The sequence below is a fragment of the Clavelina lepadiformis genome, chromosome 6, assembly GCF_947623445.1.
Source record: "Clavelina lepadiformis chromosome 6, kaClaLepa1.1, whole genome shotgun sequence".
Lineage (NCBI taxonomy): Eukaryota > Metazoa > Chordata > Ascidiacea > Aplousobranchia > Clavelinidae > Clavelina > Clavelina lepadiformis.
Genome location: NC_135245.1, coordinates 16,830,378 through 17,090,712, shown reverse-complemented (window position 1 = coordinate 17,090,712; position 260,335 = coordinate 16,830,378). Strand labels below are relative to the sequence as shown.

General features: G+C 35.2%; 33 protein-coding genes and 2 pseudogenes across 48 annotated transcripts; 16 read left to right on the top strand and 19 right to left on the bottom strand.

Annotated features, from left to right (window-relative positions):
• The first annotated feature begins 1,284 nt into the window (after positions 1-1,284).
• On the top strand, positions 1,285-2,682 carry LOC143463386 (uncharacterized). The gene is made up of 5 exons (XM_076961855.1): positions 1,285-1,342; positions 1,545-1,741; positions 1,818-1,962; positions 2,073-2,188; positions 2,386-2,682. The coding sequence occupies exons 1-5, from the start codon at positions 1,285-1,287 to the stop codon at positions 2,680-2,682; spliced, it is 813 nt and encodes a 270-aa protein (XP_076817970.1).
• A 4,684-nt stretch (positions 2,683-7,366) lies between these two features.
• LOC143463385 (uncharacterized) lies at positions 7,367-12,329 on the top strand. The gene is made up of 14 exons (XM_076961854.1): positions 7,367-7,643; positions 7,771-8,046; positions 8,123-8,267; positions 8,384-8,499; positions 8,646-8,930; positions 9,472-9,543; positions 9,817-9,872; positions 10,349-10,457; positions 11,158-11,255; positions 11,352-11,379; positions 11,673-11,723; positions 11,856-11,919; positions 11,973-12,037; positions 12,201-12,329. Exons 2-14 carry the CDS (start codon positions 7,795-7,797, stop codon positions 12,327-12,329), a joined length of 1,470 nt encoding a protein of 489 aa, XP_076817969.1. The 5' UTR covers positions 7,367-7,643; positions 7,771-7,794.
• Positions 12,330-12,543: 214 nt separating this feature from the next.
• LOC143462549 (uncharacterized) lies at positions 12,544-14,526 on the top strand. Its single transcript, XM_076960764.1, has 5 exons — positions 12,544-12,996; positions 13,081-13,351; positions 13,428-13,572; positions 13,777-13,892; positions 14,093-14,526. The coding sequence occupies exons 2-5, from the start codon at positions 13,100-13,102 to the stop codon at positions 14,387-14,389; spliced, it is 810 nt and encodes a 269-aa protein (XP_076816879.1). The 5' UTR covers positions 12,544-12,996; positions 13,081-13,099; the 3' UTR covers positions 14,390-14,526.
• Positions 14,527-15,926: 1,400 nt separating this feature from the next.
• On the top strand, positions 15,927-18,155 carry LOC143462674 (uncharacterized). Its single transcript, XM_076960916.1, has 4 exons — positions 15,927-16,199; positions 16,278-16,422; positions 16,659-16,774; positions 17,780-18,155. Exons 1-4 carry the CDS (start codon positions 15,948-15,950, stop codon positions 18,065-18,067), a joined length of 801 nt encoding a protein of 266 aa, XP_076817031.1. The 5' UTR covers positions 15,927-15,947; the 3' UTR covers positions 18,068-18,155.
• Positions 18,156-20,215: 2,060 nt separating this feature from the next.
• LOC143462312 (CD209 antigen-like protein 2) lies at positions 20,216-21,519 on the top strand. Its single transcript, XM_076960425.1, has 4 exons — positions 20,216-20,442; positions 20,640-20,715; positions 20,790-20,931; positions 21,044-21,519. Exons 1-4 carry the CDS (start codon positions 20,245-20,247, stop codon positions 21,312-21,314), a joined length of 687 nt encoding a protein of 228 aa, XP_076816540.1. The 5' UTR covers positions 20,216-20,244; the 3' UTR covers positions 21,315-21,519.
• A 4,231-nt stretch (positions 21,520-25,750) lies between these two features.
• On the bottom strand, positions 25,751-29,484 carry LOC143461937 (epsin-2-like). Its single transcript, XM_076959889.1, has 2 exons — positions 29,051-29,484; positions 25,751-28,866 (listed from the first exon to the last, which is right to left on the bottom strand). Exons 1-2 carry the CDS (start codon positions 29,258-29,260, stop codon positions 27,637-27,639), a joined length of 1,440 nt encoding a protein of 479 aa, XP_076816004.1. The 5' UTR covers positions 29,261-29,484; the 3' UTR covers positions 25,751-27,636.
• A 7,347-nt stretch (positions 29,485-36,831) lies between these two features.
• LOC143462476 (lactadherin-like) lies at positions 36,832-38,685 on the bottom strand. The gene is made up of 5 exons (XM_076960661.1): positions 38,216-38,685; positions 37,932-37,967; positions 37,649-37,822; positions 37,322-37,491; positions 36,832-37,199 (listed from the first exon to the last, which is right to left on the bottom strand). Exons 1-5 carry the CDS (start codon positions 38,472-38,474, stop codon positions 37,062-37,064), a joined length of 777 nt encoding a protein of 258 aa, XP_076816776.1. The 5' UTR covers positions 38,475-38,685; the 3' UTR covers positions 36,832-37,061.
• A 142-nt stretch (positions 38,686-38,827) lies between these two features.
• Positions 38,828-42,693, bottom strand: LOC143462474 (speedy protein A-like). Its single transcript, XM_076960658.1, has 8 exons — positions 42,003-42,693; positions 41,192-41,334; positions 40,903-41,047; positions 40,553-40,724; positions 40,085-40,257; positions 39,920-40,022; positions 39,454-39,580; positions 38,828-39,269 (listed from the first exon to the last, which is right to left on the bottom strand). The coding sequence occupies exons 1-8, from the start codon at positions 42,086-42,088 to the stop codon at positions 39,247-39,249; spliced, it is 972 nt and encodes a 323-aa protein (XP_076816773.1). The 5' UTR covers positions 42,089-42,693; the 3' UTR covers positions 38,828-39,246.
• A 973-nt stretch (positions 42,694-43,666) lies between these two features.
• LOC143462475 (band 7 protein AGAP004871-like) lies at positions 43,667-44,952 on the top strand. The gene has a single exon (XM_076960659.1). The coding sequence runs from the start codon at positions 43,983-43,985 to the stop codon at positions 44,805-44,807; it is 825 nt and encodes a 274-aa protein (XP_076816774.1). The 5' UTR covers positions 43,667-43,982; the 3' UTR covers positions 44,808-44,952.
• A 1,253-nt stretch (positions 44,953-46,205) lies between these two features.
• LOC143461524 (stomatin pseudogene) lies at positions 46,206-47,424 on the top strand (annotated as a pseudogene).
• A 22-nt stretch (positions 47,425-47,446) lies between these two features.
• LOC143461522 (uncharacterized) lies at positions 47,447-62,902 on the bottom strand. Of its 3 annotated transcripts, none has more exons than XM_076959255.1 (23): positions 62,703-62,902; positions 62,358-62,544; positions 61,909-62,116; positions 61,695-61,795; positions 60,572-60,804; positions 55,027-60,495; positions 54,701-54,848; positions 53,078-54,258; positions 52,724-52,871; positions 52,035-52,409; positions 51,748-51,894; positions 51,263-51,547; positions 50,704-50,919; positions 50,262-50,498; positions 49,811-50,073; positions 49,634-49,739; positions 49,490-49,555; positions 49,304-49,392; positions 48,954-49,114; positions 48,703-48,822; positions 48,431-48,486; positions 48,297-48,353; positions 47,447-48,165 (listed from the first exon to the last, which is right to left on the bottom strand). In XM_076959255.1, the coding sequence occupies exons 1-23, from the start codon at positions 62,777-62,779 to the stop codon at positions 47,959-47,961; spliced, it is 10,137 nt and encodes a 3,378-aa protein (XP_076815370.1). In that variant the 5' UTR covers positions 62,780-62,902; the 3' UTR covers positions 47,447-47,958. The 3 variants fall into 3 exon arrangements, with proteins under 3 accessions (XP_076815370.1, XP_076815372.1, XP_076815373.1); XM_076959257.1 differs by having other exon boundaries at positions 49,304-49,347; XM_076959258.1 differs by having other exon boundaries at positions 48,087-48,225.
• A 14-nt stretch (positions 62,903-62,916) lies between these two features.
• On the bottom strand, positions 62,917-64,998 carry LOC143461523 (uncharacterized). The gene is made up of 7 exons (XM_076959259.1): positions 64,777-64,998; positions 64,420-64,512; positions 64,004-64,108; positions 63,704-63,832; positions 63,495-63,624; positions 63,273-63,377; positions 62,917-63,113 (listed from the first exon to the last, which is right to left on the bottom strand). The coding sequence occupies exons 1-7, from the start codon at positions 64,927-64,929 to the stop codon at positions 62,932-62,934; spliced, it is 897 nt and encodes a 298-aa protein (XP_076815374.1). The 5' UTR covers positions 64,930-64,998; the 3' UTR covers positions 62,917-62,931.
• A 1,291-nt stretch (positions 64,999-66,289) lies between these two features.
• Positions 66,290-82,267, bottom strand: LOC143461673 (uncharacterized). Of its 3 annotated transcripts, XM_076959488.1 has the most exons (15): positions 82,116-82,267; positions 81,774-81,942; positions 80,357-80,534; positions 76,375-76,417; positions 76,106-76,239; positions 75,358-75,554; positions 73,242-73,348; positions 72,726-72,756; positions 71,487-71,556; positions 71,278-71,341; positions 70,576-70,623; positions 69,742-69,801; positions 68,572-68,632; positions 68,396-68,453; positions 66,290-68,129 (listed from the first exon to the last, which is right to left on the bottom strand). In XM_076959488.1, the coding sequence occupies exons 1-15, from the start codon at positions 82,118-82,120 to the stop codon at positions 68,104-68,106; spliced, it is 1,251 nt and encodes a 416-aa protein (XP_076815603.1). In that variant the 5' UTR covers positions 82,121-82,267; the 3' UTR covers positions 66,290-68,103. The 3 variants fall into 3 exon arrangements, with proteins under 3 accessions (XP_076815603.1, XP_076815605.1, XP_076815606.1); XM_076959490.1 differs by lacking the exon at positions 69,742-69,801; XM_076959491.1 differs by lacking the exons at positions 69,742-69,801; positions 70,576-70,623.
• On the bottom strand, positions 76,424-80,349 carry LOC143461674 (uncharacterized). 3 transcript variants are annotated; one of them, XM_076959493.1, is made up of 3 exons: positions 78,078-80,349; positions 77,849-77,920; positions 76,424-77,782 (listed from the first exon to the last, which is right to left on the bottom strand). In XM_076959493.1, the coding sequence occupies exons 1-3, from the start codon at positions 78,112-78,114 to the stop codon at positions 76,800-76,802; spliced, it is 1,092 nt and encodes a 363-aa protein (XP_076815608.1). In that variant the 5' UTR covers positions 78,115-80,349; the 3' UTR covers positions 76,424-76,799. The 3 variants fall into 3 exon arrangements, with proteins under 3 accessions (XP_076815608.1, XP_076815609.1, XP_076815607.1); XM_076959494.1 differs by having other exon boundaries at positions 76,424-77,761; XM_076959492.1 differs by having other exon boundaries at positions 76,424-77,920.
• Positions 82,268-85,062: 2,795 nt separating the features above from the next.
• On the top strand, positions 85,063-88,993 carry LOC143462058 (uncharacterized). The gene has a single exon (XM_076960078.1). It carries the CDS (start codon positions 85,324-85,326, stop codon positions 87,970-87,972), a length of 2,649 nt encoding a protein of 882 aa, XP_076816193.1. The 5' UTR covers positions 85,063-85,323; the 3' UTR covers positions 87,973-88,993.
• On the top strand, positions 88,909-90,222 carry LOC143462060 (signal recognition particle 9 kDa protein-like). The gene is made up of 3 exons (XM_076960080.1): positions 88,909-89,134; positions 89,245-89,313; positions 89,789-90,222. Exons 1-3 carry the CDS (start codon positions 89,063-89,065, stop codon positions 89,876-89,878), a joined length of 231 nt encoding a protein of 76 aa, XP_076816195.1. The 5' UTR covers positions 88,909-89,062; the 3' UTR covers positions 89,879-90,222.
• A 90-nt stretch (positions 90,223-90,312) lies between these two features.
• LOC143462059 (gem-associated protein 6-like) lies at positions 90,313-92,264 on the bottom strand. The gene is made up of 3 exons (XM_076960079.1): positions 92,159-92,264; positions 91,013-91,151; positions 90,313-90,817 (listed from the first exon to the last, which is right to left on the bottom strand). The coding sequence occupies exons 2-3, from the start codon at positions 91,135-91,137 to the stop codon at positions 90,475-90,477; spliced, it is 468 nt and encodes a 155-aa protein (XP_076816194.1). The 5' UTR covers positions 91,138-91,151; positions 92,159-92,264; the 3' UTR covers positions 90,313-90,474.
• A 5,859-nt stretch (positions 92,265-98,123) lies between these two features.
• LOC143462346 (uncharacterized) lies at positions 98,124-99,634 on the bottom strand. Its single transcript, XM_076960475.1, has 4 exons — positions 99,308-99,634; positions 99,115-99,190; positions 98,843-99,006; positions 98,124-98,618 (listed from the first exon to the last, which is right to left on the bottom strand). The coding sequence occupies exons 1-4, from the start codon at positions 99,589-99,591 to the stop codon at positions 98,474-98,476; spliced, it is 669 nt and encodes a 222-aa protein (XP_076816590.1). The 5' UTR covers positions 99,592-99,634; the 3' UTR covers positions 98,124-98,473.
• Positions 99,635-103,092: 3,458 nt separating this feature from the next.
• LOC143462539 (CD209 antigen-like protein A) lies at positions 103,093-104,460 on the bottom strand. Its single transcript, XM_076960749.1, has 4 exons — positions 104,302-104,460; positions 104,027-104,101; positions 103,731-103,872; positions 103,093-103,641 (listed from the first exon to the last, which is right to left on the bottom strand). The coding sequence occupies exons 1-4, from the start codon at positions 104,411-104,413 to the stop codon at positions 103,374-103,376; spliced, it is 597 nt and encodes a 198-aa protein (XP_076816864.1). The 5' UTR covers positions 104,414-104,460; the 3' UTR covers positions 103,093-103,373.
• Positions 104,461-108,216: 3,756 nt separating this feature from the next.
• On the bottom strand, positions 108,217-109,954 carry LOC143463422 (CD209 antigen-like protein C). The gene is made up of 4 exons (XM_076961886.1): positions 109,486-109,954; positions 109,334-109,409; positions 109,035-109,176; positions 108,217-108,916 (listed from the first exon to the last, which is right to left on the bottom strand). The coding sequence occupies exons 1-4, from the start codon at positions 109,699-109,701 to the stop codon at positions 108,646-108,648; spliced, it is 705 nt and encodes a 234-aa protein (XP_076818001.1). The 5' UTR covers positions 109,702-109,954; the 3' UTR covers positions 108,217-108,645.
• Positions 109,955-113,443: 3,489 nt separating this feature from the next.
• On the top strand, positions 113,444-118,891 carry LOC143461761 (uncharacterized). Its single transcript, XM_076959624.1, has 5 exons — positions 113,444-116,107; positions 116,337-116,541; positions 116,667-116,917; positions 118,166-118,273; positions 118,662-118,891. The coding sequence occupies exons 1-5, from the start codon at positions 116,090-116,092 to the stop codon at positions 118,674-118,676; spliced, it is 597 nt and encodes a 198-aa protein (XP_076815739.1). The 5' UTR covers positions 113,444-116,089; the 3' UTR covers positions 118,677-118,891.
• A 31-nt stretch (positions 118,892-118,922) lies between these two features.
• LOC143461762 (uncharacterized) lies at positions 118,923-121,982 on the top strand. 4 transcript variants are annotated; one of them, XR_013118077.1, is made up of 6 exons: positions 118,923-119,054; positions 119,494-119,596; positions 119,887-119,970; positions 120,180-120,359; positions 120,513-120,605; positions 120,687-120,819. XR_013118077.1 is itself a non-coding variant. In XM_076959626.1 (4 exons), exons 1-4 carry the CDS (start codon positions 120,524-120,526, stop codon positions 121,586-121,588), a joined length of 441 nt encoding a protein of 146 aa, XP_076815741.1. In that variant the 5' UTR covers positions 120,520-120,523; the 3' UTR covers positions 121,589-121,982. The 4 variants fall into 4 exon arrangements, 2 of the variants coding, with proteins under 2 accessions (XP_076815741.1, XP_076815740.1); XR_013118076.1 differs by having other exon boundaries at positions 118,936-119,379; XM_076959626.1 differs by lacking the exons at positions 118,923-119,054; positions 119,494-119,596; positions 119,887-119,970; positions 120,180-120,359 and adding exons at positions 121,055-121,126; positions 121,429-121,982 and having other exon boundaries at positions 120,520-120,605; positions 120,723-120,849.
• Positions 121,983-122,122: 140 nt separating this feature from the next.
• On the bottom strand, positions 122,123-162,681 carry LOC143461760 (E3 ubiquitin-protein ligase rnf213-alpha-like). 2 transcript variants are annotated; one of them, XM_076959622.1, is made up of 57 exons: positions 162,481-162,681; positions 161,634-161,756; positions 161,334-161,469; positions 161,012-161,171; positions 160,266-160,422; positions 158,906-159,040; positions 158,470-158,617; positions 158,124-158,319; positions 157,374-157,433; positions 157,199-157,255; positions 157,060-157,119; positions 155,854-155,911; positions 155,562-155,687; positions 154,071-154,191; positions 153,783-153,940; positions 153,120-153,391; positions 152,490-152,749; positions 151,884-152,078; positions 151,603-151,810; positions 151,052-151,137; positions 150,712-150,883; positions 148,626-148,742; positions 148,319-148,417; positions 146,645-146,779; positions 146,243-146,432; positions 145,717-145,895; positions 144,805-144,964; positions 143,991-144,190; positions 143,628-143,775; positions 143,178-143,440; positions 142,785-142,950; positions 141,947-142,164; positions 141,460-141,652; positions 140,823-141,021; positions 140,601-140,738; positions 140,117-140,361; positions 139,672-139,875; positions 139,082-139,251; positions 137,529-137,832; positions 137,266-137,435; positions 136,840-136,996; positions 136,412-136,611; positions 136,188-136,307; positions 127,993-135,245; positions 127,725-127,878; positions 126,811-126,986; positions 126,514-126,656; positions 126,342-126,441; positions 125,769-125,886; positions 124,957-125,162; positions 124,694-124,862; positions 124,568-124,612; positions 124,330-124,407; positions 124,149-124,265; positions 123,816-124,011; positions 123,571-123,700; positions 122,123-123,178 (listed from the first exon to the last, which is right to left on the bottom strand). In XM_076959622.1, the coding sequence occupies exons 1-57, from the start codon at positions 162,605-162,607 to the stop codon at positions 123,028-123,030; spliced, it is 16,026 nt and encodes a 5,341-aa protein (XP_076815737.1). In that variant the 5' UTR covers positions 162,608-162,681; the 3' UTR covers positions 122,123-123,027. The 2 variants fall into 2 exon arrangements, with proteins under 2 accessions (XP_076815737.1, XP_076815738.1); XM_076959623.1 differs by lacking the exons at positions 153,783-153,940; positions 154,071-154,191 and having other exon boundaries at positions 162,481-162,680.
• Positions 162,682-169,161: 6,480 nt separating this feature from the next.
• On the top strand, positions 169,162-177,219 carry LOC143461974 (uncharacterized). Of its 4 annotated transcripts, none has more exons than XM_076959943.1 (7): positions 169,162-169,369; positions 173,792-173,921; positions 175,206-175,375; positions 175,451-175,601; positions 175,846-175,917; positions 176,110-176,278; positions 176,376-177,219. In XM_076959943.1, the coding sequence occupies exons 3-7, from the start codon at positions 175,316-175,318 to the stop codon at positions 176,485-176,487; spliced, it is 564 nt and encodes a 187-aa protein (XP_076816058.1). In that variant the 5' UTR covers positions 169,162-169,369; positions 173,792-173,921; positions 175,206-175,315; the 3' UTR covers positions 176,488-177,219. The 4 variants fall into 4 exon arrangements, with proteins under 4 accessions (XP_076816058.1, XP_076816057.1, XP_076816059.1 ...); XM_076959942.1 differs by having other exon boundaries at positions 170,061-173,921; XM_076959944.1 differs by lacking the exon at positions 173,792-173,921.
• Positions 177,220-180,329: 3,110 nt separating this feature from the next.
• Positions 180,330-187,667, bottom strand: LOC143462092 (uncharacterized). The gene is made up of 16 exons (XM_076960134.1): positions 186,690-187,667; positions 186,255-186,459; positions 185,879-186,129; positions 184,478-184,586; positions 184,155-184,381; positions 183,938-184,075; positions 183,683-183,853; positions 183,358-183,500; positions 183,141-183,243; positions 182,763-182,846; positions 182,373-182,553; positions 182,127-182,219; positions 181,883-182,009; positions 181,606-181,677; positions 181,116-181,303; positions 180,330-181,026 (listed from the first exon to the last, which is right to left on the bottom strand). The coding sequence occupies exons 1-16, from the start codon at positions 186,705-186,707 to the stop codon at positions 180,443-180,445; spliced, it is 2,694 nt and encodes an 897-aa protein (XP_076816249.1). The 5' UTR covers positions 186,708-187,667; the 3' UTR covers positions 180,330-180,442.
• Positions 187,668-192,915: 5,248 nt separating this feature from the next.
• Positions 192,916-193,797, top strand: LOC143463300 (uncharacterized). Its single transcript, XM_076961757.1, has 2 exons — positions 192,916-193,066; positions 193,295-193,797. The coding sequence occupies exons 1-2, from the start codon at positions 193,000-193,002 to the stop codon at positions 193,795-193,797; spliced, it is 570 nt and encodes a 189-aa protein (XP_076817872.1). The 5' UTR covers positions 192,916-192,999.
• An 8,524-nt stretch (positions 193,798-202,321) lies between these two features.
• On the bottom strand, positions 202,322-218,107 carry LOC143463384 (E3 ubiquitin-protein ligase rnf213-alpha-like; annotated as a pseudogene). The gene is made up of 26 exons (XR_013118298.1): positions 217,942-218,107; positions 217,578-217,731; positions 217,177-217,460; positions 216,888-217,050; positions 216,543-216,760; positions 216,241-216,427; positions 215,922-216,111; positions 215,572-215,706; positions 215,175-215,434; positions 214,836-215,039; positions 214,523-214,698; positions 207,350-213,533; positions 207,259-207,298; positions 206,980-207,160; positions 206,662-206,859; positions 206,498-206,540; positions 206,235-206,334; positions 205,984-206,101; positions 205,638-205,843; positions 205,384-205,552; positions 204,588-204,632; positions 204,206-204,283; positions 203,817-203,933; positions 203,345-203,540; positions 203,063-203,192; positions 202,322-202,943 (listed from the first exon to the last, which is right to left on the bottom strand). The product of XR_013118298.1 is annotated as an E3 ubiquitin-protein ligase rnf213-alpha-like (transcript).
• On the bottom strand, positions 213,491-214,661 carry LOC143462496 (E3 ubiquitin-protein ligase RNF213-like). The gene is made up of 3 exons (XM_076960688.1): positions 214,523-214,661; positions 214,194-214,350; positions 213,491-214,103 (listed from the first exon to the last, which is right to left on the bottom strand). The coding sequence occupies exons 2-3, from the start codon at positions 214,309-214,311 to the stop codon at positions 213,862-213,864; spliced, it is 360 nt and encodes a 119-aa protein (XP_076816803.1). The 5' UTR covers positions 214,312-214,350; positions 214,523-214,661; the 3' UTR covers positions 213,491-213,861.
• Positions 218,108-218,593: 486 nt separating the features above from the next.
• On the bottom strand, positions 218,594-226,587 carry LOC143463383 (uncharacterized). The gene is made up of 9 exons (XM_076961853.1): positions 226,380-226,587; positions 226,185-226,298; positions 225,900-226,047; positions 225,221-225,413; positions 221,199-221,254; positions 219,442-219,486; positions 219,224-219,293; positions 218,981-219,094; positions 218,594-218,628 (listed from the first exon to the last, which is right to left on the bottom strand). Exons 1-7 carry the CDS (start codon positions 226,585-226,587, stop codon positions 219,263-219,265), a joined length of 795 nt encoding a protein of 264 aa, XP_076817968.1. The 3' UTR covers positions 218,594-218,628; positions 218,981-219,094; positions 219,224-219,262.
• A 1,017-nt stretch (positions 226,588-227,604) lies between these two features.
• Positions 227,605-233,850, bottom strand: LOC143463382 (uncharacterized). Its single transcript, XM_076961851.1, has 14 exons — positions 232,896-233,850; positions 232,658-232,801; positions 232,276-232,332; positions 231,143-231,894; positions 230,868-230,965; positions 230,610-230,824; positions 230,311-230,450; positions 229,804-229,983; positions 229,419-229,733; positions 229,156-229,244; positions 228,909-229,045; positions 228,152-228,195; positions 227,888-227,890; positions 227,605-227,739 (listed from the first exon to the last, which is right to left on the bottom strand). Exons 1-14 carry the CDS (start codon positions 233,095-233,097, stop codon positions 227,605-227,607), a joined length of 2,511 nt encoding a protein of 836 aa, XP_076817966.1. The 5' UTR covers positions 233,098-233,850.
• Positions 233,851-237,528: 3,678 nt separating this feature from the next.
• Positions 237,529-240,444, top strand: LOC143462652 (autophagy protein 5-like). The gene has a single exon (XM_076960889.1). The coding sequence runs from the start codon at positions 238,063-238,065 to the stop codon at positions 238,891-238,893; it is 831 nt and encodes a 276-aa protein (XP_076817004.1). The 5' UTR covers positions 237,529-238,062; the 3' UTR covers positions 238,894-240,444.
• A 41-nt stretch (positions 240,445-240,485) lies between these two features.
• LOC143462650 (uncharacterized) lies at positions 240,486-242,974 on the bottom strand. Of its 2 annotated transcripts, XM_076960888.1 has the most exons (2): positions 241,978-242,969; positions 240,487-241,775 (listed from the first exon to the last, which is right to left on the bottom strand). In XM_076960888.1, exon 2 carries the CDS (start codon positions 241,742-241,744, stop codon positions 240,821-240,823), a length of 924 nt encoding a protein of 307 aa, XP_076817003.1. In that variant the 5' UTR covers positions 241,745-241,775; positions 241,978-242,969; the 3' UTR covers positions 240,487-240,820. The 2 variants fall into 2 exon arrangements, with proteins under 2 accessions (XP_076817002.1, XP_076817003.1); XM_076960887.1 differs by having other exon boundaries at positions 240,486-242,974.
• Positions 242,975-243,863: 889 nt separating this feature from the next.
• On the top strand, positions 243,864-252,118 carry LOC143462729 (pre-rRNA-processing protein TSR1 homolog). The gene is made up of 17 exons (XM_076960982.1): positions 243,864-244,056; positions 245,942-246,045; positions 246,157-246,363; positions 246,665-246,824; positions 246,966-247,114; positions 247,189-247,299; positions 248,765-248,929; positions 249,013-249,172; positions 249,444-249,640; positions 249,825-249,997; positions 250,395-250,554; positions 250,690-250,800; positions 251,074-251,200; positions 251,271-251,384; positions 251,490-251,630; positions 251,743-251,817; positions 251,898-252,118. Exons 1-17 carry the CDS (start codon positions 243,948-243,950, stop codon positions 252,098-252,100), a joined length of 2,466 nt encoding a protein of 821 aa, XP_076817097.1. The 5' UTR covers positions 243,864-243,947; the 3' UTR covers positions 252,101-252,118.
• Positions 252,119-252,316: 198 nt separating this feature from the next.
• On the bottom strand, positions 252,317-254,062 carry LOC143462727 (peroxisome assembly protein 12-like). Its single transcript, XM_076960981.1, has 4 exons — positions 253,793-254,062; positions 253,205-253,695; positions 252,869-253,081; positions 252,317-252,612 (listed from the first exon to the last, which is right to left on the bottom strand). Exons 1-4 carry the CDS (start codon positions 253,922-253,924, stop codon positions 252,462-252,464), a joined length of 987 nt encoding a protein of 328 aa, XP_076817096.1. The 5' UTR covers positions 253,925-254,062; the 3' UTR covers positions 252,317-252,461.
• A 1,882-nt stretch (positions 254,063-255,944) lies between these two features.
• LOC143463381 (uncharacterized) lies at positions 255,945-258,983 on the top strand. Its single transcript, XM_076961850.1, has 6 exons — positions 255,945-256,163; positions 256,520-256,712; positions 257,364-257,472; positions 257,720-257,881; positions 258,000-258,146; positions 258,279-258,983. Exons 1-6 carry the CDS (start codon positions 256,022-256,024, stop codon positions 258,981-258,983), a joined length of 1,458 nt encoding a protein of 485 aa, XP_076817965.1. The 5' UTR covers positions 255,945-256,021.
• The last annotated feature ends 1,352 nt before the right edge of the window (positions 258,984-260,335 follow it).

Genomic DNA, 260,335 nt, shown 5'->3' with positions numbered 1-260,335 from the left:
GGCTACAGGCTGTTTCTGAATGTTAGCCTAAGCAAGAGGACCGGCACAAAACTCTATGTGCTTTTAGTAACGTTGTTTATCAGACGTTGAAAGCACTATACATTTATTGCTAGTTGTAGAAGTGCTAGGTATAGTTACATTCTTATCCTGCGTTTTTGGTGATAGAATGAAAATGGTTTTAGGCCACTTTAGTAATGCTACTGTCTGAACAACAGTGCATATTTGTCTCAAAATTCTTATGCATCTTAAGCATGCTTATTGAAACCTTAAAACTCTTATTGAAAATACTTGAATCGGAAGTCTCTGATTGATTTCAGGTTTTCACGTAATAGGCTTTAAATGCATTTTTTCATAAGAATTGTAATTGCGGCACAATTGTTGTCGTTTCTTAACCCATCTACTCATGTAACTGTAGTAATGAAGTTACTATTGCAGTCAGTGTTTCAATCTACATAGTCTGTCATTAACTTTTATCCAAGGTTTTATTTTATATCTTGGCCTGACTTTATATCGTCCAGCGACTGTGCAACTGCATGTAATATGTTGTAATGAAAAGATTGTTTATCGTTCCTTATCCTGTAAGGGCGACCAAATCACTACAACGTTTGTCTGTTGAATTATTTGTTATCTTCGATGATAAATGAGTCTCAGGTCGTTGTTTCGCTTTTCTTAATCTTAGAATTAATTGTACACCTCGACAACTGTATAATCTGATTATATTTGAAGCTTCTTTGAACGAATACATCAAGATAGAACATTGTGACAGCAACAGCACGAAGACATGTTGCGGCGTTGAACGTACGAATGAAAAGGGGATCACTCGTAATGCACGCACAGTAAGAGGGAAGCATCGATTACGTCACAAAGTGTTATGCTTCACTGATTCGATAGCTGAGAGTTCTATGTCGTAAAGAATTTTATATTACATTAATTGATATATTTATCACAATGTAACAAGATATCGATCTGGATGAAATGAGTCCACACAAATACGACAAAAACTTATAAGCAGCAGCTGTTAGAAATAAGTTTCCTTGCCGGTGATATGAAAGTATGTAATTCTGAAGCAACATAATTGTTACTTTGGCGTTATTACGTTAAATCTTGAACTCATTTTAACATTAAGATTTACTGCAACATCGTATCGGATTACCTTTAAAACTTAGGTCAACATCCATGTTGATTTAGTGACGTTTATTTACAGTCCACGTTTATGCACACATTTAAGCGCTATAGCTTACCAGTAAAAGCGATGAAGTTGGTATTTCATGAAAACCTTTTGAAATGCTGCAGTCATTCACAGAACAGCAAGACAGGATAAAGGCTGACAGGAAGTGGACTGGTTGGGAAAATATTTGTTGAGTTACTTTTGTTTTAATTTGTGAGGTATAACTGTTGACAAAGAACCAAATTTTCGGAGTTTTAAGTAAATGTCGTTAGATATGACCAGTACATTTAATATCTTTGCAGAAATAAGGGAACAGTAAACATGAAAGTTATAGTTGCCGGTTTCGCAAAAACTGGAACGAAATCCATGCACATAGCTCTCAGGGAGCTCGGATATGAAGTTTATGATTTTGTGGAAAACTTTTGGTATTTGGGAAAGGACTGGAACAAAATTTTAACAGAAGGTGGATCAGTGGATGATTTCAAGAGGATGTATAAAGATGTCGATGCAACAATCGACACTCCCGTTTTTTTCTTCTGGAAGGAAATTCATGAGGCCTTTCCTGACGCCAAGGTTGAAACTTGTGTGTTTATTAACTTATTATTAATTACATATAAAATCTTATACTAACAATTTTTTTATGATTTAGATCATTTTTACAACCAGAGAGGAAGATTCGTGGTTTCCGAGCTATCGCAAACAAAAGGAAGAAATAGAGAAAAATACAATGCTTCGTCTAATATTTATATACTCGCCATTGGGTCGAAAATTCAGAGCATTAATAAGAAAAATGAGTATATTTATCTTGAATACTTTGTTACTTTTGAAAGTCTAACTACTTTGGTTATCTGTTAAATCGTGTTTTATAAATGCTATTTCTAATTGATACATATTGCACTTGTAGGTCAAGTTGTATGGGCGACTTCAGAAAACAAACCTGGCACTTTCTACTGGAAACTTCCAGTGAACGAAATGGTTATGAGAAGAGTGTATCGCCAGCATAACGCTGATGTCATTCGGGTGCTGTTGTTGTATGTAGAATTATGAATTAGTGGAGAAGAAATAAGCGATGTATTCGTTAAATATTTTTGTGAGTTAATTACTGAAACTTAGTCATACGAAGAGTACTTCATTTATATTAATCAATAACTGAGCTTCAAAATATTGTAAGTCCAATAAAAATTTCATCTTTATAAGTTGTTGCTGCATTCGTTTAGAACGCTCCAAAAGACAAACTACTAGTGTACAACGTGAAGGAAGGTTGGGAACCGCTTTGTAAATTCCTTGATAAGCCAGTACCAGATAAACAGTTTCCTCATGCCAATATTGGTGGATCGGTTTACGATGATTTAATGAAGAACCATCCGGTGATGCAAAGGATGGTGAAGGAAGCATTTGTTATCATAAGTCTTCTCGCAGGACTTGGGGCATTTGTACTTTACATGTTTTATAGATTTTGGCCTTATCTGAGTTTTACTAATTTGTATAAACTGTTGAATTTTGGGCAAGTTTGAAATTATCATATAGATTTTTTAATTGGAATATTAACAGCCAAAATTAGTGTAAAAGTATGAGACCTGTGATTGCAACTTTTTATACAAAAAATTCTAAATTTATTGTCAGAAGTTAAATAAACTAAAACATGCAAATTAATTTCGTTGCACTGATTCTACCGACCAGTTTCTGTAACCAACAGAGGAAGATGAGCTCTTTTTTCAACTTTGTTATACGAGTGACTACTGTTTACCGGTTGGTAAGAAATGTCTAGAAAATGTTTATAGAATCTATAGTAAAGCGAATGTACAGAGTTTATACATGCTAACTATATTTTGCATGTTATCTCTTTATCTGAAACAATAAATATATGATTTATATGGAGAAGTCAATGTCGATAATATAATGTCCGTTTTCCTGATAGGTCTGGAGTGTTTCTGAAAAGGACACGCAATCCCTTCTGAAAGCTTAACGGAGTCAGATTATAGATTAGATAACAATCCCACAGAATACATAATACAAAGTTAAATCAAGCTTTTTTCAAACTAATGATCGATGGAAAATAACTTCCTACCAGGATCATGCTTTAATCGAAGGCAGCCTTGTACTTGTTACAGTTACTGTTAAAACTAACTAAACAAGCTTAGCGTAGTCTTTTTTCGAGATGGATATCATCATAATGATTGATTGACTAACGTGTAGTTAGAAGACCAGTTATAAACTGTTGAAAGCTTTTCTGTTCTTTCTTTTCTTTTCTTTTGCTTTTACGCCGCATAATTAACACATATTATAATCGTTGGCAACGACATATTATAATCGAGGCCTAAAAAACGACGAATTGCGACAAAACCGTGTCACACTTTTGTCAACGCTGCATAAAAGTAATGAACTAATGACCTAACTTAGCATAAATGTGCAGTTGGCTGGTATGAGCCCAAGGAAGTGTTGTTTTGACAATGTGGTCAATAAATATAAACCTCGATTCATAGCATTAAGATTTACTGAATATCAACTTGTGCAGTTGATCACATGGCTCTAGAGTCAAGACCCATATTGTTCGTTGTCATTTCATAGTATACACCTGATGAAGCAAGTTGATGCTTGAGAAAGCTTGCGTAAATTACATAACAGTTAAGCCTTAGAATGCTATCATATCAGACAGGATTCAACCACCACCACGTTGACTTAATGACGTTTTTTTACATTGTACAATGCATACGTGAGCGCTACATGGCTTACCATAGTAATCGGCAAGCAATAATAAGTAATAGTAGGCTCGACATTTAATGAAATCTTTTTTAAATAGTGAAGTTATGGATGCCGAAAAGCAGAAACAGCACTTAACCGAAAATAGAAAGAAAAACTGTGAAAATCTGAGACAAAAATGCAGCACCATTTTTCAGTTAATTAGCTTCTTAGTTTGCTACATTTAAACACAATCGAACAATGTGCGTATATGTGTTTGCTTTAAATATGTTAAAGTTAGCAATGTAGCCACATAACAGCAGAAAGGATGTTAGAAAATGGACTGGGCAGAGAAACATTTCTTGAATGGCAAGTTTCTTTTTAACTTGGTGTGGTGTAACTGCTGTTAAAGAAACTAAGTTTAATTTTACATGTTTAATGGAGAAAAAGTTAGGTTTTTACGCAAATGTAGTTTATTTTTCCCAAAGTTTTTCAAATCTTTGCAGAAATAAGGGAACAATAAACATGAAAGTTATAGTTGCCGGTTTCTCAAAAACTGGAACAAAATCGCTGCACATAGCTCTCAGGGAGCTCGGATATGAAGTTTATGATTTTGTGGAAAACTTTTGGTATTTGGGAAAGGATTGGAACAAAATTTTAACATAAGGAGGATCAGTGGATGATTTCAAGAGGATGTATTAAGATGTCGATGCAACAATCGACACTCCTATTTATTTCTTCTGGAAGGAAATTCATGAGGCATTTCCAGACGCCAAGGTTGACAACTTATTTATTCCTTACCTTCCATTAAATTTTTGTTCATTCAAACCAACCTGGCATAATTTAGATCATAATTACAACCAGAGACGAAGATTCGTGGTTCCAAAGCTAACAAAAGCAAATCGAAGAAATAAATCGAAATACTATGCTTCGTCTTTTATATGTATACTCACCACTGGGACGGAAATTTGCAACTTTCATAATAAGATTGGGTATAATCAACTTTGCTGCATTTGATTTTATATATCTTGTTGTACTGTACTACGTGTAAGTCCTTATGGCTATGAACATGATCTTTTTTGCACTTTTTTAATATGAATACGTGCAGTATTGTTTAACTGTTTGCATAGCTTAGAATAATCATTTTTAATATAGCCCGTATTGTACTGGCGACACCTGCTGTTAAAGTTAATATCTTTTCAATCAAACATCCAGTGAACGAAATGATAATGAGGAAAATGTATCGACAGCATTATGCTGATGTCATTCAGGTTAGATTTGTTTTTTCCTTGAAGAACAAATGAGAAAAAGCTGTTAATTATATATAGTGTGTCTTTCTGAATTTGAGTTTTTCTTCACATAAAAAAGTGTTCTTCAAGTCGCAGAATGTATATATAATGCATTCCCTATCTATCTAATAAACGGAGACACTTATAGATATTTTAGATTGTGAAAAGCTTTTTAAAATTTACATTCTTAAAAACATTTTTTTGCTTAGAATGCTCCACCAGACAAACTTCTAGTGTACAGCTTGAAGGAAGGTTGGGAACCGCTTTTTAAATTTCTTGATAAGCCAGTGCCAGATAAACAGTTTCCTCATGCCAATATTAGAGGACGAGTCTTTGACGAATTGATGCAAAAGCATCCGGTGGTTTAGAGGATGGTGAAAGAAGCATTTGCTACCATAACTCTTCTCATAGGATTTGGAGTACTTGGGCTTTATAAATTTTATAGATTTTGGCCCTACATGAAAAATGTTAATTTAGAATTTTTTTCATGCTAAAAGTAACCCCTCACTTCGTTTCTACAATTTCGTCTTAACAAACACCGATAATCACTCACAAAATTATTGATTTAAAGGAATATTTTGTGTATTGTTCTGGCCCAGTAGTCATTTGCTTTAGGCAAATAAGTGGTTTAATTAAACGTATTAAAGCAAATTTTTAAAAGTTTTTAGTCACCATACCGGTATAAGCAAAACTGGGTGACTTGTCAGCAGTTCGAGAAATACCAAAACTTGTATTTTCCAAGCTACAAAAATTTTTATACTCGATTTGTGGTGAACATTGAACTGCTTCAAGTTAATAAGAAACATATTGATAGATGTTTAGTGTTTTGCAAAATATTCACGAAAACTTTGCAAGCGGTCAAATGTTTGAGCAGTGCAGTCAAATTTCAAGTTAAACAGTCCTCAATGCAGTCAAAGTTAAAGTGATTTTGCTTGTGTATTGAAACATCAATCTATACTATAAGCAAGCGATTGTAATTAACTTTATTATGAAACACTACCACCACGATTGCATAGTTTAGAGTTAGACTATCAGTGCACGAAAAGTCTGCTTTCTTGTTTATAAGTTATTGGCAAAACTGTTTTCAAAAAATGGTGCTGGGAGGAGACACGAGGTCCTCGTTGTTGTTTAATGTTTAAAGCAGCTTAATGCAAAGTTACTCATCTTGGAGAAGTCATTGCAAGAAACTTTATGAGTGTTCTGTACTTTTTTCATAATTGTACATTTTATGATCACTCAATGACGATACAATGCGTTTTTATTTAAACAAGTGTTATTTGTTTGGTCTTTGCCCTTAGATTTATCACCAGACAGTCTATGCCTTTGGTGAGGAACTATATTTTCATATAAGACAGAAGTGGACAATCTACGGTTTAAAAATAGCCTGAATAACGAAGCTTATAAAAAATTAATTTTATTTTCAGTTTGCTATTGAATATTTACACACTTCTTTTTACTAATCCACAAAAAAATAGGAATAAGTTCTGGCCCAAATAACTATAGGCCTATTTAGAAGTTGCGAATGATTTTAATTTTGAACTTGTTTAACAAGGGAATTGTAAAATTGTAAATGCTTGCTGCTTGCTTGTAAAATTGAAATGATATTAAAACTTAATTGTAGGTATATATAAAATTCACAGTATTGCTTTATTCATTTGTGTTTTATCAAACGGTATGTCGATTCAATTCCTTTTGGATTTTTAATCTAGCTTACAAAGTAGCCTATTGAATGTTGCTCATTTAAAAGTCATTTTGTTTATTGCAAGAAATGTCTGCTGCAAGAACAACACTTAAAAAGTTCAACTTAAGCATTCAAAATGCAAAGAAGAAAATGACAAGTTGCATGCTTTATTTGATGAAACGAACTCAAAATGTAATCTCGTCCTAACATTGGAATTCAGCATCAATTTGTAATGGTTTTGTAGGGTCATCTGATGTATTGGTATTGTTAAACGACGGGGGCAGTTGGCAGTCGGCTACAGGCTGTTTCTGAATGTTAACTTAAGCAAGAGGACCAGCACAAAACTTTATTATTAATTAATTTTTTTAAGGTTATACTTTGTATCTTGCCCTGACCTTACATCAGTCCAGCGACTGTGCAACTGCATGTAATATGTAACAAGATATCGATCTAATTGAAATGGGTCCACACAAATACGACAAAAACTTATAAGCAGCAGCTGTTTGAAATAAGTTTCCCTGCCAGTGATATGAAAGTATATAATTCTGAGGCAACATAACTGTTACTTTGGCGCTATTACATTAAATCTTGAACTCATTTTAACATTAAGATTTACTGCAACATCGTATAGGATTACCTTTAAAACTTGGGTCAACATCCATGTTGATTTAGTGACGTTTATTTACAGTCCACGCTTATGCACACATTTACGCGCTATAGCTTACCAGTAAAAGCGATGAAGTTGGTATTTCATGAAAACCTTTTGAAATGCTGCAGTCATTCACAGAACAGCAAGACAGGATAAAGGCTGACAGGAATTGGACTGGTTGGGAAAACATTTTTTGAGTTACTTATTTTTTAATTAGAACGTATAACTGTTTTCAAAGAAACAAAGTTTCTAAGTTTTCAGTAAATTTTGATAGATGTGACCAGCACATTTAATATCTTTGCAGAAATAACAGAACACAACAAAAGACATGAAAGTTATAGTTGCCGGTTTCTCAAAAACTGGAACAAAATCGATGCACATAGCTCTCAGGGAGCTCGGATACGACGTTTATGATTTTGTGGAAAACTTTTGGTACTTGGGAAAGGACTGGAACAAAATTTTAACAAAAGGAGGATCAGTGGATGATTTCAAGAGGATGTATAAAGATGTCGATGCAACAATCGACAGTCCCGTTTATTTCTTCTGGAAGGAAATTCATGAGGCCTTTCCAGACGCCAAGGTTGAAACTTGTGTGTTTATTAACTTATTATTAATTACATACATAACCTTACACTAACAATTTTTTTATGATTTAGATCGTTTTTACAACCAGAGACGAAGATTCCTGGTTTCCGAGCTATCGCAAACAAAAGGAAGAAATAGAGAAAAATACAATGCTTCGTCTAATGTTTATATACTCGCCATTGGGTCGAAAATTCAGAACATTAATAAGAAAAATGAGTAGGCCTATATTTATCTTGAATACTTTGTTACTTTTGAAAGTCTAACTGCTTTGGTTATCTGTTAAATCGTGTTTTATAAATGCTATTTCCAATTGATACATATTACACTTGTAGACGAAGTTGTATGGGCGATTTCAGAAAACAATCCTGGCACTTTCTACTGGAAACTTCCAGTGAACGAAATGGTTATGAGGAGACTGTATCGCCAGCATTACGCTGATGTTATTCAGGTGCTGCTGTTGTATGTAGAAATATGAATCGGTGGAGAAGAATTAAGCGATGTATTCGTTAAATAGTTTTGTGAGTTAGTTACTGAAACTTAGTAATACGAAGAGCATTTAATTTTTATTAATCAATTATTGCTGCTTTCGTTTAGAACGCTCCAAAAGACAAACTTCTAGTGTACAACGTGAAGGAAGGTTGGGAACCGCTTTGTAAATTCCTTGATAAGCCAGTACCAGATAAACAGTTTCCTCATGCTAATATTGGTGGATCGGTTTACGATGATTTAATGAAGAACCATCCGGTGATGCAAAGGATGGTGAAGGAAGCATTTGTTATCATAAGTCTTCTCGCAGGACTTGGGGCATTTGGAGTTTACAAGTTTTATAGATTTTGGCCTTATCTGAGTTTTGCTAATTGGTATAAACTGTTGAATTTTGTACAAATTTAAAAATATCATATAGATTTTTAACTAGAATATTAACAGACAAAATTAGTGTAAAAGTGTGAGACTTGTAATTACAACTTTGTAAACAAACATTTCTAAATTTATTGCCAGAAGTTAAATGAACTAAAACATGCAAATTAATTTTGTTGCACTGATTCTCCCGACCAGTTTCCGTGACCAACAAAGGTAGATGAGCTCCTGTTGAACTTCGTTATACGAGTGACTATACTGTTTACCGGTTAGTAAGAAATGTCTAGAAAATGTTTATAGAATCTATAGTAAAGCGAATGTACAGAGTTTATACATGCTAACTATCTTTTGCATGTTACAATATCTCTTTATCTGAAACGATAAATATATGATTTATATGGAGAAGTCAATGTCGATAATATAATGTCCGTTTTCCTGATAGGTCTGGAGTGTTTCTGAAAAGGACACGCAATCCCTTCTGAAAGCTTAACGGAGTCAGATTATAGATTAGATAACAATCCCACAGAATACATAATACAAAGTTAAATCAAGCTTTTTTCAGACTAATGATCGATGGCAAATAACTTCCTACCAGGATCATGCTTTAATCGAAGGCAGCCTTGTACTTGTTACAGTTACTGTTGAAACTAACTAAATAAGCTTAGCGTAGTCTTTCGTCGAGATGGATATCATCATAATGACTGAATTAACGTTTAGTTAGAAAACCAGTTATAAATTGTTGAAAGCTTTTCTATTGATTAAACACCGCATATTTAACACGTATTATAATCGTTAGCAACGACATAGTATAATCGAGGACTAAAAAACGACGAATTGCGACAAAACCGTGTCACACTTTTGTCAACGCTGCATAAAAGTAATGACCTAACTTAGCATAAATGTGCAGTTGGCTGGTATGAGCCCAAGGAAGTGTTGTTTTGACAATGTTGTCAAGGAATATAAGTAATATAATACATGGCTTACCATAGTAATCGGCAAGAAATAATAACTAATACTAGGCAAGTATTAGTAGGCTCGACATTTAATGAAATCTTTTTTAAATAGTGCAGTTATAGATGCCGAAAAGCAGAAACAGCACGTAACCGAAAATAGAAAGAAAAACTGTGAAAATCTGAGCCAAAAATGCAGCACCATTTAGCTTCTTAGTTTGCTGCATTTAAACACAATCGAACTATGTGCGTATGTGTGTTTGCTTTAAATATGTTAAACTTAGCAATGTAGCCACATGACAGCAGAACTAATGTTGGAAAGTGGACTGGGCAGAGAAACATTTCTTGAATGGCGAGTTTCTTTTTAACTTTGTGCGGTGTAACTGTTGTTAAAGAAACTAAGTTTAATTTTACATGTTTAATGGAGAAAAAGTTAGGTGTTTACGCAAATGTAGTTTATTTTTCCCAAAATATTTTACATTTTTGCAGAAATAACAGAACAGTAGTCATGAAAGTTATAGTTGCCGGTTTTCCAAAAACTGGAACAAAATCCATGACCGTAGCTCTTAGGGAGCTCGGATATGAAGTTTATGATTTTGTGGAAAACTTTTCGCACATAGAAGATGACTGGAATAAACAGTCCTCAATGTAGTCAAAGTTAAAGTGATTTTGTTTGTGAATTGAAACATCAATCTATACTATAATAGGGTTACCATATTTTCGTGGCCTAAAATCCGGACACTCTTTAGTGCCCACTAGCGGTTTTTAAAAATGAGGTATGAACACATTGTCTGTCAATATGACGTCACAGTAGCAATGCTTTGCCTATCCATTGTATACCGGAGTGGATTTTTGAACATAGTGTCGTGAATTCACTAGGCTATTGGGCTATTTCTGATTTGATCTCTAGGCTAGGGTTAGGCTATGGTGGTCTCTAGGCTAGGCCGCTAGGGTCTAGGTCAGACTCGTCGCGTGCCACGTGTTGGACACCTCTGATTTACAGGATTATTCCCGCAATTCTAATTCCCCCAAAACGCCCATCATAAAATTCCGGACATTTGAGCATTTTTTAAAATTCCTCCCGGACGCAAAATTTAACCCTACATTCCGGACATGTCCGGAATTTTCCGGACGGTATGGCAACCCTAAAACTATAAGCAAGCGATTGTAACTAACTTTATTACGAAACACTACCACCACGATTGCATAGTTTAGAGTTAGACTATCAGTGCACGAAAAGTCTGCTTTCTTGTTTATAAGTTATTGGCAAAACCGTTTTCAAAAAATGGTACTTGCAGGAGACACGAGGTCCTCGTCGTTGTTTAATGTTTAAAGCAGCTCAATGCAAAGTTACTCATCTTGGAGAAGTCATTGCAAGAAACTTTATGAGTGTTCTGTACTTTTTTCATAATTGTACATTTTATAATTACTCAATGATGATATAATGCGTTTTTATTCAAACAAGTGTTATTTGTTTGGTCTTTGCCTTTAGATTTATCACCGGACAGTCTATGCCTTTGGTGAGGAACTATATTTTCAGATAAGGCAGAAGTGGACAATCTACGGTTTACAAATAGCCTAAATAACCAAGCTTATAAAAAATTAATTTTATTTTCAGTCTGCTATTGAATATTTGTACACTTTTTTTACTAATCCACAAAATATATAAATAAATTCAAGTCCATGTAACTATAGGCCTATTCAGAAGTTGCAAATGTATTTAATTTAGAACTTATTTAACAAGGTAATTGTAAAATTGTAAATGTTTGCTGCTTGCTTGTAAAATTGAAATGATATTATAGCTTAATTGTAGGTATGTATAAAATTCGAAGTATTGCTTTATTCATTTGTGTTTTATCAAATGGTATGTGGGTTCAATTCCTTTTGGGTTTTTAATCTATCTTACAAAAAATTTATTTATGCTCATTGAAAAGTCATTTTGTTTATTGCAAGAAATGTCTGCTGCTAGAACAACACTTAAAAAGTTCAACTTAAGCATTCAAAATGCAAAGAAGAAAATGACGAGTTGCATGCTTTATTTGATGAAACGAACTCAAACTGTAATCTCGTCCTTACATTGGAAATCAGCATCAAGTTTGTAATGGCTTTGTAGGGTCATGTATTGGCATTATTAAACGACGTGGGCAGTTGGCAGTCGGCTACAGGTCGTTTCTGAATGTTAGCCTAAGCAAGAGGACCAGCACAAACCCATTTTGGGGCTGTTAATAACGTTGTTTATCAGACGTTGAAAGCACTATACATTTATTGCAAGTTGTAGAAGTGCTAGGTATAGTTACATTCTTATCCTGCATTTTTGGTGATAGAATGAAAATGGTTTTAGGCCACTTTAGTAATGCTACTATCTGAACAACAGTGCATATTTGTCTCAAAATTCTTATGCATCTTAAGCATGCTTATTGAAACCTTAAAACTCTTATTGAAAATACTTGAATCCGAAGTTTCTGATTGATTTCAGGTTTTCACGTAATAGGCTTTAAATGCATGTTTTCATAAGAATTGTAATTGCGGCACAATTGTTGTCGTTTCTCAACCCATCTACTCATGTAACTGTAGTAATGAAGTTACTATTGCAGTCAGTGTTTCAATCTACATAGTCTGTCATTAACTTTTATCCAAGGTTTTTATTTTATATCTTGGCCTGACATTATATCGTCCAGCGACTGTGCAACTGCATGTAATATGTAACAAGATATCGATCTGGCTGAAATGGGTCCACACAAATACGACAAAAACTTATAAGCAGCAGCTGTTAGAAATAAGTTTCCTTGTCGGTGATATGAAAGTATATAATTCTGAGGCAACATAACTGTTACTTTGGCGCTATTACGTTAAATTTAGAATTCATTTTAACATTACGATTTACTGCAACATCGTATCAGAATACCTTTAAAACTTGGGTCAACATCCATGTTGATTTAGTGACGTTTATTTACGGTCCACGTTTATGCACACATTTAAGCGCTATAGCTTACCAGTAAAAGCGATGAAGTTGGTATTTCGTGAAAACCTTTTGAAATGCTGCAGTCATTCGGAGAAAAGCAAGACAGCATAACGGCTGACAGGAAGTGGACTGGTTGGGAAAACATTTGTTGAGTTATTATTTTGTAATTTGGGAGGTATAACTGTTCACAAAGTACCAACTTTTCTGAGTTTTCAGTAAATGTCGATAGATGTGACCAGCACAATTAATATCTTTGCAGAAACAACGGAACAGTAGACATGAAAGTTATAGTTGCCGGTTTCGCGAAAACTGGAACAAAATCCATGCACATAGCTCTCAGGGAGCTCGGATATGAAGTTTATGATTTTGTGGAAAACTTTTGGTATTTGGGAAAGGACTGGAACAAAATTTTAACGGAAGGAGGATCTGTGGATGATTTCAAGAGGATGTATAAAGATGTCGATGCAACAATCGACACTCCTGTTTATTTTTTCTGGAAGGAAATTCATGAGGCCTTTCCAGACGCCAAGGTTGAAACTTCTGTGTTTAGTAACTTATTATTAAATACATACATAATCTTATACTAACAATTTTTTTATGATTTAGATCGTTTTTACAACCAGAGAGGAAGATTCCTGGTTTCCAAGCTATCGCAAACAAACTGAAGAAATGGAGAAAAATACAATGCTTCGTCTAATATTTGTATACTCGCCATTGGGTCGAAAATTGGGAGCATTAATAGGAAAAATGAGTAAATTTATTTTGCATACTTTGCTATTTTTTAAAAATCTAGCTGCTTTGGTTATCTGTTAAATCGTGTTTTATAAATGCTATTGCTAATTGCTACATTTTAAGATATTAAGTGTATGTCTTGAACTTTAACGTACAAGAAACGCATCATGATTTTTAAAGATTTGCAGAGTTTTTAGGCGTCTGTTGTGTCTTACAATTGTAGACGAAGTTGTATTGGCGACTTCAATAAGCAATCCTAGCACTTTCTACTGGAGACTTCCAGTGAACGAAATGGTTATGAGGAAACTGTATCGCCAGCACACCGCTGATGTCATTCAGGTGCTGTTGTTTTATGTAGAAATATGAACTCTTGGAGGAGAATTGAGCGATGTTTTCGTTAAATATATCTTTCGTGAGTTAGTTACTGAAACTTAGTAATACGAAGAGTACTTAATTTACATTAATCAATAACTGAGCTTCAAAGTAATGTAAGTCCAATAAAAGTTTCATCTTTATAACTTGTTGCTGCTTTCGTTTAGAACGCTCCAAAAGACAAACTTCTAGTGTACAACGTGAAGGAAGGTTGGGAACCGCTTTGTAAATTCCTTGATAAGCCAGTTCCGGATAAACAGTTTCCTCATGCCAATATTGGTGGGAAAGTGTTTGACGAATTGATGCAAAAGCATCCGGTGATGCAAAGGATGGTGAAGGAAGCATTTGTTACCATAAGTCTTCTCGCAGGACTTGGGGCATTTGGAGTTTACAAGTTTTATAGATTTTGGCCTTATCTGAGTTTTACCAATTTGTATAAACTGTTGAATTTTGGGCAAGTTTGAAATTATCGTATAGATTTTTTAATTGGAATATTAACAGCCAAAATTAGTGTAAAAGTATGAGAACTGTGATTGCAACTTTTTAAACAAAAACTTCTAAATTCATTGTCAGAAGTTAAATAAACTAAAACATGAAAATTAATGTCGTTGCACTGATTCTAGTTCTACCGACCAGTTTATGTAACCAACATACGTAGATGAGCTACTTTTCAGCTTTGTTTTACGAGTGACTACTGTTTACCGGTTGGTAAGAAATTTCTAGCAAATGTTTATAGAATCTAAAGTAAAGCGAATGTACAGAGTTTATACATGCTAACTATCTTTTGCATGTTATCTCTTTATCTGAAACGATAAATATATGATTTATAGAGAGAAGTCAATGTCGATAATACAATGTCCGTTTTCCTGATAGGTCTGATGGATACTTTAAACACAATATCTTATTTTTAACACAACATCTTACTTTTATTTCATTCGGTCGAAATATGCACCAGAAACGTGATAAATAAGAAAAATGTTATTTACTGTGCTGGAGCTAAGAGAAGAGCGACGTTTACTAAAAATGCTTAATTTTGCCTGGCTGAGGTATGCAGCCAGAGGCAGTATTTTCATATTCGCAGATCTTGGTTGAGACTTATAAACGATCAGAAGCTTATCACAGCCCTACAGCGATCTGAACCAAGGTATGGTGGTTGATACGCGACATACAAAACCACAAGTTACACCCGAAGCAAGCATTTACTTGTGAACTTTGTTGCATAAAATATTTAGAGCAGAATTTCGATGGATCTGAGTAAGAAGAAAATAAGAGATTTAGAAAACATGTAGCAAAAATTTTGATTCTAACTTCAAACATTGTTAGTTATTATAATTTGGGGTAATGACATCCAAAACTTGAAAATCGGTAATCTACTCAAAGGTATAGTAGGCCTATAATGGCCAGTGGCTGGTTAAGTAAAAGACGAAAAGTAAGTATTCACGAATAGTAACTAAACACTGTTTAGTAAGTAGTAAAAAGTAAGAAGTACATCACAATAACAGAAAAAAATTAAATGGTTGCAAACAATATAGATTTTGGTTTTAACGTATTAGTATGGTGCAAATCTTTTAAGGAGATATTCTTATTCAGTGAGCAAGCATAATAGTATATACTGGTTCTTCCCTCATATTATAATGGAATAACACAACGCTATATTACAGTAACATTACTATTCTTAACATAAGGAAATATTCGCGACAGTTGTTGCACCGTGGAGATTTTCAACATACCATATCAGCATTCCAACATAATTCTACGTAGGTCAAAAGAACCGACGTACCCACTATGCTGACATGTTAATATTTAACAACTGTTTTATTAATCAGTAACCTACACAGGTTTGCTGTTCAATAGTTAAACTTGTTTGCAGCGTAACTGCATGGCTAAGTTGTTACTTGCAGATGTATATTTGGACCATGGCGAGACCAGCTATAGCATTAGTACAAAGTTATTGCTATAAAGTCGTTGCTTTATAGATAATCTCGCAAACTTGGTAGTCTTTCAGGTGCAATAAAAGGAAATATGAAGGTTATTGTGGCCGGTTTTTCAAAAACTGGCACAAAATCTACAAATCTGGCTCTCAGAGAGCTCGGATACAATGTTCATGATTTTCTGGAATATTTTTGGTATTTTGGAAATGATTGGAATAGGATTTTAACGAAAGGAGGGTCAGTGGATGACTTTAAGAAGATGTATGAAGATGTGGATGCAGTAATGGACATCCCCGTTTATTTCTTCTGGAAAGAAATACACCAGGCATTTCCAGATGCTAAGGTTTACATTCGAGCTTTTGTAAACACACAGTTGGAACAAAACAGTTTACTTACTAAACCTTGTGTTTGATATTTGTAGATTTTGCTGACAATAAGAGACGAAGATTCGTGGTTTAAAAGCTACCAAAACCAAATGGATGAAGGCGCTCGAAACAAAATACTTCATACTCTGATGATACTTACACCACTGGGAAGGAAGCTTGCAAACTTCTTTCATAATACGTGTACGCTGCAGACCTGTTATTTACGTAGTATTGCAATGGACAGGCTAATGGTTGTATAATTTTGATAATAAGCATGATGGGTTATTTGGTTGTTTTAGCTTCGTAATTCTAACCTTTATACCTGTATTGGTACTTAGAAGTATTTAGTAATAATAAATTAAAAACAACAAACTACTTTATCCTTTAAAACAACATCCCCATGATTTAGATTGTACTATGTTGTTTTTGCCTTTTAGTCAAAGTTGTGCTCTCTGTTATTGGATTTAAACCTTCAGTCATAAACAATTTAATTCCTGTCAACGAAATGATATCAAGAAGACTTTATCGTCAGCACAATGCAGATGTAATTCAGGTAAGAACACGAACTGACCAATAATGCCTGTTGAATAAGCTAAAATGTTTAAAATTTAAACCGTTGAAAAATTCATGTTTAGGAAGCAAACATAAAAAACTTGGCATGCAATCTTTCGTTGTTTTATTTTTTATTGAAATAACTAACAAAGCACTTATACTGAAAAAATCCCGCATGAGGCTGACAACAGAATTCTAGACATACGTCCGTCTACTCTACATGTCACTTAATTTGTCGCTCGGTCTTAACTGTGCTGTGTATAGTGTCGCAAATATCATCTGGACAAATGTCCTCTTAAAGAAGACTATTTGCGCTGTCACGGTTACCTATTACGAAGCTGATTCGCGTTTTCAACTCATTTTCGCAGTTGGAAACGGACTCGTTCGTTGTCTTCATTTATTGTGTTTTAACATCTTAACATCTGCTGTTTTTAGATAAACTAATTGATATAGAAACCTTGATATACGGCTGGCTTGTAAGACATGCAGTTTCGTATTAAGTCGTATTTCGTATTAAGTATGAAATATTGTGAAATAATCACTTAGGCTTACCGTATGTCTTGTGAAAACGACCCAGCGCAGGACGACGGAGTTATCAAGATGTGTTTTCTACAGGGTCTCTGAAATTTTACAAAAGTTCTCAGCTTTCCCTATGCGCGCTAATCCTTTATGAATAGCCTTGAAAATCACTTCTCTCAAGTTCTTGCAACAAAACTTAAAAAATACCCGTTTCCCGTATTTTCGTGCCAATTAGTAGCTACACACATCGCATGCGACGCCGTACTTCGCAATACGCTAACTGCTATAGGATATATTTTTTAAGCTAAAATTGACACCGATTATTTCGCCTCCTGATTGGTCCAACTGGTTTTTAAATGCTTTAATAATAGTATAATACGTTTTCTTATATACCTTACTTTAAGCTTTACGTGTTTTTCGTCGCCTTTAACCATTGCAGAAATTACTTCTATGAACAGCTTAGCAGTATTGTTCGTCACATATGTAGAACGCACCGAAAGATAAGCTTCTTGTCTACAAAGTAAAAGATTGTTGGGCACCTCTATGCAAATTCCTCGGAAAACCTGTCCCAGACAAACCGTTTCCTCACGAAAACATCGGAGGAAAAGTTTGGGATAAACTACTACAAGAGCACCCCGTGATGGGAAGAATGATGAAGGAACTTTTTGTCACCTTTTCTCTTCTTGTTGGTCTCGGAGCGTATGGGACTTACAAAATCTACCAAAATTGGTCGTTTATCACGTTTTCTAATCTTCTGGAGTTCTTGAAAATGTAGCAACATTTTTACCGCATTTGCAATAACTGACATAAGAAGCTTTTAAGTGATGCGACCATTTCTTTGAATAAATTGTATAGGCTATTGATATTCGATTTATTTTTCTTGTTCATTTCAAGTTTTTGCAATGTATACTATATAGTTTTTAATTTGGCCAAATGTCTCCTCACAATGTCACGAAAAAGTAAATAGAATATTAAATGAGAAGATCTTGCAATTCTATGTAAAATAATATATTTACTCATGAAATTTTTCATTACAAAGTTATCACACGTTTACTTTGCAGCTAAATATTCCGCAAAAGATCTCAACACCCAGTATCGTACACCCAATATAACAGAACTGTTTATTGCCTTCCAGTACTGACATTGATTTGATCGTATTTCCATTGTATAAATGTAGCCTGGATATAGTCCTGTTACAGAATTGCATGTTCATATGCTGAAAAATTTAAAAAAATGTTTTTTCGTTAATAGTTTTGTCTCCCTATACCATTACAACTGTACACTGCAACGAGACTGTTTTTTTTTTCATCAGTTTCAAGTGTATCTGAATTGAAAGCGACCATGAATAACGTCTTACTCCGTAGGCTAGCCTTTCAGATTGGATTTGTCGAGCACGATTAGTATAGTATTTTGCAGTTTACCAAAAAGACCTTCCTCTGCTCTTTAAGGGGTCACTTCCCAATAGAAAGACAATTTTGAGCCGGCAACACTTTGATTATTACGTGTTCGCACTCAATGCGTCATATTAAAAAAAGTAAGAAATTTTCCGGTCCAATGCGCTTGTGACGTCGATGCGGAGTAAATTGTTGTTGTTTTGGCGACAGCTGGTTCCAGGTCTAGGCTAAGTTGTACATTTTTTGTGGGTTTGATTTTTTGCTTTTTTGGAGAATTTGGGCTAAATTTTTAAGTTCAAAACTTGCAGTAAAGTTTAGGTAGCTGTTATAGAAAACTGAGTACATGGATTTTGTCCAAATTAAGACTGCAGACAGTCATAACCTAGATATCGTTGCAAGCCAAAATTCAGGGCAGGTTTATGATGTGGAATTGCGACAGTAGCGTCTTGATTTAATGTACTTTGCATTGAAAAGCCTATCTCTTGGAATTGGGATATGACCCCTTAAGCACCTTTCGCTATAATGTTTTGTCAAATCTCACAGCGCACAAAAGTCATATAAAAATTAATTTCTCATGCATCATTTTTTGTCAAGTTTCTAAAGTTATTTTGCACCGTGTTTTGCGTGAGTGTTGTTCTCGCCAATTTTTCCAAACAGAAGTACGTTGGCTTCAACACCGCAGTGGGAAAAATAACAGTGAATGCAATTCGTAACGTCTGACGTGGTTTCAATGCCGCCAGTCCGAGGTAGCTTTAAAATGTAATAGCTCGGGAAATCGGTTCACACAGTGGGTCTTATTTCCTGTTTTGAATTTCAATGTAGCTTTTTCCATCTTAATTGAAAAATAGAATGTGAATGGATCAAGTGCTGGCCATGTTTATTCAGCAAGTACTCAAGTTATATCTTCCAGACTATTCTACAGACTGAACGTTATGTACGTAAGCGCTCAATCACAACTAATTCTATCACCCTGGCTAGTGGCTACTTGTACAGTAGAAGCTGCTGGTCGACTTGTCAAAGATAATCTTATAGAAATATTTCGGTGAAAGTGTCTGCCGACTAATTGTTCAGAAAGGCAAAACAGAAAGTTACTCTCTAAGTTATATGTCTACTGTTTCCAATCTGAACCAGCTGAAATTAGATCAGTAAATTAGTGTATATTTTTAATTGGAATATTAAGTTTAGCTGTAAATTAAGCAAAAAGCTGCAGCTTTTGATGTTTGCACCTGCGTTTTCGTTGTGTGTCATATACAATATTACCAGTTCACTACTGGCAGCAATTTTGCTTTCTTTTTACCTTGCTATGCGCAAGCTTGTACATGACACAATGAGACGCAGATCATACCCCGTGCCGTGTTTGTTTTTTTTTCATTAATTATGTAGTTTAATCGTTAATTTTCAAAAGAAATGTTTGTCACAAAAAACAGAACAGGCGTAATGGTTGAGTTGCTCTATTGGGATTCCGGCAACTGTGCTACTTGATAAAGCAAAAGGCAACTCGATATTATACAAAATATTGACAGCTCTGATTTAACTTTTCGTTAGAATAAAAAACAAAATGATAAAAATTGTTGTTGTAATAATTGCATGTATCACGTTCAACGTGCAAGCTCAAGGCACAAGCAACAATGCACAGTGTAACGAGCAACCGATTTTCAATTGCAACTGTGGATCAGAAAATAATCTACCCATTACACCTGAAAGTACACAAGCAAGACAAGGAAAAAATGGACCCAAAGGAGAAAAGGGGACAAAAGTATAAATTTAAATTGGTTGTAAAAGTAGTCGACGGTGGAAAAGGAAGTTAACTCCGATGAATTCAGCTAAATTTGTTTGGTGTAAAAGTAGCAATATGCGTTAAAACTAAGATTAAAAGCTATTACCAATTTTCACAATAGTTGTATATTGTTTATTGCTTTTATAAACAAGTGACACTTATTCACAATAACGCAGGGAGAGCGTGGATCTACGAGGGATTTAGTTACACAGATGGAACAATTAGAACGTGAACTTGAAACTGCCAAAGAAGGTGCTGGGCTTGTAGAAAAATAAAAAACTTGTAGGCCTACTTTTGCCTATTAAATAAGACTCACTTTCGTCCAGAGCTGAAGTGGTATACCGCTTCAAACGGTTATCAATATCGCGTCACACCTGGACGACATAACTGGCAGAAAAGTCGCGAAGTTTGTCAGGATATGGGAGCTGATCTGACGGTTGTAGGAATGAAAGATTACAACACAAGAGTGTAAACCAACAATGCAATTCCAATTGCCAACGTTGTTTGTTTTGTATTTGTAAATAAAGTTTCTTATTTGTCTGGAAAGCGTGACTTTTAGTTAAAGGTGTCTCATCTTTAGGTCTATTGCACGAGTCTTACTTAAACCTCGGTCCATCAATGATGCTTGGATAGGACTTACGGACGCTGAACAAGAAGGAGTTTGGAAATGGGTGGATGGAACTCCTGCTACGACTTCTAACGCGCATTGGGACAGAGGTCAACCCGATGACGGAGGTAGAGGTCAAGACTGCGGGAACATATGGCCGGAAAGTCGGGGATTTCGCACCGACGATGACCATTGTGAAACAGCTTATCGTGCTCTTTGCGAGAAATTTTTCAACCCAGATTAAGAACTATACTTGGAAAATCATAAGCAGTTAATTGTGCACAATCACATTTCATTTTTCATGTCAATTAGATTTGTTGCTAAGTTTTAATAGTTAACCCAGCATGTCTAAATTGAGAGAATGTATCGTTAATCAAAAAGCCTTAAGCGGTACTATATTCCAGTCTGTGCAGGATTTAGATAAAATGAAACATATCTCTTATATGTTTTTCTCATTGAGTCATAATGAAACCAAGGTAATTATTTCATCAAATTTTCCCAGAAAAGATGTCAGTGAAACTTTGTTTTCCATTTTTTCCTACCAAAAGCTGTTAAACCCAAGAAACTTGTGTGATGGACACACACACCATTCTACTTATACCTATACCTATATCCAGGGGCGTATTAAGACTGAAATTGAGTAAGGGGCCTTTGGTAAAATCGGTCTTTGTACCAGTAGTACTCAGTGATTTGATATTGCGTTACGCTAGACGTACTTAAATTTTAACCAAACAATCCCTCGACATTTAATTAATGATACCAGAAGTTTCGAAAGGCTTTTTGTGTGAAATTGTCACAAAAACATCTTATTCCACCCAAAAAAATTTGTCCTACATCAATTTCAGCGATCGATCAAACAGACAGATTAACAACAGATAGATCGGTGGGAAATGTTTTTAGTAGTTTTGTAAATGGGCAAACTCTTGTCAATACAGAATACAAATAAATGTATTGACTATGGGCACACAAAAACAGATTTCATTAATTCACTACCAACGTGACAAACTATCTGTGCATGTTTGGTTAGTTTGCTCGTCATTAGTTATTTTGTAGATACGGATTTGCAGAAATATCAAAACCTGTTATAATAATTGGTGTTTCCATGGACGAATCCAACTTTTTCCAACTCGACACGAGGTTTTGTTAATGCTAAAACGCTGCGGTTAATAGCCTACAATAAAATTAATTCGTCATCATGTTATTAGAGACGTGAATTTGTACGATACCAGCTATTTCTTCAGAAACAGGAACATATGGATGCAATTTTTGTGTTAAGTAAACCATAGGGCATATGTCATCCGAATGCTATTAAGCTGCGGCAATAGCTCCAAAATTAACCTAAGGTAGGCCTACACCGAGAGACTGTGGGTAAAGAATCTTTAAGTTTTTGCCAGGACGTTGTTCTTATGATGCGGAAAAGTATAAAACGGCTTGAATCGTATTAACGTTTAAAAATATGTTACAAATACGACAACGTTTTTATATTTTTAGAAGAAATTACTGGCGTTAGTTTACCATTACCTGTTCAATTTTAAGATTGACTGGGAAAAGTGCAATTAATTAGATATTTTAGAACCAAACCAAGGTAGTTATAACGTTATAACTTTACCGATCCATGACAGCCAGTGAATGATTTCACGCGAGTTGTCGTTTGAATGTGCTCAGGACCTAACTGAGTGGGTGAATTAGTGACGTAACAATGTCAAGAGAATCGACAAACACAAGAAACTACCAGACTTTGACTTTCTTGTAATGAACAGAAAACTCTATTTAAAACCAGAATTAAGCTCTTTCTGTTGATATATAACTACGTGTTTTTCAACTCACGGGGACTCTGAATTTCGAGGGGCACCGGCTTCCGCCCAGTCAGACACTCGCTTAACTCGCCACTGCCCATAGCATGTACAAACGGTCAAAAATAAGTACTGTAGTATTGCTATAGCAATCTCTGTTACGACACGCAGAGGCGACCTTAGCAAGCGAGGCATTCAAAACATTCGCTTTCGAGAACAAATTAAGACATAACACTGTGATTTACGCAAAGTAAAAGCTAAATTGTTATTTGTTTGTTAATAATAATAATAATATATAATAATATAATAATAATAATAATAATAATAATAAAATAATAATAATATAATAATAATAATAATAATTGTTTGTGGTAGCGCGAGGCACCGAAAAGCGAGAGACCCGACGCAGTCGCATTGGCCTAAGGCCGTCCCTGACAACCCGCAACAATTATCAATTTAAAAATTTTTTGAAATCTGTATTGTGGGAATACACAGACTTCAAAAATTCCTATAAAGGGTCCCCGTGACTGGAAATAGGTTTGGAATTACTGTTAAATGAAACATTGTGGCGCCACCTATCGCCGCATGACAACTGTATATTTCAAAAACCACTAGGAGGCGCTGATGCTCCATTTGTTGCCAAGACAAAGACGGACAATGCTTTTTCGGTGTCAAACATTGAGCTTTGTTTCTGATAAACGGGCTGGTCTGTGGTACTACTCGTATTCTGTACTCACAATTTAGTTTGTTAGTCACATGATCTCATTCCATGAATGAACCACTTCAGGACCTTAACAACCAATAAGTCCTAATAATCGTGTCCTTTATCTATCTTTGCCAATTTCTCCATTTTTCCATAACTTGCTGTCGCTCAAAACAACTCTCACAGATATCCTACAATATCGTAATAATGGAAAATTGCACTGTTTGTGATGCATTGTTTATATTGTGGAATTACCCCCGGTGTAGGAATCGACGCGTCCATCATAGCCCGACTCAGCGGCAGTCACAAATAATTTCAAGTAAGATAGAGCAAAAGATTTCCAACCGTGCGCATGGCATTATGGTGTAATTGGGGTCATTCAGTTTGAGTTTGTTTAAATAACAAATCAGTAAAGAGTAGGGATGTGCCACGAGGAAGATTATTCGGGTTCGTGCGAACCCGAATATCATGAAGGTCGACACGAACGAATCCCGAATCTATTCGTATTAGAACCAAACAATAAAATTTCATCCAAAAGTTGTCAAGCCTTGCTTGTAACATGGTGTAATCGATAAACAAATCGCTTTCTTTCGAAAAATTGTCTTTAAAAAACGATTGAAAAAGCAAAATCGTTAGGAAAACGACCTTCATTGTAAGTATTGCTGACTCCAGTTTAGCTTTGTCGGGAAACTAGATCATCATTTTTAACGAAAGTCAGTAAATTTATAAGTAATATTGTGTTCGGGTTCGCCATTGTTGGTATTCGTGTTCGCCCGAATCTTCCATAAAGGCGATATTCGGCGAATTTATTCGGGTTTGGGTTCGTATCGGCCCATCCCTAGTAAAGTGCGATCGAAATCAAGGTAAGCAAGTATTGAAAACACAATGAATCCAGTATGGCTTAAATTCGGAAACAAAATGAAGAGAGAGTGTTGTTTTCTAAGAAAACACCAATTCTGTCTTCAGTTGCTTGTGGTTTAATCATATCCATTAAGAATTTCTGTAAATTTGTTTCATTTAGTTATTCGTGCAATAGCTAAATTATGTGTAAAACTCAACGGAAAACTTAGTAATTGCGCTTCGTTAAAACTCAGTCAGCCTTGCTGACACTTATTTGTTAGAAAGCACGATATATTTACTAAGTAAACGCACCACTACTTTTCTTTGTTCTAAGTATGACACCACTTTCGGAAAACCGCAAACTTGGCCGCTGGTCATCTATCATATGACTTTAGAAAACCATACATGGTAGTAATGGTGTCCAAAGTGAATAAATCCCACCGCATAACAAATAATACTGACCGTTTGGCGAGCATTATACCTTGAACTACCCTCTAACGTTCAGCATGCTTTGCAAGAACACCGCATACGTATTTAATTTGAGTTCAACACGTGACATCCACATGGCAATTGTGTAAACACGCAGGGATGGATTCGATGTAAACGTTTCGAAGCCGTCCGCAAGTGATTATATACATGCATTATGCACATACTCGCTGGACGATACAACATCTGGGAGTTTACGTCATTACTTTTCCTACAATCACACATCAGTGTGAAGGCAAGAACAAAGGCATCTTTTGTATAGCGGCTCACAACAATGTATTGCTCATAAGATCATTCTAAGTACCATAATGTAATTAATGCAAATACTGTAACTAACAAAACGGACGCAAACATCGTATAATCAGCTACATTTTTTTGATTTACAGTGGACTTGTTAAAATGCTAAAGAGGCACAGCTTGCGCATACAACCACATCTGAATAATTCCAATATAGTCAGTCTACTGGTAGAGATAAAACAAAGTAAGTTCTCATATTTAAAGTTCTTTTGTCAAGAAACTTCCTTAAATGCGTGAGAAGGATTCTTCTTTGGCGGTTTGCGTTTACCTGGTGAAGAATTAAGGTAGAAGCCCAGCCACAGAATAGCAAATAAGTAAAACAAAGAATAAGTTAATGCTGTGAAGACATGACCCTTTACCGCCAAATACGCTTAATTGTTTTCGGGTGGCCGCAATGAATAATTTAAGCTACGGCAATTTTTACTCATGTGCCATGGTTGCGTATTTTCCCTACGATAGCCCTTGGCATCATCATTACGTGGCATCGGTGGCGCGGTGCTAATCACGTGACCGAAAATACGGTTCAGTGATCCTGCTATGAGAAACAAAAGACAAGGACAACCCATTTCAACACGTTTCTATTTATATCCCAATACCTTACATTTGCGCCAAGATTAATTACAACACAATTAACTAAACGAAATTGCACTACATCACTGAAATAAAGTGATTATTATAAATGGTCTTAATGATAATAATTTTTCAAAGACAATTCATAGCATTTTCACATAATCTGTTACAGGTTTATAACAACACGAAATGTGTACGTAACCCGCCGAAGAGTGTATGTGATGTGTACAGGGTAAGCTTTCTATACATACAAGGTGAGCAAACAAATGGCTGTGATTCCAAAACCGTATCGAATGTTTCGATTAAACCAGCAACCTGACATCCATCGGTTTACAATGCAGACATTTATTTATTCGCTTAGAGTTATGCCTTAAACACATGAGAAGAATTTATCACGAATATTTAAGTCATGACGATTACGTAACTAAATTAAAAGAAATAGTGGAATATGCACAAGCTGCCAATCAGTTATGAGCTTCAACAGGACAATGATGGCAAAGGCGGGACCGGTTTCCACCAATCACAGCAATCGGATGTAAACCGTAAATTGCTTGTCACTTATAGAGCACAAAGACGGATGTACAATACATGACAGAGACAACGATACACGATTAATGAAACTATATATATATACACAAGAAAATATTGGCCACCATTAAATAATATGTGCTAAGTCTTCATAAAGGATTGTAGGCGCAGGCTAAGTCAAATGACGAAATGAATTCAAGCAACGCGAACGGTTTTGTCAGGGAAATAACATACAATGATTATTACAAGTAGGAGCTACAAACCACCAATTACAAATTTGTTGTATATTCAACAATTGCAATTATGCGAAGTTAACATAACCAGCAAAAAGTGCAAGTGTTTACGACAAGACTGATAATTCAAACTGAAGGCAACCAAATAACACGAGTGAACATACAAACGTTAAAGTGAAAATTCCAATCAATGACGAACCGACAAGCGACTCGAGTGATATGCACAAACTATGTGTAATACACCGACAAAAACAAAAGAGTTTTCCGTTTTTTTAAGCTATTACGTTGTGAAATACTTTACAGGAGAAAATTATGCAATTGTTCGCTTTTCAAAGGCGGTAATTAAAACAATCAAAAATGTAAATACCCAGGTCAGCCTCAGTTACAAGCTTGTGCAGGCAAAGCAATCAAAATGCTGCAGCGGCGCACCGGAAAATATAAAACAATTACGAACTCGAAGCACAAACGTGCTACGGCGAGTGTTCGTTGCCCAACGACTTCCTTCGTAATTTATTTTTGGGCAAATTGCAAACCAGGAATTTTTCACGGCACAATGACGCTAGATTTCGTAGCTATCCGCAATTTATTGGCTTTAACGATTAACCGAAGCCGTAACGACGAAATACGCAACAATAACCATTAGCCGAAGACACAGCGAATGGTTAAAGATTGCTTCAAATCCATCTTGCCGAAGAGCAAGATCAATTTGACAAAAAGCACAAAGACAACAACCTTATTACGTTGCAGCAGCTAGCAAGTTGATAAGAAGAATGTCGAACTTAATAGCTGTACTTTGCTCGGCATACATGAATCATTAATCCAATCTATTGGCTTGCTGGTGTTGAACAGACATAAGCCATTCTAGGTTACCTACAACGACTGATTATACCGGCCTAAACCTTGCAAAACGCACATTAACCAATACAAACATAAAGTTGAAAAACCTCTCGTACACACAAGACTAAAAGATACCCGGTGTAAGAATAGTTATTTTGTAGCCAGTACCTTTTTGCGTTATATCGAAATAGTATGAAGTATGCCAAATTCTTATCATTTACAAATAGCAAAAAAACTTGACAATTTTAAATTCAAGAGTTTATCCCTGGTTTCGTTGCTTTAAAATAAGGATTGATTTTGCTGGGAAGGAAACATGTTAGCTTGTGTCATCTGTGGAGTACCAAATGGATTCACATTCGCAGCCATGGGAGGCATACCATATGATGGCTGCATTGCCATTCCACCCATTGCCATATTTGCAACCATAGGGTTGGGCTGCATACCCACCTGGAAAGCCCCGGTGGTTCCTGCCACAGATTGGAGCTGCGGTGCTGGTTGTCCAGCAAATGCAGACTGGTTATTTCCTTTTAATTGATTAAGTGATGGTGATGGGCCCTTTTGATTGAACGGGTTGCGGTTTGCTCCAATCGAACCAGATGTTGGTGTGTTCATTGTGATGTAAGGATGTGTGGTGGGAGGTTTTGTAACCAAACTATCTATATTCACCAGAGATGCATTTTCACCAAGAAAAGAGCCTGTTTTTTCCTTCGTCATTGCATCATTTATACTGTTATCGTTGAAGTCGGATATTGTAGGTTGCGGTTCATTAATTGAGTGTGGAGTGAGGACGTTTGACGCCAACCAATCTTGCCCGGAATAAGCAGCAGGCGTGGGTTGTGGTTGGATAGACATCTGACTGAAGTTTGGAAATGGATCCGAGGCATCATTTGGGGTTGTTGTTGTTCCATTCTGTTGCATGAAAGCATTGAACGTGACATCATTTTGAGAAGATACCGGATTAACCATGTTGCTAACAGCTGGTGTTGATGAGCTCCACGGGTCACTTGCTGTTGTACCAAAATCATTAGAAGCACTACTGGGTCCTGTTCCCCATGGGTCAGAGTTGCTTTGACCAGGCTGTGATGTTCCCCACGGATTAACTTTCTTGGTAACGCTTTTAGCTGGTGGCGGCAATATTCCAGGCACACCGGCTGAGTTTTGATTCCCCCACGGATCAGCAGTTTGTTTTTGTATGCTGTTATTGGCATTGGCAGTCGCACTTGCACTTCCCCATGCATTACTTTCAAAGCCATTGGTAACTAATGATTTTGGCGGATCACTTGTTTCAAATGGATCAAACGAGTTTTGCGTATTTTGCGGTGCTGGTCCTCCCCATGGATCACTCTTTTGATTATTGGTCGATGATGAAGAATGGGAAGGTGTAACCTTGGCAGTAGCTTTCGCTGCAACCTCAGCACTCTCCTTCAGGGCCATTTCCAATTTAATCTTATCACTCATTTCTGACTTCTCATTTTCTGCTGCTTCTTCTCTGCTCATGGCAAGTGCAACCTGGAAGCAATAGCTATATAATATGACAAACACAGCGAGATCATTTATTGCAAAAAATACAGGCAAGCTTTTCATTCAATAAAATGATTCTGCTTCTGAAATGGTTTGATATTCCTACCAATTTTTTTGGCAGGTGCCTCACAAAGTGGTTCAAAAAATCATGAAATTCTAAAAAAATACTAACTTGTAATTGGAGGTCTTCCTCTCCTGCAGTAGATGGAAGAGCTTCCTTCAATTCTGGAGAAAAGTTTTCATCTTGATCAGCCATTGTTGGATAATTCTTCGTGTTATCATTCTTAGACTTCTTTTTATCACGTTCTGAGCGACGCTTACGCAATCTGTATTCCATATAGCGCAGCTCACGGCTAATTCCATCTCGAATTTTTTCGGTCATGGCAGGAAATATGCAGTTAAAGTCAACCTACTCCAGTACCACTTAAAAGTTTGGAATGAAAAGATTTGTTTAAAAATTATATGGACACTGCAAAATTTAAAAAACTTATGTGGCTTGCAGTTTTAAATTTTTTGAGTGATTTAAATAAATTTGGAGTAGTTTTAAGAACTATATATATAGACTATGACTTTTACGCATACATAGCACTATAGTGGTATTCAGTTTAAACAAATTTAAATATTTCTGTAAAACACATAGCAGTATCATTCTTTCATCAATCGCAGTATTAATTGAACATAGCCAATAAAACTCTATTTCTGCAATGGCCAAAGCTAAATAATGTTTCAAACATACTGAGCCTGTCACTATTGACTTAGATGTATAAATACTTTTAAAGCAAAGATATAAACTGATGTTTATCTATCTATCTATACATATATATATATTATATGTATCTTTGAGACACATAAAATATAAAATAATAACAATAAAATAAAAAACCAGTTACGGTTTTACATAATATACCACACATAACAGACTCTTTCACACTAATGCCCTTTTCATGTTTGATGTTGTAAGCTTATAAAAAATATACTAGTAAACATGAAATGGTACTTGTGAGCATAGCAGAATACTGTATGTTACCAATGTGTTCAGTACACCAAGTTCCATTACTTATAAATAGTAATGAGCCTAGCGGTGACTAGAAGTGACTCAAACAAAAATTTAATTTTGGAGATGAAACAATGTTTTAAGAGCACTTAAGATGAGCAAAGTGTCTATGTTAAAGGCCATAATGGTCATTGTCTCATCGACATATCCTGCACGATCTTGAAATCTAAAATTTACACAACATGTACAAGTACTTTAAATGTACGTACACTCATTTGATTACTAAATGAATATATATATATATATATACAGTACAACTATAAAAATTTGTTTCAAATTAAAACAGAAAACAAAATAAAATGTACCAAGCCGAATGAACATTTGCAGACACTATGATTATCAGGTTTAAACAGAACTTTTCTTATTTTACAAAGCATTATTTGTCAAAGACTTACAAATTTCACCACTATTGCGTACTTAACAATGTTTTATATTATGGTTTATATATAAAAAATGTATATGCTCAGGCCTGCGACAAATTTTAGAATTACTAAAACACAACTGGTTTACAATAACAACACTAAACACAAATCATGCATTACGTCATTTATTACTCACAACCGGAATCGCAACATGCAAATCAGGATATGACTTGGTGTCAAGAAATGCTTCCAAAACCAGACACAACGCAGTAAATATTAAAAGCTTATGTGAATCAAATTTTGCAATCGGTATGGTGTCAGGTTAAGTGTTAATACACTGGCATATATGCAGACATTGCCATAATCTTGTTAACTACCGGTATTAGTAATAGGCTATAAAAAGACAAGGAAACTAACGTCAAACCTTTAAATACTGACATATTGGTAAGCAAATTGTAAATTAAATAAAACCTTAATGAGACCTGTTATGCAATGACTTGGATTAAATTAAATACATTTCGGAAAAATTGCAGAGAAATTAATAGTCTGTACTACTACAAAGCATTGTGTCAGATAATTTATACAATTAATAAGCAGTTCATGCTTAATCAATCAATCATTTCATAATTTTATCAAAAGCGCAGTGGGGATGAAAAATTAAGCCAGTAGCTACTAACACGCACCAATGAACAGGAAAAACTGACAAAGCTGAAAAGGCTTAAAACGTTTTCAAGAGAAATAACGTTAATATTTGCTGGTAACAACTAGCACGGCCACTAAAGCTATAATTAGTTAAATTCACTATACATAAGTCGAAAAAGCAAAAATTAAGCCATATTATTATATTTAGTTGCATTTTGTTAAATGTTTCAGTAATACAAAGCCATAATACCAGATTGAGTTTGCAATTTTGTGTCCTAAATTTTGTGCTCATAAATTTGCTTTGGCCTATATATTACTATTAGGACGAAGTCTGTTTATAACTCAACTACTACGATGTGTAGTTACATAGCCTTGGGTAGAGTGCATCTAAACTGACATTCTTGAATGATAACTACAGGATGAAGAAGTAGTTTTTCGAATGCGTATAAGCAGCATTAGGCAATGCAATAATGCAACACACTAAAATTATCCATTTTTCCTAGCTTCACAATTTTGTAGCTCACCATGGTTATTGAAAATATTACTATAAATTAATTAGTGTTGGTACATTTTTTTCGATTTTAATAATGGTCAAAAATTTTTTTAATACTTTTAAACAAACGACGTATCTAAAAGGTTGGGCGAAAGAATAAGCTTCAACGGATAAGGTACCGTTATCATGTCGTGTTGGATTGTTGGTTTCAAAAATCCAGTATGATGTAGTTGTGCAAACAATATTTTTCACAGCAACTATAATGAAAGAACAAATAATTTAAGATTAGTAGATATAAATAAATTGAGACAAATGTTAGAAGTTCACCATTTCACTACAAACAGTTACAGCTCACACGTCATATCAGTAAAACCAAGAATTGACTGTAGAGTCCATTAAAAGCAACAGACATAAAGTCATGCAATATCATTTTAACAAGAATGTCATGCACAGCCTAACAATGCATACAAGATTCAATTTATTCCTTTAACGTTTTAAGTTGCATAAACAAAAGGGTCCAGTATACAAGTGCACAACCACAGGATGCCTTTGTATACTAGCCCCCAGCTACTCAAATTGCGACGTTATCCGGTAGTGCACTTGTATACTAGACCCAAACAAGATAATCTTGTTTAAATAGCTGCATTTAAGACTAGAAAGTAGCTTAAATAATTTTTCACAAGAAACCGGGCTTCCGTAAACAAGTAAACAAACTGACAAAGCATAAGTTTTGTTAAAGGAAATGGATGTTAACTGAACAAATTACTATTTACATTAGGTCTATAGGTTAAGCCCTACACCAAAATTTGGTTAAATGTTAGTTTCACAATCATAACCAAGCAGAAAGATTTTTTTACTTCAACAAGCCCCTGTTGAACCGACTGCTATAAAACATGTACAGATAGGCCTGGGCCTAAAAACTGTGTTGACGATTTATGAAAATTGAAATGCAGAGAGCAGTTTCAAATTCGGACAATGCCTATAACAAAAATTAAAAGAACAACTTGGTAAGCGGGGTACAAGGGGTTGGGAATCAACACCGAGTTAAAGTCGTGCAAAATTTTTCATCAGTCCGAGGATAAAGATTGCGCTAACAGATTATCGGTATACCATACCAAACATAAATTAATGCATCTGAAGAAGCTCATGAAAACCTGAATTCTCCCTTGCCTATTTGTTAGTTTTAAGCTAGTTTTAATATGGACTCATAAACATTACAAAGTTGTTGCTCCCTGTAAAACTCCTTTTACGTCTGGCCGATTCATAACAGTAAAACTGATACCGCAGTTACGATACCGATACTGATATCTCGTCTTACCGCAAACGCAATGACAACTTTTATTAACAAACAAAAATACACAGATCTGTTCTATTAACTACGATCTTTTGTTGCCGGTCTGTGAACATTTTAAAAGATCTTTACCGGTTCCCCGGTATAGAAAGGTTGGGAACCACTGTTCTAAACCACCATTGCTCACCAAACACAGCAAACTGCTGAGTTAACCAAGTGCAAACTTTCCAAGTCACTAAGGTCGAATATGACGTGAAAATTCTGTAGACATAAACATCTTACACACCAGTTTTAGGGCACACCTCCGGTTCTAGTGACGGCGATGGTGAATATAGAGTCCAGGCGTAGTCTTTTCAAAACTCCACATTAGTATATTATCCTCGACGAAGTTTACGTAAGTCGTCAGATATGCTGCATGTCAGTGGACGTAGAAAAGATTAATGACTGCGCCTCAGTCAATATTACATTTTCACTATACTATTTCAATACAATAACCCTTTATGGAGATAAGAAATAGGCTACAGTACCTAAATATTAAAATCCAATATTTAGAGGCTACGCTCATACATTGTCCACACTTTAAAGTTTTAGTTGAATTAAACAACTTAAACTTTGTTATGCTTTTTCTCACCTGAAAAAGCACAAATTCCAACATAGTAATAATTGTAAACGTTGGTCGTTGAGGCCGACGCCCGAGGACAGGCGTCTTCTCCCCGTACGCTCTGTCTATTAACATATTTCTGCTTTTTGCAATTATGCAAAGCAACGTCTGCCACTGCAAATAGTCCCACCCGGCTCAGAGGCGTAGCTTTAGCGCCCGGGGACAGAGGCAGTTTTTCCGCCAATACTGGTCAAGATTAATGGGAATAATAAACACTGAAGGTGCGAACTATAGAGGAACTTGCTTTACTACCGTGTTTGGCATCTTATATAAAATGCCCATGGTGCGGAAATATTTCTTTTATACTCTTCAAAAATTACTTTGTATGAAATATGGTATAATATTAATACGTACAATAGCTTGAAATTTATATTGGTCGATTTTGTAACGCCGTGTAGAACGATTTGGAATCGCCCAATAACCCATCTATTAAATTATGACAAATTTGACCAATTTGTTTTCCTAGGTCATAGCTGACAACTGATAAGTAATCGCACAAAAGAAAACGAGACAAACGAAAAGAAACAAAGATGTGAAAACGCCAAGTGCCCCGAAAACGCCAAAATTTTGAAGTCTATGTCAATAGACATGGGAATGGTCCAATCGCCATGCTAGAGTGATCAGCATTATGTAGCTTGGCGGCCTTTACATTAAATGCGGCTCGTTTTCCGTGTTCGATACCCAGTGGCACTATAGTGCTATACCGTTGTAATGCCTTTGGGAAAGGCAGTAACGACACTTCCTTCTGTTCAGTGAACCTTGTGGACAGTTCTAATTTTGCGCAATACTATATAAAAAATGCAATTATGTGTGATAATCCTAACTTGCACAAAGACTAGCTTCATAAGCCGGGCTCGAGCGAAGAGAAATCCACGCTGGATTTAAGTCGAGCAAAGCAAAGATTTAAGTGTTCAGTCCGAGGATAAAAATTGTCATGCCATACCAACTGCGACAGATGAGAATCGAAAAACAAAAAAATTATAATGGCGTCATAAAGTAACAGCGAATCTAAATTTTGACTTTTTGCGGTAGACTATTATGGGAACCTTAAAACTGCAACAGCATTAGAGAATCATAGGCTATTTCATTGCCACAATTTACCATTTTGTAATTGTGATGAAAACTTCTGAAATCATTCGACACAACATACGGCTACGCCAGAGGACAGCTGCCATATCATCACTTGCTGCCCCTTTTAGGTACGCTTTTGTCATCCGCATCGTTCAGCAACAGTTGGCAAGGGAGCCGCCCGTATCAGGCGAGGCATAGTAGCCTGCCAGAGGTGCAGTGTCAATATTGTAGAAGTCAGATATACTGTACGCATTAGGGTTATTAATTTTTTGGTCATGCTTAAAATGTTCAAGTTAAATGAACTAATCCCATTCTATATCAACCAAAACTAAATTTGCAAAAAACATTTGTTAAGAAATTTTAAATTTCTGACCCCGCTCATGAGCTTCCAAGTTTTCACTTGAAAATCGCTGAATTTTGGTAAATACGACATCAGCGAAACTTTTTATAACAACATTTTTTTGTGGTATATTATTTTGAAATAGCACTTCTACTTTCAAAATTTGCACACTTTATAGCCTGTAAGCTATACCAGATTTGAATTTTGTTCATCATAAATGTACAGTTCTAAAGTTCAATTTGTACCGGCGTGAGGCTAGTTCCCGGTTCCTTGATTGCTTGTTCAGTTATTTATTCAAAACGTGAAGCTAGTTCCCGGTTCCCTGGTTACTTATTCGTTTACTTATTTGCAGTTCAATTGTGTCATCCATAAAATCACTTGTTGCCTGTTGTAAAAGTCATAATTTAAAATAAAATCATAAAAATGCAAATAATTTCGAACAAATTTATATCGTCTTGTTTAAAGTAATATCAATTGAAAAAAAATAAACAAAGAAATCAAAACAGTTATAAAAAATTAAGTTAAACTCAATAAATTGGAATTAATTTACATCAAAGTAATTGACGTTTAAATAAATTGAAATACATCTATACTTGGATATGATGTTTATATAAAACAAGACTGTAATAAACGTTTGTCGGACGATTCAACCCACGGACGATTCAACCGCGGACGATTCAACCCAGGAATTTTCAACGTAGAACGATTCAACCCACAGACGATTCAACCCACGGATGATTCAACCCACGGACGATTCAACCCAGGACCATTCAACCCACGGACGTTTCAACCCATGGACGATTCAACCCACGGACGAATCAACTGACTGACGAACAGAGTATTCTTGTGGCAGTGTAGACTTGTAACCCGTGGTATAGGTGTATTATATTGCTGTACTGGCATTGCATAATCTAGTATGGCTAGGCTATCCAAGATGTAATGGGTGGTGATTGTATTCTGTCACAGTAGGCTAGCCTGTATGGGCTAACGAAAGCATTTCAATTCTGCTATAGAGTACTATAAAAAACGCCTGATAACAAACTGAGTAGACGTTTTTGTAAACGGGTTTTTGTCAGTTTAATTTTTCTTTGCAAATGCTACATAAGTGCAGTCAAAGAATACCTTTCACGACAAAAAGAATAAAGGATACTACAACATTTGCAGAATTAATTAGGCCAGATTTGTGGTTTATTTTTTATTGTATAGGCCTAAGTCTGATATATCAATGGCTGGGCAAACTATAAGTGACAGATTGAAGTTCTTTCAGATTAGTCCGTTTGGATAATCGTTTGTTTGAAAGGTGAAAGTTGTGATTAATACTGCAGGAAGAGAAGCAAAGCTGATGATTTAGCCTGCTTAGAAAAACGAGCTAAAAATGCTCGAAAAAGTACATCGATGGACGACAGCTAGGACGTCGATGCTACTGTACTCTGCCCGTTGCACGTCGAAGTGCTATTCCTCCTACCTGTAGCAAGTTTTGTTATGGTATGATGGTAATTGGCATGGTATGTCAAACGTTTTCCCCGATCTGAGAAAAGTCTTTGTACGACTTAAACTCGGAAATGGTTCCTCATCGCTCGAACCCCCCTCCCCCCGGCTACCTAGTCCAGCAAGTCCTAGTAATACCTAGCAAGTCCTAGCAAGTCTTTGTGCAGGTTTTGGTTGTCACATTTATTTATCTCGTATCGTATTGCTAGCGTTTAGGTCTGTTCATCAGGTCCACTAAACATGAGCAAGTGTCGTTAATGCCTTGCCAAAAGGCATTAGGAATGCAACAGAATAGAGCCACCGTTTATCGAACCAGAAACACGGGCCGCATGCCCGCATTGCGATGGCATACATCTGACGCATTACACAGTTAAAATTGTTATTGTTTATGTTATGTTCTTGAGTGACATTACGTAAAGAATGAGCGATTGCTGCAATGATGAAAAAATGATAAATTGTTTCTTGTTGTAACTTTGCTAACGTCTTCAGAAACTTGATTTCATTTGTTGATGAAACAAACCACATTTAGGCTGATGAAGACGGCTGTCAGATTGTTGTATCAGTCCGCTATGCATTAATGTATAAAATCCAACTCTAGCCAACTAATCTTCAGTGCACTTTACGAATCAATTCTCGATAAAATAATGTGTACTTTACTACTTCTATGTCAATTTAAATGAAATGAAGATAATGCTTGCGACGTTTTTTATCTTGTATATAGACAATCAACCGCCGATTACAAAAACACGTGCCTCAAAAGTCCTTCAACAAAGGCCTTAACTTAACAAGTTAAATATTCCAGACGAAGTGTAGCATGTGCTTGAAATGTTTGAACAACCAGCCTTATATATCTTGCTATAATCGAAGGTTCGAAGTAGTTGGTTACTTTACTGTTTACGTCTCGGTTGCCTTGAAAAACCTGCAAAGCATTAGCAAGCAGCATTTAACAAAAATTGTAGCCTACATCAGAAGGTTAGATTTTCCTGCAACACTTTCCACGATTCCTACAAAAATAAGTAACTTTATAGTTATGTCACTTACGTAAGGATTGTTTCCGGCTTTTACAAATTGCATGTTACTTGACGAGTTACCGAAAGAAACCGTGTAGCTTGTTACCCACTGTTCGCTGCCCTGTGGTCTTCCTTGTGTAACTACTCCAGTTACGTAGGTGGGTGCTTTCAGATCAACTTGAATCCAATCTCCTGCTTGAGCTGCAAAAACAACTATTATCACTTATCAGTGGCCAAGAGACAAAACATACCGCACGAGGTGAAGGTTTACTGCTTGAGTGGGAGTACGTAAATGCTGTAGATGTCATAAGTTTATTTATCAATGAACGAAAAGATTTCTGTAGTTCTTGATACTAACGGAAGACTCGTGGATAACTGGTTCCTGCAGCCCAAGCACCTTGGTGTAAGTTTCTTTTCATTCGATTGTCAAGTCTTCCAAGATGAGGAGCATAATTACTGCTCCAGTACGTAGAAGCCGTTATATCTTCATTCGGAATCCTTCCGTCTTTTAAGCCCACCGAACACTTTGTTACTGTTTTTAAAGATCATTTTCAATAAAACTATGACTAACTTATTTTGAAAAAAAATGCACTTGGAATTACGTAACTTAATTTATCAGCTCAGAAAACGTGTTGCTTTACCTTTGTCGGCGTGCTGTAAGATAAAAGTGTTGGTTTCTGCAAAGAATTATAGACAAAGACTGCACGGTTAAATCACTGAAAAACTAATCGTGAGCAGGTTTACAGCGGTAGGACATGCTAATATGAGATAAGTGCTGATGATGACTATTAATACTCTATCCTTATGCTCGAGCGATGGGGAATCATTGCCGGGTTTAAGTCATGCAAAGACTTTGCTCAGTCCGAAGATCATCTTACCTTCACTATATTATCTATGAAAACTATTCTAATAACTTATGACTTACCATTGAGAACTCTTATTTTTTCTCGAAGATCATCAATTTCCCTTGATTCGCAAGCACATTGACCACTTGGACCTACATCGCCTTTTGGACCTGGCGGCCCCTGAGGTCCACGGCGACCAGGTGGGCCTTGAGATATCGCATGTTGACGTCTTTGCTGATCTTCTGATGGAGAAGAAACCGTCAAGCACACTTGATTAGATTGCGCGCTTGAACCGAGGAAAAATAAAATAAAACCGAGTACTACTACACCATATAACATAGTTGCTTGCTCTTATAGATAAAAAATCTAGAAACAGGCACATGACAAATATGTTATCCACAGTACGAATAATCTCTACCAAACATTTTAAATCGCCTTCCGTATCCCAATTGCACCCAGACTGCGCCGTCTGACAACTACTTTGACGTTTTAAAGCAGCCTTATTTATATGCGCTGAAATTGAGATTCTGTTCACTTGCATCAACTTTTATATTTAAACTTGTTGAATACCTCCGCAATTGAACCAATGACACAAGTTCGGCATTACGTAATCACTTTTGTAATGTTCCGTGTTTAGCCGATATGTCATATCTATAAATGGCTTGACTACGCAAAACTACACAAACGATTCATTTATCCATAATGCATAATTTTATTAACAAAAAGCAAAAAAACACCGTAAAAACAAAAAATAACTTAAATATAACATAAAGGAATTTTAAACATGCAAGTTAAGTCATGGCAGAATAGGCAGTGAAAGAAGACAAAAATGGCCAGTAAGTACAAAAACACTCCTAGTTCTTCACACTAAACACCGCTGAATAAATAAACACCGCAGAAAAAAAGCATATTAGTATGTACTCGCTTTTTTTTATCAAGAATTTGCGGTTTTAACCATAAATAAAAATAAGCTTTCAGTATCAAAATACTTGAAGGAAAAATTTCATTGCATGGGTAGGTATTAATATTTCAAAATAAAAATTGCAGTTATGAGCGGGAAGGAATGCTCAATAATCCGGTCATCATGTGTATTAACTGGCTGTGATTTATCTCATGTCAAGGTGGCCCACAATCCTATTAAAAAGTAATTTGAAGGTTAAAAATCGTCTACAATTAAAAAATGTTGGACTTAAACAATAAACAGTATAAAACATGTAAATGTAATTATGGGAGTAAAAAAAAACTCTTCAAGTCAAGTTTTAAAACTACCACCAGCTGAAAAGTTGGAAAAGCTGACACAGGTTTTACGGTATCATACCATCCATATCAAAGCTTGTAGAATCTTCTATTGAGCAGGACGCTTGAACCACTTCCTGACCGTTGTTACTGCACTGGCACAAATGATTTGATTTGCATGTAAGAGGATTTTTGCTGGTTGAACCAACCTGTTCGAATTAACATAAAATGTAATGGTTAATGATAATCACGACCATTCGACATGCAGTATTCACTAAGCTCCAAAGTATCTGAGACGATTGCATAGATTTTGTAATAAACATACAAAAGGGTAGCTATTAGTACTTTCACATGAGTTGAGCAATTATTACCTTTCTACTGGAGTTATGTGTTTGTAAGAAACTTGGATAAAAGGTATTGCTAATACTAGTAATGGTACTGCTATGCAAACAGGATAATATAGGAAAATATGTAGTAGCGCTATGTGCTAGAAATTTGTAACAAAGAAGGAGATATATCTGATGCAATGCTATAAAATTTTGTTTTACCATCTTACTGCTGGCGCTAAAATATTCATCCGGTGATGAATCAGGCTGAGCAACAAAGAAGACGACGGGATTGTTTGCTAAAATACCATCATCAGACAAGTACCTACAACAAAAATGGTGTAATCAGATTTGCTTAAGTAATATTGTTAAAAATGTTTGACTTACCCACTGCTACTATCAGCTTTTGTGCAAACTTTACATGGAATTGGCGACCGTCCGGGCCCCCTCGGAAAAGGTTCCTTTTCTTCTGCTGTCTTTCGACAATTTCTTTTTGCTCCGCCGTGATGAGAGTTTCGCTCACGTTTCCAGATAAAATGATCCGGACACAATCGCATCATCTTTGACAAACACATTAATTGCATTTAATTCACCTAAATTCTATGTTTATTAAATAATAGCAAAACCAAAGCTATTCATGTTAGTTGAAGGCTAACGATGATAGGGTAACTACTGTTTATAACCGTTGTAATGCTACAACAATCATAATACGACAACTTAGTTCAAAATTGGAAAAGATTTAATCTTTAAAAGAAAACAAAATTTAGTAAAAGTGCAATTTGAGGATCTCTGGAGCGCATAACAATTGTCTTTGGGAATCTTGTGCCTTGAATAATGAATAAAATGGCAGGATACCTCTTCACAACATCTTCTGCTAACGGCTGCTCTAAACTTCATCCTAATCCACATCTTGTCTCTCTGCTGGAGCAAACCGGGATAAAGATCTCTCCAAGATGAGCCAAGAGCCCAAGGAAATATTTCGTATTTAAAATCTTCCTCATCTTCTTCCATGTCATTTGCTAAGTACCTGACACAGTAATCTCCATAACATTGACTATTCCTGACTTACAGCGCTGACCGTTAGCTTCTAAGAGTTACTGAAAACTGGATTCAATTGCAGAAAGTGTTAATCTAGTTGGGTAATATGCAAAATAATTCTAAGCCTCAAAATAACACTTTATAAAACTTACGAGCTAATGACTTACAAGGCTACAAAAAAATTCTCTTTTGTGTATTCACTTAAATGCAAATGCGCTCGTTTGAAAAATGCGAAAACCATGGCTAGTAGGTAACTGTCTGAAACTCGGTAGCAAGTGTCAATCCAAAGAAATTCTTGAATTACTGGATCATCTGGTAAATTTTGTTAAAATAATTTATGTAACTGTAGACAAATTTCAATGCAATATTAGAGTTATATCAATGCATTACTTTCCATAACACAATACCGATTAAAAACCTGACAATTAAGGGATTTGTAGAGCAAAATTTACTTACTGAATAGTTCAAAAAATGCACTAATTTCATCGTCAGATACAGCAAAGCAATTCTTTCGAGAACTTGATTTCATTCTTTTTGGTCGTGGACCTAATTCTGTTCTAAGAATGCTCCTTTTGTCAATGCTTTTTACATCTTCTGATCTAAACGAAAGTACAATAAAGGATTTGAGAGTAATTATTAACTAACGATAATAACAAGTTTTCTATTTAATTAACACATTATTAAATATCTAAATTCAACATGTATTATGTTTACAACCAGACATATTAACAGAATAGACACAAAGGTGTAAAATAATTTTTGTTTTTACACAAGAAGAACACTTTTATTAGTGTAAATCCACAAAGTTACCCATAGGCAGAGGGTATGCAACACTCAAAAGTATATTGCTTTTGCTGAATTAGAATGGTATTTTTACTCAAATATATTGCATAGTGGCAGTGCATGAATAATATAAATAAAATACAACTTAACTATGTTAGTAACGTGAGCGTGTCTGAAGTTCCAAAACAATTAGTAAAGCATTTCTTATTGGTAAAACATTTATATTTCTTTACAATAAGTCACTGAAGCTCACAAATTAAAGGAATTTCTAGACAGACTTTTAAATATAGTGTTCTACGATTCAGCATTGAGAAGTTTGCAGACTGGAACCTATTCAAAACCTGACACTTATGGTAAAACTTGCTTTGTTCTGACAAAACCAAACACGACTGTTTCCATATAGCTTTAATGTACAAATCAATTCAAAATAGCACCAGTATAATCCCCACATTTATTTATATATGAACTAAAGTATGAAGACTACCTGATTCTTTTAGACCTTGATACAGAACCTGAAAGTCGTAAAATGTATTTTGTTGGAAGCTGGTTACCATAACTATTGGAGGACATCTGGTTGGACGGTACACCAGTAATACAAATGCTTGCAATAAGCTTTTCTGTCCACAGTTCAGTTAGTGTAATGTTTAAATAAAACTAACTCAAAGTGTATAACATTCCATGACTAAAATAAACGCCTTTTAATACATTAACATTCTTAATCTGGTCGAGGTATCTAATTAACAAAGGCATATAGGCTAGGCTAAAATTATAACTTTAGTCCACTCAAAGAGTGTAATTATTGTAATAACTAACGCAAGTTCCGTACAAAAATGTAGGGACATCATTCCTTATAGCAGTGCATAGTGTGGCCCACGCCTACTGCTCCTGTCTACATCACTTTATAGTCGGCATTCGTCGATGTACGCACACTGACAATTCAGGCTTTGGTTGGTGTCTATATAATTTATGTGTGTACCGTATGCAGGCTGCAGCAATGTCAGTATGTACAAGCGTGCAACAAAATGTGCGACTGTGTACTGTATAGCCTATGTGCAGATAAGAGAGCTGCACTTGAACATTACCGCAAACAGCCGTTGCACATAGTTGTAGGCCTACATATTTGCACTTGGACTTGGCAGTTCTACATGCACTATCAGTTATTCAGTTTATGCATGTACATTCTACAAGTATTTGCGCTGGACAGGGACTGCAATATCAGTGTCATTCCAAATTCGTTCCTGGTATTGTGACGCTAAGACATCGCAATTTGCAAGACTCAGCGTAAGTTTTCTGATCAAAAACCTTGGTTGCCATCGGGTTCAGGCAAAAGTTACAAGGTGACAAATTTAACTTACAAACAAGAAAACATACTAACAGGAAAATCCAGGTTTTTGTTAGGATAACTTACGCTGATGCATGCAACAATTTTACGTCACACAAAGCCCGTAATAAATTTGGCAGGACACCGTTATTGTGACGTAAAGATATCACCTGACATAGCGTAAGTTTACCGATGAAAAATCTGTGTTGTGAGTTAGTTAGTCAGTTTTAGCTTGTAAGTTTTCCATAAACCCGACGGCAATGGATTTATAGTTTTAAATAACGTAAAAACAAGCAGACATGAAAAACCGGAAATTGACGTGGAAAGAATATAATTTCTCCGATGAGCGTCTGTTTGCTGCAATGTCGTGTATTAAAACATACATTCTACATAATACGTGTTATGTACAATTTTCAATTGTACCGTATTATCTGTGACATGTGTAATTTAATAACTTTAGTGCACAAGAGGGATCTACTGTCGTGCCCTCTCCTTGGCCACGGAAACGGGATTCCAATTCTTGGGATGGGGTTTCTTTTTGTGGGAGTTTCTCTTCACCATCCAGCTGCTCTAATCTTAATCAACATATTGTTTGTTTGTTGTTGTTACCATGTTACTAAAGCGTATTTCTACTATCGGCTTTTGATTACCACGCTACATCAGTGTCCAAATTTAACAGTAACACATATTTTTTCGTTTGTTTTATTTTTACTTGCATGTTGGGTTTAGTGGCCGTGCGAACTATTGATCGTCTTTATCATGTGTTAACATCATTTTTGCACGTTTTAAGGCTAAGACCTTGGGCTTTGCTGCTTTTTCCGTCATTGTCTGCTGGCTGAATTATGATTTTTTACCTTATAATGGTTAGCATTTTATTTCTCGTTCAGCCACTGTCGATGAAGAAAACTAAACGATACGATACAACTGTACTGTGTAGGCTACTCACTTTACGATTGACGTAATGTACATGCGGATTTATGACGTAACAATATTAGTTGTTCATTATATTGTGTTCTTTTTGTTATCTTTTGCAAATTTTCAAATTTCTTTCTGGAGATTGATGCAAACTTGAAAATATCTCTACGTTGATACTAGAATTCCAAAATAGGAGAACAGACAACGTACGTAAGTGAATTTTTCAACATGCAGCAGACTGGACAGCCAATGAAAGCAGGCTATACCGCTTCCAATGATAATGGTGGAAATGGATTTTGTGGATTGCTTCTCATGCTTATATCATTCATCCTAATCGCAGCTACCTTTCCGTTTTCACTTTGCTCTTGCGTCAAAGTGGTTCAAGAATATGAAAGAGCAGTGATTTTTCGTCTCGGTCGTCTGTTGGGAGGTGCAAAAGGACCCGGTATATTTTTCATCATCCCTTGTACGGACGAATATCGGAAAGTAGATCTGAGAACAAGGACATTCGATGTTCCGCCTCAGGAAATCTTAACAAAAGACAGCGTCACTGTCCAGATGGATGCTGTTGTTTATTACCGCGTTCGTGATGCCACCATGGCTGTCACCAACGTGGAAAACGTGGATGGTGCCACAAGGCTTCTGGCACAAACAACTTTGCGCAACATGCTCGGAACCAAGAGTCTCAGTGAGATTTTGACCGACAGGGAACAGATTGCGCAAGGTATGCTCGCCAGTCTCGACGAAGCAACGGATGTTTGGGGAATCCAAGTGGAACGGATTGAAATCAAGGACGTCCGCCTTCCTATGCAGTTGCAAAGAGCCATGGCGGCGGAGGCTGAGGCAGCCAGAGAGGCCAGGGCCAAAGTCATTGCAGCTGAAGGAGAAAAGAACGCCTCCGTGCAACTGAAAGAAGCGGCAGACGTCATGGCATCGGCGCCAAACGCAATGCAGTTGAGGTTCCTTCAAACACTCAACACCATCAGCGCTGAGAAGAACTCCACCATCGTTTTTCCAATACCAATCGATCTCTTGTCCGCTTTGAAACGTTAGACTGTTTATTTCGTTTACTTTTTTGAGATGTATACTACAAAACTTTATTGTAAAAGGATGTAACATTTTTCTATATAGCTTGTTTTCCAAGTGTGTTAATTTAATATGTATCTAAGTCTGCATCGATTAAAGAATTAACCAAAAATCCCACTGCTTTTGAAAAATACTGGTCAGGTTGTAAAGCTTTAGACTACTGCTTACGCAAGGCAACAATAGTCGAAATGAGTGAAAAACAAAAATTTAAAATAGTGTAATTCCGAAATGGATTTTACCACTGCTCAATTAATGCTTTGGGAGCTAACTGGTATCTTATCTACAGTACATGCATGATAGTGATTATAGAGGATTGCTATCCTTGATGACGTGCCCTAACTAGAGGCAAAGACAAGCTTGAGGTTGGCGAGAATATTTGTGAATCCAGTAACTATAAGTAATAAGTTACAGTAGACAAGCGACTTCAATAGCAGTATGCGTAACCTGTTATTGCAGCTTTGTTACTGTCGACATAATAAAATCGCTAAAGGTGCATGAGTAACTGTCAATAACTGGTTTCTGTTTGACTAATCTAAGTAACTATTTTGGGATATCATATGTCAGAACACAACTAGCTTAAATAGCAAATAAATACAAACAGGCGGCCAACAATAGCAAACGCAGTTTACACAGAACAACTTTTGCACAGTGTCGCATATTGTGCCCTCTTTTATAGGTAGAATTTTAAAGTTCAACTCAAAGGAAATAATAAAATATGGTTATTCTGTTATTCTATAATACTAAGTTATTCTGGTTCTGAAAAACCAAAATATAAAGTGTGACCCACGGAAAAGTTTAGTGAAAAAGCGCTTTGACAATAAAGATATCGGATAGCCTTTTGAAAGAACGCGACCACGTCATTCGTAGCCTCGCAACCCAGACAATAGAATTTCAAATAAGTTTGTTCAGCTATCTGCTAGAAGGTGTAGGATTTGGATATGGGCAGATCACTGCTTAAGCGTATAGCCTATATGAAGAGGATATGCTTCGCTTACAATTTTATCTATGATAGCCTACATATGAAGTTCAGGAACAGGAACAATTTTAATGCACTAGAGATAGTACAAACGCAAATTTTAAATTTTGGAAATAATTCTGAGATTTTTGGATAGTTTTGACAAACTAGTTTGAAACTAATCATAACAAGAACAATTCTTCAAAAAATTTGGGAATTTCCGCCCTTAAGATTATTTTTATTGCAAGGTTTGAAGTATGGATTATTCTTACTCAGGCGTTGGAAATGAGATATAAACTTAACAGGATATAACCCAACGCTTTGACTGAAAATTTGTCGTTTTGTGAGCTTTACTGCTTGCTGCTTGCTTGCTCAAGATTAATAGCAATTAAGGCTTGTTTATAAGTTTAATATCCCTTTACACTTTACAGGTATTTGTATCTGTAAGTGTAAAGAGCTGTGGAGTCATTTCTGCAATGGCAGATGAACAACGAGATGGCCGAGTGGTTGACAGCGAAACAGTTGAAGAGGTTTCTATGTACGGGAATGAATTCATCTGCTGTTTTCTGCCTTTGCTGTTGTCAATATTAGCGTGGCCGCCACTTTTATTCACTTGTGTCAAAGTTGTGTCAGAATATGAGAGAGCCGTGTTCTTTCAACTGGGTCGTCTTGTGGGCAAAGCCAAAGGACCCGGGGTCTATTTTGTTAACCCATGTTTGCACGAAGTTAGAGTGATTGACATGAGAACCAAAACATTTGACGTTCCACCGCAAGAAATTCTCACCTTAGACAGTGTTACGGTCGCCATCGATGCTGTAGTATACTACCGAGTCAAGGATGCCATGCTAGCTATCAGCAACGTAGAAGATGTCGATGGCGCCACGCTGCTGCAGGCGCAGACCACTTTGCGCAACATTCTTGCATCAAAATCCTTGACAGCTATCTTGTCCGAGCGTGAGGAGCTGTCCAATGCTATGTTGGCTATCTTAGACCGTGAGACCGACCCGTGGGGCATCGCTGTCGAACGCGTGGAAATCAAAAACGTAAAGTTGCCAAGGCAGTTGCAAAGATCCATGGCGGCTGAAGCAGAGGCCACCCGCGGGGCTAGGGCCAAAGTGATCTCGGCAGATGGTGAAAAAAATGCCGCTGTTCAACTGAAGAAAGCGGCTGAAATTATGGATTCTGCTCCAAATACTATTCAACTCCGTTTGATGCAAACGCTGAATACAATCTCAGCCCAGAAGAATGAGACCATAATTATTCCGTTACCGGTCGACCTAATTCAACAATATCTCAATAAATAGAAGACATAATAGAATATAGATGTTAAGAACGAATTTGGACTGAGACTTTTGAAAGCCTAAATAGACGTTTAGAGGCTAATGATGTCTTTTTGTTTATTAGTGTTGGGTTTAATTCACTCATAACCAGAATTTCGTTTCTTTCAGGTTCCTTATCTGTGACTTTTGTATTCACATTGTGTGACACTGTTGTTTGCACAAGTAAATAATTTTGCTTCGGTGTTGGACAAAAAGCTATGTTTGGTGTAAGAGACATGTGCAAATTATTACCAGTGGAAAGAAGTGTTACTTTTTGAAGTGATTTCAAAATATAATCGAAAAAGATTGACATAGCTTTTTCTGTAGCTGACTTTTGGAAGCATTTTTATGGTTTATTCAATATCTGAATACTGTGTTCAATGGAAAAAATCCTCAGAATAAATGAAAAGAATCGAGGCAGAATAAGAAATATCGACAAGACTCGGAAATAAATGTCATATACAACGACTGCGACACGAGCATATTACTCTACAACGGCAGTTTGGCGTAAATGCACAAACCTGCAAACTTCAACCGCTTGTCTTGTGTAATGTTAGGCATATGCATTGTACAGGCTTAAAACAAGGGCAGTAAAATAACCTTAACAAGCTAGAGAATACAAAAAAATGGATGTAGGTTGCACCACACAACAAAATAATTAATTGAAAAGAAGAGTGAAAATATTATACATTTGACTGGGAAATGTTGTAAGTCTTTTGACGGGGCCTTCAATACACAGTAGTGTGTACACTGTACAGCTGATAATAATATCGGTCTGTCCTGCAGTTTAAGCATGACACAGCGACACCTTCGTCACGTTATGTACATCGCAGGATCTGTGCACTTATTGAACTTTGCAGTCCGGCTCATTTTCGTTTCCATCTTCGCCTTTTTTGTTGTCGTTCATTTTTGAACGACTTCGACGACGCCCGTCCTTCCCTCTACTGCCGCTAGAGTCCCGAGTAAGATGCTTCGGACTGTTTGTAACCGTCTGCATGGGGGCGCTATCGACACCAGACGGACGTATGTTCTTTGATGGAGATTTGCTCGCCTGGAATACCCAGTACAAATACACCATTGATTAAAAGGTAATTTTTGTTATAAAGTTTCGCTAAAATGGCAGAGAAAATTTATTCCGATAAATATCTGAATTTCGAAAGGGAAATTTTATTAGGTACTTACTGATTTCGCTGCACTCCTTAATTGCATTCTATCTTTTTTTGGTGACTTTCCGTTTTTCTAAAAAAAAACATTGCGTCGTTGACATACGGCGTTTAATACTGGTACAGTTAAGGTTCACGTCACGTGTTGTTTACCTGCAGGTGTTCGCCTGGTGGTGAAACATGAACGGCAAGTTCATTTCCATTGAGATCTGCAACAGGAAACAATGTTACTCGCAAGGAAATAATTTGTAACGTTTATGTGCTCCAGTTACTTTTCTGAATCTTGCTGATGTCGCGATATTCGACTCGTCACATTTCATATATTTAAGCACAAAACTGAATACTGCGGATTAAATTCATTACAGTTATCTCATTCCAGTTAGTTACTTGATGGTTACGTAGTTGCAACAGAATATATTTCACACCTTTGTCAACGCCAGTATGCTTCTTAGCCATAGCGGCGGCAACCAGCTGTTTGGTTTCACTTATCTGCTGTCTCCTCATAACAAATGGACTGGAGAAGCCCAACGGAATATCAGTGAACCCTAGGAAAATATCATAATTGCTTGGGTTAACAAGTTAACAGGAGCAGTGGCGTAGGCAGCATTTCTAAACGTCAAGTGTCTCCAATAAAGTCAGCGGGAAGAGGTATCAGAGTAACATGAACAATTGTCACCTTTCTTGACCAAATGCGGCAAGCCTTCCACTTGAAAAGCGGGGGAAGCGGGACTTGAAGTGTCCTCAGAGGCACGGGATTTTTTTGGTGGGCTGTCCACAGATTTTGGAATCGACGCGGACTTCACAGCGGCGGAGACTTTTTTTATTCGAAACGATCTCCTGTCGAAGAAGTAAGTAAATAAAATAATTGATGTTTTCAAAAATAAAAAAATAGTAACGATTACGGCAGAAAAAATGGCAGTTAAAGCAGGGGAAATGAGAAATAGTTACAGGTAGTAGTAAGATGGTTGCGTGATCTCACTAAAGTGCATTCAAATACAAGCTTTGACCGGGTTGATTTATACACACCTTGAGCCTTCTCTTGACTTGCGAGACTTGAGATTTACAGGTTTCTGTGCAGACGTCAAAAACTGGTTATTCATTTGCGACTCTGGCTTCTGTACATTCACAAAGCAGCGATGTTTAAATAAAAGTTTTAGAAAAGACAAGGTTTCCACTTCATCTGTGAGCGTTTTAAGATAATATATTGGGTACCTTGGCTTGTGAGTCCTCTGCTAGTGAGCTGGACGAACTTCCGATACTTGCCTTGAATCGAAGTAACTGCGCAGTGGAACCGTTTAGCAAATTTATTAATTATCCATTTATCGTGCAATAAAACTAAGGTCGCGTTATTCATACCTCTTTCTCTTTGCGTCTTGCATTTGTGGTCATCAGCTGTAATTTTCCTTTCAAAGTTTCCTTGTCTTTTGCCAACCGCGCATTTGCCGTTTCAAGTTGTAGAACCCTACGAGATCAAAAGGTGAAAAAACATGCGTATTGTGGACTAACCTAGAGTACATTAACCACCATGCTTACAATTCTTCATGTTTTTGGAAAGAGCCTAATTCACTGTTAAACTTCTGTAGATCTTCTTGCATTCGTAATTTCTCTGCCTTATAAACTTCGACGTCAGAGCGAAGTTTTCCGACGTCTTGGAGCAGAACTTGTATCCTAGTAGCTGATGTTTGTGTGATCGCCGTCTTTTCATCTTCATGTCGTTTCTGGACATGTTCAAGTTCCGAATTTGAACTCGACACTTCGGCCTCAAGAGATGAATTACGAATCTCTAAAGCTTGGATCTATTCATTTAAATGTATTTCAAAATCTTTACTAACAGTTGCAGGAATACAAAGAGGTAAACAATGCATAGGCCATACTAAACATTGATAATTAATAATAAACGTAATACAAGCAAATACAAAAAAAAGTGCAGCATTGTTTAAAAAAAAAAAAAACATGGTAATAAAGGATTCATTTAAAAAGTTACCTCTAGTTTCAGAACATTCAACTCGTTCAAAACTTTCGCAGAATGCGTTTTGAGTTCATTTTGTTGCTGGTGGTTTAATTTTTCAAACTCAGTTCTAGCTTCTTGGACCTTCAACATGGCTTCTGTTTCCCTGATCTTAAGTTGATCTTCAAGATGTGCTATCTCTTGCTTAAGAAGTTCAATCCGGTTTTGGTTGCCAGTTTCAGTGCATGCAAACACTTGCTCTTGTTCAATTAACTTTACAAAAAACAAGTAAAACGATGATATCTTCGAGTTGAATTTGTAGCAAGCTTTTAAACAACCCTAAAATTCCAAGATTTATAATCTCATTTTATAGAATAAACTAAAACAAAAAATTGGATTTGAATTCCTTTAAAGGTGTATCTGTTACAAGTTTTAGAATTGATCGGTTGTCAGCGATGCAACTGTTTCAAGAAAAAACCTTTTCTCGCTCATCATTGAGAGTCACACGAAGGGCTTCCATTGCGTTACTTGTTTCTTCCAGCAGAGTCTCGGTCTCTGTCAGCTTTTGTTCGAGTTCCTGATTTTGCAAAGTCAATTTTTCCAGAGCCATCTCGGCATCTTCCACCGAAGAATTCAATTCATCAAGATCGTCACTTAAGGAGAAGCATTTTTCCTGAAACTTATCCCTCGCTTCCTGTACATAACATCGGAGTCATGAATAAAAGCTTGATAACCTTGAATATCATCGTGATAATAAAATGTGATGTGATTAGACATTGTCTAAAAGTTTAGAAATTGATTGCTGAAATGTTGGGTTATGTAGCATAGCAAGAAACGCTCCCCATTTTAACCAGGTCAGTCACAATGCAACTTTGTAAAATGCGGAGGAGTTTAAACCAAGACTCAAAGACAAAACAGAGAATTTATGTATTTAACATGCTCTGCTTTGATACATTGGCGAATTTCCCATTGAACTCAACTCCACAGTTAACCATTTGGCGACAAGCGCCTGTTTTTAACGATAACAAAATTCTTACCTGAAGTTTTTCATTTTCTCTGGATAGACTCTCGCTTTCAGCTTCCAAATCTTTTACTTTCATCAAACATTCAGAATAAGTTGTTTCCAAACGCTCCTTTGAAGCTTTTAGCTCTTTGGCTGCACTTTTTAGATCGCGGAAACTCTCCAGTAAGTTTTCGTTGTCACTCTCTAAATTTGATATTTTCTCTTTATAATTTGACGATTCTTGTAAAATGACCTCATTCAAGTGTTGCAGTTGTGTTGACATCTGTACATTTGTTTGTTCTGTATCGGCTATCAAAACCTAGCGAAAAAAATGTGAAGTAAAAGAAGTCATTAAACTGTTTCTATGGTTATTTATAGTGAAGTGGAGTACATTTACATGCAGATGAATGTTTATCTTATCAGAGTTACGTTAGTTGATATGACTAAAGCATGGACTAAACATTAACAGAGATAAAGCGTTTTGTAAAAGCAGTAGCAAAGTGCAAGAACCAGGTGTACCTCCAGCATTGAAGTCTTGGCTTTTATTTCTTTGATATGATTCTCTTTTTCATCTACTTGTTCACAGAGTGAGTTTCTCTGACCAAGAAGTTCTTGATTTTCCTCATCTAATTGTGCCCGATCTTGATCAAGCTTCTCCATTTCAGTCTGCAAAGGAATTAAAATACTAGAAAAAAAATATTCAAACTAATTTTGTATTCTTCACTTTCAAATATAAGTTTTGTTTGAGTATTAAGAATGATAATAATTAATAAGAGACAATATTTATAATAAAAAAATATACACACCAACAATTGCTCTTTATCGTCTTTAAGTGTTTGAATTTTTGACTCCAAGCTTTCTACGTTGTTGGTCTTCTCTACTAAGAGTGCATCCAGTGAAAACTTTTCAACAAATAAGTTCTCGTTTTCAATTTTCATTTGAAGAAGATCATCGTTGGCCTTCCTTAACTCCGCATCCGTTTCTTCCTTCTGAGATTCGAATGCTTTTGTCTTCTCCTTGGATTGGTTCGCTTCTTCCTTCAGCATCTCCACCTCACACTGCAATGACGTGACGACGTCGGTTTTCTTGCCAAGTTCATCCTCCTTTCGTTCACAGGAGAACTTCATTTTGTCAAAATCAGATTGGGCTTCAGCAAGCCTCCGTTCAAGTTCCTGCTGGACCTGAGTATATTATTATTATTGATGTCTTACTGTAAATGGGCATACACTGCATAAATTATAACTATATATATTAACAATAAGATACATAGAATCTTTCAAGTCTTTTTGCAATTACTGTGCTACATTGTGCATAATTTTCTGGAAATAGAACAAATCATATTAACTACGAACGGAAATAATAAGATAAAATCATTCTACCTTTACAGTACACAATAAAATAGCAAATAACAGCATTAAACAAAACAGTTCTCTTTTAGTACAAGTCAATTTAAATTAAACTAATTATACCAAACAATGGATATAAAACAATCAACCTGAAGCATTTCTTTTTCAGCTGTCTCCACACTATTATTTATGGATTTTGATTCGTTTTGTAATTCATCGATCGCTAATTTTGTTTCTTCGACTTTTTGTTCCGCTTCAGATAACTTGTTGGATAGGTTTTCGTTTTGCATGGTGAGCCTTTGACCAACAAAGTTAATTAATTTGTTTTGTTAATAATTAGGTTGCAAAAAGAAACAAAAAGATTTCATGATAGCTTTTAAAAATGAATGATAAATTGTCCAATTTTTACCAATTACTATGAGCCTAACTACCAAATGACATAAATTTGATTACAAGAATTCTAATTTCAAAAATTACAAGAATTAGGTAAAAATATGTTTTACATTTCAATTTCTTTCTCCAGCATTTTCTCATTTGACTGCATTTGTTGGAGATCTTCTCCTTTGTCTTTCAATTGCACTGTCAAGACGTCGACCAGATGGTTGTGTTCTGAAGCATTGGCACAAAGTTTTTCTTCAGTCAAGTTCAGCATCTGTGTAAGCCTATCAACTTCACAGTCAGCTTCTTTTAGCTTCAATTCAAGATGATCATTTTCATTTTCAAGAATTTGAATCGAGCAAATCTTCTCATCGAGTAACTGCACTTTATCAGATAAAAGTACTCTAATTCTAGTCTCCTCTTCTTCTAGTTGGGATAATTTTTCATTGAGAGTTTGAACTTTATTACATTCATCAGATAAGTCCTGTTTTGTGCTTTCACGTAATATTTCCAAAGTTTGGCACCTCTGTTCAAGATTGAGAATATTTTTTGCGCTCTCCTTTTCTCCTGATGACATCTTTTCTGTTAACTCAGTGACCTGACACTTCAATTTTAAAATTTCTTCCTCCTTGCTAGAGATAGCAGCCTTTATCTCAGATATCTCATGTTCTTCTACTTTCAGCTCTTCTTGGAGATTGGAGATGTTTTGAAAGTATTCTTTGACTGTCAGTTCTTTTTTATCGATTTCCTCCAGAAGAGCACTTACTCTCTCTTTTAAGGTTTCATTCTCTTGAATAGCTTCATCCTTGCTGGATTGAAGGCAAGCATTTTCATGTTTAACTTCATCCATTTCACGTTTTAATGCAGTTAACGCATCTGTGTGCTTGTTGATGAGTTCATTGTGATGCAAATTTTCCGATACTGATTTGTCCTCCTGTTCTTTGATCCGATCTTCCAAATCTGTGATTAGTTTTTCTTTATCAAATATTACTTCCAATAAAGATGATTTTTCTGTCTGAACGTCCGTTTTTTCGGATTCTAACTCTATGCATTGTTGCTTGATTTTCTCCAGCTCCAATGATGCAATCTCCATCTCTGCTTGTAATTCTTCCTTGGATGATTTCAGAACTTCCATGTCTGTGTCAGCTTGCATCAACAACTTATTTAATTCAAATGTTTTTTCTTTAAGTGATGTAATTGTTTCATTTTGTGTCTTTAGTTCTTCTTCGTTTCTGTTGGACAAAGATTCAAAATGTAGAATTTGATTCTCTTTTTCATTAAGTTGAAGTTGAAGTTCATGACGAATCTGAAAAGCAAGTTGTACATAAAATGTTACATGGGACATGAGGGGCTTATAGAAATCAAATAGAGTTGTCGAACAAAACCTCAGTAGAAGATTTGGGCAAAACAAAATAGAAACATTGGCAAATCTGAATACAACATTACCTATATACTAATCAATTTTTATGAGAAATGATGATAAAGTTTGGTAGCTAAGCTTAACTAGGGACAACATTTTTTTACAATTAAGAACATTTACCAAACCATTTACGATTCTCTATCACCAGCTAAATATTATTTTCTTAAAACAACGCAAGTTATTTCGAAATTGCAGCATGTTATCAATGGATGGATGAAACTTTATACTGTTTTGCCAAGTTACAAATAGATTTGTTCCTGTTTTATTGTGGACCAAGAATCACACATACAGTTGATGATGATATTAACATAAATAGTACAATACAAACCTGCTGTGTTTCCTTTTCTGCCACCATTCCAGCATCAACCTGCTGTTTATGTTCCACTTGCAACTTATTGATCACTGAGAGAGCATCCTTCAATTTTTGTCCATATTCGGAGAGCTCAGATGTAAGATCCTGGATCCTATCATTGGACCTTAAAATTCAAGTAATGATCGTATACAATAATAATTGCAAAAATCAGAAATATTTAATACTACAATTGCGTTCACCTCTATTACAGTACTTAGTTTTTTACTTTGACGGTTTAAGTCATTTTTATCGCTATAATCAAAAATTAGGTTCATATTAAGACCAGGTAAAGTTTTTCTTACATGTCTAATTTTTCATTTAGATCTCTTTCAGTGTTTTTGGACACAACTAAATCCGCATTAGATTTATCGAGTTCGACTTTGACAACGTTCCTTTCTTCGCCCAATTTTTGCTGATACATTGCCAAATTTTCCACAGTACATTTTAACTGATCTGCTAGGTCTTTGACAGTGATTTCAGATTCTTCAAGTTTCCTCCTAAAGATTTCTTTTTCATTTTCAAGTGATGTAACAACATCTTTAGACTCATCCAGGAATTTTTGCTTTTCCTTCAATGAGTTTTCGAGTTCAACAATTCTGTCATTTAATTTTGACAAATCTTCATTAAGTTTGCTAACTTGGTCTAGCTCTGTTGCCAGCTCATATTTCAGACCATTCACTTCATCGACAAGCTCACAGTTTCTCTCCTTCAAAGTAAGAGTAAGATCATCTTTTTCGTTTGAGCACAAAGTAAGCTTACCCTCCACTGCAGACAGTTCCTCCTTTAATTGAGAAATTTCATGATCTTTGGAAGTGTTTTCTTCCATTGCTGAGAGTAAATCGTCTTCTTTTGTGATGAATTTGCTTCGTAATGTTTCAAAGCATTGATAAAGATTGCTGAGCTTTTCCTCATGCTTCTCAGCATCTTCCTGAAGATGTTTAATCCTCATTTTTAATGTGTGGACGTCTTTCTCATGTTCATCTCGGATGTGAGACGGGACATTTTCACCCGTATGAAATTCTTCGATTTGCATTTTGAGATTTTCGATTTCTGTTAATTTATCACTATTATCTTTTTGATGAAGCATGTGATCTAAAGTAATTTTTTCCTCCAGGGCATTCTTGTTGTCCTGGAAAATAGATATAGTATTGGCTTGTTCATTAAAAATTTTTTCGTGAGCAGATTTTTCCTCTTTTAGTTCACTCTTCAAGGTTTGGATTTGACCTGACAATAATGAGACATGGTTGGTCAAGTCTGTACAAGTTTCAGCTGATTTATTTTCAAGTTCTACTATTTTAGTTTTATGAACAGCTACTTCCTCATGAAGAGAAATGTTAGCTTCCTTTGACAGGTTCAGTTCTTCTTGTTGCTGTAAGTTCTCTTCTTGCTCCTTAACGAGGGCAGTTTCTTTTGCCAATAGGTACTCTTTTATCTTTTCCAACTCTTGTGTGAGAGATTCAATGTCTTCGTCGCGTATTTCCAAGTTAGTTCTGGCGACAGCTAAATTATTCTCTGATGTTGCTAACTCATGCTGAAGCTTCTTCAATTCAGCATTGGCCATGGATACCGCTTCTTCAAATTTTTGTTTTTTTGTGCAAAGTTCTGATTTCTGGTCGTCAAGAGCACGGAGAGTTTCATTTTTCATTTGTTCTAAGCTTTCAATCAGGGTTATATTTTCGGTTATCTTGCACCTAAATGCATCACACTCAGCCTCAAGTGTCTTTGAGTAGACTTCAAGGGCATCATATTTTTGAGTTAACACTGAGTGAGTGGTTTTTAGTTCATTAATTTCATTCAAAGTTTCATCAAATTTCTTTGAAGATTCATTTACTTGGGATAGCAATTTGTGATTTGTTGATTCAAGTGTTAGAATATTTTTCTCCAGTTTTGTAACAAAATCACCGTGCTGTGTCTTTAACGCATCCAGCTCTAGAGCATGCTGCTCTGTGGCATCTTGAAACCTCGCATGATGTTCCTGAGCCAAGTTTTCAAGCTCACTGTGTTTTAGCAACAGATCTTCCACCTGAATAGTCAGATTATTCTTCTCTAAACTAACCACATCCAATGTTTCCATTACCGAGTCCTGTTTTGCTTTACAAGTCGTAATTTCCTCACAGAGCTGTGAAATCTGTTCTTCCTTGGATGCCAGGAAAGCATCAGAGGAGGATTGTTTCTGTGTGGCAGCATCCAGCTGGACATTGACACATGAAAACTGAGACCTGATCTCTGTTAAAGTTGCCTGAGATTTTTCTTCAATATCCTTTAATTGCAATTTCAAATCGTACACCAAGGAGCATAGAGAGCTGTTTTCTTCAAATGCAGATACCAGCTTCTCTTTGGTTTCAATATTTTCACCATTTACTGTTTCCAAATTTGCTTCAGCATTACTTAAAGCTTGCTCAAGATTTTCCTTTTCAATTTCAACCATGTGTAAAGCATTCTCCAATGATAACTTCTCTTTCTCCAAGATGCTGGCAGTTGTAGTGATCTTATCAAGTTCTTCTTGTAGAGACGATTGACTCATCTTTAAAGATGATATAGCATCTTCTTGCTTCATAATGACGTCGGATGTTTGATTGGCAATATCCTTGTATTCATCCTCTTTGTCTTTCAATTGTTTTTGTAAAAGTTGGATGTCAGCCGCGTGACTTTCGATTTGGGAGGAATTATTTGAGTATTCTTTTTTCATTTGATCTACTTGCTCCAGCAAGTTATCAGTCTGCGTTTTTAGGCTCATATTAGTTTGACATAAGTCATCATGTTCATTTTTCAAGATTTCATATTCCTTATCTTTGTTTTGTAACTTCTCGGCTAACTGCTCAACCTCAGCCTTCAAAGATGTTTCTTTCTGATGAAAATCATCCACCTCTTCTATGAGAGTCCTAGACTGATCCAGTTTAGACTCTTGAGTACGTTCAAGTTCCTGCTGAGTGAGATCAAGCTGATTTTTAAGGTCAATAAGAGTGTGGGAGGCAGTTGTCAACTCACGACTCAAGATTTCTGTCTCCTCCCTCAAGCTTCCATTGTCCTGAGTCAATCGATCACAGAGAATTTCTAGGTTTTCACTCTTCGCCAGCAGATCATCCAGGGAGAGATGCATTTGCTCATTATCAGACCTTAATGAATTATTTTCACTGCGACAGGCATCCAACTCCTCCTGAAGAGTTTCTGAATCTTTTCGAGATCTCTTGCGTTCCTTGTCAGCATCACCCTGTAATGTTTCATGAAGAATTTTCACCTCTTTTAGTTGTGATTCATTCTTTTCTGAAAGTGATTTAAATTCATGTCTTTCCGCTTCTAATAATTCAAGTTTCTGTGTCAAACTTTTGTTTTCTTCACTGATTTCTGCATTTTGTGATTCCAGCCTCTCGATAATAGAATTTTGCTGTTCTTTCAATAACTTGGCATCTTCTAAATGTTGCTTCAATTGAGTGTTTTCATTAGCTGCTGTGTCACAAAGTTCAGTTAGTTTTTCAATGTCACACTGGGATGTTTTTTCTGTATTCTGTAACTTTTCAAGATCCTCCTGTAATTGTAAGATCGTCTGCTCCAAGTTTGGCATCACTACTTCTTCTAGTTTGTTCATGGCAATGTCCTTGTCTTCAATATCCATTTGGAGAAGTTCAAAGTTACCAGAGACCTTATTCAGATCTATTTGTAAGTCTTCACACTTTTGTCCCAGCTTCTGGTTGTCTAAAGCAGCTTTTTTCGCTTGCTCATTCCTGTAATCCAGCTCAGCAGTGAGCTCTGTGACTTGAGTGTTTAATAGGCAGTTTTCTTCTGAGAGACAAGATAGCTTCGCTTGCAGTAGAGACTGAGTTTCTGAGTGGTCATTAGAGATGACTTCCATTTCTTTTTCCTTTCCAACGAGTGCTTGTTCAAGCATGATAACTTTTTCTGCTGCATCATGTAACGTTGACTTTTGAGCTTGCCAAGATTTGACTGTTTCATGGTGCTCTCTTTCAAGGTCATTTAGAGCTTGTTTAGCTGAATTACATTCACCTAAAGACTTATGATAATCAACGTCCTTTTGCTGTAAAGTTTGCTGAAGGAATTCAATCTTGGTATTCTGTTCATCGATAATTACTTTATCATCTGCACTCTTTTTGTGAAATTCAACAAGGGCATTCTTCAAGCCATCCACTTCCTTCACTGCTGATTCCACTTCATCCTGCAACTTACGAATGGTATCCAGTCTACTATCCGCAAGATCATACGCAACATTTTTCTCAGTATTTATATCCTCCAAGGATAGCTTTAAACTTTCCACTTCAGATTTTAATTCATTGTTATTGTACGCTAAATCTTTCAAAGATTTCTCTGCTTCTTCAGCAAACATGTGATGTTTGAAAGACTCAGTTTTGAGCATGTCCTCCAAAGAGGAAATCTTAGAAAGTAACGTAACCACTTCTCCAGCCAGGGTATCATTTCTACTGGTTGCTTCTTCAAAACAAGTACTCAGCTGGGACACCTGCAACACAAGGGAGCGATTTTCATCTGAAAGTTTTGCAATCTCATCACACTTTTCTTCAAGCAAAGATTCAGTTTGGGATTTCAGCGTGTCAAGCTCTTTAGATCTTTCGTCCAGGAGTTTTTTATGCTGCTCTTCTTGATCAGAAGAGATAGCTGCAGATTGTCTCAGAGAGGTGATTTCGTTATTCAAGTCTTCAGTTAAAGCTTCAGATTTATGAAGCTGTTCCATTAAAGTATCTTGTTTTGCACAAAGATCTATCTTGGTTTGCTGCAAGTTTAGTTGAATAAGTTTGCATTCCTCAACTTTCTCTTGAAGTTGATTTCGCAAATCATCGCAAATCTTTAAGCTGCCAGATGAAGATGAATGTAAATTCATCAGCTCACTCTCTTTCTGGTTCAAACAGGTTTGAATCTGTGTTATTTTATTCAATGCATCAGCTTTATCGTCTTCAACAGTAACAAGATTAGATTTGATCTGATTGAGTTCTTTTAGTGCATCCTCTTTTTGTGTTAAGAGATCTTCATTGGATTTTTGAAGTGCAGTGATATCTCTGCTTTTCGTATCCAAATCTGCATTATAACTTGTTGTGTGCACTTCAAATGATTTTTTCAACTCATTTAATGCTAAAGCAGTCATTTCATTTTCAATGGCAGTTGCATGTAAATTCTCCTGAAAGGCACTGTTCTCTTGTTGTAATGCGTGTACTTTGTTGATATATTCTTGAAGTTGGAGTTCAGTATTGCACAACTTATCCTGGGTTTCCTTCAGTTGGTGCTTTGAGACATCAAGCTCATTTTTCAAATGAGATGAACTGGTTTCGCTGTTTTTCAATGTCTCCACCTGAGCCTCCAAATCTTCTACTCTTCCTTCCAGACTCTTTCTCTCAATAAGATCTGCTCTTGCTTCCTCAATAAGAGCAGCATGCTTTTCCTCCAGGCAACTGTGTGCTTCCATAGAAGAAGCAAAATCTTGAAGAGCATTTTCCAGTTTCTGCTGAAGACCATTAATAAGAAAGTTTTTCTTTTCGTCCTGCTCAATCAACATCCTCTTTTCTTCCAAGAGTAAATCACTGGTTCTCTTGATTTCTTCATTGGCTGAAGTCAGTTGATCTATTTTCTGATTTATGCAGATCAATAACTCCATTTTTTGTGCCAACTGACCAGACAGGTCTTTTATGGACTCTTCTTGGCGTTTAATCTGCTTTGTCAGATTTTCTTTTTCCAAAACATGCTCCTTTAGAAGAGCATCCAGCTGCTGCTGGGAAGATTCGCAGTTCTCATCTAGCTTTTTCTGCCACCTAACACCATTAATAAAAATTTTTCATTCCAAAGAAAATCATCAAAAACAATTTTACAAATAAGACGACAACATACTGGTTTATTTCATCCTTAAAATTCCGTGCAGATTCCCTGATGTCAGCATCGTGTTTCTTCTTCAGCTGTTCGTAGTCACATTTGGCTTTTTTCAGCAACATCACAGTCTCTTCACCCTGCTCAATGAGCATGCTATTTTCCTGGCTCAAGGCAGCACACTCCTTCTGACATTTTTCAAGCTTTTGGGCAAGCTCATTAGAGCTGCTCTCCATCTTGCAAAGTTTTGCATTTAACTGAAAATAAACAGAAAATGAAGCAAGAATTTAGTTAGCAGCCAATGTATGTGCTTTCACTTAAAACTACTGTCATGGCATTAACGAGTACAAGACAGAATATTCGACGAGTATGCTGTAGTTTAGATCAGGGCTTCCCAAACTGGGGGTCGCAACCCCGCAAGGGGTCGCGTAACGAACTTCAGGGGTCGCAGAGCGTATACCAATTTTACACGAAGTACAAAATACAATCAAAACAAAATATACTTCAAGCCTAATAAACATAGAAACCGCCTTGAGACCAGCATTAACAGATATTGAGCCACGGCTGGACTTGCTTTGTAGCAGAAAGCAGTCGGACCAATCACACTGAATAAATGTGTGTGCTTTTTTGTTTGCAGTAGCCTACATATGTGTAAAGTAGTAAGTAGGCTTTGAGTACTGGTGGCTTGAATTCAGTCTTTGCATCTCAATAAATGTCACTAATGACTAATGTATATTTCGCACTGCTTATCAATTTAAACGTGAAGGGTCGCGGAAAACTTCAGAAGTTTGAAAGGGGTCGCGAGCAAAAAAGTTTGGGAAGCCCTGGTTTAGATCACAAATCCGAAATTTTGAATTATTTTCTAAAACAGTTTGTATGTTATTTACTTCAGTTACAAAATAATCCTGGTTCGCTTGTTCATTTGATAAAGTGGAAGCGACACTCTGATAAAACGAAACGAACATTGTTAACAGAAACAAATTCAATACAGATTCACACGAATGTCAAAACCTATGATTAATAATTAATCTCACAATCGAAACTTTTTTAATTTGGCACATCTGTACACGCCTGTATTATAATCTGCAAACCATAAAACTTGCAATTTTCTGAATTATGAGCTTTGACATGAAAACAATTTTATTACTTGTGAGACTTCGCTATCTTTTTGCTGCAGGAGACCATCAGCTCGAGATTTCTTCTTTTCCAACTCACACAGTTTCATTTTCAAGGCCTCAGCATTATTTTCTATACAGAACATCATCAAATAACATAAGCCAAGCCAAAACATACAGAAAAATTTCAGGACAATAAGAACGAAAGAAATAACGTGCAATAATCAAGCAAAGTAAAATTTTTACCATGGCTTTTCGACATTTTCTCAAACTTTTGTCTCAATTCCAACACTTCACTTTCCTTCTTAAGCAGCTCTTGAGTGGAGAAATTTGCCGAGTTTTGTAAGGTTTTTAGGTCCCTTTGAAGTTCCTCTTGTTTTTGCTGAGATGTTCTTAATTTATTTTCACAACATTCGAGCTTGCAAACAAGATTGTCTCTCTCTTTGCTGACTTCCTACGTAAACAATAAATACGCTGAATAAAAAATTTTTGACAGATATTATTTACCAACTTTTCAATTAATAATTAACTTATAAGAGTTACAAGTATTTCTCACCAATATTTTGACTAACCATGTTCAAGTTAAAAAATTGTGACATGACCCATATTCAACAACAAAGTATAGTCTAGCAAACAAATGAACAATGAAGGAATGCATCATTCATAAATTGTCATCCTAACTTATGCATTTTTACTTTTAAAAAGCGGTTGAGCTCAGCTGCATTCTTCTCATGAGTCTGATGAAGCAATTCCATCTGTGACACCTTTTGTTCAGTTTTCTTTAAGTTTGCTTCTACTCTCTCGTAATTGATTTGAGTTTTGTCAATGTCAGACTGAGCTTTTCTTAAGTCATTATTGGCTTTGTTTAGCTCTTGAGTTAGTCTGAAATTGCATTTGCACAACATAACTTTTAAAATGAAACGAATAATGATAGTTATATTTTAATAAATTTTAGCAATTAAAACTACGATTGACCAAAATTATATTTTATAAAAAAATATCAGATAAATATATAGGTTTTAAATCTATCAGAAAATTACTTGGTTTTTGATTCCTTTAACTGTTTCTCCATCTCTTTCAGCGCATCATGTGCGCTTGAAAGATCCTGTTTTTTCATTTTTTCCTGCTCTTGGAGCTTTGTTTGATATGAATTCCTCGTCGATTCTGAGTTGTATCGCTCGCATTTTAACTCCTCACTAATTTGCTTAAGCTTCTTTTCACACTCAACAACCTATTTAAAAAGAAAACTTTTATAACACACCAGTAATTTTAAAGTGCAACATCAATTGTCCACCGTGCCTTAATATTGACTTGTTCAACTTGCATTTGGTATTTAACAACTTCGTCAGTTTTCTTTTGTATGGTCTTTTCTTTATCCAACAATTTTGACCTCGCCTCCTTCAGTTCATCATTCAATTTCGCTTCCATTTCTTTGTTGCATTTAGCAGAGGCTAAATGGGAGGAAAGTGTGGTAAAATCAGTTTCAAATAAGGTTTACATTTGACAAGAAACATGATAAACAAAATGCAATGAATGTGAAACTAAAGTTAATCAATACTATCCATCATACTTTACATGATGCCAAAAAACGGCGCAAGAAAATCGCTTACCGTTTAATTCAGCTTTCAAATTTTCCACCTCAATATTATTACTGATGGGTAACAAGGGCAGTTTCAGGTCTGACAGCAATGGAACTGAGCCTGTGTCACCAGCGCCTTACAAATAAATTACAATAAATTTACAAGGGAAAGGTGTTGAATACAGAAAAAGTCAAAAAAGTACATATTTATCTACACATAAATCAATGTCAATGAATTATTATAAATTCTAACCAAATGCAGCTGGCGATCCTGATAAAAGGTCAAAGGTTGGCTGCCTGTTTTCTTTTTTAGGAGACACATAATCTATTGCCCACGGTAATGCGGATTTGTAACTTTGCTGAGGATTTGATACCTTTGGAGTCTTGCAAAAAGAAAAATTAAATGGTGGATGAAATTGCTGTGCTTATAACTAACAATAATAATAACTGGGGAGCACTCACCTTTGAATCCTTCAGCTCTTTTTCTAATTCTTCATTCTTGCTTTTCTCTTGTGCAAGCTCCAATTCAACCTCCTTCAACTTACTCAGAAGAGCGGTAGCATTATGGTCATTGTTATCATTTTTGACATGCTTAAAATCAAAAGAAATCATATTATATATATATTTTTTATGTATATGTTATAATTTCTTAAAAAAGAAGAATCCATTAAGTTGTTCTTGTAATTTATCTATAAGACAATAATAACATGAAGTTAAAAATAAAATTAACTCAATTTGGAAGTAAAAAAAGAAACTATTTACCTTGCTGTTGGATTGATCAAGCTGGGACTTACATCGTTGCAGTTGGCTTTCAATGCTGTTGAGGTAGGATTCTTTGTGGCGTAACTCATTACACAACTTTTCACTCTGCACAGAATAAAATAAATCTTTAAGCAATGACAAACTTCCATGACAACTAAGAGTAAAGTTAAAAAACTGAGACCGCACTTGAATTTATATTTCTGGAATTAACTCATTCATAATGCAAAGTTGTTCATTTTACTAAAGTTTTCAAGTACCCTATCTGCGCAACAGAAACAAAAGCAGTCTGGTAAAAGGGTTGCTTACAACAAACTCTGAAAATTTTTTATCAAATTGATATTAAACTAAGCTTTACACATAGTTCCTTCCATTATTAAAGCATGGTGCTTAATTTTACATTAATACGGTTGACTAACCTTATGCTCTAGTTTGGAACAAGTTTCTCCCAAAGTGTGATTTTCACGCTTCAAGATGCTGATCTCTGATTTATCACTCTCGCACTGCCTTTTCTGCAAAAAAAGAATGAATATATATATTTATAGCATACAATAATGCTATTGCTATAAAACATTTAGCTTTGATCAGAAGGGATGTGTGAAATTGAAAAAAGATTCAGATTCTATAAATTGTGATAAACCTGTTTTCTTTGCAAAATCTGAGGTTTCGTGATAAATTTGTGCACGCTGATTAGGTTTGTGTATGCAGAAATCCATAATTTTCACTTTTGTTTGGAGTTATGGCAGTGTTGAAAATGATGCAAAACATTTTCATACCTGCTTGTTAAATGCTGCTTCCAGAGAATCCAACTGGAATTGTTTTTGCTTGGTTTCCTTTTTCAACTTCTCATTCTGATTTTCTATCTCAATTATTTTGTTAAGAGCCTTTTGATTGAGACCCTCTTTCCATTCTTCACGCGCCCAGCTCATTTCAGCCCAGGCCCATATACTGCACTCAGTATTACAACAAATATTGTTTCAGCCTTGCTATAAGTTTTAAAACACTACATACGGTAATATATAAAAAAAAATGTTAAGTTTGAAACTCCAAGATAAAAAGGGAGAGGCTTTCGCCAGGTTGCACAAATTGCCAAAAAAAGAACCATGCACTGAAAGCCATTCTGAGTGAAATTAAAAACAAGATGCAGCATTTCTATTTGTGGAATCTGTAAGGACATTCTAAATTTTCACCAAGCATTTGTATTTGTTCATGTGGTCGATCAACATTCACTTTATTAAGATTTTTCCATTTATTTATTGCAATACAGCAGCATGTAATTCTTAACATCTTCTGATTTGAAATTTGTATCTTTTCTCGACACTTTTCCACTTTGCAATCCGATTTATATCGCAAGTAAGTGCTTAAGTAGGCTAATTCGTACCATTTATTTTTTGCCATTGACTGTGGGGATGGAAAAGCATAGTGCTAAAATTTTGCTTTAACGGTAAGGCTACGCTTAGTACTGTAGTTCATTGGCCTAGCCAGACTAGGCGACTGGCAGGTTCTGTTACAGAACTTCTGTAGGCTTTCATTAGGTTCTTTTATTTTGTGTTTTGATTTCGTACGCAAAGGAAGGCTACTCGTGATTGGTCCATTTATTACCGCTAACAGCGCTACTGATTAAAATGTGCAGTGATTGAATGACTATACTGTACTTAAACAAATTCTACCTACTTGAAATATAATTGATAACCGTAATAAACTGTACCAACTGAGACTTAATTAAAAAACTTCTATGTTACTTTAAAAATTATTTGATTATTTTTGATTTGATTAAATTAGCTAGACAAAGCGTTCACCTTGTAAACGAGTACGTGTTATAAATTTAAACATCGGCTGCGTATCTTTGCCTCTTGAACTAATCTAAAGCATTAATAACCGCTTGGTTCTTTCCACTCTCCAGGAGACTTGATTAAACAGCAAGAAATGCAAAGGAAACAAAAAACACAAAAAACATAGAAATGAAGTTAATAAAATTATTGGACAATAAAATATTTAATAAATATCCCTGAGATAACCACAAAGGTAAGAGTGAATATAATTTAACCAATCGTGATAACTCTTTTTACTGTCCAAAATATTTAAGGTTAAAAAGTAAAATAAAGCTTTCAAACAACGTTTCAAGAGTTTATCTAAGCTTTTTATGTCCATTTGTCTAAATTTTAGGTACAAATTGTTTGCTTTTGGTGTAAAGTTAGAAAATGCAGTTTTGCCACTTGCTAGAGCAGCGAAAAAAGGCAGCAGTTCAAACCATATTCTAACAGCTTATAAAAACAAATTCTCGAAGCATTTCACCGGATACAAAGCTTTTATTCATCGCTTTATCGATGCACAACACACGTCATGTTGGTCCTCAAAGCACGCATTTTCAACATTTATCTTGTGCTATATCTAGCATGTTAGGAATGCAAAAATCACACAATCTCGAAAAGTGGCACGGAATGGTCGCTAAACTGGAATTTAACTAGTGCGACGTGTTAGTCGTAAAGCAAAGCGGTTTTTAGAAAAAAAGCTTATGAAGAAGCAAAAATCTTAAATAACAAGCGACCGATGGTAATTGCTTGCAATGTGATGTGTTAAAGTGTACAAATTTATCCAAGAATAACGGTGCCAGTAGAAAATGCGGTGCTTGAAAAAAATAGTCTATAGAATATAAGCAGCAAGTGATAAAAAAACATAGAAACAAACTGATTACGTTGTAACAGTTATAATGAATGTGATGATTGAAAAAAGACGATATGCCAAAACATACTTTATCTGAATGATAGCTTCAACCGAATGATTTAATAGTAAGCTTTAAATAAACCTTCATAGCAATTGTTCACTTTTAAACACAGTAACGACCAGAGCTTTAAGTTGCAAGGATCAGACTTAACAGATGTTTCACATAATCAAAGTTAATTCCAAAGAACAATGAGAAAACGAAATTATCGCCAACTTTATAATTTCAATCAAAGGTAAAAATAATTGCCAAATAATCGAAATGAAAAGTGAAAGTACTTCAGAAAAGCAGATAATGACAATCACTTAGAACATATGTGGTGATCAAAAGCTTACCATTCGATTGCAAAAATGCATCACAAAAGAGATTAAGAACAGCGATAATGAAAGCGTGAAGAACTATGTACATGAAATTTAAAGCACTGCATTTTATATAAAGATTACGTGAGCGGGCACATCGCATGGTTTCGCGTGTTGTTCAACGCAGTGCACGCTACAATGACATAAACAGAGTTGAAAATATGAAAAGATACACATATCTCTTTTTGGTTAATACACGGCTTCATAGTATTGTATTATCAGCCTTGCTTTGGTTTTACAATACAGCTAGCGTGTTGAAGAGCCGCTACAACGACATCTGTGTTGGACATTGACACCATTACAAAGGGATTAATATTAGAACAAAACATGACATATATACCAGACAGGCTGACCCTACGGGCATGGTTAAGATTTGAAAACCAGATTTTATAGATGCGATTTTCAGACCGATGTGAGATGGCGATCAAAAATAATTTGAACAAACATATTCTCTGACAACAAGCACAAGTAATTAGCAAGAAAATTGAATCTACAATGAGGTTTAGATGTATCTGTGACAACGATTATAGTATATCGAAAATAACCTTGAATACTCGGTAAAAACACCATCATTAATTTTGGTGTATCTTTGATTTGTGGAGTATTTTGCAATATTGTTTGCTTAAATACACCCGCAATAACAAACAAATTAGGACAATTTTACAAAGCTAGCAGTTTTCAAAAAACTGATAGGTTAGTTTATATATACGTTGAAGTTTTTCCAAAAGCTTTAAACAAAAGATGAAATTGGGCTAAAATGAAGCAAGCGTGTATTCAGATAACACTGTTTTTCATCTCAGACAAAAACTACAGCCATATATATTTTAAAGTAGCATTTCATCGTTGAAAGATATAATATTAATGAATGCAGAAGTAGATAATGACATCACAATACAAAGATCCCGGTCTTTAAACCAGATGTGAAAGCAGATGGATAATCTTGACAATGTCTGAAACGTTGAACATATAGCGGAAAAAAACATAGGGCTGCTCCGTTGTTCAATTTCACATTGGATCAATATTCACTTATTCAGCTCTTCACGAATCGCTGGAAAAAGAATCACAATAAATCTTTGTATCAACTCAATAACGGCATGTTTATACAGTCGCAAAATGATTTTAAATGTCCTTTATACAATGAATTGAATTCACACTTCGTCCTTTATGGTGTTCAAGATTTCATTTTAATTTATGTAAAGAGATTTTACAAAAGGTTTCACAAAACACACTGTACCATCATTGTAATATTTATGCTAACCATTACTTGTTTGACCAAATGCACAGAAAAGTTTCAAAAATCTCTGAAAATAATACCTTTGATGATTTCTTCTTTAATGTTTTGCATTTCAGTTTTCATTTCTGATAAAATCTCCTGAAGAGAAGACAAACATAATTGTGAGATCAAGACATATACTATATATGTTAATGGTGAATACCTGGTGACTTGTACTTGAAACAGAAAATAAGCTAAAGTAACTTTCACATCATACCTGTTTCAGTTGGTCTAAATCTGAACCACTAGCTCCACCTGGAGCGGCTGCAGGTTTTTTCCTAAAATTATGATAAATTGAAGAAATAACTTTGATAAAAAATACTAAACACATCTTGATAACAATCGCTTGGAATGAATGTTATTTGTTTCGTGCGTGTTGCTAAGCCCAAAACATAAGATTTCACAAAATCACAGAACTGTTAACAACGAGATAATTTGTTCGTTTACTCATAAATCTTTCTTTTGTGTTGTTTACAAACCGGTCGCTTAATCTTAGGACATTATCGATGCTGGTTAATTTATTTAAACTCACTAATCACTAAATTTACAAACTGGATGTCGAATAGAAACTTAAGCATAAAATTGAAAAAAGTATATATAATTATTGGCTGATCACACCCGCACCAAAATACTAATTAACCATGCAGTTCAACAATGTATACTTTTGAATATTGGAGTCTTTTTAACAAGTTGTGACATTGATAAATTAATACGCTTACCACCACCATTCAATTCAAATTAAGTAGAAAAACATTCTAAACATGTGCAATGTAAATATCAGTTTTAAGCAATATTAACAATTAACATGGCGACACCCAACTATGATTTTTCTTGTTCAACGAAAATTGCCTTTTGCCGCCAATAATGTATATTACTGAACTGGTTTGACACATGAAATACCTGGCAAGTATGCAGAACAAAAAAGACAAACCATTTTTAGTATTGACATTTTAAACATTGGTGTCAACCATCCCGAATCAAATTCAAAATAGGGATGAAACGAAATCAATTAAGTTCTTTAGAAAACAACAGACCCTGAGATTTAGTACCAGCATTAATTTCAACCTTGCAAGCTTCCTCAAAAAATTAACATTTACTTCAAAGTTTTGCTAACATTACTGCTTCAGTCCAATTGTAAAAAACAATGCTATTTTGTTCACTGCCAAGTATAATATAATCAAGCACGTAATACACAGGTATGCAAGTTAGTGCAACTGTGCATCCCATGTCGCGTTGCAGCAAGACTTGAAAAAACATAAAATATATTAAAATCAATCGCACATGATTATGAAGGATCCCTGCAATCCTGCATACATCAACATAATACTGGTAACACTTTCTGGAAAATTTAGAGAAAAATGAGCTACATCTCTTAAGTTTGACTCACGGCCCTATCCCGAATGAATGTCTTCTCAAACTATCACTTGATTCCAATTTATCAGTTTTCCTGTGTAATAAGGAAAAGGCATTTCTGTATGTGAAGACTAGGATCCTATTGCAAAGCAAACATCCCTCAAGCAATTGAGCATGCATCAAACATGCCTTGTGGACTATGATGTAACAAAATAACAGTCATGGACACTTAACATGACAAGTTCATAGTATTTTCAAAAGAACGATTTCAATTCCAAGCATTTTGTGAAAAAACAAAAAATCAAGATGGCATATTCAATTCAAATTCATTAACAAAGAAAAGATTTCTAACATGAGCATTCTGTCATAAAATGCTTGAATTAGCAACGAGTACGTGAATTCAAGAGTTGGTATTTATATGCCTTATCTTTTGCAGTGAAGAAGACAAATTGAATCATTACAAGCATGCGCAATTCAGCATTATAAATAACCACTTAAAGTCAGATTAAAAAACAAAATACATTCTATTATTATCAGTCAAAGACCATCCTGAGAAAACTAGACCATTTTTTTACTGAAACACATCTCAAAATATGATGTATCAGTGTTTAGCTGCAAATACGTTTTCAAAAGTGTCAAGAACATATACAAGTCAAATAAAATGTTCCTTTTTATCATCGTTAATTTTGTTGAACATTCCAAACGAAACTAAAGGTTTTTTACAAACAAGACCTGGGAAGTAAAATTAAAATTCGTCATCCCCAGCAAGCCAATAGATTTCACAATACAAGAATATTTCAAGTAAAATTAGGGCTAATTCTAGGTTTCAAAGGCATCTTTTAGATCAAAAGAAACCTGAATAACTTACGTTCCAAAAGAATTGCGCCTTGCATCACCACTGGCGGGAGTGAGTTTCCTGCATTCAATTTGCTAATATACAAAACGGCACCAGAACCAAATCGCAAACTACATCAACCTTTAATATGGGATACTAAGAAACGATAATAATGATCTATTCCTGCTCGTTTCTTGTTTGTATCACGGCCTGTGGAATTTGTTTTCTCTACTCAGTGAAGCAACTGTTGGAAGTGTTTTCCATTGGTAACATACTTGGTGTTTTTAAAACAAAATAAACCTTTGTGGACATCACTTAAGGCTTATTGTGCTTGCCCTATACATTTTATGATATTCTTTAAAATTAACCAATGTGCGTTTCTATACATGTTAAGTACAGAACGTTTTCGTGCTTATCATTCAAAATTTATTTATTACATTAGGTTTCCTTTCCATTATTTCGTATATTTTTCAGTAGTGTGGGTGATAAGCAAAGATGGAACATGGTAATCAAAATCTGTTTGTGTCTTATCTGCATGAAAAAGTGTACCAATAGGCCATCGACAATAGGCTGCATTCTTCATTCAATGATTTAGTTCATCAAACTCATCTTTTCCTGACTGCCAGCTCTGATTTTATATAAATATTGATTTCTAGCAGAATAAAAGAATAGAAACCGACTAAAAGTGTTGCGAGACAAAAACTACAAGCATTGAAGGACAGATCATACACTTACACAGATGCATTTGTAGTGGTTGAATTTGAATTACTTTTTTGCCACGGTCTCTTCGTGTCTGCAGCTGTAGAAAATATTTCGCAATCATTTTGTTTTATCACATTAAAATAAGCATGACATAACTTACAAGATATAGCCTAACATTTAAATTTTCTATTTCTACTTAAAAGTCAACAATGGTTAAATATATAAGGCACTGATTAAAATACCTGGTGCTGTGTTTGCTGCTGGCTTAGGAGCAGGAGAAATATTAGATGGGGGCGGCTTGACGCCTGAATCCTGCAAAAGAAATAAAAAATGAATTTGGAACTACACAAAAACATCATGGAAGCGCCGTATTTACGTGATTAAAAGGCGCGGCTAAAAACTGCCATACTAAAAGTGTCTCTAGGAAATGTGAAAACGTTGTCTTATCAACAAAAGAGACTCGAAGAAGTGAGCGTAAGTACTGATCAACAGGATTACCAGCAAAGTAATTGTAGTGCATATGGTTCTAGTCAGATAAATTTATAATGGCAAGAAAAAAATACAAGCTGCTCTTGATTAGAAGCCAGAGCCATTGAAATGCTTTGAAGGTAAGCAAACTTTTGCTTTCTACTATCCAGTATACCACTCGCAACACAAATTGACTGGGTTGAGTGGTATTATTTTGAATATTTCAATTGGTAAATAGCTTTGCTAATTATCTTGCACTAAATCATTTTATGTCAACATGTTTTCTGCAAAGGAAATCCTAAATTAGCACATGAAATAAGGCATCCACGAAATAAGCATTTTTAAACAGGAAAAAGAACATATTTTAGGATGTTGACACAAAAATGGCCCACACAATGACAACAGGAAGTTTGTCTTTAATTCAAGCTTATGATTATTTCCAACGCCGATGATGTTATTGTGTGGATTTTATAAACACGATGTCATTATAGCAAATTATGGTTTGCAATAAATATAATCTGACAGCAAAACTGAAAATTATTCTATCTAAGTTTGAAAAACCAAAACACAGAACACGATCTCCAGTTTTGTAAACTGGCTAATTATACGAAGAAAGCTTGTATTATTGAAATGTACAACAAAGCATTGACCGTGCTCTCAGGATGGCTAGGAGAAATCATTATTAAACGTTTCTGGTAAAAATAACAATTAGTTTGATAATGACCTTGAAAGGAATGGTATCAAACAAAAAGTGAGTGTAATGGCTATTACAATTGGTCTAGTGCCAAATAAAGATTTCCCCACAGGTATGCCAGCATTGTTTAAAATGACATATATAACCAGGCTTTGTGTTTTGTGTTGACAAAATTATGACTCACAGAGCATAGGAGAAGCTTCCGGGTATAACAAGGTTCACCCTTATTTCCAAATCACTTTAAAGCAGTGTGAATATCATACAATATGTAAGCATACATTTTTTGAATTTACAAAAGAGCTGTTTCCTGTTAACTTACCCCATTCTGTTCTGCAGCAGCCCTTCTCTTCCTAAATTAAATAAAAATGCAAATTAAACATTCAAACGAAACAAAATCGTTTCTCAAATTATTGGCAAATGAGCAGTAACACTTGCGATTAACCTAATACTTATGTCATATTACATGAAATCTAAATACCAAAGTAGTATTAAAACCAAAATTTGGAATTTAACTGAATTTATTGATCTTTATTGCTATCTGGTTAGCATTATCCAATAGCGCTATTTTCAAGCAACTACACTTTTTTCTTCTCCCAAATGAAGGATTAAGGCAATGTTGCTTTATAAGTAAATGTGTACCAAACTTTGGATCACTTGTGAAAGATTTAAAATTGTATAAGCTTATTGTCAAGCATCTAGTTCTTTTACAAGTAGCTAATATGTGAATAACTACGTGGGTATTATGCAGATAAATTTCAGTGGCGTTCATCAAAATTGTTGCCAGAGTCTAGCAATTATATGATAGCGAGTTTTATCGAGCAATTTCGCAACTTACATCATTTTCTTCTGGAGTTCTCCCATTAGATCTAAGCCACCACCACCACCACCGCTGCTGCCGCCACCACCAGATGGAGCTGGGGTACTTTCATCACGATCAGGAGCCTAAAGATATGAAATTGTTTAATCACGAAATTACACATCATACAATTATAAGCAAAAATATGAGTAAGGGTGTTCTTGGACAGTGCAATGATTTGACAAACAAAATATATGTATGTCAAAATTTAAGACAACGCAAGACATTGAAGAATGCTAGCAACTAAAACACCGACTCTGACTCAGAACAACGGCTCATCGAACCAGGAAGTCATTAGCCCATATACAGGACACAGCCTTATAATCAACACTGTGTCATGCAATGGAATAAACTTATGTTGCATGTGGTTAGACAAAGCTTGCTTTCAAATAAGGGTATGCTTAAAATAATGTACGATACATGTATTATGCTTACTGTACAGGACCAAAAACTATGTTTTCGAAAACATTCTAAGCTTCAAATTTTAATAATAACTGGTAAATGTCATCAAAAAAATCAGTATACACAGTGTTTGCATAATTTCATACAAGGTTTGGTAATTGTTCTAAGTGGTCTTATTGTCCAAGTGTTAAAGCATATGGGAAGAGATTTAGGTGAATGAATGCATTCGATTTCTTTTCGCAACAGGAAATATTGGCCTCAGCATGTATTTATGGTCACTGACATCATACGACAGGAATTCAGTCAAAGCAATACAAATTCAGTCCGATGCACTGATACAAAAACACACCACGAGAACCATCCAATAGAGGAAATGCAGAATACAAACTACTACACCAATCATAACCTAAAACCTTTTTATGGTACACTATTTCAGTCTTCTAATACAATACACACCACCACTATCAGTTTCATCAACGAAAAAATGTGTAATACTCGATTCAATTTAAGATATACATTTACCTAAATGCATGCTCATTACATGAGCCGTCTCATAGTTTCTGACCCTAAAACTTCGTTTCAACATAGCCTATCTCAACACAACACCAAACTCATGTGGTCAGTTAAAACTGTTAAAACTAATTGCATGAATAGACTTGACTTTGGTGCTTTAAGGATGCAGACATGTGCACTATTTACTGGTACCGCAAATTGCACAAGTATATACATAAATTTCTGAAAAAGTGATATAAAAACTTTTAAAAGAAAAGTTGAGCGTATAACCCTCATTGCCTTACATTTCTCACGTTCATATTTACAGCCTTGTGTTGTTGTATACCAGGGGTGGCCAGACCTGCTTCATGCTCGAGCCGCATATAACAAATTCCAGTTTTAAAAGAGCCACAACACAAACACAATAAAAAACACGAATTTATTCACTCACAACGAAGTGTAGCTATTGATTAACATTAGTGCTGCGTGTTGATACTATGAGTCTCCACCTGGGCTTCACCAACTCTTTTTGCAATATTATTAGTATAACCGTAACCAAGACTTAAAACTAGGTCAGTCCTGAGGTACAGCTTCAATCTGACAGTTTACTTAACTACAGTGTACAAGTTAGCACACTTCTGTACAATAATGTACTTTTCGGAGTGTAATTTGATTATTACTAACAATGAGTCCACGGTTACTACTTGTGATAGAACGCATTGTTTCATAATCTGATCAAACAACTCGTCTAGACCGGGAAAATGCATGTCTAATTCAACAATGCTAATTCATTAAAGAGCCGTAATCAAAGGCTCAAAGAGCCGCATTTTGGCCACCCCTGCTATATACTGTAAATATATATCAGGAGACAGTACATTAAACACTTTAAATTAGAAACGCTGGTTAAATCTGACGCCCATAATTTGTACCTATCTACACATATTTTTGACTTATCGATTGTATGACGTATATATACAATAAGGAAACAGTTAAGCACTACAAACAATCATACGACATGAAGTTACCAAACTGTAGTGACTAAATCTATAAAATGAAACCAAAGCAAAACTATCCTCCATTAATCTTTAGGTCTTAAAAGTAAAACAGATCAACAATATACCCGAAGATATACACTCATATATACATACCTTATATGTCATATAAATCATGTATCATATATATACCCGAACAATATACACACCAAAGATTTTTTCAGTTTAGCTGCAGCTAAAGCAGCGGCCAGTCCGCTTTGACCGCCCCCGCCATCACCACTTGGAGCACTGGAAGGTGGAGCCGGAGGTGCCGCTGGTGTGGATGGAGGAGGGGGAGGCGGAGGTGGTGGAGGAGGAGGAGGAGCACCACCTGCTGCAGGGGGAGGGGGAGCTGCTGGTGCAGCAGCTGATTAAAAGAAAAGGAACATTGATGAAAATGTTATTCAGAACCAAACAGAACTTTTTGACTTCCATACAGTATTAAATTCTTATTTACCAAAACACCTATTACTGCAGCAACCAAAGAAAATCAATTGGCTAAGTATTAAACTAAATATTAAAGTTACACTATTGCACCAATTAACTGTTATAAAAACTTTTCTTCACATTTGGCCAATTCAAAAACTTTGTAAAATGTAAATTTTCATGCGAACTTGACATTATAAGACATTTACCCATAAAGACATCATAATTTTTGCAGAAAATGCATTCGTTGTTCTTATTATACACTGTCATTCAAGGTTCATGCAAATTAAGTGCCATAAAACATTGCCAATTTTCATACCATAACATAATTAAACAAGCATTTTCCTGCTATGAAATCAAGCTCTTAAGTTGGCAGCCAGTTAACTGTCATCGGCCAATATTACAAAGTCCAATTCATTTGCAATCAGCCAATTTGCATATCGCATTCCTAATAAATACATGAATAAATTATATAAGTTAATAGTTTCGTACATGCTGCAGCAGCTCTTTCTCTTGCAATCCTCTCATTTTCAAGACGTTCCCTCTCTTTTCTTTCCCTCTCTTGACGTTCTTTTTCTTGTCTTTCTCTCTCTTTTTGCTGTCTCTCTTTTTCTTCTTGCTCTCGTCTAAAAACACAAAGCGACGTTAGCAGTATCTATTTTGCACACCTTGTTCAAACACATAGTCGTCGCTTTAGTTATCCTTTGACAACACAAGTCTGCAGATGGGGTTGATCGAAATCACATCCACATATTTCTTACCTTTTGGCTTCTAATTCAGCTGGTGACGGTCCTGATGGAGGTCCTAAAAAGTTAAAGAAATCCATTCAGCATAAAAAGATCAAAGTTCCTCACCTTGAATGAATTTGTTAAATGAATGATGAGTTAGTTTTAAAAGGGTTTGAATTATTCTAATTCAAAATTGCTTATGTATTCAAAAAATTTTCCACAAAACATTCATAACAAGAGGAAATCTTAAGCACCAGCACCACTAGAAATCCACCAAATGTGATGAGACTAATAATATTGCTGAATAACTATTTCAACTGCAAACAGGTGCACAAAAAACATGTCATATATCTCCCATTCTACTTCAAAATGAAATCCAAAAATCTAAGCCATGTATTTCATCACACTAAAACATTCTGATGTGTCACAAAACACTTGAAATTCAGAATAGAAAGAATTCATTCACATTCCAACAGACCTGCCAGTAAGGAAGAATTCACAGAAGACAGATTATCATACGCAGGAGCAAGAGGAACAGAAGTTCGGAGTTGCCTTAACACATGATCAAATCCTGGAAGTCGAGTTAATTTGCAATATGCTGAACCATTACATGATTTAATTTCTTCTACATTACTCAACTCCCCCAATGATGAGCTCACTGAAGAAAATGATGAACATGGGGAAGAAGAAAGTTGATTTATTGCTCCACAAGGAGTCTTGCCTGTGTCATTCGAGGCTGGACCGTTCAAATGAAAGCAATCTTCAAGTTTAGTAGTGATGTTAACACTGAAACTGTCACAGTTAGAATCCCTATCAAAATCTGATTCCCAGTGAGCATCAAGCTTGATCTGTTTCGACACTTCTCCACTGCATTCCATAGCGATGGCATTCAACAAATCTTTGGCTGGTGAATTGTCTTGGGATGTGGGCTTTTGAATTAAAGACACTGGAGAGGAACTTGTTGAGCCAGGTAGTGAATGTGTAACTTGACCCAAATGCACCCAAGACTGCGACTTTTTACTTTTTTGTTTGTCATCGTTCTTTTCTTGCGGCTGAGAAGGAAAGGCTGGAAGAGAAATCTTACAAACAACTGGATTTACAGTTATGTCTGCATCACAAATATTGGTGTGTTTTCTTAAACTATTTCCGAGCGGTGACAATGCATCAGTTTGCACATCACTTAATGTGCTTTCATGTGTCATCCCTTGCTGAGAAGAATATTGGCTCTTGTAAGTAGACAGTGGTTTTGGAGAAAGGTTTTCACTATCCTTCAAGTTGAGGCACGAATTACAAGATTGTAAACTTCTATTTAAATCTGACTTCTCCATTTCCTTGTTCTTATCGACATCAGCACCCAATCTTATCTTTTCAGATGAAATTGGGACAACTTGATTTTCATTTCTTGGAGTAGACTGATGCTCTGTTAATTGCAGTACCATGCCTGAGTGAGACAACGCTTTGGATAAGGTAAAGAAAGAAAGATAAAGATTCTCAGAATCATAATGACCTGAAAAAGGTTGACTAGAAGGTGGAAAATTTGGAGGATCCATGTGACTTCTCCGACGAATTTTTGGAGAAGCTGGAAAGCAACACAATTACAGAAATGACAATAGCAAAAGTAAAAGAAATATACCACGATATAATAGATAAAATAGGTTTTGAAAAGGTACAAAACGAAATAAAAAAGTGTTGAAACGACAAAAATTGTAAAGTAAAAGTCAACAAAAACTACTCACATAAAACAATTCTTGCTGTCGACCGGCTAGTAGGCATTTTGAATGGTTTACTAACAACCCTTCAATGAATTTCTATATATACGCACAACTAGTAGATGACTAACTTACATTACTAACTGTCATACTAAACTAAGGGTTCATTGGTAGATTAATTACAGCTCCCAATGTAAATATATAAATATAGAAAATTAGACAACAAATAAAGACGTCCAAATAAGGATCTACACATGATTTACAGACCATATGACATAGAGAAAAATGTGCTCTGAAATACCACTGACTAACAACGTAACATCCCTTCAACTAACTATGAATTGCATTACCATGATGACTTGAGCATTTTCTGTGTGTGATCTTTATCACTGAAACAGCAATTATCACCTATGTGTACCGACAAGGCTTAAGAGGCTTAATGGATATAGTATGAGCAAAATCACATCAACACATCATCAAATAACAAACACATCGCTATCTAATCATATACGTATAGCTTTCAGACAAAAGCCACAGGGATAACGTTTAGACATTGCTGAACCTAATTGGATTAATTACTTAAAAGCAAATACAAACATACAGGACACCATTAGACTCAAGATAAGTTCTCACAGATTTGCTTATCACAATTGATATTTTTTGGTTTACCTCCAATATTAAAATGTTAATTAATTTATATGTATAGCGACAGCAAGACTTGGTACCGCCTTTTCATCCAGTTACAGTCATTTTATAGAAAACTTATGCGTTTATTGTATATCCTTAACTTCTTTTCTACAATCATAAATTCACTTGTAATATATATGTATTTATATACACGTGTTTAAATTTACAAGTTTTACTTTTTTCTATATTTATTTAGAATATTTATCCATTCCTAATTGAATGTACTGTAACTAATACAACCGGTTCTTGTTTTCAGATGCTTCCAAAGCAATACATTAAATACAAAGTAGTGGTCACGTGTGAAAAGACATAATGTGATGATAATATCGGTTACAGTCTTGACAATTATTTACACTAAAAGCACAGGACCATAAAAAAATCTTGAATGAAATATTTCCACATCCAGAATGTGCTATTCAAAGTATATTGTATTTTAAAGACAGAGCTTAGATGTTTTGTTGTCTAGCTTTTTATTACTACTACAGTATAAATATGCAGTTGGTGATTAGTATGGATTAAAAATGTGAGTAAATGTTTATTAAAATAGTGTCTAAAAATCAAATAAAAAATATGAAACCATTTAGTAGTCATAAATTTTCTGATAACAGACATGTATACATTATGCAAGGCACAGGCTAGTACTTATGTCAACAGTAATAATTTATGTAAGCTTAATACAATTTTATAAGATGTTCTTTGCAGTTTGCACTAAATAATTACTGAATTTCAAAACAATATAACGATCTGTCTAACTGACATTAAGTGTCAACTTCAACCACAAACCATTTTTACCCGATTTAGTAAATAGAAGTTTATGCAAAAGCAGTTTAATGTGTACAGATGTACATCAAAAAGTGAAATAGCCTTAGCTTTAATGCTTAAGTTACATACAGTCATTAATGTTTACCACAGACACACTGTTGTGTAGGTAAACAAAGTGCAGAATTTACAGAGATAAGAATTCAGCCAAAACATGAAGACCACTGTAATAAAACAGCTAGACTGCTTGAAACAAGAAGTAAAGTCGTGGTTTAGGACCGGCCTTTCCCAACAGCAAACAGAAACTAGTTGCTATATTTTAGATCACAATGGATTTAGGAATTCCAAACATAAACTCCCCTTTGACATATTCCCACAGAACAGTTTGCATTCAAAATATTCATTTTGATTTAACAAAAAGCTTGGAATTTGGAAATATAAAGCATTCAAGTAAATTATACATAATATTACATTGGCACTAAGTAATAATGAAATGAATTAATATTAATAATTGTGTAACAAAAGCTCATCTCCAATGCTATGCATATATATTGTAAAACTTTTGTGTAGTAGGAAAATGAAGTAATCGGCGAAACTTTACTATACCATAGTGAAGTAATAAAATACATCTAAACATAGTACGATAACATCTAATAATACAAATGTAAATTAACAGTTGTTACACACAGCCTACTTACTATATATACGTAATCATCAAGTATATTGCTGAATGACCATTGACTAGATTCAGCAAGAAACAGTGGCTAACATAATTTTCATAAGCAGTATTGGTAATATATAAATTTTCTAAAACAAAATAACCTAATGTGATAAGGTAAATTTTTGCAGGCAAAGAATACCAGAGCCATTGCGTAGCATTTCCAAGGCATCTTCCATTGCACCAGCAAACATATTAGCTTCATCATGGGTAGAAAAATTTAAACCATAAACAGTTCGCACACCGTCTCTCCATTGATGAAAAGTTGGAGTCGCGCGATTGTATTTCAGTTGTGAAATCACAGCACAGTTGATAACAACCTGCATACAACACAACATGTTTAAATCACCTCACAAATAGCCGATTTAAGTGGTCATTTATGATGGTGATCTTATTTTTTATTTTGATCTCATTTATAATGGGTTTAGTTAGTTGACTGCTTTTACAGAATTTGGGCGTTCAAGCTAGACAACTGGGCAGTGTGGTTATCATCATAGGCTGGCTAAGTTTTGATTGTGGGTTTGTTTTGGAAACTCGGCATGAGTACTGCTTTTGGATAACACTTAAAATTTATTTCTTTTGCGTGTTTTCACATTAATTATTGTGCCGTTATATCTAGAACTATGAGGTTATGATGTTAGTTTGCTATATGACTGCACAAAGCAAGTAAATAGTTGCACAGTTGCACGGTGTGGCAAATGCGCACACCAGAGCAATAGTTGCTAAAAGTGACCCCATTTTTAGGCTAGTTTTGACAAAATAAACCAAATTTTAAAGTGGTTATGTGAACAGGCTTAATGTGTGTTGTTATGGTTACACAACTGCATCACATACAGTAAACCAACAAAACAATGTGCTGACTTTATAAAAGCTTGTGAGCTAAATTCCTCAAATAAGAATGCAGATACAATACAGTAGAATTCGCCTATATTGACTTTGGCTATATCGAGAGTTCGCATATATGACACTTTTTCGTTGGCCCCGGCAAAATTCCCATCTTTTATGTACATTCGAGTTCGCCTATATTGACTTTGGCTATATCGACACCTTTTTTGATCACCCAGAGCATTTTGTTCGTTTATAGTGACAGTTGTAGCTCTTCTTTTCACTCTGGGACTAATCCCGGGAAGCAGGAAGGAAGTGAAATACTTGCACTTTTTTGCAAGGAAGTAAATACTGCACTGTACCTTACTGTAGTAACGCCATATTGCTCCGCATCAGTACCGTCTGCGTGCGTATTACGTGTAAATACAACTACCATTATTTTTCACAATCTTCTTTGTGTTGTTCTTTGCCGTAGTGTAGCGAAAACATAAAATTAAGCGGCAGTGCTGATTAAAGCACACATTTAACCCTTACCAGGCCCTTACATTGAACTAAAGCCGGAATTTAGGAACAATTTATATTGATCTGTCTATATGAACACTTCGCCTATATCGACACTTTTTCTTCATCCCCTTGAGGTGTCGATATAGGCGAATTCTACTGTATATACAAATACACAGAAATAATGCTTAAAAAAAACACTGTGTACAATCTTTGTAAAAGTTCACTCTTACCTCGCCATCTTGCTCTTTTCTGCCTACAACACGAAAAGTGTTTTGCACCATGTGACGATAAACATTAACGTTAGATAAGCCAGGTGTTCGTCCAGCACTTTTCCATTTCCTCTCGGCATCATCATAGATCATGACAGAAGCCTTACAGTTACTACACATTGCTTTCTCACTTAAAACAAATGCAAAATATTACAAATAAACCTGTCACTTTGATACCATTAAAATTGTCTTTTATTCGGATTCGGATATAATACATATCTATACACAATACATGTCTGAATATTGGTTAACATAATATACATAGGCTATATTTTCAACAAAAATAAAGAAAATATTGCTTACCTCATGTTGGCTGTTAGGTCATGCCACCATACACAAACAGATTTTTTCTTTCACCAGCCAAACACTTGACTTATAAACAACCACAACCTATTCCAGAAACTGCACAGCAACAACAAAAAAATCTGTGATGAACGTTGATGAAACTCATGCATGCAGGTGCCACACTTTCCACTATATGGTTGAATTGGGAGTGTTGGTTAGAGTGAGATGCATAGCCTAAAATTCAAAAATTGATGGACTAGGCTATATACACTGCTATATTTAAATATTTACCAGTTTGCAGCAATTTCTAGACTCATATCATAGCCTAATAGCGTCAAAGGCTAGTCTAGTTCTATTGTTTTTTCAAATAAAAGCAGCGAAATTTGCTTAAAAACAAGAACATGTCTTAGTAAGCTAAGAAAGTTTTTAACTGTAAATATATTGATATAAGAACAGAAGAAACTGTGTTCGAAAATGCAGGTGCCCAGACGACCAGGACTACCCTACACTACAGCATAAAGCCTGTTCAGACTTCCAACATTTTACCGATGCTTACGTTGCTAGTCTCGTTTAATGCTTTATGAGCAGGAAGAGCAGCTAACAAATAATAAATCAGAGTTGTCAGATTTATTTTCTGTAAAGCGCGCATTTTGTTGCAAGATTTGGTTTTTAGAACCATCCAATTTCTTTAAACGTGAAATTTTAGTTACTGAATTGAAAAATGGATCTTTTGACATCGAATAATAATTAATCAGCACAGCAAAATATTGTTAAATACTATGGTAAAATATTGGCGTGAAAACATTTCTGGCAACAGAAATCTTTTACAAAAATAAGAAAAGCTGAGTTACCAAGCGGATAGAAATCGATGACAACATGCGGAAAATGACGTAACATAAATAAGAACGCCAGCTTGTAATGGAACGGATCAGAAATTAGCCCCAAAGAGCAAAACCGCAGAACTTCATTCATTCATTAATTTATTCAATTTGTTTTTCTCCTAAAATGTGGGAAACGAAATGTTGTGCCGATGCAGGTGCTCGCAAACATATAAAGTCCAGGGGTTCCCAACCTTTTTATGTTCTCGTACCACTTAGCCACCACGGATTGTCAACACGTACCACTATTTGCAAAAATGTAATATATATATATATAATATACAAAAATGTAATGCTGTTCAGGATTCAGCCACTACACGTCGGAAAACCAACATTAGAATAAACGCAATCCTGCAATTGCACAGACCACATTGCACACGTAATAGTTTCGTCACAGAGACCATTAAGTTCGCACACCAGCATTGTATTTGTGATAATATTATGAATTAATGTAATATAAGATTGTGTACAACATAGAATTCTCATCTATCGAATCAGCGAAGCATAACACTGCGTGACATAATCGATTGCTTCCCTGTTATTGTGCGTGCAGTACGAGTTATCAATTATTATCAGTCTCTTCTTGCTATTACGTTCAACGCCGCAACTGTCTTTATGCTGTTGCTGTGACAATGTTTTATCTTGATGTATTCGTTCAAAGAAGCTTCAATATAATCAGAATATACAGTTGTCAAGGTGTACAATTAATTCTAAGATTAAGAAAAGCAGAACAACGACCCTGAGGCTCATTTACCATCGAGGATAATAAACATTTCAACCGACAAACGTTGTAGTGATTTGGTCGCTCTTACAGGTTAAGGTTATAACATACAACCATTTCATTGCAGTATTAATAACAATGACAGCAGGGAGCAAGATCGACAAAAGTAGCTTACTGAGTGCAGAGAATTTAGTACGGAAAGAAATAAAAGTGTTGTTCGCATATTTTAGCAACTCAAAATTAAATTGTTATACTACAGTACTATATATCGCATGCAACGGAGAGCTGCTCGCGTACCACCTGAAAAGCTCCCGCGCACCACTAGTGGTACGCGTACCACCGGTTGGGAACCCCGATATAAACAATGAAAATAATAATTACCACAAATACTGTAAGTCAGGCAAATGTGGCAAGGCCACGAAGGCAATAACATGCATTACGATAGTATAAAGCGAAAGAATACAATTTTTAGAGTCAAAACATCAGAACTTGAAATAGAGCGGAATTTAAAAATTTTAAGAGCTCAAAATCACGCTAATCTTGAGATGGGTAACGCGAAAAATTTAGTTTAGTATTGTAACTTCCCAAATTCTACAGGTTGTTGTCGTGACTTTTGTGTTTCGCACTTCCGCAGATAAGTGTTGTTACTTCCGCAGTTTAGTGTTGACCGCTTAATGTCGTACTGTACTGATAGCCTAGGGCCTCGGCCAATGTAGGCCTACAACTTCTTAAGTCAGTTTAAATAAATAATCATTCACAGAACGTAAGGACAGGTTGAAAACGTGAAGATGGAAAGCGAAGCATTAGGCTATAGACCTAGGCTACTACCAAAGTGGGGAAACGGGAAACCATGTGCCATCTCGGCATTGCTTAGGCCGCGTACTGCAGAGTATGGCAGTTTTCGCCGAGATCTTGGGTATGCAAGGAAGCAGCTGGTGTGCACTGCGACTCAAGGCCCAAGGCTGCTCGGTGTTTGTGCAGGCAAGGCTCTGCCCTATACGATAGGAATCGAGGAAAAAATCAGTGTTTCCCATTTTTAGAAATATCGGTTTTAAACACTACTTTTACGATATAAATTACAGCAAAAGTTAGTTAAAGTCTTGCAAAGACTTCCATAATTCCGAGGATAAAGAAAAATAAATTATCATACCATACCAACTTGTAACGGTCGTAAATTTGTTGGGCGTAACTGGAAATTTTACCCAGCTGGCTTATTTACGAGCTAGGCATGCTTACCGCTCTGCTGCCGAGCCGACAATGTATCTAGTAGGTAATGCTTCTTGTACTGTATATGTAGTCAAGCACACTACAACTTACCTGTTACCATTATATGCGTTTTGTCTTCATAAAAATTTATGCTAGTTGCCGGCCAGGTAACACAGAACTAGATGTCAACAGCTCATATGATATAATTTGTATGTATTTTGATTTAGGATTAAGTTTGTTATGACTTTATGTATATATATCACATATAAATCTACTTGTTGTTTATATATCTATCATACTTGTTGTTTTACAGATAATATACAAACTTCAACTGAATCACGACAAAATTATATTTTGCCTTATCTTGTTGTTTTTACAAGGCAGCGTTTTACATTCATGCTTGCAGCAGTAAATAGTTAGTATGAAAAGTTTAAAAGCCAAGTTGAGAAAACCTGTTGTTTCTGGGCACTCAGGCAACAGCGGACACAAAGATGATTGGACGAAGGTTGACCAAAGAATATGGCACTGTGTTGCCGTTAACCAGCCCGTAAAACTTGCTTCTAAGTTGAGTAAACATGATAATATTAACGTCAACAAACTTTGCCCTCCAGTTGGATATTCTTTGGTACATTACGCTGCTGCAAAAGGCCTGGATGACTGTTTGAATATTCTACTAGCACATAAAGCTGACGTTAGTTCTCGAGATGCAACAGGAGCCACGCCGCTTCATGCAAGTGCAAGATATGGACATAAAGGTACAACATCTAAACTTCTTGCTTCAAGGACTGTCAACGTCAATTCAAGAGATTACAACCAGTGCACAGCTCTACACTTCGCTGCATTCGAAGGACATCTTGATTGTGTGAAATTAATTGCCGATGAAAAAGATTGTGAAATTCATAGTGTTGATAAAGAAGGTAGAACTGCATTAATGGTTGCGTCAGCCATGGGACGACTACATGTTTGTGAGGAATTAATTAAACGAGGAATTAACATTAACCATAAAGACTCCTCATCTCTCCAGCACACTGCACTAACTTTGGCGTCAGAGGCTGGTCATGCCGACATTGCACGTTTGCTATGTGAAAATGGTGCTGACTATAACTACAAGCTGACAGATGGAAGAGCAGCATTGGATGTAGCTCGATCCCGGTCAAGACGAACTGTGGTTGATGCTTTGCACATCATACAGCTTACGGAAGCCGCCAAGAAAAGTGAGAGTAGACCACCAATGCTCAGCACAAGCAGTAGGTCTTCTTCTATCAAACCTGAAGAACATTCTGACTTTGAAACTCCACATACACCACCAGCACATCAAGTTTCTCAAAAGAAACCCAATCATGCGCACAAAGAAAAGTTTGTTATCGAAACACTTCATGATGAAGAAAAGCCGCATGAAGCCAAAAATCCTGTGGACTTACGCAGTCCTGCAACGATGTCCATTTATAATGATTCAAAAGCAAATAACCTCTATGACAGAGATGTAAGCATTTATGATAGTAAAAGCACCCTTGCTTCTCTGTCGTCTCTCGATGTTACAATTCCAAGTGAATCAAACAAGTCTACCTTAGTTGAAAATTCTGTTTCATTACTTTCCTCACAAAATGGTCATGAGCCAAAACAGGATCCAAAGATAGAAGAGGAACTACTGAAGAAAGAACAACACATTGTGTCACTTGAGGCACAACTAAGAGATGCCAACAACAAACTGATGCAGATGGATGAGTTAAAGGCCTCCAATGCAAAGTACAAAATGGGCTTATTTGACGCAGAGAAATCTCATGCTGCTCTTGCGGAAGAATACAATAAGCTCAAATCAGTTGCTGAAGAAGCTGCCACTCAAATCAAGCATTTACGAAAAGATAACAAAAAGCTATCAGATCATGAGGTCATTTTGTCAGAAACACAAAGCAAACTTTTCAAGCTGCAACAAGTATGTGGGAGCATTACTGCAAAGAACGAAGAGTTAAATAAGTACAATGGTCAGTTAAGCAATCAACTAGAAGAAAATAAAGAACTCTGTGCTTTACAAATCTTGGGGTTAAAAACGCTCTTGAAGGACATTGGTAAACCTATGAATGATGAAGAAGATTTTCAAGCCATTTTGCATTTTCTGAGAAACGACTTACTGCAGTGTATTGCCGATAAACATGCACAAGATCAGAACAGTGATAGGGAGAAAATTGAACTTCAGACTTTGCAAGTAACTTTGTCGGAGAAAAAGCATACCATTAATGATCTTCAGTCAAAGGTCAAAGAGTCCCATGATGCAATGGAACAAAATGTCCTCGAAAAACGTGACCTTTCTGTGGCAATAGATGAATTGAAATCAGAATTACAGCAATTGCAGCAAAAACTGTTGGAAAGTGATTCAACAGTTTCTCATTTAAAGGAAGACTTGTTGCAATCAAATGAGCAGTTAAAAAGCAGAGATGCTGACGAAAGCAATTTAGCTGATGCTAAGGAAAAACTAAATGCAGCTCTCTTGGCAATTCAAACTCATAATGACGACAGAAAGGAGTGGGAGATAAAAGCAGCAAGTTTACAAAAGAAACTTGATGGCATTCACCTAAAATACAATGAAGCAAAACAAACCGAAGGTAAATTGGAAAAGATGATGAGTGAACTCCGTGTGGAACGAAATCAAGGCACTGCCAAGATAAAAAAACTTGAGAATGAATTACAGAAAACTGATCATAAAAGAAAAGATCTTGAGGTGGAAATTAACCGAATTCGCCAGCAGCTAACAGACTCAAACCAAAAGTGCTTTGTTCTCGAAGAGGAAGTTAATCAACTGCAGAAAGTAAGTAAACAACCGTCAAATCGACCAAGTTCACCTGCGATATATGATTTCCTTGTCCATGAACATAAGAAGATGAACAAGGTGCAAGAAGAGCTGGATAAAGTCTGTGAGCATTTAACAGAATCGGAAAGAAAATACAAGACCACAATAGCAGTTTATCGTCGTCATCTACTGCAGGCTGTGAAAGGCGAACTCAATCCCGACGCGCTTGCTGCGTTGAGAAATATATTACAAAATCTTGAGCAGTACGACATTTTTAACTCATAAAATGCTGTTACGGGAACTGTTTAAATGCAATGATATGTCCATAATGCTTGCTTTCATATACGTAGTCCTTTATGTAGTTGGTGGCCAAATGTGTAGTTACGCATTTTGCTTATTTTTGATGCAGTGTAGAATGTGTTGCTTTTATGTTTTTTTTGTATCTCTTTATCATCTTGCTTTTCTCAATGTCTTCTTTTTCCTGCATTGTGCGAGAAAACAAAGTAGAAACTTTTTATGCGTTTCAGTGCTTTTTAACCAAATTCCAAAATAACAGAACATTCCTTATCTTATAATGTCGTTATTTTTATTCGCATTTTAATGTACTGTAAAATCAAAACGTCACTGCTGATCATAGGTTGAGGATCCCTGTCTCATGACAGTTTTAGGTATGTTAAACCACACTACATGTTTTACTGGTGGTTCTGTTTTTACTAGAGGTTTTAAGGTTTTTTTTTGTTTTGAAGCAGCTGAGCAAATTATACTTTAATCATAGCACTAATTTCAAAATAAGACTTTTCGGCCACAAGATTATAAGAACAATTTATGAAAAATTTTGATGCACTGGGTGTGACAGCACACAAAATATCCATAAATCATTGTCAGTTGAATAAACTGGTATTTCTCATGGTTTGATATATATATAAATTTCTAATTGCAAATATACTGCAGTAAAGAGGTTTCTGCCTCGTATATATTTATCACACATTTCTGCACATAATCGTTATATGGTGGTTATGTTTAAAGCGCTCATATATATAATAAATGTTTTATGGTACCAACTATTTTAAAAGTTTGTTTTTATTGCAAATTTCATGTTTAAATATAGTTGTTAAGTCTATTTCTACAAGCATTAATGCCATGACACATATTTGCTTTTGCCTTGCCATTTTATTTTAGTTTGGTGCTATTACTGAAGTCACTGATGTTACAAGCAAAAAAGCTGGTATTAATTTGGCTACTAAAATCTAAAGCATTTTAATTTGCTTTTGCTTAAGAACATGTATGTGTTTGTTGAATATATAGACATTCAACTAAGAAAAGATTAAAAGATATAATTTAAAAAAGATTGATTGTATCCCAACGTTGCAACATCATGACTTACATTGAATCATGGGAAGAGTTTTGCAAAGCTGCAGAAAGACTCTATCAAAGTGACCCAAGCAAGGTATGAAGTTTAAGTTCATTAGCAGGGATTTTTCATGCTTGGTTTCTCCAAAACCTGGTGTTGTAAAATGCAATGGTTAAAAATCTATGTTGCAATGTTTTTCTCTACAGGTGCGATATAATATAAAATACAGGCATTGTGATGAAAAGTTGGTGCTAACAGTTACTGATGATCAAGTGGTGAGGAAAATAAGTAGTCACTTGCTGCATACGCATATATTGTTACACATGTTTATACCTCGTATATATATAGAATATTTGCCGGGGCTGAGAAAAGTTTAATAAGTTTAGTTTAATGTTTGAATATTATATTTCCCTGATAAAATTTTATCTTGCTTTCCGTACTTTGTTAATACGAGAAATTTTATTTTGATTCTTAAAAAATAAAAATTATTTTTCGCTGCAAACCACGGAGTAGCTAAAGAGAGTCAGCTAATTTTCCAGGCCTAGTGTTAGTTCAAATTATGCTATAGTATACATGTAGAAAAATATACTGTTTATATATTATATATCGTGTTGTAGTTTATTTTATGTTATTTTTGAAATGATTCAAGATGAATGAATGTTACTAATACACGTTGAAGCAACAGCAAATATCTTATTTTTTGTAGCCTTTTGCATCTTTCTACTATTGTTGATGTTATTTGCTTAACAGAGACTGCAATATGCCACTGAACATGCCCAGGATGTCAAAAAGGTGGAGAAATTTACTAGTACTCTTTTACGGCTAATGGTCCATCATTAGCTTTGATGAAAACTGTGCCATTCGACATGGATTGTGCAATAGGTTTTGGCTGCAGTTTCTTTTTACTTGCCTAAGCTTTTCTGCCTCTCCGAAATACTGCTAGATAATAGTTTGAACGCTATTTTTGAGTTTATTCTTTCTATGTGTTTCATTATCCTGAAAATTGTTTTGTAGAGTTTTTTCTTTTGCGCATAATTCTTTGAACTGCACAACAGTTTGAATAATATGTTAGAGGACTGGGAAGAAATTAGGTTTGGTGTTGATGGCCCTGTGTTGCATCTAATAAGAAAGCTCTGGTGTGTAATTAGTTTGCGTTTTGTGCACTCAATAAAATCAATATGGTATTTCAAATATTTGGCTCTTTTATAGTCACAGCCCTAACGGAATTTGTATTTACAATTTTTTGTATGGAAATGATTCAAGACACAACACCATGCAGAGAGTTAAATATTTAATTTGGCTTTACATTATTAGAAGTACATATCAGCCTTCCAAGCAACACATGATAAAGGCACAGTGTAAGTGACTGATGATATTACAAACACAGTACCGGTAATGATTTCAACCTGTTACAGCAGGGTTATAATTTAGAAGTTTCAAATTGGCATGGCTTCAAGCAATCTTTGAATCCTGTTCAGAATAACTTCATTACCAGTTTGGCAGGAGGAAGCACTGTATGGTGGCATAATTTCCAGGGCGTTTGCGACTGATATTATATCACCATTTGCTTTCACTGGAAATCTGTTTTCCAACAACCATGCAACAACTTTTTGTTTTCTCTCCTCGAGGACTTCCGGGCTATGATCGGGTTCTTTGCTTTCTAGCAATTCATCCAATCGATTTTTCATATCTTTGTTTGGCATGTCTTTTACCAAAACTTCTCGGACTGCATGCCCCAATATTGTGACTAGTTGTTGATTGTCATTGAGAAGAACGATGCTAAAACAGCAAAACATATTAACACTACCGAAAATTATTAATATATACTATACAGCTTCAGAACAAAAAACTACCAGATTATTTTCTCGCATGCAGTATAAACATCATTTAAATCCACAGCAAAATAACCACGAAATCATAGCTTATCATCTAGCTGGCATAAAATATTTATATTCAAAATCATATCTAATTTACCTATGTGTTATTGGATCAATGGTATACACCCAACCAGTTGTAGTTTTTCTATCACAAGTTTTAACCTCCACTCGAGAGTACACGTAGGTATACTTTTCAGAAACATCTTTATCAGACCATGCCATCAATAATACCCTTTCTAAATCATATGCAAATATCAAAATCAGGTTCATATCAATAGAAACTGTAGTGCATCATGATAACTTATCGTAGTTTAAAAGTAAGTAGTAAAATCAAAGTGGAAGTTTTCCAAGGACAAAATATTCACAAATTGCTGACTCGTCGTTCTCCGTTTGCAGGTAGATCAGCAAACAGAAAAAGGTATAATTTTTGCCTCTTTGAACTGCCTAGCTGATGATCATAATAAATCAGTTTCCTTGTATTAAAGTATTAACTTTGCTGTTTTCAAAAACTGCTAAAAATGTTGCTTCCTGTAGATGCACATTTTTTATTTTGATTCTTTTTCTGTACAAACTAGGGCTATTCATTCATGCCCTTTATTGCTAATATGGCCACCAGAAACCGGGATTCCGTCTAAATGGATGGGGTTTCTTTCAGGGTGGGTTTTCTTTTCTCATCCTTTGATGTACCACCTCCTTGTCAGCTTAATTTTGGTTTATGTGCAAGTTTTTAACATCTTTTATTTGATTCTGGAGCTAGTTTGCTCATAGTGAGGCCGTGATAATTGGTATCAACATTATTACTTTATATTTTAAGCCTTTTCAGCTTTGTTACTTTTTCCCATGCAGTGGCACATGCTAATATTAGTTGGCATTAATTTTTTTGTCCCCACTGCGCTGATGACTAACTGGAATAAAACTAAAATGTACAAATATTAACATTTTGTTTTTGCAGTGCTTTTCTCATTCAAGATTGCATTGCTTACCTTATACTCTTAAAACGATACTTTTTACCAGGCCACTGCCCCAGTTATGCAGTCTAATAAATGAAAGCCTGAAGCCAGGGTAGGCTATACGCTTCCTACACTCCCGAGTCCCACATTATCACAACGCTGAAATAGGAATCCTAATCGTTTTTTGGAAAATTCTTTAATGTTAATCAATACTATTTCTAAATTTCCAAAAATAGCCAGAAACTCTGCAATTATGGACAATACTGTATTGCACATTTAGCCTGCTACTTCACCTCTTTTGCGGTGCGATTATTCTGTAGTGGTGGTTTAGAGTAGACTGTAGGCCGGACTACATCAAAATGATTTCGATAGAATTGTTTGGTCGACAGAGTAGGGCTTTAGGTTCAAGGCGGGTTTACCAAATGAAAATGCTGTTATAGGAGTATTGACAATGGGAATTACCCTAATCACAGCTAAACTCTACCAGCATAGTACAAAAAAGTTAATAGTAGTTAGTAGCTATACATTGCAGTGATAATATAAATATTGCAGTTAAATAGTTAATAGTGTTTTATATTTATTTTAGTATACACTGCGGTGGTTTCTTATGATGCCAATTAGATGGCAGTTGGGTCACAGAAGCAATCTGTTGGCGGTAAAATTTGTAGGCCTATTAACGCTGTGGACATTAAAGTCAAAGTCGGTCAATACTGTACAGTACATTCAATCATATCATGTTGCCTATAAGTTGTGGTCATTTGGATTTGTAGTGGCTTGGGGGCCACACCCAGTGCCATTATATCAATTGTGAGAACGAATGCGCCATCTAGTTGCTAAAACATTGTTCATTTACAAAACTGCAACCAGCAATCCTGCAAAGCTGCAATTTGGCTGCAGATGCAATTCGGCTGCAATCGCATCATTTACAAACTGCAATCATTATGCAACATTGGAAACTTGCACCAAATAACTTTATGTGAAAACGCCGTTTAGTACGTTACCAGGTGATTTCATAGCATCCGAGTTGAAACTGTAAATAATTCCCATCTGCCAACGCTTTGTGCTTATCGTTCGCACGTTTGAAATGTTCGTGTATTTTGTGTTGAATATTTCCGTTCACACCGCTCCACGCTGTTATAAGCCTAAACTTTTGTGCATGTGCTCGCTCAGTCAGAGATATCGAATCGTACGAACGTACTACGTCAGTCGTGTTAAAATGTAACTTGTTGGACTTGTGCTAAACGATGAATGTTAAGTTGTAAACGTATCATAATCGGACCTGTACAGTTCCTACAATAAAGGATTGTTTTCTGGTAAACTGTATCAGTTAATCGTAATAGCTTTCGGCTAGTAACAGTAGTAACACGTTAAGGTTAGAGATTTCTAACCGCACGCAACCACGGAGTCAGATCACTAATTCGGCAGGTAAATTAAGACCGAATAGCAAGTTAGACCAACCAGGTCCTCTGCATTTTGGTGACCCCGACGTTGACCCGACGTGTTTCAATGAAGCTGGTACTGTTAACTTTATTCTTGTAAACAAACTGATTTAACAACAACGACAGCAATGGCTCCAGATCAAAGTAGTTCAGTTTCTGACGGAGACGACGATGAAGACGACGATGATGACGACGCTACAACCTCTTCTGCCACATTCAGGACTTCTTGGACTGGTTGGAAAATCCTTCCACCGAAACGTTTCTCTGATTACAAACACAACATGTTCATTTGTTTGCTGCTTACATGTTTCGCTCTCATTTCCGAAGTTCTCACTACTTTCAACGAAGACAACAAGTTCCTACATTGTCAACTCACGAAGCTGATTGGCACACTCTACAAAGCAGTTGGGAAGATTTTCCCTACTGAAATACTGTCTTCTACTCTTGGACAACAAGCCTTGGGTTCCAACCTTGGAGATTTTATGTCCAGAGCAACATGTCACTCTATCAACGGTACTGTCTTACCGTCACTTGCGTACCGCAACGCGTTCAGTCAACGCCCTCTCATCCTCTATCGCGATCAAAACGGCCACAGTCAATACGGCCAACTCATCTCAGACAACATTGTCTTACCGGGAGTTCATCTGCTGGAATCGTATCGACCAGCTAGAAGTTTTGTCTTCCGAGTTCTTGGGGATACTGTCCTATATCACAACTACACCTTATCGCACGAACATGTGCAGGTGCACCAACTCAACTTACCTTTGTCGACTAGACACATCAACTACAACGCTTCCGACTACGAGAAGATTCTCAACGAGCTACCTGGCTCCGACTCGTTCACTGACCTTCAATCGCTGCTCAGCTCTATGTCTGAAGCCAACCTGCTTAAGGAGAAAATGCGACATGTCATAACAAGTCTTACTACTACTGATGAAACTATGATCAACGGATCCTACGTCGCAGACACGTTCGCGCACGCCGCGAAACAAACGTTGCTGCTTGCATTGTCACAGATTACGAATCCACTTCTCTCAGCCCTTATCTTCATCCTGCAGCTACTTGCCATGATGTGGGCCTTCTGCCATACCATCGGGTTTATCCGATCATCTCCGCAGCATTTGCGGTATGCCAGATCTCTTGTATCCCGTATTCGCGCTGGACGCAGCCAACGAGATGCACGTCCACAACAAACTCAACCGTCGCCTTTGCTTCGACGTTCTCGTGACCAACCGTCTTCTTCTGGATCTTCTGATGACGCGCCGCCCGCTGCGTCGTCCCGTGATGAGTTCGCGGACACACACACACTTTGAGTTTCTTTAATTGTATAAACGCGTTTTCGGTGCCGCTAATGTCGTATGCATGTAACCTTTTACCATTTCTCTTTGTAGTTGTCGGCCGACATTTTTAGTATATCTCTCGTTTAGTACATGCGTAATAATACTAATAATTAATAACCTTTTCTTTGCTACGTCGCCTTGTCTTGTAATTATATCGTTACCGATTTTCCGTCGTTTTGCATGCTCCTTGTTGTTGTTGTTGGATGGATCAGGATGTTGTTTTTAATTACCAATTTTTTTGCCTTCCGTAGCGGGGGAGGAATGTAGTGGCTTGGGGGCCACACCCAGTGCCATTATATCAATTGTGAGAACGAATGCGCCATCTAGTTGCTAAAACATTGTTCATTTACAAAACTGCAACCAGCAATCCTGCAAAGCTGCAATTTGGCTGCAGATGCAATTCGGCTGCAATCGCATCATTTACAAACTGCAATCATTATGCAACATTGGAAACTTGCACCAAATAACTTTATGTGAAAACGCCGTTTAGTACGTTACCAGGTGATTTCATAGCATCCGAGTTGAAACTGTAAATAATTCCCATCTGCCAACGCTTTGTGCTTATCGTTCGCACGTTTGAAATGTTCGTGTATTTTGTGTTGAATATTTCCGTTCACACCGCTCCACGCTGTTATAAGCCTAAACTTTTGTGCATGTGCTCGCTCAGTCAGAGATATCGAATCGTACGAACGTACTACGTCAGTCGTGTTAAAATGTAACTTGTTGGACTTGTGCTAAACGATGAATGTTAAGTTGTAAACGTATCATAATCGGACCTGTACAGTTCCTACAATAAAGGATTGTTTTCTGGTAAACTGTATCAGTTAATCGTAATAGCTTTCGGCTAGTAACAGTAGTAACACGTTAAGGTTAGAGATTTCTAACCGCACGCAACCACGGAGTCAGATCACTAATTCGGCAGGTAAATTAAGACCGAATAGCAAGTTAGACCAACCAGGTCCTCTGCATTTTGGTGACCCCGACGTTGACCCGACGTGTTTCAATGAAGCTGGTACTGTTAACTTTATTCTTGTAAACAAACTGATTTAACAACAACGACAGCAATGGCTCCAGATCAAAGTAGTTCAGTTTCTGACGGAGACGACGATGAAGACGACGATGATGACGACGCTACAACCTCTTCTGCCACATTCAGGACTTCTTGGACTGGTTGGAAAATCCTTCCACCGAAACGTTTCTCTGATTACAAACACAACATGTTCATTTGTTTGCTGCTTACATGTTTCGCTCTCATTTCCGAAGTTCTCACTACTTTCAACGAAGACAACAAGTTCCTACATTGTCAACTCACGAAGCTGATTGGCACACTCTACAAAGCAGTTGGGAAGATTTTCCCTACTGAAATACTGTCTTCTACTCTTGGACAACAAGCCTTGGGTTCCAACCTTGGAGATTTTATGTCCAGAGCAACATGTCACTCTATCAACGGTACTGTCTTACCGTCACTTGCGTACCGCAACGCGTTCAGTCAACGCCCTCTCATCCTCTATCGCGATCAAAACGGCCACAGTCAATACGGCCAACTCATCTCAGACAACATTGTCTTACCGGGAGTTCATCTGCTGGAATCGTATCGACCAGCTAGAAGTTTTGTCTTCCGAGTTCTTGGGGATACTGTCCTATATCACAACTACACCTTATCGCACGAACATGTGCAGGTGCACCAACTCAACTTACCTTTGTCGACTAGACACATCAACTACAACGCTTCCGACTACGAGAAGATTCTCAACGAGCTACCTGGCTCCGACTCGTTCACTGACCTTCAATCGCTGCTCAGCTCTATGTCTGAAGCCAACCTGCTTAAGGAGAAAATGCGACATGTCATAACAAGTCTTACTACTACTGATGAAACTATGATCAACGGATCCTACGTCGCAGACACGTTCGCGCACGCCGCGAAACAAACGTTGCTGCTTGCATTGTCACAGATTACGAATCCACTTCTCTCAGCCCTTATCTTCATCCTGCAGCTACTTGCCATGATGTGGGCCTTCTGCCATACCATCGGGTTTATCCGATCATCTCCGCAGCATTTGCGGTATGCCAGATCTCTTGTATCCCGTATTCGCGCTGGACGCAGCCAACGAGATGCACGTCCACAACAAACTCAACCGTCGCCTTTGCTTCGACGTTCTCGTGACCAACCGTCTTCTTCTGGATCTTCTGATGACGCGCCGCCCGCTGCGTCGTCCCGTGATGAGTTCGCGGACACACACACACTTTGAGTTTCTTTAATTGTATAAACGCGTTTTCGGTGCCGCTAATGTCGTATGCATGTAACCTTTTACCATTTCTCTTTGTAGTTGTCGGCCGACATTTTTAGTATATCTCTCGTTTAGTACATGCGTAATAATACTAATAATTAATAACCTTTTCTTTGCTACGTCGCCTTGTCTTGTAATTATATCGTTACCGATTTTCCGTCGTTTTGCATGCTCCTTGTTGTTGTTGTTGGATGGATCAGGATGTTGTTTTTAATTACCAATTTTTTTGCCTTCCGTAGCGGGGGAGGAATGTAGTGGCTTGGGGGCCACACCCAGTGCCATTATATCAATTGTGAGAACGAATGCGCCATCTAGTTGCTAAAACATTGTTCATTTACAAAACTGCAACCAGCAATCCTGCAAAGCTGCAATTTGGCTGCAGATGCAATTCGGCTGCAATCGCATCATTTACAAACTGCAATCATTATGCAACATTGGAAACTTGCACCAAATAACTTTATGTGAAAACGCCGTTTAGTACGTTACCAGGTGATTTCATAGCATCCGAGTTGAAACTGTAAATAATTCCCATCTGCCAACGCTTTGTGCTTATCGTTCGCACGTTTGAAATGTTCGTGTATTTTGTGTTGAATATTTCCGTTCACACCGCTCCACGCTGTTATAAGCCTAAACTTTTGTGCATGTGCTCGCTCAGTCAGAGATATCGAATCGTACGAACGTACTACGTCAGTCGTGTTAAAATGTAACTTGTTGGACTTGTGCTAAACGATGAATGTTAAGTTGTAAACGTATCATAATCGGACCTGTACAGTTCCTACAATAAAGGATTGTTTTCTGGTAAACTGTATCAGTTAATCGTAATAGCTTTCGGCTAGTAACAGTAGTAACACGTTAAGGTTAGAGATTTCTAACCGCACGCAACCACGGAGTCAGATCACTAATTCGGCAGGTAAATTAAGTCCGAATAGCAAGTTAGACCAACCAGGTCCTCTGCAGATTGAAATGATTTTGGTTTGCGTTTCGGTTTTTCTTTAGGGTTTGTTTGCATTTGATTTTATCTCCTTTGGACTTCCATAGCACGAGCATTTATTAATACACAAACAACCGATTTATGGTGTTCTTTATCGAGTGGTGTGCAGCAACATTTACCGTTTAGTACTGTATGGTATATTTTAAAGAAATAATAAACGAAATACATGAAGAAACGAAGAGTAATCTACTGTGGTCAAAAAAAATCCAAGAAAAGCAGAAATAACATTATACTGCAGTAACTTAATATACAACATATGTTTCGATTATGGCTTCTGTAAAGACACGAAAAGTAACATAGGCTAAATGCAGTGTTGAATACACCTAATCAAGTGTTTTAAAAACACGAATGAGTGAATGAACAACATAAACCGCATTAACTAAAACAAATAAGCCATAGACTTAAAAACAATAAACGAAAAGGATACAAACTATAGGCTACACGAAATGATGGAAAAGAATTATGCTAAAACATTTAATCAACATAAAAACGAAATCTGATGTCCTTAGCCACATTCACAAAAAAGATGAAAATAAAGCGTTCAAAACTATTAAAGATCGGGCTCAGATGAGACGATTTTTTGGAGCAGTGGATATTTGGTTGACGTTCTGCGCCAAGGTTTTTTTTCTTGTTTTGGGCAAAAGTTTCTGATGTTAGCCGCATTGTTTGTAGCACCTTCTAATTGGAAAACGTTTCTATACATGAATGCAGATTAATCAGTATTTCTCAAGAAAAGAAACTGTGACTGTGAAAAAGTAGACGATTATGCCTAGAGCCAAGTTACTCCATACGAAAATCATAGTTACAATCATTGGTAAACAGAAATTCCGTAATTTTTGTAGTCTAAATAAACAAATTTTTATTCTACTTAAAATCCATGCATTAGTGATTTTTAAATAACGATATTTTTTTAGCAAACCCTTTCTGTGAAGAAATTAGTCTGCCGTGTTCGTTTCCAGCTTTCTGATCACTTCGACAATGCATTGGCAAACAATTAATCTTTCCGGACACATTTTCACGCGAATGTAATTCGAAAGGTCTTGATAAAAGACTTTGCTGGCTAGAAAATCTTCTAGAAAGCCCCTACAAGAAAGCAGAGAACGCTACGTCCGAAAAACGAGAAAGAAAAAATAGGCCTATGGATGGTGATTATATTTAGATCGGAACTAAGTCTCTTTCCTCATACAATACCTGAAATCCAAAATTTACTTCATTTTGTGGTAAACGCTGCATGCTTCCAAGCTTCTTTCTGCATTTCCTTAAATCCCTGAAAGAAATTACATAAATTACTTCAGCTTACAAGAGCACAAATAAATTCGACTAGACAAGAATGAAAAACTGTCTGCTACAGTATAGCAGCTTTCCAAAGTATTGGAAAACTCACCCCGCCGCATTAGAACACGATGACGGCAGACAGTGCAAGCTACACCCTTTTCGTATGGTACCCATTCGATGAGTAAATGGCAGTTGTACTTCTGGACCACAACGACGGTGCAAAACAGGCAAAACCGGAGGTAATGGCAACCCATCTGCGTGCTGTACTTTGCGTAGATCAGGGTTGCTAGCATATGTGATACTTTTGGACTTCTCCGCTGTTTTTCTTGAATTTTGTAGCGTTCGTTTGGCAGGTTCCCGTTTAGAACTTTCTTTTGCATAACTTACAGACATTTTTCACTTTTATGATAAAAACTTAGTTCAGCTCGTCGTGTTCTTAGACTGCAAAAACAAGATTATTAGCTGGCTGAGTCACTGTGGGATTTCAGTTTTACTCAGTAGATGTAATAACGAGGGATAGGACAAAATCGAAACATTACTGGGGTCCAAGTAATCAGATACATTACTTGATCGAGTCCGAGTACTCGATAATTATGTCATCATTAAACTACACACGTCATAAAATGCTTAAGGCAGCCAAGTTACTGTTTTCCGTTTTATAAACTTAAAGCCTAAAATACCTTGCTGTATACGCTTACTTAGGGTACAAAGTCATGCACTATTGCCGCCTCGACGCTTTGCAAATGTGATGTCTGGCCAAAACATACATAAGTTAATTTTTTCTTATTGTACAGTATTTGTTAAGTTTATGGAACAAATAATGTACACGACATTTACACCGTAGTTCTCGCTGCATAAAGTTGATTTGAACCTATCACAAAAGAACAGCCAATATTTAACGAAAAAGAATGGTGCGTTCCAAGCTATTTCTCACCGCTTCTTGTTAACCTAACTAAACTAAATCTTCCTTCCAGCCTAAATTTAACTTCAATCAAACCCTAACTAACTAGAATCAACTTTTCGCATAACCATTCTCATAACCGCTTAACTTTAACAACGGGAAGAAAAATTTTAAAAAAGAAATCTCGCGGCGGATATCTGTATTGTTACGTAATAAATAAAAATCGTAACAATGCTGTTTAACGCAAACAGCACCCATATTAGAAAGAGAAAATAAATCTTTTGTTGCGCAATTAACCCGGAAATGCTTCGGTACAAACACTTTGTTTGCTGGAATGTTTTGTCAAAATCCTGCATTTGATAACTTGCTGCGTTGTATCACTTGCTGAATTATTTGTTTCGACTATCAACTAATTACTACATAACTAAATACGTGGTCCTGATCCTATCCTGAGAAACCAACGACGATAGCTTTTATATTTTCACAAAAACGAACATCGATGCACCGTCAGGTTGCAGCGGAAAAATACGCAGCAACCACGGCTGTGAACGTTACGTCATTGAAAGAACGTAGCCTACTGAAACGAACGGGCTAATCTTGTTTGTTTTTAAAGTTGCTTGAATGATGAAACGACGATCTCGTTAGCTTACTATTTAAACGGTTTGGTTATTTAAAAAAAAATTATTGAAGTTTACCCAAATACGAAGACGGACATGTGTGACGTCATCGAGTATTAACCAAAACTTGATTGAGTCCGAGTATTGAAAACATGCCGATACTAGACCAAGTAATCGAACCCGGCCCATCCCTAGTAATAACTTTGTGGGTTAGAAGCGCAAATCATTCCTGAAAAACAATGCTGTGACCTAAGAACAGTCGCTACAGACGCAGAGTGACTATAGCCTAAACCGAACAAAGATAACAAAATATACGAATATTCAGTCATTTAAAAGTACTCACTAGCCTATACTCTTTTTTGCTGGTCTACAAATTACTTGTGAATAGTTACATTACACGTCAGACTTGATCATAGTTTAAACAATGAACTGAGCGAATTAAATCGATATACAGTATAACATCTAGAAATACTTTTAGGTCCACTGGTCTAGCATGGAAGTACACAGCATGATGCAATGCACTATTGTACAGCTAATTGTACAATGCAACTGGCCTAGTAGTAGCGTCACTGTGTCCCTTCGACATGATTAAACATTCCATATTAACTGAGTAACTGGAGTTTTAGAAACTAATAAGCTTGCTTGTGAGTGAACATCATTTACACGACAAGCAACCAGCATTGTGACTTAACATAAAAGCGTGCAGCTGGCAGCATGGCATGAGGTTTGGATTTTGTTGCTCTTTTTAAGTGGTTTAATGTTACGTCACAAAGCCTGTTTAGTGTCACAAAGCAATCCGGACTTTTTTTCTCAGCATAAGGATAGATAGAATCTTGATCAGTACTTTTCAACTTTTTCCAAGCCATTTTGCACTACTTAGCAGAAATGAAAAGACTCAGGTTTTTGGAAAGACTCGACTTTACTCGTGGCAACGTGAAAATTACGGTTGACTTTACTCGAGTCACAAAACAAATTATTTCAAATCATTATGCAATCGGTTTTTATATTTGTGAAAGAATTTATTCAAAAACACTATTCAATAATTTCTACTGGATTTGCAAAAGCGTAAGAAATGGATAAAATCATATTTTATGCTCATATTTACGTTACGAGTGTTCAGAAAGCCGTTTATTATAATCATCGACCTAAAACAAAAAATAAATTGTAAATAGTGACTTGACATGTGTTAAGACTTGGACTTGACATTATAAACTTTACTGACGCGACTTGACTTGGACTTGCGCTGGTAGTGACTTTCTTTGACTTGTGTCATGACCGACTTATTGCCATCACTCCTTAGCTCTACGAAAACGTCATCAGCATGTGATACAGTTGAATCTATCAAACGTTTGGCAGGCTGTTGGTTTATAACCACACGTGCTCTTTTTCTTGCAGTGGCTTTTTGAAACTAAACATTTCACAAAGTAATTGGTATATTACCACTTTACACATCACCTGAAGTAAATATATAGAGTGTATACCCCACAGAATTGCACTTAACGTAATTGCAGCCTTCTCACCGCACTAGCACCAAGATGAAAATGACAATTTAGCATTTATTTTTTGCGAAACTAAGTGTTTCTCAATTTTGCTGTAAAGAAAATGATCTGATAGGAATAGGCCTATATCACCAAGCAGGTGCTCATTTGCACAGAGTTGTCTTTTGGTTTGTTATTACTAAGTTATTATTAATATTAAATCAAGTTATTTAAAATTCGCATAACGTGCCCCACAATCAACCATTAGGCCTACATTGGACCCCGTGCTTGCTTACTGGGCTGGGCCGGCCCTGCTGGTAAACTATCTTTATTGAAATTAGGTGAGTGTACCTTAAATCAGCATCGTGCTTAGAGCTGGGAAAATTTGTGCGGCTCATAGCCGCTAGCAGCTAAGAGCTCTTAGCAACTAAAGATTTTGTAAGCTCTTATAGCGACTAAAGATTTTGTAAGCTCTTAGCGACTAAAGATTTTGTAAGCCATTAGCCGAAAACGCACATGGAGGAGAGAATTTGGAGCAAACTTTTTGATAACCCATTGACCCAAAGAAATTTGCTGCTCTGTTAATCATTTTAACGCTTGAATATTTTGTTTTCCTAATAAACTTTGTGGTCTAGCATGACATAAGTTGCTCTTACAATCCTTTTGATCGCATTTCTTAATAAAAAAAAAACAGCAGTTCTGCCTGCGATCAACTACGTGGCAAGACAATTAGCGACTATGGCAGCTAACCGCCAGGCTAAAACAAATCGGCTAAATTGCCTTATAATTATACTAGCACATTTTTATTTTCTTTTGAAAGCAAAGCAAAGAGCATAAGTTCAAGTGGACAACGGTAGAGTTCTAAATAACAGCAAAAAGGAAATTTTGTCATATCCGATCGAATTTATTATTTTTTTATTTGTTGATCATATATATTTCATGAAATATTTTATATAGCATAAAATGAAGTTCAACAATATAAATAGGCAAATATCACCAAAGCCTTCATGCATGCGACCTGTTATTGTTTAAAATGTGTTAAAATATTTTAATTATTCTGGGATCACTTCGTTTAAAAAGTTTGTTAATCAAAAACTATTATGTAAGTTGCAACCTGATTAAAGACCATAATTTTAAGTAAATCAAACATTATTGCTCAACAATTTCAACGGAAAGAAGTTATGGTTGGTCCAAAAGTTTTTCACATAATGCTGGTTGTTTGTTAGTACAATGACTATCATCAGACAGATATCCATAAGATTCCTTCCAAATCGAGCCGCAATCCTGGTCATCCTCATTATCAGGTTGAGGAGGCCTCCAGTGAGCGTTTTCAGTGGTCGCGGCTGAACCGTCCACCCAAACCCAATTGCCTTCATCAGCGATGTCGCTAAGTCCAATCCAAGTTTTTTGGATATTGCGTGGTTTAAGTAAAGCCTCCGAGATTTCTCTGAAAATAAAACCACCAGTAAATCTTTATGTACAGCAAGGAAGCTATAGGCCTACTAGTTCTACGAAACGTTTTCAGTGGTAACTTACAATCTTTTCTCGTAATCTTTCGGCCCAACTACAGCCAAATCAGCTCCAATATCTAGACAAATGTTTCGACTGTCTTGCCAATTTAGTAGTGTTGAAGTCACTCGATATTGATAACCGTTGGAAGCAGTGTACCATTTTAAATCTACAAGCCATTTATAAAAATGTAGAGCCTATGTATATGTAAACTGCACAATTATATCACCAATAAAAACTTTTTCATGTTAATCTTATCATAAATTAGGTTCGGTTTTAAAACAGCAATTATCATTCAAGAAAAGGCAAAACATTTTACCCACCTTCCTCTAGAGAACTAAGGTCTGCTTGAAGATCTTCTAGCTGTTGTAAAATGACCTGAGTTGTCTCTTGGTCGCCTGTAACCGAAAAATAGCAATGTAGTTTAGATCTTTTCGTGTAGGCTATATAGGCACCGTTACAAATACATTCATCGTAAATTCTGGCTTTCAAAGTTGTAGAATATTTGTAGAAAATTGTCGCGCTATTATTACTTGATCAAAATTTAAGCTATAAGTTAGATGATATCTAGAATATTGTATTGTAGAAAATTGCTTACTGCATTCACAATTACAGCTGACAACTGGAGTCCCTTCACGATTGCTTGCTTCTTGACAAAAGCATCGTGAGAAGGCGACACATATAAAAATGAAGACTTTGTAATTATTCATCTTTTTGACGACTTCTTGTGCAAGTATATGAACCAATGATGATTGCTAGCGAAAATTTTTGTTCTTTATAAGCTGTCGTTCTTGCTTGTTCACATATTTACACGGTTTATCAGCGTCTTCGCTTGTTTAATTAGTTCTGTTCCTGCTCCTTTTTATTGGACAGCAACATACGTAAAAGTTCAAAAACAAGAATACCTTGTTTTCAAAGTTGAATACATATTATGCATCATTTGTAATGTTTGTTGTATACTTTGGTATCATTTATAGTTCTCGGGTATCTGGTTTGGTTGTTTGTTCTTCCTCTTTATATAGTAGTAGCTGGAAATCCAAAACCACACAGACGTTTAGTAACGAGAACAAATAAAAATAAAATTAAGTTACGACGCTGAAACTGTTTTCCTCAAAAAATTTTAAATAACGATAGTTTTTTTTAGAAAACCCTTTCGGAGAAGAAGTTGGTCTGCCCAATACAAGCCAAAGATGTTAACGTTGGTGCAGTTGTACAAATATTCAAAGCGAATACTTATATCAATTTTGACAAACCTGATGAATCTTTTTTCATTATAGAGGAAATTTTTCATAAGACTAAAAACATTTACAGTAGAGTCATTTTAATACCACTTCTAATGGCAACAGCACTTTGATTTGGATCGTTTTGTTGAAGTTATAACAAGAATATTTCAGAGGATGTTTTCAGCGTTGAAACAAGTAGTAGCTGATATGCGCAATTTATACGCCTATGTGTAAAATGATCAAAAGCAATGCCGTTTTACTTCAAATAAAAACCGCTCCACTGTATACGAATCGCACCAAGAATTATTCTTTATATAAAACGCCTCTAAATAAGAATTATGATATATTGACAAAGTAGACTAAATATTTATAAACGTCGTCTTAAAGAAATACGAAACTGAACAATTTGGAAAAGGTTTTTGTTCCGAGTCAGCAAATTCTTTTTTTCGTTGCAAAGGCACAGCTTTGTTTGCTACTGTAGATGACACCAACTCTTTCTTGAAATGGACGCGAGCTTTGCTAAGACAAAGTGAGGCAGTTGGCAGATTTCTCACAACCTAGCAGAATTGATGTAATTAATTGGTCGTGGTTAATTTGAAACTAAATTGGCCAAAAAAGAGCAAGCACTCAAAATAAACAAATAAAGCCACCAACTAAGAATATGAACAGTTTCATAAACACATTGCGCACGTTCCCACGGTCTCTTGCTTTATTGGTTGCTTTAATACTGGGTTTGTGGTCATTGTTTACTCACTATTTATAGCCTAGCTAGGGACTATAGGCCGTGACTAAATTAATAGGCACTTGTTTCTGTGAATTTCCTACGGTGTTCAGTTCAGATGGTGCATATACAAGTAGTTAGGAAATAGACGGCGAACACGATTAAAATCATGCCTACAAAAAGCAGTTTTCATCCATGCCACATGAAGCTTTTTAATATCATGCATTTTTCTTTTCACTAGGCTTATTACCAAACTTTGCAGAACAAGATTGCTAGCCTACAACGAATTTGCTACCGAGTAGGAATTAAGCTGAAGACCGATATATTTTTACAGTTGTAGAAGCATGTGCTGTATGTGCATTCGAGCATGACTGTGGAAAAATAAAACTGCGACCACGTGACCTAGTTTCTCGTCATGGTGTCATTGTCAAAACGAAAGAAAAAAGATGAAAATTGGAGATTGAGACACAGTGGGAAATTTAGCTTGCTATTACAAAGACAAAAAATTTCAAAGGAAAACGTAATAAGTTACAAAAAGTACCCAATAAAATAAAACACGACAGAAAAATTGTGACTCACTATATAAAACTTCGTGAGGACGGGAAGGACATAAGTATAGGCTTACTGAGTCTTGCATTGGCCATATACGCATAATTCATTAATTGAAAGTTTAAAAAAAAATTGCCTCTTCATTCTCGAAAGCCTGTTTTTGAAAGGGCGAGTTAAAAGTGTCTTTTATTTTATTATTAAACTGTTCCGAGTAATGGACATATAAATCTTTTAAACACTTTTTAATATTGTGAAATATTTTTTATTTTGTCTTTTGAGTTTGTGCATTTGAAGCATGGGCTTGTGCGGTGTGTGGCGACCTATTTTCCTTGTTTGCACTCCTGTATATTTCCAAAATTCATTCGGTTTGACCTACGCTCTGAAAAAGAATGAATTGATTATTATCTGACACTAGGCAGCGTTACGTAAATCAAAAATACGTATTTAACTGCAATTGTTGCGGCCATTACTACTGGATGGTATTTGAAAGTTAGTTTATCTCATTTCCCCACCTTGTATTTACGACTGACTTTATTTGTTCGTCCCCGTTGCGTTCACGACAAAAAATAAAAACGATCAAAAAGATGAGAAAATCTTTATCAATATCTATCTTAGAAAATACGAATGATACCAAAATTTGCTGTTACATTTCATCTTGACAACAAACAGCTCCGTTTCAGCAACAGCAATACGCAATTTGTATTCTTGAGAGTAGGCATCGAAAATTTTCCCACTGTACTTGATAACCAGAACGACAAACAACCTAATGTGTTTAACGATCGGCCTATCATGTTCTTTACCATGGTCACTAATTTATAGTAATGCTGTCTGTATACTGTAATTTTCATGGTAAGCTACGGAATGACAAACGAGAAAAATAAATAAAATATTGAAAACGAATATAGCCTCCTAAAATTGGTTCAAGTTAGGGAGGCATTGCCCGAAGTCCCATCCTTAAGTACGCCAATGTATGTTTCGAGAACACAGAAAATAAGGTTAAGTGGTGGGTGGTGTTGCTACAATGTAACCCTCGGTGTGTGGAGTTCGTCATCCTGTCTGCTTGGTAGCGGCAGGGCACCATGTTCAACTATTCATTTTCCGAAAAAGTCTGTGTTTTTCATTTGTCACAGCTTGTATTTTATACCGGTCTTCCTTTAGACAAAGTTTGTGAGTAGTGATCAGTCGTTTTTTACATAAAAGCTCTTTTGTGGCGTCTGTCTGTCAAGTTATGTTCGATAGTGCTCCGATAGTTGTTTCGATCAATTGGATCGAAACCAATCGTTTCAAGATCGATCGAATCGTGCTTCGATGTTGTTTGTCAATAAAATAAACCCAAATTACTGAAGTTAGTTTCATTTTTGGGTCAGGAACAGCTCAGCAAAAGCAAATTTGGATTTTTCAGTTGCAAATTAAGTAAACACCATCATTTTAAGCAAACCAAACATTATTGCTCAACAGTTTCCACGGAAAGAAGTTATGGTTGGTCCAAAAGGTTCTCGCATATTGCGTGGTGTGTGGTAACACAATCACCATCATCAAAGCGACATTCATCCAAATCGTTTCATATTCATTGTTTTCACCACGTTGACCAAGATTCCGGTGAGTTTTTTCTGTGGTCGCATTAATAAATTCTCTTTAAAAAAGCAGCGCCTTCAATTGAACACCGGTTGGGTAGGCTGTAGCCCGGCGTCCAAGATGCGATTAGAATTTGCGGAGAGCGAGAAGGTTAAGATTATAACTTGCAAAACGAACAAATAAGTTTTGGCGTTTTAGCTTAATGAAGTTTCCATTGCCTGTCATAGTCATACCATATCATATATCATTAATAATAATTAAATCACATCATTACCTGTCATAATTATATCAAAATTATCGTATCTCAGTTTTCAGTTTACAGTTTTCCCGACTAATTCCCAAAAGCGAAGTTTCAGGCTTTCTTGGACATTTAATAAATTAGGAACAGAGCGCAACCTCTACGCGCTCATAAAAACTATAATAACATGGAGATACCTAGCATGTCTTTAATCAGTATAGGTTATTTCATTTATTTATATTTGACAAAAAATAACTGCAAATTAGTTCTATTCTTTTTTAAAGAAAAGGCGACATAACCATAAGGAAGCATTGTAGTGTTCAACTGATATTCCGCAATTTTTACAGAAGACGAAGTCAGTAGGCCTATTCATTTTATCAATAAACAATGGCAACATTGTTTTAGATTAAGGTCAATATATTTGCAAGTGCAGTTTAGCTTTTGGCACCTAATCAAAATGCATTACACGTAACTGTAAATTTTTACCCAATTAAAAATTTCATTCAAATCAAGTGGAAATGGTGCAGCATTTTTAATACAATTAAAAGCAATTAAGCCCCAAGCATATGTGTATAGTTGTATACTGCCTATGGGCTATACTTGATTAAGCATGCCGGGAAAATACTGCTAACTATTCTAGGACTGTTCAAGAAGTCTCTCACATAATGCGTGAGCAATGTAAGAACAGGGACCATCATCAGAGCGATATCCATAAGATTCCTTCCAAATCGCGCCACAATCCTGATTATTGCCATTATTATCAGGTTGACCACGATTCCAGCGAGCGTTTTCCGCGGTTACGGCTGAACCGTCCACCCAAACCCAATCGCCTTCTTCAGCGATGTCGCTAAGTCCAATCCAAGTATATTGAATATCACGTGGCTTAAGTAAAGCCCCCGAGATTTCTCTGAAAATAAAGCCGTGGTATCAAATCGCTATATACAGCAACGAAAGTTTAGTAGTTCTACGAAAAGTATTCAGTGCATACAGTTAAGCTTTTTGATTAATTTATGTAGGCTACTTACAATCTTTTCTCGTAATCCTTTGGACCAACTACAGCCAAATCAGCTCCCATGTCTAGACAAATGTTTCGACTGTCTTGCCAATTTTGTAGTGTTGACGTCACTCGATATTGATAACCGTTAGTTGCAGTGAACCACTTAAGATCTGCAGACAGCATTTTACATTTGCAAGCACCAAGCATGCCTTGCATTGTGCAGGGAATGTAAGGATTTATTTTTACCCGTAGCAATAAGTCAAACATATGGTACGATTGTTAACCAGAATAAACACCTACACTACGTCTGTATACTACACGTTATACCTTCTCGTAAGATGGCGATTTCTCTTTGCATATTCTGCAACTCTTGTAAAATCACTTCATTGCTGCCAGGTTCGCCCTAGCACGTCAAAATTAACGTAAATTAATATCTCACATAAAAATACGTTGATCAATGATACAATTAGTTTTAAAACCTTCATTCCTTTGTTCCCCTTCCATCCTTTTGCACCAGATTTTCCAGGTCTGCCGATCATTGCTGATTTATCTCCGCTTCTAATCCGTGAGGAATCACCGTAACCACAATTGCAGTTAACAACTGGTGGTTCAGGAGCGCCAATTGCTTCGTCAGTCTGGCAACTTCCACACGAAAACATGAAAACGAAGACAAAAATGATTTCGGCACGGCGCATTGTCAGTTATCGAAATCCTTATCCTGCTTAAAACTGCTTAGTGATGATTAAATATGAAAACGAACTGCGACTTGCTTTATTTCCCGTGTTTCTGAATACCGCAGGCTATATTCTTAACCAAAGCATTAAAGATGTTATTTGTAAAACGTTATAAATGACGATCTTTGCTTGAATATTATAAAAATTCTTTTTATAAACTTAAGTGATTTGCCTCCGTATTTAACTATTAACAACAAACGAACAACTTGCCATAAGTATAAGCAGCGATACCATTACATCAAAGACTCAAAGGCATCTTGTTTTGAATAACTTTAAGCAATATTATAGGCCTAAGCACTTAAGCATTTTTGCCGACGGCTATCAAATAAGGATTGAGAAAGTCGCGTTCATTTTTTTTCTACAAACTGCATGCATTGAATGCATTAAACGGACAGAAATCTATAAAATTAAGAAATAATACGCAGATTTGTGACCAAGCCTTGTCAAAATTTCCGTGTAAGTTTAAATCTTCTTTTAGAAAATCATAAAGTCACCGAAAACTCTCGCTAAGAGTAAAGACTTTTAGCCTAATAATAGTTAAACTTTCTTTGAGAAACAACTTATCCTGGCCTGATATTACGAACAACTTGAAAAATAACTGCCATCAAGCTAAACTTGATAAATAGTTTACGCTGCAGGGTGTATGGTCTTTGTCAAACGTTTTTCGTGGAAAATGTTCTCAGAGTAAAAGAACACTCCGTATAAACATTTAGTTTCGTTGACAACCATAGTAAGCTCCAGGCGTGATAAAATTCCTCTGAAGTTTTTTTCATGTTCCGCATCGCAGCATGTTTATGGAAACTATGGTGGCTGACTAAAATGATCTCATCTTATTGACATTTACTGTAGCCTAGTTCTAAGTTTCGAACTCATATAGACTTAGTATAAAATTGTTAAACGACATATGATCTCTCGAAAACGTGTAGCCTACCTTTGACTCTATGTAGTGCTAGGGAAACATATTGTTTTTTTTTCTACATAGGCTATAAGCCGTAACAATATTTTAAAAGATCGAATGAGGTTTGCCCACATGTGGTAAAAAATTTCTGTTTTAAGTTAAGCAATTTATACCTTCCTTGTTTACACGTCTGAGTAAAAGATTTTGTGGGTTTGTGGGTTTGTGTTCAAATGCTTAATCGGCTGGTAGACTTCATCTTTATTCGTACAAAGTTAAATGGACGAGCAGTGTTGAGTTGAATTGGTTGTTCTCGCTTCAAAGTTGATGTCAAAATCGATGAGTCCGTGTCAACATGTCTGAGTCTGTCACTTTCCTACAGATATGGCCTATACGGTTCCACACGCAATGACATGCGTGTTGATCTTTTTATTGATTTTATCCATCGCAAAAAAATTCTAACTTTCACACAGCCAAAAACAGTGTAAAGCATTCCAGACAAACATGTAGTTCTAAACCGATGTCTTAAATGTTTGACGCCTTTTGACAAGTTGGAGTCGGGATCGAACTCCGTAATTTTTAAACATTAGTTTAGAGCAGTTAGACTACCATGTTTCTTTACTTAATCTAAGTCTGATTTTGTTTAACTGAAACTTGTTGTTTAACTTTTGTTTACTATATTATAAGTTATAAGTAGTCTTATCTTTTCTACGGGTCGCTATGGAATTCATTGTTTGTAGTTAAAAGTAAGTTAGTGGAAGTTTTGAGTTTTTAAAAACTTGAATTTTTGGATCTACTTTTATGCAAATTCTCAAATTAACTTAACCTTTTTAAATATAACATGTTAAGAAAATTTTGCTCTTTTTTACGGCGAATAAATTGTTGAAATAGTTGCAGTATCTGTTGTACAATTTTGAGTTGTACCCAAAAAAGCAGTTGCAAAAAGGAGATTTGTTTAAATCTAAATAAGCATAATGTAACATAAAATGTTTTAGCTATGTTAGAAGTAGACGGTTTTAGAAAGCTGACCATTTACAGATGATTATAGAATTTTTTACAGTAAAAACACCCCGCTCAAATTCGGGCAACTTAAGTAATCAAGAAACTCAAGGTTAGGACATGTCCGGAATTTTAGTGCTCAAACTGCGTCCGGGGGGAAATGCTAAAATATGCTTAAATGTCCGGAATTTCACCCCATTCATCTACTTTTTGCCCATTAAAATGGTCCAGAGTACGGGAATTTCTTCCCATTGTAATGGTTGAAAGTATGCCTTTCTAACCCTAGAGTAAGATATATGCCTTTGGAATGGTGAGAATTTTACTTCGGCACAAGTATAGTTTGTGAACCCCATTTGTCTATTTTTCTGCCCATTAAAATGCACCTGCTATCAGCAACGGGGTGTCCCACAAACGATATTTCTGCCGAAGTAAACATCTCCCCATTCCAAATGCACATTTCTTACTCTATAGTAAAAAAGGCATACTTCCTGGCATTCAAATGGGAAAATATTACCGCATTTCCACCCATTTCAATGGGCGGAGAGCAGACGAATCGGGTGGGAATTTTTTTAAATTGTTTGTTGCGTTACGGGTAATAATTTCATTGTTACGTCATAAACGACAATACCGCGCTTTATTTGGAATACAATCATACGTGGATGAGTGGAGCTGGGCTAGTGGCTGAAGGCCTTATATCTTGGTCGATATTGCAAAATTTAGAACATGTATGGGAAATGGGGTGGTGTATTAGTTTTAGACTGGCCTGAGCCAAGTCTACTGTTTGACTCCGCTAATGATTGTCTTTCACTCCGTTGCTTTTTACTGTCTTATTTGCTTCTTAAATCAACACCAACCTCATAAGTTCAAATTGTTATATTGTTCGAATAAGTTGTGTCGAATTAGCAATATTTACACCATGCTTCCAATTCCCAATATCTTAGCAATTACTTCAATTCACAGGAAATAACTCAGGAAGAAGAGAATTTCTAAGAGAGCTTTTCAAAGAGAGCGATTTTAAACCTAACATTTCTTTTTATACTAAAGTATTGACCAATCAGCTTTTTGCCAATCAGCCCATAAGTCACGTGTACAATTCCAATTTAAGCCTTTTTCTCACAAAGAATTCAAATACAGAAAACCACTTGACACACTTAACTACGCCACATGTTGGTTTGAAACTACGATTCGATTAAAGATACTAGAACCAATCATTGCTACCATAAAACCACGTGTCGCATACGTTTTACTTTATCTAAACGTTTCATCGAGTACACTCAACTTTACGCTGTGAAAACAATGCTACTTGAATATACTTCAATCTGCGTCAGCACGCTACACTTTGCAAACATTATTATCTGCACTGGAGAAAAATCAAAAGTTTATGCAATGCCAATATATATAAATATTGCAATGTTTGGGCTATCCGAATGCCACAATGTCTGTAACGATAAGAGCGTATATTCGCTGAAGAAAATTATAAAGCAGTAGAAAAATAGCTCAACAAGAAGTCTGTTGCAGACTAGATTAGAATACCAAGGAAATTGTCGTTTGTTTAATGCTTAATGATTTCAAAGTGGGCCGCTGGTTTTGTTCGCACCGTCAAGGTGGGGCATTGCTGCTGTGACGTCATATTGACAGACAATGTGTTCATACCTCATTTTAAAAACCGCTAGTTGGCACTAAAGAGTGTCCGGATTTTAGGCCAAGAAAATATGGAAACCCTAGGTTAGGTTGTTCAAAGAGATTTAAATAATGATATTTGATTAAATCTTTTGGGTTGTGCCAACTGCCAAGTATAGGCTAGCCTTGATTTTTGACCGGGGAACAACGCACATAATGTTAAAAAATGGTAGCACTTTTTATAAATTAGAACTAGAATTAATTAGAATGCTTTCTTGCAAATGATGAAAGACATTTGATACCAGACCACCCCATTCGTCAAGGATTAGCCCATAGGAAAAGGAAAAAGGAATGCACGGATTACCCATTCGTATGGGCTAAACAGAATATTTCCATCTCTTAAAGTAATTGTTGTAAGGTTAATCGTGTTCGAATGAGGTAATCCATTTGGTCACGTCACATTGCTGGTAGCTGTGTAGAAAACAGACAGAATACGTGAATTTACAGTGACTTCATTGCATCTACAGTGTAATACTTAGTGTCATCCCGCATATAACCTAGGGTGCTTTGTTTACATAGGCCTAAAAATATTGGCGGTAGTTGAAATACAGGACCCTGTATTGGCCTATAGCCTACATAATGTCCTTTGTAATGAAATGACTTATGCCTACAGATTATATAGGTATATAGTCTAGGCCTATATAGTCAAGTCCTATAGTACAGGCTACCAGTATTCCAGTACTGCACCGACACACTAAAATGTTTGCAAGAAGGCCTGTAACTAACTTTGAAACACACTTCAGTAGAATATTAAATATTGCATCTATCATGATGATTTGCAGCTAGTGGTGGTAAGCATCCCGGACTGCTGAGTAATTGAGTTTGCAGCTTTTGTCCCCATCATTAAGTATGAACATTCACCGAAAGCTGTCAAGCCCAATATGCGACATTAACGTTTATGAAAAACAATATTGGGTGCTTCCGTGCCTAACTTTGCAATTTGGGTGACATCTATCTCACCGACTGCCAGTTATACCCATTGTGGAATGCGTGGCAACTACACAATCAAGGTTTTTGAAGACTATGCTTGCTGCACCTGAATATTTCACATGTATACACTACATCTTGCAAACACAGGCCACAGTTTCTAGATTTTGCCAACTAAATTGCAAAGTGCACCCCTCCCCACCCCTACTCATCCTCCACCTAGTCATTCTAGTTTCAGCCATCTTGCACTTCTAAGATCTCGTTGAAAGGTGCAATGATTTTCAGTGTGGTCAGATTCTGTGGTCGGCGGCTGTTGAAATAAACACTTATTTCACTAGGTGCCAGTTGCCGAAGTAAGAAAATATAAATATGAAAAATGGCAGTCTGGCTGGTCTGTCACGTGGAAGGTATGCTTCTCAGTATTTACGGTTTACAGTTGGGTAGTTGTGAATATAACACTGATTGCATGCATTGTAATTTTTCAACTTAACGGTTACAGCGTTAGACAGAATAATCAACTTTTTCGTTACAGAATCACAACCTTTATCTTTGCGCAGCGTGACTAGAGTTTAGTAACTGAACATGTTTTTGTCTAAGTTTCAACTTTTTTATTTGAATTTTTTATATTGTATTTCTCGAATTTGAAATAGCTAACTACGAGCGGTAGCAAGCTGAGCCAGGTGCTTTAACTGCTACATCTTTGAGCTGGCAATTTGTGCAGGAGCTAATTTATAAGTACTGACTGTTTGAAAATCAAGGTCTTCCACACATCATACAGACTTTTGTTACCGGCACAGGATTTCAAGGACTAGATTAAACATCATGGGTCAGCAGGTTGAGCTCCTGTGAGTCTTACATAGTTCATTCTCCAGGCCCTGTGTACCCAATTGTAATGAAATGAACCTTGTAAATATTTGCTGGTTACCGTAGTAGAAAGTGTGGTGTAAGACTTAACTTACTTTAAATTGCTTAAGTTTAATTTAAAATGTTAGAATTCCATGTTACTTACTTCATAAGCAAATAAAATTTTACTCAATTTTTATTATATATTGTTGGTCTACATGAGCAGATATTAACCAATGGGCTATTACTAACCTATGCAATCCTTTTATGAACAGAAATTATTTGCACGAAAAAGTTTTCTTGTTTATTAGTATGTATATATTGTAGGCTACTGCCACTGGCTAAACAGACCCAAAAAGATGTGGATGACTCACATCTCACTGATTAGAACTTTCAAGTATTAAATATATTGCTGAGCTGTGTATACCTTGTGTTTGTGGCATATATCATATCAAATTGTCTGGGCAAGCAAGTCGCTGCAATGGTATGCAGGTATCATAAACAATAGACTACACTGTGGTATGTACCTCCATGTTAATGCCTTGTTTATTCGTATCACCGGTAAGTTTGGTAATTTATACATACAGTACTTGAAAAACTCGCTAATATAGTTACATTAAATAATAATTATAATCTGCAACACTGTATTGTAAATTATGAATCATGACATAGGATCATAATTTTTTCTTAACTGAGACGGCTATTGAGACCAGGTATTCTCAACTTTTGTGCAATCATATGCAGTATATTTTATATATACATTTGAATGAATTCTTTTTAGCTTTATTTTCAGATATAGGCTTCCCAGCTGATTCAAATTGCACTACAAAATCTAACTGAGTTAGTAGTGATCTAACTTTGAAATGAATATTGCATACTCTTACATAACCCCTCCCTCTTTGTAGGATTGAATTTATTGTTGTTATTGTTAGACAAAAATATCTATAGCACAAGAATTTGACTGTATGTTTACTGCAAATGGAAACTTGACCTACGTGTCAAGAAATGGGAAAATTAAAAGGAGTAAGTACGTTTACTATATTTTACTATGTTTTTTACGTTTTTATCTAATTTCTGTTTAAATGGGATAGCTAATAAGATAGTAATTAGTTTCGTTTCATACCAATTTCAAACGTTAATACCAAGAATTTGTTAATCTAAATCAGGGTAGTCCTGTTAATTTTTCTACATGGGGCAGCAATAATAGTGGTTAGAGTAATGAATATATTGATATATCTTTTCCATTGCATAGGGAATCACAAAAGCTAAGTTTCGATATTGGGTAAAAGAACCCAAAAAAAGAAAAAGACCTGTTTCCCTCTTTGGCAAAACATTTGGTCCAGCGCTGAAACCCAATGCAAACAGTCACATAGTTACAAGAGGTTCTGTGGAAGGTGATCTAACTGCTACAAATCCTGAAATACCAAGCACTAATAATGTTAACAGTTCTTGTGGAGGTGAATGAAAGAAATAATATAAGGAGATTTACAATATATTTCACATTTTTATGCTATATTTTTTCCGAAAATAATCACTTAACATTCATATTGAATACTGCATTTTAATTTTCATGTTATCACAGAGTTGGAAGAAAATTTAAATTACAAAATCAGAAGGGAGAAGCTGTCTTCAGATTGGCGATTAGTGGAAGAAAAGTTGTTTAAGTTGTCCATAACCCTCTATTCTCCTGAGCGACGCACTTGCTGTGTATGCTTTGAAGAAGTTGCCAACATAATTCGTTGTGGAGATTGTGGGCCAAATGTATATTACTGTCTTCAGTGCTGGGATAACTGTCATTCTTTTGTTTGGTATCATTTGCCAGACATATGGATGGTAATTAATAATTAATTATATACAAATATCTTTATTTTTGTATATTCACAAAAAGACCACTCATTTATCTGGATATAAAAGGCCATTAATGTTTGTAAACATTTTAGTGCTGTAGGCAATCTTAAGAAATGTTTATTAATTTGTCTGTTGATAATCAACAATAATTATTTCAGATGTATATATATAATAAGTTAAATACATTCGTCTACATAAAATAATTTATCATACCTTTAATTAATTATCACAAGAAAAAGTTGTCACTCGCAGAATATTAGAGGAAAAGAAACAGTAGCTTACATTTCTTTAAACTGGTCTAGACAACAATGTCATAGTTGCTTTTTGTGTAGTAGAATGTAAAAACTGTTTGGGTTAATACTGTAAACCAAATATCTTTGCAATTATTCCTACATTTTTACCGGAATGTATCGAATAATGTTGAACTTAGAACTCTGTTTACAATATTGTTGAAAACATTTTCACAGCTGAGAAATACAAAATGTGTTAAAAATGTATCTGAAATATAAAAAGTAAAAGACAATACTGGTGCCATATGTACGACACATTTTATTTCATGGCCTTTAAAAGATTCCCCTCCAACACATTTTTCAAAGCCCTTTCATTATACCACTACTACAAATCAGTAATAGCAAGACTGGCAGCTGGAGAATGATGTTTGTGCTTGTTCTTTTTTTTAGCTGTAAGTTGTTTCAAATCGCTCAATGTCATCAATTATAATTATCAATGATAGGCAGTTATTCAGACAAATCTGGAACAAAAAATTCTGTGCAACAAAGTGAAGCATCCAGGCATGATGAAATTATAGAATTAAAGTGGTGAAGGAGATTTTAAGTTAAGCATATATTTAGGGAAAACGTATTGCAGTTCTTCGTTAAAGTTTAGCTGTTTCTGCTCACAATGTATCACAGAAGACAGTTGGAGTAAGATAAGGTTGTAAATGATTGCTTTTTGAGACAGCCTAAATATTTCAGTGTAGAAGCCATGTTACACGAAACCAAAAAAATGTGTTGTTGTGGTATTTGACCACATAGGAAAACAAAATTAAGCGGTAAGCTTCTACCCATGTTAAAATCGTTGATTAAAACAGACTTAGTTTTTTTACATAACTATTCCTGTATTTCTTGTGTATGTACCAATATCACTTAGTTAAAATATCCAAACATTCTCTTGCAATTTTAGTCAACATATTACTTGTAACACATTGTTAATGGTATTATTTACACTTTACAGGGTAAAATGTTTTGCAAAATGGTCACTCCGGTACGACTTTTGAAGAGATTTGATGGTCATGAATGCAGTCAGGTTAGACTCGACACATTACAGTGGTTGATTACAAAGGTATAATTTTTTTTATTCCTTTACATTTATTATAAATCATCTCTGCCATTCTTTCATCCATTGTTTTCTTGTTCATTGGCAAAGTTTGCATTTTAGGTTTTGAAAATGTGGTTTCTGTAAAATTTTGCTATTGTGAGAGTGAGCCTGAAACTCTGTTAAGATTAAATCTGTGAACCTGTTCGCCCAAAAAGCCTAAACTAGCAGTATCCATTGACCTATTGGAATACTCTTTTAAAAACATCTTTCCACTGAAGGATTTTGCCATGCTCTTGAAAATAGATTTTTGCGAGTACCTGGATATACAGAAGGGGTTAGCACTTTTTAGTGTTTTGTATTTCTAAGAAAATCCAAAACAACCTGTGGATGTATCTTGTTTTTTTTGTTTTAGGTAAAGTCTTTGTGAAGAGTTTTGCTACAAGAAGTGGTTGAGGCATATAGACACCATGTCTAAAAGCTGCAACATCTGCATGGTTTGGTCTCTTCTGATGATATAGATACGGGTACCCTGTGTCCAGCATGTGAAGGGGTAAAGCTAAGAAGTGTGATTGAAAGTTCCCAGGCCTCTGTGATCGAGTTTAAATGCTTGGCTTTAACTGCGTTTTGTGGGTAGAATCCTGAAGGTATGCGGACATATTGCTTACATGCATATTTTGGTTTGGTGAGAAGAATTTTGTCTGGGAGTAAAAGCTGTGATCCTCACCACAAACAATCTATTTTTTTAAACCAAAACGAAGTCGACAGCTTTGTAGACACCTATGATGAAAACAAATATGGCTCGGCTGTAAGTTATTTCTTAACAGTATGTACCAAAATGCATTAAAAATGTTAAATCAAGTACATAACTTCAACAATTGATTTCCAATCATATTGTTATGGTCCTATTATACATTTCAAGGAATTTCATGCATATTTATAAGAATAAATGCTGCATACTTATGCATTAATTGGAATCATTATTTTTAGTCCAAAAATTGCAATGACTTTCAAGTAGGCAGCATCATTAGATCGAAATCTAAAAGCAGTAAACTGGCTATCAAAGGTGTATTTGGTGTTTGTTGTAAACATGAGTTTCAGACAATGTTTTTTGACTTAAAACATGGTGAAAGGTAAAGTGTAGATTCTTGCTTTAGTTGTTTTGTGGAAGGTGTATTACTACGGTATATGTAGTATTTGTGTATTAGTATTTGTAAACAATGTTTTTAAAACTGATTCTGTTGCAGGCTAGCATATGCAGTTTTAGCTATTGAAAAACTTCTGGAAAGAAACGAAAATAAAATAAGAGTTTTCTATGACATAGCTTGCAAACTGAAAGGTCATCTTCAGGTATACCTTTAAGAATTTACACATGATATTGTGTTAGTATGGCAACATTGATATACGTTTAAATTATAGGTATACAACCCATTTTTCGAAGCATATTTTATTTGTAAGCAATCTACTCCTGGGTCATTGATTGCATGTCATTAGTGTTCTTAATGTTAGTGCATACTGCAGATGATGCTGTATGTGCAAGTTAGTTAATCATTTTTGCTTACATAAAATACTGCATTTATGTTTAATAATTAAGATTTTGTGATTTTCTTTCTGGATTCCAATATGATTTTATTATTTAGGTCCGAAAAAACTTTACAAATCTTAATAAAATAACATTTGCAGTACCTGTTTTTCATTCATATGGCCATATTTTCTCTTGTCAGGTAAACATGATATTTTATACCTATATGTTGTACAACTGTTAGGTCAAAGTCTTTTAGTTTTATTACACTGAGCACAAGAAATTCACCGAAAATATTAAGGTCTAATTTTGAAAAACTTGTTGTCTGTATGACAAAATCTTTATATAATGATGTATTCAAGTGTAATGAGATAATTATCTCTCAGTTTTTTTGTTCTGTTTAAAATTTAGAAACAATTCAACCCGAGGTTCCTGGATGGGTTTGGACTTACGGATGGTGAAACTGTGGAGCGATTATGGGCATACCTTCGTGGATTTAACAAAATCTCAAAAGAGATGAAACCGGAACATCGTACTGATTTGCTTACCGATGGCTTGATTCATTATGGGCGCAAGATCAAAAAAATTTGGGTAAGCCTTGTTTGTGATTTGGTCCAGATTGACTTAAGATATCTTCACACAATTAAGTAAACTTGCATGATTTAGGTTTTCTTTTTCTTCAGCTTTCAAACATGCACTAAATAACTAAAATAAATATGACAAGCTTTAAGCTCTGTTTCAAAGGTTGTGCATTGATGAACAAGCTGAAGAGAGCTAGCTGCAAAATGGAATTGGCCAAGAGTGAATTAGAAGCTATGGCAACTTCTTACCCTGGTGGTATGTATGATTATGTGTCTTTGTATATTTGTATTTGTATCATCTATTTGAATTATTATATTCCTTTTTATTTATTTTCAGAAATGAGAGTAGAACATTATACAATAAACCTTACAGGAACATTAACACAACATCAATTAAAAGCAATAGCTCCGCAACCAAAGCCGTATTCTTCTGCAGAAATGGTATCTTTTTCTTGGGTAGAAGAATACTCACTTAAACTTCAAGAATACTATTGGTTAAAGTGAGTTGACTAAATGTTTTCTGAATGATACATTCTTCAATACAATTTTGTGGTGTATAAAATTCATGCAAGTTACTGTTTGTGGGTTGTATTGAAAAAGTGAAAATTGCGAAACTGTTGAACATACAAATTTAAGTACTGAATCCTTTAGGAATAGAATTTTGTATAATTGTATAGGAAACTATATAATTTTGTTAATTTGTAGAGAAGAAGTTGAAGACTTGACAAAGGAAATAACGTCTGAAATACTTTCTGGAAAAGTTGACCAAATTGCTAAGTAAGCTGAAGGACATATCAATGTTAAATTGAGTTACTACAATAATTCCCCAGACATAAACGAATATTGTTACTTCCCACTGCTGCAACATCAAAAACCATTAGAAAAGCTTATAAAACAGTAACAACAGTGTATCCACCAAATTTACTGTGATAAAGTTAAAACCCACACAATGATGGTGAAAATACAGTATATGGGAGTTAAATTGCCAAGAGTATTGTTTGCCAGGACATGATATATGCTTTCTTCATCGATGTATTGCATGTTCTTCTATTTTACATATTGTATGCGTTGTTTTGTAGACTTGACAGTCATCTTTCCAAAGTTGAAGTAGAAAACGGTATATTGATTCGTTGGGATGTAAAAGATGATATGATGCTTAAATATTTGTCAAGTGCTGTGAAGAAAAAAAGAGCAGAAATTTTGGAGAACATTTATAAATTAAATATCGAAGTAAATTAAATTTTATTAAATATTAAATTAAATATTAAATTTTTAAGACGTTCAAAACGCATTATTGTAAATGTAAAAACAAACCAGTCAAATGTTTCGTCGGTCATTATGACCTTAGTTGTCAGTTTTTTTTTAATAATGTTTTCTGAAACCGATTTCGTTTTCTGTTACCTTCATATACTGAAACAGAGTTATCCAAACGTTTGTGTTGTAATCAACAGGCATGTGACATCATATGACTATGATTGCGTTTATATATTTTATTCCATCAACAAAACTTCACTATTCAGTGCGTTGCTGTGCAATAATGAGATAATATGGTGATTATATTACAAACAACAACTATCTTAAATGCATCACAGTGTATTATGCAGTGTTCGGAATTACAAATTTATTTTGTGGATTTCATGTCAGTTTCTCGCTTTCTAAAATTTACTCTATGACCCCTAAGATCTCACACCCTTCGTGTCTTTGTTGCTATCAAGCACCTAATACATCAGAGGTTTACCAGCAGAGAACGAAACTTTTTTCGTCTTTACATGGTGTTTTAAATCATGTGACCATTTAAGCATCGAGCTATAAGAAAGTAACCTCAAAGCAGAAGGGACCGACCAATTTACACAGAGGTTCTATTTACACAACTTTTCCCTTATTTTAAATACAGCTCATTAGCATTAACCAATGAATGATTGCTGTCCTGAAAAACTTCACCTCACCCTGAAGCCGCTACTTCCCGCATTATAATCCTATGTACAATCACTATTGACCTTTATAGCTTAAGATATTTTGCTGCCCCAATTGGTCTATGTTAAAAACGTTTTAGGGTATTAAGTGACGAAATCTATGAAATTCAAACTGAAGCGTGGAACAAAAAGTTGAAAAAACACTGTAGGAACCCATACTTGTTAAGTGCATTTTTACAATTTTTCTGGAATCTCTTCAAAAGAGTTATGTATTATTACGCCTAAATTATGTAAATTTTCAACAATTTTTTTGAAGACCCTTGTTCACACACAAAATATCTTCCCAAACAGAGTTACAGACAGCATAAAATTTTAAAAGAACAGCCAAATCGTATGTTGTACGGAATCTTAAAATGAGTTTGCAAAAAAATTATAATTAAAGGGGTTTTAGGACATTTACGTATTCATACTTTTGAGTTAGAAATAAAATATTACTTTTTTGGTAACTTTATTTTACACAGATCAGCAAGGATAACATAAGTTTAGCATAAAATATGTTCTTTTACATGAATCAAAGGAATTAACGATCATAGATAGAATAGTGCATCATTATACTTGCTAACATTTAAAAATATTAAAAAACGTTCAAGAAAAAGAAACAGTAACATGGCACACTTATTCCATGATGTACAATAAACTCACACAGTAGGTCGACAAAATCAGGTTATACATGCTTACAGAAACTTGACATTTCGAAACAAAAATTTAAGCATTTAATTCAAGCACAAATCCCATAGATATCATATACACATGTACAACATGTTTGAAGAGGATATCTTCAGGCAGTCTCTCACACCAAGAGTTGTCTCCATCGTGCTTGCCATCCAAATATGGAAGAAGAACATTTTCTCCAAGTCTGTGATGAAAAACAATTACAAAGTACGTCAACACACAGCGTACTAACAGTTATCATGTACAGTAGACTAGGACATTTTCAGTAGGCCTAGGCCCTAGAACTTAGTGCGTGTTTATGGAATAGAAAGCAAAACACATGAAAAACAACGGTTGGATTAAACAGTTTCACATCTTAGCGTATTCTAAACTCGGATATAACGAATTCGTCATCACAAACAATGAAAAATTTCTTCGGTCCGTTTGAGGTACAAATAAAAATGTGTTGTGTATCTAATCTAAGTGCTAATGGATCCAATTATGATCTTTGAAGAAAAGGATGTCTAGTGGTAGCAGAGTTCTGATACAGTTTAGGAACTTGAGCTTTAAAGCATTCTTTCACAGTCAAGCCACTACCTCCAATTTAGATCCACCTCTGGACCAGCCATAATAAGGGAATTCAATTCAAGCTGCAATCTTTGAATATTCATCTGAGACAATTCTTCTTTGAGCTGATCAAGCACGTCTTCATCTTCTATGTCTTCGACTAGCAAAAATAAATGTTCCAGCAAGCGTAGAGCACAAGCAAAGCAGTACTGCTATATCGGCAACTTAAAACATTTATCTCACTTCAAAAGCTATATGGGATTTTCTGCACTTACCACCGACCAGAACATTTTCAAAAGGATTCTGCCCATTAATAGCCAACTTTCTTGACCTGTGCCACGAAAACCTCTCATAGAGAGCCAAGCAATGATGGATTAGGGCAGAACGAGGAATCATCTCCGTTTCTTCAGCAGATAGAAGAAGATCTCTTTCAGCATAATCACATATAGTTTGTTCTGCTTCTCCGCCAAGCTAAAAAAATCAATTTAACAATTGCTCGATAACTTACCCGTACTTTCAGATAACCTCTACTGTATGAATAACGTTCAAATAAAGTTTCCGTACCAGTTATCAGAGAATATCGTTAACCTACCTAGTTAAAAACCTACCTTAGCTAAAAATTGTATCACCAGGGTAAGAGTTCGGACTGCTTCACAGACACTGACTGTCATAGCTTCTCCAACTGCAGCATCAATCTCCTGACACATTCTGGCAGGGAGTGGAACCTAAAGAGAGACACAAAATGACATATCTGTATGTATAACATGTAATCCACGCATGGACAATCACCTGCTCGTGATTTTCTTTGATAGCATTAAAATCTTGTCCCAGCCCCATGTCTTGTGGGTATTGCATCAGTGGTATTGTCTGTGAAAACATGTTCAGTAACATTCTTATATTTTATCGCAGACTCATATATAAAAGATTGATTTTCCACGTTATTTTAAAACTTAGGAACTTTTATAACTTAAAAATCAAAAGTTATGATAAAGCAAGTACAATGAACCAAAAAGCTAAAATAACTCACCTCTATGTTAATAATTGCCTTGCGCAAAACAAATTGCTCCAAAACCTATAAAAAACAGGAATTTAAAAAAATCGCATGACAGGAATTTAAATATTTACTTAAAGATGAGAAATGAATCTCTTCTACTTTTTTCTCTAGCAGGCCGATGTTGTATGCAATGTTATGTTTCGGGCCAGATTCATCTGTTGTTGTTTCATACTGAGCATTTGCACGTATTAGAGGCATCAGATCTCGCTCCTCATTGATGCAAACCAAGTTGTTGGTTGAAAGTTGAGGAACATCGACAATGGGAAACCTGAAAATCGTTTTTGAAATCTGTGACATCGGTTTATTCTAGTACTGATATTCTATTCTTCTCAGTTTCTACGTTATATGCTTTCATGACTTACACTGGACGTGGAGTTATCAGTTCTCTGCATTTTTGTAAAAGGTTGTTTTGCTTATTTGTAAGGTACTCTGCCAGAACAAGAGCGCAGCACCCACGGCCGCGTTTGCTAGGTAAGCACATAGAAATTGGACTTTGCAAAGTTAGGTCCTCTTTAAAGTAGCAGTGAGGAGTGTTGTAACGATCAGTTTGAACAAGGTGATCTTTGACCTGTGGTAGTAAGAAATATGTTGCCTATCGTAAACTCTTGTTGTTTTTGTCATTTGGGCATTTTATTGCTAATTTTTACATGGGTTCTTTAAACATGTTTGCATGACAGCGCTATCAAAGAAAGCGTACGGGTGACAAATGATGATTTCTCTGATTTCGTCAGACTATTGTATAGACCTTTAAAACCTGTTTAGACCAAGAAGTTTGATTGGTGTTGTTATTTAGCCTGGGAAATACTCTAGCAGTTGGAACGATTCAAAATGTTGGGTCGCATGCAAAATGCAAATAAAAATTAGCACGAAAATGAGTGAAATGTGTGTGCATTTCTCACTTCTAAAATCCTGTTTCCACTTTGGACCTTGTTAACAAGAATTTAAAATATATCATTCAAGTCATATTCCAGTATGAGATAGTCTCAGGAATGCGTAGTTTACATGCAAAATGTTAGCAAGTCTCCTGGTATGGTTTTTAAGTAATTGCATTTTTGGTAATATAACTTCAGAAACATAAAGAAACAAACGTAGTTTTTGGCCCTGTTTCAAAACAATACGCCTCCTTTTTAAATTTTCTTTTCTTTTATTTGTTTTAAATTTGACATTAATGTACCTTATTCCAAACCCTCATGTAAGTGTTAACATCTTCCTCAAAAATATAGTCATCTTCTAGCAAATATTCTTCAAGTGTTTTTTCATCGGTATCCTTCATGTCCATTTTCTGCCGATAGCTGATTAATTTTCAAAAATGGTTATTTCATAATACCGGCTAACTCACAACTACGCAATCAAGGTTTCTATTTGGTGAAACTACTGTAACTATGGTGTTGTTGTAATGCTATTGGACAAGGCATTCTCAATGCTTGGTATTGTGACGTTGTTGGTGAACAACGATAAATTTGGGTAAGGTCACGTCAAAAGCAAATTACCACACAAGATAAGCATAAAGAAAAATGAGCTTGGTACTTGGGCACGAGTGGTTGGGAATTGAACACAAGTGTAAGTGGTGCAAAGATTTTGGTCAGTCAGAAGATAAATATTCCGATAACATATCATTCTGGTTTCACTTCCTTAATTCTACAGGCTTATACAAACTTGAACCTTTTTTTCAAAAATGTCAAACCATAATATTACTCAACAAAAACAATTAACAGGTTACGATCAATGCCCAATCATATTTGCTAACCTTGAGATTAAAACTGATTGCGAAGACAATATGGAGTACAGATGTTGAGCCATTTCCAGGTCTTCCATGTTCAGAATAGTTTTCAGCACAGCACCTTCGCCTGACCAACAATTGGTGAGAATTATGCAAAAAACATTTACTGCACCAAGATATGGCGGCGAACCTTACATACCTCCAGCATTAGAGTCAATAGCTTCCAGTCTCTGTTTTAAATTTTTTACGCTGATGTGAATACGATACTTCCATAAGCAAGGATGATGCCATTCAATTTTATCATGGGGCACCGGTTCAGCTGGTTGTAGTTCATACACAAGCCTACACAAAGATTTTTTTATCAATAAACTTTTACGTGAATAGTTTACTTGTACATCTACCTAGCATATTCCTGCTGCTGATGATAGATGAACTGCTGATAGACTATTCTGCACATAAAATGGTGGATAACAATGAAGTTGGTTTCCTATTTCACCTATGCAGTGGCTTTTCAGCAAATTTGCCGGCTTGAATTAAAACATTTTGTGCATTGTTAAGATGTTCATCAGTTTTTTTGAAAACAAGTGACAAATAATGTCTTTGGAATTCCTCTTCCCAAATTTCTCTTGCAGCCATGGATTGAAGGTTACAGTTCTGTTGTTGTCCTGCAACCTGAAAAAACACTAGACTATTTAGTAATTGAAAACAAATTATTCTAGGCTGGTAAGGTTACATAATCTTTATCGTCAGATTGTGGCAAATCCTTGCAAATTTCAATCCTAAAATCACTAATATTCACTTCAATTGTACAAAGAATTTTGTCTTAAAAATTTATTGTTCTGACCTGATTTTACAAGACAGGAAAAATGAGCAAATGACAACACCATAAAAAGATTTTTAGAAATTTATTGACTAAGTGAATATAGCAGGGCTTTAACCTTTTTTAGTGGTCATCAAAGTTTTAAGCATAAAAAAACATGACAATCCAAATTACCTCACCGCTTAGTCAACAATTGGGTTGAAATTTCTAAAGTAAATTGCTGTAAATCATTTCTTCTAAGCCCAACAACAAAATGAGTAAAAATACAAAGCTACTTGTGACTTTCACTTGTGGAAAATGTAGTTTTAGAACCCAAATTCTGAGTTGCGTTGTAATCTCAAGCAATTTTCAAATGCTACACATCCCTACTCTCCATCACTCCACTTAACTTAATTCTTGCATATCAGGTTTCATAAACGTCTGTGTTTGGTGTGTTGGTTCGTTAACGATGCATATGCATAGGCATAAACTGCTTGACATAAATTTAATTCATGTAAAAAACCTAACAATCTTATATATGGCAACTCAGTTTGGAGTTGTTACCCAGTGGTTGAGAAACACCAGCTTACAGTATAGTGGCAATGACTTACATTAATAGTTCTCATTCTGTGTAGAACTTGGTGAACTATCACAAAAGTGTCATCAATACTTTTTCCAAGATTGGTTGATAACTCTTCCATATCCTTCTGCATGTGTCTTATCAAGAAAACTATTGCATCATCGTTACTTCTGGCTTTAACTAGTCTGGAATAGATAAACATTTTATATTTTTTGAGTTGAAGTTAATACAAGAATCAATAAAACTTCTCATTTGTTTAACCTTTTTGAGCCATCACTATCATAAAGAAACACACTTACTTTTCGATTCCATTTCCATTTCTTGTACCAAGCAACATAGCAGCATGAAAAATGAGTCTTGTTGCACAAATTGATAACTTTGTAAGTTTTCGATCTGGTGCAACTGGAGTTCTTTGTTCAGCCGTTCTAAGCCTGTATCCTGCCTGGGATGCTTCAGTAAGTTCTCCGGCTTGATTACCTGGTTGTAGTAAACCATATCGCTGTCCTCCAATGGGTTTACGACATTCAGGGCAAATACCACCTTGTACTGGGTTAGTACATTCTCCGATAAAGTAGACATGTCCATTCGGGCAAAGGAAAGACTTAGGTGATGTATTATGACTTCTCTCCAGCTGCATAACTGCACGAACAGCAAAATAGTTGGATGCAGGCATAGTGGGCAAGAATGCTTGTGCATATTTATCTGGGTTGGTAATCATACCATACAACTCTGACAGCAGGCCATCTGGTTTGCAAATCAGTGCAATCCCAACCATGTTAATAAGCTCATTAAATCTATATTCCATTCGTGGTGATAAATGAGCGATTTTTAGATTGAATTGTCCGAAAGCAATATTCTGAAACATATGCTGGTTGATATTACCAGACAAATGCATGTGCAAGCGTTGCATCATGTACTTGTATGTTTCCTCTCTCAATTTTTTACCCACATCACCATGTGCAGCCCAAACTGATAATGCTAAGAGAATCTGAGTAATACTGTCTGCGGACTGCTGTATCTCGTGGACAATTCTTTGAAAAACATTGGGAAAATGGTCAGCTTGGACAACATCCAAAAGCAAAGCTTTGGTATTAATGTAACTTTCACCAGATAAGACTATTAAATCAGAGGAAAGATACCAATTTTCAGTTTCTCTATCCTCTTTCGGAATTAGATTTGGAGGAATCAAGCATTGGTAAATGCCATTTTCAAGCAAGATGTTAAAGGAATCTATTCCTTGTTGGCGACAAAACGTCTTGACAATAAACTCTTTCATTGCTGCATATTTAGGATTTTTGCAAGCATTACATATTTCTTTCATGAGCAACAGCATGTGCTGGTAATCACCGAACTGTTGAGCGTCTTCTTTTGCAAGTTTTATGATGCAGAAAACAGAGAGTCTTGCTACAAACTGCAATCTAGCACAGAGATCAAGATGTTGTATTTGACCAAAATGGTCGGTGTTCTGAGATATTCTGACACATTCTTGAAAGAACTCTGTTAAATGCTCAAGATCTTGGAAGTGTTCAGCATGTTCATAATCAGGAAACTGACTATGCAAAATATCTTGTATACATTGAGTGTAAACTCCCATAAGCTCGTGTTTATCACATAAAACAATTCCCATGTTGTTGAAGTGATCATTGAGCTGGTGTTGCACAAGATCTCTGTCACAACGTAAAAGAAGCTGAAGTATGTAGGAACGCGCTGTTGGATTCACATCAAAATTACTTTGTAAGGGTGACATTGCACGTGTTTGTTTTTCACAAATGACAAGATTTTCAAGAGCTTCAGTTATCTTTGCATCTGGTGGTAGCCTGTTCTGTTGACGAGCAGCGCTACCTGGTGGAGGAAAACAAAATGTGGAAAGATATTCCAGAAAGAAACTGGTGCAGGCAGACTTAAACACTTCAAACTCTTTAGTTTGTTCAAGAGACAATTTGATAGGCATTAATTTATCTGGGTTTACAATTTTAGTTCTGCATTGTGGACATGAACTATCTGCAGCATGGGGGACACATTTCTGACAAATTCGATGCTTGCACGGAAGCAGCACTGGTTTATCCAATTTTTCTGACCTACAAGATCTACAACGAATATCATTCCAAGAACAGAGTAATCTAAGATGAATGTCCTTGGTACAACCCTGTAAAGTTTTAGTGATGATATTGAGAAACTGTAGGTTAGACAGATCATTTAGCTTGCTCGCACCAACCCAAAGTCGACGAGCCAGTGGTGAAAGCGCAGTGAGATAATGCTGAATGCTCTCCTGGTTAGCTGAAGATGGAACAAGTTGGTCCAAAAATATCTCCACAAAAACAATTTGTTTCCAGGATTTTTGCAAGCTTTCATCAGCATCAGATATTAGTTTATCAGCAACATACTTTGTTTTAGCTACAAGTGATTTCCACTGCTTGCAAGTTTCGTATTTTCCAATATCATTGGGAGCATCTGTCTGTAACTTCTTCAACAGAGAATCAAAAGCAAAATGATGAATTTCGAAATTTAAAGTTTCGGATTGTTTTTCAATCCACTCATGACTTGATGTCAAAATACAGGAGTTCACTGCAATAATTTCAGCAAAGCAATTAAGTTGAGATAAACTATGCATAAAAATTATGAATGTATCGACAAGGGCATTGTTGTGAACTTGTTGTTGTCTTCTCTGAACCTTGAACAAGGTTAGCAAGCTTTTCTCCACAACTTCATACTCCAGATCATGATTAGTATCTTCGGCAAGAGATTTGTACTTCAAGTGGACCAGGTCATGTATGAAACACTTTATTGCAACCATGCCAGACTCTTCTGCTATAGCACTTAACAGTGGCTGAAGAGGTGAGTTCTTTACCTTATCCACGAATGGATCCAGCTTCATTTCAATGTTTCGTTCCTCCAACAGTTTCCAAAAACGATAAAGTTTATCATGTATCAATCGTGCAAAAGGAAACCTGCAGGTGAAGTTGATTTGCCTTTGTACGATAAAATGACCTTGAATGGACCATTGGTTCTGACAAACATACTGACACTTAAAAAGCTTAAACCATGCATTAAGGGGCATAGAATTGTTTTGGTTTCCATTTGCAATAATATCAAGATTATTGTCAGCATCTGCCGTGCTGATGATTTTTGCCAATGCTGTAGCCACAAGTTTTTTAAGACGAAGCCATAAGGTTTTTCGAAATGTACCACCTTCTTGCAAAGCTTGCAAAGAGCAGGCTTCTTCAATGATCCAGTTATCCCGATTCATTGTTTGATTTTCACGATCTCCGAGAAGTAAATGGATTTTTTCCAGAATAATTTTTTGAAAGGAATCTGAGATGTCATTTTCACCGAAGCAAAGACCATCAACAATTCCAACACGGTGTCTTCCTTCTGCCTGGACCTGATTTTTCAGTTTGCTCATTGCTTCTGTGATGCTTTCCTGAAGTAATCTGAGCATAACATCGTGTCTTCCACCGCTCAACACATTTCTTTCAAAGATCTGAGGTACAGTCATGTTCCACAATGTACTTACTGGCGGTATGTAATCGTGACTTGGTTTGAGCTCATCTACGTATACAGAAGCACAATCCGGACTGTGGAAGCTGGTAAAAGATGTTGCACCATCATCAGAAGCTACATTTCTTTCCAGTGTAAAAATGAATGATATGATGATTTTGTTGATAAGTTCAGGATTAGCCTGTTTAAATTCTTTAACTTTGTTCATGGCAGAGTACTTTGCACAGGCAAGCAAATTCCCATGCAAATGTGCTTGTGGGCATTGTATAAGCAAAACATACGCAGACTCTGGCAAATCATCACTTTTATCATCAGTGTGTTTCATTGAAAAATCCAAAAACTCCTGTAATCTCCCAGAATATTCCTGTTCTGTTTTGAATTGCTGCAATGTGATCAGCATGACATGATTTGTTTCAAAATCCAACCGTCTTTCCAGCTCTTGGCGATCTTTTTCATTAAGGATCTGAGCAAAAGAAGTGACCTCAAAAATTGACAGCTTCTCATTTCGTCTCAATGCATTCTGAAGCAGATGCCATAGGTTGTCATGTTGTTGATGTTCCATGTAAATTTTACGGAACTCCTCGGCATCTTGCTTCAATTCTGACTTTGGAAGCCGACACACAGCATCCAGTGCAGCTGTTTGCAATAAAGCTTCTTGAGCAAGTTTGTAATACTGATTCTTTACTTCGAACGGGTCGACAATAGACAAAGTGGACAAAAGAGCTGATGCTGGTGTGTCGTCTTTACAGCCGGCAAATGCATGTTGCTGAGTGAATGGCTTGCTTTGGTATCTGAACACATTGATCTTTGAGAATCTCATCATCCATTCCTTTAGCCGTTTCACATCAGTCATTTGGTTTGCATCCAACACACTACTCATTTCAAAAACATACTTTTCAAGACGGTTGATCAATGGAATGGGGAATTCATTGTAAACAACGTCCTTTTCTTCGATGACAATGAGTCGAAATCCAGTTTTAACCCGGCACTTTACTCGGTGTCCTCCAAGACCAAGATCCACATATCTTTCACCAGCAAATGTGACGTAATGTTGATTGAGGGCATCATATAAAGATTCATAGAGATCTCGAAGATTCAGAAGCACAATTGCCCGACCAGTCTCCATGCAAACTTTTATACGATTGATATTTCTGCAAACTTCAGTGTAGTCGTTATCACGAGGAAAACTAGAGCCAAATATTACCAAAAAATCAGATATATTTTCCATGACTCTTGGCAGGAGACTGACGGCTGAATACTGGTTGGTAAGAAGAAGCAAAAATCTACTTTCGAATTCTGAATGAAGATTTTCAGAAATCAGCTCAACCACTGGTTTGTTTACTTGATAGACATGGGGAAATATTTCCCTGAAACGTTCATCAAACGTTTGCATGATCTCTTCTGTATAACCACTAAAGTTGCGAAGTACTGCAGTGGCAACATCATGAAATTCTAGCACCTGTTTTTTTGAAAGAATGCTAAATAACATTTTCAATAAACTGTAGTAATCCCTTAATCCAAAGAACTCTCTTTGCTGGGCTCTGTATATTTTTAAGTAAGCATCAGTTATGGCTTTAACTACTCCATGGACCTCTGCAATTTTGGTATGATCTGATTCAAACATTGCTTCAGCTGTCTTGTGCAAGTCACTTCCTGATGGTTCACCACGAGTGACAAAAATCCCTCGATTCATTTTTGCCAGATCAAGTGCCCAGTTAGATATCCCAACAAACCCAACCTTGGAGTGAGGTTCGTTTCTTAAAGCATTATCACGAAGGGATGCAGTTTCCAGTAGTGGATGAAGAACTTTCAGAGGCATTTTTTTGGAATCTTCAGCCAAGCCAATTTCATCTAATACAACTACTGCAACAAAATTCTCCAAATCCTCCTCTTTCTGTAATTCAGCACACTGACTAAAGACATTTTCTATTCCAATAGCATCAGAAACTGCACTGCATTGAAAAGATAAAACTTGTATTTGTTTTAGTTGCTGAAACAATTCACTCTTTGAGTTGCGACCCTGCATAGCATCTGTGACCACAGTTTTGGCAAGAGATTTTGAGCTGCCAGGTTTTCCAACTAGGAAAAGTGGAATGCGCATTTCAGCACAAAGTACAATCATAAACACATTTTCCCTCAAAGCTTCATTCTTTGCAATATCTTTTTGCAGATCAATTGCGTTGATGAACACATTTTGACATGCCACAATATCATCCCATAGATCCTTTGGAGTAATTTGAAATCCAGTCCTACTTATTTCCTCGGCTAGCAATGTTCTGTATTCTTCTCTTTGTTCAAGAGTGGCATGGTAGCACATGCCAAGAGCTTGAATTAAAGCTCGCAATGCATGGTTGATATTTTTCTTCATTGCTTTTGCATTTTTCTTTTCGTGTTCAATGAGTGGATTAAGGTCCTTGAGCTTTTTATAAAACCACTCAAAACTTTGAACAGTTCTTTCTACATCTCGCAAGCTAACAAAACTGCATGTATCTCGCCTATCACGCATATACTGCTGAGACAAAGACAACGTGTTTGTCATTGTTCGTACCATTCCATCAGGAAAATCAGGTAGCTTGCGTGCCATCTTCATGGTTTTTTCAAGCTTGTCTACCATTTGCCAAATATACGTTGCTTCAGTTTCGTTGTTGAGCTGACCAAAATCCCAAACCAATGGTTTCATACTTGGAGGAAGTGAAATCACTCTGTAAACCAGATGCCTCATTGGAATACCAGCAAACTTGTCATCAGAATGTTCTGCTTTTACATTGAAGCCCAAACCAGATTTTTCCATAGCTTTGATAACTTCTTCAGTGTGTCTTCGATAGGGATTGCATGCTGCCACAATTCTCAGTCCTGCATCTTTAAATGGTTTCCCATGAACTGTTCCATCACAAACAATTTCTTTGATAGCATAGATGGCTTCAGTTGTGTTTGCTTCATCCAAAAACAGCATGGTTTCAACATTTCCTTCTTGTTTGTTTTTTCTTGCAAGTTCTGTTGCTTCTGTAACTTTGGCTTGAATATCATGAACAGTGACGCCACCATGCACTTTAACAACCACCATGTTGCAGATGTTCTTTCTACCTGCCTTCAAACGACTCATGAACTCCACCATTCTTGTTTTTCCACAACCAGTCTCACCCATAACAATGACAGGAATACCACATCTAAATCTCATTTGAATGGCCATCATCTTTAAGCAATTATCTGTGGTCAGCTCATAAGTTGGATCTGGATCATCTACTTCATCAATGCCAAACACCTGGCAAAGCGTTTCAAGTTTCTTTTGCCTGCTGTGTTTGTCAAAATCTTGCTGCACATTAACTCCATTTAATTTGAGCCCTTGGAAAAGATTGGTGGTCATTATATTATTTTCTACAACATTATTTGTCTTGGGATGGCATAAATGTCCTTGACCACTGACGTTGAAATGAACAAATGACATAGAAACACGATCATTGTTAAAGAAAAGATAAGGATGAAATCCACTTTCCCATCGACGTCTCAGCTGATGCAACTCAAAGACATCGTTCTCATCCCCATTAGCAATGTCATCATCTTCATCAACGTTTAATGATGGAGTAGCAAAGTCCTGGGACATCCGTATCATGAAGCGAACCACAAATTCCTTAAAACCAAACAAGCCAACATCACCTCGCCTAATTGGTTGATTGGTGTCAGCAAGAGCAGCATCAAGAAACACAGATTTCTCACAATCATTCAGTTGTACATTCAAGAACTTGGAAAAATGGCTCAGTTCTAGCCATGAAGGATTTTTCATGCTACAATATGCTAAGAGCGTTTGCAAACACTCAGAAGGGTTTTCAATGGGCTTTTTGTATGTGAACTTATCCAGGTTGTGACGAGCTTTGTAGTGAAGAAGATACTGGTAAGGCCGTTGGTACATTTCACTTTTTAGAAGTTGAGCATCCATGCAAATGTGATTAGGTGTCACATCAGGATTTGCATTTGTCAGATGATCTTTAACTTCAATCGGAGATAAACATGTGACTGATGGCAGAAAGCTAAGCATGTTAGTGAACGATGCCACATCCTTGAAAAGACACAAAGAAATGGTCAGGCAGAATATTTTGCATATTGCCTATGCATTTTATTTATTAATGTTGCATGAAACGGTTGTGGAAAAATTTCCAATGATGAAAACATACAAAATATTGAAAACTTAAAATGTATTTAGTCTTTTTTTTTAAATAAATTTGCTAAGGTTTGAACAAGACCAAACAAACATTTAAAAAGTAAAATAATAACGAAATTTGCATAAGCTTAATTGATGCTCAGCTTTTAGGCAATGAAGTCCATTTAAACCAAAATCATGTGAGTAAATTAATTTATTTTAGTCAAAACAAAATGCTTATGTCACATGATTTCTTATTATACCATTAAAGTACAAGTTTTTACTGGAAGCATTTTTTTGATTTTTATTGCAAATAACTGTACCGTTCAAATTTATCTAACTCAATACCTATTTTAGTTCTTCTGAAAAAAATTCATGAAAATTTTTTTAAAGAAATCCTTAGACTTAACAAGTTGACTGCCAACTATGAATTAAATTATCTATTGAAAAAAAGATTACACTATCACACTACAGTTGTTATTATAATTATGATCTTTTTTTTTCTATGAGTATTTACTTAGCAATTTACATGCAAACTATCAACATCTGGCAACTGATAATGACACCAATGCTTTGTCAGGTAAGTAAAACAATGTTTTAGTTTTTGTATCATGTTTAGAACAAGACCTAAAAAAGTTGGTCAGTATTAGAATTTTATCCATAGCGCTCTGAGCCTGAATGCATTTGATTCTCGTGGCGATAAACAAGTTAATGTAAGAAACTTGTACTTTTAATTGCACGCATATTATAGTGTTGAGCAGTACAAAAAACGTTTTATCAAAACTCAATGAAAAATCTAAAAAAAATCACTTCAACCACCGAATAAGATTAATCCATTCATTTTTTTCTAGAGAAAAATACCTTGGTGTATTCAATTGCATAAAAATGCTCTGGTCTGTGCCTCCACATCACACCTCTGCTGTTTTGAATTGTTCGTAGCACCACCAAGTCAAATAAAAATTTTAGGACACCTTGTTGGACCTGCAATATGAAAATCGTAGAATATTAATGATCTGGTGAAAAGAGCATTAAAATGTTGTAACAAATGACTTGCGATCAGTAAAAACTTGAAAACAAGTACGTACTGAAGGCGTAATGTCAATATGGACGAAATGAGGATCAATGTTAGAAACTTGATGACCATTTTTCTGTGTCAATGTGGCAATGACGTCATCCATGTTTACGTGCTTTTCTAAGAATCTGATTGTTGAAGAATTCCAGAATACTGTGTCTTGACAAAGTTCTGCCAGAGTTTCTCGACAGCGTGATATGAAAAGCGATTTTCCTGCAATAAAGATTTTTCATTCAATATACCGGAATTTGATTAAGAAAATATTCTAAACCAAAAAAAACATTGATCAGCTTCATAGCGTATCAAATAACATCACAGTAAAATTTTAGCAAGTTGCATCCATTGAAAACAAATGCTTAGAGATTCTTGCAATGCACATTTATTTAGCATTTCAATTATTTATTTCTCTATATACTCTACAATTTGGTAAGTGCAACAAACCCATTCCAGCTGAATCTGAAAATACAACTCGAACAGAGGATTGATCACGATGAACTTTGGCAGCAGTTTCTTTTTTGATAGTTTTCACACAGATATGCTGCTTTAAATAATCTTCAACAGACATTGTAACAGCTGGGAAGTTATTGTCAACTTGATACTGAAAGTAGTAAAACAAAAAAATATATAAAACCTAGTTTCATCAAGTAAGTAGCATCACCTAGTACTGATGTAAACTTACAAAAGACATGTTGTGAGATTTTCTCACTTACGTTAGCAATAGCAGTAGTAGTTAAAGTGTAATAGCAAGAACACTACTAACAGTAAGACTGTTTTAAAGTATAACTGACAAAAAACGATAACATCTAAAAATGGTATGATTACTGTATACATCATTTTAATAATGTAGAAAAATATTTAATAATCCACCTCAGCAAATAATGCAGTCAAGTAATGATGAGATGAACTTGTTACAACGACAAGTTGATATTTATCATTTTTATCTGTCATCTGAGTGAGATTTTGAAAAATTTTCTCTGCTTCTTTGGCCACATCAAATGAAAGTTGATCAGCGCAAGCAATGCAGAATATCCTGTTTCCTAAATTCAGGTTTACACATTGCATTATGCTTCTTTAACTGGTGCTACTAAAGCTATAAGTAGGCTAAATATAAATCTAACTAAGATATTAACCTTCATCAACAGTGCTTTGAATGGCGCGCCTTAACAGCAATTCAACATCTTCTGTTGCTGTTGATTCACAACACACAAGAACCTCTGCAGAAGTTGGTATAGCTTGCTCAGGTGAATGCATGTAGATGTTCAGCAGGGTTTGCCAAACATCAGCTGGCTGACACACAATGAGATTCGGCTTGCCTTGAAAAAAACCATGAGGCAGTACCCTCTTTGGTAAATGTTGCTTGTCTGCCATTGATCCCAACATGGCCAAAAACTGACCAAAATGTTCGATGCTTACACAATCATCCAGAGAAGTGACCTTAACATAGTAACGTTGATATTAACATTAACAATACTGTCTGTACTTTTGTTCACAAAACAATTAAATCTGTTAGCAAATCTATTTTATGATGTGTTTTACAGCATATGGATCATGTTGAATGAATTTATGCTACTGCTAATGCTAATACCTTATGCTACTGTTACCACTTGATTTAAGGAAGCCTATGAGAAAAACGTCAAGGTTTCTCTGGTTTTGTTAGGCATAGGAATTTAAAAAACCTGTCTAAACCAAACAAAAGGTAGCATGTTTAGTGTTTTTTTAGCCAAGGATTTATCTTTGCAGTTCCGTTTCAAAGTTCAAGGTTGTGGGCAGAAAACCAAACTGGCATCAAAAAATGAGTGAAATGAGTTATTTTTAGGTGCAAAAGTCTACTATTGATTTTGGGCCTCTGTAACGATAGCTAGAGATGTGCTATTTTAATCATATTCCAGTAAGAGGTACCCTCAACCATGCAAAGATTACATAAAAAATTTCTCCTTGTTCCATGACGGCTTTTAAGTAATTGCATTTTTGATAATTTTACTGCATGAAGAAAGACATACAATGATTGGTTATTTGTTAACCTATGTGCCTACTTTATAATGATTTTAAGAAATTACACTCATCAGTGAAAAAAATGGCTTCCATCGATTGAAACCTTTATACTTAGTTGATATATATATATAACTATAACTGTTATCTGTTGGTAGCTTTATTTTATGATCTCAATCACGGTGGTCCAAAAGTTGGCATGCGGTCCCTGAACATGTGCGGCTGCAAACACTTTCGGTAAACGTGTATTTCAGTGTAACATCTGTTAAAAGCAGTTGTTAAAATACAGTTTACTTACGTTTTATTTAAATAAGCTGTGTTAGCCACAGCCTGCCGAGATAAGTCACATATCATTGAAGGGCAAGTCAATATGTGATTATTATGGGATAACAATGCCTTGTTACAGTTAACATGACAGAATTTGATCAACTTTGCTCTTTGGTGCAAACACACAAAAACAAGAAGAAAGTATGAAGAGGTGCATTAACAGTTCAGCAGAGCATCATGTGAATTAGAACAGTAAAGTTAGGTCCTTTGTTTGCATTACAGTTTTCTCTACTTGCAAAGTTTTCCTTAAACTCTGATGTGGCCCTTCATGCAGACGGTCTTAAACCACCTTGATCCATATCATAGTATTTGGACCTTAGTGAATGAAATCATGCTACTGCCTATGCATTTCTTTGCAACGACTTACCGCAGTTCCTTGAAAGTATCTCTCACATACAGTCTTGATTGAAGTTGCAATGGTTTCATCTTGTCCCAAGTCATTATGAATGCGTTCTATTACTTCTTGTAATGATAGATTTGATCGATCATTGACAACATCTTTAATGACATCAACTCGTGCGTCCCTTGCTTCAAATCCTTAAGGAAAACATTTACATTCAAATTACGGAATATAATTTTAGGTTAATATTAAACTCAGTAAACCACCCCTCGTGAATACAATTTCACGCTTTTTAAATAAAAAAATCGAGCCAAAAATAATCCCTTAAATGCTGCCAGGACTTTAAAGTTTCTCCTGGAATAATAAAGCTCAAAAATACAACACAATCCGACTTAAATAAAGAAAATAACTAGTCAAAATGTTTCTTTGACTTCCATCTTTCTTTACATTTTTATATCGTATCACTGTTTTATTGGTGATGTGCCTTGCCTGTGATGTTAGCTGTGTTATGCCAAAATGCTTTGCGAAGAATATAATGCAAAACATCTTCTTAACAATGAATTGTTTAGGAAAGGACAAAAAAGCTAAATAACATTTTACAAAAAACACAAACATACCCAGTTCTGCATCAAATTCTTCCTGAAGTCTGTCAACTCTTTCTTCATCAAATTCGTTTTCAAGACACCATAAATAACACTCGTCAACATCAAGCGATCTGATTGAATGAACAGATGCTTTTGCAACATTTTCAGCAATTTCCAGTGCTACAAGTTTCCTGACAACTTTTTTCTTCTTTTGCAGTCTTGATACATTACTTTCATCTAAACAATGCAAAAATACACCAATTTTTAAAGCAATAACTTCAGCACACAGATATTCAATGGACGAACATTCATATCTTATAAGTATCCAGGTAAACACTTTTACTGTAAGTACAAGATTCATGAAAAATTTAACTCCTTCAAAACATTTTTAACATAAAGAAAGATTTTTGCATGTATGTGTTCAACTTTCTTGAAGAAAACATCAAAATAAGTCAATATTGCAATAAATCAATAGTACCAAGAATAATGCTGACTTCCTCCTCTTGTTCCACGTCATCAATTCTAGTTGCTTCATCCAAGCAATCCATAATTTGATCATAATTGACACCTTCAACTACACTTGCCAGCAATGTATAAATCTGATCCGAAATGTCATTATCATCAACTTTAGCAAGTTGTTTGCATAAGTAGGTGAGTTGATGAATGTTATAGTGATTGATGTGGTAGTGCTCGGTTCGTTTGTCAGCAAGATATTTCAACCACCTTGAAAAATTGCGTTAAGCAGAGTTTTTCTTTATTATACATTATATTTATATAATATATATATTACATATTTCTTTAGTCGAATTCTTACTACTGCTTATTACTTAAAACTTTGAAAGAAATTTTCAAGCAGTGAAATATCTGTATTACATGCTTGTTACATACAAGTTCTATGGCTAGAAAATATAATGCCGCACAATCTTAAATATACCAGTAATATAATTACTCTACACACTCACTGCTGCAAAGACTCGTTCAAGACAGTGGTAATCTTTCCAACTTCATCAATGATATCTTCACTGCTTGATATCACAGGGCATTTATCGTCAAAAGCAACTTCAACAGTTACACAACGTGATACATTTTGATCAGTGCATCTGAAAATCCAAACAACCAATTGGGTTGAAAACACACAGAAGGTTGAAACACAAAGCAAACTAAAGGATAGTGATTGTATTTACCTTAGTGTTGCTCTCCACTTGCTGAAGAGCAAGCATCCTGATATTTTCAGCATCATATAAGCTTTTGCTAGATTTTCAACACTTGACAAGACGATGATAAATTTTTTCACATCCTGTTGCTCTTTTTGGGCTTCACCAGCGATCAGCATCAGTCGAGACTGAAGATCTCTCAATTCGTGCAATGTCATTATGACTTGATCTAAACGGGGTTTTTGGTAAATACACAAGAAAACATCCTGCAGATGACAAAGCAAGGATCAAGGATCAAAAGGATTAAAACCAAGGATCTGCTTCTGCATACTTATGCGTTTTTATTAAACAGTAAGATATCTTATATTTGAGTTGCACCATTTAATTGGCAGAAAATAATTGAGACCAATATTTGACCTTGATGGCTGAATAATTTTAATATAATATAATCAGCCATCTAGATGAAGTTATTATAACTTATTGATCTTTACAACAAACTGCACAGACATAAAACAAACTCGCATGTAGCAACATTGCTTGAAAACTTTCACGAAAAATGCATCTGTTAATATAACACACTCTCATTAAAATCTCTTGCATACCCAATAGCATACTTTCAACAGATATTAAAAATCTGGAATGTCAGCTGATGTTTGGAAAACCATACCTTGGCTTTCTTCTTGATGAAGATATAATCGTAGGCAATTTTTTAAATTAGGTGTGGTCTGGTCTCCCTCTCCACCAATGGTATAAACTCCTCTTTCATTAATTTGCTGAGCTCTTGTTAACGATGCTTTCTCAACAGAACCATAAAAGTCTTTAACATAATTCAACCATTCCAGGTGTTTACTCGTTTCCTCCTTAAAAGGAATAATGACAAAGTGCATAGAAAATTAGCAAAAGACAAAATAATAAAAGATAACAAGTAAATGCTAACTGATTTACTGCTAATTTTAGTCATCATTAAGTTTTATGGTTTGTTGATGTAAAACGTATTCAAATAATGCTCTAAAATTAGGACTTTGTAAAGTTGCATAAAAAGAATATTTCTGATAGCATTTAACAAAATGTTTATCACACGAAGCTGTGTTGTCCCTTAAAAATCATCATTTGACATACAACTTTCCGCACGGCAAAATATACGTCTTCCTTACCCAGTTTACAAGAAATGAATGGTTTCTCTCCGCATTCATCCAAATAACCTTACATGTAGCAAGTAATTCCTGAAAACCGGCAGTTTTTGGCAAATCAAAAAGCAGAGGGGCAAACCCCATGACAGCACTTTGAAAGCAAGAGACTCTAGCCACCTCCATTGGTCTTTCCCCAGCTGATATCATTGCAAGATCACTAAGGACTTTAACTTCGGCAACACCTGAGAAGGAATACCTCAACTAAAATGTAATGACAACAATGTAATGGATTTCTAATGCAGTGGAACTTGGGCAAGTGATCACATTTAAGGCATACAAAAACTGATTCCACTACTTCAGACCAGATGCTATTGTCTGCAATTCAGACAGACACGTATATTATAGAAGTGCACTACAATTTTTGATACAACAATGAACAGCGCAATGTTTATCATGCTTTCAACTTGACAACAATGAGCTTTCTTGTTTGTGCCGAAGTTAAAAAGAGCAATCGTGACTGTAAGGTGATCTGTATCGCCACACTTGCATAGTGATTTCATAGTGTACCTTATAGGACTAAATAACAAAGGGTTGTGGTCACATTACTACGACTTGATTGCATGAAAAAAAAGGTATATTTTGTAACAGAAAAACTGGATGTGAAATTAAAGTGGTCTCATCATTTTGATGGTCATGATCGGTAAACCAATATTCCACTCTACCTGAGGCTACTAAAGACAAAAACTGAGATGGTCAAACGATTTCAGTTGCCAAAAAGGAGCTGAACTTAAAGCAATGCAATGCCATAATAATATCCCAAAGATTACATTAATAAAAAGTTGCGATAACTATGGACACTTACTTGTAATATTTTGTCTAATCCACTCGATAAGTTTCTCGCACTCAATAAATTGTTTTAAAATTTTTGCCTGGTCCCCAGAAATGTGTTGAAATATATCCACAACATGGGATGACAATTCCATATCAATGGAGTTAAGTGATTTCCCTTCCGATTCATGAGAAATTTCCTTTAGAACAGAAAGCATCAGTTAAAAACTGCACAAAATTGAAAAAAATTACAAAACTTCTGCAACCTGAGTCATTTTGATTTTCATTAAAATATTTCATACAAATGTTGAATATAAATATACCTATAATCGCCTTAAAAGTGAAAGTTATTTCAATTGCTAAAATTGCTGTATCCTGTAAGAATTTTGTCTAATCATGCACGTTTTATGTTTAAAACAATTTGTACCAAAGGTAACTTCAGCTCTTTAAAATTTCCATTCAACTCCAGCTTTTCCCTTATTTTGTCAAGCACTTCTGCAATATCTAGTTTGCTTCTTAATTCAAAGAATTTTTGTATTTGGTCGAAGCGTTTTGGTAACCTTCTTTTGTCAAAATTTTTCACAACTTGCCCTTGCACTTCATACAAAGTCTTTATTTCATTTGCAATCTTATCTGTTGCATTTTTCAGATGACCAAACACATCAGTGATATTTTTAAGGTCCATTGTTCCTGAAAATAAGAGTGTTTCTTCAGTGAAAATATTACAAATATGATAGAAAAGTTTACTTCAGTTTTGCACTTATGTTTATCAAAACATCAAGAATCACTAACAACTGATTCCATCTATTTCCATACTCTTTCAAGTGGGTAATTCAGGACAAATATTAACGCAAGGATCAACAACCAACATACTCACCATCATCCATGGCCTGTACAAACTCTGACGTTTGAGCGATTGCAGCTTTCCAAACATCTACAATGATGTCCTGCGTAGTTAACACTTTCTTGTCTAATTCCAAAGCTTCTTGTTTCATTTTCCTACAAATAAACTCACTTCCAAGTGCCTGAAACAACAAATTTGCAGATAGATTTTTATCCTAATTTCAGAAAATGTGTGTCTTCTTTCAAAATAATTCAAAGATCTTGCAGTTATCTTGCATCTTGCAGATCTTGCAGAGCCACAGCAACAATAGTAGAAAATGGAAAAGTGTAGATTGATGTACTAATTTTGCTATAGTAAAATGAGAATTAGAATTAGCACAGTATTGATTGTGGTTACCTTAGTATATATAATTTGCTGCAGCAAAAGTTTTTCTTCATCATTAAGAGGGAAATATATGACATCATAGTCATCATTGAGGTCGAAACATTTACCATGCCTAAATCCTTTACAGCGAACAAGATCAAAAAGTGGGACTTGGAGAACATCATTGGACAGTTTTTTGCGTAAGCCCTGATGGTCGTCCAGCTTAACATTATCTAAAAATAAAACGTTTTTTTATTAACTTATAAAAATGAATAATGGGGCACTATCCAACAAAAATCTCAATAAAATTAACGATCTTACATTTTACAATAACATAACATTGTGCTAATTGTCATAATTATCACTTATTTCTATGCAATTCTCGTGTAGATCTGGTGATATTATAATGCTGTCAGTGCTTTATTTCGTGTGTTTAACAATAAGCGCTGTATTATATTTTGGCCTTGTCTAGTATATGCAACTCGGTTTTGATTACTTCCGATTTACGTTATTCGTACTACAGTCATCAATGCGTCAGTTCTGATATGGGAAGTCTGTAATTTACAGTCTGCCGAATGCAGCTTTATTCTGTGCTCTGGAATCAGTAACCGTTTCGTTGAAAACCAATAATAAATAATTATTCAAGACAATGACAGTTTGGTTTTCGTACTGTGATGCTTAACTAGGTTATCAAGGGTTGATAAATGCGCTATTAATGATGTCAGATTAGCAAACAATCGATGAAGCAATAATTAACAACAATTCACAACCCCAACAATATGTCCTAGTTAGCACAACATCTTTCTCTTAAAGATGTTTGTTTACATATTTACATACAAAAAAATACCTTTTATAAGTGCAGATGCAAAGTGGTTCATGAAAAAAGCAAGAGATGTTTTAGTTTCAAGAAATGCTTTGAATTCAGCATGTCTCTGAAGCAGTAGATTTTCGTAAATTTCATGTGTTAGTTTTTGATCCACAGAAGTAGAAGTTGTATCATCTAGATTCTGAAACATTAAACACATTATTGTTAGGTTAAAAATAAATGCAATTTATGATAAAAAGATAAGTTTGTTTTAAATTATATGCAAATGCTTCTAATACAAATAATTAATTTTCAAACAAGAATCTTAACATTTAACTCTTGCTTAAAAATTCGGTACTTAAATGTAGTGATACAGAAAAATGTACAGCAGCATTGAATTTTTTTGGATAAAAAATTAAACCATTGCATCATTGTCAAAAATATCAACATAATGTAGAAGTTACAATACAGCTCCAGTTGACATATTTTGCTGTATAAAGTATAGAGATAGGCTAACATGAACCCAAACCAAAAGAGATTTGCTGAAAATCGCTTGTGTGTAAGATTTAGACAAAAAAAATATTGACAATTGCAAAGCTAACTAGAGCATGACCTATTAATTTAATGACTTTGGGAAAAAGAATGATCCAAATTGTTATTTTGGTTGTGTTCAAGATAAAATTTTTCAAAATGAAAGTTTTCTACTAAACATTTCAGGTTTTCAATCATGAAATAATCACATTTTTCAAAACAAAGCAAACTATTAGGTGCTGATATGAATAGATTTGTTTGTGTATCCTTTGCTTCAGGATTTGTTTGTTTGTCATGACACTCATCACATTCATGACAAGGTTTCATGATATTCGTGTTTGTACAAGCTTGAATAATTTTCCTTGCCGTACATCCCCATGCAATAAGGACGTATGAGAGTATATCCCTATAAAGTTTGTATACCTGGTGCATTTCCTCAAAACAATCCCAAAATGGCTTCTCAGCTTCTGATAGTTTTTGTAAGCAAGCTACTGCCATTCTTCCAGATTTTAATCCTTGTACTATTGTAAGCATGTAATTTTCCATTGCATTAAGTATTTTAAAACTTGTGCTTGTCAAGTGTTCATTAAATGCAGGTCTTTCTGTTAAAAATAATGCAACATAACCATAAATCATATCAACATTATGTTTGCACTAGTTACTTAAAACATGCAACATCTGATCTTTAAGAAGTAAACCGCTAAGATAAAACTCAAGCACCCTACTTTATTCTTTAATGAGAATAGTTACAATGATGTAATTAATTACATCAACTAACTGCATTTGTAGTAAACTGCAAATTATAGAAGTTTCCTTGCGTAGAAGAATTATTGTGGTGCAAGTGCAGTTTTTCTTGGCATAATCACAAGAATCAAGAATAACCTACATCTGGCGTTACAACCACCAAGAATTAAAGCTACCAAACGTGTAAGCAATGAAAATAATATACTTAAAATGCGAATGAACATAGGAAGAGGATTCCATTTTAAGGAAAATTCCAGAAATTTTTCTTCTTGACTTTTTGCTTGAGCTTTTTTCAGAAATTTTGTCCACTGTTTTTCGAAGATTCTCATACAAACTTTAAGCACAGACGTTCCAGGTACCATATTACGAAAAGTATCAATGATAGACTTTGAGCCCTAAAAATTAAAATCCCATACTTCTATGGAAATTACCAATTTAAACGAAACATTATTAAATTGTTACATACATAATGAAATTAAACACGTAAAAACTATGCCACAATAAAGATTGTATTTAAATGTTGTAAGACTGTTTCATTACATGCTAAAATGTAAAAAAGCAACAAATAGTCAATTTCTCACAAGAATATCAAATACAACAACTATACCTTTACTTCCAAGCTATCTTCCACATGTGCTGTTACAACATCCATGAAACACTCGGAAACACAAGGATGTGGCTTCATGTCGTCAAAATCTTCTGCATAAAACTCCAGCATCGCCTTTGCTTTTCTCTTGAATTTCTAAAAACCAAACACGAATAATCGCAAACAATAAATCATGGCAAACACAACTATTTTGTGAAAAATGCATTTAAAAAAAATTAAAGTTCTAATTTTGAATTCAGTTAGCCGTATCTGTTCTCAAAAATCTGTTCGTACATACTGTGAAAAAAGAAAATATTTTCTTCGTGATGTATTATAAAAATATGATACGGCTAAAGTTGTCCTTAAAAACAACAAAACTGTAAGTTCATATTACTGCATGCTTCAAACAATATCAGAGAAAGTTTTGCAAATAAAAATGGAGGCAAGCAGACTGTTTAGCTTTATTAAGGTAAGGTATTCAAAGTAAGACAGAGAATTATAAAAAACAAAGTTTACATTTCCAACACCAGTTTCATGTATCTTAGGTACTGCACAAATCACAAAATTATGTATGCTATAAAGGTATTCTTAAATCACATGCATGTTGTATAATCTAAAGTAGCGGCTCCCAAACTTTTTCGTGCACTACCCAAATCTGAGTTTGGTGAATATCTAGCAACCCTAGCCTCAAGCAGCATATTTTAACATGAAAAAATGTAGATTGTGTGGATGATTTTTACCAGTAAGTTGCTAAGTTTGCTTTTGATGTCATGAATCTACTCTTTTGTAAAGCACCTACGCTACAGACGGACACAGACAAGCAAGGGTAGTGTGGCCCACACACTATAACAAAATGTATTTTGACTCCACCGTCCTATATTTATTTCCTATTTATTTACTTGTGCTATTGGTTAAATTAATATTTTCATCAACATAAAACTATTCAGCATTGCATCACAACTAATAATCTTTTAACATTCTACTTCAATTAACCATTTAACAAAACGCAGTAAAACAATAAGCTAACTGATTATAAGTAAGCAGTAAAATTTAACTTTACTGTACCGTAATCGATTAATCTTGACTTGTGAACTTGTGAAATAGCCAGCTGTTAAAATTCAAGGATGAAATGTCTACGATGTAATAATTCAGTCTACCGTATGTGTCATGCACATTTCTTGAAACATGAAAGTGGAAAAAGGAAATGTTGAAAGTATATATCACAACCCATTTTTTACCTTCAAGACTCAGGTTTGTATTGCCTCAGCATGACCCATTTTTTGAATTCTTGTTTGGGTCACAACCTATACTAAAGGAACCACTGCCCTAAAATTTTACTATCTAGAACTACAATTTCTGTAACTACCTACTGTTTTAGCAAAATGAATTTATATGAAACATATTTTGGAAAGATGCGTACATAATCCATTAAGACTTAGGCCATTTACAGTTATTCATTCTTTGATACCTAGTAGGTACCATCCTCTGGTCATCAAGGTCACATATTACAAATTTTTAATCATTCAGGACAAGTTGAAGATCTAGCATAAAATTGTAGATTATAGTGTTCTGAAATACTGTATCTTTGATCTTTGATCTAATCTTAATAATAATCTTAATAATCTTTGATCTAATAACTAATAGTAACGTTTGGCCAAATTAAATAGAAATAATCAAAAAATATAAATAGATTACTTGAGGAATAGATGTTATCATAGCTTGCTGACAGGCCTTGACCCAAGTTTCTTTGAAGTTGTCATCATGCCATTTTATATTGCACAGGCAGTTCCAGAACTTAAAACATACGGTGAATTTTGAGTTTACTACAAATACTTAAGAACATAATATACAAAGGTAACAGCAGTAACATGCTTTTTGAGACAAAGAAAGGGCAAATAGCCAAATACAAACTAAAAACGTTAAATACATTTTCAACTGAGCAACATGTGTAGGTCACACAATAAATACTTATAATAATTTCAATACATATGTGAATGCATACCTCCACATCATGTGCAGATAATGAATACCCACTTGTATTCACAAGCTGTTCAACAGAATACAGTAATTGGTTTTGGAATGTTGCAGAATGTTGCTTCAAATCATATACTTCACTTTTCTGTTACAAAATTTATAACTTAACAAAGTTCGGTTTCAGAAAATGTGCATGTATTACTGTAGTTAGCCATTAATGTATTTTAATAACAATTTACATTATTTTGTGCATGATGTACAATGTATACATAATACAAAACATACGTTTTCACTAATCTACACAACTAAAAACAGAAAAATCTGAAATAAAATAGACATAAACGCAAAAAATACTAGTAAACTAATCATTTTGTAAGTTATTTTACTAGTACCTAAAAACACTTAAGCAGGAATGGACAACCTTTTGACCATGTCGATCGACCCAAAAGCAAGCTGATGGGCTGCGATCGATCTTGGGGCGTCAAACAGTAAACATTATACGAGTTCTGCATGTTGTCTATGCACTGGGAACACAAGGTGTCCAACTTTCAAATTTAACTGAAGGCAATTGGTGCTGGTTTGTCACAGTATAGCACGTATAAGTGCATTACTTGTAAATAGAAGGAATCATTGATTTCACAAAATGAAAAATTTTTTCTATATGTAAAACCTCAAGCTGAAAGTTACAACGTTTTAGTCAAAAAGTCAGAAATAATATCAAACTACTAGCAAAAATTCATACATTGTATGAAAGAAACAGTCGCTCAATGAGTTTCTAGACGTCGCTAGTCAAAGTAGAAAATGTGATAGCAACCATAATGCTATCTTCCCAGCAAACATCAGTTAGTTTGGTTTTCAGTTTTTACTTGATCAACTGTATGTCTGCAAAAGATGACTCACATACAGTAGGTAGGTGGATTACAAAGACATAACACCCCTTTTCTCAAACATGCACTTCTCACAGGTTTCCCCACGTATGGGTCATTTTTGGGCTTGCAAAGCAAAGATTTTTGCAAAATAATAATTCTATTCATCACATCAGTTTCTTTCATGCAAAAGGGGAATGAGATAATGTTTATCAAACTTTTTATGTCAGCTACTGAAAACAAAGTCAGCAACAATGATGCAATGAAGCAAGTGGTCTCTTAAGGCGGCATATGGATCAAAATATAATATTTCTCTGATTTTGTTAAACTGTTATGTAAGGCTTTAAATAACATGTTTAGACTAACTAGAGGGCAGCATGGTTGGTGCTCCTTTTTAGCATAGGACTTTCCATAGCAGGTGGCTGGATGCAAAGTTCCAGGTCGTGCTCACAAGTTTTTTGTGACAACCAGAAATTGGCATGAAAAAGTAGGAAATGTCTTTAGGTCCAAAAATCTACTTTTCACCTTGCTTTTATGTAACGGGAGGAAGAGATACGTGATTGATGCCATATTTCAATATTGGGTTAATCTCAGGGAAGCCTAGTTGAATGCAGAATTTCATCGGGCCCCATGGAGTGATTTTTAAGAAATTCCATTTTTAGTAATTTTATTGCATAAAGGAACAAAAAAGGAAATTGACCTTTTCAAAACCGGTACGCCTCCTTAAATTCAGAAAATTGACTTACAAAATGTGATTTGATGGCATCTACAACCTCCCTTTAGTGAAGAAAGTTAATTTCTGCATCATAAAAATCTTCAACATGCTGTTTTATCCAGCTGAAGTGCTTTACTACAACCTTAACAAGCTGAGAGCTACAATTTTTGAATTTTGCTCGAAAGGACAAGACCGCCTCAATGATACCAACTACTACTATGTCTCTGCCTTGCATTTGGTATCCTAATATTGCAACTGTACAACTTTAGTGCAAAGTTGAAAAACATACACAAGGCTAACTGTGATGTAATAAATGTAAAAGTAGATGGTAAATTCAAGTATGAACAAACAAACATTGACAGCACCTCGTCTACCTGGTGCAGTTTTGATTGCTAGAGGAAAGGCAAGCAATCAACTAACAAAAAGGCTTGTAATCACGATCCACTAGTTGCTTGTCTCTGCACTAGTGGGAACAACGGAAAAAAACTACTGTAGTTTGAAATTGCAGCCTTCACATATTATGTAAAATGTACCTGTATTATACATGAAGCCAGATCCAATATTGCTTCCATTACAGCCATGGTAAACAGAATGCATCTAATATTAAATTCTTTTTCCTGAGCAACATGCTTTTTGATCCGTGCCAGCAAGGTTTCTGCTCCTTTTAACCAGGTCTTTGATTCATCAACCATACCAACAATGTCACTTTAAACAGAAAGACCATTTGATATTAATGACGACCACAAATAGTTGGTAACTGACAAAAAAACAATGCAAAATTGTCAATTAATTTGTTTGTATACTTTTGGGCACAAAAAGTAAACTAGTTGATGCTAAATACGCAATAAAAAATATGACTTAATAAAACCTTACGTTTCATCATTGACAGACTTTATCTTCTGTTCCAAATGACGAAGCAAGTTACTTGACAAGACAACTGCAACATTTTCACCCAGCTTCTACATGTAATAATCAGTTGTGAGCTAAGTTAATACGGCATACTGCACTGAACTTTGGGTTACCACATTTATTGCTGGAACTTTCTCAAGAAGTTATGCTTTATAATTTGGTATTTGTTGACATTGTTTTATTTTACCAAATTGTTGCAAGAATGACAACTGCAGAGAACTTCATATTTTATTAAATACTGACATGTTTCGGACCTTACCTCATGTTTTAAAGGTAAAATTGTACTTTACCACTCAACATCACACTTTTGGTACAAACTACACTATTCGACAAGAAATTTTTAAAGCTATAATAAAGCAATTAATGATTTTATTACATGGTAGAAACTAAATTGAAAGAATACACATTGTTCTGCTACAATTTCAGTTTTGTAATCATAAAAATAACTTGTTTCATTAAATTTCTTAAAACATCTGAGAGAATAAACTAAAATCACATAAAAGCTAACTACATACTGCAGTGGGAGGATTTTTTGTCAGCTCATTCCAGAAATATAACAACTTGTTCATAATAGCATTGAAGTCAAAGATAGCTGTATATTGACTGCCTTCATTCAGTAAAGCTGCGGTTGTATCAACAGACACAACTTCTGCATAATTTTTGCACACTGCAGGAAATCTTTCAGCTAGGTGAACAATTTTTTCTGCCATATTTTTGACAGACCTGAAGATTATGCATGTTATCAAAAAAGCGAATAAATTTTTCAGGCAAAAACACGTTTTGGTACTTCACGTACTTTTGATAATATTCTTTTCTGAGCTCAATCCGCAATTTTTTCCAGTCAACCTGATGTAGGTGTACTTTAAAATGATCAGCCATGACAGTTTGAATAAGACCATAGAGTGGAAAGAAAAGAATACATTCTGGTACGTTGGAAAGATGCTGGAAGATCTCAGAAAAAATGGATTTCTGACTGTATGATCGAGTAATCCTAAACAACAAAATAAATGTATTAAAACACATAAACTATAACTCAAAATTGTGCACATTAAAAGCAGTGAAAGCTCATTTACTCAACTCTGCTAAACTCCATATTTTATTTTTGTTACTACTACTCCACCTTAAGCAATTTTTGACTGACTACGGAACCATAAGTGCTTATTGGCTCGATATTTGACAAAAACATTAAACATTACGTTATAAAAAGTGTTCACATTCATACTAGAAAACGTTTTTTAGGTTTAAGTTGTATGGACAACTTAACGTGTCAAAAAAATGCCAAGGCAAAGTGCAGTGTCATGTTTAAAAATATTTGTATCCAGTTCTAACAACTTTGAAAAACTTGAAATAATGTGACTTTTATACAATTTCATCTTTCGTTATATTCAAAAAACATACTTACATTTTATGTTGATGCATGTGGTGCAACAATTTGGGAAGATGAGTTAGCAAAAGCGACTGATGCTTTGAAGTTATGTCATGCAAACTTAAGCCATTGCAAAAGCAAACTTTAATGGCTTCACCAGAAAATGATATTTCCTTCTTCTCCATAGCACAAGCTAAAGCTAACATTGCCAAAATTCTTTTTATATGACCTGTATCATTTTGCAGTTTTGTCATTGATACAACTGTTTGTTGAACGTAATTTAACAGAGAAATATCCTAAAACAAAAAAGAAAACTTGTTTTACCAAAATTTAAACATTGGCTACTTTATGATTTTACATTTTGAATAACTTTGTAACAAAATGATTTACACGTATTCGGTAAAGTAGCATATTGACAGCACTGCATTTTATTATTGACCATTTTAGCAAGATAGTTCAAACAGCACAACACTATCGTCAAGCAAAGATGTCTTAGATATCTTCTGCATATGTAGCTAAAGAAAGTGCCTTAAATTAATCCCATTGCTGAAATATGGCAATTCAAACTCGATAACCAAAATCAAGCTAAAATTTTTGAAAATTTACTTCTATTTTTTTCAATGCAAAATACCTTACCTTAAATCTTAAAAAATGAAGAAATTTTACCTTCTTTCCCACAGCTATTTTGATTGGACAAAAAGAGCCATCCAACCTAATATTCATGCCTTCCACAGATGCAACAAACAGTTGCAAAAATATATCATAAAGGGAGATTATGTCATGACCCTGTTGGTAGTCCTTTTCCAGCTGAAGGTTGGAACACAACGGTAAGAAATCTTCAAAACTCTTTTGATATACACTTTCATATGTGTGAAAATCCATGCCATGGTCCACAACTACAGCATCAAACATAATAGCATGTCCGCAATCCTTTTGGTCTGCAAAATAAAAAGCTCTATTGGTTGTTAGCTTCAGGCTTTTTAAGGTTACCATAGTTAGTTTGAAAAAAAAACTTGTAGAGGTTTAAAAAATATGTCATGTTTAGAAACAAAACTTATTGAGTTTATGCCAGCAATTTTTACATTATAGTAGAAAGTTTCATAACCTGGCCACATTATTATGCTTTGACAATCACAAACCCCACAAATAGCAACTAAAACCTGAATAGATCATAGTGCAATGGAAATGTGTAGAGTGTTAAAAAAAATGTTTAACGCACATTCATACATGAACACAAAAAAAAACAATTTGACTATTGCAAACACTATTATAAGGTTGTGGAGTCAACTAAGGTTAAAGATTTTTTAATACTCTAAGTCTTTTTCTTACCATAGCGAATGTTAAAACTACGATTGCAATAATCATAAAAAGAGTGGTTTGTCGGAAGATTCTCCCAAACTATCAAATTTTGGTGGAAGTAGCAATATTTGTAAAGTCCCGTCCCAACATGACTTGGCATTTCCAACATAAATATGTATGTGTTCGTTCTAAGCCAATGTATATAGTATTGTAAGATTACTTACTTACTGGAGCCAATATACAACAAAATTATTTATCTATAAGAAAATGTATCACATATGCAGATTTTGTATATTAGCATTCCCACTGTGTACATACTCTTCATCTAGACACATTGGATGAAATGTTTTATTTTTAACAGTGTAAACACACAAAGTTGAATTTTCTGGTAAAAGGCATTTTCCATAAATTTTTGCCCGAAACTCCAGCATGTATTTATCTGTAAAATATTAAATGTCCAATAACATTGCCCTATACAATTAGCAATAAAGATGAATATAACAAAAAGTACTTTCATATGTAACACATCAAAAAATACAATTTTGGAATTTATTAAATTTCATTCAGCAACAATCACAGTTATTATCAAACAATTTAATTTACATACTTAGCAACCTGTCTTTAGTTATACTTTTAATTTGAAGCTTACTTTAACATTTAAGTAACATTTCATACAACACAGAATATTTTGTGACGCGACACTTAATCGAAAACAGTTTATCGAACGACACTTTATCGAACGACAGCTGATTGAACCGACAGTTGATCGAACCGACAGTTGATCGAACCGACAGTTGATCGAATCGACTGTTGCTTCTCCCGCACACAGTCATGGCTAAACGTGGCGTACAGTTGCATTATTTGCTGTAGAAAATTGAAATTTGGTGACTTTTCATAAAAAATGTTCAGCTATCTGTCCATGTTTGTATGATAAAGTTGGATTTTGTAATTTTTGAGATATTGTGATATTTATATAATTTTGCTCTCTCTCCGCATTGAAGCGTATTACTCATGTACACACCAATAACTTGACTAACTATTCTCTTTGGTTCTCTTCTCGCAGTCCAACTGGTTTTCCGCACAGGGGGGGGGCGCAGCGTAACAATACCACAATTTTTTCAAACAGTGCAAACACTGCAGTTTGAAACTCAATAAGAAACGGCGGGCCGTATTTTTTGTGATAACTTATTAATATGTTTAGGGCCGGCGGCCGGCCCGCCATGCGAAATCGTCAACTTTATGATACAAATACAAAATATAGATATAAGTATAAATCGTCAACTTTATGATATAAAATATAGATATAAAATATGGATATAAAATATAAATCGTCAACTTTATGATATATACATCACAATTCATTAATGCACACCATTACAAAGACCGCACATCACAATGGCTTATTGTCTCAATGTTTGAAAAACACGCAATTAAGATCCAAGGCTTAAAATGACACCGAGGCTTAAGATGTTACACCTATAATATAATTCATCAGTGTGATATCATAAATCTTGCTTGAAGCTATTGTCAAAGTTTGTCGTTCAATCAACTGTCGGTTTGATCAACTGTCGGTTCGATTAATTATCGTTCGATCAACTGTCGGTTCGATTAATTATCGTTTGATCAACTGTCAGTTCGATTAACTGTCGTTCGATTAATTATTATCTGTCGGTTCGATTAATTGTCGTTCGATAAAGTGTCGTAGTACCGAATATTTAATAGATGTTATTATTACTCATTCTGCTCAAATTGCATTTCTGTACAAAGTAAATTTGTTCTAATTACAAGAGACAGTCAAATTAATTATACTTTGCTGGGCAAGTTTCTGGTAATCGTTCAAATCTTTTTTAAAATCATTCATCGATCTTGGTTCACTCATTTTAATATCAGCTTGCCGAACCGGTTTTGCACATTTTACACCAGAAGCTTTCCCACCTAAAGAAGTTACAAGAAATAAAATGCAAACAATCCATGCGTACAAATGTCAGAATTAAAAATTTTTATGACTCATACCAAAGGAAAGGTAGTAGTTGAAAAACTATATATTGTTTGGGAGGTGTGACAAATTTTTAATACCTAAACAAAGGCAAGATTAGCTCACCTTTCACCTTAGCAGAATAGGTGTTTACCTCTTCATCTTTGGTGGGCATTTGAGGAACCTTCAAAATTAAAATAATCTATTTAACAATAGAACAACCGCGCTTTTAAAGTACCTAGAACGATCAAGTGCGTCAATTGACATATAATACACATAAAATATAAATCGTTCATTTATTAGTAAGAAAAACATCCTTAAAGTACAGCCTTCTCTGCCTTTTTCTACTTCTAACTGTCCACTGCTCGCGAGCACGTTCTACTTTCGAATAAACTTGCTGACTGAGCCCGAATTTCTTCAGTGAATTAGGACGGCAGACAGAAATAATCCAGGTTTTGTGTGACCTCACCGTGCTCAATTATAACTCGGACAATGCTGATTATTTATCATTTCTTGATTATCGTTGTTCCATTTTATCACGTCGTAATGATTCTGCAGACTGGAATCACACCTTCAGAAATTTTTGGCATACTTTTTGAGATTAAGAAGTATTTTTGACATGAGCTTTATACCATCTATATTCATGTAGCTATTGTGTTTTTTACACAAAAGAGCTAAAATTAGACCAGTGTCATAAATCAATCACAAACTGTCCATTTTAACTTTATATTAACTGAATCACAAGATAACATTACATTTATGTAACCTGTATCAAAGCAATAAAGTTCATCGTTGGTGCTTGTATTTTTAACAATTTAATAAACCACCTTTATCGGCATGAGTCACACTAGTTTTTTCTTTGTTGAATAGCACCATTATTCATTTTGCCTTTGAAGCAAAAAAGAATTTTTGTTGGACAGCTGCAAATGAGTGTGTTGCGTAAGACACTGCATGTGCCACATGACCAACCTACGGATAAAATCAAATCCAGCCAAACATTTTTAAATGACTGCGAAAAATGTTTTTTAAATAAAACAAAAATTCAGTAATGAAATTCAACTTGTGGATGAGATTGTTTCGCATTCATAAGATAATACAACACTTTATTGTCTTTTGTTATCATATCACAATAGGAATGCATAAAAGCTTAATGTATTTTTGTTGCAATCACTACGGTAGATGTAACAAAATTTGGTAACAGTATCGTCTCTGGTACAAAATTTACATTACAAAACTTCCTTTTCTGACAAGACTGCATAACAGCAACTCATTAAGTATGTAATGAAATCAAAATAACACCAAGTTTACCAAGTTTTATCCCTGAAAACATACCTCAGATTTATGCTGCCATGTAGAACTCTGATAGTAATCAAGTGGTTGAGACATTTCGAACTAAAATGTCAAAAGCAGAAATGCTAAATAAAGTCACAAATTCCTTTCAAGCACAAACACGAATTGCATATACTGGTACCTCAGAATCATGCAACACTTCATAGCCTTCAGCCTTTGCTTGACCAAGTGTCTTATTCTGGAATGATAAAACAGGCAAATTCGTTCTTAATCAAGCCATTAAAGTTAAGCGCAATTAAACCGTTGCTCAGAAAAATTGTATGTATACAAATCGATTTAGTTTCCATGAAAATTACCTGAAGCGGTTCACTGGTGGAATCTACATATTCTTCATCTGAGATTTCCACAGGAGGATCCTGACCAGAGACAAAAAATACAAGCTTAAAAGTCTGATTGGTTGAGGTGGTTTGTTGAAAGCATTAGAGCTGTAGCTAACAAAAATTGTTACTGCTTCTAGTAACACCTACGTTACTAGTTCTAATGTATTGATGGTCTTATATTCATAAATAAATCCAATTTAAAACTTATCTAAAAATTCAATAATTTAATTTTCGGTAGAAAGAAAGCTGAATTTAAGTACCGAGTAGTTGCTAATAACACCACTAATGCAGAAAGGCTCATAAATCATTCATTTACAGAAACAATCTTGTTAAAGAAACGTGTTTCATGAATTAAGACGTAACCATGAAATATGAAAAAAAATCAATGGTCGTAAATGAATACAGGACAGTATGTAACAACAAAGCTAATCAAAAAATTTCACTTAAATGCAGCATATTTCCTTATTACATTTGTTTAAACATCTTTGTTTTTTACATAACATGTACAAACTTACAACTCAAGCTTAATCGAAAACAAAATTCTTAAAAGCGTTCCAGCATATAACTTAAAGACAAAAAAGTAACCTAAAAAGTTATATGCTCCTGGCAATTTCTAGCATTATCATACTATTTAAAATGCTTTAGCAAATTTATTCTATTTTATAAAAATTACTATGTGTTTACTGAAATCTTCAAGAACAAAACAAGCGTTTGAAAAATACTTACATATTCACGAGTTATTGCCTGGTGTTTCAATAAAGAAGGTTCACCAGAAGCATTTTCGGCCTCAGAAGCATTTGATCTCTCATGTTTACTTAAAGCAGTCTGTATGGATTGCACCAATTCTTCTGATATCTTACTTTTATCTGACACTATGGCTCCATGAACGATTGATACAAGAATATCTGATTCGTTAGAATCACTAAAATATCAGATAAAAGCAATGAAACCCGAATCGTTACGCAGTTACTCGAACTCTGCTACATTCATTTCAAAATAAAATCATTTTTCACCACATACCATTAAAAAAAAATGTTCACCATATTTGCTACATAATAATGAAACCACTTACATCATTGGTAAAACCTGCTGATGTTCAGCAGCCATCTTCACAATGTCAAGGTTATTGTGCAAGGTGTCCCAACTTTTTAAGATCCACAGAAGGTGTTCGTTGGATGTAAGAAAGTAACCAGCGATTATGTCAAAAATGCTGTTAGATACTGTAAATAAAACAAAAATTTAGTTAAATCAATATTCATAAAGTATTTCTATGTCAGGTCAGATTTTATATCGACTTCTGTTTGCAAGTTACAGCTAATGTGAAAGTTCTAAGTCTATCTATCCAGAAAGCTAAATATAACTAATAAAATATACAAATGAAATACAAATTTAACTTAAAAAATGAGTATATCTCAAAGATTGGTACATAAATATATGTAATACAACAAAATTCACCGTAGCAAAAAGCATACTAACTTTTATCGTGGTGATATATTAAGCGAACAAACCTGAGACTTTAACTGCTGCTAAAAAGTCTTTGTGCCATTTTGCTTTTGCATCATCTTTCAAGAAGTCGGCAAATACATGAGCTAAATTTTCAGTGCGACCAGTTGTATTGGCAGAAGTAACTTTTAATAATCCATCTGTCATAATAGAAATTTATTATAGTATAGATTATGAAATAGATTTGTTAGAAATTATATAGCTCAAAGGCTGATTTACACATGAAACGTTTCTTAAACTTAGGCCAAACGATTCTCGTCTCCATCTTAAACTCAATTCCAGAATAAATCAAACTAAATAATAGGAATATTAATCTTGGAAATAGGATCATTTTAATAGTTTTATCCGATATATTTACCAAACTAATTTAATATCAAACTTTCTCAACTATCCAAATATGTCAAGATTAGCTAAAAAAGTTTAGCCTTTGCAATGTTATCTCTTGTCTAATATTTCTGGTGTGAAAGCTAAAAGTTCTGTTGAGAACATTTATTAACATGTAAAACTAATATTGAGGGTTAAGCTTTTTCAACAAATTACAAGTTTGTTTTAAGTAATTCTACAAATAATATACAAGTTCTTTATATAAATAGTGAGTGGTTTCTTAAAAATTGTATTGTAAAAGTTTTAAGATACACAAGATTTTTCTAATAAAAGTTTTAATTTCCAGTCGCTGTTTCAAGTAATTAACTAGCAGGTATACACCAAATCAAACAAAACTATATGCAAATGTAAACCCATTTTTGTTTTTTCATGAATACGAATCTTGCGGACAGTTTCAGTACAAATGTTTTTTGTAAAGAGTAATTTTAAAGCAAAAGTAAACATTTCAGTCTCCAAATGTTTGATTTAATATATATGCAAAAAATGGTTGATTTATTTTATATCATCCTGCAATGTAACAGTTTTAAGTTTGATTCCCTTGACTTGTAATATACTACTTTACATGAAATAAGCCAAGCTAGCAAGTTCGAATTTGATTCACTGAAATCTCAAAATCTACTATTTCTAGTCAACAAATTTTAATTTTTTTATTTGGGACATTCCTATTAGATAGTAGGTTAAGAAAATGTTCAATTAAGGGCTGAAAATTATAAACACTATTATTCAAATGAGTAACACACCAAATGTTTATGGTTTTATCTGTTTGACCTTTTATCTGCTAAATGCAAACATGCATATTTAGTCAAATAGTCAAATAGTCAAATTATGTAACTACATTAACTCAAAAAAATGTACAGAAAACAAAAACAAATACCATATGCAAAACATAAGTGGTGTTTGTTTAATGTACAATTGTGCATGCATTTAAAACTTCGTAAAATAAACACCAGAACTTAGTAGTATTAACTAAAGCTTTCTTACGATTAGAAAGATGCTGACAGGTATGCATCTGAGTGGCAATCACAACTATTTTATCAGATGTTAATTGTCTTTGAAGTAAAGGAATTAAAGGAAACAGTTTCCCTTCAACATCAGCTGCATACTCTCCATTTACTGTATCTGTTGATATTGCTTCAACCTATAAAAAATAATATAAAAGATTAAGGCAAGGCAATGACTCTAGTGTGACGGAAACGTATGGATACTATGCTAATGACCAGGGTTAAAAAAAGACAAGGTAGAAGGAAAAAATGCCTCACACACCACATCTTTCAATGCATAGATTCTACTGTTTACTGATTTGATTTAATTCCCTTCGACTTTTGTTTATTAAAACGGGATTTTTTCTTTCGTACATTGCCTATTTCACTTCCCAGTGTTTCCCTGATGAGTTTTATAGTTATAAATTATTATTTTTTGTCAAATTATTTCACCAATGTACTATTTTCTTTGACAATAATTTATTACTACTGTAGTTCCAAAAACACCTACTGCAATCAACTACATAAAATTTTAATGGCAGCTATACGACAACAGATTATTACATCTAACAAATAGTAGACAGATACAAGCACTAGAGCTTACAAGATACTTCTGTGACACACACAACAGTCATACAAAGTGGCTAGTCATTATATCTATAGTAAATTTAAGTAGAAAAATAAAATTGCTTTTACAATTATACAATAACACAAGGCATCATAAAATGGAAAAAAAATGTTTTTAACCTCTGGATCCAATAAAAACAAACTGGAATCTGGTGTTGTTGTTGTTGACATTTTCTGTTTCAGCATATCAACAACATCTGTTATTATCATTTTAGAATCAGGCTCAGGTGAAGCCATAAAGTAGATGAAGTCGAGAAGCGGATTGGAATCAGAAAGTTTTCTTCAAATACAAAGCATCAGTTAACGTAAGTTTACTTTAACTGCCACAAAATGTAAAAGATTGTAATACTTGTTGACTTTCAACAAGAAGTTAAATATTAATATGCAACATCATATAGCAAAATTTTAACCAAGTTTAACATCAATGATATCTGAGGTTTACGTTTTAGTGAACATCCATGCCATTTCTTGGATTGTAACCTGCATTGGCATGATATCGTTCCATGACCGCAAAATCCACAGAACATTTTCATCATTTTCAAAACATTTTTCAGATATTTTTGCAATCTTTGGTTTATCTGTAAAATGCAACTTCAAAGTGTCCTGTTAATATAAAGCAATAGACATCAATCAACTAACCCCATGTACAAAATAACCACCCTAGCAATACAGTGCATTCGCAAAACCACGCAAACCAAAAGTAAAAGAAATTTCCTCTTATAAAAGTGCTGAAATAACTTACTAATTAAATCCAAAAAAGAGGGAAGAGTGATTTCAATCCCACGTTTCCGTGTTTTCAAAATGGCTTTAAACAGGCAATCAACTTTATCGCCATCCTCAGCATTCATAATAAATGAAAGATCATCTGATAAAAGATATTCTTTTCCATTTATATGACATTAATGTAACATCAAAGTTAATAACTGCAATTAATTAGAACTATTAAATTTAAATGCATAAATTTATATTTTTAGATGAAGCTTGACAAATACTTCAAAAATCTTTTGTTTCATTTAATGTGCCATTTAATACGCTGGCATATAGACCAATCCAACGCATAAACTCACCACCAGTTTTTAGGACCAAAATATTGGTTTTAGCCTCTAATTCCCATATAAGCCCAAGGTATATCTTAGCTTTTGATAAGAATATATTGAAGAAAATAGTAAATAGTTGCAAAAGAATAATTGCACTTCACACCATGAAAGTCTTAGTCTGTGGCATTCACTCATCTTGGTGTTGCTGCATTTTCATAACAATGCATTGTGTTTTTGAACAAAATATGTTCTATAATTAATGTAATCGTTATCAACAGTAACACAACTTTCTGCAAAATAACCTGCTTGTCTGACTATTTACAACGACTTCTTTCTTCATTCTTTAATTATGCTGTTAAACAAATTGTTCATTTGGCATTGATTAGAGAAGATTGCAAGTCAGTAATATTGGCAGTAAGGATTTTCTGCTGTCAGAGTGAAATTTTTGAAGGTAACATTTTATAGGTGATCTAGACATGCTTAAAAGCTTGCCTATACGCTGACACATACGAAAAGCAAAATGAAAATAATATATTGAGCCAGTCAGCTTACCTTTGCTGACAAATCTTGCTTTTATCAATTTTTCTGTAAGGGAGTTGATTTCATCTCCACTCAAAGCAGATTTGAAGAGTGGGAGGAGAAGGTTTAAACGTTCCTCCTCCTCCTGCATGCTGTGCATCTTTTATATTACCTTTATTCACTTCATGAAAATAAACTGTAATGTCTGTAACTAACAGTTTCAATCTAGGGTCGAGACAATAAAAAAATTATTACTATAGAATTAAGAACTAACAACTGAAAAAATTTTTACTTGGTGCTTATATGAGAAAAGCATTGCCATGGCAAGATACCATGACTGCATTTAAGTACAGTCGAAATCGGTTAATCGCATATCGGTTAATCGCATACATCGGTTAATCGCATAGCATTGCATAATCCCAAACCATTCCCATTCACTTGTGAAGAAAATTCAACGGTTAATCGCATAACGGTTAATCGTATCAATCGGTTAATCGAATAGAAATTCTTGATTGATTTGTAGACTTGTATCACTTAACCGCATATTTCCTTTGATGAAGTGTTAAGTGGCACGTGAATGATTTGAACAATAAAGTAAAACTTCACGAAAAAAGGCCTTCTCTACAGTGATTATGAACCACAAAACTACGTTTCATTTACGGATTGTTACGGATTGTTACATCACAATAGAACAACAAGACTAATTTTTATTTAAAAGATTGTTACGTCGCAAAGCACAAACCACTGCAGAAACATAGAATACCTGTACGGTACTGTACTGTAGCCTACGTATACGGTTTTTTTTTCGTTTTTTCATGTTTCGAAATCGAAAAGAAGGAAGCTCACTTGTTGCGTCATAATGCAAGAATGTGTGCGCCGATGTTTAAAAAAGAGAATAGCGGAGAAAATGTAGGAAACGCATACATCGGTTAATCGCATAAAAAAGCTTGGCAAATTTACTATGCGATTAACCGATTTCGACTGTACTGTATATAACCAATAAACGTTTCTTAATGTTTAAGAAATAAATAGGGTTTCTGTTTAAAATTTTCTCAATTTGACAACGCTTGCAAGGTCAATTTTTTCATTTTTCCGCAAAATTTTTGGGAACCGAAGTTTTTAAAGCAAATTTATTTTTTGAGTTGTTTTCTAAATGCCAATGTGCATTGGTGGCACGATATGCTATGATATTTAAAGGTTGCCAAGTTATCCGATGTGTAAGTTCCGACTAATTGTCACATTTTTTTATATTTTTTTTTTTAAATTTCAGAATGCTGACAATTTTGAACTGTTCACTAGGTGTACTAACAGGTGCAAGCATTGCTAATGCCTTGCCTAGGGGGCAGTACAACAGTATCTCCAATGGATATCGAAAACGGAATGTGGGTTGCATTATTGCGTGCTCAGTATTTTAACCACTCAGTTACTGAGCCGACAACATTATCAGTACATTATGTCATAAGCAAAAACAACCGACAACTATGCAGCACATCGATCAGTTAAATTCTTGCTGGAACTGGTCTATTACATTAATGTAACATTTCTTCTTGATTGTGTCAGCTGTTTATTCAAATTTGTGCTTTCCAACATAAAATTTGTTAATGTATTATGCAACAATGAGTCTGATAAACTATTGTAACCTGTCTGACATGACCTACATCGCAAAACAATTTTCAAAATAAACTTATCAAAGCAAAAAAGATTTATGACAAGACAACGTCAGTAATAACAGTGGGTTTCAAACAAAGTCTTCAAAACAAATCTTAAGATTTAGAAAATTGTTAAATCATCTAACTTAAAATCAGAGCAACCATACCGTCACAAAATTTGGTCTTGGTCATAACGTTTTAGACATTTTTGACAAATTAAAACCATGGGCAAATCTTTGATCTTTGATCACCAGAAGAAAAGAATTAAATTGTTAACCAAGACCTTTTAACACAAAAACTTAGTCAACTTTCTTTTACTCAAAAGCAACTGCTTTTTTGAAAACCTTGATGTGATTGCACATGCATCTTGCAACCCTTTAAACATGTGACAAGCAGAAAAATCTTACTATCATCTGGGTTTTACAGATGTCATCTGCATTGTTGGTGGTTATCGCAACTTATTGGTAAATAAAAACAAGCATGTTCATCCCCTATTTATAGTGTAGTGGGTTTGATCACAAGTCTAATGTTTCCACTTGGCCTGTTTATTGTATTTATAGGGTTAAACTACAATATTTAAAAACCTTTACAGATGCCAGCTAATTCTAGGCATTTCAGCACAGTTTCATAAAAGAGAATTTTCCATAATAATGGGCTTAGTAGATTCACATAAAAAATTTCTTCATTGCTGAAATAATTTTTATGGCATACCCTACTTAATTCAACTAATTATAAAATTCGTTTCATGTTGCCATCACTCTAATAAAGAAAAAGGATCAGCACTTTAGGACATTGCAAGTTTGGCCCAAACAGGCAAAGATACGCATGGTACATACACATAAGCATTGATTTTTGGAAATCGTTGGGGTGTGGCATGGTATGACAACATCAAGTTAGTGGTTATTGTTATATATATATCGTTATCATTGCGACAATTTACGTTATTCTTGTCACATCTTGTTTATATTATTATGTTGATATTTTATGCACATATTTTATAGCCTAGCCCAGAGATGGGTACGTCATTATTTTGCTAAGGATTTGTGCTTGGTTAACTACTTACCAGCAATGTCTTAAATTTACAAAGTGTTTTCCGAGTGCACACTCGACATAACTGAAACAGTTCCATATCGACACCTGACATAATAATCGTAAATGGCCTTAACTACGAAATAAGATCGAACAAGTGGACACTGTGCAAAATAAGCCTTATCATCACTTCCACAAAATAAGATCGTTTCTCTGTTAATTTCCATAAATTCAGCTTTGAAAAAAATAACATATTCCTTTGGTTTGCAACAAAAACACATATACTAATTAGTATGCAGATCAGCGCCAAGATTTTATTTGGCCATCTTTCAGTTTGCATTTCACATGTGCTCGCCAAAGAGTTAAAAGAGAAAGGCGAAGAGAACTAACCACAAATCACACGCAGATAGTATTCAATGTTAAATTAAGTTGGTGCCCGGGTTCACAGTATATTTGTTATAGTTTTCACAGAAGTCGATGGCTAGGCTACACTAATCACGCTAAACACTTCTTAGAAATATGACATTTTCAAAAATTCATTTTAACACTAGAATGACCAAGCGTGTCGATTGATGCATTTCAAGTAACCTATTTCTTGAATCTCCGCTGGGCATCACTTTTTTCTGCTGAAACTTCTTGACAATAATTTGTTTCTTACAATGCTCAGTTTGTCTGTCTTTTGGAGGTTTTACGATTAAAATGCCAAATTTAAGCATATATATACATAGAACGACCTAGCGCATCAATTGACACACACAGCTTACAATTTCACATTGAATTTACGGAAGATGTGATTGCAGTCTACACCAACACTACAAAGTGAGAAATGGAAAAACGACAATCAAGAAATGATAATCAGCATTGTCTGAGGTGTAATTGAGCACGGTGAGGTCACACAAAACCTGGATTATTTCTCTCCAGCGTCCTACTTCACTGTAGAAATTCGTGCTTAGTCAGCGATGTTAATCGAGAGTAGCACGTGCTTGTGAGCAGTGGACATTTAAAAGGAGAAAAGGCAATGAAGGTTGTACTTCAAGGATGTTTTTCTTACTAAATAAATGAACGAATTGTATTTTATTTGTATTGTGCCTCAATTGATGTACTTGGTTGTTCTCGGTAGTTTGAAAGTGCGGTCATTTTAGTGTTAATGCAAACATATTATGGCATTTAACTGTATAATTAATCCATCTGTCTATTAAACAATGTTCAAGGCATAATCAATCTAGTGTAATGTTATTTTTGGCTGGTTCAATGCTTGTGTTTGAAACTTATTAGTAATTTACCAGCTATAGCTAATAATGTCATCTTTTGTCAAGCTTGTGTTTTGTCGCCAAGACAATGAAAAAGGCTTTGATGTATGAGAACAGATAGCTGACCAACAGACAAGCGAAACTATTATGGGGGAAAAGATTAACTTCAATCCTACCGATGCACTTTTTAAAAAACAAAGCAATTTTAATAAAACTTTGAGGTCATGCATCCAAACTAATAGATGTTATAAGTGCGACATCAAGTGCCTACTTTGTGATGTGGGTGGTGCGCCTTAATTTTCTTAAAACAGAAAAATACAGAAAGATGTCAATATGGTAATAAAAGAGGTTATTTTTTCTTTAGGCATTACTTCCGTTTTGAAAAAAAGGTGCCGCACTTTTCACTCTAAAATTAAGGTTTCATCGCATCTCTGCATCTTCACTTTCAGCACCAGTGTACATAAGTTATGCAGAAAATGAATGGTATAAAATAGAATCCTTATTTAATTCACATACTGATAGAACAAAGTGTCATAAACAAGTATTTGACTAGCAACTTGTGATCTGTTATTAATTAGCTTTTGAACCAGCTAACTGTGTTTCTTTGTTCAGAAACCTTTAACTTTTATCCTCCTTTAAACATGAAAACATTTTAAACTTGTGGTTGTTTGATGGAGTGATAAGGTTTAACTCTATTAACTTTGAAAATAAATCCTAACTTTTGCAAAACTTGTTACTTCGGTATTGGGTATTTTCTTTATACAAACCTATGGAGACCATAACCAAGTGCATTAAGCATACCTTAAAAACCATAGAAATAATATAGCAAATTTGTGATCTTTAGTGCTGAATTAAACATTGTAGACATATTTTTGCAAGATTTGCAACTGTTTTTATGAGATACCATAATAAAAAGAAAGGTTTTACACCAGGCTAAATCAAAGCAGTAAATTTAACAAATGCAAACATTTGGTTGGCAAACAAACATGGCCAGTAGTTTCACTTTTTTATGGCATTAATAATTAATAATTAATCTAAGTTTGCTGACGACTGGTTATGTTGAGAAACATCACTCTAAACATACATTTCTACTATATATCTATCTCATCTTACTTGAAAAAATTTTACTCTGCAACAAGAGTTGAAAACAATTTCACAAGCAAAGAGTTAGCAATTAACAAAACAAAGATAATCATTTTCCTAGAAAAAAGTACACATGTTAGAGTAGAATACATAGGATTCAACAACATTAGCTGCCTATTGATTAAAGCAAGGGTAGACAAATACTTTTTGGTGCAACCCACAAAAAAGAGTCCTACAGTCTTGCAACTGGGTTGCCAAACAATCTCAATCTCAAAAGCTGGTTTTCGCCAGGTCCAAGTTAACATGAACAAAAAAACAGTTAAACAGGTTTTACACCAAAAATATAAAATACGGGTGCTAGATTTAATATACACAATATTACTAAGCTCATCTTTCCATCCGTAAAAATTAGTAGATACAGTACAATTCACATGTATCAATTTTAGCTGTATCGACAGTTTGCATATATCGACACTTTTTAGTTAGTCCCGGCAAAATTCCTATCTTTTACGTACATTCGAGTTGGCCTATATCTACTTTGACAGTTCGCCTATTTCGACACCGCTTATGACTTATGACTTAATCTTATGACCGCTTATGACTTAATAACGTTATCGTATGACGGTTTAGGTTACCTTTAATTTAGTCATGCTGCCGGCTAGTGGTTGTTGTATGGTACCATTATACTGGTATTGAAAGCGCACCAAAAAATGTCTAAGTCAGAAATTAGCAATGTTTTTGATGATAACTCGCTTTGAGAAGTGTAATTTTCATAAGTTGAAAAAGCAGTTTTTGTACTTCAATTATGCATATTTATCGAGCAGGACCAGTAGGGCCTTGTATTTGTTGATTAGGCTGCAATTATTTTGCAGTCTCATCACCGTACAGCATCACTATTTTCCAATATTGTAATGAACTAATACTGTTTCTAACATGACAGGCCTGAATTGTCATAATCGCCATTACCGAGCTGTCACCAAACAAAAACTCACAAGCTTTAGAGTAAACCGCATACAGAAGTGCTGAAATCTGGAAGCGTAGGTTTCCTTTTAATCAGCCACAAGGCCGCCGTAGGATGTGTGGCAGCTAAACATACGACTGCATTTTTCTTCTTTGCACCCAAGATGACTCGTTGAAAACTGCAATACTTTCCAGTCGGGTAGCAACAGGTAACAAAGAAACAACTGAAAGGTTTGCAGTGTGAAATCACATATTGGAAAAACAATATCGTCTCTCTCTCTCTCTCTCTCTCTCTCTCTCTTTCTTTATTCTCTGACAAAAAACCTCAGTAGGCGTAGACATAACCTTTACACCCGAACTGAAATTTGATACAAATAGCAGAACTACAAGCGAAACTAAAATAGGGAAGTGAAATCCTGAAAGGACAAAACAAACACTTGCTTGTTCGGGGACTTCCCTAATTTGAAAGCACATTTGGAAGATACAGTAGAAATCGGCTGCGGCTATACGGGAGGCCTACTAATGATATTTTTGTATAATGACACCTATGGAAATTTTAAACCCACCCAATTATACTATAATACTAATGTAAAATTTATAGATAATACTAATTTATGGTTGTTATAAAATCTACGACACATTGGATTCAATATTTCGATTAACAGCATGAGTGTAATGGATTGGGTTGCTGGTTACGATTGTCCCACCCGCTTCGTCAAGGATTAGCCCATAGGAAAGGGAAAAAAGAACGCACGGATTACCCATTCGTATGGGCTAAAAAGAATATTTCCATCTCTTAAAATAATTGTTGGAAGGTTAATCGTGTTGGAATGAGTAATCCAACCGAGCGATAGGTCGAATAAGTAATCCAGTCGAACTGCTGTGGCTGGTCATCGTACGGTACGATTGGATGGCTTAGGCTACTGTTGTAGACTACTGAGATCTATACCGGTATGTATGGATAAGGTTTGTATAGTGATTGATGCATGTTGGAATGCCTTGCACAAACTATAAACGGATCTCACTAAAAATCTGAAAAGGCTGAAATGAACAAAATAGCCTAGTTTTCGATTTCAGTTCTTTCATGCGTTTGGTGTGTCTGGCATTAACGCTGCTTAATCGGTCCTGTTTCGTAGACAAGATATAGGTTATCTACCTCGGGCTTCTACTTACTGAATGTAGAATCCAAGCAAGTTCTAAAGACTGCTTAATTGTTGCACAGTGCAATGCACAATGGTGTTTGAACTGGCAATCCAGCCAACGATAGACCGGTACTCTAGTAGCCAAAAGTCACTTTTTCGGGTTTGCAGTGCTCATGCAATGTATTAAATTGAATTTTGGTAATTGCATGGTGCTTTTATTCAGCATCAGGTTGAAATAGTTTTGCATTCAAGCTGGTGTGATTGCATCAATTATATACAGGTGGCATACCACTGCTGTGGCATAAGGTCAAAGCGTTTCACAGCAATCAACATGGTTTTCTTTATTTGGCGGCTAGGATAGAAGTATAACTTCATATGTCATTTTAGTTCGCTTCCATTAACCTTTGTGGTAATCTTTAATTGCTCCAGCCCCACTTATCTGGCTAGCTCTTAAGCAAGTTCGGAATGATACACATATGTTTTTTATTGCTTGAATTTAGGTATGTTTATCAGAAGCACTGAACTGGAGCAAGCATTGGTAATACCCCAAGGGCATAACAATGGTAGTGCTACTGGGTAGTGAACACTGCCTAATTGCCAGCTCTAACCATTCGGCTACAAAGCTGGCTACTACTCAACATTGCTGCTTTCTTACATAACGAGCTTGCAGAGTACAGTGATCTTGTGTGATTGTCAGAGAACTTCGAAATCCTGAGTGGAGTGAATGAACAACTTAACATTGTAGTATTTCAAAAAGGAAATCCATCTGATATGCAGATCATAAGCAAAAGGCAATCATTTAATTTGTCTTGACTTTCGATAAACGAAGGTTTCAATCGTTCTCAAAGAGTGCTATTTGTCGATTATATGCATTCATGAGTTTGCAGATTATTACAAATTAAAAATGATAATAAACGGCCTCTAGAAAATAAATGTCTTGTGTAAAAATATCCCTGTTTTACCATCAGCCTGCTTCCTCTGAGCAAGATGTTATTTGGCAACACAAACTAGATGTTTGAGCTTGAGTCAAGTAACAACTGGGTAATGCTGCCATCCAAAAATTGATGACTATGTATTCCATGGGGAACATGGGGATACAATAGCTGGATATGTTGTAATCTTTATTTTGCAATCTTCTTTGTGCTACGTTCACAAGTTACACTGTTTGCCATTCCCTATTTTTACAGGGTTGAACAGAAACAACCATCTCCAGATAGCAGGCAATTAAGTCCCCCACGCCATCCTTAGCAGTGTAGAGCCAGTGAGCAATGGGTATCTTGATTTTATTTATCCGGCTTGCTTTTTTGCTGAGGCAAATAGTTTTGGGAGGAGCAATCAGAGTGGCTCCGCTTCATAATGTGCAAGGTAAAGAGTGACTCTATCGCACTGAAGCCCAGCAGGTTCAATGCTCACAAAAACAGAAAAATTGTCATGCTGTGGGGTTCTATAGGTCTACATCCAGTCACAGGACGCTGTTTACTATAACAGTGTAGATTTGGTGCCCAATGCCCGTTAGTCATTTTTTGACCAAAGATTTAAATTTTCTGCAAGGTGTCACAAGGTGAGCTGTTGATGTTAGCTTTAAGCTCACGTTTTGCTACCTTGGTGTTAGGGTAAATGGATGCTAACACTCATTGGTAGCTTTATTCTCCAATTTTGGATATATGCATTGGCCAAGGGTCAGCTCACTGTTTCCCAATTTTTGGCCGAGTACCCGATCTCTTGGTGGGTCGTTATTTAAGTTCACTCACCACTTGGCTCAACTGTGATGGGTAATTAATTATAAATTATTTATCTCCATTCATTAAGAACAATTAGTCTATTGGCAAAGATGCTGTCATTATCACAGTCATGTGTCATGAGGCAAGGTCCATATCTGCTGGGGACTCGCTCAGCATACATAACTTGCTCTGTTGACATTGTTTGCGCTTACTCAGTCATGTGAGTCACAGCAAGAATGCTGATATACTTCAAGACCTTCTATGGTAAACAAGCCACTAAGCGATACTGTGTAGTTCGTACCGCACTACACATCAGGGATGTTTTCAAACGTACCCAAAAAGGACAGGCATCAACGCAGACATCTGGGAAGTGCTTGTTGATATGCAGATCATGCTGTTAGTAGTGGCATCAAGTGAGATTAGGAGAAAATAATTTAAAGAGAGACAACAAAACATAGTGACCAACCAGCAGTCAGAGTAAGTCAGAGCACACGCTGTGGCAAAAACTGCTGTCCGAGAATTTTTCTGCTAATCGATGTAAGATGCTGCGCTTAGCGAAATTGATTACTTTTGAATGTGCTTCATTGCTTTTTAACTTAAGACAAAAGAAGGTTTTGTTAGATTATGCAGAGTTTTTTTGATGGTAATAATTATTGTCAACAGTAAAATATTTTGATTTGATTTCGTATTTTAAATTCTTAAATTAAAACTATTTAAATTTTTTAATTTGTTTGGAATGCAACATTATCCACCACCAAACATTGTTTGCCAGCTGAAATCTTCTGTTTGATGCACATTGTGAATGACTGAAACTTGGTTATTTTGGGAGAAACTTCACTTGGAAGTAAATACATAATGCATGAAGTTGTTTAATTTGGAAACGTTTTTTCATGTGTACCCCTTTACTGACCTTTGTTGTTGTTGTTGTACCAACTTTACCCTAGTTTGGGACCATGAAATTCTGAAGCCTGTCTTGACTTTTTTATTATCTGTTTTACATATTCTTGTAATTATTTCAAAATATACCACTACCTCCGACTAAAAAGTGTCAGTAAGATTTGTTCTACCTTTCCAAGAGAATGTTTAGAGTTATTACTGAAATGTGTACTTTGGCTCTAGTGCTCTTGATTTGAATCTTAGTCCATGCGAAAGCAACCATCTCAAGTGGCTGCCATCAAAATTACGACAAATAATAGGTTGTTGTTGTCTAAACGATTGCTTTTCTGCGAGGATTGAAAACAGCACTTCATTTTGGTGTAATGTTTTCAAAATAAAACTCAATTTCTTCCTGAAGCCACCTACTTTGTATGCTTTTCAGACCAAACATTTCAATTAAGAAAGTTACGATTAGCAAAGTTTTTGAAGGGCACCGGTTACTACAATATATATGATATAATGGATTTTAGTTAAAACATCCTCTTAAAAGTGCTTGTAAACAACTTGCCACCTCTTAAAAGCCATCCACTTTGAACAGTAATGCTGGCAATTTATTCTCAACTGCATTTAAGAATGGCCTATTTAAACAAAAATCTGGTCAAAGAAGTTGTGCAGATAAATGGCTATTTACTCCGAAAAACAATCGCTTATTACAAACAAATATCAAGTAAATTGATTTGGAACATTTGTCATTTCATGTCACAGCTACTATCGCTTATATTTTTACATTTTTATAGCATCAATGCCCATAACTTGGTTTTGCTGAGACAGACAATGACCTCACAGATTAAGTGTTTAATTCACATCAAAGTATGTGCATATAAGCTATTAGCCTAAAGAACATTGTGATATTGTAATACTATAGTGCTGTAGGAAAAGACTTACGTGTACCATATACATAAAAGGGTTGGCCAAACTTCTTGATAATCTTTGAAGCCTTTATGATTTGAAAAGGAGTTGCAGTTGGAACATGGCGCTTACTGTTGATTACCAAGCACCAAGAAAATCATATCTGTGCACAGTAAATTTTTGACATCTGTAAGACTTTAGTGTTGAGCGTTTGCTTTTAATGCAACATGTGCCCTAAGTTATATTATTTATTAGGACAACTATCTTTATGTGTGTATGTTCTATTCTTAATTCATATTGAGTGGTGATTACTTCTTACAAAACTAATTTTTATCCAAACAGTTTAGTTTATTGCATGTTTTAATTTTTGTAAAATTGTTAAAATTTTGTCGTACTATTTGCTCTTTTCTGAGTAACATGGCAAGCACTAGAAGATCTCGGTTAGTTCTTCATGTATAATAGCTAACTTATATGTATATATCTGTTGTATATTTAATTCGATCTTTGGTCATAAATAAGTAAATGTTAGTAATAGTATGGCATTTTTTTCATGTCACTCTGTTTATTTGCATGCAAGTCACTAAAAGTGTTAATAAAACGCTATTCTGAATTGCCGTCCAGATGGACGTAAGATATTTCGTGTAGATACAGACAAGCTGTGTTTTCAATTTAAAAAAAAAAATTTTTGTGTCTCACTTATTAATGATTTGATTTGCATTGTTCAGTAAGGACATTTCACAAAGCCAGCGGGATATGCTTATATCTTTGTGGGAAACAAAAGGTATGAGAACTGCAAAGTCAGAGCACCTCAATGAAGCAACCATTAATACTGGTTTAAGTAAAAACCAAATCAAGGTTATTCATCGTAGATTAAAGTTTTATTTGCCATAATTCATACTTGCTATAGTTATCAGCTCTTTCAGTATTACCGCAAGCTGTAGAACTGCACTCCCTGCTTTACAAACAAGTTACAGTTCATTACTGTAACTCTATGCTGTAATTTCCGCATGAAGTAGGCTATTATGATAGAACTCTGGTTGAAAGATGCCATTACGTACTTTAAGTTCAAAGATTGTAACAGTTGTCTTCGCCAAAATAATCTTGTTGGCTGACAAAAAGCTCTGTTCCTTGTCCGGGACAACTCTCCAACTTAAAGTAGTTATTGCATGTTTATTGCATGATCTTACAAAATGATTAAAGTTTGTCCCTTTCTCAGATCTCTTGTATGATGGTATGTTAAACTGCCACTACTAAATACTTTTGCCGCTTGTTTACTAGCGTTTTGACAACTGCTGTGTTTTAGCGCTGGATTTACAATTACAATGCATCAATAAGGCGAAGGGTTCAAAAAGTTAAACCTTTTCGAAAACGAAGAATCACAGGCTACAATCTATTTTGTTCTTCCATTAAGAAACAGAATATTGGTATTTTTAATACAGTTGCATGATTTCTTCCCAAATTTTCAAGGGAGAAGCTTCTAGACAGCATCACATGTGTTTCATTTAAGATATGTACAAGGTCTGATATTCTGGCTGGTTTGCTTAATTGATCGCTTGCTTCATTGAGTCATTAGCATTATGTCGTTAAATGCACAAATGTAGTTCTCACTGAAAATAATTTTCATTGTTTTTCACCCGATAAATTGCATTCATTGATTTCATGCTTACTGTGTTCGTTACTAAATTTGCATGTCGTAATTTTTTTTTCTCGGTTTGATTGTGAAACTTGTGTCACAGTGTTAGTTGGATTAGTGAAGAGCATGATACATAATGAATGATGCATGACTTGAAGTGCATGCTATTTGTGACCTCACATGATACGTGTGTAATGAATTTCCAAAAATGTGTTTACTGTTATGTTGGTTATTAGAAAGCCTTAGATATCGAAGATGTTAACATTGATTGACGCTGTTAAATCTTAAGAGGTGTAAGCTTCTACTCAACTTCAAAATTTACATAAATGAAGGTTTCACTATGTTAACAGCTGAACAATGAAAGTACTAGTTTAGACAAGTTATCAAAGTGTTTTGCATGAAGTAAGGTCTTGCCTGTTTTCAGTGTTCCTTACTTTCAATTTATGTTCATTTTTTTATAAAGCTTTCAAATGTTCTGTACTAATTTTTAATTGCTGTTTTTCAAGATTTCAAACTCTGGGGTAGCAGGTGGAGAGAACTTCCGAAGCAAACGAAACAAGTTTGGAAAGAGAAAGCAAAGACCTTCAATTCTGAAAGTTCCATACCACCAACTGAAATGGATGGAAATATGAAAAAAAAACTTAGACAAAATGCAATTGCTCGAATAATTCAAGCTGTATGTTGCTGTTCATATTATACTATGGTGTAACCGTGCTGTACACGAAACAAAGGTAACTTGTTCCTGTTTTAGTGTGGTGAACTTGAAGAAATTGGTGTGGCGGTTGGTGGAATGGCATTTGTTAACGATACATTCAATGCATTTGGAAGCAGGGATGTAAGGCCATATTTCTTGGAGCCAAGTGTTCAAAGTGGCTTTATTGAGATTTTACATGGCGGAAAAGGTAATTTTATGTAATTTACTGTGATATTTCTAAACATTTGTAAGAACATGATTAACTACAGTTACATTTACTGCAAGCATATATTAAAAGGAACTTTTATAGCACTTATTTTTTAACTTTAACTCATTGAAGATTTTTTTTGCATATGAACCTGAATGATATTAGTGTCATTATTAATCACGTTAATCATAAAGTATGAAAAAATTTTCATTACAAGTAACGTATGCTATATATTTGTATACAGCTTGCAGTACTTCAAGACAAAAAAACACCGAATTGCAAATGAAAGTTCGAAAAATTTTTAATAAGAAATATTGTAAGTCTTTTTATGACAACAAATTGTCTTTCTTTAGCCTAACGGTGTGAAATAAAAAATTTTATTATTAGTGTTGCGTATTTTTCCAAGCAATAGAATGTAATACAATAGAATTGATGCTAATTGTTTTATCTTAATTATATTAAGTTGTGTTTGTGCATGCCTTGGTATCTTTGCTCTGGTGCTTTACAGGTGAGACAATGCACAAATCCAATGGACGTATGCCGTATGCTAAAATTAACGAGTTCAGCATCACTGGAATGCCTTGTGGAATCCCCTTTCGAAATCCTGGCAGTTATGGTCCAGTCGATTGCCAGAAAATTATAGATGAGCAAGAAAATATTATAATTATGAAAAGGGGGTAAGTGATGGGATTTCTGTAATCTTTGCATGCATAAAGGGATTACATTGCAAATTTTACGCTGTGCGCTTTCTGTTATACTTGTTGCTCTTTATAGCAATTTGGAGCTGGCAGAAAACAATTTAGTTCTTTTGGTGACAACGGAAGAATGTGAAAATGAGGAACATTTGCACTTTGCTGAACCAACACATAGAACAGTAGATTGGTAATTTGTTCGTGATTCAGTGTTATATGTATAACGAGTAAAAATTCCCGTATTATACGGAACATAAGGCGCACTTTAAATCCTTTTTTCTCCTCATAGATTGATCGTGCGCCTTATAAGCCGGTGCGCCTAATGTATGGATCATAATGCGTATGCGCATGCTCACAACGTATTTTAATGAGCTTTATACGGTAACACATGTGCCTTATAGCCATATGCCCTTATAGTCCGATACGCCTTATGTATGAACAAAAAACTAATCAAAGCAATTTATTGACAATGCGCCTTATAGCCCGGTGCGCCTTATGGTCCGTAAAATACAGTACATCATTTGGCAGTTTCGTTTTGGTAATGTTTGTTATTTTTACATTGCCGTACAACGGTGCAATGATTTCTTCTGACCAACCTATTGTGCTAATATACTGTACAGTATATAATTATATCACACACGTATTGATGAGCGGATAGTTACTTTTCGCTAATTTTCCTTATTTGTACAGTTAGATTTGTAGTGTGCCTCTTTTATAGTCTTTTATTATTAACGTAAGTTGCGATCATTCATTCCATTTTAGCACCTCATCCTTTATTTATGTCCGCATTTTCGTCATTGTATAAAGTTAACATTCGTTAAAATTGTTTGTTGTTTTTTTACCTATTTCACCGTCTTCAATATTTTCATAATTTTGCTTTTCACTTTTTGACTGCGCTTTCGGAAAATATACTGTGCTGAATCAAAGCATTTTTAGTGATAATGACTCACTGCTGTATTTTGGTACATTGATTTTCTATTAAGGCTTAATTTAACATTAACGTTTAACTTAATTTAACAAAATTCCATAGTAATATGGGGGTTCAATATCACTTTTCGTGACACTTTCACTAAAAAGTAGTTGCAATATGTGCAAAACTTTGATATGTAGCCTAAACGAGTCAAACTTGTAAACGATTACGTTAAAAGTCAATGAAGTGACGAATACAAATGGACGTAACATGATAAGAGGTTTCTTTGATAAGTTGGTCGCATGCTAATTTTGATGTGGCCACATTAAAAACAGAAGATCGTGATGTTAACTTCAAAATGTTACTCACACCTTTTTAGGAAGGTTAAATTAACCACTTTAAAAAGGACGCAACCTAACAATAAATATTCTATGCAATATAAGTTGAAAGCTCTTATCTCTTATTGACGTGTGGGTCGAACACATTTCATCGTAATAATCTCTTCTGTCGTATGATATGATATTATGACCTGATATTATTGAAGAGGTAGGCGAGCTCAATCGCTGCAAGGCTATAAAATTCAAGTTTGTCATAAATATCTCCAACAATATCATGTCGGAATTTAAAATGCTTATTAACACTCAACATGCGTTTATAAAAGTAGCCTATAACCCTTTTGTTGTATGACATTTTGATCCTCTTTCTGGTTCACATGGTAAAACAAGATCAATAAAACGCATTTTTAGATCTTTTTGCCGGTTTTGCCAACTATTAAAATTATGAATAAGTTTAACGAAAAGAAAATTTTCTCAAATGGTTAGTTTTTTTTTATTAAATCTGTATTTTAATAAAATATCAAAAGAGAAACCTTGGCAAGACTTACAACCTACTGTTATTATTTATTGCATCGCTTCAGCAATTATAACTTTAAAACTTAGTGACACACCACATCACGTCCTTTACCGCCGTTCTTTTCTCTTGACGCTCTTTTCTCTTCTCTTGCAGAGACCCAATCCCAAGAAGCTAGCGCTGTGGACAGATCTATAAGCTCAATACTATCAATACTGCTCACAGTGTCTTGAACAATTTCGCTGGCCGGTCAGCTTAGTCAATACGCCCGCGCTTTTTCTCATCCAACACATTCGCCACGCAACTGACTGAATGCGGAATACACGAAAAGAGGGACCAAACTTGTTGGAAAAGAAGTGTCTGACCTTTAGAGGTTAGAAACCCCTGATGGCGAAAACATCTCTGGCCATTTCTCTCCAAATGACTTCGCTGCTGTGCTCTATCAAACAAAGCCAAGCAAGGTTCTGGGTCACAAAATTTCAAGAGCTTTTATCATCGTGATTTAGGGCCCGAAGATTTGTTGCCCCTATCTCTTTTGTGTGTCCTCTTGAAAGTCCGCAAACGCTTGGTCTACCCCTGCGTCGAAACCATAATCGACAACTTCTCCCCTGGTTGAATTCCAGGTCACCCGTATGACCCAGAACATCGCGAAAAGCTTCGGGATTAACAAAAAGGCTGGTGCTGCACTTCATAAACTTACAGCTGCCTATGATACAGTATGGCACCGAAGCTTTGCCTGCAAGCCGCTGCGTCTACTCCCAGACGAAACAGGTACATAATCCGTATAACCATGGAGCTAGTTTACAAACGGAGCTTTACCTTCACCCCAGGTCACAATAAACGAAACAAGCTATGACGCCTTAAAGACGGGATCCCACAAGGATCGATGGCACTCCTTCTTAAACATCTACGCGCTCTTCTGTCCAGTCCCCAAATAAGTCGGAATAACAGTTCGCTCACGTTTTGTCGAACTCGAACAGTTGGCTCACGTTTTGTCGACAACTTGAGTCACTACGCAAGAAACGAATATCCCGGATCGCCTTGAAAAGACAAATGATAGCTTTTGCTCGGGCACTAGGCTGCTACTCTCCGTAAAAAAGCTATGGTTTTATCGTTTTTGTTTATTAAGCGCTCTTAAACGATTAAGGCACACTTAATAATAAAAATTAAAAAAAATCTGCTCGTGTAAATGTCGGAAAGAAAAAAACACGGGTTTTTATCGGAGGAAAAAACACACACAAAACACATCTATAATCTTTAATTTACAGTTGCATTAAGGTCTGCTGGATTGGGTTCGTAGGTGTGTTCACATTTTTCGCATTGGAATGATTTAAATCTGTTATTGATACGTATTATCGAGAAGTTTGTACAAGTACATCTAATAAAGGCTGTTGTACAACGTTCACAGTAGATCGGTTGATGGAAATTCGGAGTTGTTTTCCGTGAGCTCTTGTTTCTTCGGATTCTAATAAGCTGTCCGCATGAGCAAGGGATCAAGCGTGATAGGTTAGGTGGTATCGAGGAAGCATCGTGTGGAATTTGTTCGTCCATAAATCCTGGTTCTTCTTGTTGTTGTTGTTCATCCGATTCTCCGCTTATGTTTTTTCTCTTGTTTCCTCGGCTCTCGCTGTGTTCTCGCTCCGAGGATCCCTCATAGGAGTCGGGCTCCCGGCTATTTTCTTGTGGATTCTCTGTTGTGGGTCGACTCTTTTTTGCATCCTTGGCACTCTCTCGTTCTGTTCCTCGTCGCAGTTCTTTTGTTTCGGCAGCAGCATGGTCCACTGTGCTACTTTTGTTGGGGGGTGTTGCTGGTTTTTCATCGTCTGGATCTATAGCCCGCGTAGGTGTTTTCGGAAGTTCCTGTTTAGTCGTGTTGTCGGTACTTGGTTGTATCCTGTTGGGGCATTCTTTGAATTTGTGGCCCTGTTCAGTGCAGTAAGAACATGTTGAGATTTGCCCGTTGTAACTTACCGCACATCTCAGTTTTCCCAGGTATAGGTACGATGGGTGTTGGTGCCGCTCCATCGTCTTCTTGTTGACTTTGTATATCCTTCTTCGGTCTTTGATGCCATATTTGTCGACACCCAGTCGGGCTGGGGCTTGGATTTCGAATTCTTTGAGGATTTCGTCGAGGTCTTTCCACGTTTTAGGTCGACGTGCATTGCTCCTTTTTGCAATCATCGTACTCTTCCTTTCCGACAATTAAAGGCGAAATATTTGATAGACTGCCTACTGCCTAGGAAACGTGTCTGAGGCAAAACAAACATATGGCAAGTATATATGTAATGAACGTTTAATAACTGAAATGCGTACAAAAAATGGAAACAAATGCAGTTGAACGTAATTTTGTGGCATAACTGACTCAAGGACACGGGTTAAAACTAATTAGTTTAAGCTTCATCTTCGTTATCTGAACCTTCGCTTTCCGAGCCAAATTCAGTTAAAATGTGTTGAAGCTCAGATAAATTTATTGGTGATTCACTTTCATCATCTTCTTTCTCCATTGGGTCCAATTTTGCCATATTGGAAGTGCCTAGCTTCTCATTGAGCAGAGGTGTATTCGCTTGAAAAGGTACTGTGCCCTTAATGTCATTTATGAAAGAAAGAAGTTCGATCTCTGCTTGCAACTGGTGGGTAACCACATATGGTTCCACAACCTCACAGCCTTCTACAAGATTAGACAGTATGTTTATTTGCTTTTGATAGAAGTTCATCACACTTGTCATATCTTCTTTTAAATGACACATTTCTTCTTTGCACCTTTCCCGAATGCAATGTTGTTCCTTGATTTTTTTTTCAATAAAACCAGGTACGTTTTTAACTGGCCCAGACCCGACAACCATTTCAAAAGTTATGCTTTTCATTTCATTTTGTGGAACATTCTGGTATTTATTATACATAGTAATCTGATGACGAATGTTGTTGTTAACCTTCCTGATGCTTCGCACTAGTCGTTGAACAATTGTTTGACCAGCTGAAAAATCATCATGTACAAACTTGAAAATAACAGAACAGTAGCTTTATCGATAATGTAACCCCATGCATAGTGCATGCACAAATTACCTGGGTATTTTTGAATCAAAGTAGATAAAAATTTTCTTTCGATATTTAATTTATAAATGTTCTCCAAAATTTCTGCTCTTTTTTTCTTCACAGCACTTGACAAATATTTAAGCATCATATCATCTTTTACATCCCAACGAATCAATATACCGTTTTCTACTTCAACTTTGGAAAGATGACTGTCAAGTCTACAAAACAATGCATACAATATGTAAAATAGAAGAACATGCAATACATCGATGAAGAAAGCATATATCATGTCCTGGCAAACAATACTCTTGGCAATTGAACTCCCATATACTGTATTTTCACCATCATTGTGTGGGTTTTAACTTTATCACAGTAAATTTGGTGGATACACTGTTGTTACTGTTTTATAAGCTTTTCTAAGGGTTTCTGATGTTGCAGCAGTGGGAAGTAACAATATTCGTTTATGTCTGGGGAATTATTGTAGTAACTCAATTTAACATTGATATGTCCTTCAGCTTACTTAGCAATTTGGTCAACTTTTCCAGAAAGTATTTCAGACGTTATTTCCTTGGTCAAATCTTCAACTTCTTCTCTACAAATTAACAAAATTATATAGTTTCCTATACAATTATACAAAATTCTATTCCTAAAGGATTCAGTACTTAAATTTGTATGTTCAACAGTTTCGCAATTTTCACTTTTGCAATACAACCCACAAACAGTAACTAGCGTGAATTTTATACACCACAAAATTGTATTGAAAAATGTATCATTCAGAAAACATTTAGTCAACTCACTTCAACCAATAGTATTCTTGAAGTTTAAGTGAGTATTCTTCTACCCAAGAAAAAGATGCCATTTCTGCAGAAGAATACGGCTCTGGTTGCAGAGCTATTGCTTTTAATTGATGTTGTGTTAATGTTCCTGTAAGGTTTATTGTATAATGTTATACTCTCATTTCTGAAAATAAATAACATGGAATATAATAATTCAAATATATGATACAAATACAAATATACAAAGACACATAATCATACATACCACCAGGGTAAGAAGCTGCCATAGCTTCTAATTCACTCTTGGCCAATTCCATTTTGCAGCTAGCTCTCTTCAGCTTGTTCATCAATGCACAACCTTTGAAACAGAGCTTAAAGCTTGTCATATTTGTTTTAGTTATTTAGTGCATGTTTGAAAGCTGAAGAAAAAGAAAACCTAAATCATGCAAGTTTACTTAATTGCGTGAAGATATCTTAAGTCAATCTGGACCAAATCACAAACAAGGCTTACCCAAATTTTTTTTGATTTTGCGCCCATAATGAATCAAGCCATCGGTAAGCAAATCAGTACGATGTTCCGGTTTCATCTCTTTTGAGATTTTGTTAAATCCACGAAGGTATGCCCATAATCGCTCCACAGTTTCACCATCCGTAAGTCCAAACCCGTCCAGGAACCTCGGGTTGAATTGTTTCTAAATTTTAAACAGAACAAAAAAACTGAGAGATAACTATCTCATTACACTTGAATACATCATTATATAAAGATTTTGTCATACAGACAACAAGTTTTTCAAAATTAGACCTTGATATTTTCGCTGAATTTCTTGTGCTCAGTGTAATAAAACTAAAAGACTTTGACCTAACAGTTGTACAATATATAGGTATAAAATATCATGTTTACCTGACAAGAGAAAATATGGCCATATGAATGAAAAACAGGTACTGCAAATGTTATTTTATTAAGAATTGCAAAGTTTTTTCGGACCTAAATAATAAAATCATATTGGAATTCAGAAAGAAAATCACAAAATCTTAATTATTATTTAAACATAAATGCAGTATTTTATGTAAGCAAAAATGATTAACTAACTTGCACATACAGCATCGTCTGCAGTATGCACTAACATTAAGAACACTAATGACATGCAATCAATGACCCAGGAGTAGATTGCTTACAAATAAAATATGTTTCGAAAAATGGGTTGTATACCTATAATTTAAACGTATATCAATGTTGCCATACTAACACAATATCATGTGTAAATTCTTAAAGGTATACCTGAAGATGACCTTTCAGTTTGCAAGCTATGTCATAGAAAACTCTTATTTTATTTTCGTTTCTTTCCAGAAGTTTTTCAATAGCTAAAACTGCATATGCTAGCCTGCAACAGAATCAGTTTTAAAAACATTGTTTACAATTACTAATACACAAATTCTACATATACCGTAGTAATACACCTTCCACAAAACAACTAAAGCAAGAATGTACACTTTACCTTTCACCATGTTTTAAGTCAAAAAACATTGTCGGAAACTCATGTTTACAACAAACACCAAATACACCTTTGATAGCCAGTTTACTGCTTTTAGATTTCGATCTAATGATGCTGCCTGCTTGAAAGTCATTGCAATTTTTGGACTAAAAATAATGATTCTAATTAATGCATAAGTATGCAGCATTTATTCTTATAAATACGCATTAAATTCCTTGAAATGTATAATAGGACCATAACAATATGATTGGAAATCAATTGTTGAAGTTATGTACTTGATTTAATATTTTTAATGCATTTTGGTACATACTGTTAAGAAATAACTTACAGCCGAGCCATATTTGTTTTCATCATAGGTGTCTACAAAGCTGTCGACTTCATTTTGGTTTAAAAAAAAAGATTGTTTGTGGTGAGGATCACAGCTTTTACTCCCAGACAAAATTCTTCTCACCAAACCAAAATTTGCATCTAAGCAATATGTCCGCATACCTTCAGGATTCTACCAACAAAACGCAGTTAAAGCCAAGCATTTACACTCGATCAAAGAGGCCTGGGAACTTTCAATCACACTTCTTAGCTTTACCCCTTCACATGCTGGACACAGGGTACCCGTATCTATATCATCAGAAGAGACCAAACCATGCAGATGTTGCAGCTTATAGACATGGTGTCTATATGCCTCAACCACTTCTTGTAGCAAAACTCTTGACAAAGACTTTACCTAAAACAAAAAAAAACAAGAAACATCCACAGGTTGTTTCGGATTTTCTTAGAAATACAAAACACTAAAAAGTGCTAACCCCTGCTGTATATCCAGGTACTCGCAAAAATCTATTTTCAAGAGCATGGCAAAATCCTTCAGTGGAAAGATGTTTTTCGAGACACAAGGCTCGAAAGTATTCCAATAGGTCAATGGATACTGCTAGTTTAGGCTTTTTGGGCGAACAGGTCCACAGATTTAATCTTAACAGAGTTTCAGGCTCACTCTCACAATAGCAAAATTGTACAGAAACCACATTTTCAAAACCTAAAATGCAAACTTTGCCAATGAACAAGAAAACAATGGATGAAAGAATGGCAGAGATGATTTATAATAAATGCAAAGGAATAAAAAAAATTATACCTTTGTAATCAACCACTGTAAGGTGTCGAGTGTAACTTGACTGACATTCATGACCATCAAATCTCTTCAAAAGTCGTACCGGAGTGACCATTTTGCAAAACATGTTACCCTGTAAAGTGTAAATAATACCATTAACAATGTGTTACAAGTAATATGTTGACTAAAATTGCAAGAGGGTGTTTGGATATTTTAACTAAGTGATATTGGTACATACACAAGAAATACAGGAATAGTTCTGTAAAAAAACTAAGTCTGTTTTAATCAACGATTTTAACAGGGGTAGAAGCTTACCGCTTAATTTTGTTTTCCTATGTGGTCAAATACCACAACAACACATTTTTTTGGTTTCGTGTAACATAGCTTCTACACTGAAATATTTAGGCTGTCTCAAAAAGCAATCATTTACAACCTTATCTTACTCCAACTGTCTTCTGTGATACATTGTGAGCAGAAGCAGCTAAACTTTAACGAAGAACTGCAAAACGTTTTCCCTAAATATATGCTTAACTTAAAATCTCCTTCACCACTTTAATTCTATAATTTCATCATGCCTGGATGCTTCACTTTGTTGCACAGAATTTTTTGTTCCAGATTTGTCTGAATAACTGCCTATCATTGATATAATTGATGACATTGAGCGATTTGAAACAACTTACAGCTAAAAAAAGAACAAGCACAAACATCATTCTCCAGCTACCAGTCTTGCTATTACTGATGTGGCAGAGACCTGGAGATGTTTGAGCATTTAAAAAGGTGTTATTAGTAAGTAGTAGTGGTATAATGGAAGGGCTCTGAAAAATGTGTTGGAGGGGAATCTTTTGAAGGCCATGAAATAAAATGTGTCATACATATGGCACCAGTATTGTCTTTTACTTTTTATACTTCAGATACATTTTTGACACATTTTGTATTTCTCAGCTGTGAAAATGTTTTCAACAATATTGTAAACAGAGATCTAAGTTCAACATTATTCGATACATTCCGGTAAAAATGTAGGAATAATTGCAAAGATACTTCGTTTACAGTATTAACCCAAACAGTTTTTACATTCTACTGCACAAAAAGCAACTATGACATTGTTGTCTAGACCAGTTTAAAGAAATGTAAGCTACTGTTTCTTTTCCTCTAATATTCTGCCAGTGACCACTTTTTCTTGTGGTAATTAATTAAAGGTATGATAAATTATTTTATGTAGACGAATGTATTTAACTTATTATATATATACATTTGAAATAATTATTGTTGATTATCAACAGACAAATTAATAAACATTTCTTAAGACTGCCTACAGCACTAAAATGTTTACAAACATTAATGGCCTTTTATATCCAGATAAATGAGTGGTCTTTTTGTGAATAACCTTTACAAAAATAAAGATATTTGTATATAATTATTATTTACCATCCATATGTCTGGCAAATGATACCAAACAAAAGAATGACAGTTATCCCAGCACTGACGACAGTAATATACATTTGGCCCACAATCTCCACAACGAATTATGTTGGCAACTTCTTCAAAGCATACACAGCAAGTACGTCGCTCAGGAGAATAGAGGGTTATGGACAACTTAAACAACTTTTCTTCAACTAATCGCCAATCTGAAGACAGCTTCTCTCTTCTGATTTTGTAATTTAAATTTTCTTCCAACTCTGTGATAACATGAAAATTAAAATGCAGTATTCAATATGACTGTTAAGTGATTATTTTCAGAAAAAATGTAGCATAAAAATGTGAAATATATTGTAAATCTCCTTATATTATTTCTTTCATTCACCTCCACAAGAACTGTTAACATTACTAGTGCTTGGTATTTCAGGATTTGTAGCAGTTAGATCACCTTCCACAGAACCTCTTGTAACTATGTGACTGTTTGCATTGGGTTTCAACGCTGGACCAAATGTTTTGCCAAAGAGGTAAACGGGTCGTTTTCTTTTTTTGGGTTCTTTTACCCAATATCGAAACTTAGCTTTTGTAATTCCCTATGCAATGGAAAAGATATATCAATATATTGATTACTCTAACCACTATTATTGCTGCCCCATGTAGAAAAAATAACAGGACTACCCTGATTTAGATTAACAAATTCTTGGTATTAACGCTTGAGATTGGTATGAAAAGAAACTAATTACTATCTTATTAGCTATCCCATTTAAACAGACGTTAGATAAAAAACGTAAAAAACATAGTAAAATATAGTAAACGTACTTACTCCTTTTATTTTTCCCATTTCTTGACACGTAGGTCAAGTTTCCATTTGCAGTAAACATACAGGCAAATTCTTGTGCTATAGATATTTTTGTCTAACAATAACAACAATAAATTCAATCCTACAAAGAGGGAGGGGTTATGTAAGAGTATGCAATATTCATTTCAAAGTTAGATCACTACTAACTCAGTTAGATTTTGTAGTGTAATTTGAATCAGCTGGGAAGCCTATATCTGAAAATAAAGCTAAAAGGAATACATTCAAATGTATATATAAAATATACTGCATATGATTGCACAAAAGTTGAGAATAACTGGTCTCAATAGCTGTCTCAGTTAAGAAAAAATTATGATCCTATGTCATGATTCATAATTTACAATACAGTGTTGCAGATTATAATTATTATTTAATGTAACTATATTAGCGACTTTTTCAAGTACTGTATGTATAAATTACCAAACTTACCGGTGATACGAATAAACAAGGCATTAACATGGAGGTACATACCATAGTGTAGTCTATTGTTTATGATACCTGCATACCATGGCAGCGACTTGCTTGCCCAGACAATTTGATATGATATATGCCACAAACATAAGGTATACATATCTCAGCAATATATTTAATACTTGAAAGTTCTTATCAGTGAGATGTGAGTCATCCACATCTTTTTGGGTCTGTTTAGCCAGTGGCAGTAGCCTACAATATATACTCATAAACAAGAAAACGTTTTCGTGCAAATAATTTTTGTTCATAAAAGGATTGCATAGGTTAGTAATAGCCCATTGGTTAAGATCTGCTCATGTAGACCAACAATATATAATAAAAATTGAGTAAAATTCTATCTGCTTATGAAGTAAGTAACATGGAATTCTAACATTTTAAATTAAATTTAAGCAATTTAAAGTAAGTTAAGTCTTGCACCACACTTTCTACTACGGTAACCAGCAAATATTTACAAGGTTCATTTCATTACAATTGGGTACACAGGGCCTGGAGAATGAACTATGCAAGACTCACAGGAGCTCAACCTGCTGACCCATGATGCTTAATCTAGCCCTTGAAATCCTGTAACGATAACAAAAGTCTGTATGATGTGTGGAAGACCTTGATTTTCAAACAGTCAGTACTTATAAATTAGCTCCTGCACAAAATGCCAGCTCAAAGATGTAGCAGTTAAAGCACCTGGCTCAGCTTGCTACCGCTCGTAGTTAGCTATTTCAAATTCACTATACAGTTTCAAATTCGAGAAATACAATATAAAAAATTCAAATAAAAAAGTTGAAACTTAGACAAAAACAAGTTCAGTTACTAAACTCTAGTCACGCTGCGCAAAGATAAAGGTTGTGATTCTGTAACGAAAAAGTTGATTATTCTGTCTAACGCTGTAACCGTTAAGTTGAAAAATTCCAATGCATGCAATCAATGTTATATTCACAACTACCCAACTGTGAACCGTAAATACTGAGAAGCAAACCTTCCACGTGACAGACTAGCCAAACTGCCATTTTTCATATTTGTATTTTCTTACTTCGGCTACTGGCACCTAGTGAAATAAGTGTCTATTTCAAGACCCAAGTAGACTGGCAAAATACAAATAGCGTAAGCTGCAACCGACTAGGCATGTACAGTTGTAGTTTTTTTCTGAATTTAGAATCTGACCACACTGAAATCATTGCACCTTTCAACGAGATCTTAGAAGTGCAAGATGGCTGAAACTAGAATGACTAGGTGGAGGATGAGTAGGGGTGGGGTGGGGTACACTTTGCAATTTGGTTGGCAAAATCTAGAAACTGTAGCCTGTGTTTGCAAGAGGTAGTGTTTACATGTGAAATATTCGGGTGCAGCAAGCATAGTCTTTAAAAACCTTGATTGTGTAGTTGCCACGCATTCCACAATGGGTATAACTGGCAGTCGGTGAGATAGATGTCACCCAAATTGCAAAGTTAGGCACGAAAGCACCCAATATTGTTTTTCATAAACGTTAATGTCGCATATTGGGCTTGACAGCTTTCGGTGAATTTTCATACTTAATGATGTGGAAAAAAACTCCAAACTCAATTACTCAGCAGTTCGGGATGCTTACCACCACTAGCTGACAATCATTTACAAACATATTTAATATTCTACTGAAGTGTGTTTCAAAGTTAGTTATAGGGCATATAGGCCTTCTTGCAAACATTTTAGTGTGTCGGTGCAGTACTGGAATACTGGTAGCCTGTACTATACGGCCTACACTATATACCTATATAATCTGTAGGCATAAGTCATTTCATTACAAAGGACATTATGTAGGCTATAGGCCAATACAGGGTCCTGTATTTCAACTACCGCCAATTGTTTTAGGCCTATGTAGGCCAAGCACCCTAGCTTATATGCGGGATGACACTATTTATTACACTGTAGATGCAATGAAGTCACTGTAAATTCACGTATGCTGTCTGTTTTCTACACAGCTACCAGCAATGTGACGTGCCCAAATGGATTACTCATTCCAACACGATTAGCCTTCGAACAATTATTTTAAGAGATGGAAATATTCTTTTTAGCCCATACGAATGGGTAATCCGTGCGTTCTTTTTTCCCTTTCCTATGAGCTAATCCTTGACGAATGGGGTGATTGTCCAGATAATCTAACCATTACAATGTTTATACGCAAGACAAATAAATGAACTGGCTATGTGATGAGTCTCAAATTCTTCAGTCGTTAATATCTTTTCACAACCAGGTTCATCTACTAATGTAGAAAATAGCAGGTCAATTCCAATGAGATTGAATGAATGAATGAATGAATGAAGAATGAATATACTGACAATATGTACCACTATATAAACACGTACTACATCAATAATAATTGATTACCGATTATCGATTAAAAATGGTAAGCCGTCGATACATTCAGTACGAATTTGGTGAGAATAATTATCATAGAAAATATACTGGAGCCTGAGTAAGCTGGTACTAAAACTTAGCAAGATTGTTCAAGTACGTCATTTACAGCAATGATGCAACATATGACTAATGAATACGACGTAAAACTGCAGAGGAAAGGAAATCTGGAAATAATTCATCGCACATAAGTAGGCCTACACTGCAAGAACTAACTTTAGATATAATACCGAACAGTAGCATGGTTGATGATCAAACTGCAAGCACATTGAACTGATGCAACATACAAAAATAACCTATACAGGAAACATGAATTGGGGAAAAATTCATACAAACCATTGCGTGAAACGTAATGATAAATACAGAATCGTCAATGATGCAATAACTACTGTAGGCGTGGGAGATTATATGAGTAACAGTAAACAAAAGTGTTGATAAAAATGAAAACCCAACGTAGACCAATATCAAGCGATGTGTGTATGCAAATACAGCGTCGGGTTAAAATTTCAACATGTGCCTGCAACTTTGACACTTGTTCTTGTAGAGCTTGAGCGACTGAAAAAGTGCAGGTGAGGTTTCGAATTGAATGGAGCCTCATTGCACTTGTCATGCCGGCACAATCAGAAAATGTCACATAATTCATGTCGAATTGACTGGGTATACGGGGTGAGTACGAGTAGCTTAACGTTGATATAATTAATAAATTCGATTCCTTAGAAGGGCGGCTCCACCCCACCTCACAGGCGACTTTTAATCGAGTCAGTTGCGAGAGGTAGCCTGTGCTGTTACCACGAGTGTAGTCGGTTAAATGTGTCCGATCTTTAATAATTGCGCGACGTAGGCCTACACAATCAAGGCGCGTTCCAATTACATCATAATTACAACTTGAGCAAAAACACCCTAAAATATACAACCAAATAACAGACAGGTGGCGGTATAGGCCTATGCCACTTATGAATTTCAAAAAAGGTCCTTTACTTAAAATATTCAAAGAATATGAAAGCTTTAAGATTTTACGCTGTTTTCTTTAATAACTGCTTTTCATTTATTTATAATGTGTGCAGTATAATCAAAGTGAAACCAAAGGAGATGTTGACGCTATTGCATAACCAATACGAAACAGTTGGAATATTTGAATCTATTTCAACATCAAAAGTATTTAACCGAACAATATTTTAGAAAAAGCATTTTCAACATTGCTATATTTTTTGACTTATAATCAAAGCTGCAGTGATTACTGTTATGGTTGTGACAAAGCTTATTTTGCTTTTGATAAGATCCCCGCCATTGCAGCCATCTGCAACAGAAACCCAGGTTTCAAGAGTGTTGAAAGTGTCAGAATGAAATCCTGATAGCTGATAAACGTTTATGAATAAGCCTACGCTATTATGCAATTAGGAATTAATATTTTTATAATCTACAAAACACTGTGAAAACACAATTTTCACATACGCTCGTGAAAATATTTGAAACCAATCATCACGTCACCTGTTTGGCAGCTGGAATAACAAACTTGAAGTCCGGATACAGTCGCGCAACTTGAAGGAGACGCCTGGCTGGCGCACCCTCTAACCACGTTGATGTAATCATCATCGCCGGCTATTTTATAAAAACTATAAAAGTTCAACTAATTGATTTCGTTTTATTCATGGTGAAATACTTGTTTAGAGAATTAATATAATCAGTATCGACATACACTTACAAGTTGTCGTAGTTATGCAATAGTTTTGGTTGCTCGGACATATACTTAAAAAAGCCTCGTCAACATTAGGTCCTTTGCACGAAGTATGGCTGCTGATTAGACGAGAATATGAACACTGGTAGCATCGAAGAGGTTTGTCTGAAATTTATGTGCAGTTTTGCTAAACAAGTTTGCAAACGATATTTAGATTCAGGATAGATTCATAGGAACATAATATAAAGATTATCTCAACAGCACAACAAATAAACCATAAACTTTTCTGGTTCATCTTACCTTCTGGGTCCGGATCAACCACGTCAACACTGTTCTGATTATTGCATCCATCTATTAATAAAGATGGTTATTTCTGTCTTAATTTTTGATTGTTTCATTGTTGTTTGTGCCATTAGTAAAGTCTGCTATAACTAAAGGTATTGTTGGGGTTGTGAACTGTTGCTAATTAATTATTGCTTGATCGATTGTTCGCCAATCTGACTCCATTGACAGCGCATTTCACTACCCCTTGATAGCAAGTTTAGCATTACAGTACCAGAACCAAACTGTCAATGTCTTGAGTAATTATTTGTTATTGGTTCTCAACGAAAACGGTTACTGTTTTCACAGCACAAAATAAACTTAAATTCGGTAAACTGTAAATTACCGACTGACAATAACAGAACTAACGCGTTAAGCGCTGTAGTACGAATCACATAATTCGGAAGTAATCAAAACCTACGGTAGCCTGTAAGTGACACAACAATTACAATTTGGGTTCCCAACATTTCTGCACACACCACTTAAAATATTTCACGTTTGCGCAAAATATTTATGATCACCACAAAAATATTACACGTTTCCGCAAAACATTTATGATCACCGCAACAAATATATTTTGTCTACGCAAAACATTTCTGAAATTCACAATATATATTTTCTCTCCCTCAACATTGGTCTTTAAAATTATTTTGTGCGTTGAAATTATTTTGTGTGGTGTGAAAATATATTGCGATGTAAAACTTCCACTACCGCCACAAATAAAAATTCGCCACCAAAACATTTGAAAATCTCACCCCAACATTTTAACATCTCGCCGCAGCATTTTAATATCTGATCGCAACATTCTAAAATGTATGCTTACTGTAAGGTAGTTGATGAGGTCTTCTGGAAAGGAATAAAGTTACCGATCACAGCCACAAATAGTCAGAGATAGTAAGCTTTTGCAAGTCTTAGGTCTATAGGCTACATGTTAAACACTGCAAGGTCTTTTGCTGTATAGGTTAGGCCTATACCGAATGTAAGGTAGGCTATGTTGTTTTTGTTGTCGCGAAAACATTGCAATATTTTTTCTTGTTTACTATAGGACAAGCCAAAGGTGTTTATAACAGCATAAAAAGATAGGGTCTGGTGTTGAAGTACACAACAACTTGTCTGGTAGTTTAATAAACCCTAACTACTTAAACTATGACGTCACCGGCGCTCAATAGTTGTGTTCGCACGAAGATGGTAGGCTATGTGACCCCAGATGTAGGGAATAACAGCTATAAGCCTATGATACATTGGTGAAACTTCAATATTTTTTATGTATTTGCTTACTTTTTTAATATTATTCTGTAGGTTACGGTATGTGTCCATATATCAAAGCTGACGGTGCACTGTGCTAATTTTAACTAACTTTTTCAGAAATTTGTTTTTATAAAATGAAGTGTACCTTAATTGTTAGTGTGAAAGCTGATCTTCATTGCAATGAATTGTGATGAGTGCCATAATGAGATACCTGACATTTTTATGATATGTTCACACTGTGGTCACGGTGAGTAGCGTACCTTTCAAGTGAAGATATAAATTTTTTAATGAAAACTTGGCTGTAGACTAACATATTTTTTGTTTTCTTTTTCACACCAACAAGAAATGTTTTACCTAAATCGACTATGTGTCTGTGTATTATTATTAATAACTAATTATTATTTAGTAAAAAATATATGATACAACGTGCCAAGTCATGTCTCAAAAGTCCACCTGTTGTTTTTATGTTTTGCAGCTACTACTTTGGATCAAGATCAAATAATATCTGAATATTTCCATTCAGGATATGAGTATGGAGAAATTTTACAATTGCTACACAGTCGTCATAACTACGCAATCAGTATGAGAACTTTAAAGAGACGATTGCACAAAATTGGACTGCGAAGAAAATGTGGCTGGAAAAAAGACATCACCGTTTTATTTCAGGCAGAAAAACATATCGAGGAGTTGTTAGATGGACCCTCTACTTTTGGTGGATATCGGTCAGTTTGGCACACATTACAAATGGAAGGTTTAAGAGTACCAAGGTTGTATGTAGCTGATGTACTACGTAATATTGATCCGAAAGGGTGTGAGGCTCGAAGAGCTCACCGTTTAAGGCGAAGAGAGTATCACAACCCTGGCCCAAATTATGCATGGCACACAGATGGTTACGACAAGCTGAAACCATTCGGATTTTCTATACATGGTGCAATTGATGGATTTAGTCGAAAAGTGCTGTGGCTTAATGTTACATGATCAAACAAATGTCCACATGTTGTCGCTAATATGTATATTAAAGCTGTCACTCACTTCCAAGGCTGTCCGATTGAAGTAGTATCAGATTTGGGTACAGAAAATGGATTGTTGGCAGCAGCGCAGTGCTTTTTTCGAGATAACAATAACTCGCATCGTTATGTACCATCACCCCGAAATCAGCGGATAGAAAGCTGGTGGTCAATATTCTCCAGGTTTCGTGCCTGTTGGTGGCGCAACTTTTTTAATGACCTTGACTTTCGAGGTATTGTGGATTTCTCCCAAACACTCAGCAAAGAATGCTTGTGGTTTTGCTTTTTATGTTTAATTCAAAATGACTTAGATTTTTTCAAGGACCACTGGAATACTCACCGATTACGAAAATCTCGACATAATGTAATTGCAGGACGACCAGATTTACTATATTCCATGCCAGAAAGATATGGAGGAATTTCTGGCTTATTAAAAAACGTTGCACCACACAACATTAGTTTGGTATTGGCTGAAATATCACAACCAACTGAAACTGAAGACTATCAAGAATATTTTGATTATGCTACATCTGAACTTGGACAAGGAATGCCATCTTGTTGCACTGAAGCATTAAATCTGTATAAAATGCTTATGAATGTAGCCAGAGACCGATAAACGGAACTATTTATTTCTGTGTGAGCAAGTAATATAAAGTTCATTGCCTATCATTTTAAGTCGATCAACATTTCATATCAACATAAATGTCATGTTTTGTATTACTTTTGTATTGCATTCATCATAAGCACGCTGGTATCGACGTATCGACATTTTAACAGACACACTTGAAGAAATACAACTGTAGCTCACAGAAAGATTACACTTGAAGAGAATACTGAAAATCTCACAGAAATATATCTACCGTACCACAAGCATGCAACATAAATACTGCTAAACACAGTTCAAACAAAATACTAATTACTGCAAAAACTCAGTTTGGCAAGCTTTGTTTATAAACGATGGTCATTACACATTGAAGGCAAGTGAAATAGGTTCAACAACTACACTAATGTAAAATATGTCAGAATTAGCAACAAGTTAAATGTGAGTATTATCACATATTTTTATCTGTGGATTGATTAAGCAAATTTTCTTTTAACTGACAAATTACATTGTTTTACGAAAAATTTGAATGATTTTAAACAAACAGTCTGAGCCGGAAACTTTTTTAATTGGAATGAGAAAGGATCATGAACTTGAAAAACAAAAACAATTGAATGAACAATAAAATGATATAAACTGTTCACTAATTAACAAATCAGACAACTACACAATTTATGAATACTGTACACACATTTCAACAGGAAGTATGACTACAATTTCAAACATATATGATATAAGTGAACTGGCGATTATAGTGTAACTATAGTTGAATGATGAACTAACGGGTAACGTCACTAAATACACAAAAAAACATCTACTTCATCATAATTATTGTGATGTATTATTGTAATTACTGCAGTGTAGGAGCTGGACTCGTCGCTACAATTGCATTGTTTATTTTTCGCCAATAGTTGTGCTGAGCCATAGTTACGATGCTAACTATTACAGTTATAGCAAAATAAAACACAATGCTCACAAACAATTAATGAGCAGGAAAAAGTGTCAAACTTTGAGGGCTTAAAACATGCACGATAGCAATAATAGAATTTGTGAAATAACAAGGAAGTTTAGCATGGTTCTTCATATTTAGGTCATCTTTAAATAGTTCAAATTAAAAACACGAAATTAGGGGTTCTTAAACTGTTAGAAATGGTGCCAAAAAACTTGTGTAGTTGTGTCTCCATCCTATTGCAAAATAAAACAAAACAACAAGTTATGTATGTAACTTTCATCATTGGGCTGCAATTTAGAAAACAAACCTTTGCCAACCAACAGCAAGGGAAGCTGAACACACAACTATTTTGGAGAATTGGTCACAGAAATTACACGACTGCACTTAAAAAAGTGACAATCATATATAGCATGTGGGTTTAGTATATAACTGCACAACCACATGATGCCTTTGTAAACTAAAACCCAGCTACTCAAACTATGTCGTCAACTGGTTTTGTACTTGTATAGGCCTTATACTACACCCAATTATTTTGGGTACAATATCTTTAACTTTTGGTTGAAACGTGGCTAGGGTTTGGCCCTGTTCCAGGTAATTTTTTATAATGTTGTACCCAGCTTTGGCCTATATGCCTAATAGTAATCAAGATAAAAGCCTTCAACATTTTCTTTGCAACAAAAAAGACATTAACGGTAACCAAGCGAAGCTCTATATAGGCCTAAGCTAAGCTCTGTAAACATACTGAACTTGCAAAAGGCCTTGCAATGTTTAACATGTAGCCTAGACCTAAGGCTTGCAAAAGCTTACTATCTCTGACTATTTGTGGCTGTGATCGGTAACTTTATTCCTTTCCAGAAGACCTCATCAACTACCTTACAGTAAGCATACATTTTAGAATGTTGCGATCAGATATTAAAATGCTGCGGCGAGATGTTAAAATGTTGGGGTGAGATTTTCAAATGTTTTGGTGGCGAATTTTTATTTGTGGCGGTAGTGGAAGTTTTACATCGCAATATATTTTCACACCACACAAAATAATTTCAACGCACAAAATAATTTTAGAGACTAATGTTGAGGGAGAGAAAATATATATTGTGAATTTCAGAAATGTTTTGCGGAGAAAAAATATATTTGTTGCGGTGATCATAAATGTTTTGCGGAAACGTGAAATATTTTTGTGGTGATCATAAATATTTTGCGGAACCCAAATTATAATTGTTGTGGCACTTACAGGCCACCGTAAAAACCGGGTCGTCTGTACTAAACACGGCCAAAATGTAGAACAGCGCTTGTTGTTAAACACGGGAAATAGAACACAAATAACGTTATAACTCATCAGATCTGCAAGAGAATTTCGTAGGAATAAGGACTATTTATGACAATTAGCACAAGTAAATGATTACTATTTTAAATATTAAAGCAAGCCTACTTGCGTTATTCCTTTTTCGGTATAGTTACTGCATATTTGCAAACTTAGAAACCTGTATTGCACGTGGAAAGGCAACTGCTTATTCCCGCTGTGGTTCCACACCCGTTTATTGCAGTAGTTGTTGAACAACCGCGAGTAATCGTGTTGCCTATCACACTGTCTTGAGAATCTGTAGGAACAGACTGGGTTTAGGGAAATCTATGATCAAGCGTAAGTATACGCTACGTTGGTTAAAGTTAAACAGGTTTTAATTAGTTTAGCTTTTTTTCTTACTTGTAATAGTTGTCAAGCAATATCTATCATTAGCATTCGGACAGTTTTGAAGGTAGTCGCTTGATATGGAAGGTCCGTAGCAGTCATTTTGTCCATTTTTAGAACTATAGTTACACTGATAACATCTTAAACTGCTTCCTACAGAAAAAGATTTCTTTGCAGTTAATTTGATCATTTCGTAACGATACTGAGTATCAGCGCCTTACCTGGTCCCGTTTGCATTTGCTGGTGAAGTTCAAATACTTTGTTGTTACATCCGGCTAGTAGAATAAAATGTATTTAACTGTGAAAACGTTTGAGGTCGTTTGCGTTACTATCGGCGTAAGAACCGTTATCATTAATTTAGCATCAATTTGAGGTACATAGCCAACGTAACTTACATTCATCGCATGTGGAAGTGCAAGATCTTCCGCCAAAAATGGTAAGGCAACCGTACGGTACAGCATTGGATGAGCAGCCACGAGTTACCGTATTTTCAGCAGGTCCGTCTGTGACATTATACCGAACTAACATAAGTCGTACGTGCAGCGTAGATAGCAATTTAAACATGTTACATTTCACTTTAAAACATTGCAATAAAACTAAAGCCTTTATACTCGAAGTAACTGTTAGACAATAATTTTGTCCTGCAGGACAGTTTTTCAGCAATGCGCTAGTTGAAGCAGGCTCTTTGCAATCTCTTTGCGTTGAAGACAAACCTTCGATGTAGCTACATTGAAAACAGTCTCTAGCCATTACTGAAAAAAAAATGAAATCCATTTATTCATTTGTTTTGGTTTCACCATAGTTTTTTATTAATGTTAATGTAATAACTACGAACGACTTCAACGGTTACCAAACGTGTTTGAGCAGTTAAACTTTTTGTTTGTCGTGATCAACATCTTTTATGCTAAGAACAAGATTGTACAGGTATTGTATAGAATGTGATCAAATCATGCATTTACAAAAGCTGGCCATGTGTTAGCTATTTTTTGTACTTGAAAAAAGTTTGATGAGCATGAAAGCTGGACAATATGTATTACTATCTTTGATCAACTGAAGGTTTACTTACCGTTAAAATTAAACAGCCCCAGCAGAAAAAGTATTGCATAATTTCTTGTCTCTTGATACATTTTTGTAATGCGTAAGTGCGTGTATATCTTTTAAAGAAAAGCTTGCTTTATTATTAGTAACACCTAAAGAATCTGAAATGACGTCGCAAAAACTCAATCGTTTGAATATATTTTTGAAGGTCAGTTTTTTCTTGAAATATAAGTTAATTATATGCACAAGAAAAATCATAAAAATGTCAGCCATGTTTACAAGATTTCTTCCCGCACTTTTATAACAAAGTTCGTTTGTTTGCTGCAAGGCAGTAATTTGTAATTTTACAGAACTTGTCAACAGGATATTCAAGTTTGACCAAACCAAGTCAGTGGTGATAAACGAAAATGACTGGACTTTGATGACGTCTGCGTACTTTTAAAGTAAAAAGAAATAAGAATTTTCAAATGAAGAGGATTAGCTTTAAAAGAATTTAAGTTCTCTTGTTATGTATTTGGTCGAACAAGGAATGTATGTCGTTACTTAATTTTACAACCTTTGCAAAATGTTCGATTACCGCATTCTGTTGCTCGTGTGCGCACTCTTTGTTTTTATCCAGAATTAATGATCATAGATAAGAAAAGAATTGTAAGATTGTTGTAAAGTTTAGCCCAATTAAACATTTTCTGCTTCTTGACCAACAATATTTAAAAAAGTAATGTTAAGCCTATTGCAAAAGCAAACTCAGCAAAACCGCAGGCCTATATTTATTTATGACCTTTTGAATAATTTTATGAGCAAGCAAATATTGAAATTCTGCTTCTGGCAGTTGAAAATTGCATAAAATTACGAAAAAATATTTCGAAAAATTTATCTCTTACTTTTTTACATACGAGAAATTTCTATAAACTTTAACGCATAGAATGGTTGTACCGGTACTAAACGTAAATGATTTAATCACTCATTTTCAGATCAATCACGTGACTACCTACAGGGTAAATTGAGGAAAATTTTGAATTCGAAAATAATCGCTGTTTGGTGTTTAAATTACTCCCTTATTCTAAAGTATTACTTGAATATCTAGTGATAGGTGAAAAAATACTACAAAAATTATCTCGACCGCGTAAAATTTTTGATTAACTTTAACACTGATCACTTTATCGCTAGACGACAAGAAAAGGTCGTCATCTTTCGCAAAAGAAGATGGGAATACCTTTCTTACTATTCAAAGAGAAAAGGAAAGGTCTATCCACGGACAAAAAGCAGATCAGCATGTTATAAAAATACCAGAAAAAATTTTAAACGAGTTTCACACTTTTTTCCTTTCTTTATCTATGACCCTGACCATAAAATTTTTTTTTGTAATACTAATAAAAAATTCCTTTCATCGCTTCGTTTACAAATACGATAAATACAAAGATATGGTGAAAAATGTTTAGCGGTGCACATTTTTATTTTGAAAATCGCTTAAACTTGAAATATTTCTGACCTTCTTATAATTAAGTATTTATAATTGTAAAAATTAATTATGTGATCACATAAATAGAAATTGTCCAGCAGCTTTCAAAATTCGTAAATTTATCACCGACGGCGCTTTAGCTTTCCAGTCTTCAATTTTGAACATGTACAACGTGCAGGAACGTTTTCAAAACAATCAATAACTTTAGTTTGCAAATTGTAAAGTGACGCGATAAAAAATAAAAAGCAAAACTTTGCTAATAATTTACACGTTGCCAAATTAATTAAAACCTATTATTGTAATTATTGGTTGTTTGTTTTAATATTGTTTGTAAAGTATTTCTGACTTTCACGTGTAGATGCATCTTAGAGGGTACAAACTAATTACGTGTACATTTGTGCACATATATGGAAATTCACTTGAATCTCCCAGAAAGCATTTTTATTGTGAAAAGTGTTTAAATTTTTAAACTTATTATATGAACGTCACAGTCATGAAAATTAAATTTACGCGTGAAAGCGTTGTCGATATAATTGTTTGTCAAAGAAAGTATGGTAGACTACAAACATCCGGATTATTATTCCAGTCCGTGTTGAAGTTGGTTTGCCAACTAGCCTACTACATAGTTGTTTATTATATAGTATGATTATTCTTTGAATTCAATGATGTTATTATTTCAGTTTGTCTAACCCACTCGCTTCAGGAAGAAATCTGCCAAAGTACCAAGTATTATAAAATTATTAATTAGTCATTGCCTTTTATGTTAAATTAACGAGCAAATGTAAAAACAAATTGGCTTTAAACTCAGAAAAGTTATCCGTGAATATAGTGGAGAAAACATTTTTTAATAAATTGAAGTGGTTAAGTAAATTCTGCCTAAAATATGTCGTTTGAAACAAAAATTTGGCGCTAATTGTAAAAAAGCGGTGAAAATTATGACGCCACGTTGTACTAGTTACTGTAGGCTACTTGGTTCGAACATCAACCATCAAGCTAACCATCAAGTCAACATCAACCATCAAGTCGATTTCTAATTCCTTATTACTCAATTACTAGATAGTGTACACTAGTGGAAATATTTTCTCTGGTATAAGTTATTTCCTCGGTTTAAACTAACTTGTTTTTGGACTTACCCTTCACTTTAAAATCTAGTGAACTTCAGATGTAGTTCAAAGTTACAAACATTCTGCAGTTAGCTATTTACACAAAAACTAAACGTGTTTATGAGTCTTCCGGCTTTGACTGTAATACTAGCAACTATTATACTTAAAATCTACTTCCCTTTTTAAAAAGCCTTACCAAACCCCGTTCATAGTTATCACATTATGAGGACCACGGCTTAAAAAATATTGCCGCTTCAATTCACAAATTTTGAAACATGCTTACAGCCTAGACCTAATGCTAGACTAGTGCACATCTCGACTTCTAAAAACGGTTTGTTGGGGATCACCACTGCTCAAAAACAACGTAGTTCAAATCACGATTTTTGAGAAATGCACGCAGAAATTAGTCATATATTTGACAAAACTAAATATCGAAACTGACTGCGAAAAAGTTTGTTGTTGCGACATCAGTATGAAATGAAATATTCGTCTAACGCATTCCTCTGAAAATTTCGAGGTTTAAAAAAAATTGCGAAAACAAACTGGTTAACTAAAACTTTATGGTTCTAAATCTACAATTAAAACTTGAATCGCTAAAAATATTCTTTTCAAATAATTTGTCATATTTTTTACCTGTACTATAATGTTATGAAATAAATTGTGACGGTTTTAAAAAGAAATATTGGAAATTATAATTACATATTGTTAGAAAAGAAGGGTTTCTATTACTGTCCCTTCTTTGAAACCGAAATTCTTAACCTAATGACGTCCGATGGGAAAAACGCTTGTCGTTTGGTGTTACGTTTTCTTATTTACCTTTATTCAAGTACTGTATAATAAGTTGCATATCCTGGAGTAAACCTTAAGGCTGCCGCCATTTCAACGGAAAAAATCGTGCGTTCGAAGCTATTTTTACAGTTTCTTGTTAACCTAACTTAAGTTTTATAACATAAACTTAACTTAAATCCACCTTTTAATCTAAATCTAACTCAAACAAACTTTAAAACGCTAAAATCAACTTTCTACGTAACTTTCTACCTAACCGCCTATCTTTAACAACCTGCTTGACCTACATGCGGAGAAGCAATCACATCGAAACCTTTTTCGTTGGTATGGAAAATCTGTACAGCTGACAACCATCTCTCCAAAACCGGTTGGTATTTGGCTATTAACCTGGTAATCTCACTTGTTATACAAGATCTCATCTTATCCAATGGCAGCATTTGGCTATCAAATTTTGTTGGTTTTGACGCTGCCATTAGCACGGCTATTAACTTCCCAAAATTCAAATAAAATTCCAAATCTCGAACTCCTTCAATTGCTCATTAAACTCAAGATTAAAGCTTTGGGCAAAAAGTCAAATTTCATCATTTTTGTAGCACTATTTAGCCTATTTTATGCATACAACCTGAAAATTTTAACGCGCTTTTTACTTGAGTGATTTCCAGACTAATAACAACATTGACTACCCTGGCCTCTGATTGGTTTAATAGAGTTTTTTAAAGTATGACCTAGGTCCTAGAACGTCCAACATTTTTATGGAAATCAAATTATTCAAGCGATACGATATTAACGATTATTATATTAAAATTCGCTTAATGTCGCGCCCACTATTGTTTTTGAATAACGCAGAGCGAAGAGATTGAATTCAAAATACTGGATTTGAAAGCAAATCTTTTAATTTTACTAACAAAATCATAAGTTTCAGTCAGTAACAATTTCTGAAAAATGTACAGCTCATTCGTGGAATGTCCACGAGCATAAACAATTAGACAACTCAATAATATGCGTAAAAGCTGGTTGAAAATGAATAAAATAAAAGATTAGAAATGGTAGGAATGCTAATGTAACATGCACAATAAAACAGAAGCAATACTTATGGCAACATATGTGATGCGCAAGTTTTTACATCCACACACCACTCATGAAAACGCAACTTTAGCAATTAGCCACAATGATTACACGTAACTGTTACTAGATTGATCAATACAACTAAGGCACAAAAATGAAGAAATTTCAAAACCAAAAAAAAAATACCACATGATAAATTACTGGTTAAAAATATTGCACAATCAATGCGCAAAAGTGATGTAAAAAACGTTTGCCATTAGGCGTTTAAAAGTATAAAAAGGTCATTAGCCAGATAAGTCAAACTCCATTGATAGGTTAAAAACATGTACAGAATGTTTGAAGAGAATATCGTCCGGAATTTTATCGCACCAAGAATTGTCTCCGTCATGCTTTCCATCCAAGTAATTTTGTAAAACCATTGACAATCTAGAATAGTTAAGACCACATGTCAAATAAAACTGCCTACTGTGGTGAGACATATTTCTGTCTATTTTGGGTAAAAGTTTACAAAGTTAAAGCTATTACAAAATAAAATATTCCATTACCCCCATTCAGCATTTATCTCTGGCCCAACCATAAGAAGTGAGTTCAGTTCTAACTGCAAGCGGCTGACGTTTATTTGTGATAATTCTCGGCGAAGCATTTCCACAGAACTTTCTTCTGCAGTGTCTTCAACTACAAAATAATAAAAGGTATCTTGTATCAGTCCGTTAGGGTATGTAGCATTTCACACTTGCCATTTTAGTAAAAAGTAATATTGTATAGTCACAACTAAGCAAAGTTAAATATAATCCAATGTACGTAAAAAGTGGCCATTGGATGCTCACCAAAATCAACCACATTTTCAAAAGAATTCTGTCCGTTTAAAGCCAATTTCCTCGCTCTATGCCACGACAATCTCTCATAGAGAGCCAAACAATGACGAATCTGAGCAGATCGTGGAATCATTTCGGTTTCATCGGCAGGTAGAAGAAGGTCATTCTCAGCATAATCACAAATCGTCTTATCTGGTTCTCCACCAAGCTATAAAGTACAACCAAAAGTTGTCATATTACATGACTATCTGCCAAGAAGCTATGGCCAGCTTGCCATCACACGGCAATTGTCATCTGGTCAAATTTAGGCAAAGTTGTTATGAAGCTTGATCTAACATTACATATCTATCATGAGGAACGTTGTGCGTAAAAAGTTCTCAGGCATTACCATATCCATACCAAGAAACAAAAAAACCATAACCTAGCACTCCAAAAAGGTGAACTTGATTGATTGCAGTAGATGTAGATCTATCTAGAATATTACCTTGGCCAGAAACTGTATGATGAGTGTGACAGTTCTAACCACTTCACAGACATTAGTTGTCATGGAGCTTTCAGCTTTAGCATCTATGTCCTGACACATTCTTACAAGCAACGCAATCTACAAAAACAGTTTGTTATTTGTTAGTAGTAGGTTGTTGGCAGGCAGTAAAAACGTCTAAAACTACGTATTGAAACGATGTAATGTGCTATCATAAACGCGGCTCCGCTAAAATTATACGAGGCAGAGCTAAACAGACAAAAGCAGTGCAATTTGGAAAAGCAGCATTCCTTGCGTGGATTTATCTTTATTGCCCATTGTACATATGAAAATGCATAATAAGTGATTGAGTAGGTTGTTGTTGCTAGGTAAATAAAATTATAACAATTTACCTGCTCAATAGTAGTTTGAACTGTCTGAAAATCTTGTCTCAGACCCATATCTTGTGGATATAACATCAAGGGAATGGTCTGAAAAAAAGCTAGTCTTAAACCACTACCCCCACCAAAGTTTTAGATCAATATGAAAACGTTTTTAAGGTTTTTTCTTCTATTTTTCCAACTTCTGATTTGTTCATACAGTGGAAACAGGTTAACTCGAAGTCGAAGAGACCAATTAATTTACTTCAAGCAATCCAAAGTTTGAGTGAAGTGAAGTTGGTAATTTACTAAATAGGCATTTTTCCAAAACCGGCAAAGTTATTTGAGCTATTGTAATGTTTAAAATTGAATTAACAAGCTTCCACTGTAAATGAGAAATAAGTAGAATATATACCTCTGTTTTGATGATAGCTTTTCTTAAAATAAACTTTTCCATCACCTAATAATTGAAAAAAAGATAAGTTGTTCAGGAAGGGTTTTGAAAAAATTTAACAAAAAGTTAAAGTAAAACTAAAAAGTAAAAGTGCGTTTCTTAAAGTGACAGTCACATTGTTTTGCAAGGTGTGTTTATCTAGATAGTTTAAAAAGTTCATATTAATTTAAAACTTACTGCCAACTTGTAAATTTAACTTTTCCTCTGTTCAGCAACAAATTGTTAATAAAGTAGCAAAAAGTGATTTTACATGTAGAAGGTTTTGGCTTTGGTTTTGGTTCATGGTAAAATTGTGCAATGGTTGGAAAAGGCTGAACAACCCTATTAAAATCAAAATTTCTAGTCCTTTCTTTGAGTATATGCAAATTGTGACCCATGCATCGACCTAAAGTTACTCCGGGTAGTGACAAAATGAGATCTAATACAGAGTTTTCAAAAAACGTTATTGTAGAAGAATGAGTGACTTTTCACTTTGTAATTTTTTTAAAAAACTATGTAATATACAACAAACTACACACCTTTTTCCATATTTTCCATTTGCATGTGACAGTCACTATAATCATGTCTTACAGTAAAAAATATGTTAACTTTAGGAAGATGAAACAAAGAATCAATAAAAAGTATGCTGTAAATGTGACAAGCCATTTTGCAAAATATCAAATCATACATTACTTTCTCAAAGCATATCGTGTCACATAACCAACACAAAAATAACGAGCTTTCTTATAAACAGATTTTTGCATAAAAATTCACACACCTTTTTCTCTAGGAGACCTAAATTGTAGGAAATTGTATGTTTGGATCCGGATTCTGAAGTCATGGTTTCATACTGAGAATTTGCCAACACCAAAGGCATCAAATCACGATCCTCGCTGATACAAATGAAGTCATTGATTGTCAGTTGTGCCACGTCCACAGTGGGGAATCTAACAAATACCAATGACGGCGAAATTTAAAGCAATTCGTTTTATCACAAAAAATAAAACTGAAAAATACTTGGATAAGACATACGTAGGATGAGGAATCATAATATCTCTGCACTCCTGCAATATATCATTTTGCTTGTTGGCTAAAAACTCAACCATGATCATTGCACACCGTCCTCTGCCTCGTTTGCTAGGGAGGCACATTGAGATGGGACTTTCCAAGCTCATTGCTTCATCAAAGAAGTGCTGCAAAGTTCTGTAACGATCTATCTGTTGTAAAACCTGCCGCACCTATGAACAAGAAACATAGAAAAATGCAAGTATGATTAGGTGTGTTACATAGTGCACTTTAATGCATGCTTACATGTGTGTATAACTCAAAAGTTTTAAAAGAACATGAAATTTCAACAACATTAATAGCAATTTCATACTTTGTTCCAGACTTTAATGTAAGTTTTGAATTCATTTTCAGAAACATAGTTTTGTTCTTCTAAATAATCTTGAATGGTTGTTTCCTCAGCATCAGCCATATCAATCCTCTGGCGATATCTGCAGAAGATTACGGTTTTAAATATACTCATTTTACAGTAATACATTTACAAAGGATGTTGAGGACGGCTTGTTCTCAAAACTTAAAACAACTAAAAGCCATTACACAACAGCAGTTTACATGAACATTGACCTTGCTATCATTGTAGACTGTAATGACAGGATAGTATGCAAAGATCGGAGCAACTCCAAATTTTGTACACCAAGGATTTTTTTCAACATTGCTCCTTTGCCTGCAAATATAATTTTATGAAAAAATGAATCGAACGCACTGCAACGTAAACTTCACTCTATCTAGTTCATCGTTATTAATGGCATGAGAATCACCTAGAGTGCGTAACACAGAAACAACGTTATCAAGCGTTTTAGTTAATGCTTCTCTGAGATCCGAATTACCTCCAGCTGCTGCATCAACAGCTTCTAATCGTTGCCTCAGATGCTGCATATCCACATTAATCCGTCTCGTTTAAGTTCATATGCAAGACTAAAACGGAATTGGAAAGTTATTTAAAACGCTATTATTCGTATGGCTTCAACGCCATTATGCGCTTATATTATACTGACAACTTGCGCACAAAGTACCGTTGCAGTGGTTTTTCAACTAGCTTTCCAGCTCTGACCAAAAATCCTTGAGCTTCGTTTAGGACTGTGTCAGTGTCTCTGAATATGAGTGACAAATACTGCCGTTGGAACTCCTCTTCCCACGTGTTTCTTCCGGCCATGGTTTGAAAATTGCAATTTTGATTGTAATTTGCTACCTGTAATAAACAAGTAATTTTTTTGATTTAAAGCTGCTTCTTTTAGTTTATTTGTGGATTAGACAACAAATAGGTATATGACAAAGGTATATTAACTAACTGCGTAAGTAAAGCATGTACATTTGTTAGTCTCATCCTATGTAAAATTTGATGCATTATGATAAAAGTGTCGTCGACACTTCTTCCCAAGCATGTTGAGAGGTCTTTGAAATCCTTAAGAATCTGCCTCAGCAGAAATGTGTTAACATCTTGCTGACTTCCTTGAACATTGACCAACCTAAATAACCTAAATAACACCAACCTAAATAAACGGCAGTATATTATTTGTTTAGTAAGCGAAGTTAAACAAGAAATTTTGAAGAAAGACGTTTTTAGCTTTTTGCAGGTTAAACAGATTACCTTCCTATCGCATCCCCTTTCCTTGTACCAAGTAGCATGGCTGAGTGGAGGCAGGCCTTCAAAGCGCACACTGACAGCTTTGTAAGCTTTTACTCCGGGACAACAGGTTTTTGCTGCTCAGCTGGTCTGAGTCGATAACCTGCTTGAGATTCTTCAGTAATATTTCCGGGGTTATTCCCTTGGAAAAGTCGGTGTCGTTCGCCTCCGATTTGGGCGTCACATTCAGAACATCTTGACGCTTCCACTGGGCGAGTGCACTCACCGATAAAATAAGGATGGCCATTTGGACATAAATGTAATCTTGGATTGCCTGTACCAACAATAACATGGCGGATAGCAAAGTAGTCAGATGCTGGCATTGTGGGAAGAAACAACCGTCTGCATTCATCTGGTTCTTTCACATGACTAGCCAAATCATTCAGCAGTCCCTGATCCTTGCATAGAAGAGTAGCTCCAACCAACAAAACAAACTCATTAAGCTTGTAATTCAAATTAGCTGAAACGCCAACTAACTCAAAAGCATTTACAGCCCTTTGTGCAATATTTTTAAAAAATGTAGGGGTCTCTTGATAAGGTCCTGTCATTTGACAAAAAACTTCCCGTTGCAAGTTCCTTCCTGGTCCAGCATGAGCAGCCCAGACAGACAAGGCAAGTAGCACTTGAAAGTTGCTGTTGGGTGACTTTTGCATTTCATGAGTCAGTCTCCCAAAGAGTTGAGGAAGATCATCCTTTTGCATCACATCAAGTAAATAAGCTTTTGCCTTAACATAACTTTCACCAGATAACACCAAGAGATCGGATTCAAGGTAGTAATTTCTTTCCGTAGCATTTGGATTTGGTAAAAGGTTTTCTGGAATCAAGCTTCTATAGGTGGGCTTATTTAACATTATCTTAAAAGCATCCATTCCATATCGACTACATAAGTTCTTTATGATGTATTGCTGTACAATTAAATAGCGTGAGTCTTTGCAAAGGTGGCAAACGCTTTTTGTGTAAGCTAACATCTGATTGGAATTGGCATGTAGCCGTTGTTGTGTGTTGTCCAAAGCTACTATGCATGTCACAAAGACTTTAGAAATATGCACTAGTTTGGCACAGAAATCCAGGTGATCGATTTGCGTAAATTTCTCCTCCATTTCTGACTCCATAGTACATTCATGTAGTACAGCAGCTGCATGCTCAACATTAATCAATTCATCTTCGTCGTGAGAAATTGCAAAGTTTTGCATGACATCTTGCAAGCATTGTATGTATATAGCCATAAGTATGTCCTTCTTTTGTACAACAGATTCCATGGCCCTGAAATGATGATCCAAGTGATTCCGTACAAGTTCCTTGTCACAACGCAACAGTAACTGAAGGATGTATGACCTAGCAGTGGGATTGGTATCAAAATTACTCAACAATGGAGACATCATTCTGGTGTTGTTTTCACATATCACAAGTCTTTCCAAGGCAAAAGTTATTTTTTGATCTGGAGGTTGTTTTTTATCATTTCCTTGAACTTCAGGGAAGCATAGAGTAGAAAGATATTCAAGAAAAAAGCTGGTACATGCTGCTTTAAATCTTTCTAATTCTTCTTCTTGCAACTTTGTAAGCTCAGCTGGTTTCAACGCCTGAGGGTTTTCAATTTTCTCCCGGCAAGTCGGGCAACTCCTTTCTGATTGTTCAACTGGTATGCATTTTAAACAGAAATAGTGACCACATGGAAGTTTTACTGGTTGAGAAAGTTTATTTGGTTTGCATGACCTGCAACGCACGTCACCCCATTGACAAAGTATGGCAAGTCGGATATCACCTGTACAACCTTGCAAGACATTGGTGACTATGTTGAGAAACTGAAGATCCGAAAGGTCTTTCAACCTACTTGCACCACTCCACAGCCTTCGTGCCAGAGGTGCTAGAACTGTAAGATAATGTTGAATCTTCTTAGCATCAGCTGTAGCAGGAATCAGTTGGTCTAAAAAAATCTCAACAAACAGAATTCGTTCCCACATCTGCTGAAGTTCATTGTTGCATGTATTTATCAACTTTTCTGCCACAGGCTTCGTCTTAGCAACCAGAAGTTCCCAAACCATACAGCTCTCCACGGAACCAATATTCTTTGCGGCTTCGGTATGCAGCTTCTTAACCACAGCGGTAAAGGCGAGTTGATGAACGATAAATTCAGTTGACTTTTCCTGAAGTTTATTCCAATTTTGTCTATCAGTAAGAATGGGAGGACACGCAGCAATAATTTGTGCAAACTGACCAATGAATGGTTTGATCTCCATAAACGTCAAGAATAATTGTATAAGTGCATTGCACTCAAGGTGGGCTGTTCTTTTTCTTTCTTTGAAAATTCCAATCACTGCATCTTTTATTACTTCACATTCAGCTCCAGAGTCTACTTCACTGGTTTGGGATTTATACGTCAGATAAGCCAAGTCAATGGCAAATGCATTAATAGCAAACATGCCATTTTGCTCACAAGCATCTTCCAGCAAACCATTTACAGGCAATTTTTTAATCTTCTGTATGAATGCAAGCTTTTTGTTTTCTAAATTTCGCTCAACTACAAAGGACCATTGTTGGCAAAAAATTTTGTACAATGCTCGTACAAAAGGGAATCTGCATGAAAATCCTTTCTGCCTCTGCACAATTAAGTCAGAACGGTGAGCTGAATCAAGCCACTGGTGGTCACAAACGTCTTGGGACATCAGCAATTTAAACCATAGATCAATGAAATTGTGATTATCTTTCTGTATGTTTGAAATAATGTCAAGATTATCATCAACGTCAGCCGTGCAAACAACTTTTGCTCAAGCCAGAGCACAAAGCTTTCGTAATCGAAGCCAGAGGATGTTTCTAAATGAACCACCTTCTTGCAATGACTGTATTGAACATGCTTCTTCCAAAATCCAATTGGAATGTTCAGTTAATTTTCTCTCACGATCTTGCAACAGCTGGTGAATTAGTCGCAAAGTTACATCACAGAAGAAATGAGATAAATCATTTTCTTTCTTTGGAAAAAGTAAGTTATTCAAAATGCGCACTCGGTTTCGTCCCTGCATGTTGCTCTGGTCTCTTAATTTAGCCATTGCATCAGGAATACTTTCAGACAAGAGCTTAATTACATCCAAATTAGCATCCTCATTAGCATTTCTGAAACGAATGCTACTTTTCACGAGCTCAGCCACAGTCATATTCCATAATTTCGTTACAGGAGCAATGCATTGTTTGCCTGGTTTAACTTCATCAACATACAGTGACCGACAGTGCTGACTGTGAAAGCTTGTAAAAGACGTTGATGATGTTTTCGTCATCGCATGCTGTTCGACAGTTAGCAAGAATACCACAATCATCTTGCATGACATACCAGGATTTTCACGCCTAAACTCCTTTACTTTGTTCATGGCCGAGTATTTTGCACATGCTATTAAATGTCCATTGAGATGGGATTGAGGGCATTGAAGAAGTAATATCAGAGAGTCGTTTGAAGAAAAGTTCTCTGATTCTTTTGTGATTGTGTTAGCATGTTGAAAAAAAATCGTCAAGTCTCTGCGAATATTCTTGCTCCGTTTTAAACTGTTGAAGAGTGACAAGCATAATTCGATTTTTGTTCAAACCTAAAAGTTTCTCTAATTGCTGACGATCTCTTTCATTCAAAATTTGTGAGTAGGTTACGACTTCTAATACAGACAGCTGCTCTACTTGTTCTAACTGTTGTTGCAACATCATCCATAAGGTACCATGCTCCTGTTCCTCCATATATACTTGCTTCAACATATCAGCCTCGTCCAGTAAATCTGAGTTTGGGAGCCGGCAGACTGCATCAAGAGAGGCAGTCTGTATCAGTAACCTTTTTGCTGGTTACATATCATTTAACACAGACTTGTGGAGTGATAGCAATGTAGATGCAGCAGTTTCATCTGTATAACCAGCAAATGCATCATTTTCTCTGAAGTACTTGTTGGGATTCTTTGGTATTTTAACCTTTGAAAATTGTTTCAACCATTTCTTCAGATGATTAGCAGCTGATACCTGATTTGGTGGCAGGACACTTCCCACATCAAAAACATACTTTTCCAGTCTATTTATGAGTGGAATTGGAAACTCGTTGTACACTGTTTCTTTTTCTTCAATCACAATGAGACGGAATTTTTGTGCAATTCTGCACTTCACTCGGTGTCCTCCAAGACCAAGATCAACATACCTTTGTCCAGCAAATGTGACGTAATGCTGATTTAAAGCATCATACAGCGACTCGTATAGATCTCGCAGATTTAGCAAGACTACAGTACGACCAGACTCCATGCAAACTTTCACACGATTGATGTTTTTACACATCTGTGTGTAATCATTGTCATGTGGGAAACTGGAACCAAAAATAACTTGATAATCAGCTCCTTTCATCACTTCAGGCAGAAGACTGACAGCAGAATACTGTTTTGTCAGCAACAACATGAACCGACTTTCCAGTTCAAGACACAGGTTGCTGTGAATCAGTTTAGTTACAGAGATGTATATCCTTCCTACATTTGGGAATACATTCATGAAATGTGCTTCAAATACCTTAAACACTTGTTCAGTAGAACCACTGAAGTTTCGTACAATTGCTGTGGCAACGTCACTGAATTCCAAATCTTGCTTCTCTGACGCAACAGCATGTATCATCTTAAGTAGGCCATAATAATCTCTCAATCCAAAAAATTCGTTCTCTTGATTCTGGTATATCTCCAAGTATGCATCCATAGCCGCTTTATAACCCCACTAACTTGATGGATTATGTTTTCATTCGACTTGAATATAGCTTCTGCTGTTTTATGCAGATCACTTTTTGACGGCTCACCACGAGCAACAAAAATTCCTCGATTCATTTTAGCTGGATCCAAAGACCAGTTTGAAATTCCAACAAATCCTACTTTAGAATGTGGTTCTATATTAAAGCTGCTATCACGAAGAGATGCAGTTTCCAGCAACGGATGAAGAACTTTCAGAGGCATTTTTGGTGAATCTTCTGCAAGACCTATTTCATCCAAAACCACAACCACAACAAATTTAGTTCGGTCTTGCTTTTTCTGCAGTTGAGCACACTGTCCAAATACAGCTTCTATGCCAACAGCATCAGAAACTGGACTGCATTGAAAAGATAAAACTTGTATCTGCTTCAGATTCTGAAACAGTTCATTTCTTGAGTTTCGACCCTGCATAGCATCTGTAACCACAGTTTTGGCAAGAGATTTTGAGCTGCCAGGTTTTCCAACTAGGAAAAGTGGAATGCGCATTTCAGCACAGACGACAATCATAAACACATTTTCCCTTAAGGCTTCATTCTTTGCAATATCTTTTTCTAATTCCACTGCATTTATGAAAACTTTCTGACACGCAATGATATCGTTTAAGATGTCATTTCCAGTGATTTGTAATCTTTGAGAAGTTGCAATAACCTCAGCAAGCTGTTCCCGATATTCATTTCTCTCAGAAAGCGTTGCATGATAGCACATACCTAATGCTTGAATTAGAGATCGTAGTGAATAAGAAATGTCACAATTGTTAGCACCAGATTCATTTCTTTCAAACTGCATTCTTGGGCTAAGATGTTTTAATTGATGATGAAACCACTTAAAGCTTTGAATGGTCCGTTCAACATCCCTCAAGCTGACAAAACTGCAAATATCTTTTCTCTGTCGCATGTACTTCTGAAAAAATGATAATGCTTCTGTGGTGAGTTCAATGATTCCTTCTGGTAAATTAGGGCATTCGTCATTAGTATCAATATCTCTCTGCATTTTCAAGACCATATGTCTTATGTAAATGGCTTCTGTTACATCATTAATTTGACCAAAATTCCAAACTAGCGGCTGCATGCTTGGTGGAAGGGAAGTGACCCTGTACACTAAATGGCGCATTGGAATGCCAGCAAAATTATCTACAGTATCTTCAGTTTTCACATTGAAACCTAATCCCGATCGTTCCATGGCTTTTATAGCCTCATCTGTGTGCCTTTTGTAAGGGTTACAAGCAGCCACAATTTTCAAGCCAGCATCCTTAAAGCATTCACCATGTACTGTTCCATCACAAACGACTTCCTTAATGGCGTAAATGGCTTCAGTTGTGTTGGCTTCATCTAAGAATAACACTGTTTCGTTGCTTCCAGATTTCTTGTTTTGCTCTGCCAGAGTTATTGCTTCTTTTACCTTGTTTTGTATGAATGAAACAGTTATGCCCCCATGTACCTTAACAACCACCATGTTCTGAATATTCCGTGTACCGCCACTTTTGAGATATTGACATTGAGATAAGTATTATCATTTCATTTCATTTTAGTTAATTTCAAGTACTACATGAGAAAGCAAGGACCATGATCACCCTTAGTTTTGAGACCTACTTATAGTTAGAAAAAACAAAATGGACTTGATACCACTGACTAAAAACATTCGATATTTTTCGGTAAAAAAATGGAAACATATGTCAAACATCTAAGATCTGTTGGGTTAAGGTTATAGCTTCAGTTGCTTTTAAAAATATTTTAATTCTATTTTAAATTAATTAAGTATCACATCCAGTCAGTATCTAATTGCAAATTGTAAATTAACTGAAAACAACCCCAACAAATTACACTTAAACAAATATCATCTTATTGCTTTGCAGTGGAAGACCCACCGATGGTGTGATATCAATATGGATAAAGTGTGGATCAGCATTGCAAACTTCACGATCATTTGATCTGGTTAATGTTGCCACCACATCATCAACATCAACTCGCTTTTCAAGAAAGCGAATTATAGTTGAGTTCCAATACACAGTGTCTTCAAACAGAGCTGACAATTGTTCTTGACGACGGTTAATAAAGAGAGATTTACCTACAATAAAATTACTATGTAAATGAATTTATCTCAGTATTTAATAGGTCCTCATAGATATGTTTTCGTTAAAATATCAAACATGCTAACCCATTCCAGCACTTTCTGAAAGAACAACTCTAACTAATGATTGTTCATGATCAATCTGTGCGGCTGTTTCAAATTTTCCAGGCCTAATGCGAAGATGTTGTTTGAGATAATCTTCCATTTAAATGTTGCATGTCAAAAAACTACCGTCAATTTGATACTGAAGATTTACAAAAAATGTTGTTGTTGTATATTAGTCAAAAATGTTGTTGTTATATTAGTTGTATATTAGTCACATAAACACTGTACACAGAATTAGCATATAGTAAAATCAATATTTCTACAAAAACAATTTCAAGTAAGCACGGTTTAAGTACTGCTGCCAAACTTACTGCTGTTCCTTGGAAATATCTTTCACAGACAGTTTGGACTGTGGTCCCAACAGTTTCATTGAAATTCTCCTCCAAGTCACTTTGAATTCTTTTAATCACTTCTTCCAGTGTGAGGTTAGATCTTTCATTTATGACATTCTTCAGCACATTTACATTGGCACTTTGAGCTTCAAAGGCTAAAAGCATTCAAAGAGTACTTAGCTCAACATCAGGTTATATCTGGTCTATACCAAGTTATATCTGGCGTCTACAACTAAAAAAAGACACTTTCAATGGTAACTATTAAAATGCAACAAGTTTGGTAATAATTTACCTATCTCTTCATCAAAGGCATCTTTTAAACGATCCACGTCATCTTCTAAATATCCATGTTCCAATCCCCACAAATAACAATCATCAACATCCAATGAAGAAACTGCTTGCACTGCAGCCTTGGCGACATTTTCAGGTAAATCCGATGCTACAAGTTTCCTGATAACTTTCATCTTTTTTTGAATCAACGTCAAGTTTTCATTATCTGAAAATAGATGTATAAGTTATACAATACGCATATATAATACCTAAAATCACACTGGAAGTAGAGAGTTTTATTCACATTAAAAAAAATTTTGCATTACAAATACATTTGTATAGCCTGCACGTAAAATCAGACCTTGCATAACATAATCTCCATCTTCGTCATCATAATCATCATCTTTAGTTTGATCTATTCGAGTGACTTCTTCCAAGCACTCAAGAAGTGTGTCATCGTTAACATTATCCGAGACACTCCTAAGCAGCATATATGTCTGGTCGGTAAAATCATTTCCATCAGATCCTGCAAGCTGCTTGCAGAGATATGTTAGTTGATGGATGTTGAAGTGATTCAAATGATAATGCTCTCCACGTTTGGCAGTCAAATAAGACATCCACCTGTTCAATATTAAACACATTACTTAAAAACATGTCGTTAATGGTCACAGGAAAAATAAACATTCCAATTTGTAAATGTGTTAATTTATGTAAATTTGCTTTTAGTTTTTTAATGGCTAGCATTGAATCAAACGTACTGTACATGTGCCTCCAGCAAAATAGTAGTGAGATTTTTCACTTCCCTTGTGAGATCCTCTCCGCTTGATATAACAGGACTTTTGTCATCAAAATAGACTTCTACTGTAACACCACCTGCTTCAGAATTTTTGCTTCTAAAAACAAAATTATAACGCAAAGGTAAAATTCCGGATTTTTCTTTTGTAAAAGTTCACAATTAATAAAACAATCTGTGGTTTCAAGTAAGCAAACATGTTTAATCTTCATTGAATCAACCAATCATTTACTTAAAACCTCGTACATTTTATTGAATATCTTTGGTATTAGCTGGGAACTAATCAAGTAAAATGCAATATGCTATTGTGTGTACCTAATAAATGCTTTCCAGTTGTTAAAGAGAAGACAGCCAGATTCCTTCAACAGGATGTAAGCCTTGGCTAAACTCTCCACATTTGAGAGGAGTTCAGTGAACTTTGTGACATCATTTTTTCCCTTTTCAGCCTCACCAGCAATAAGCATTAAGCGAGACTGTAGGTCATGCAATTCATTTAAGGTCATTTCTGTTGACATAAGAAAAGCATCTGATATACTTTTGCATAAAACACCAAAATTAAAAAAAAAAACGAAACAAAATAAAAAAGTTATGCTTGTTCATTGCTCTTACATCAGCATAATATATAACTTCTAACCTTTGTCTTTCCCATGCAGGAATAGTCTTATGCAATTTTTTAGAGAAGTTGTTTCTTCTGTTTCTCCACCAACTCTATAGACTCCTTGGGAATTAATTTCTTGGGCTCTAATTAAACACGACTTTTCCACAGAACCATGGAAGTCTTTAACGCCTTTTAGCCATTCCAAGTGTTTGCTAGTTTCCACCTGAGAAGATAAAAGCATTGAAATTAGAAATATACCAGTAATTGTACACAAGAAAGTACGCTCTCATAATAGCAAATTTAAATGATATGCTTAAGGTGACATTATATGCAATTACCCAATTTTGAAGTATTCTTTGATCTCTTTTTACGTTTTCCCACACTTTTTCACATGCATTCAGTAAATTGCTGAGATCAGATTTTGGAGATAGATCAAATATGAAAGGAGCAAACCCCATGACAGCGCTAAGGAAACATGACACCCTGTCGACCTCTATGGGGGTTTCCCCAGCAGATATCATTGCAAGATCACTCAAGACTTGAACTTCCCCGATGTCTATAAAAAAAGATATTTGTAGAACAAAAAAATTTATCTTGTGCAATATTTTGTGATTTGTACTTAACAATGTACTTGATAAACCGGACAAATTTTATTGTTCAGAATTACTACATGTAAGGCTTACTTTTCATGTTTTCTTTCAGCCACTTGATAAGGCCACCGCATTTTGCAAATTCCAACAAAATATGTTGATCATAGCGTGCTATATTTTCCATTACCTTTGTCTTTTCAATGATATCAGAAGTTATGGTGAAAAGACAGTTCATGTCAGACTTTGATACTACCTCCTAAATAAAAACGATTACAGCACAAAAAGTTTTAAAATCCTCATTGTCAACTAGCGTTAAAGAAACAAAAATTGAAAACTGTCACTTTTAGCTATTATAAGTTATCTGATTGCCATAACTACTTACCAACGGCATCTTCAAAACATTAAAGTCACCCTCAAGTTTTAGCAGCTTCTCAATAAACCTTAAAGTCGCAGCAACTTCATAGTTTTTTCTTATTTTGAAATAATTCACTATTTGTTTCGTTCTGGTTTCTAAGTGGTCCATGCCTAAATCATTTGGCTTATCATGTTGTTTCCTTTGCAAATCATACAAAATCGTAAGCTCTGCATGAATCTCTTTAGCAGTTACGGTGGCGTCCTTGGCAAATTGTTGAAAGATAACTTTGAATTTATGAAGCTGTATGATCCCTGGAAAATATTTTTCTACACACATTATGTTTTCATGCTAAAATCCAATTATTAATTTCAGTATATTTTCAACATGTAGTCAGACAATATGTAAACATAAAATTAATCCATATGCACCTTTTTCAATAGGCTGCACAATTTCCAATATCTCCTGCTTAACAGAGAGCCAGACTAGTTATAGGATATCTGGAAGTGTCAATCGATTTCTTCCTTGAGCAGCAACAGTGACAGTTTTTCTCATTTTCTCAACAATAAGTCCACTTTGCATAGCCTGAAACACAAAAAAATAATTTATAACCTGACTACATAAGTATGAATGGAAAAAATGGGTTTTTGTCACCTCCAAAAAATGATCACCTGTATAAACAAATTACATAATTATGGTAAGGCTAGCAAGTTAAAATTACACATTTCTGATGGTATGCGAATAAAATAATCAAATTTGATAATGATCCGGTTACAAAAAGGATAGTAGAAAAACCTTGATATCTTGAATTTCTGACAACAGTGCCTTGTCGTTGTCATCAAGATCAAAATAAACAACAAAACCTATATTTCTCTCAAACAGGTTAGGTTGATATGGTTGACATGTCACAAGATGTTTAAGAGGCAAGGATGAAATATTTTGATCGAGTTTCCTGGTCAATGAGGACATGTCCACAATGATTTCATCTAAAAATTTGAAAACTTAAACCCTAATTAAAATTCATAAAAGCTGAGCATACATTAACAATTCATTTACAAAATTACAATAAAAGTGACTTTTCAAACTTACCAGATTGCAGTGATAAAGCAAAGTGAACAAAACTTTCAAAAAACGGCTGAGTTCTTGCCTTCTTGTTTCCATCAGGTGATTCTTGGTCACGTGTTGGTCACTCAAATGGTCGACAGATGATGAATCATTTGACTACACATTTATACAATATAATAATATTTACAAGAAAATCAACTTCAAGTATGATGAAATACGTAGAAAAACTTACCAATACCATTGCATTATAACATTCCCAAAATCTTTTGTTGAGAGTGTTTTCTGAAAGTTTGTTGAGAGTGGAGACTGTTATCTCACCACTCCTTAAATTATCCAAAAGTATAAATGTGCAAGCGTGCATGTCATCAATAATGTCTTTTTGCTTCGTTTCAAGGAATTTTTTTTGGTCCTTGTGACCTATTACAAATATAAACTAATTGTTAGCAAACTGTTTGTTCCAAATAGATGACCATATGATGTTATTAATGTTACATGTCATACAATATACAATCTGACTGGCTATCTGTGAAGATAATAACCAAATTGTAGATTTAAAATAAATATAGTTTACTAGTACTAAGAGAGAAAAAGCATATAACGAGACAACTGCAATTGGTACTGTGAATGCAATGATGACAGCTATGTTTAATATGAAAGTTCGTTGTATAATACACTTTTATTTTTATTCTTTTTACTTTGATTAACAACTTTTATTTGGAGACTGGAGTTGGCTTTTAGGAAACATTCAACATTCAACATTCAAATGCACCTTTTGAAGTAAGTTTCTCATAAGCATCAGGTTCAAGAAGACTACTTTCATGGTGGACTTTTGACACTTTTCTTGTCTCAAGCTGTTTGGGCAATTGTGGAGGTGGCAACTTACCTAACAAACAAAAAGTAGGTTTCTACTAACTGGTGTAGCCTACTCATATTACAACACAAATCATGAAAAAAATTTAACCAGACATTTTACACAAATACAAGTTGAGTGTGGTCAGGTGCAATCATTTACCTTTTGCAATTACCACATAGCTTGCATGGTTTTTACTACCTATTTCCAAATAATCCTTCTCAGTATGTAGCTGTAAGTATATGAACTTAAAAAATATAATAGCTTGAAGTAGGACAACAATCGTATTAACAGAATAATCCACCATTAGATGTACAAAAAGATAACTAAACAACGTAATTAAGATTTCTTAAGACAAAAAAGTAAAAACGTCATGTCACCTCTTGAATACTATTTGTCTCGGCTTCTGTTGTGTCATTGTCCACCTATGTACAAACAAAAATATGTCATACATTGCCATTTACTCAATATATTAAAACTTGTTATTTAGTCTCTTGCCCAAAAAAGTTTGTTTGCCTATTTCAGAACCTCTAATAGTGTTGGTAATTGGGAAAAACTATTCCACTGGATATTATGTGTCATTAAATAAAATCATAGCACACAAAGAACTGATCCACTCCTATTTTTGAACAACTACATCTTGATAATATTTTTAAAGCAAAAGTTTTTATTTACATTCTCGTATTTGAAGTTTTTAATTCTGAAAGTGTTTGCGTAACACTACAATAACTGCAATTATTGCCATACAATTACCTTAGTTTCTTGAATAGAAACAGCGGCTACTATTTTTTATTTTTGAATGTTTTATGCGGCTTCTATTCGAAGGCGGCTTATATTTTTATTACATGAATTTTTTTGCCTTCTAAGTTTAGGTCTAAGTTCTCTTCTGAGTTTGTCTACCAAAAGTACAGGTAACAAGACAACGGAAACAGTAAGTCAGCTGCAATTTTATTGTCTCTTTTTGTAAAACCGCTAATCTGACAGCTGCTATTATTGTCGCAAAGCAAACAAAACCAAAAGGAAATGGAAGTTCCAGTATTAATAACGACTTGAACAATATCAGTACTATTGATGATGATGAAAATGACCATTGATACAATACGGTAGCTGGAATAAAACATATGTACAATGCTGAAGTTGTTTTTATTGCATGTCGATTGTCGTTAGATATGTTTGCTTTGGTTTCTTTTATCAGTAAAGAAGCGATTTCATCATTGTGTTCTGCGGCTTATATTGTTTATTTTTAATCAAATCATGTGGTTTCTATTTATTCTATTCTATTCAAATTCTATTCTCAATTCTATTTCTATTCAAGGGCGGTTTTTATTCAAGAAAATATGGTAAGTCTTCAACTTAAATGATGATTTGGTTTGGTTTGCATGATTTTCATCATTACACCATCAGTTTAGTTATACTTTCAGCAGGAGATCATCGTCGAAATGTATGCAAATATGTTAAGCAGAACTATGCAACAACTTGATGTTTTTAAGGGAGGTCAAAAGAGCAAACCCATACATAATAGGCTTCAAGTTTCATGGGCATTACGGTAAATTAATGATCATGGGCATCTTCTAAAACACAGGCATAACTATAATCAGTTCTATTGATATTGATATGAAATCTCATAACTTTTATAAACAAAGATAATAAGCAATCGCAGTTGGAAATAGGATCTGCATTGTAACAACAAATGCAATTACTTTTCAAAAAAACGTCAGTCTTAATTTGCTAAAAATAGAACAAGCCTCAAAATACACAGGTTTTTATTGAGCGGAAGCATGAGTTTTGCTCTTTTTTTAATTGAAAAGCGGGAGTGTGGATGCCATTTTTTTTAAAAGAGTGGCTGCCCACTTTGGCAATACGAAAAATGGAATGCCTTTACAAACAATTTGAGTTATTCCGTTGAAAACACAGTGTTTAAATGTAAGTGAGTTTCAGTATGTTAGATGTCAATATAGACAAACTTACATAAAAGTAAAACATGAAAATTTCGTCTAAAACAAAGATATTGCAACAATATATGCTAATTGAATACATAAACAAGGTCAATGGGGAATTCTTTAAATTATAAAATTGATAACACTTAAAGTGTTATTAACACAAAAAATCTAACAACGGAGTGAAGTCAGCAATTTACCTCTCTACTTTTGATTTCTTTTTGTGTTTTTCCGAGCCAGGGTCATCAACTTCCATCTAAACATAGATATGGTGAGTTTTCACAAACTAATATAATTATTGAAAGTAAAAGTTTCGTAAAACAAACATCTTAATTAAAATTACAAATATAGGCTATACAAATATTTATATAGGCTAGGAAGGATATACTTTGAATGATATTTTATTTTTGGGTAATTCAATTGCTACTCTTCTGTGTACAATTTGAAAACCACAGTAACTAGGGCCCGCAAAAGTCAATAAAGTCAAAAATTTTTAAGGACCTCGTCTGACCACGAATCAAAGAATAAAGTTGTTTTCAGCACCTAGGGGATTGTTTCTAAAAAGTTTATAGGTCAAAATAAAGTCAAAATTTACAATAAAGTCAAAATTTTCAATAAAGTCAAAATTTGTCAAAATATGGCTTTTTGCAAAGTTTTTGTGTTTCTTGAGAGTAATTCTTGTAAAAATCCTCGTGGAAGCATTGTAAATCAGGAACTGCGACATAATAAAACCATATTAACCCATAAAAGCAGGAAATAAATCACGATGTCCACTTGGATCAGCAGTAACTTATATTGCAAATTGTCAATTGTTTATTGATTGTTACGTATTTAAATAATTCTTATAAACACTTCCTCTTCATAAACGTGGTATTTTCGAAGATCAACAGTTTGGATTTTAGGAATAGCCTACTGACATTCTGTAATACAAAAATGCCTAAGCAAAATGTAATGAATTTAATGCAACTCCCGGGGGTGATCTAAAGTGCAATTTTTGCGAGGTGAAGGCGAGGTTTAGTGAAGTGCGATAAAAAGTATTTTGTTGAAAGCCACAGGAAAAGTAAACGCCATCCAGCTGGTTTGGAGCAACAACAAGCATTCCCTGTTTAATTTGCTGTTTATTAGAATTTACCATGCGGAGAAAATCGAGGCAAAGTGTCCTTTACACAAGCACAAAATAACACAAGCTACCTAAATCTATTGCCAAAAATCACGACGCACTTTTTATAATCCATAAAACACCTTGACTTTTCGACAAAATGTTATGTTTGGGTCTGAAATCGACAAAATATTATGTTTGGGTATCTGGAGGAAGAACTGTGGCCTCTACAAATAAGCAATTTCGTTAGGTTAAAATAAAGTCAAAATTTGATAAAAATAAAGTCAAAAAATTTTTTTTTAGGTCAAAATAAAAATGGCCCTAACAATAACATATGTTGCTTATAAGGGAAGAACAATTAAGCAAATTTTAGTTTTCGGATCAAACTGACAATTGATGTTTAAGTGGAACTAATAAATTTAGTTTCTGTTGGAAGATCAATATCAGAATTGCAACTCATGTGTGTAACTCCGTGACGCGACACCTTATCGAAAGGCACTTTATCGAACGACACTTAATCGAACGACACTTTATCGAAAGACACTTAATCGAACGACACCTGATCGAAACGACACCTGATCGAAACGACAGTTGATCGAACGACACTTTATCGAACCGAAAGTTGATCAAATGACACTTTATCGAACCGACAGTTAATCAAAACGACAGTTGATCGAACGACACTTTATCGAACCGACAGTTCAAGCAAGATTTTTGCGTGTTTCTCAAACATTGAAACAATGGGTCATCCATGTTTGTTTGATAAAGTTGGATTTTGTAATTTTTGAGATATTGTGATATTTATATAATTTTTCTCTCTCTCCGCATTGAAACGTATTACTCATTTACGCACCAATAACTTGACTAACTATTCTTTTTCGTTCTCTTTTCACAGCGGGGGCGCGGCGTAACAAGAAGAATTTATAGAAATGTGTCACTTTTAGAAATACCTAATTTACACTAAATTCACTTTCTTTAGTTTTACAATTATGATGTATACAGGAAGCCAGATGATGTTTCTACTAACCTGTAATAATCTCATCAGTCTACCACGCATAGGTTTCTAGTAATTAACGATTGCAAATGTGTGTGCGGGGTTGGCCACACTTAGTTTTTTTAGTAAACTCGCGAGCCTGGTTAGGATAGGGTTAAAAGATCCACAATTTATTGAAACAACTGACGATATGCACTGTTAAAAGAACGACAACTGACGAAGTGCACATTTCAATCGCATTCATTTAATTACAAGTTGTGTGCAATTGCTCGAAGATAACTTTTTATGTCCATATTTGTTGAGTCATAATTTTCAACTATGCTCTTCAGCCGTTGGTTGACAGCGTCGTAGCGCTTCTTCCGAGGTGGGCCATCGATTCCAGCACTCAATTGCTCAATTAACATTTTGTTGGAACCTTGTTCCCGCTTAATTTTTTTGACGAGTCTTCGAAGCGTCGGATGGGATAATGAGACACGCTTGCTGAACGCATTGTGCCATCCTTCAATGCTATTATTCGTTCTTGGAAGGTCATCTTGAACCCGGTGGAAAACACTCCAACACCGGATAGGAAATAGAGGTTGACGACGATTCCTGCGACACAATCGTCCAATCCAAGTAGTTTCAAAATAGTCAATGTATTCAGACAAGTGCTGCTCATCGTCGTCACTGAACGTGGCCAGGAAGTCCTCGAACCGTTGTACAACGTCGTCGGGCGGAACGAATGCCAGTGCCTTGAAGCATTTTATGCGAAGGGCGTGCTCTGCATCTTCATTGAACCACCGCTGCAGAGAAAGAGCCTGAATTTTCCGGAAGCTACATTGGCCAAAATGGAAAAGGCAGCCGAGAATTTCTGCCCGAGGGAAGCTGGAAGAAAGAGCATTATATGCTGCCATTTCAAAGTCTATTGTTACGTCTAGAGTCAAAGTCTAAAGTCTATTTTGCCTTCAATTCCTTACTCTTTGTATCTATAATGACTAGTCTAGTCTACTGTACAGAAAATCTCGTACTTAGTAATTCTCGTGCGTATTTTTGTGATATCTTATTAATATGTGGGCGGGCCGGCCGCCATGCGAAATCGAACACTTTATGATACAAATATAAAATATAGATCGTCAACTTTATGATATATACATCACAATCATTAATGCACACCATTACAAAGACCGCACATCACAATGGCCCATTGTTTCAATGTTTGAGAAACACGCAAAAATCTTGCTTGAACTGTCGGTTCGATAAAGTGTCGTTCGATCAACTGTCGTTTTGATTAACTGTCGGTTCGATAAAGTGTCGTTCGATCAGCTGTCGTTTCGATAAAGTGTCGTTCGATCAACTGTCGGCTCGATTAACTGTCGTTCGATAAAGTGTCTTTCGATCAGTTGTCGTTTCGATCAGGTGTCGTTCGATAAAGTGTCTTTCGATAAAGTGTCTTTCGATAAGGTGTCGTAGTACCGTGTAACTCAAATGTGCAATTAGGCTTTGAAGAAGTATTTTATGAAAATTTTTTAATCAAATGTTATAATTGTACTAGCTTTTAAGTCTACAAATAGTTCATGGGAATTTTCATTCTTGATTTAGAAAAGTAGCACTGCTACCAAAACTGTTTTTAAAAACGTAGCCACTGCCAAATTCTACTAGTTATTACTATCTTCTCTATGTGGATAATGCGTTTACCTGATTCTCACACCTTGTTGTTTACATATTGAGCTTTGAGCATTTACTACTTCATACTCTGAGAAAGTACCAATGGAAGATCCGAAACATTACGTATTAAATAAAATATGAAGCTCTCTGCACTTGTTCTTATTGTTGCAACAATTTGGTATAACAACGCAATTTTAACTATCCCCAACTTAATAATATTTGCAACACGCCAAATTTCATGACAAAATCCTACTTTTTGACAAGTTAGACTTATATTAAATAGTAAATTAAACGGGGATTCTGAAAAATAAATATATTTTTGGGACTCATGGGAAACCAATTCTTGGTATCATTTATATCAAAATTCAATAACCTTCACAAAGAAATACAACATCTACGATTTTAAAATATCAATTTTAGGTTGAATATTACTTTAACTTAGCTTAATATGTAGATTTAAATTATTACTGAAGCCATTTGCGTACCCTTGGTTGCTTAGATATTGGAGGTGATTTATCTGAAACATATTCACGTTTTATAGCTTGTTGTTTAAAAGTAGGTTGATCTTGGTTCTTAACAACAGCTAAAAGAGCTTGAAGAAGTTGCTTCCTTTCATCTTCCTTTAATGATAATGATTTATGCACACAACAAAGAAGCCAGTCAGGCTGACTGAAATGTCTAAAGCATATAAATGAATGGATTTAAAATGATTTCAACATTATTACAGACACAAATACCAGTTGTACATGAAATTAAAATTCAGTTAAAAGTTTCTTTGTTGAATTGTGTAATAAACTGTACTGTATTGCATGCAGCTCAATCATTTTAACTGATTTCAATAACAAAAGGTGCTCAGCTGGTGGATTAATTCTTTTATGAATTAACGTTTGGGCAGATTACAAAAAAGAGAATAAGAAATATTTTTTGAACCTTTTGTTATTGAAATTATGCCTATTGGCAAACACAGTATTCTAACTAATTGTTTATTGAATGCACATGTTTATTTTAGTGCATATTTTATGAACAACAACTACAAACAACATTGAGTTTATAGCTCATTTAAATGACACTTATGTCTCATACAACTCTATTTATATACATGCATACATCTGAATAAAAACAATTGCATACTATATATACACCCTAGGCTCCACAACTACTCACATATCATCTGATAATTTTCGATCAACAAAAATGTGGTTGACCAACTGACATTTATCTTTTAAAGAATTCCAGTTGTTGACAAACCAAGTCAGGAGATGAGTTGGTGATTGGAAAAAAGCCATAACAATCTTATGAATCGATGAAGGTTCTATAACAAACAAACATACATCGAAAAAGACAATCACTGTCAGTTAATTCGTATTTACCATAAAACATGTTTCAGCAGACTCCAAAGATTAAGAATAAAAAATAATCAAAAAAATTATGACATGTGTTAAATCATACCAATTTTAGCAATAGAATTCAAAAACGATTCAGTCCATTTTTCTTTTGCATTATATTTCAAATAGTCAACCAATTTAGTAATATCATCAGATTTTTTGAATTTTTTGAAGTGACCTATGTAAAATTGTATAGTTGAAAAACAAATGGCTAGTTTAACACAATAAAGTGAAGCATATATACAAAAAAATTAAATGCCTTTGGATATTTGTTGGTCATTTTTCAAGTACTCAGCTACTTGATAAACTTCACTGTAACACAAAGTATCTGTTAACATTGGAATGAGTGGAGTGAGTTTCTGTTCAATTTCTTTGGCACATTGACGTGGATGAGTATTTTGTATTTTTTCAGAGCTTGGGGAAGTTTTGACTGTTTCATCGTCTGTTTTTCTTATTTCATCTTTCATTGATTTTATCAAGGTCGAGAATTACTAAGTACGAGATTGTCTGTACAGTAGACTAGACTAGTCATTATAGATACAAAGAGTAAGGAATTGAAGGCAAAATTTAATAGCAAGGGGCATGTCGCTGTCTGACTTTTGCACACAACTTGTAATTAAATGAATGCGATTGAAATGTGCACTTCGTCAGTTGTCGTGCTTTTAACAGTACATATTGTCAGTTCTTTTAATAAATTGTCGTTCTTTTAACAGTGCATATCGTCAGTTGTTTCGATAAATTGTGGATCTTTTAACCCTATGCTAACCAGGCTCGCGAGTTTACTAAAAAAACTAGGTGTGGCCAACCCTGCACACAGATTTGCAATCGTTAATTACCAGAAACCTATGCGTGGTAGACTGATGAGATTATTACAGGTTAGTAGAAACATCATCTGGCTTCCTGTATACATCATAATTGTAAAACTAAAGAAAGTGAATTTAGTGTAAATTAGGTATTTATAAAAGTGATACATTTCTATAAATTCTTCTTGTTACGCCGCGCCCCCGCTGTGAAAAGAGAACGAAAAAGAATAGTTAGTCAAGTTATTGGTGCGTAAATGAGCAAAATTATATAAATATCACAATATCTTAAAAATTACAAAATCCAACTTTATCAAACAAACATGGACAGATAGCTGAACATTTTTTATAAAAAGTCACCAAATTTTAATTTTCTACTGCAAACAATGCAACGTAACGCCACGTTTTGCTATGACTGTGTGCGGGAGAAGCAACAGTCGATTCGATCAACTGTCGCTTTGATCAACTGTCGGTTCGATAAAGTGTCGTTCGATCAACTGTCGTTTCGATCAGGTGTCGTATCGATCAGGTGTTGTTCGATTAAGTGTCTTTCGATAAACTGTCGTTCGATGAAGTGTCGTTCGATAAAGTGTCTTTCGATCAGGTGTCGCGTCACGAATTAGGACAGCACCACAAACAAGTTACTTCCAAGGAGCCATCATAAACTCACGGTTCCTTGTGACTTCAGAAGTGTAAATCGGCTACACCGACAGTGGTTGCAACTAGCCAGCAACAAATGCATGTGCTCAATTTTTGTATCTTTGTGGTACAAAATGGTATACTAAAGGTGTCAAAATGTCCAAAATATGAAACTCTACCCTAAAAATAAAACGAATTTAAGGACCCAAGTGAAAATAAAGACATTTCTTAGAAAAAAGGACAAAAATATTATCTAAGACACGGACCTTCAAAATAAGGACAAATCTTAGAAATAAGGATGGTATGGCAACCCTGATTATAAACCAACAATCTAAAGAAAAAAATTTCTCAATCTGGCAACATAAAACATGCAGTAATTGTCCATAAAACTGGAAATTATGTACAACTTAAGTGACTTTGTTTAAAAAAGAGGTAACTGAATGTGTATCTTAACTTTCCTTAATCATTTATAACAAAACCAACGGAGGATTTCCTTTTCAGCATTTATATAAATAGCAAAGTTTTCTAAAACATTTTCCACTGCTATACATTGATACCTTTCTCTCAGCAGCACCTAGGTCCTAGATATTACCTGATTTTTTAAGTACAAGCACAACAAGAATCGATGCAAACAAACTAAACAAAAAATTAACTCTGTCTTGTCAAAACATGAGTCAACCAGTTAATAAAATTTATGATGCTATAAATTAATCAAATAATTTATCAATTCTCAATGCTTGCATTACCAAAATCTTGTAATATTAGGAAAGTTTTATTTGCTTACTATGTGCACTGGCAGCTTTACTAGCTTATACTGCTATACACTTTTTACACTTGGAGATAAATGGCCTAAAAATAAACTTAACTAAATACTTGTTGCGGTATAGCAGTATAGCTTATATTCATTTTTCTTTTTTTGCTGCTTATAGGCCTGTCATAAAAATATGGTATTCTAAGTCGCATTATTTGGTAAGAGCATAATGCAATAGTTTTTGTATATCAGAAAAAGCAAGTTTGTATCGCAAGTCAGTTTTTTTTCAATGACGTTTTTTAAGCATTATTTAATATCTGCGTAGCCAAATGTCCAGCAATAGGGGAAGTGATCCATTTATGACCTGCAAGCCAGGCTTCTAATTCAGAAGCCTGGGTCGGGATTACAGAGGTCATGGGTTCTGTAGATTGAAGCCTGGCTCGAGATTACAGAGGTCATGGGTTCTGTAGATTGAAGCTACAAAGGTCATGGGTTCTGTAGATTGAAGCCTGGGTCGGGATTACAGAGGTCATGGCTCGTATAAAATGAAGCCTGGGTCGGGATTACAGAGGTCATGGGTTCTGTAGATTGAAGCTACAGGTGAAGCTTGAAGCTATTGAAGCTATTGAAGGTGTGATAATATTACAAACATTGAAATTTGTTTGTGAAAGCACAAAGGTCCTTATTGACTCACTGTTGGGTACATTAAAATCCCATATGTCCACGGTATACCACCTGTGTATTTGTTAATAGTAATAAAACTTTTTTGTCAATCATTGGACAAATTTCATGTACCATTCCATGACAGAATTCAAGCCAATGTTTTAATCACAGCTTCAGCTTACGTTAAATTAGTTGTAATGGTTGGAGCGATGGTCTTTTCCCTCCCAAGTGGATCATAAATAAACACTTCAGCGTTAGTAACATCAATTGCCTTCAAATAATGTAATGGTTAGGCAGATAGCTAGTGTTACAAATAATCTCAATACATTGAATTTGAATCTCACCAAAAACACCCAGTGTGCTCCAGTGTTTATGATGATATCATATCATAATATCATAAACAACATGTCAAAGTAAAAAGGAGCAAATTATGGCTTGAACATACCCAGTCGTTATTTCTGCTGGTAAATCTTCCTTTGTGAAACCATAAAGTAAAGTAAATACTGGTATTGATTTCTTTCAGATTCGAGCAATTCTTCAAGTTTCGGAAACTTTCTTCGGGTGATTTCTTCTTCGCTCTTGCATGGAAACGGTCTGATAGGCTGTAAAACTTTGAGCCGTTATTATTAGACAATTCCACACTGGCAAGTGGCAAGGTGCCTTCTTTTTGTAACTTCAGGTTTTCTGAGGTCCATTCGTACAGCATGCCTTTGTATGGCCGAAACATCCCAGGTTGGCGGTTTTCCCCATGATGAGCAACCTTCAGCAAAGGATAAAATTTTTTAAAAAGTATGGAAAAGATTAAAAGATAAAAAGAAAATGTATATTGCCTGGGAGGAGATGTCAGAAATGAAAACAACTGGCTGTCTTTTCAAAGAGAGCAAACCATCGATGTAATCACGTGCACTTTCCTGACGTGCGATGTACTTAAAATAAACACATATCCCATGTGGACAGCGAAAATGAACAATTCCACCTGGTAATGAAATGCAGAAGACATACTTTTTGGATTAGTGCTCTAAAGAAAACCAACATGTCAGTAACTTGCTATGTTGTATCTGACTTCATTTCACTTGAATGAAACATTCAGAAAAAATTGATTCAACTTAAACTGCCTTTGAAATTGACGAAGTTAGGTATTAAATTATATAATTGTTATAATCCTGTAATAAAAGAACAATATGGTAAATGTTGACTAATCAACATCTGCAAAGGACCATTAAAAAGCCGGTAACTGCTATATTACGTAAACTTGGCATAATGGCAATTAAAACGAAGCCAAATTATGTGAATTCTATTGTAACTATACAAAATGCTTGCAATATCATAATGCTAACTTCAATTCCTCTAATTAAGTATGAACATAGCTTGACTGTCAGCAAGAAGGTGTTGTCAAAATTGTGAAAGCCACTTTGATAATTTTGGAATCGAATTAATCCTTGACAGGACATACACTTCTTTGTCACCAACATAATATCTACAAATTTTAAATTTTATTTTTACAAATTTTATTTACACATAACACTTGTGTCAACAAGTCAACCAAATTGAAAGGAAATGACATTACAAAAAAAATAACAAAAAGCTAAGCAAAACCATATTACTGCATGCTGTTGCTCTAAAAAAAAGCTCGTACCGTGCCATAGCCTTCCCATTCCATACACGGTAACCTTTTTTGATTTTTCAGTAAATGCAACACCCTTGCAAATGGGACAGTTTTTTTCACTGGGCATTAGGAGCTTTGGTGGAGCAGCATCATCAAGGATATAGTGAGGTAAATTTGTTGGTATGCGTTTTTCTTCCAGAAAGTAAGCCATCATGGCTACATCAAAAGGTAACAGAGTATTGCGTCTTTGGAAAGCAAAACAAAGTATTACAAGTATATAAGAAACACTGAACAGTACCATGTTGCTCGACAAGGGACTTGATCAAAGTTACCATTTGCAGATTTGATTTGTATTCACACAAACATGTAACTATATTACCCATATTCTAATTTATCCAAATCTTTTTCAATTTGTCACATCCCTCGAAAGTATATACTCATGAAAATGAGTATCCAGTAATTATTAAGCATCATATTAAGGTTTTATAAAAGAAAAAAGAGAAAACAAAGACAGGATAAAATAATATAAAAAGAAAATAACAAGTGAAATTAAAGTAATATTAAAAATAGCTTTTGATCTTCAAGCAGCATTCATAATACCTCACTGGCTCACTTGCCTCCAACCATTCCCGTTGATACTGACACATATACCATTTTGCTATGTTTTGGTGAACACAGAACACATTATCACCTTTTGCTATCGGGCACTGACAAAAAAACTGGCTTTTGTCATAATCAAATGTTACTCTCACTCTGCACAGTGGTGAAAAGTAACTTTCTTCTTCACATAACACTGAGAAATATTTCATTCTACCGCTATAGCCTAGTGATTCAAAATCCACATAAACCAGTAAAGGGACATGTGCCTGTAAGCTGGCTTCCTGAAGCTGCAGGCATTTCTGACAGGAATTATCCGATATTGAATTCAATCTTCTCAACTCATTAAGATAAAATTGTTGTAAAAAGACTGTTTCAGCAATCTGGGAATATTGAACTGCCAATAAATGTTGACATTCATAGCCCGGATTCATGATTGATAAATGTTTTATGAGATACATACACTCTTCACTAGTGCAAACAGATGCGCTCTGCAAAACATTCTTCTTAACATGTATTGGAGCCAAAGGTCCCTTGCTAGATATTGCAACCATAAATATTCCATTAACAGCATCAATTGTCACACATGGCAGTATACTTTGAAGAACATCATGTTTCTTTTCCCCATGTCTACGTAAGGCTATCGTGCTTGAAAAACATTGGCTGCAAATTTTACACATAAAACCTTTTCTGTGAACTTCCTGGTTACAAATTCTATCTGTAAAAAGACACCAGGCTCATTAATATTTAAGTCTTTGTACAGAAAAAATATAACGTCTTTTCAATTGTGTATAAGTTTTGTGCAGTGTTTGGTGAAATGAATTTTCTCTGTCTCTCTATACACTTGTGTGAGAATTTAATTCATGTTATAACATACTGTATTTGAGGATGTTGATAATTTCAGTATGCATGCATTCTGCATAATTTACTGGCTTTGCAGTGTTTCACAACTAATGCTAAATATTTATCAGATGACGTTGAACAGAAAATAGCTACCCACCCTTGCCCCAGCTATTACTATAATCTATCTATTCAGCAGTTACAAAACTGAAAAGTTATGTTTATACTACAACATAATTAGCCAAAAACATTTATGTACCTGTTGATGTAGATGGCAGTTGTTTGTCGCTGGACGACTTTATTGATCCACATTCCCCTGGTATAAAAATAGCTCTTACAGCATGACCACATAAAAACTATCAGTACTGACCAGGCAGCTATATATACTGCACAAGGTATAAGTGCAGTAAAATAGGAAAATATCAGCATTGGTTATATTGACATTTTAGAATCATTTCCAGAGTCCGAGTTACAGTACATCCATTAAAACTGAGCAGTATTTGGTAGACCAGATAATGAAATTTAAAAATGACTAAATGCAAAAAGCTATCAGGCCATAATTAGTATTCATAAATCTTCATAAACAAAAATATGTTTATACAAAGACTAGATACTAAGTGAGTGCAAAGCAATTAACTTACCATTTTTTGTAACGAGGTGGTGTTTTAGAGGTCTACTCCGACCAAAGACATGAGTACAAAAGGGGCAATGAAAATGACTCCGTCGAGCCTCAGTTTCACTTTTTCTGTCTAGACATTCTTGCTTGCGGCAAGGAAGAGAAAAACCTTAACAAATACAAACATATAATTTTATAATCTAACAATTCCCAACTTAACATTATCAACACAGTTTGAAATTTAGTAATACTTGAACACTTACCCTTTCTACCTTTTACTTCAAATTCCACCGCGAATTTGAAATGCTTTTTTAGAAAATGATTCGAAATGTTCTCATTGGAAGAATGAAAATTTTCATATATTTCTGGATTGCATAAAAAACAACCATGTGAGCTTTCAATTTTTTCAAAAATCTCTTCTTTCTTGCCCCAAAACACTGAAGAGAAATTCTCTTTTAACTCCATCTATTTAAAATCGGATTGTTTAATAGTTTTGAATTTTATGATAAATATTTGTTTATTTTAAAATTTTGATCAGTATATAAAAAGCATTCATCATTCTTACAAGAAAGGCTGATTCAGTAAATCAGTCATTTTTTCAGTATGGCCTATAACTACTAATAAACCAGCTACAACCCAAATAGTACCCGGCTACCAGGTTACGGTAGTCAATGAAAACATTTCAAAACATTATGTCAGTATGTGACTTTTGACCACATACCAGTATGTACTGGTAGACTACTATAAGCTACAACCTATAATATTCCTTTTTACGATTGCTTAATAATAAATTTAACCTGATACAGGCCTAGCCTAACTTTCAATGCAGTCAAAACACATGACTTAAAATAATTCAATAGGCCTACACACTGACACAGTAATTTCTTTAACATTAATCATCGTCCGCATTCTGCTAGCCTAGTTCTAAAAAAAGCAAAAGAGCTCGACTGGGCTAACCTTCCTGCCTTCTGATTCAACCTATTTACCCTTTTCTGATATCGACCCAGGCTTCAATCTACAGAACCCATGACCTCTGTAATCTCGACCCAGGCTTCAATCTACAGAACCCATGACCTCTGTAATCCCGACCCAGGCTTCAATCTACAGAACCCATGACTTCTGTAGCTTCAATCTACAGAACCCATGACCTCTGTAATCCCGACCCAGGCTTCAATCTACAGAACCCATGACTTCTGTAGCTTCAATCTACAGAACCCATGACCTCTGTAATCCCGACCCAGGCTTCAATCTACAGAACCCATGACCTCTGTAATCCCGAACCAGGCTTCATTTTATACGAGCCATGACCTCTGTAATCCCGACCCAGGCTTCAATCTACAGAACCCATGACCTCTGTAGCTTCAATCTACAGAACCCATGACCTCTGTAATCTCGAGCCAGGCTTCAATCTACAGAACACATGACCTCTGTAATCTCGAGCCAGGCTTCTGAATTAGAAGCCTGGCTTGCAGGTCATAAATGGATCACTTCCCCGCCTCATGTCCAGAGAGATCACAGTAAGCTTCAAGCCTCCATGCTAATTTATTTTTCGCTATTGACTGCCGGGAGTGCAAGATTGGTGCTAACCTTGTTATAGCAAAACTAACATAACTGCAACTAAAATTTTTGTATAAGTTGCTGGACAAAACAAAAAAAAGAAGCATTCAGTGCTAACACTTGCCACAGCTAATGTATCATACGCATGAACACTATGAAAGCGGAAGCTTTTGCCAAGATTGCCAAAACAACAAGCGTCATAGTTGGGTAAACAAGAAAATAGGAAACGAATTTCGCCAAACGGGGTTTCCCTAACTAAATACGAACAGTTTAGATTACCCGGTACTATGACACCTTATCGAAAGACACTTTATCGAACGACACTTTATCGAATCGACAGTTCAAGCAAGATTTTTGCGTGTTTCTCAAACATTGAAACAATAAGCCATTGTGATGTGCAGTCTTTGTAATGGTGTGCATTAATGAATTGTAATGTATATATCATAAAGTCGACAATCTATATTTTATATCTATATTTTATATTTGTATCATAAAGTGTTCGATTTCGCATGGCGGCCGGCCCGCCCACATATTAATAAGATATCACAAGAACACGCACGAGAATTACTAAGTACGAGATTGTCTGTACAGTAGACTAGACTAGTCATTATAGATACAAAGAGTAAGGAATTGAAGGCAAAATTTAATAGCAAGGGGCATGTCGCTGTCTGACTTTTGCACACAACTTGTAATTAAATGAATGCGATTGAAATGTGCACTTCGTCAGTTGTCGTGCTTTTAACAGTACATATTGTCAGTTCTTTTAATAAATTGTCGTTCTTTTAACAGTGCATATCGTCAGTTGTTTCGATAAATTGTGGATCTTTTAACCCTATGCTAACCAGGCTCGCGAGTTTACTAAAAAAACTAGGTGTGGCCAACCCTGCACACAGATTTGCAATCGTTAATTACCAGAAACCTATGCGTCGTAGACTGATGAGATTATTACAGGTTAGTAGAAACATCATCTGGCTTCCTGTATACATCATAATTGTAAAACTAAAGGAAGTGAATTTAGTGTAAATTAGGTATTTATAAAAGTGATACATTTCTATAAATTCTTCTTGTTACGCCGCGCCCCCGCTGTGAAAAGAGAACGAAAAAGAATAGTTAGTCAAGTTATTGGTGCGTAAATGAGCAAAATTATATAAATATCACAATATCTTAAAAATTACAAAATCCAACTTTATCAAACAAACATGGACAGATAGCTGAACATTTTTTATAAAAAGTCACCAAATTTTAATTTTCTACTGCAAACAATGCAACGTAACGCCACGTTTTGCTATGACTGTGTGCGGGAGAAGCAACAGTCGATTCGATCAACTGTCGCTTTGATCAGCTGTCGGTTCGATAAAGTGTCGTTTGATCAACTGTCGGTTCGATAAAGTGTCGTTCGATCAACTGTCGTTTCGATCAGGTGTCGTTTCGATCAGGTGTCGTTCGATTAAGTGTCTTTCGATAAACTGTCGTTCGATGAAGTGTCGTTCGATAAAGTGTCTTTCGATCAGGTGTCGCGTCACGAGATTACCCAGTACTGGTCATTTTATTTAATGATGACTCACCCGCTTCGTCAAGGATTAGCCCATAGGAAAGGGAAAAAGGAATGCACGGATTACCCATTCGTATGGGCTAAAAAGAATATTTCCATCTCTTAAAGTAATTGTTGTAAGGTTAATCGTGTTCGAATGAGGTAATCCATTTGGTCACGTCACATTGCTGGTAGCTGTGTAGAAAACAGACAGAATACGTGAATTTACAGTGACTTCATTGCATCTACAGTGTAATAATTAGTGGCATCCCGCATATAAGCTAGGGTGCTTTGTTTACATAGGCCTAAAAAAATTGGCGGTAGTTGAAATACAGGACCCTGTATTGGCCTATAGCCTACATAATGTCCTTTGTAATTCGACCTATCGCTCGGTTGGATTATTCATTCCAACACGATTAGCCTTACAACAATTATTTTAAGAGATGGAAATATTCTTTTTAGCCCATACGAATGGGTAATCCGTGCATTCCTTTTTCCCTTTCCTATGGGTTAATCCTTGACGAAGCGGGTGACCAGACAATTAAAAAACGACGATACTAACACAAAGTTTTCCGATTACAGGGTTAGAGGATTGGAAATTTTGAAGGTCAGAACGTCAAAAAGTTGAAATACTGGAGGGGTGGAGAGTTAGAGAGTTACAGTTGTCGGGTTTCGATTTTCTGGTTTTGAGTTTAAACTTGTTGGCCTAGCCCAATAGATTCAAAATTCTTCAAAAATACTTATTTTCTCTTGATCCCCTAAAAGACTTTACCATAAATAAAGCAAGGGTGGATAGCCCGTCCATTATGTTTTTGACGGTTTTGCAAACAATGATTTTTCCAAGTTAAAACCACTTAAAAATTTATGCTTGTACCAACACGAATTGTATCTCCGCGAAACTTCGTAATTTCGCATTTTCTTACAATCCGTAAATTAATGTTGTCCTTTGCAGATTAGTGAGAACGAGAAGTCGCGATCGCTCAGCATTCAGCAAGTCAGTTAAATTTGCGTAATTAAATTACTCCTGATTAGAGGCTCATAGAGTTCAGTAGTTCAATATATCTTGACATAGGTATTCTGGATCACAATCGAAAATATATTTATTTTTACATAGGCGTAGTTGCAAACTTGCAATGTGTTTTAGGTTTATTTTATTTTTCGCTTTTAATGTGAGCAACGATAAATTGTGGTGATGCAGGTGCTCGCAACTTGCAAATTTATGAGTAGCAGAGGTGGGCAGTCGGTACCTTGTAATTATCGTTGGTAACCGTACAGTACCGGTACTTGGCAAAACATGGACCGATGGTTCCAGTATTACAGCTACTATTTCAAAAAAGTAGGCTAGGCTGTAGGCCTAGTTCGGTACTTTCCTGTTACTCGATTCCGGTACGTTTCACTCAGCGGATCATGTTACAAGTGCAATTTTTGCTGATATTATGACTTCACGTCACTTAAGGGCAAAAAATATGTGAATTCATCACTCTTTGCTACCGGTACTTTATTGGACATTTACATTTTAAAAAGAACAAAAAGCGCTAAAATTGGCATTAAGGTTTAATTAAAATGAAGTTTTGAAAAAGCATTTCTTAAAACCGTGACGTCACGTAATCCTTTTAAAAACGTCAAGCAACGGGACAAAGTAATATTTCCTGAAAAAGGACGGTACCGGTACTGAAAGAGTGCAGTAATTCGTTACTATAGTATCGGGGTACTGCCCACCTAGAAGGTATGATGACAATTTCCACATATTACTGGATAAGACGACTAAAGGTGAAAAGGCCTCGAAGGCAAACTATTTAGTGAACAGCATCAGCACCCCCACATTGAGACGTGGTTATACAGTCTCTGAGCCACAATTATGGTGCATCTTGCTCTTGGCCAAAACATAAGGTAATTATTTCTCAGATAGAATTCTTGAAAAATTTGTATTCTGTGCCAATGGCATATGAATAAAATTTTCATGGGGAAGGTTTGTAAGGTAACATAATGGAATTTTACTTTTGTAGTTTTTACCCCCAAACCCCTTCCCTTGTGCACACCAATGTTTAAGCGTACTTTACAGGTTTTGGTTTAGTATACAAGTGCCCAACTACAGGATGCCTTTGTATACTAGACCCAGCTACTCAAATTGTGACGTCATCTAGTTGTACACTTGTATACTAGTCACGCAAATTTAACTGTTGTCTGTATAAATTGTGTATGTATCAACATACAGTATGTTGATGTGCCATCTCCACTAAAGCTTCTGTTACTTTTTCCATAGGAAGTAATAAAATAATTTTTAGATATAAAGGTAACATATCAACTGAAGTCATATATAAACATACAAGTCTAAGAAAGTTATGTCATCATTTGCTCGCAAACTATGGAATGGTCGAATTCCAGCCTGCTTCGAACTTGCCATGTATGAAGTAAAGGCAAATTCAAAGCCCGCACCATACTATGTTATGCTGCCAAGAAGCTCTTACTTAACACTGTTTACAGATAAGATTCGAGACTTTTTTGAGATCCACATGGAAACCGGTACCATTGACGAGGTCTGGTTTGAATTCAGAGGAAAGACTCTTAAATGGCATTATCCATGTGGGTTACTTTTTGACATGTGCTGTGATCCATCAACTGATTTGCCATGGCATATAACAGTACATTTTCAGTCTTTTCCCGAAAAAGATATAATGCGGTGTCCTGGTGTAGATGCCATCGAGTCACATTACATTTCGGTTCTCAAGGAAGCAGACCAATTGAAGCATAGAATGCAGGTTTATAGCAGTTTAAATCAAAGTCAACACAAGCAATTATGGCATGGCCTAAAAACAGACAATTTTGAAGAGTTTTGGGATATCAACAAGAAATTTATGGAAGGTCACGAAGGCACAATGGCGTTTAAAAATATACCTGTACGAATTTATTTTGAAAAAAGAATCATACAAAAGCTTTTTCCCAGTGTTAGAGTTGAAAATGATTCTGAGAGAGATGTAACACTGCACAACGCTCTAAGCAATTGCATTCCAGAATTATTCGAAGATCTCGATAGAAAAACTGAAACTACTGCAGTTCTTATACAAGGAACCACACCTCCATTCAATACACCACTTCAATGGTTAAGTAAAAATTTGGCATATGCAGATAACTTTTTACACATTTGCGTCTACACAAACAACCTTAAGTTTTAATCTTGCTTGTTTTCAGTTTGTTTAACGTTTCATTTTTTATCTATTTTGTTTTCCGCATATTTTAGATTAAATCTGCATATTTCACATTCTTGACAGTTATGCAGAATATTTTAAGTGAAAACCTTCTTAAAGGTGATAATAATTTTTATTTTATTGACAATAAAAGATTGGAGGTTATAAGAATTTAGGATGTGTAGAAAAATAGTTTTGTGGTTGTCCAGTTCAATATTTTTTCATAAAATGTTTTCATTTAATATGAATATAATCTTAGCTCCGTGAAATTTTTGTTAGTCTCTCACTCACGATAATGTTGAGACGCACTAGTTTTCAATACCCTGCTTACCCCAATATATTTCATCTGAAACAGATGATTTATGCGCATTGATTTGGTGCTTGTTACTCAGAGAATTAAAATCTGTGCCACACTTAGACTTGGATATAATTTACATTAGTTGCTTTTAATCATAATGTCATGTATCTACTTGATATATATACCATGGACTGCCACTTACAACCGTAACCTAGTTTACTTGTATGTCAGCCCCTTTGTGAACTCGAAAGCAGGTTTAGGTGTTTGTACTGTGTTGTTTCTCAATAAATGTTTAAAATATTTCACTGCCGAAACGTTTCTGCTATGTTATATTGTAATTACAATTAGTTGTGATGTCAACATCTTTTATATATATGCTTACAGTTTAAGAATTATTTTGATAGACCAACCATTTGTGAAAAATGATAATTATTAACACAAACTATTTATGGCAAAATAGACTAATAATTATGTTAATGTTCTAATCTGGAAGCGCAGGAATTAAAAGTGTTCATTTGATACTCGTTTCTTAATTAGAGATTTATTTTTGTGCACTTCATTACATTTGCATCTAGACTAGAGATATATTGTATTGAAATTCTTTGTGTGGTGCAAATAATCAAATGAAATTGCCCAGATTTACAGGAAAAAAACTCAAACATGACTTTCATGGTAGTTTGTTAACAATATCTGGTTTGATAGTATTAGAGGTTAAAAAAATAGCTTTCAGTTGATGCATAAATTTATGTTGTTTAATTAAATTAATCTGCATTATTGAAGCAGTTGCGCCATGCTCATTTTTGAAATGGATCCATATGAATGTTAAATTTTTTTAAAACCTCCGTACGTCGTGGGTTGTTATATGGTATTATAATTCCTTTTAATGTAACAACCTTCGTTTGTTTTATTAGTTATAGTTTAAACATAAGAGAAACCAAGTAGAATGCACTTGTCCAACCTGAAACAGTTATTCTACTCACTCTGCTATATATTTATATGGCCCTGTTAAAAAATTAGGAACACATGATATAACAATATTGACAGTGTTCAAGCAAAACCATTGAGTGAGACTGTTGTGCATTGGTCAGCATCTTATGCTGCTTGAACTCTGTTTCATAGGGCAATCAGAAAGTATTTGTGTTTTTCCTTTGCACTTACCATTGCGCATTGTTTAGATTTGATCAGTGCGATTTCAACATGTTTTCGCACACAAATGCATACAATAAAGTGTTGAAAAATTGTAGGCTGTGGCTTATTGTTGTTTTTACTTTGCTGGGCATGAATGAGACATTAGGAGTTTTATAATGGAAATTGTATTGAATGAAAAACAACAGTGCACTCTTATCACATTTAAATATAAAACCTGTTATTTTATATGCATAATACCACTGCACCAACCCCTTGTCCACAGTTATATAAATATAAAGTTATAAAATATTGAAACACATTCAAACAGAACTAGGATATTATAATATTAACACCAACCTTTAATAAATATTCACGTCAGAGCATTTATTCTTGTAATAAAGTTAGACATACATGTGCTATGCAGCATCGACAGTTAAATAAATTAGTTAATTTAACGACATTCCATTAATAAATCGAAGTAACAATCCTTTAGTAGCTCTGTTCCCAGTCTCGCACGGTCTTTTTAATTTGATTAATATTAATTGGAGTTGTCATACAACACCCTCCTACTATTGACACCATTCTTGTGTCAAGCCACTCTTTAATTTCTGGTAACCATAATAAAGGAGAAGATTTAACAACTTCATTAGCACATTTCCAGTTATCTGGATAAATAATGCATTTTTGGTGACTTGAGATACTTTTCTTCGCACATTCAAGCATGGTTTTTGTAAGGTTGGAGTCAAAACAGTTTGACCCTATGGCAAACACTTGTGGATATTTAGCTAAAGTCTGAAAAACTTCAACAAATGGGTCACCATAACTTGTATGTATCCCATCTTTAGTGGTAAATGATATCCAAGCTTTACAGTTAGGATATTGTTTTAAAAGGTCCACCAAAACTAAAGCTTCTTTTAAAGCAGGAAGAGTTTCAAAGGCAAGCATATCAACTCCCTTGGAAGCTAATAGATGGACATTGGTGAAGTGATAATCCCTGAGTTTTTCGTAAGAAGTATCATCAATATAGCTTCCTGTATATTCAGATAAATCATGCAGAATTGCACCATAGGGACTTATAGAACCAGCAATATAAATTTTCCGCTCAGCCGCACTTTCATCAATTGCTTTCCTTGCAATATCCACGCTAGATGCTATCACGTTTTCTGCTTGTTCCCTTGAAAGTTTTGCATGCTCCATGTAACCAGCCACGCTGGCCTGGTAACTTCCGGTGGTGATGATGTCACATCCAGCTTCGATAAACCTCATATGAGAGTTTTTCACAGCACTGGGATTTTCGTAAGTTACTCGTGAAAGCCACAGTGGGTCGTCATTTAAAGTATCTTTGTTGTAACCACCATTTATAAATAAGTCTGTTCCCAAGCCACCATCTAATATACGGATTGATGTTGACATTGCTTTCTTATTGGTAGTCCTATAAGAATTCCTGCGTAAAGTTTGTAATAGCTCATGACAAGCATCAAAGGGTATTTCGTACAATTCAACTAAAAGAAGAGTGAAACCGTCTTGAATATTTACATTAAGAAAATATATACTGGTCCGCATGAGAAGTAAAGCATTATTGAAAAATCTTGTACAGCTATCTCAATTTTCACGATAACTGAAGAAATAAGATTACTGTAACATACTTTACTGAAAGCTCAATAGATATAAGCAAAGGTTCAAAAACCGTTAGGCCTGTAATAGATTTAGCTCAATGAATCCACATGTAAAAATTCCATCCACCTGTAACATCCGTTCTACATGGGGAACAGAATTATTACACTGAAAATACAAATAAACTAGTTAACAAATCCACACTTCGCTTTAAAAAATTAATTTGCCATCCTAGTTAGCAAGTTAATTTGGTGCTACATCTGACCCTAGTAAACAATCAACTTTAAAATGTCAAAATATTTTCCATTGTGAACAAACAATAACCATCTCTGAACGAACAGCCTCAAATAATCGAACACTCTGTCAATTTCTTGATCTGCGTTTGGGCTTAGCGAAGTGGAACTTAGGTACCGGTATTTGGTTATCAACAAGATAGTAAATTACGCAGTAACGGTATCATTGTATAGGCCTAGTATAAATTTCCATACGGTTATGAGTTATACTGTTTGTTATGTATTACCTATGTTTTGATTTAATGTTTTTTAACGAGTAGGGCGTCGCGATGATTCCAATCCTTTATAAATGGAACTACATTCTGACATTATATAATTTGTTTGATAAATATTAGGGATGTGCCTAGAGGACGATTATTCGGGTTCGTGCGAATCCGAATATCTCAAAAGTCAACCTGAACGAATCCCGAATCTATTCGTGTCAGCACCAAATGATAAAACTCTATCAAAAAGTTGCCAAATCTTGCCTGTATCGTGACGTAATTACTAAAAATTAATGATTAAAAGGCGATTTGAAAAGCAAAATCGTTAAAAGGTGAAATAAATGGTTTCCGGTAAGAAATGTTGACTCTAGTTTAGCTTAGCCAGAAAAATATATCATTATTTCATACTAAAGACGTAAAATCTGTTAGTAGTATAGTATTCGGGTTCGTCCGAATCTCCCACAAAAGCGATATTCGGCGAATCTATAAAGATTTGGGTTCGTGTTGGCCCATACCTAGTAAATACTATTCTAACCGCTTCGTCACCAAGCATTGCTCAAGAAGATAACGTTCCCGCTAGAAGACTAATGCTTTCTGTAATGTTTTAATTAAATGACATAACAATTCAATTGTTCTTCATTTGATTGGGAACCAAAAATATTGTTGAAGAATAACGTTCACAATCCACTCCACAAATTATCCTATCCTGTTGCCCTAGCCAATCCATTGCCCTTGAGAGCGATTACATGTAGCTTGCGGTTTTGCACATGTACATGATTTTGACGAAAAATAAACGATTGATTGATAGCTTGCGGTTTTGCGAAAATAGAACTACTATCAACACGGTAAGTAGGCTACAGCAAGCGGCAAGGCAGGCCATAATACAAATTGCCAGTTTAATCTTGGGGTAAGCAGTTGCCCCGTGCTTCCAGCGCTTATCTAATAGGGCCAATGCGATGTATAAATGTTAATGATAAAAAATAAACAATATAAACAAGCAAAAACCCACCGTCGGCAATCACTAGTATGTGAACCGTGTGGCGTTTCCATCAAAAATTTTATCTAAAACGTTATAACCAACGTTTGTATTCTCAAAAGAAACTTTTGATTGATGCAATTAATTTTTAGATCAGTTTATAAATTGAATTTTTTTTATAATAACTTTATTAGAAAACTTGCTCGTTGTCAGATGGTACATCCTAACCTCTTTTCAATTTCCAATTGATGAAATTTGTCAGGATAACTCAGCTGAGATGTCACATGGCGAAAAACGGTGGTACAGTAGCATATTGCAATTTGTTGGCGTTTGGATTCTGGGATTTGTCCCTGAAAACCATTAAACATGACTGCATTCTGTATACGTACCAGTCTACCAGTTAAGTAACTTGTTTAGTTTGTTCATAACTGTGAGTATATTTTCTTTTTTTGCAGCGTTTTAACGTGTAAGCAGTACATTTATAACAGTTTTGTTAGTGGCTGTTGACCTTGAAAAAACTTTTGTTGAACATGGCCATAACTGGCCAAAGTCACCAGCCAGGTGTGTGGAAACAACAAAATAAAAGTCATAAAACTGGCCGACATCGCAGCAAAGGCCAAATTAATGTCCAGCATAAAGGTATTTTATTGCTTTGTTGATTTATTTTGTGCGGTAGGCTATATTACCTTAGGGCTTAGCCTAGCTTTATAGTGTGTGGTACCCTTGGGGTACCGGTACATAGCGACCTGTTGCAAGTTTTTACTTTTATATTTCTGTTGTACCTGTAATAAGTGACATATTTTTGGTATGTGAGTTTTTGCATTTTTCTTGCTTGTGCATTTAAAAAAATCCTAGTTTATTCGAGGAGAGTCACAGTATCACACAGTGAACAAGCCCTTCATTTAAAGGAGTTATAGACTAACAGACTTATTAAAGATACATCAGTGGCTCAACACGTGTCAACCCTCTCCGGTACATAACAGTATCATGCAACAGAACTTTTTTCAATATTTTAGCAAGTTTTATGGCTTAGTTTGTGCACCAACATGTTTGTGCCTTGGTACAGAAAAGCCTTTCGCTATGCAGGCAGTGCACACACCACTAATCATGAAGCCATGTGGTGCGTACACTACTTTGTTAGCCAAGTGGTTAAAGCGCTTGGTTTAATACAGTAATGCCACCATTTTAATATAAACACATTCTGGGTTTGGTGGATGTGCTATCCTTTCATTGTTGGAGCACCACCAGGGGTGCTCAAAATAATATTTATATTTATTCCACTTTTTCTTTTCTCGAAATAGATTATTTCCATTGAAGCTTTTATTGAAATAAATAATTTGCATCGAAGCTTTCAAAGAATAAATAATTCGTTCAGTGTTTGACAATAAATTATTCTTCACTAAACAAATTATTTTCTGCAACATGATTTATTCATCGTCGTCATTACCAACTATATTCATTATCTTGTTGACCTCATTGACTCCCCACAGTTGTTTGTTTGCATGAAGAAACAATTGCGACTCAAAGTTAGAAGGAACTTAGTTAACTTAATACCGTAACTTAAGTAAAATGAATTATTTTGAAGCTAGCTGAATAAATAATTCTGATCGAAAAAACAGACAAATAAATTATTCTCGAGGAATTATTTAAATAAAATATATTTTTGAGCAGGTCTGGAGCACCACTGTAATTCACATATTGCATGTTTTAAGCCCTTGGGAATTTGCCGCTTTACCCCTTTCATTGATTGTCTGTGAGTGTAGTTCTTGTTTGACCATCCTACAACGAGGTTAGCACCATACTTTTCTCCCCCCATAGTCAATGGTGCTACCGTTGTAATGCCCTTGGGGCAAGGCATTAACCACGCTTGCTCCTGTTCAATGGTTCTGATAAATAGATCTAAATTTGGGCAAAACAATACAAAAGTTTTAATAAAACCAATAGTGTGTTTATTGGAAGGTCCCAAGGTGCAGCTTATGGTATTGATACCATACCTGATGATGTTGGCGGGTATACATTTTTAGGTTACCCTAAATTACCTCACTAACTATGTTCTAAAGTAAATTCAATAAGTAATAACAGTTAATCTACAAACTGTCATTTTGTAAACACTTTCCGCAGTGCAACTACCATACCCAAGATTTAACGCAAATATTAGCTTGTCACTTACATGTACATTATTTTACTAAGTTAAACTCAATTGTCCTCTATGGCACTTGATGTCAAATACCATTGCAAGTTGTAGCTTCATAATTGAGTTGTATATATTGACTATGGTGTGCAGACTATAACTTCTCCTGTATTCATTTGGCCTGTTGATTTTTAAATAAAACAGTTTCTACATTTTTGGTATTTTGAACTGCTAAAATAAAACGTAGCACTTGTGAAAATTTTAGAGTTTGTAACATATTGTATTTCATACACCCAGCGTGGTAAGCAAGATGGCAACTGCCCAGTAGCAGAATTGCGTTGTTGATATTTTCCAACTTCACTTACATTAACTTTAATTGCATGTTGATTTTAGGACGAGTGGACGTCAAGACAACATCAAAGCAGCACAAAAAAGTTTTGCAAAAAGTTAATCGAAGACATCGGTCTCAACAGATCAGATCTCAGAAGAGAGAAGAGGTTGGTCTTAGAAATATGTAATATCTGTATCAAGAAATTGGTTTTTAAATTTTTTAATCAGAAGCTGACTTACAAGTAATTTTACCACAAATTTTCTCATTTTCTATAAAGGTCGTAAATCGAAAAAGGAGCATTGGTGTTGGACATAACCCACCGCATTTAACTGTGTTGGTCCCATTGCATCAAACTGTCGATGTAACTAGACTTTCAGATTTTATTCAAGACTGTGCTTCAAGTGATGGTTCTGTAGTCAGCACAGCACCATTGGCCACAGCAGGATTTACAGTGAACATACCCAGACTTAGGCACAGGTTTCAGGTAATAATTACACAAGTTTCATCAGTAATAGTGTTATGTGTGTGTGGTGAATAGTTATAAGAGATGGTTTCACTTTGCAACATTATAAGCACCAAAAACTTCTAATTGTTCGTATGCTATGTCTTGCCAGCTGCTATATGACTTTCTGTTTTCTGTCTGTTATCAATCTTATAATTATGCTTTACTGTGAAAACTCTGTAATTGCACTGTAGTTCACACACATTTACTCTACTCAACTTTCGACAGTATGAGTATATACTTTTCATTTCAGATGTTTATCGTTATTATTTATGCGTTTCAGATAATACAACCTGGATCTGCAACTTATGAAAATGTCTTGGATTGTGTACAAGTTGCAGATACTGTTGTGCTAGTTGTGGCTTGTGATGAAAACGAGCCAATTGACCAACAGGGACACAGCATCCTCTCTTGTTTGCTAGCCCAAGGAATGCCAGCCATGGGTACTCTATGATGTCACAATTAATGTGAAATTATTTATGCTTTTATGAAGTGCATGTTCAGAAAACAAGTTTAAATTTTATCTTAGTTAATATATATCATAACTTCATAAGTCATTAATGGAAATGTTTATTTTTTGACAGTTTTTGTCACACAAGGCTTGAAGGAGTTATCTGCAAAAATGAGACACCCAGTTAAAAAGGACATAGTCAAGTGTCTCGAACGTTATGTTGCAGAAGTTAAGTTCCATGTTGTGGATTCAGAACAAGACGCATTCAACATGCTCAGAACGGTACGTTAACATTTCAGTCCATTCATGAAGTTACTTTAACAAATATCGACAAAAAGAAAGTATTTTTGTTGCAGGTGGCAGAGCTGAAGCGAAGGACTTTGGGTATGCGTGAAAGAAGAGCTTATATGTTAGTTGAGAAAGTGAGCCATGAATGCGATGAAAGTAAAGAAACTGGAACTTTAATGGTATATTAACTACCTTCTTACTTTCATGATGTGTTGTTCTAATTACTGATACAGCCATCTTACACATGCAGTGGAAGCTTATGGGGGATTTATAGTAATTGAACCAATTTCAGCAAAATAATATACATGGTAACAACTATTTATCAGTGAAATCACAAAGTGTTTATATAAATCAGTCACAATAAGGGCTGGTGGCTCAGCTCGAGTTAGGATTTTATCTCTGTTCTGCTTAGTAAATTTCTGCTGGAATAAATTTCAGAAATATCCAGCTACTATTTCTATTTTTTTGCATTGAGTCTAATTCGGTTTGTATATTTTGTTCAAGGTTTGGCTTGTCGACTGTGTCAAAACTTGTAATTGTTAGTAGACCACCTCTCGACAGAGTTTGCACATGCTTGGCTTAGGCTGACTTAGAGCCTGACCTTTCATATATAATTTAGTGTTTTCATGAATACAATTTAGTGTAAAATCATTTTTAATAATCTGCTGTTGTGCTTCTATTCAGCTGGGGATTTTAACTTCGATCCAGTAGAGGTCTTGTACTGCAATGTACTTACAGAAATGAAAAAAATGTATGTTAAATTATATTTAACTAGTCTATTATAACTGATCCTGGTGGGTTAGAAAGAAATAAAATCTTCAATAAAAGAAATTGCAGCACTACCAGTTTTGCAGTTGTTTCAATCTGTGTAATCACAACTTAAATTTGTATTTTATCTATAAATTTTTGTCTCATTTTAAAATTTGTCATTGCATTTATAAATTAGCTGTATGAATTTCGTCTCTTGCCTTCACTTAAGCACCTTGTGTGAAATCTTAGACGAACTTTACTTAAAGTTAAAGGTTTGGAGTTGCCAGTGCGAGTCAGTCAAAGTGTTTTTTTGGGGTCATGAATGCTGGCTCCTAGGTGGCTTACAGTAGTTAGGCATGTAACGAAATATCCTTTTTATTAAATGAGCTGAACAAGTCTAGACTGAAGTGTGGCCGCCAAGGGCACACCACACACTTATATACAGTCACAAATAATTAACTGAAAGAATACGGAGTGGAATGTGTTAAAGCACAAGTTTTCAAATGGCATGAACATTGACCAACATTGTTTATTTCGAAATTATCTAAAATTTTCTCAACAAGTCATAACCAAAATGTTAACAGCTTTTTGTACCTACGAACAAACTGTGAACTTTAAATTTCGCAGTTGTAGTAAGAAGTTGTTTGCGGAGGGCTATACCTTGTTTTCTTGGATGTTTTTAATCATTGTAACTAAATTTAGAAAAGTTATTTAATTGATTTTTTCGGCTTGCATTTTGTCATGGACCAATTAATTTACTTTGAGATATCGAAAGTTTGAAATTAAGGAGAGTTGCTGGCCTTCAAATTTTGTTATTTGCACTTATGTGGGACGGACATTATGCTGTAACAAGATAACGTGTGAGTGTTTAAGCTTGCTTTGGTATACTCCTAGGTAACCGGCCACATTCGAGGGTCTTCGCTTGATGTGAATCGCTTGGTTCACCTCGCTGGATGGGGCAACTATCAGATCAGTCACATAGATCAAATTGCTGAACACTGCCCATGGAATGTTCAAAAAAACAAGAATCCTGGTGAAGAGAGCATGGAAGAAAAGAAGGTTATTATAAATAGTTTTGTTTCTAGCTGTAGATACAAACTTGGTATGAATTATGAAACCATTGGAGAGTTTTTCTGTTGTAGGTTATCATTAATGGCAAATCATACCATCCTTGGGAAAATATTTGCGTGTGCGTAAAGTGTGATCCAGAGCAACAGCAGGATCTGATTTCTGAAGCTGTAGTGGACCCGATGGATGGAGAGCAGACGTGGCCAACTAACGAGGAGCTTGCTGAAGCGGAAGGTGAGTTATTTGCACATGATGGCAAAATATTCATCTTGTGACTGAGGATTTGCACAACTTAGTGATGATTTCTCACTTGCTGAAGTTGTAGTTCCTCTCTTCATGCATCGTTTGATGTAGTTTTCGGTTTCTTTTTGCTTGAATTTGTACTGTTCACCAGAACATTTTTCTAAGTTAAGTACGGTACTCATACTTTCAACAACACTTGTGCAAAGTAAATACTTTTGTATATCATTATTGTTTATCTTTGTGTTTTATGCATCACCATAAGATATACATGGCATTGTTGCTGAGAGCAAAACCAAGGTTGTTAAGAAAGTCCCCAAAGGCACGTCTGACTACCAGGCTGCCTGGATCCTTGACAATGATGAAGACTGGAGAGAGGGGAGTGAAAAGGCATCCGAAGATGATGAAAGTGATGTTGATATGGATGATGATCTTCATCCAAGAGAAGAAGAAGCTTCTCAGGTGTCTTATTACTTTAAAATGTTTGCCGCAAAGTTTCTCTGCAAGATTGTTGAGGTGACGATGCAAAGTGACGTTAACAGTTTTATGTCATTTTTAATAATTACTGAATGGTTTTTGCACAATCACCCCTAAAAATCAGGTCTCTGATGTTGTGAACGTTGTAATGTGATCTGTTGTCATGCAGGTTGGCGATGAAATCGAAAGCGTAATGATGTCAGAAGTTGATGACACGGAAAGCCAGTATGATGAAAAAGCAAGAGATGATCCAGAAGACGTTGTTCGATTTCGTGAAGAGAGAAGTCACCAGATGTTCCCAGATGAAATTGATACGCCAACAGACACATCAGCACGAGTTAGGCAAGTTGTTCGATCCATGGTATCAGCTTACAATATGGTCCGTGTTCCTTGCACTGGACGTCAAAAGTTTTCACTATAAACCTCTTGGACAGTTTTTTTTCTGATGTTGGTATTTTTTTCGGAAATTTGTCTGACTTTTTAGGAGTTTTACAGTTGAAATGTCGATTTTAGTCTAATGGCCACCAAAAATGAAAGAGTGCGTCGCTAATTTTCTATCATTTTAAATAACCCAATTAATGGTTGCTTTCTTTTCTTGAAGATTACGACACTTGTTATGAGTTACTGTAGATTTCTTGCCAGTTTAGATATTATCACTTTTCGGTGTCAACTACATAGCGTTCAGCATGTGCAAAGGATAAGAAACTGCCAAATAAAGGTTGTTTGAAATTTTGTGCAGATTTCAAAAGTTTCGTGGACTCCAGAGCTTTCGGACTTCTCCTTGGGATCCGAAAGAAAATCTTCCACTAGATTATGGTCGCATTTTTCAATTTCAGTCGTTTGATAGGACTAGAAATAGAATCCGTACTTCACATGTTGATGAAGAGTCTTCAGTGAAGGTGAACTTATTTCAAAGAAACACTCACCATGCTTTCATGTACATAATCCAAATTTTTGCTGTTGCATTTCTTAAAAAAATAGGTTGTATACGTAAATTTTTTCATCGTCGGTGTACAACACAACTTTATTTTTAGCCTGGCACATATGTTACTCTTCATTTAATGAATGTGCCAAAAGCCTATGTGGATCAGCACTCACCCAATTCACCCCTAACGTTATTTGGGCTTTTTCCTCACGAGCAGAAGGTAAAACCTTGGCTTAATGTTCTGGTATATTGTTTTCAAGAGAGATTTGGCTGAGCTTATACATTGCGATGTATTTGCAGTCACTTGTTGTGTGACTTGTATGGTTAGTTACTGAGGTAACCATTAACTATCGTGGCAGACATTTGAATTCTCTCAAAAATGCGCTATATTCATAATTAAGCAGACCATGAACTCAAATTGGGTTAATTTTGCTTGAAGTTAGGCCTAGGGTTTGTCAATTACCAACATTAAGGGCATTTTTTTGCTTTTTAGATGAGCGTGCTGCATTTTGCTTTGAAGCAATTTAATGACAGCACAATTAAAAGTAAAGATGAGCTTCTGTTCCATGTTGGCTTCCGCAAGTTTCGGGCCAGGCCAATATTTTCACAACACACATTAGGTAAGTTCCAAATGCTATTAAGATCTTTGTTTTGGATGTGAAAAATAAGAAAATAAATTTTTTTTTAAAGGAAACAAACACAAGATGGAACGTTTTTTCCCAAAAGAGGGTGTCATCATAGCAACAGTGTTTGCCCCCATCACTTTTCCCCCAGCAAATGTAATAGCTTTTTCTGAATCAAAAGGTGGGTATGGTTAAAATGCAAACAAGTTGATTTTTTTTTCTGCAATTACTGATTATTCTATCCGCGATATCTTTGGAATCTATTTGCAAATATTCTCGTTTTCAGGTGAATCTGAACCTGTAGCCACAGGGACATTATACAAGGTTGATCCAGATAGAATTATAACTAAGCGGGTAGTTTTAAGTGGTCATCCCTATCGCATTAACAAAAGAGCTGCCGTAATTAGATACATGTTTTTCAATCGAGGTGAGTTGAAGAGCGTTTTATAATTTCCTTTTTTACCGTATGACCCTAACTAATTTTGCTGTTTATATTGGCTTTCAACACTTTTTCAAAAGCCATTTCTTTTAACCTACAGAGGATGTCCAGTGGTTCAAACCAGTCGAGTTACGGACTAAATGGGGCAGGCGAGGTCACATAAAGGAGCCATTGGGTAAGAATATGCTCCAGTAAGGAGTTGTACACCTGGTTTTCCTGCTAATTTAAATCTAATAATACATAATACATTTTTAGGCACCCACGGTCACATGAAATGCATGTTCAATTCTCAGCTAGTCTCACAAGATACGGTGCTGATGTGTTTGCATAAACGTGTTTTTCCAAAATGGTCTTATGAGCCATTAACGCCTTTATGTAAAGCAGGAACTTCAATAGTAGGCTCTGATAAAATACAAGGAAATGAAAGCACTTTTGATGAAGAATTTTTTATGGAATAAAATATGGTGTCCCAGTTACGTTGTAGGTGTGCTTTGTTCAGTTGTTATCGCCAGTAAGGAAGTTATAGCTTTAGAATTCATTAGTAAATCGATAATGTTGTTAGTGTTATTTATTAAATTTCGAAACTGCATATACGAAAGCACTAGTATACACCAAGTAATTAAAGAAAACTTTCGCTTATGCAAAATTATGTTAAAACAAAGAATATTGTCAAAAATGTTCCACAAAAATCATTCTGAAGTCATTATTAGAACACCACTGAATCGCAAGCAAGCACCACAGTATTAGTGCCAGCAAATTCTACTTGATAAATTTGACACAATATCATCAAATCAAGCATGTACTGGGTAACGTTGAGGTTTATGTTGGTAGATAAATTTTTGCTAAGTTATTGATTTCAGTCTTATAACCAGTGACTGGGCAACATCTGTTTGACTTCACATATTTATAGATGCAAACATAGCAAAACACGTAACCCGATGTCATCACAGCTGTATCATTTTTTCTCAACCTAAAATAAATAATTAATAATAATACTTAGTATAACGAATGAGGTAGTGAATGAACGAATCTTGCTCCAAAAATATATTTATCTCTAGCTTTTCACTGACTCGACCCTATTCGACTTACATTTGACCAAACTGATTTTACCAAAGCTGAGTTTACTTGACAGGGAATTGTTCTTAGAATTTATTTTACAGTAATATAAAATGCTTTTTTACAGTTATATACAAATCAATAACATAACCTTAAAATAAACAAAATACCTGTTACATAAAGGACATACTCCTGCCTTTGGTACAGGTATTTTAGATTTTTGTATTACGGAAGTTGGTGGGTCTGGTATAGGTTGCTTCATAACTTGCTTAATGGAACTCTCGTTATTCTCGTCATACCACCACTCAATAAATTGAAGTACAAACACTCCAACATGAACTCCTCCACCTAAGAAGTTTGTAAGAAAACTAGCAATCCCAGTTCTGCAAGTAAATGATACAAACTTCAGTTTAAGTGCATAAGATTGTCCATAAAAAGTTAGCAATTGTAATAAACAAATTGCTGTAATTTAATACACTTACTAAGTTAACATAACTTATACTTACTGTTCTTGTCCGGAAAGAAATGGATCAGCAATTATTAACTTTGTTTTAATTGCACGATAAAGTGGAGAATGATAATCTGATTTTCCAATGGCAAACATAAAGTTGTAATAAAGAATTACGGCATTCCAAAATGTTTGGAGGATTGGGTAACAAAATAAAAAAATTTTCTTTATCCTGGAGAAATCTCTTCCTCCGGAAAAATCGTGATTTTCCTTAATTGTTTTATATTGATCTTCAACTTTTAGTTGCAAGTAAGGAAACACTGTTAAAAAGATAACTGAATATAAATGAATTCTTCTGCCCAGTGGAAAGTGCGTGGTTGGCGTGGTAAAGAAAAGCGGTTTCCGCTGCAAATCATAATAATGTTCAGCGAATGATGCAAGGTGATTTGATAAGAAGTGATGCTCCACGGCAGAATGAACGACGGTGTAAAGTTCATCAAACCATGCATAACACCAACCAAAACGATGAGGTGCGTTTTGTGCAAGAACCTAAAAATAAATATAAATAAATAATGTTACTAATAAAAATACACGTCATCAATAAAACTGTGTTGAAGCTATTGGTTAAAAGACATATTTGTTATACCTTAAACAGGTGTTTAATAGCAGGTCGTATAGAGGAGCTTAGGTTATCTTGAGCTAAGACTTCAAATACTGAAGGTAATCCTTCATTTTGCGAGGTTAGTGCTGTTGATAATGCATCTCCAAATTCAGCCATTGTCAATCTAATAAGTAAAGTACATGCAAAGCCAGAAATCAAATGGCAAAAATTTTTCGTTTACAAGCAAGAGCTAGCAAGTATTTCTATGTTTCTGCAACCATTCTTTCCAATAATTCTGCAACCAATAAGAATGTTGAACTCGTAGATATCAAAAATAAAACAAATACAGAAACTCTAGCCTTCACAAACTCATTGAATACACTAACGCGTTTTTTGAAGCAAAGGCTTGTCTTCGTATAACCAATTCTGCCTTTCTATTAATTTTGGGTTTGGCAATAAATAATCACTCATCTCTATAAATAAAAATAACATTGAGAGATCATTGAACTGAGAAAGATCACTGATAAAGTGATAACTGATAAACATTAATAGTGATAAATAGTAATGATTGGTGTTTCAGCTGGGGAATAACCAAAGGCGAAATTCGAGTATAAGATTTCTATGAAACAACATTTTTTGGTTTGAAGCACTCTTCTTTTAGTAAAAAATGACACCCTAAATTGTACATTATATTTTGATTTTGCAGAAACTATTATCATATAAGCATCTATCAGCATGTGGAATATTTTATTGCATTGCAGTTTAGGCTATATGGGCGCATAATATGACATATATATATCGTAAAACGTCCATCCATGCTGTCGCCACAAGCTGCTCCCTTAGACTACTATAATCTTACACGGTACATCATGTGACTTCTTATGTGGCGAACTTGTGGAAAGTAGCGGTTGGGAAAAAGGCCAAAAAGTGGAAAGTAGCAGCTGGGAAACTAATTAAACAGCGATTGAACTCGCCTGCCAATTGATAATATCCAAAGTGATGCGTCCGAGTCACAGTCACAGCTTGGTACTTAGGCTTATTAGTTATTAACAGCGATCGATTATACACTAATAAACTATGCGTTTGTGGTGTCTTCTTAAAGTGGCAGCGACAAGCAAGACGCTATAACATTCTGTTATAAAGTAAATATACAAAAGCAAACCCACTAAATCTGCATCTGTAAGGATGTTTCGTTAATGCAAATTCCTTTTTAATGTCATCTGTACCGGTTTAATTGGGACAGTTCCATTTTCTTTTAGAGACTCCCAATTTAGATTCATTTATGTTAAATACTGAAAACACGTCATCAACGTAAAACTTGTCAATGTTATCAAAAATAATTTAATTAATCACAAAAACATTAATTCTTTTAAAACTTTTATATAATTAATAGCCTAATGCTCTTTGATAATAAAGGAAGTATTCTTTACGCCACCCCATGCAGAACTGAAATTGTAATTGCCTTCAAAGGGATATGGCTATAGACCGTGATGGTTGTGATAGCATAATGCACAATGTCGCTTAAGTTAAGCTGGTGTTGGGCTTCGAGGGTATGGTGAGCAAATTGCATATAACTTAGTCAGTAGGCCTAATCGCAAGCAGAATACATCATCACAAAACAATCATTGAAGCCTTGGCATTTTCATCAATACACACAAGTTCCCATACGTGTAAGTTAAGTTATACTTTTATCCTTTTTGAAACCTGCACATAGATTCAAAGATGGATTACAAACGCTCACCGTAACTCAGCACTTAACAAGCCGTACGGTTGCATTTTTGTTCTCCCTAATCTTTACATTCTCCTTTGCATTGGCCTGTAACGTCTATAGGTCGTTCACTTTGCATAGGCTTATATTGGTGATAAATTCTCACCTAAAATTAAAGTGCAAAAATATTTGTAGCTGCTCAGTGTAAAAGTTTCTAACGACAGCATGGATAAAAGAAGTGCCGCGACTTGCGCGCTGCAGGTAACAATTAGTGGTTGGTTATAGAAAAAAGATGCTTTTGGGAAAACGGAAATTGTCGGTTAATTGCATCAGGAGGACCAATTTCACGCATACTAAAGATTTGTAGTCAGTAGCTCGATGAAGAGATTCGGGAATCGTTGTAGTTAGGAACTTTATTTGGAAAACCTAATTGAAAACTTATTAGTAAAACATATTGCTTATCAAACTTATAGAGAGTTGATTAATTTTTCAAGTAGCTTGTTTTCGAGCTTGCTGAAGAAAGAAATCATTAAGCAAAGAGGAAAATAGCATGGAAAGGAATTAGAATGGACAACAGACCATCAAGCTCGAATGTTTCGTACCATCATTCTACACAAGCAACACAGAAAGAACCTCTATACCCAAGTTTAGATGCTGAAAACCTGGATCTGTATATTTCACGAATTGCTCCCTATCTGGGAAATTCAGGTATAGGCTAATGGTAAATTGCTTGCAGAAGATAAGCTTTATTGCACAATTTTTTAAGTTAGTATTTAAATATTCTACTAGTTTTTATTGAAAAATGTGTTTGGAACAATGGTTTTAGTGTAAAACCTTATCTGTATCTGTATAAGCTTTTAGGTTTAGCCGATTTATAATAGTTGGAGTGGCCGGTAAGGTAACAGAATTAGAATCACCTATGTAGTTGTATCAAACATTTTTTTATATAACTTACAACTTATTTCAGTCCCCTCTGAACTACTATATATTTTGATGTATTCTTTCTATAACCGTTTATAAATTTTCTCTTTATTTAAAAATTTAACTATGATAATATTTTGCAGGCTCTGTTGTACAAGTAAATTCTTCTCATCCTCCTAATTTTACACAATTATTGTCGTCGCGAAATTTCAGTTTACCACCTGATGGCGCTCAATATGTTAAAAACCCTGAACTGCAAGTGGAACTGTGTGATAGAAACTTGTGGGATAAATTTTCGCAGGTTGGAACGGAAATGATTGTTACCAGGACAGGAAGGTAAAACTTGTGCTTTGAAATCATAGGTTACTATAAAATACGACATTTCAGTGTAATTGAAAACCCTTTCTACATACAATTTCCCCGTCGAAACATTGAAATGTTATATTTCCATTTCAGCCTGGTACTGTAATTTAGGAATTTAACAGCAACGTTCCATTGCAAAACGGATTGAAACATTAACAATTGCTCAACAAACAAACAAACCTCGTACATCGTTTTAACTGTAACCTGCGTTTGTCTTTCGTCAGGTTGTAACAATAATTGTTTTTACGAAGTTCAATCAAACAAAGAAACGGAAATCGATTACGATCATTAAAAACAAAAGTTAGACCACAATAACGATAACAAAGATCAAAGCAGAGTCGCGCGACCGCTATTTCTCTCTTTGTTACAAAACAATAACAGAGACGGCAGGAAACAATAAAATGGGTTTCAAAGAAATGCCAAATTCTTTGATACTCAAAGTAATTATCCTCATAATCATTACATAGCTATACCATAACAGCTCTTTCAATGAATGAAACCATATAACGCAATATCAAGTTACGGAAAGTATTGAAATATGTTTAATCAGCAAGTTTTATTTATTCTTTCTGCATCTATTTTTCTTTTGGTAAAATTATTTTGTTATTATTTTGACGATTTTAGACGAATGTTCCCTGGTTATAGAATCAAACTATCTGGATTAAATCCCGACCAAAATTATTGCGTTCTGATGGACATAGTAAATGTTGACGACCACAGATATAAGTTTCAGGTAAGCTAATATGAACATTAAACAATTTATTAACGAAGCTACGTACGTGTACAGTCGACCTACTTGGCAGAATAACATATTGTAGTTCAACGAAATCTTAAGTTCGTGACATATTTAAAATGTTTGTTATTATTTTTGCATCATATACGTTTGCGACTTTGTTATTGACTCACAACCAAATCTACAGTCAACTACTTTTCAGTATAATAATTAGAAAGTAATTCAAAGTAGAATTTATTAACCCCAGCAAGGAGAATGGATGGTCGCGGGAAAAGGAGAACTTCACGGCCCGCAAAGGTTGTTTCTCCACCTTGATAGTCCTGCTTCTGGCCGAAAATGGATGGAAGACATTATTTCATTTTACAAACTCAAGTTAACTAATAGAAATACTTCAAGTTCAACAGAAAAAGTATAAAAATTTGTTTATTTTCTTCTTAGGATTTATATAGTAATAAGATGATAAATTGTAAAAGCCAATAACTTTAGGTTGTATTTTTCATTTAATTGTGATATCATTTCATCTACAGATCGTATTGAATTCCATGCATCGCTACCAGCCTCGCGTTCATGTAGTGCAGACTGATGACGTCAACACTCTTCAATTACAGCCAATGTCTACATTCAGCTTTCCGCAGACTGTGTTTATCACAGTGACTGCTTATCAAAATTCTAAAGTAACTGCACTCTTTAGTAATGTTTGATTGTTTAATCTGACAGGTTATAACTGGAAGGTGTGCTAACGCATTATTTTGATCCAAATGAAAACAATTTGTATAAAATTGCACAACTGTATTGCTTTCTCATAGGTGACAAAGTTGAAAATTGATAACAATCCATTTGCGAAAGGTTTTCGCGATAACGGTGGAAGATCATCAAGCAAAAACAAGTCTCCTCCACAAGCAAAAAGAACCGAAGATAAATCATATTTCCACCCAGGACAATCACGACAAAATGGTCAATCGTCTAGCTCAGAAAACCTACGCTTGGGTCAAGTAAAATCTCGAGGAATTGCCAAGCCAAACAATGATTCATTCAGATGTGACTTGACGTTGAACGAAAAAGACAACACTTGTACTACGTTGGCTGATCCCTGTTTGAACTGGCCACATATCCAACCGAAGTCTACATGCAATGGTGGAATAATGCCGGGATTTCAAATGCCATCATTTCAGCTGAACACAAGCATTTTTCATCCACCAGATACTGGTGTTGAACACAACTTTAATACATCAGATTTCAGAAGCCGCAGACATTTTTACTCCCATAACTCAACTATGAGTTGTTTGTCTGCATCTCATAAGGGCTTCACTGAATTGCCTGCCCGTGCTACTTGTCCAACCCATTACAGCTACAATTTAATTCCCAGTATCCCTGCAAATTACCCAGGTTACATAAATGAAGTTTATTACGTTTCCCAAACGCAATTGCCATCGTTTGTTTCAAACACAGCAAAAACCACATTGACAAATCTCAATCCTGAACGATTTGGTTTCCCTTCCTTACCTTCCTAAAGCGAGATAAAGATAAACGAAAACGAACAATCCATTTATGGTATGTTGCACGCCGACAATTCTCAAGCAAAAGCTGAGGTTACAGATGGAAAGGTTTCTCTATATACGCTTCCTGAATATACTGTACTTCCTAGATCTTTGCAACGTATTATTATTTCCAATCATACCAGCATTGCTATTGAAATGAATGATAATTTTGAAATGAATTAAAATTACATTTGAAATGAATTATAATTGGGTTAAATTTAATGTTAATTCTAGACTTCTTAACTGTGTTTTATGTAATGCTAAGATCACAATTAAACATCTTGAAACTGTTTGTTTCAAACAATACAAGACAATCGCCTTGATTAATCACTAAAGTAGATTTCCAACAATTATCCCCAGAAATGTAATTTTAATTTAAAACATTTTTATTTTCTTGACGGTACTTGACGGTGAAATTCACCATGAAAATAAAACAAAAGCGTGACGACTGGTATTTGCTCAAGTATGTCCAGAACAAAAGAAGCTTGAGTGTTTAGAATTGGACGTCGCGCTAGCATCAAATTTCTGAGCCAGTACAATAACCTGAATGGGAAAAATCTTAAAGCAATAAATCCTGAATATTTTATCCATAAAATCGGGTCCTGGGTCTATTACTACCATTAAATTATAGCAAAAACAAACTTAGAAAAATTGAATCAGTTGACGTTTATTGAGATCATTGCACAAGCGATTCAACACACGGAACAAGTACAGTAACAAGAAGGTTCGTGAACTAATGTAAATGCTGCAAACGCATAACATGCTGCGACTAAAACATAACTGTGGATAGTCTTGGTAGACAAAAACTCTTTCACAAATGTTGGTAAGTGGTGAAATCGAACGACGAAAAATGTTCTTTAAAACTGAATCTCTTCCTCATCATGGTTTGTAAGTGTGGACTGAGCAAGCAAGTTTAGCTCTCGGTATGAAGATGGCGCATTTGTGCAGATGGCGCCAGATGATGAACCGGAAGCAGCATTGGCAACAACATTAGTCCGATGATTTCCCAAATGTCCTAGTGCTGCTGAACTAACATCAAAGTATGTGGAGGAATTTAATTCTCTAATTTCGTCACTCAAAGAATTTGAAAGGTAACCTTCATCGTTGGGACGCAGAGAAGAGTTTTTCGTGTGTGACACGCTGTGCCTCACATGAGCTGCTGTAACTGATGGATAAACCGTGTTCTTCGAAACCGATTGGTGATTGTTGTTAAGAAGACGATCAAACTGAAAGGGTTGTGCGTAACATCTAGCATTGAATGTTGATGATGGGAAGGTTCCACTTCTGCTTATTGAAGGTTCTGCTACTTGGTCATTGTAAAACGT

What these genes read in the sequence shown, in the direction of transcription:
- LOC143462539 (XM_076960749.1), bottom strand. Translation starts at nt 104,413, where the DNA reads ATGAATAATTACAAAGTCTTCATTTTTATATGTGTCGCCTTCTCACGA. An exon ending in CCTTAGTTCTCTAGAGGAAG is followed by an intron (nt 103,873 to 104,026) that starts GTGGGTAAAATG and finishes AATGGCTTGTAG; the next exon opens with ATTTAAAATGGTACACTGCT. An exon ending in AAAGATTACGAGAAAAGATT is followed by an intron (nt 103,642 to 103,730) that starts GTAAGTTACCAC and finishes TTTTATTTTCAG; the next exon opens with AGAAATCTCGGAGGCTTTAC.
- LOC143463386 (XM_076961855.1), top strand. Translation starts at nt 1,285, where the DNA reads ATGCTGCAGTCATTCACAGAACAGCAAGACAGGATAAAGGCTGACAGG. An exon ending in GGCTGACAGGAAGTGGACTG is followed by an intron (nt 1,343 to 1,544) that starts GTTGGGAAAATA and finishes CCATGCACATAG; the next exon opens with CTCTCAGGGAGCTCGGATAT. An exon ending in AGGCCTTTCCTGACGCCAAG is followed by an intron (nt 1,742 to 1,817) that starts GTTGAAACTTGT and finishes TTTATGATTTAG; the next exon opens with ATCATTTTTACAACCAGAGA.
- LOC143462496 (XM_076960688.1), bottom strand. Translation starts at nt 214,311, where the DNA reads ATGGAAGATTATCTCAAACAACATCTTCGCATTAGGCCTGGAAAATTT. An exon ending in TTCAGAAAGTGCTGGAATGG is followed by an intron (nt 214,104 to 214,193) that starts GTTAGCATGTTT and finishes ATTTTATTGTAG; the next exon opens with GTAAATCTCTCTTTATTAAC.
- LOC143463381 (XM_076961850.1), top strand. Translation starts at nt 256,022, where the DNA reads ATGGACAACAGACCATCAAGCTCGAATGTTTCGTACCATCATTCTACA. An exon ending in ATTGTTACCAGGACAGGAAG is followed by an intron (nt 256,713 to 257,363) that starts GTAAAACTTGTG and finishes TGACGATTTTAG; the next exon opens with ACGAATGTTCCCTGGTTATA. An exon ending in CTTCAAGTTCAACAGAAAAA is followed by an intron (nt 257,882 to 257,999) that starts GTATAAAAATTT and finishes TTTCATCTACAG; the next exon opens with ATCGTATTGAATTCCATGCA.
- LOC143463422 (XM_076961886.1), bottom strand. Translation starts at nt 109,701, where the DNA reads ATGCGCCGTGCCGAAATCATTTTTGTCTTCGTTTTCATGTTTTCGTGT. An exon ending in AGGGGAACAAAGGAATGAAG is followed by an intron (nt 109,410 to 109,485) that starts GTTTTAAAACTA and finishes TTGACGTGCTAG; the next exon opens with GGCGAACCTGGCAGCAATGA. An exon ending in AATCGCCATCTTACGAGAAG is followed by an intron (nt 109,177 to 109,333) that starts GTATAACGTGTA and finishes TGCTGTCTGCAG; the next exon opens with ATCTTAAGTGGTTCACTGCA.
- LOC143463385 (XM_076961854.1), top strand. Translation starts at nt 7,795, where the DNA reads ATGAAAGTTATAGTTGCCGGTTTCTCAAAAACTGGAACAAAATCGATG. An exon ending in AACATTAATAAGAAAAATGA is followed by an intron (nt 8,268 to 8,383) that starts GTAGGCCTATAT and finishes TTACACTTGTAG; the next exon opens with ACGAAGTTGTATGGGCGATT. An exon ending in AGAAACTTTATGAGTGTTCT is followed by an intron (nt 11,256 to 11,351) that starts GTACTTTTTTCA and finishes CTTTGCCTTTAG; the next exon opens with ATTTATCACCGGACAGTCTA.
- LOC143462092 (XM_076960134.1), bottom strand. An exon ending in AACTGAAAGGTCATCTTCAG is followed by an intron (nt 182,847 to 183,140) that starts GTATACCTTTAA and finishes TTTATTATTTAG; the next exon opens with GTCCGAAAAAACTTTGCAAT. An exon ending in GGCAGCTTCTTACCCTGGTG is followed by an intron (nt 182,010 to 182,126) that starts GTATGTATGATT and finishes TAAACCTTACAG; the next exon opens with GAACATTAACACAACATCAA.
- LOC143462059 (XM_076960079.1), bottom strand. Translation starts at nt 91,137, where the DNA reads ATGGCATGGTCTGATAAAGATGTTTCTGAAAAGTATACCTACGTGTAC. An exon ending in ATTGATCCAATAACACATAG is followed by an intron (nt 90,818 to 91,012) that starts GTAAATTAGATA and finishes TTGCTGTTTTAG; the next exon opens with CATCGTTCTTCTCAATGACA.
- LOC143462549 (XM_076960764.1), top strand. Translation starts at nt 13,100, where the DNA reads ATGAAAGTTATAGTTGCCGGTTTCGCGAAAACTGGAACAAAATCCATG. An exon ending in AGGCCTTTCCAGACGCCAAG is followed by an intron (nt 13,352 to 13,427) that starts GTTGAAACTTCT and finishes TTTATGATTTAG; the next exon opens with ATCGTTTTTACAACCAGAGA. An exon ending in ACACCGCTGATGTCATTCAG is followed by an intron (nt 13,893 to 14,092) that starts GTGCTGTTGTTT and finishes GCTTTCGTTTAG; the next exon opens with AACGCTCCAAAAGACAAACT.
- LOC143461673 (XM_076959488.1), bottom strand. An exon ending in CTAAACTGAAAAAATCTTTG is followed by an intron (nt 73,349 to 75,357) that starts GTGTGTATATTG and finishes TCATATCTTTAG; the next exon opens with GCTCCTGATCGTGATGAAAG. An exon ending in GAACTCCAGAAGAAAATGAT is followed by an intron (nt 72,757 to 73,241) that starts GTAAGTTGCGAA and finishes TATTTAATTTAG; the next exon opens with GAAGAGAAGGGCTGCTGCAG.
- LOC143461762 (XM_076959625.1), top strand. Translation starts at nt 120,524, where the DNA reads ATGAACAAGCTGAAGAGAGCTAGCTGCAAAATGGAATTGGCCAAGAGT. An exon ending in GGCAACTTCTTACCCTGGTG is followed by an intron (nt 120,606 to 120,686) that starts GTATGTATGATT and finishes ATTTATTTTCAG; the next exon opens with AAATGAGAGTAGAACATTAT. An exon ending in AAAGTTGACCAAATTGCTAA is followed by an intron (nt 121,127 to 121,428) that starts GTAAGCTGAAGG and finishes GTTGTTTTGTAG; the next exon opens with ACTTGACAGTCATCTTTCCA.
- LOC143462674 (XM_076960916.1), top strand. Translation starts at nt 15,948, where the DNA reads ATGAAGGTTATTGTGGCCGGTTTTTCAAAAACTGGCACAAAATCTACA. An exon ending in AAACTTCTTTCATAATACGT is followed by an intron (nt 16,423 to 16,658) that starts GTACGCTGCAGA and finishes TTTGCCTTTTAG; the next exon opens with TCAAAGTTGTGCTCTCTGTT. An exon ending in ACAATGCAGATGTAATTCAG is followed by an intron (nt 16,775 to 17,779) that starts GTAAGAACACGA and finishes TCACATATGTAG; the next exon opens with AACGCACCGAAAGATAAGCT.
- LOC143462060 (XM_076960080.1), top strand. Translation starts at nt 89,063, where the DNA reads ATGACTTACATTGAATCATGGGAAGAGTTTTGCAAAGCTGCAGAAAGA. An exon ending in ATCAAAGTGACCCAAGCAAG is followed by an intron (nt 89,135 to 89,244) that starts GTATGAAGTTTA and finishes TTTTCTCTACAG; the next exon opens with GTGCGATATAATATAAAATA. An exon ending in CAGTTACTGATGATCAAGTG is followed by an intron (nt 89,314 to 89,788) that starts GTGAGGAAAATA and finishes TTTGCTTAACAG; the next exon opens with AGACTGCAATATGCCACTGA.
- LOC143463382 (XM_076961851.1), bottom strand. Translation starts at nt 233,097, where the DNA reads ATGGAGTTAAAAGAGAATTTCTCTTCAGTGTTTTGGGGCAAGAAAGAA. An exon ending in AATGGGAAGGCTATGGCACG is followed by an intron (nt 230,451 to 230,609) that starts GTACGAGCTTTT and finishes TAAAATTTGTAG; the next exon opens with ATATTATGTTGGTGACAAAG. An exon ending in AATAGCTTCAAGCTTCACCT is followed by an intron (nt 228,196 to 228,908) that starts GTAGCTTCAATC and finishes TTTTTTGTTTAG; the next exon opens with TTTGTTTGCATCGATTCTTG.
- LOC143462727 (XM_076960981.1), bottom strand. Translation starts at nt 253,924, where the DNA reads ATGGCTGAATTTGGAGATGCATTATCAACAGCACTAACCTCGCAAAAT. An exon ending in CTATTAAACACCTGTTTAAG is followed by an intron (nt 253,696 to 253,792) that starts GTATAACAAATA and finishes ATTTATTTTTAG; the next exon opens with GTTCTTGCACAAAACGCACC. An exon ending in GTATGTCCTTTATGTAACAG is followed by an intron (nt 252,613 to 252,868) that starts GTATTTTGTTTA and finishes TATTTATTTTAG; the next exon opens with GTTGAGAAAAAATGATACAG.
- LOC143462650 (XM_076960887.1), bottom strand. Translation starts at nt 241,894, where the DNA reads ATGCGGACCAGTATATATTTTCTTAATGTAAATATTCAAGACGGTTTC.
- LOC143462312 (XM_076960425.1), top strand. Translation starts at nt 20,245, where the DNA reads ATGATAAAAATTGTTGTTGTAATAATTGCATGTATCACGTTCAACGTG. An exon ending in ACTTGAAACTGCCAAAGAAG is followed by an intron (nt 20,716 to 20,789) that starts GTGCTGGGCTTG and finishes ACTTTCGTCCAG; the next exon opens with AGCTGAAGTGGTATACCGCT. An exon ending in AAAGATTACAACACAAGAGT is followed by an intron (nt 20,932 to 21,043) that starts GTAAACCAACAA and finishes TCTCATCTTTAG; the next exon opens with GTCTATTGCACGAGTCTTAC.
- LOC143461760 (XM_076959622.1), bottom strand. Translation starts at nt 162,607, where the DNA reads ATGCACAGCATGCAGGAGGAGGAGGAACGTTTAAACCTTCTCCTCCCA. An exon ending in CTATTCTGCTAAGGTGAAAG is followed by an intron (nt 155,688 to 155,853) that starts GTGAGCTAATCT and finishes TAACTTCTTTAG; the next exon opens with GTGGGAAAGCTTCTGGTGTA. An exon ending in GATTAGACAAAATATTACAA is followed by an intron (nt 142,165 to 142,784) that starts GTAAGTGTCCAT and finishes ATTCCTTCTCAG; the next exon opens with GTGTTGCCGAAGTTAAAGTC.
- LOC143462652 (XM_076960889.1), top strand. Translation starts at nt 238,063, where the DNA reads ATGTCATCATTTGCTCGCAAACTATGGAATGGTCGAATTCCAGCCTGC.
- LOC143461522 (XM_076959255.1), bottom strand. Translation starts at nt 62,779, where the DNA reads ATGAAAAAACAGGATCTTTCAAGCGCACATGATGCGCTGAAAGAGATG. An exon ending in AGCTCAACCGCTTTTTAAAA is followed by an intron (nt 62,117 to 62,357) that starts GTAAAAATGCAT and finishes TTGTTTACGTAG; the next exon opens with GAAGTCAGCAAAGAGAGAGA. An exon ending in GAAAATGTCGAAAAGCCATG is followed by an intron (nt 61,796 to 61,908) that starts GTAAAAATTTTA and finishes TGTTCTGTATAG; the next exon opens with AAAATAATGCTGAGGCCTTG.
- LOC143461937 (XM_076959889.1), bottom strand. Translation starts at nt 29,260, where the DNA reads ATGACCGAAAAAATTCGAGATGGAATTAGCCGTGAGCTGCGCTATATG. An exon ending in AGGAAGACCTCCAATTACAA is followed by an intron (nt 28,867 to 29,050) that starts GTTAGTATTTTT and finishes TATTGCTTCCAG; the next exon opens with GTTGCACTTGCCATGAGCAG.
- LOC143462475 (XM_076960659.1), top strand. Translation starts at nt 43,983, where the DNA reads ATGCAGCAGACTGGACAGCCAATGAAAGCAGGCTATACCGCTTCCAAT.
- LOC143463383 (XM_076961853.1), bottom strand. Translation starts at nt 226,587, where the DNA reads ATGAAAGATGAAATAAGAAAAACAGACGATGAAACAGTCAAAACTTCC. An exon ending in CGAAAATTATCAGATGATAT is followed by an intron (nt 225,414 to 225,899) that starts GTGAGTAGTTGT and finishes TATATGCTTTAG; the next exon opens with ACATTTCAGTCAGCCTGACT. An exon ending in AAGAAATCAAAAGTAGAGAG is followed by an intron (nt 219,487 to 221,198) that starts GTAAATTGCTGA and finishes GTTTGTACATAG; the next exon opens with GTGGACAATGACACAACAGA.
- LOC143462729 (XM_076960982.1), top strand. Translation starts at nt 243,948, where the DNA reads ATGGCCATAACTGGCCAAAGTCACCAGCCAGGTGTGTGGAAACAACAA. An exon ending in ATTTTCACAACACACATTAG is followed by an intron (nt 251,201 to 251,270) that starts GTAAGTTCCAAA and finishes TTTTTTTTAAAG; the next exon opens with GAAACAAACACAAGATGGAA. An exon ending in TCACATAAAGGAGCCATTGG is followed by an intron (nt 251,818 to 251,897) that starts GTAAGAATATGC and finishes ATACATTTTTAG; the next exon opens with GCACCCACGGTCACATGAAA.
- LOC143462476 (XM_076960661.1), bottom strand. Translation starts at nt 38,474, where the DNA reads ATGTTATATGGTGTAGTAGTACTCGGTTTTATTTTATTTTTCCTCGGT. An exon ending in CTTACAGCACGCCGACAAAG is followed by an intron (nt 37,823 to 37,931) that starts GTAAAGCAACAC and finishes CTTTAAAAACAG; the next exon opens with TAACAAAGTGTTCGGTGGGC. An exon ending in AAGCCGGAAACAATCCTTAC is followed by an intron (nt 37,200 to 37,321) that starts GTAAGTGACATA and finishes AATGCTTTGCAG; the next exon opens with GTTTTTCAAGGCAACCGAGA.
- LOC143462474 (XM_076960658.1), bottom strand. Translation starts at nt 42,088, where the DNA reads ATGTCCTCCAATAGTTATGGTAACCAGCTTCCAACAAAATACATTTTA. An exon ending in TGCATTTTTTGAACTATTCA is followed by an intron (nt 41,048 to 41,191) that starts GTAAGTAAATTT and finishes AAAATTTACCAG; the next exon opens with ATGATCCAGTAATTCAAGAA. An exon ending in GAGAATTTTTTTGTAGCCTT is followed by an intron (nt 40,725 to 40,902) that starts GTAAGTCATTAG and finishes TTACTGTGTCAG; the next exon opens with GTACTTAGCAAATGACATGG.
- LOC143461674 (XM_076959492.1), bottom strand. Translation starts at nt 78,114, where the DNA reads ATGCCTACTAGCCGGTCGACAGCAAGAATTGTTTTAT. An exon ending in GACAGCAAGAATTGTTTTAT is followed by an intron (nt 77,921 to 78,077) that starts GTGAGTAGTTTT and finishes GTTGCTTTCCAG; the next exon opens with CTTCTCCAAAAATTCGTCGG.
- LOC143463300 (XM_076961757.1), top strand. Translation starts at nt 193,000, where the DNA reads ATGAATTGTGATGAGTGCCATAATGAGATACCTGACATTTTTATGATA. An exon ending in ATGTTCACACTGTGGTCACG is followed by an intron (nt 193,067 to 193,294) that starts GTGAGTAGCGTA and finishes TATGTTTTGCAG; the next exon opens with CTACTACTTTGGATCAAGAT.
- LOC143462058 (XM_076960078.1), top strand. Translation starts at nt 85,324, where the DNA reads ATGAAAAGTTTAAAAGCCAAGTTGAGAAAACCTGTTGTTTCTGGGCAC.
- LOC143461523 (XM_076959259.1), bottom strand. Translation starts at nt 64,929, where the DNA reads ATGAGCTGGGCGCGTGAAGAATGGAAAGAGGGTCTCAATCAAAAGGCT. An exon ending in AAGCAGCATTTAACAAGCAG is followed by an intron (nt 64,513 to 64,776) that starts GTATGAAAATGT and finishes CTTTTTTTGCAG; the next exon opens with AAAAGGCAGTGCGAGAGTGA. An exon ending in AAGAGCTGAAGGATTCAAAG is followed by an intron (nt 63,625 to 63,703) that starts GTGAGTGCTCCC and finishes TCTTTTTGCAAG; the next exon opens with ACTCCAAAGGTATCAAATCC.
- LOC143461761 (XM_076959624.1), top strand. An exon ending in TGTTAACAGTTCTTGTGGAG is followed by an intron (nt 116,542 to 116,666) that starts GTGAATGAAAGA and finishes ATGTTATCACAG; the next exon opens with AGTTGGAAGAAAATTTAAAT. An exon ending in ATTTGCCAGACATATGGATG is followed by an intron (nt 116,918 to 118,165) that starts GTAATTAATAAT and finishes TACACTTTACAG; the next exon opens with GGTAAAATGTTTTGCAAAAT.
- LOC143462346 (XM_076960475.1), bottom strand. Translation starts at nt 99,591, where the DNA reads ATGTCTGTAAGTTATGCAAAAGAAAGTTCTAAACGGGAACCTGCCAAA. An exon ending in TCGTGTTCTAATGCGGCGGG is followed by an intron (nt 99,191 to 99,307) that starts GTGAGTTTTCCA and finishes AATTTCTTTCAG; the next exon opens with GGATTTAAGGAAATGCAGAA. An exon ending in AAGTAAATTTTGGATTTCAG is followed by an intron (nt 99,007 to 99,114) that starts GTATTGTATGAG and finishes GCTTTCTTGTAG; the next exon opens with GGGCTTTCTAGAAGATTTTC.
- LOC143461974 (XM_076959944.1), top strand. Translation starts at nt 175,316, where the DNA reads ATGGATGGAAATATGAAAAAAAAACTTAGACAAAATGCAATTGCTCGA. An exon ending in TTGCTCGAATAATTCAAGCT is followed by an intron (nt 175,376 to 175,450) that starts GTATGTTGCTGT and finishes TTCCTGTTTTAG; the next exon opens with TGTGGTGAACTTGAAGAAAT. An exon ending in AATTTTTAATAAGAAATATT is followed by an intron (nt 175,918 to 176,109) that starts GTAAGTCTTTTT and finishes GGTGCTTTACAG; the next exon opens with GTGAGACAATGCACAAATCC.